The sequence below is a fragment of the Haliotis cracherodii genome, unplaced genomic scaffold (genome assembly GCF_022045235.1).
Source record: "Haliotis cracherodii isolate W230 unplaced genomic scaffold, xgHalCrac1.p SCAF_1, whole genome shotgun sequence".
NCBI lineage: Eukaryota > Metazoa > Mollusca > Gastropoda > Lepetellida > Haliotidae > Haliotis > Haliotis cracherodii.
In genome coordinates, this window is record NW_027266264.1 from 26,945,464 (window position 1) to 27,218,342 (window position 272,879).

Sequence of the window (272,879 nt, forward strand, 5' to 3'; positions counted from 1 at the left end):
CTAGGCTGGTATTCCAGGGTTACATTTTGGCTGGACTAACAAGTCTATGCATAGTCTAATCAAAATCGTCTAACGAACTAGACATTCGATTCATAAACAACATAGATTTCAACTTGCAGATTTCAATTGACAAAAGGAATTGCAAAGCATGTGTACCTCCAATTTGGCATCGACAAATCTTTTCATGTTTTTAATCAAGGTGCTCAAGTGATTTCATGCATTTGGTAAAGGAAGACCCGTTTTATTACAATACAGATCTTGATTATTGATCAGATTGTCAAGACTGGGCACCACCATTTTGTTTGATGGGCACCACCATTTTGTTTGAAGCAAATGCAAGTGATATGAGAGGTGGAATCTGATTAGTCAATAGGAGGGACACAGAAAGGACTAACTCGTAAAAAGCCACTGGTGACGCTACAAATTCCAGCCTGGTTTGGCACGGGTGGAAACTGGACTTTTATGGTCAGATAACGCCTCTGGAAGATGCACATGTTATTGTTACCAACAAATTGTCATGTAAAATGCATAATCATGATAATGTTGTTTAATGGCAATTAACAATTCATTTCAAGGAGCTGACTGCAGTCTTTGCTCCAAACTACAAATCTGTCTCCCGTTCCATAGAGCGATTATTGTACTTGTATGTTAAAACATGGGTATTATGTTAATTGTAGTCCAAAGGTCACTTAGTTGAACGGGTCCTGAAGTATCGTCAAGTTACTATTACTCATATTAGTACATTGTGGTCAACATGGTCAAAATAGAAACAAAACTATTTGACCAGACGCCTGACTTTGACTGTGTTTTGAATTCGAGACAAAATAGAGGATGAAGTATGCCAGAACATTGCAGTCTCCTTGAATGATCTTAAACCCATGAACCTAATCATGTAAACATGGGTAGATAGTTAATGAATACATCATTGCATGAGTGAATTCCATTGCATGAAGTGATGATATCCATGGCTGTTGTTACTGACATCGTTTCAACAAGGCTGTGCGAGCTGACACTAACAACTTGAAGGCGTCTTCACTTCCTGGTGCCACGCTCTTGTCAGGATGCAGCAACACGGCCAGCTTCCTGTACGCTTTGTTCACATCATCCCTGGGGAAACACAACACACACTTGTTACACAACACCATGGAGTTGACAGAAGCGTCATGTTACTGTATGTGAGCAGTGATGAACACTTTTCGTTTTTTGTTTCTCGGACTATCAAAATACCGCTGAGATGGATGCTTAGGGATGACATTAGACCATATGCTGAAATGGATTCTGGCCTAACCATAACATTTCCACACCTTACGTGATGTCTAGTTAACTTTGTTTCAGTAAAAACAAATATTTTATCAATATCAAAAGAAAGTCAAAGTTGTGTAGTTTATCAGCACAATATACTATGACATGTTTGCCTCTTGGACAAACTATCCTACTATGACCAAGGTGCATCTTTTCAACTCTCAATAAAATCTAATCGATTACTCTGATACCATACGTCTCTGCACTGATTAAGATCTCACAATACCTCTATACAGGTTGCATCACAAGAACACTGAGCGAAATTAGACTGACAAATCTAAAAGGAGGCGTGGGTTCTTGAGCCAACCAGCTGTCAGCTTTCCAAAACAATTCGGCTTCCTTTTATTATCACCTTGATTCGGAAATGTTTCGATTTGTATAGCAGTAAACGAACACAGAACACAAATATTCTTTGCCACTGTGCTCAGAAAGCACAGGATGTGTGAAATATCCACAGCAATATAATGGTACCACTATACTTTCTTCTTGTAATTTTATTTTGTTTTCGAGAAACAAAAAACATATAAGCTGGTTTGAATGCTCCACTCACTCAAACTGAGAATTTAGAATCCTTGACACTGATTGGCTGATGAGAAAGTTCACCTGACACAACATCCAAAGGAACTGACCTCTGATCTTCACACAGATAGGCATCATGTCGGAGTAACAGATCTGACGTTAATGAGGTGTTTTTAACCCAACAAAAATTAACATGGTGTTAAATCCTTCTACACTTACTTGGATGCCCCTGGAGAGAGACCGAGCCTCTCGAAGTCTGACTTAGAATTTTTTAGCCTCTGTATGGCATCAATCTGCTCCTTGGTGTATCCAAGCTGCGTCTGTACAGGAAGTCTCTTCCCACCGTTGTCTACTGTACTCACAACTCCATCAAACAACATCTGCAGTGGGGATAAAAAGGCATATTAGGGAATGTTAACCATTTCCTAATTTTCCTATAACAGCATGCATCTATGACCTTGATGACTATAAGATAACTTTGTGTTGAGTTCTATTTCCCTACAAAGCTTGCCTGTGTACGATTTCCCTACAAATCTTATATGAGTACTATTTCCCTACTAAGTTTGTATTAGTACTATTTCCCTACAAAGCTTGCCTGTGTACTATTTCCCTACTAAGCTTGCATGAGTACTATTTCCCTACTCAGCTTATATGAGTACTATTTCCCTACTAAACTTATATGAGTACTATTTCCCTACTAAGCTTGCCTTTGTACTATTTCCCTACTAAGCTTGCATGAGTACTATTTCCTTACCAAGCATATATGAGTACCTTTTCCCTACTAAGCTTGTATGAGTACTATTTCCCTACTTAGCTTGCCTTTGTACTATTTCCCTACTAAGCTTATAAGAGTACTATTTCCCTACTAAGCTTGTGTGAGTACTATTTCCCTACTAAACATGATAAGCTTGCCTGTGTACTATTTCCCTACTAAGCTTGTTTCACTTCTGGCTGGTAATATACCTGATGTGCAAGGCATGTTAAAGTGTGTACTTGAAGTAAGGCAGGTACCTGTACATGCACAAATTAGGTATATATAAGTATTACTATAAATTACATAAACATAAGTATTACTGCAGGTCCTGTAGTTGATTAAACATAAAATATGTGCAATGGAATCAATTAGTGTTGAAGCCTAGTTAATTATTAGTTTGCAATGCCTTATGTGGCCATTTTGATTTCCTCGTTCAGAACATTTTGACGACCATGCTTTCTCATATGAGTCACTTGTGACATGAAGCATAGGAATACCAGGGCCTAATCCCAACAAGCCGGCAATTCTAGAGATTGCGTGTTAAAATAGCAGACATCCAATGCAAGGGAGGCAACTACCTGAAACATGTCATTGATTCCCTCCCCTGTCTGTGCTGACACTTCAAAGTAGTTGTAGCCACGAGAATCTGCCCACAGTCGGCCCTCCATTTCATCAACAGCTCGTTTCTTGTCAATCTACAATATGTATCATACTTGATAAAAGCAAAATCACAATGATTTCTTATTTGTGACCAACGGTGTTGTAATCTTTTCATCGTATTACCATAAACACTTCATCTCTGACCTTGTTAGCACACACACACAAGGGTGTCCATCTCTGACCTTGTTAGCACACACACAAGGGTGTCCATCTCTCACCTTGTTAGCACACACACACAAGGGTGTCCATTCCTCACCTTGTTAGCACACACACAAGGGTGTCCATCTCTCACCTTACCTTGTTAGCACACACAAAGGGTGTCCATCTCTTACCTTACCTTGCTAGCACGCACACAAGGGTGTCCATCTCTCACCTTACCTTGTTAGCACACACACAAGGGTGTCCATCTCTCACCTTGTTAGCACACACACACAAGCGTGTCCATTCCTCACCTTGTTAGCACACACACAAGGGTGTCCATCTCTCACCTCACCTTGTTAGCACACACACACAAGGGTGTCCATCTCTCACCTTGTTAGCACACACACAAGGGTGTCCATTCCTCACCTTGTTAGCACACACAAAAGGGTGTCCATCTCTCACCTCACCTTGTTAGCACACACATAAGCGTGTCCATTCCTCACCTTGTTAGCACACACACAAGGGTGTCCATCTCTCACCTTACCTTGTTAGCACACACACAAGGGTGTCCATCTCTCACCTTACCTTGTTAGCACACACACAAGGGTGTCCATCTCTCACCTTACCTTGTTAGCACACACACACAAGGGTGTCCATCTCTCACCTTGTTAGCAAACACACACAAGGGTGTCCATCTCTCACCTTACCTTGTTAGCACACACACACAAGGGTGTCCATTCCTCACCTTGTTAGCACAGACACACAAGGGTGTCGATCTCTCATCTTGTTAGCAAACACACAAGGGTGTCCACCTCAACCTTGTTAGCACACACACAAGGGTGTCCATCTCTCACCTTGTTAGCACACACACACAAGGGTGTCCATTCCCCACCTTGTTAGCACACACACACAAGGGTGTCCATCTCTCACCTTACCTTATTAGCACACACACAAGGGTGTCTATTCTTCACCTTGTTAGCAAACACACACAAGGGTGTCCATCTCTCACCTTACCTTGTGAGCACACACACAAGAGTGTCAATTCCTCACCTTCTTAGCACACACACACAAGGGTGTCCATCTCTCACCTTGTTAGCACACACACAAGGGTGTCCATCTCTCACCTTGTTAGCACACACACAAGGGTGCCCATCTCTCACCTTGTTAGCACACACACACAAAGGCATACATCTCTTACCTTGTTAGCAAACACACACAAGGGTGTCCATCTCTCACCTTGTTACCACACACAAGGGTGTCCATCCCTTACCTTGTTAGCACACACGCACAAGGGTGTCCATTCCTGACCTTGTTAGCACACACACACAAGGGTGTCCATTCCTGACCTTGTTAGCACACACACACAAGGGTGTCCATCTCTCACCGTGTTAGCACACACACAAGGGTGTCCATCCCTCACCTTGTTAGCACACACACACAAGGGTGTCCATCTCTCACCTTACCTTGTTAGCACACACACACAAGGGTGTCCATCTCTCACCTTGTTAGCACACACACAAGGGTGTCCATTCCTCACCTTGTTAGCACACACACACAAGGGTGTCCATTCCTCACCTTGTTAGCACACACACAAGGGTGTCCATCTCTAACCTTACCTTGTTAGCACACACACAAGGATGTCCATCTCTCACCTTACCTTGTTAGCACACACACACAAGGGTGTCCATCTCTCACCTTGTTAGCACACACACACAAGGGTGTCCATCTCTCACCTTACCTTGTTAGCACACACACACAAGGGTGTCCATCTCTCACCTTGTTAGCACACACATAAGCGTGTCCATTCCTCACCTTGTTAGCACACACACAAGGGTGTCCATCTCTCACCTCACCTTGTTAGCACACACACACAAGGGTGTCCATTCCTGACCTTGTTAGCACACACACACAAGGGTGTCCATTCCTGACCTTGTTAGCACATACACACAAGGGTGTCCATCTCTCACCTTGTTAGCACACACACAAGGGTGTCCATCTCTCACCTTGTTAGCACACACACACAAGGGTGTCCATCTCTCACCTTACCTTGTTAGCACACACACACAAGGGTGTCCATCTCTCACCGTGTTAGCACACACACAAGGGTGTCCATCCCTCACCTTGTTAGCACACACACAAGGGTGTCCATTCCTCACCTTGTTAGCACACACACACAAGGGTGTCCATTCCTTACCTTGTTAGCAGACACACAAGGGTGTCCATCTCTAAAATTACCTTGTTAGCACACACACAAGGATGTCCATCTCTCACCTTACCTTGTTAGCACACACACACAAGGGTGTCCATCTCTCACCTTGTTAGCACACACACACAAGGGTGTCCATCTCTCACCTTACCTTGTTAGCACACACACACAAGGGTGTCCATCTCTCACCTTGTTAGCACACACATAAGCGTGTCCATTCCTCACCTTGTTAGCACACACACAAAGGTGTCCATCTCTCACCTCACCTTGTTAGCACACACACACAAGGGTGTCCATTCCTGACCTTGTTAGCACACACACACAAGGGTGTCCATTCCTGACCTTGTTAGCACATACACACAAGGGTGTCCATCTCTCACCTTGTTAGCAGACACACAAGGGTGCCCATCTCTCACCTTGTTAGCACACACACACAAAGGCATACATCTCTTACCTTGTTAGCAAACACACACAAGGGTGTCCATCTCTCACCTTGTTACCACACACAAGGGTGTCCATCCCTTACCTTGTTAGCACACACGCACAAGGGTGTCCATTCCTGACCTTGTTAGCACACACACACAAGGGTGTCCATTCCTGACCTTGTTAGCACACACACACAAGGGTGTCCATCTCTCACCGTGTTAGCACACACACAAGGGTGTCCATCCCTCACCTTGTTAGCACACACACACAAGGGTGTCCATCTCTCACCTTACCTTGTTAGCACACACACACAAGGGTGTCCATCTCTCACCTTGTTAGCACACACACAAGGGTGTCCATTCCTCACCTTGTTAGCACACACACACAAGGGTGTCCATTCCTCACCTAGTTAGCACACACACAAGGGTGTCCATCTCTAACCTTACCTTGTTAGCACACACACAAGGATGTCCATCTCTCACCTTACCTTGTTAGCACACACACACAAGGGTGTCCATCTCTCACCTTGTTAGCACACACACACAAGGGTGTCCATCTCTCACCTTACCTTGTTAGCACACACACACAAGGGTGTCCATCTCTCACCTTGTTAGCACACACATAAGCGTGTCCATTCCTCACCTTGTTAGCACACACACAAGGGTGTCCATCTCTCACCTCACCTTGTTAGCACACACACACAAGGGTGTCCATTCCTGACCTTGTTAGCACACACACACAAGGGTGTCCATTCCTGACCTTGTTAGCACATACACACAAGGGTGTCCATCTCTCACCTTGTTAGCAGACACACAAGGGTGTCCATCTCTCACCTTGTTAGCACACACACACAAGGGTGTCCATCTCTCACCTTACCTTGTTAGCACACACACACAAGGGTGTCCATCTCTCACCGTGTTAGCACACACACAAGGGTGTCCATCCCTCACCTTGTTAGCACACACACACAAGGGTGTCCATCTCTCACCTTACCTTGTTAGCACACACACACAAGGGTGTCCATCTCTCACCTTGTTAGCACACACACAAGGGTGTCCATTCCTCACCTTGTTAGCACACACACACAAGGGTGTCCATTCCTTACCTTGTTAGCAGACACACAAGGGTGTCCATCTCTAAAATTACCTTGTTAGCACACACACAAGGATGTCCATCTCTCACCTTACCTTGTTAGCACACACACACAAGGGTGTCCATCTCTCACCTTGTTAGCACACACACACAAGGGTGTCCATCTCTCACCTTACCTTGTTAGCACACACACACAAGGGTGTCCATCTCTCACCTTGTTAGCACACACATAAGCGTGTCCATTCCTCACCTTGTTAGCACACACACAAAGGTGTCCATCTCTCACCTCACCTTGTTAGCACACACACACAAGGGTGTCCATTCCTGACCTTGTTAGCACACACACACAAGGGTGTCCATTCCTGACCTTGTTAGCACATACACACAAGGGTGTCCATCTCTCACCTTGTTAGCAGACACACAAGGGTGTCCATCTCTCACATTGTTAGCACACACACAAGGGTGTTCATCTCTCACCTTGTTAGGACATACACACAAGGGCACCCATCTCCCACCTTGTTAGCACACACACACAAGGGCATCCATCTCTCACCTTGTTAGCAAACACACACAAGGGTGTCCATCTCTCACCTTGTTAGCACTCACACAAGGGTGTCCATCTCTCACCTTGTTAGCAAACACACACCAGGGTGTCCATCTCTCACCTTGTTAGCATACACACAAGAGTATCCATCTCTCACCTTGTTAGCACACACACACACAATGGTGTTGTCAACCTCGGTCTTGTCTCCCATCTCATTGTGCATCTCCTGCACCCAAGCATCCAGAGACTCGAAGCTCACACGGTCAGACACATCGAACACAAGAATCGCACCCTGTGCATCTCGGTAGAACTCATTGCGAACCTAGAACATAGCATGTGACTTGCATCATAAAACAAACACCACAAATGTATCCACACTTTTCTTATAATATCAACATCTAAGTACATATCAACTTTGCTTCAAATGGTCACCAAATCAGTCATTGTGAACTACTGTTCATTCAGATCTTTGGATTCTAAATTCAAGCACTTTTAAGCACTTTTCAAGGAAAAACATTTGTTTTCTAGGACTCTTTTCTTGATTCACAATGCCCAAATCCAATAAATTTAACCCCAACAATGACTAACCAGTTTTTCTGGTGAAGGCTGCTTTGTCTGTGACTTAAGCGCACTTTCCCCCATCATACCAAAATTAATTTCCTTCCTGTTTCACACACCAATTGGTTCTTTGAAACTTTAAAACACATTTCCCTATGATTTGAACACAATTTGACTATTTTCCGGATCCTCTGTTTGGTCTGTCGCAGAAACAGGAACCAGTCTAAAGTTTCAAGTGCTGCTCATGATAATGTTAATAAAACTATATTCAGAAATAAAATGAGCAAAGGAATTAATGCACGTAACCCACAGAAAGAAGACAGTCTTTCTTTTTGTGTTTTAAGCAGCAGGATATAAACAATGCATTTAATCTTGACCGATCATAATTTTCAGTAGCAATTTTGTTACAGCTCCGTTCTTATTGACATTCCTGCACTTTTCAAGAAGTGTAAAAAATAATCCAGCTCTTCGATGGTACAATGGCAGAATCAATACATACTAAGGTAACTACTTTCACAACTTTAACATTACAACAAAAGAAGATGCATCTTACCTCATAAAATATGGGATGCCCTGCCATATCGAAGATGTTGACTTTAACATCTCGGTCCTTCACACTGATCCTGCAACAGACAAGATGATGATCACATTAAACAATGACCACAATCTTTGCCACAATAGCTTCATTTGCTTACCACCTTGATTTTAAAAAGTCAATCTCAGCAACAACAAAAAATGCCACCGAACACAAATACACACTCTAATAGTACCACTTTTCTATCAAGATGCCATGTTGTAGGCTGTAGATAATATCCATAACAATAAAACTTGTACTGAGAATTTGAAAGCCTTAACACTCATTGGCTGAGCAGAAAATTCACCTCACAAGACCTCCTTTGGAGATATTCTCAGATCTTCAGGCAGAGATGTATCATATTTGAGCAAAAGATCTGATTTGTGGAGAGATTAGATAATAGCCTCATTATCATTACTAAGTAAAACTAACATTACTGTGGTAGAAACAAACAGTTTTAGTCCACTAGTCCTTATAATGATAACATATAGCAAAACCCTGAAAAAGGGTAAATTTCTAGTAGTCCTTATGATACCTTAACTATTGGGCAGTTTGGCAAGGACTACAGGACTAGTGCCGCTGCATTAATAACATAATTAATAATTAAAAAATCAGAACAATAACCACCAAATGAAAATGAACAGTGATGTACTTACTTGGTGACGCCATAGTCGATGCCTATAGTAGCCAAGTATTTGTGGACAAACCTCTTCTCACAATAACGTTTGATTATACAGCTCTGGAAGGCAAGCACAAGGATAGTATTGTTAAATGTTTTTGTTCTAATTTACCTGATCCATCTTGGATGATGTTAACTCACTATTCTCAGGGTAGTTTCATATGTATAAGATGTTTCTTCAAATATCAGAAATCTGGTGTTTTGCTTTGCATACCATGTTAAATAAAAATCTGTTGGATGTAGACTTCTTGGATTCTCAACCTTAACTAGTAGTAAGACAATACAACGATGCATCGGTGGATAGCGATTTTTAACTTCTCTCAAAGTCGCACACACTAAATAAAAGTATTGAATCTTATCATAAATATATTCTTTAACAAATATTACACCAAACACTTTATTACATGTACTAGTGAAAATGAGTAGTGAAAACGTAAATATTTTCATCCATTGCAGCATACTTGACACTGCCAACTGTAAATTGATGATGTGCCAGGTATTTGGCCATCCTGTCTATGAAAAAGATGGCTTACACTACACAGATAATAGCACATGCAAGTATCGTGATACGTATCAGATCGTGAGCAAAGTATCGTGATACGTATCAGATCGCGCATATGGTGTATTGTCTGAGGCCTAAGCCCAACCAATACTAAAAAACGTGTACATGCATAAGAATCGCCAGTTGATTGATTAAATGAAAAACAATGATGCCTCACACCCTGATTTGGAACATTTGACCATTGCTACAGGAGTGAGTGAGTGAGTTGGGTTTAACGCTGCTTTTAATAGTATTCCAGTTATATCGCGGCGTGTCAGCCTCATGTGGGAGGAAAGCCCTAAGTGATGCAGGTCTCAGACGTTAACCACTTCGGTGAAACCCACGAGCACAGGCATGGTGCTGACAAATCTAGAAACATAATCGGGGCGAACCAGGATTCGAACCCACAATCATAGGTTTCTGGCGTGCTTAAGGGACGCAACTCTGCACAGCGAATCGTGGCACCATAGACGACTGGGCCACCCTTGCCCCCCCATTGCTACAGGAGCAAGTAGCATATGAGGTGGAGGGATAATAACAGTCATGGCCATTGCAATCCCATGTGGAGCTTCATAGTACTGCTCGTTAGTACAAGCATTCTTAATTGAGCGTTTTATGTTACTGTAACCTTAGAAACAGTAACATAATGATTGTGACAGTTGGAAGTCAGTTATGCTTTGGTGATGATAAAGTAAACAAGCGTATACACTGAGAGAAGTTGTTGTTTACAACAAATGGTGCTACTCTGGAATTGATAGAACAATATCAACACAATGCAGAACTGAATTTAGCATTAAAAGAAATACTAACTTCAGGGTCAGGGTGATTATAGGTCAGTCAGTATGGTCGGTGTTCAACAAGGACTTACATATTAAGGCTCAGTGTGGGGACACTTGAACCATATGCCACAAAACAAGATAGAGATTCCACTCTGTACTAGTTCGGATCGGAAATGACATGCTCCCAAATCAAATGCAAACTGTGAAGCATGGTTTCCCAGGAGTCACTGTGAGCTAGGGCTAGGACCCACAGTGGGTTAGGGCTAGGACGGGTAACTCGGGTACCCGGGTCGGGTGGGTCCTAGTAGGACCCGGGTACCCACAGGACTACCTGGACCCACGGTTAGTCACGTGATGTATTGTTTTATGACAAAAACTCACTATAGCCTGGTTACACTACAAATCGCTAATGTTTGCATGTTTTCTGACGATGCACACATTCCTTTTGACTTGCTTATGTTTGAGTAAAGATAAAGCTTTAGTCAACTTCAGTGTTCGGATGATCTGATCGTTTGATACATGTATCTAACTCGGTTTTGGCAGGGCTGCGGTTAAACCATTCCCAGTCAGACGTTTTGTTCCCAACTCTTGAAACATAAAGTGGGTACCTGAGTAGGGTCAGGTAATAGGGGGTCAGGTACTCGGGTTGTAAATTTGGAGTCTTCCCAGCCCTACTGTGGGTACAAAATAACTACAGGTGGGTGCAATATGACTGTAGGTGTTATTCATTAAGCTATCCAGGTTTATGAATGAGAGAAAAAACATGGTTCTTTCCATGCTTGCAGTTGCCCTAACATCTTAGGATCAGCATCATGCTGTTTTTTCAATGTTTGCAAATGTTTTGTAACATCTGAAACATCTAGGTTAATATATCGTGATCATATTTCGAAGACAGATGATCATGCTGATGTCATAAAAGCAACGCTATATAACTGGAAATATGACCAATGATCAGCATCTGTGTCAATGTCAATCTGTTTGTTTGTTGAACACCGCACACAGCAATATTACAGTTTTATGACGGTGGTCTGTAAATAATCCAAGTCTGGACCAGACAATCCAGTGATTGACATCATGAGCATGGGTCCACGCAATTGGGATACAATGACATGGATCATCCAAGTCAGCGAGTCTGACCACCCGATCCTGTTAGTCACCTCTCATGACAAGCATACTCGCCTTTTACGGCAAGCATGGGTTGCTGAAGATCTATTCTACGCTGGATCTTCACGGTTCAAATGTCAATCTGAATATTTCAGCACCAAAACATGATTTATAACATGTAAACCCAACACAAACATAGGTTAGGAGGGAATTCTTTGTGAATCTTTAAAAGTTAACTTTGTTCTGAGCAGAAGTGTCAGTGACATGAATAGTCTCGTGGTTATTTATATAAATTTACCTTGCCAGTCTCAGCATTTCCCATACTTATTATCTTGATTCGCAGGGAACGACGAATACCTTTGTTGGACATGATGGATGATATCAGAGAGAGTATGTTTCCCACACTCTCTGTTATTACTGGTAATGTGAGACGAGATTCATCCGTTCAACAAATTGCCAGTGACCCGGTATGTTGTCAAGAACGCTACTTTGTTCAGTTGACATTTCACTTTGATTTTAATCCTATAGGAGCCATTACCGCAAAAGATGAACAAATGTCAAAAAGCCACTCTGCATTTCATAGAAATCCTTCAGAATAAGTTACTTTGTGTCTGTTTCATCTACACTAAGTTGCTAAATTCCTCCGTGTTTCGTCCATGCCCAAATAATGTTGACAACTCAATCGGAAAATGTCGCTGATTTACGAGACTATATGATTTTTCGACAGCGAGAGAAGGTATCATAAGAACGTTCCGATTGATTGTGAACTTCGCAATAAATACTGTTCGGTTTGTGATTGGTTGTAACTATTCTTCATGTATATTTACACGCGCGATGAAGGATAACTCCGTGGATAACTCAAATAGTTAAATTAATAGAAGAGACCATAAAATATATGTATTAAGCGCCACTATTATTTCGATTCAAATGGTCGGTAATGTGCCTGTCCTTACTCGATGATTCTTGTCAGCATTTTACATCTGACACTAATTTCTGCTCTCAAGCTGGTCATAAATTTCAACATTCACCACACATTGTGTCAAATATTGGAATTTCACATTAAAGTCATAAAGCTGATTTGCTTGATATACCATGGACCCTATCGTATACCAACACATTGTCACAATGTGTGTTTCAGTAGACTTCCTGATATCAAGTTCCAGAGAGTATTTGAATTTTCCAACGATGCAGTTTAGTATTTGAATTTGTGCCATGATGCAGGGTAGCAACACTTATTTGAAGATGATTCCTGGCTCCTGTTGTGCTTCGTCACTTGTATATGTAACAACAGGTTCTTTTAGCAAATAATATTCCTATGAAACTTTACTTTAAGCAATACCTGTGATGTATGGTAGAACTGGGGCCATGAGGGCTGTGACTCCACAGGCTGCTATACAAGATAAAGTAAGCTTGATCTCACTCGTACTGAGAATTAAAAAAGTCTCAATTAGTAAGCTTAGAAACTTTTGCACACTCCATCTGAAACAGCAAAAAAAGTTCCTGTCATGAAAAATGAAACTTTGGCTGCAATGTTGATGCGCTTACTGTATCCCTTCCGTTCATCATTTTACGTCAGTTTAATCTATGTATCACAACTGACTGCCACTTAAACGATGAACGGAAGAGGGGATACAGGAAACTGCTGCTACCCTAGTTCTCAGCTCACCGTTACGGTCTCAGATGAATCTAAGGTAAGGGAGCAACCATTTATGGGTGTGTGTGTCATAATGATATCTAAAAACAGTACTGAATTTTTACTACATAGCCTATGCTTCACAGGTTAATGTGCTCTAACTCCAACCAAAATCTGCCCCGTGTATTCATTAAAATGGCTCAATTATATTTATCTGGATGGATGGAGGACGGGAAGTGAAGGAGACATACAAATGTCTGTTTTCTTGGCAGATAGTGGAGACGGCACCTCAGCAAAAACGTCACCGAGAAATCGTCACCTTATTATTTTTTTAACCTTGGTACTGAAATACATGAAATTAAACTCACATGAAAATACATTCACATAAAGCATATATACTACCACATAAATCGTTCTTATCGTTATTAAAAATAGAAGTGCCGTTTTCGCCCGACAATTGGTAGCCGTTTTCGCCTAATGAGGTGCCGTTTTCGCCCGAAAAATTGGTGCCGTTTTGCTGAGGTGCCGTTTTAGCCTGTATCATATACATCTTCATTCCCAAGTTAATCTAACAGGAAATGACATTATAAGTCCAGTTTCCACCCATGCCGAACTGGGCTGGATTTATGGAGTTATATTTTGGTTGGACCGACACTAACGAGTTTATGCATAGTCCTATCAAAATCGCGTATCGAAATCAACGTTCGGTTCATAAACAACATGGCGACTGACGTGCAGTTTTTGGTCGATTGCGGGATTTACGGAGCATGTCTTCCACCAACTGGCCTTCGTCAGATGTGTTCCTTATCTTTTCATGTTTTTAATCAGTGTGCTCAAATTATTTGATGTACTTCGCGAGGCAGGACCAATTTTATTACAAACACATTGAGTATCACTCAGATCGTCTTGAATTTTGTTGCAAATGTAAGTTATATGAGAGGTTAAATGTGATTGGTCAGCGGGAGAGACGTAGAAGGGACATAACTCATAAACGCAACTGGTGGTGCCACAATCGAGCAACGAAATTCCAGCTTAAAAAGTTCGGCACCGGTGGAAACAGGACTTTTATAGTCAGTTTACTCCCTTGCCTTGGGAAGGTGGCTGCTGGAGTGGCGTCTATGTCCGGGACATGTTTCACAAGCTAACATTTGCATGAATGTATGAATAGTGACTGATTAATGATTATATATCATGATCAGAATTCTCTCCCTTATGTGAAGGTTGGCGAGATTATCTTGATTTTGATTTATGTAAGTGAGCGTAATGTGTGAGGAAAGCCAAACATGGCACTGGCCAAGACAATTAAAACTAGATGAATCCCACAAGCACAACTGACAATTGAAGAATCAAAGGACACTTTAGGCATGTGTTCCCATTGAATACAACTAAGGTGTGATCTATATGAACATCTGTTATCATCCATTCATATAACTTTTTACCACTATTTTGCCTTTCACACCCCATAGAATCTGTTTTGTTGGAAAATCAAGACTATATATGGTTATTCTCTAGCTTTGACGTTGTTATATTTACAAAAGTACACCTATGAAACCATCTGTGATGCAATGACCAGTGGATGATGTCATGTTCCATTGTTTGCAACAGTATGTTGGTATGATGCAATATGTTACTGCTTTCAATGGAATATGGAACAATTGGCATAAAAACAATTGGCATGAACTAGCCAATCAGTGTGAAGCACCAGTTTCCATGTGTATATGAGTGAAACAGTCAAAAAGGATAAGACAAGACTGAATTCATATTGTAATATACAGTTTATTGAAGCATGTACAAATGTTTATTTATTTATATACACAAGATATTGACACACATACTTTATGCATCCTCTCCGCCATCACTACCTATATTTACATCAACATGACCTTGACCCAGGGGCCCCCGTACAGTATCAACACTTGGTGCACAGTATTGGTGTCAGGCCAACAGGACTAGCCCATTGTGTAAAGTTGCTGAACAGGCAAAATCTGATATAAAATGGGTGAACAACAGACTTGTGCACCAATAATTGATAGAACAGAAAAGCCCATACACGCAAAACTATCTCTAAATGTTTGTAATCTGATACGCAACTGAAAACTCGCCATTGAAGATTGTCTAGTGAGATGGTCCGACAAAAAAAAAATTGAACAAAATCATTATCCCATATAAGTCCACTTAATATTCCTCTTATCAAACTTCACCAACATCATAATCAAGTTAACCTTTGACCTTGTTCAGTTCGTACATCACTAAATGCTGACTGAAGAGTTGCTTTATTTAATACAAAATATTTACAGTTATTTCCATGCTAAATATTGGTCAATGAAAAGCTCAGTCGGTGTGATGTCTATTCGACTGCAATAGTGACCACAGTGTTATGCTGCAACTGTGTAAAGACGTTACATCAAACAATCTTGCATTAATAAATACCTGTATTAAATACAAAAATATTGCCTCTAGATACATTAGCATTTTCCAATATCAACCATATGTTATAGTAGGAATTGAGGGTATCATATTACATTCTCATATATATATATAAAGTAATACCAATTTCTCCTTTTTCTTAAACATTTTCAACCAAACTGAGACCTCTATGCATTAATGAATTGTCAATTCTGTATCGTTTTGGACATTTTATTTCAATCATGATTTGTGTTTTAGAATTGAAATGTTCCCCTATACATTTGAAATAACAAGTCACCCACCTTAACAAGCCATTAGCCTACAACAAACTAATTATTTGTGTGTCAAATCTGTTCATGCGAAGACACGGCACATCTTATGGTTTGAGTCCATGAGATTAATTCTGAGCTGAACATTTGTTACATTTGATATTTATGTATTGACTCAGGAAACAATGTTAACTCCACCTGAAGTAAGGGTCCTTTATTGTCTGGTGTTGTGCTGCTTGTCTGGTGGACAAGGGAGATAACTTAATCACTAAACTGGAACCAGTCCAAATTGGAACAAAATTTGAAGGAAGGCAACAAGCGAGTAATTAACTTGTGGCAATCTGGAATGATTCCATATAGTTACTGTGTATTTTGTCTTGCATTTTACAGAGCTAAGCTTCAAAAGAATCTTTCAACTCAAAGCACACTGATTTGTATTAATGTACTTACATACCATTTCTAAACATATACTAATTTAAAAGCATCAGTTTATTGAAACAGGTCTTGCTTCAATTGTGCAAGAATAAACAAACATATTTACGAGATATATGTCAATAGTTTTGTACTCTGATAAATTTAAGATTTTCAATAAATAAATTTTTGGAATTACATGTAAAAGAACTCTTTATCACTCTTAATAAAGATATTTGAGAATAGCCGTATCACACTTGTAATATCCTGAAATAATTTACACTTTAACAATTGCATAACTATGAGGTGTTCAAATTATTTGAAAACTCAATGCTGATGTGATTATCAATATCTCAATGAGGTATATGTTACGATAAAGCTCTAAACATACAATGACCAGCAATGCTTGTGGGTCACCCTCATTTCCTCTGTGCTTAATTTGTTCAATAAAATGACATTTATCCCCATCTGAATGTCCCTCGTCCTTGAAACCCTTACTAAATAGTGCATGAAGTTCCTCACATGCACAAACCGGGAAAGAGCATGCCAAACCTCCAACCACACCCTACAGACACAATGGGAACGAAAAATCTAAGAAATTTGTATTTCAAATCTTCTCATAACGTCATAAATTGCAAGTGAAATAGATATTACTGGCAGATTGTGCTTCCATATCATGAATATCATATATTGGAATTTTTTAATTTTTTATTCCCAATTCAGTGTTCCTTCCCTATTGCGCCCTTTAAAATAGCACTAACTCTGTAATAGCGCACGGGATCGCATGACTCCCAAAATTTACTTACATTTTTAATAAACTCAAGTTTCAACACTGACACGATGTTCTTTCCCATATCAAAAAACATTATCAGCTGCTCATCGTGAGCACTTACACCAGAAATACCAGGCAACAAATCCGAACTGAAGTACGCAATCATTATCATACTATCAGGTTATGAAAGGTGTCCAACGATAACGATATCTGGATATATTTTTGTAATGTATCCTATGAGTTTTATTGAAATTTCAATCAATACTGTTGTATATAATATCATGATATGGAAATACATGAGGGCTTAATATATTTTTTCGAGGCCAACAAATAAATAGAAATAACATTATAATATTTTCATTTTTGGATTGTGGCTTTTGGTGCCAGTCACTGAAATTTGTTAACTGAAGATTAAAACTGATTAAAAATTCTTACCAAAGTGCTATAAAATGCACAAGACTTTGATAAGGCAGAGGAATTGCAAGAATCATAGTCCTAAGACAATTTGGGGAAATAAGGCCCAGAAGTTTAATGTTGTAAAATTGTTCTTATAATACTTTGAAAACAATTGACCGATTTGTCAATGACTGGTAATGTCACACATGCAAAATTTGCTGTTACACAACTTCCTTGATGTGTTGTAAGGGACGTTCTGATTGGTTAGACCCGATTGTTCCATGTATAGTGATTGGAGGTTTGACAAAGCAGGATGTGGGGAACTACATGGAAAACAGTACTGGAGAATCATCCAATAAATAACCGATTAAAACCTATATATGTATTGGCCATAACATTCTTAATGGGAATAAATGCCCTGTGTTATATAAATACTGAATGTACAACAATCGCGACATACAAGTAATAATATTTACATAAACGTTTTAACAAATCTTAACCATGTAGGTTCAGAATATGACAAATAAATACATCCAGGGATGACACCATTCTTATAGATAAAACAACTGATTAATGTTCATAAGAAAACCAGGAAGTTAAAAACTGAATTAAAAAAATAAAAATTAAAAAATAAACTTATTTTCAGATGGTGAAAGAAGCATCAGCACTACAATATTTTACTGTCAGCACTAAGATTACCACCGAGTAAAATTCGGTAAAATCTACCCTTACTGTTAAAATGTAAAACTGATCACGATGGTAATGAAGTCCCAGTTTCGACTTCATCCACGATGATGTCATGGCCAATCAGTGAGATCATGTTGAATCTGACATTCTTGAAGGCAGCACCGTTGAATTAATACAGACGAGCAAATTAAACAAACCTGCTCCTAAATTGATTTCATCATTCAACATGGAGTGGCATTCATCCAAATACAATAACAATGGCGCCTATAAATAGGAAATACAGTGAAAATATATTTTGTACCTATTCAGACCCCACATAAACTACTTTCGTATTAATGTTTCTGTGTTGAAATCACTATCTATTTTAAAGTCCAAAATCTTCCAAATATAAATAATCTTTGAAACATTTTCAAAAAAAATTCCTAGTTGTTCAGGAAGAATTAATATTAAGTGAGTTTGGTGATGTGGGAATGAAGAGTCTTTTTTATTAAGTACATTTGTAATTGCTGCAATGAGCATAAATGTCACCAATTTTATTGAATTTTTTTTAAAAAGATTGTAAGTCAATAATGGCCATTTTATTTTGTTTGCATCTTGAATGGAATTTTAGCACAGAAAATGCATTAACAAAAGAAATAACTTTACTCAAAGTATCAAAATTTGATTCATATAAAGTAATGATTGTTCCAATAAGTATAAACAGTATGTGATCACTGAATAAATGAAGTTTGGGTTTTGATTGACAAAGTTATACCTTACCCCATGTTTGGGAAATAATTACTGAAATCTTTCAAAATCCTTGAACACCTTTAACAATGAGCATGAATATAAAAATTCAAACTTCCTGATGATTATATATATATTTTTTATGAATCAGATTAAACTCAATTAGAAAAAAAGAAATGTTTGAAAGGATTTTATGTCCATGATTATCACATATACAGAGTTACCTCCCCTTGACCACATTACACAAGAAGAATGCCAATCTGATATCACACTTTTTGACACTAAAGCCTCCAAAACATATTCCACTCGCAAGCACCAATATTTAAAAATTAATCACCTGAAAAGCAGTACATTTCTTTTTCGCCTTAATATGAAAATAACTTTGCACTGCCTTCTTTTGATTGGAAAACCATTTTGCTCTGCTCAGGAAGATTAGCATTTGTCGCAGTCAGTAAAATATCGTTATTTGATGTCAAGATGGAGATGAAAATCTTCTGGTGATAAAAAATAAATTAACACATAAAATTTTCATGACAGATTAAGAGAAAGGCTACAGTTTCATAGCTGTCAAAAAAATCTGATCTGAACATAGCATGTCAAATAAAATAGAAGTATGCGTTTTCATCTACTGAAATAGAATTTAAATTATCACATCATAACACAACTAAAACGTGCAGAGATGAACTGTTACATTGTTTAAATATTTGTTAAAACTTAAAAGTGTTAAAACTGTTACATCATAATGTTAAGGCATAAATGGAAAGCCTATATGTGTTCATATTTCCACACAAACATCCGTCATACATGACTCAGCATTATCAGTATAATATATAGCTTGCTTCATACACATAATATAAATTTCTCTCATAAAACGTCAGGTTCCCAAAACACACCAATCACACACTCAAACACTTCACACAAAGAACAATGAAAACATAACATTTACTGAAGGGAGATGTTACTTAATAACATAGGGTTAATGACATAAATCGCTAAAAAGTAACCTTTTTCACTGAATAGAGGAACCAGTATTTCATTGTGGGAGGTCAGAAAGAATTAACGTTACATATATCATAAAACGTGACAACTTTATGGGAAGGAAGTAATAAACCAACAGGTCTTGCATGTCTTTCAAAAACACGGTTTTATACTCTTGAAATATTGTCATAATAATATATTTATTTTATGATTTATTTTATTAATGAATTAGGCTTATTTTCAGATTTATTTTACAGACTACTTCACTGACAACATGGAGGACAATAGAGTTTGGAGTAATATCCAGGTTGCCTAAACAGTGGGGATGGGCTTAAAGGAGATTAAGGATAGAAATTCACAAGTTTAGATAGCTCTACAAATGACCGGTCCCTATATATTCTCAAACTTTGAATAATAGTCTCAAATTTAGAAATGTATCTACAGGTAGTTTGAGAAACGCGTAAGTATATTGACTTGCAACTTGACTATTTGAGCAGTACCTGCTTGTAACACACCCTTCCATACAAAAGCAGGCTGTTGACAGCTCATACTTGTCTCTCTCTCTCTCTCACTCTCTCTCTCACACACACAGCTGGACAGACAAACTGACATCACGTTCTGCAGATTCACTAAGCACACCTGAGGTCATACAAGCTCAATCTGACGATATTTTTTCCTCAAATTTGACACAGGATCTTTAAAAAGTAAGGGGTCCATCCGACTCTTTGATCGCACAAGTGGCATGTAGCCAAAAACACTGGCAAAAGTGTCCACACAAAGTTCTCTCTGTAGAAAATGAAACTGGTCCGTCCACGGGGACGTCTTGCTGGTGTTGACTGCCCCCAGCATAGCCTCCTTGTATTGTTTTCTTTGGGTGACCTTGATGGGGGGAAGTTTGGTAACATGGCTGACTAGAAAGTTGAGAAGGATGTCTTCACAGTTGGCGGCCTGGTCGACTGTTTTTATCAACACACTGCTCAGTAGGTTGGTGTACAGGAAGTTGTAGTAACTGAAAGCATAACACATTTTCAGATCATTGTCAGCGTAGACAAAAAACATTGGCAAGAGGTCATTAACGTGGGTCGAATTGGCGGTAGTCCTTGTATCTTTCATTATAACCAGTCAAAATCCACATTGTTTGGGGGTTAAAATTTGTGATGTATATCAACCTGGCTGTTAATGATTACCCAACCAAACGTACGTGCGTGCGTGCGTGCGTGCGTGCGTAAGTGAGAGTAACACTCAGCAAGATAATGGCAGCCTGTAAAGTCAGGACCAGAACACCCCCCCTCCCTTCCTCAAACCCGTTCTCAACCACCTGGCTATCCTCAACCATTCCTTGAACTGATCTATGAGAATTCTACCTTAGAATAGATCCCCAGCAACCCATACTTGTAAAAACCAACAAAATGGATCAGGTGGTAAGGCTCCGTTATTTGGTTGATAACATGTCATTGTATCCCAACTGTGTAGATTGATAGTTATATATATATATGTCAATCACTGGATTGTCAGGTCCAGCCTGGATTAAACATAGAATGCCGCCATATGGCTGAAATATTGCTGAGTGCGGCATTAAACAACAAACAAAACGACAACAACAAAAAATTCTTTAAAGCAGATCCTGTTAACCTCTCAGGATATGATGGATTAGTTATGACATCAACGCAGAATGTTCCGCACTGAGACTTCATGAGACTTCCTAACCCTGATAACCCATATGTCTGCTTACATCCCCTCTGGGCAACCTATCAAGAAGACATGTACTAACATCAGCCCAGCACACTTCTCACATCTAGTCCTCAATAAACACACATCTCATGAAATACCCATTCCTGACAAGAAGCAGGCCCAAAGGGAGAGCCAATGGGTTGACCTTTGGCTAAAAAAAGCGTTTTGATGAAGCGACTTCTGAATCCAATAACTCGCAAACAACATGCAGTGACCTAGTATAAATAACACTGTCATACTCATAACAGACACGTTTCCTAGATCAGGCATGTTAAACCCATCTAGCATCGCGAACAGCCTGCATCCTGCTGCTGAACCAACGTGAGACTGTGCTCATCATCTTCAAGATGTTCGATGCATCATCAAACTCAATGTTGTGTGCTTAACTCAAACCTGTATTTAGACTTGTCTGACTTACAGAAGCTGCAGGAGTTAATGAATTGCTTATTGTATAACCCCAAAGTACAATTGGCATGGGTGGAATTGTCCTTACTCAATCAAAGCCATTTTTGCATGATTGTATTGTCAGGAAGATATCCTGGTGTATATCAAGCCAGGTGTATCGTGGTGTACATCAAGTCAGGTGTATCCTGGTGTATATCAAGTCAGGTGTATCGTGGTGTACATCAAGTCAGGTGTATCCTGGTGTATATCAAGCCAGGTGTATCATGGTGTATATCAAGCCAGGTGTATCATGGTGTATATCAAGCCAGGTGTATCATGGTGTATATCAAGCCAGGTGTATCATGGTGTATATCAAGCCAGGTGTATCATGGTGTACATCAAGCCAGCTGTATCATGGTGTATATCAAGCCAGGTGTATCATGGTGTATATCAAGCCCGCTGTATCACGGTGTATATCAAGCCAGGTGTATCGTGGTGTACATCAAGTCAGGTGTATCGTGGTGTATATCAAGCCAGGTGTATCGTGGTGTATATCAAGCCAGGTGTATCGTGGTGTATTTCAAGCCAGGTGTATCGTGGTGTATATCAAGCCAGGTGTATCATGGTGAACATCAAGCCAGGGCAGTATCACCTATCAGAGCTCCTAACAGGGTCAATAGGGCAGTATCCCCCTTTATCTGAGCTCCTAACATGGTCAGTAGGTCAGTATCCCCCAGCTGAGCTCCAAACTGGGTCGATAGGTCATTATTCCCTATCTGAGTCCCTAACAGGGTCAGCTAGGGCAGTATCCCTTATTTGTGCTCCTAACAGGATCAATAGGAAAGTATCCCCTATCTGAGCTCCTAACAGGGTCAACTAGGGCAGTATGGCCTATCTGAGCTCCCAACAGGGCCAACTAGGGCCGTATCCCCTTTCTGAGCTCCTAACAGGGCCAACTAGGGCAGTACCCTATCTGAGCTCCTAACAGGGCCAATAGGGCAGTATCACCTATCCAGGCTCCTAACAGGTTAGCACCGTCTACAAATTGGATTCATGTTCCCTCCAGATGGTACGAGTTGATCAAAGGAAATGGCAGACTGGCTGTACTGGTATGACTTTGTCATGTTTGGGCCATTTTCAGGTCATGACAAATAATCTGCTGTCACATCTACATCACAGATTTGTGGGTGGGTAAAATATTTCTTCAGCTGACGCCTCAACATATGGAGCACAGGGCATGAGACAGTGAGGCAGAGAGCCGTCCATCAATAGTTTTGTTTCATCAATAGTGGCATGATTTAATCTAGACCACCCTGCTCAGAACTAAAGGAAGCACAACGAGGACACCCACAGAGTGTGAGGACGAGACTAAAGGCAGAGACGCTAGTGTTCATACAGGACATACTGTTACCAAAATGCTGCTCTATTTTTTTGTCAAACAAATTTGTCTGAAGTGCTGAATCAAAATAAAATATTTACTGGGTTATTTGGTTAAAAAATAATTTTGAAAATATTAAAATAATCATGTCAAAAATGAAATATATTTCACCTAAATTATTTTCTGTGTTTTTAATGGATGTGATAGGTCCAAGACAACAGTGAAACCAACCAAAGTTCACGAGTTTGTCCCTAATTTTGTGATTGAGTATGGTTTTCTGCCGCTTCTAGCAATATTCCAGCAATATCACGGTGGGGGACACCAGAAATGGGCTTCACACATTGTACCCATGTCGGGAATCGAACCCGGGTCTTCAGCGTGACAAGGGAAAGCTTTAACCACTAGGCTACCCCACTGCCCGTCTAATCATGTGAATAATAACCAGGAACAATATAAGAACAAGCCTGATTTCTGTGTATACATATGGTAAAGTCTGGGAGGTGAAATGGCACTTAATGTCGCATTCAACATTTTCTTATGACGTGCATGTATGTGTGTGTGTTTGTATGGTAGACTAACATCTAGTCTCTGAAATGATCAAATTTCACAGAAAAAAATAGTTGTTAAATTATCCTTACAAAACATAATAAAAAGGAGCCCAGAGACTCTTCATCCTGATACAGCCGTAATCTAGACTGTCACCTATTATAGACTTGCATGGGCTGTATTGGGTATATTTGTTTCAGGATCTGTATGGTGTCTGTGGCTGCTTGTGCTCCTCTGGACTAATGCTGGCTTTTTAGTGCTAGTCAACAGAATATATTATGCTGAAGTTTAACATGAATACCCCACTCAGACACCGTATACTGACTCCGTACCGATAAGTTTTGTTTTACCATCTTATCATGTCTTCTCGGGAGACGCAAATGCGGATCAAACCACTGACCTCAGCTCTCCAAACTCATGTGCGGACTGTGTGAGTGTGTGACTCTGTGAGCATGTGAGTGTGTGAGTGTGAGCATGTGAGTGTGTGAGCATGTGAGTGTGTGAGCATGTGAGTGTGTGACTGTGAGTGTGTGAGCATGTAAGTGTGTGACTGTGAGTGTGTAAACATGTAAGTGTGTGACTGTGAGTGTGTGAGCATGTGAGTGTTTGACTGAGTGTGTAAACATGTAAGTGTGTGACTGTGAGTGTGTGAGCATGTGAGTGTGTGACTGTGAGTGTGTAAACATGTAAGTGTGTGAGGGTGTGAGCATGTAAGTGTGTGAGTGTGTGACTGTGAGTGTGTAAACATGTAAGTGTGTGACTGTGAGGGTGTGAGCATGTAAGTGTGTGACTTGGAGTGTGTGACTGAGTGTGTGTGTGTGAGTCTGTGAGTGTGTGACTGAGTGTGTAAGTGTGTGACTGTGAGTGTGTGAGCATGAGTGTGTGAGCATGTAAGTGTGTGAGTGTGTGACTGAGTGTGTAAGTGTGTGACTGTGAGTGTGCAAGCATGTGAGTGTGTGAGCATGTAAGTGTGTGAGCATGTGAGTGTGTGACTGAGTGTGTGATCATGTAAGTGTGTGACTGTGAGTGTGTGAGCATGTGACTGAGTGTGTGAGCATGTGAGTGTGTGTGTGAATGTGAGTGTGAATGTGAGTGTGTGTGTGTGAATGTGTGACTGAGTGTGTGTGTGAATGAGTGTGTGTGTGTGAATGTGTGACTCTGTGAATGTGTGTGAATGTGTGACTATGTGTGTGTGTGAGACTGTCAAGCAACCATCCATGCTGTCAGAAATTTCTCAAAGTCAGATGCTAGTTGTGAATCAAGAATATGAAAGTCACAACATCATTAGCTGTAATTCGACACAAGCATAAATACACATATTCTAATTGTCATAAAAAGATTATGCACTTGTTTGTAATATATCATTTTCAAACTTGAAAGAGTTTTAACATTCTTCAACAGGTAATTATCTGGGTGTAATCTGACATTGTGCTAACATTGTTCTTTATTACCCATTGTTCAAGTGTTTCATCTACTTCCAAAACAAAGCACAATGCACGGACAAGGCATCCTATTACACTGCCAGACATCCAAGGCCCATCTTGCTTTCAAATTAATTGTTTCAGTGTTTCCACCAAGGATTTTTTCTCAGTTTGATCAAGTAACAACTGGCAGAGTTAAGAACGTATGATGGATTGTTAACATATAATTTACTATCTTTTGTAGAGATGTGACAGAACAAGCCTCTTCAGCCCATCCCAAAGCCCTCTACACCATACTGTACTGTAACCACCAGTGTTTATCCCCCACCTCGGTATACTGTAACCAGTGTTCATCCCCACCTACATATGGCATACTGTAACCACAACTATTTATCCCACATCTACATATAGTTTATTGTAATGCTTATCCTACATTTACCTATGGTACACTGTAACCACCAGTGTTTATCCTCCACCTACCTATGGTACACTGAACAGTTTATCCTACATTTACCTATGGTACACTGTAACCACTAGCATTTATCCCCCACCTACCTATGGTACACTGTACTGCTTATCCTCCGCCTACCTATGGTACAATACTGTTTATCCCTACCTACCTATGGTACACTGTACTGCTTATCCTCTACCTACCTATGGTACACTGTACTGTTTATCCTCCACTTACCTATGCTACACTGTAACCACCAGCATTTATCCCCACCTACCTATGGTAGACTGTACTGTTTATCCCCATCTACCTATGGTACACTGTACTGCTTATCCTCTACCTACCTATGTTTCAAAGTACTGTTTATCCTCCACCTACCTATGGTACACTACTGTTTATCCCCACCTTCCTATGTTTCACTGTACTGTTTATCCTCCTCCTACCTATGGTACAATACAGTTTATCCCCACCTACCTATGGTACAATACTGTTTATCCCCACCTACCTGTGGTACAATACTGTTTATCCCCACCTACCTATGGTACAATACTGTTTATCCCCACCTACCTATGGTACACTGTACTGCTTATCCTCCACCTACCTATAGTACACTGTACTGCTCATCCTCCACCTACCTATGGTACACTGTACTGCTTATCCTCCACCTACCTATAGTACACTGTACTGCTTATCCTCCACCTACCTATAGTACACTGTACTGCTCATCCTCCACCTACCTATAGTACACTGTACTGCTCATCCTCCACCTACCTATGGTACACTGTACTGCTTATCCTCCACCTACCTATAGTACACTGTACTGCTCATCCTCCACCTACCTATAGTACACTGTACTGTTTATCCTCCACCTACCTATGGTACACTACTGTTTATCCCCACCTTCCTATGTTTCACTGTACTGTTTATCCTCCTCCTACCTATGGTACAATACAGTTGATCCCCACCTACCTGTGGTACAATACTGTTTATCCCCACCTACCTATGGTACAATACTGTTTATCCCCACCTACCTATGGTACACTGTACTGCTTATCCTCCACCTACCTATAGTACACTGTACTGCTTATCCTCCACCTACCTATGGTACACTGTACTGCTCATCCTCCACCTACCTATGGTACACTGTACTGCTTATCCTCCACCTACCTATGGTACACTGTACTGCTCATCCTCCACCTACCTATGGTACACTGTACTGCTTATCCTCCACCTACCTATAGTACACTGTACTGCTTATCCTCCACCTACCTATGGTACACTGTACTGCTCATCCTCCACCTACCTATGGTACACTGTACTGCTTATCCTCCACCTACCTATAGTACACTGTACTGCTTATCCTCCACCTACCTATGGTACACTGTAACCACCAGTGTTTATCCACCACCTACCTATGGTACACTTCTATTTATCCTCCACCTACCTATGGTAAACAGTGGCCCCAGTCAGCACCATGGAATACTCATTGGCCCACTTGGAGGTGTAGCTCCACCTATTCTTGCTGTCATCCCAATAGTGGTTCCTGGCTGGGTACCCAACAATCCTCTCTGGGAATTCTTGCCACACACTAAATGCGAAGTCAATCTAAACAAACACATATCATTTAGATACAGCATCAGCACATGTGGCAAATATTGTCAGTGAGACAATGTGTTAAAATAACAACAGAGGTGGTCAGTCTGTACGATTTGCAAACATGAACACAGATCAGTTGGAGTTAATAGGATATCCTTTGGAAAAAAGCATATGAATACATGTACTATTTGTACAGACCCACGAAGATCCGGGGAAGAACAGGTCTTCAGCAACACATGCGTGCCGTAAAAGGCAACTATGCTTGTCGTAAGAGGCGACTAACGAGATCGGGTTGTCAGGCTCGCTGACTTGGTTCATGCATGTCATCGTATCCCAATTGGGTGGATTGATGCTCATGTCTGGTCCAGACTAGATTATTTACAGACCGCCGTCATATACATGTAGCTGGAATATTGCCGAGAGCGGCGTAAAACAAAAAAACCCCCTAAAATCCTATTTGTACAGTGATTAGGTGAGTAAATGACCCCAGTCACCAATATTTAAGCTATATACCATCAACCAGAAAATAAACAAGTTGGTGGTTGAAGGAATGACAAACGTTACGTACTGTCCGAATATGATACCACACAATCAACAAGGTAATGTCTAAGTATGACGACACACAAACATCTAGACATGATGACAAACAATCAACCAAGACATATTCAAGTATGCGACACACATCTCAACCAGATGATATCCGAGTATCATGACACAGAATCAACTAGGTCATGTCCGAATATGACACAATCAACCAGGTCATATCCGGAATATGACACAATCAACCAGGTCATATCCGAATATGACACAATCAACCAGATAATATCCGAATATGACACAATCAACCAGGTCATATCCATATATGACACAATCAACCAGGTCATATCCAGATATGAGTGAGTGAGTATGGTTTAATGCCGCTTTTAGCAATATTACAGCAATATCACGGCGGGGGACACCAGAAATGGGCTTCACACATTGTACCCATGTTGGGAATCGAACCCAGATGTTCGGCGTGGCGAGCGAACGCTTTAACCACTAGGCTACCCGACCGCCCCTCCAGATATGATGATACAAAATCCATTATGTCATATCTGAGCATAACGACACACAATCATCCTAATCCACCTACCTCATCTGTTGTGAGCAATGCATCTTCATCCAGACTAAACACGGCGTCTGTTTCTATTTCTTTATAAGGATGAAATCTAGAGCTAATAGTCTGCAATAAAGGAAACAAAATCTGCTGTTAACATCACATCATAGATACACCTTGAAAAAGGCTCAACATTGGTAATTTTCTTCTAAATTGTAGTGCTTTAAAAGTCTGATGAAGTACATTTGTTTTTGTTTAAAGTGAGTGAGTATGGTTTAGCAATATTTCAGCAATATCACGGCAGGGGACACCAGAAATGGGCTTCACACATAGTACACATGTGGGGAATCAAACCTGGATCTTTGGGGTGACGAGCGAACGCTCTAACCACTAGACTACCCCACTGCCCTGTTTTTGTTTACAAAGTGACATCCTCACATTGAAATACCAAAACCGAAACTGATTACCTAATGACATATTTTGTAACTGGCTCAAGGTAATAGTTATTTGACGAGTCCTACTCTGCTTCTTTGCATCCTGGGATTTTATCGAAGAAATACATTGTCCCGGAAAAAAGTTTACAAAAAGAAATTATGCTTCTGGTTGTTGAAAAAAAGTTTTTATCAGCCACGATAAACACATTGCTGCAAAATTATTATTTTTTCTAAAAAAAACCATGTAGGCTCATGTTTCCAGACTGCTGCTTTTGCAGCTGCACCTGAAAAATATCTAGTCTCCATACAAAATTGTGACCTGAACAGTTCATTTATCAAGTCTTTCAATGACATTTATCACTAGTGAGAAGTGCATCATCCATAACCACCATCACAAAAATAAACACATAAAATTTTGCAAACTTCTAAATGCCCATCAAACAGATATTCTCTGACTGTTCTTATATGTTACTGAGAACACCAAACGATCAACACAAACTCTTAAAGGCCCTTGGTTGCATCAAGAACCCATCCTCGGGAGTATTTTACCCATCTCCACAGTGTCATTATCAATTACAACTGTACCACAATCTCCAGTCTGGTGATCAAGACTGCCCCTTCGTGTGGCTATACAAATTCAAGAAGTATCTCTATTACTGATGCAGACAAAATATGTCCCTTATGGGAATCCATACTTTCATGTTTCAACTGTATAACAATGTAGTTAGTCGTGTGTAATGACAAACCGGAATATCGCATTTTTGGGTATCCTAGAAGTCTTCGTAAAATTGAGAATGTTGTTGGTTGGAACTCATTCTAACATAGAATGAATGTGGACTTTAACGCTTCTTTGAACAGTATTCCAGTTAAATCACGCATGTCGGAAAACTGTGGGAAGAAACCCAAAGTGATGCAGGTCTCAGACATTTACCACTTTGGTGAAACCCATGAGCATGGGTATGGTGCTGACAAACCTAAAGAGAGGATAGAGCGAACAATCATTATCATAGGTTTCTGGTGTGCCCAAGGGACGCAACTCTGCACAGCAAAATTGCAGGGCTCTGATGACTGGGCCACCCGTGCCCCCCTCTAGCATAGACATATTCACACCTCAACTGCCTACAAGAATATCTCATTCCATTTACTGAGAAAATGCCACACACTTATGACATAGCGATACACCACCCTCAGATCCAGGGCCTGCTGAGAAGCAGTATGATTTGTTCCGGTATATAACATTTTCTCAAAATAAACAGACATTTTTGTTTTGGATAATAAGTTTTTTTGCATCAATTCTGATTACACACCTGCTGTGTCCCCTAAACACGTTCCAGGTTTATTCAGCATTAAGTACTCTCATTACCAGAGTTCTATAGATGCATCATAATCTTGACAATCACAAAATATTTCTTTACCAGTTAGGACAAATTCACCTGCAAGACATCAAAGCCTCGCATGCATCATTTGGGCCAAAAATAAGTACCTAACAATTTTCTTTTTTTAAAAAGGCCATCTTCCATACACTGATATTATCTTAAAAGATCCTAGTCTGTGTTTTCAGGTTATGTCCCTGCTGGATAGCCATACTTTCATGCTCCTTGCTTGGAGAAAATATGCACATTATAGTTAATTGTATGAGAAAATATAAGCCAAGGACCTGTTGTTCACCAGGTACACTCAACATGACCTGAATAGTCCATGGAAAAAAGCAGTTTCTAAGATGAAATTTTTTCAATATTGTCAACAAGGCCAAAACTGAGAGCAGATCATGGATCCTATGAGAAACTTCTATCAATATTTTAATCATTAAATCTTGACCACTGAATTTTAAGAAAAAGAGCTTCTGAGCCCATAGTATAAATAACCTACCAAAATATGATCTGAAACTTCTGAGAAGATGATGCTTAAACAGTTTCAGCAATTGTCAAATATTTTCTAAATTAAAAAACCCAACTAAATTTGTCAATTCCATGCAATGAACAGATCCACATTATGGTCTAACACACCTTCCCAAGGTTTCAACTCCCTGTTCTTTTTCACAATCTACAAAACATGGGGTGCTTTCTATGTTCTGGCAATGCTGAATCCCTTTGTGTTGCTTCACATAATATCACTATTTCAGATCTCTGAACCTTTGGGGAGTCAGAAAAACAGGTTATTAACATTATTCAAAATTTGTTATTTAAAAAAAAAAAAAATTGATTTCAACACCATGAAAAAATTAGAGTCCCAATACCACTCAAAAGAAGTTAAAGAACAACTGAATCAGGTGTTCCTTAACTTCTTTTGAGCAGAATATATCAGCCATCATTCTGAAGTTTCAAGCTCATCCATTTTTTCATCAGACGTCAAAAGTGGACGCCCCAACAGAGACGGCTGATGGATGGACATGACATGCCTTAAGTTCACTGGACAGCCTGTATTGGTGACTAAGAACAAACCCACTGAGTATCCCTGAACATCACTTTAACAGATTGTGCCCCTGGTGGGCTACCATACCTTAATGTTCCTAGTCTTGACTAGGACAGGGACTCCCAGGTCTGCCGGCCACCTGTGTGATGGAGGGGGTGGTATGTCACAATGCCACAGCACAATAACCTGGGGAGTATAAACAACACACACGTGCGACAGGTTGCGGCAAACAATACAGAAAATATGAACGCTATGTCACGCAAACTACAGCGTCACTTCAAAGTTAGTACAACAACTGTAGAAAACAATAGATGGCTGGCCATGACTATAATGAAGACGGACACACAATTCTGGGAGACGAATTCGCCATGGTTGTTTATGAATTATTGTGTGGGGTGTACACAGTGGCAGAAAGTATGGTGTGTCTAGCCCAGACCTTTGTGTTTCAGACAGGAAAACAGTAAGTCAGCCCACTCGCAATCTGTTTTTCTAACTCGTTAATCAAGTGCATGTTGGTGCTGAGGGCCTCCTTCTTGGAGAGTTATTTACAAAGAGTTTGAATCATCTCTAAAGCAAATAAATATAATATTTGGCCCTTCCTTGAAAATATCACAGGCAACAGCGATAAAAAAAACCCATAGGACTTGATGCAAAAAGCCAATAGCATCTTAAAGTGTTTGTTGCAAACCCCCATATCCAAGATCTGCTACTTCGCCTTGCTACCTCACAGCCCCTACTAATCCTTCCTAGTGTAGTGTTAATGTTACCCTATCTGGAGGTACAGTTACGTTTCTCAAGAACAACACATCCGACTCTATCCATGTAACCTCCAATCCATGATTGATCCCTGAATCACTATCCACCATTTGATCCCTCCCTACCTACCTGTCCATATCAACCAGCTAAACCCACCTACAAATCAACCCCACCTAGAAACCAGCCCCATTTAGAAACTAACCCTACCTACCTGCCCCTACCAACAATTAATCCCACCTACTTGCCCCTACCAACCATCCAGCCCCACCTGCTTGCCCCTTTCAACCAGCCAGCCCCACCTACTTGCCCCTACCAACCAACCAGCCCCAGCCTACATGCCGCTTGCAACCAGCCAGCCCCATCTACCTGTCCCTACCAACCAACCAGCCCCACCTACTTGCCCCTACTAACCAACCAGCCCTATCTACTTGCCCCTACCAACCAACTAACCCTACCTACTAGGCCCTACCAACCAATCAACACCACCTACCTGCCCCTACCAACTAACCCCACCTCCTTGCCCCTACCAACCAACTAACCCCACCTGCTTGCCCCTACCAACCATCCAGCACTACCTACTTGCCCCTTGCAACCAACCAGCCCCACCTACTTGCCACTAACAACCAATTAGCCCCACCTACCTGCGCCTACCAACCAACCAGCCCCTTACAACCAACCAGCCCCACCTACTTGCCCCTTACAACCAACCAGCACCACCTACTTGCCCCTTACAACCAACCAGCCCCACCTACTTGCCCCTACCAACCAACCAGCACCACCTACTTGCCCTTTGCAACCAACCAGCCCAACCTACTTGCCCCTACCAACCAACCAGCACCACCTACTTGCCCCTTGCAACCAACCAGCCCCACCTACTTGCCCCTACCAACCAACTAGCCCCACCTACTTGCCCCTACCAACCAACCAGCCCCACCTACTTGCCCCTACCAACCAACCAGCCCCACCTACCTGCCCCTACAAACCAACAAGCCCCACCCTACTTGCCCCTACCAACCAACTAGCCCTACCTACCTGCCCCTACCAACCAACCAGCCCCACCCTACTTGCCCCGACCAACCAACCAGCCCCACCCTACTTGCCCCGACCAACAAACCAGCCCCACCCTACTTGCCCCGACCAAACAGCCAGCCCCACCTACTTGCCCCTACCAACTAAACCCACCTTCCAATGTCGCCTATCAATCTACAAATTACACACTAAAGCATACCCCTGACAACCACGACAACAGTCAGATGACGGCTACTACCAACTACCTATCTTGCCACCCCCACGGTGCGTGGCCCTTCATTTAAATACCACACAAATGTGTTTCACTAACGAAACATCCGACATCCGGTAAATCTGCCAACTATAGCAGAATTTTATTTTGCAGCATGTGTTTGACATTAACACCACTGATGACTCAATTCTGACAGCCAAGGAGTCTGGAGAATAATGGCAGATAGTCTGATAATCAACCTGCAAATAAATAGCCCCATTGTGAAAAGTTCAATCAGAATAATCCTGTAATTTCAATTCCAGATTTTTTCAAATGGTTTCCTCTTATGATCATGCTGTCAAGAGAGATGTAGTAAAAGAGCTTAAGAGTCTGAAATAGGACACTGCGGTGATTTTTATAGAAATAAATTAAATGTTCCGGAGAGAAGGAATCACAGTTACTGTCTCCATTCTAATCCCGTCAGTTGAAAAACATCTTGATGAACAATTGATATTGTATTTCAAGTAAAAACACAACACTGGGTTGTGAAGAAGCTCTTCTGACTCAAACTGGTCCTTTTAATGAGGACTGATTATGTCCGGCCTTGTTTTTTCATGTCACAGGCACCAGTATTCCCACACATAGTGTGTCCTGCAAATAACCAGTCAGTTCCAGTGGTTGACGTTTGTTTGTTTGTTTGTTGTTGAACACAGCACTCAGCAATATTCCACCCATATGATGGAAGCCTATAAACAATCGAGTCTTGACCAGACAATCCAGCAACTGACATGGGAAATGATGACATGTTATCAACCAAGTCAGTGAGACAGACCACCCAATCCATTACATCACCTCTCACTACATGCATGGGTTGCTGAAGACCAGTTCAAACCTGGAATCTTCACAGGGCCAGTGATTGACATGAGCATTGATCTATGCAATTGGGATATGATGACATGCATCAACTAAGTCAGTGAGCGTGACCACCCCCATTAGTGGCCTCTTATGACAAGCATAATCGCTGTTTGAGTTGTTATGACTCTTAGCCTATTCACTTCTACAGGTATCTAATGAAATTAAACACCTGATCTTATTGGTATTTTGACCAATCAGAATCAATATCCTTCAGTGTCATGGTGAGTGAATTGGGTTTAATGCTGCTTTGAACAGTATTCCATTCATATCATGGTTTTCAGTGTCAAGGTAGAATTAAGAGTGACTGAGTTGGTTTTCTTCCGCTTTCAGCAATATTCCAGCCGTGGCAGGAGACAGCAGCAATGGGGATATATGAGGAAGAGTGGCTGTGGTTGACTGTGCATTTGGGTGTGGGTCATCGACGTAATGGTGCCAGGTTAGCAGGAGTGTTGGAGGCAAGGATCATAAAAACAACCAAACTTAAGTGTATTAAGTTGCGGAGGAATAGACACAGTTTTCCCGGGAAAACATGATGGGTAATTCCCATCATGCACAGGTGCAGAACAAGAAGCTGCAGACGAGAGGCATGAAGCAAATATCACTTACTCGGCAGTTTTTGCAAAACATGCCAAATATTTCTCTGAACATTAAGTTTATCTTATAGACTGTCTGTTATGAAAAAATACATCAAAATTTATTGCACTGAAATCAAATCTTTTACATAATCAAATAATTATTATACAAACATGTGCCAATTTTCTGATGATCGGCAAACTAATACTGTACACACTTTAAACACATGTGGGCATAGTGTGAGTGAGTTGGGTCTAACGCAGCTTTTAACAGTATTCCAGTTATATCACGGCGTGTCAGCTTAATGTGGGAGGAAAGCCCAAAGTGATGCAGGTTTCAGACGTTTACCACTTCGGTGAAACCCACGAGCACGGGTATGGTGCTAAAAAACCTAGAAACATAATCGTGGCGAACCGGGATTCAAGTCCTAAAAATTGAAGGCCTAACTATTCAAGCGTGTGAAGGCCCTTGAGTAGGAGCGAAGGCATTCCATTATCTCCATAATGGAGGCATAGGACTGACAGGGCAACAGTGCCTGTTTCAAGTTCACATGCTCATGAAGAATTGGTGATTGAGTTGGGTTTGGTGTCACTTCAGTAAGATAATATATCACCGTTTTACATGATACCCCACTCAGACACAGAATACCAACTCCGCGCTGACCAGTCCTTGTTTTAGCCCCTTTATGCCAAGCGCCAGACAGGGTAACAACAAGTACCATCTTTTAACGTCTTTTGGTATGACGTGGCTGGGGTTCAAACCCCAGACCTTCCGCTCTCCGGGTTGACGCTCAACCACTAGACCATGGAGGCGGTTCTGGTGGGATACCAAGAATGGGTAACAGATATATAGTAAATGAAAACAAATGTTGAGATAAATTGCACACTTGCATTAAAGAAATTATAGATACACATATTTTAATAATGAATACGTTTGATTCAACAATGAGGCCATTTTTACTTTGTAATGATGATTAATTTTGACCTTTTTGGCAAGCTAATGAAAACCCTTGTACAACGTACCTTTTGTATATATGTGGACCTTGCAACATTCCGCAACAGCTTGAAGAGCGGAGAGGCAGTTGCAGACATCACAGGGGAGGTTGCATATATTACAGCAGTGAATTTAGTTCTGGGGGTGAGCCCTAGGTGGCGGTAGTAGAAGGGGAAGGACTGCATGACATCGGCATACTCTGGGAGGATGGCTGTAGCACCAGGAACTGTATTCCACAACTTCTGGGACCGTCTCAGTTGACTGGAGATCCGGTCTTTGATTATCTGATTTCACCAAGAAAAATATCAAAGTTCAAATATCGCCGATAAGTGAGTGAGTGAGTCAAAGTTTAACGTCACATCGGCAATATTACAACCATATCGTGACAAGTTTTGCTGAAAAATACACTCAGGTGTTTGTTAAAGGTAAGTGAGTGAATGTTGTTTTAAGCGGCAGTTAGAAATACTAAAACTATACTGAACAAAGAAGTTAGGGATCACTAATATTTTTGGGGATATTTTTATGAAGACAAAAAATATCCCCAAAAAATATTTATGGTCCCGAACATTTTTAGATGAAAGGATGAATATATATTATTGCTGCCAGTATATGCTGTTCAAAAGAAGTAGAACACCCATAATTGGAAGGCTGTGTGTTGCAATACCCACAAACCATGACAAATTAACTATAGTCATATGAAAAAATCAGGTGCTTTTTAACTCTTTTTATAGTAGTATATAATGGAGTCTGGTTAAGTACAGCACTTGCTGATCAACTATCCATATTGTCATGACACAAAGACAAAAAGTCAGGTCTCACATCCATCCAGTTGGCAGTAAAATAGTATTTCTATTCCAACTACTGATTCCTGAAAATAATTCTGAGCACAATCAACTGATGGCCCAAAACACAGGAAAACAGAATACTGCAAGCTCCACAGCAAATTACGCTTTATGACAAATTGCACAGGAAGAAGAAATCATTAGCAGTAGCTGAAGTAATGAACCTACAATTTTCAACAATTGTCACCAATTACTGATGATCAAAGATGATGACAAATAAGTTAAATCCGGTGTTGGAGTTCTTATATTCAATTATCTCCCACTTGTTGATTACGAGTCTGGCGCCGATCTACCTCAGGAGGAGGGAACAGCCATTATCATCACGCTCTGAAGCTGTCAATTCAGTCAACCGCATAAAACCAAATCCATAATCGTCATCATATCTCAATTAATTTAATTCAAAATCATTCAAAACATCACAGAGGCCACTTGTGAATAATGATTGAGTGACAGGAGAATTCAACGACAGGAGGCAAGGAAATATCTAACTCCATCTTAATTACCGGTAACAGCTGCTACAACAGTGGAAAAGAACTGCCCTTTTCTCGGATATTCTTAACAAAATGAAAGCCTATGAGGAAATATGCAATTACATTAATTTTGACTTTGAAGTTTCCGATGAAGAGTTTTGCCCTTGTCAAAAGGAAACTGAAATTTATGCATAACAACACATTGCTGAAGAATACAGAGGAATTGAGTCAGTGGCAGATTCCTCATAATTGTTGGTATCAAGACTGATTGAACTTCTCGTCTGTTATTGCATTACCCCACATTTTCATACTGATACATAAGGGAGAAGGTGTGGGTGAAGGTGGAGGTGGACGGTGGGGGAAGGGGTGGGGGACGGTTGGTGGAGGTGGACGGTGGGGGAAGGGGTGGCGAAAAGGTGGAGGAAGGGCGGAGGGGGACGGTTGGTGGAGGTGGACGGTGGGAGAAGGGGTGGGGAAGGGGTGGAGAAAAGGTGGAGGAAGGGCGGAGGGGGACGGTAGGTGGAGGTGGACGGTGGGGGAAGGGGTGGAGGAAGGGGTGGAGGAAGGGGTGGGGGAAGGGGTGGAGGAAGGGCGGAGGGGGACGGTAGGTGGAGGTGGACGGTGGGGGAAGGGGTGGAGGAAGGGGTGGAGGAAGGGGTGGGGGAAGGGGTGGAGGAAGGGGGGAGGGGGACGGTAGGTGGAGGTGGACGGTGGGGGAAGGGGTGGGGGAAGGGGTGGAGGAAGGGCGTAGGGGGACGGTTGTTGGAGGTGGACGGTGGGGGAAGGGGTGGGGGAAGGGGTTGGAGGAAGGGCGGAGGGGGACGGTTGTTGGAGGTGGACGGTGGGGGAAGGGGTGGGGGAAGGGGTGGCGGAAGGGCGGAGAGGGACGGTTGGTGGAGGTGGACGGTGGGGGAAGGGGTGGAGGAAGGGCGGAGGGGGACGGTTGGAGGAGGTGGACGGTGGAGGAAGGGGTGGGGGAAGGGGTGAGGGAAGGGGTGGAGGAAAGGTGGAGGGGGACGGTTGGTGGAGGTGGACGGTGGGGGAAGGGGTGGAGGAGGGGTGGAGGAAAGGTGGAGGGGGACGGATGGTGGAGGTGGACGGTGGGGGAAGGGGTGGGGGAAGGGGTGGCAGAAAGGTGGAGGAAGGGGGAGGTGGACGGTTGGTGGAGGTGGACGGTGGGAGAAGGGGTGGGGGAAGGGGTGGAGGAAGGGCGGAGGGGGACGGTTGGTGGAGGTGGACGGTGGGGGAAGGGGTGGAGGAAGGGCGGAGGGGGACGGTGGGGGAAGGGGTGGGGGAAGGGGTGGAGGAAGGGCGGAGGGGGACGGTGGGGGAAGGGGTGGGGGAAGGGGTGGAGGAAAGGTGGAGGGGGACGGTTGGTGGAGGTGGACGGTGGGGGAAGGGGTGGAGGAAAGGTGGAGGAAGGGCGGAGGAAGGGCGGAGGTGGACGGTTGGTGGAGGTGGACGGTGGGGGAAGGGGTGGGTGAAAGTGTGGGGGATGTGTGGAGAAGGGGTGGAGAAAGGGGTGAGGGGCACGGATGGTGGAGGGGGACAGGGGGTGAAGGTCTGGGGGAAGGGGTGGAGAAGTGGTGAAGGAAGGGTGGAGGAAGGGTGGAGGAAGGGTGGAGGAAGGGTGGAGGAAGGGGGGAGGGGGACGGTTGGTGAATGGGGAAGGGGTGTTTGGTGTCGTGGAGGGTAGGATTACAGGCATGGTTATATCTATGTAAGTTGAAGCAAATCAATCAGATGTAACTTCCCTACACAATTTTTCACAAACTTGTTCTTCAACTTCCTTGTTAAAAAGGAAAATAGAGTCTATGGCTTATTAGGGTAGTAAATATTGCTGTCATGGAACACACAGTAACCAAGATTATAAAACTCAACATTTGCTTAGGACCACACCTTTGACTGAAGGTGACTGTTTTGGTTCTTGGCAAATGTTGAGTCGCATATATTGTCAATAACTGGAGGAGGAAAAGTCCAGACAAACTGATACTTAAACACGTTCCTCCCATACTTTGACAGGGTGATGCAGGTACATTCTACAGAATCAGGTCAAATTGGGCCAAGTTCATCCAAGATTTAATTCTGAGGACAACAACGGATATCACATTTGAAGTTGAGGTTTCAGTGTGTGATGTTCACTGTAGGTCAACAACGTCAGTTTCAATGGTTGGTTGATATGATGTTTAACGCCACAGTCAGCTATATTCCAGCTATATGATGGCGGTCTGTAAATAATTGAGTCTGGACTAGACAATCAAGTGATTGATATCATGAGCATCAATCCATGCAATTGGGATACGATTGACATGCATCAAGTCATCGAGCCTGACCACCCGATCCCATTAGTTGCCTCTTACAACAAGCATAGTCGCCTTTTACGGCAAGCATGGGTTGCTGAAGACCTATTCTATCCCGGATCTTCATGCGTACAGTTTTAATGTCAGAGCTTTATGATAACAATATACATACATTAATAATACAGTGATAGTTTCAAGGAAATATATTCATGTTTGTTAAAAATGATTTGAGAATAGCAACCCTATGTCAAGGCAACATATGGACACGTTTATGTTCAGAAAAAGAATATTTGTGCTGCAATTCAATGAGGTGAGAAGACATTGACAATGTGGTGCATGTAAGCAGAAAAAGCCATGGATACAAGCACCAGGTTGAACATACCTCTAAAACTGTTCCTATTATCTTATCAACAGAGGAAAAGTAGGCCTCCCAAATAAACTGTGTCTGCTGCCTGAGTTTCATGATCTCAGGCTCGGTGATGGAGCGCACTATGGACGGCATCTGGAACAGAAACAAGAACATGGAGACACCATCGTCACCTCTCAGTGAGTGAGTGAGTGAGTGAGTGAGTGAGTGACATGTGCAGTGTCATATTGCTGGACAACAGCCTGGTCATACCATGGCTAAGGACACTAACAATTGACGTATGTGTTTTGGATCCCCCATCGAAACAAGTTTTTAATTGTGGCCCAGACAAGGCTCCCCATGGAACCTACAGTTCTCTACTGTGCTCTAGACAAGACTCTCCATTGAACCTACAGTTCTGTACTGAGGCCTAGACAAGGCTCCCTGTGGAACCTACAGTTCTGTATTGTGGCCTAGACAAGGCTCCCCATTGAACCTACAGCTCTGCACTGTGGCCTAGACAAGGCTCCCCATTGAACCTACAGTTCTGTATTGTGGCCTAGACAAGGCTCCCCATTGAACCTACAGTTCTGCACTGTGGCCTAGACAAGGCTCCCCATTGAACCTACAGTTCTGCACTGTGGCCTAGACAAGGCTCCCCATTGAACCTACAGTTCTCTACTGTGCTCTAGACAAGACTCTCCATTGAACCTACAGTTCTGTATTGTGCTCTAGACAAGGCTCCCCATTGAACCTACAGTTCTGTATTGTGGCCTAGACAAGGCTCCCCATTGAACCTACAGTTCTGCACTGAGGCCTAGACAAGGCTCTCCATTGAACCTACAGTTCTGTACTGAGGCCTAGACAAGGCTCCCCATTGAACCTACAGTTCTGTACTGTGCTCTAGACAAGGCTCCCCATTGAACCTACAGTTCAGTACTGAGGCCTAGACAAGGCTCCCTGTGGAACCTACAGTTCTGTACTGTGCTCTAGACAAGGCTCCCCATTGAACCTACAGTTCAGTACTGAGGCCTAGACAAGGCTCCCTGTGGAACCTACAGTTCTGTACTGAGGCCTAGACAAGGCTCCCCATTGAACCTACAGTTCTGTACTGTGCTCTAGACAAGACTCTCCATTGAACCTACAGTTCTGTACTGAGGCCTAGACAAGGCTCCCTGTGGAACCTACAGTTCTGTACTGAGGCCTAGACAAGACTCTCCATTGAACCTACAGTTCTGTACTGTGCTCTAGACAAGACTCTCCATTGAACCTACAGTTCTGTACTGTGCTCTAGACAAGACTCTCCATTGAACCTACAGTTCTGTACTGAGGCCTAGACAAGACTCTCCATTGAACCTACAGTTCTGTACTGTGGTCAAGACAAGACTCTCCATTGAACCTACAGTTCTGTACTGTGCTCTAGACAAGACTCTCCATTGAACCTACAGTTCTGTACTGAGGCCTAGACAAGACTCTCCATTGAACCTACAGTTCTCTACTGTGGTCAAGACAAGACTCTCCATTGAACCTACAGTTCTCTACTGTGGTCAAGACAAGACTCTCCATTGAACCTACAGTTCTGCACTGTGGTCAAGACAAGGCTCTCCATTGAACCTACAGTTCTGCACTGTGGTCAAGACAAGGCTTCCCATGGAACCTACGTGGTTAGAACTGTATTGTATTTATGACAAGGTTCCCACTTATGTCTGGAACCTACACAGTTCTGTACTGTGTCCGAGACATGTTGAGTTGTCGATGTTCACATATCACGCACTGACTCTTGCTCACTTGCCTCAGGATCAATGCATCACATGATTAATTACATCAAATGACTGATTTTCTTGAATATAATGATAATACATTAGTTAAATGATTCCCAAAATAAGTATCAAAGCCACAGGAGAGACTTTTGCAAAGTTCATCTTTCCAAATGAATATAACACGTCATTGGAACCCTCCTTTCCCATCACCAACACAACCAATCAATACACTATTAGGGATCAACAAACACTCGCCACCAAATTGAGGTCCAATACTCTTAAAGAAACAATTCATAATACTTCCCGCTGAGAAAAAATTCTAAAGCAATGGCGTCCAAGTGGTCTAACATATCATTGAGAGCAAACAAAGACAGCCAACATCAAGCAATGGAAGGGTTGTCCTGGAATGGAATTTCTTCATCTCAGAAGTAAATCTTTGGCAAGTAATGCAACACACAGAGAGACTGTGCCATGCCTTACAGAAAGAGCCTATTGATTCGTAGGAAGGTGGTCTTCAACCCCTTGTTCCAATTGAGCCATTACGTCTGGGAATCATAACAGTCAAATACTTACACCAATAGCTGAATAACGTATATCATTCTATTTCAATCTGAATTGCATTTACACTCTCGAAGTGAAAAGTGAATGAAGTTTGGATTTAATTTTGTTGACTAGTAGTCGCTGCGGTCTGGGTTTAAGATGAGTATTTGATGAGCAAAGTTGGCAGAAAGAGTCACAAACTGAATGATAACGTCAGTCCCGGAGTATACCCACCTCCCTTAATCGATACTGCACTGCAGCTGATGAGCAAATTCACTTCCACATCCATGTAATTATTCATAGTTTGGTAAGTTTTTTCTAACCTGGTTGAATGAATATTATTGATTTGGAGTGTGTAACGTCTACTATAATGGCAAAAACCGTAAACAGGCGCACAAGGGTCATCGATGGTATGGCTATTTGGTATTCTCATTACGCTGCGGAATGGTAGCTATCAACTTACATTTGCTTAAAAACGAAAAAGCTTTTTATGAAGGTATATGTGTTTTTTTCAATTCCAAATTGAGCTCTTCTTAAGACTATACTTCAAGCAATACTTGAGCGCTATAATTAACTATGAATCTTTTAGAAACTCAACTGTATCTTACGTTAAATGGTCTTAAAAATGATGAAATTGAAGTGCTCATTACAAACTGTTAATAAGACAGTATATATATATACTGTAAACAGCTTTATTTCTGCGCCGTTAAAATATTGCGAATACCACACCAAAGACAATACTGCGACGAGATATTTTTGCGAGTTGCCGTTTTGAGATGACACCTCGATTACCAAACAATAGACAGCTTCTCTCCGAAGCTAGTTTATCTGAGTTGGCCGGAAAGTTGACCAGTGTCATGAAACCGATTCACGCAAGATGGCTTGTTTCCTGTGTGGACAAAATTGCAAAGGACACTGACGCAATCAAGCGAGGTTGGAAGAAGGCAGGATTACTGTGAGGCAACAGTGACACTAATTGGTCTGTTTACACTGTCATTTGTGATGTATTGTGTGACCATTCTGCATTCATTTGTGTTTTTAACTTATTGAGTAACTTGTGGTTCTGGTTGATGATTTCAACATTTGATGACGTGTTGCAATGAATAAAATATGTATCTATTATTTATACTTATTTTTGCGGTTTTAATTTTTGCGATTGAGTCTCGTTCGCAAAACTCACAATAATAAAACGGTCGCAAAACATTCCCTGTTTACAGTATATAAAAATTCTTCTATGCAAAGTCTTACTGTGGTGTGATGGAGTATTTAAGGTAATCATACTGGCATAATGCATTCACAAAACAGACTTTCTTTCCCCAAACTACAACTTGCTATTTATGAAAACAACAAGAAACAGTATGTAAAAATAAATGGTCTGTCAACTGTTATGAATTTTGAATCACGTACATGTTCAGCTACTAAAGCGATCAGTTGGTCTGTGATAGATGTGGCTGACATTGATGGTTACAGCACTATCACGTCCAACATGGCCATATGTGTAACTCCACTCCAGTGAAGCAACGCTACTTTGATTGCCTGTAGATGAGCAAGTTGAAACACTCACAGCTTTACCACCTTGGCTGCGTGTGTGATTACACGTCTAGAGGCGACAGTTATTATCTAGTCGGTGACATTGCGGAAATGGGGACAATATCCACTTCTGGTTGGTCAGGCCATTTGTAATCAATAACCCTTTTGTCTCCACGTGACAACTATGCCTTCATATTGGCATCGTCTGCACAACATCAATTTACTCTGAAAGGGATATCCAAAAAATAATATGATATCATTTCTAGAGAATATGTCAACCGAATAATGATGTCATTTGTCTTCAGACATCATAGGCCTAACGCTGGGATGATTGCTGTCTTCATTTAGCATCAAGGCTTTCCTACTTCAGAAAGACAGTTTTAGAATGAAAACAAAATTGTTGCAGGACAAAATGCATGATCGTGAAAGAAATAGGATGTCTTGGAAAAAAGGTCTTTAATCTTTCCAATCTCACTTTCCTTTTATGTTCTTGACAATATCGCAACTTGGACAGCCATAAACATGCATGGATGACTTTGACTTGATATTCTTAAAGATATGTCAGTCTGACTGTCATATTTGCTGCTAATTCCACAAGATCTCTAATTATCATTGAGGAGTAAAACATACCAAATATTGATTCTCAAAAACCTCACACCCGCTTCACACGTCATGTCACGACATGTCCATACATGAAGGTGAGCTACAGAACTTTTCCATGTTAACAGTTTTTCCACTATTTTTCCAAGCTTGTGCAGTTCTCCTAGCATCTTGTTGCAAAATATCCGTGTTACATGATAGTTCATTCACTATTATCAAACATCAAATATTTACAAGGGAACATCAAACATCAGACGAATATTGACTTTTATCAATTCCCATCCCTTTTTAATGTACCATATTCATTTTCTAACATTGCCAAATATGCTGCAAACAAGGAGATTGTTCCAATAAATCATCCAAGTGTTCATCCCGACAAAGTTACATGACATCGGTGCAGCAATCCCATCAAGCATTCAGCAGTACGTAATGGGTTCCACCATGCGAATATGCCACTTCTTGCCCATTTCATTGTTTCACACTAGATTTCGGGGAATCAGTCAGGTGGACATTTTACAAATTGAAACGATTCCGTGGGCTGCTTAATGCCATCTAGTTTACATGAAGCCAAAGTCAACATGAGAATAATTACGTTTCAGTCAATCATGACCTTGAAAAATATACACATTCCTCTTTTGAAATTGAGTTCTGACAACTCATGACCAGAACATCTAGAATCTAAGGGACACAACTCTTCCCTACTCTTGTGGTACCACAGACCAGTTGGCCCCCATGAATAACACTTGATCATTGTCATCTCTCTCTCCTTATGATGTCATAATCACAATTTTCATTCATATTTGTAATCACAGGGTTCCATTTGGGTTTCATGAAAAGTAATTTCATAAAACTGATAATGTCATAAAACCATCCTGAAAATGTTACACCCTTCCATGAATCCTCCATTTCTTGTATGTGAATCTATTTCAAATTTCAAATTTGATGACATGCTGATTATTCAGTCCAAATAATCTGGATTCTGATGTCACCAGTTTCAGTCTTGAGTATGGTTGGATAAAAATGGTGAATTCAGCAAAGAGTTCTTCAGAAAATTAATCCAGACAATTGAATCAGATCAAAGGCAATTACTTCCACAGAATTGAAATACTTGTCGGCATGAGTCATTGTGACTCTTAACCTGAACTGTCACTGCTGTCATACGGGGTTTTCCTGTGCATGCTCAAGACAATATTCCTTTAATTTTCAAGCTTCACGAAACATGATATCTACTGATTACAAAGCTAGCATTATCTAAAAAGACAAAGGCACTATAATCAAAATGAAAAGGCGGGAGATAAAAAATAACCAAATTAGGAATAAAGCTTAAACAAGTGAGGTAGTTTTCCAATGTAAAGAACAGTAATGTCCGCAAGTGGATTTTCCTTTGAAATGAATATTGCTCAACATGAACTATGGGAGCATGGGACTTGTAAATAAAGCAGCACATCTACAATGTTAGCGGTAACGAATACCCTAGGGTTTCTGTATACACAAACAGCATGAGTCAGACCATTACAACAACAAATCATGACAGCCCTTTAAACCATGGAACCCCTATCAGTTAGACTGTTGTCCAACAATACATGATGGTCGCCACTTGACTCGCACCCCAGAGAGTAGTGTCCAATTTAAAGGTGACATCACGCACTCTTCAGAGTCCCCTTTATTGATGGTGGAGGCTTGCAAGACTATAGCAAAACTACCAGAATTAATTGATGAGTACAGTTGAAACCCTTATATGGCACTGGCTTATAGGCATTTTGTTTTCATGTATGTGGATTGTGGTTGGACTATTCGTTCAGATCACGTTGAGTCGTGACTGCAATTTCACATGAACAATTCTTTCTTATCCACTAATGTTCCTACTTCAAATAGTTTTTCTATCAAAGTTGCACTTTGGCTAAATATCTGTAACAGTAGAGACTCACAAATTAAATTAGCTCAAGAAATATTGCTTCTTTAAATGTTTTTCATAGTATCATAACTAGAAGTTTTGTTTCTGATTAACCATGCAAGTTTGAATCATCAGATCAGTGTGTGCGTATGTGTTTGTTATTTAATGCTGCACTCAACAATATTCCAGCTATATGATAGCAATCTGTAATAACCAAATCTGGACCAGACAATCCAGTGATTGACATTATGAGCAACATAATCCACCATCAGTGTGCACTGACACGTCATCGTGCCAGACCATCTAAAGCCCCTCTTACGACCAGCATAGGTTGCTGGGGACCAATTCCAACATAGAATCACCATGAGTTGCCAACTTTGTAGCCTCTTTATGACTAGCAACGTAAAGCTGGGGTCCCATTCTACTAATGATTCCAATAACGGTATAGTGAGGTAGCCATTTATGATCAGAAGTATGTTAATTAGTTAAAATCACTCACTCATTCAGAAACCTTGAAGAATGAATAGGCTCTGGACCCTTGGTAGAAAAAAAATGTTTATTCAAAGCATTCAATTCCCAGTTGTTTATCTAACTCTTAATTCAATGATGGACATTGAAAGAATCGTTCCTCTTCTGTAGTGGAATCAAGCAAGCTAGACTTGGTTAGTTTGATCTAGACTTGCCTAGGATTTAGTAATAATAAATACCTAAAAAATATAAATTCCAGTCATGGCACAGGTCTACAGTTTCACATGTGGCATTAGTTACACTGAAGCATCTCATTGAGCACAGTCTTTCTTCTTTAAAAGTCAGCTTGAAATGACTTATCAAGTTTACAAGATTGAAATAAATTCAAACACATCATAAACAATGACCAGTTCCAGAGAACAGACAAATGTAGAAAAAACAAAAAGTTGAAAGTATTTGGATAAGTTTCACTGTCCCCCATTTGCCATGGAGTCAGAAAATGAGATTACCTAGTTGTTGTAGCCTTTAGGTTGAGGAAGGTGGAGAATGGTTGTTCTGTAGTGTCGGATTTACTTAGACAAATAGCAAACAAAGATGTGCTTCATCCCCCAGGATTAATGAAGGTGCAACGTCATAGCTATTACTTGATAGGCTTCTTCCAATTATCTCCCTTTTTGTTAATGGCGCCCTCTGTGTTTCAAGGTCCAACATTTTCCCATGGGAGGACAGATGCAGCTTTGGCATCTTAACTCAATTATATAGATATTGCTGTTGGACCACTCAGAAAGTTATCACATTTTCTCTTTCTTTTCGTTTCTGTATATACTTTATTACCCTCAACCATTTCTCATAACAAATTAACCCTTCTGGTTCTGCCTAATGTCATTACTAGAGTCCACTACAGGTCATCGTGAACAAATCTTTTTCCTAATATCAAGTGTACCCTCAGAATTCACTGAAAATTCAGTTCTAAATAAAAAAAAATCAACATGTTCTTAAATTAATTTTTTTTCTCAAGTTGGTTTCTACCAGTGCTGTTTCATCTCAAGACTTTATGTGCGACTTATTGCCAGTGAGGGTAGTGAAAACCATAACATGGAAGCATATGATCGGATGCCTGACAGGTTTATAGTAGGGGGGACCTCGTGGTGGACCCACATTACTGAAGCAGTGCCCCCTAGGGGCAACCACCAGAACAAGGTCCACTGATTGTCACAGAAAGATGATTGATAGGGTCTCTAGGTGGAAAACTTGTTGCCATTTTGGGAGTTCTTTTCTATTCCAAGACTTGTTTTTACGGTTAAAATGATTATTGCTTAGATCAGATTATACTGGCTATATGAAATGCAATATTCAATACTAAATGGACACAGAACTGGAATAATGGATTTACTAGAAAACTGAAAACCATCAACATAAGAAGCTCATTTTTCTGAAATATGCAATTTATTCCCTACATAGTTTTCATAAACGTAGAAAATCAATACTGAGAATACAACACTCAGTTCTGTCCCTGTTGTAATTAGACAAGTGAGTGAGCAGCTGTAACTCTAAAACTTAAACAGTCATATCACATGTCTGCTTAATACTAAAGGATAGACTGAGGGGATGCAGATCTTTGGACATTTACCATTTTGGTATGGTGCTGACAAACAAGGAATTATCATCTGAGTGAATCTTGGGTTCAAATCTAAAATCACAGGATTCTGGCACACCTAAGGGAAGCAACTCTGTACAGCAAATAAGATGACTGTGCCCCCTTCTATATATTGATCACAAAAAGACACCAGTCGGAACACCATGTGCTTGGTGTTTCAGTTGCAGTAATTCGTCTAATAGCAGTATATGTTTATACACATGGCAGCTGAATCTCGAGGAGAAACGGAGATTAATGGTTACAGTTATATCATTATCCTTGTGTAGAAGCTACAGACACACTGACTCAACCCAAGAAGGGTTTATTTAGACTCACAAAGCAACTACTTCTTGTACACCTATTTCTCAGGTTTAAATGATAGAGAGACTGCTGGACTGACAACTATCAATAGCCATGATCAACCGAGAGAACGTCTGCCATCAGATCAAAGCCACACATCAAATCTTCAAGTACTTCGCATGAAAATGGAAAAGCTGGCAAAAATCCACGAAAAGCCAGCAAGCCTGATGACAGATTCTGTTTCCTGTTCAATTCTACTGATCACAGCCTATGTAATCGCTGGAGATCACACTGCATGCGAAAATACCAATAAAACCAGGCGCCTGCCAGGAGAAATGCTTCAACATCACTTAAAACAATTTCTTGGCAAGCATCACTTCCCAAAATATTGGAAGTGGTTCATTTATTGTTAGGTTTTGCATCTCTTCTGACTTTCTTTCCAGAAAACTATTTGAGAATTGAGTAAATGGGATGACTTAAACATCATTCCAGGAAAACCAATACAAGCAGAGCCATGATTATTTGGTACAATGGGTATGAATTAGACAAATGAATTGCCCAAGACCTTACTCCTGCTGGAATTGGTGGCTGAAGGTGACAATACCAGTGCTCATACTGTAAAATACACAAACAAACAAACAAACAAACAAACCACACATGTTGTACCTGTAGATTTAAATTTAAATTTAAATGTATAATTGATACTGCTTCACTACAACTACTTTACCAGCGATACTGCTCTCCTAAAACCTGCTTGAACTGAATAGTGCTTATTCACAAACTTTATAATTGATGTAAATTTTACAAATTATTTTATCAGTGACACTACTCACCTAAAACCAGCTTTTTAAGTTATACTGTTTATTCACAAACTTCATAATTGATGTTTATCCAACAACTACTTTACCAGCGATACTGCTCAGCTAACACCTGCTTTATAAATGATACTGCTTATGATTCACAAAATTTATAGTTAATGTTTATTCTACAAACTACTTTATCAGCGATGCTGCTCACCTAAAACCTGCTTTATAAATGATACTGCTTGTTCACAAACTTAATACTGTATTCGATGTTATAAGCGCCCTGCTCTAATAAGCGCCCATGGCGATATTTGCTAATATATTGGCTAGTGAACAATCTCAATTAGCACCCCTTCCGATTGATCAATGTACACAAGACTTATTCATTTGTGTATAATACGCACTCATGTGTTATATGCACCCTTAATTATGGGCAATTAAATCCTGGAAAAATCAAACCACGAAATTTACGAACTTTTTTCACCAAAATAATATTCCATAAGAGCCCCCTATTTCTAATTTTGAGAGCGCCCTCAGCGCTTATTACGTCATATACGGTAATTAATGTTTTTCTACAAACTAAAACCTAAAACCTGCTTTATAAATGATACCGCTTATTCAGAAACTGCTTAATAATTGATACTGTTCCTCCTGAAGCTGCTTCATAATTGAAACCTGACCACAAAGATGTGTCCCCATCACCCACATCTGTACCCAGCCAGAGACAACAACTCAACTCAAAACAATAACATTCATTCACTTTTCAATAACATATTTGAATGTAAAGCCAATGACTGACTTACCTCTACAGTGGATTATGTTAAGTCTAGAGGACTAAAGGACTTATAATTATATTTAAAAATTGGAACCCCTCTGTCGTGAAAAACATTTTGACACATGTAAAAAGATTTAATGCCCCCGAAGTGACAATTTTTCCAGGCCATTATGAAAGCAAACTTTCATCTGCAAATTTATTCATTTCATAAAAAAAACGACAGGACAAAACGATATTTCTTTCCATATTCCCTGGGGTAGGGATAATTTTTTTTCTACAGCTGAAGCGCCATCCCTTGCCCTGATGCTACACAACTAGAACACACCAGGGGGCTGCACAGTGTCCAATCAATGCCCTTCATATATTGATTCTGTCAGGTGAAGCCGACACACTTACGACCCAATCTTCTATAGAAACAGAGTGCAGTGTATTGCAATCAGCAAAAGGAAACTTTACCAATAATATCTCATCAGCATTCATAGTTTATGCTGGAGCCAGCCAAAATGCTCTTAAACTACAACACAAGTTTGGACACCTCCATTGCAAGTTCACTTCCCTGAATGTCAAAGTGTTCTGCCTGTTCATTTACATACCGTATTCGCCAAATAAGTGCCCACGGCGAGATTTGCAGATATATTGGCTAGTGAACAATCCCAATTAGCACCCCTTCCAACCCCTATCCGCATATAATATGGACCGCTTCCTTCTCCTATTCGTGCATAATACGCACTCGTGTGTTATATGCACCCTTTATTATTGGCAATTAAATTCTGGAAAAATATATCTGTCATACATAAACATTTCAAGCTGTCAGCATACACCACAAAATTTATCTTTCAACTCTGTTTTTTCCCCACGAAATTAATATTCTAATAAGAGCCCTCTATTTGTAATCTTGTGCGCGCCCTATTTATTACATCAAATACGGTATGTGTTTTATTATTGTAACTGCAAATATTCATAACATGCACGATCTGGGTCTAATAGTTCTTGGATTCCTCTCTCATGCAAGTCTATGATGGGCTCAACCAGCTTTGCCTGCCTTGGATTGCCTGGTTACATTGGTTGGTTGGTTGTTATACGCCGCACTCAGCAATATTCCAGCTATATGATGGCGTCTGTAAGTAATCAAGTCTGGACCAGACAATCCAGTGACTGACATCATGACCATCGATTCACACAATTGGGACACGATGTTGCTTGGTTAAAAGAGACCTTCAGTTGCCCACATTGCAACATACACTACACTATACTCAGCTGTTGTTAGGGATAACAGGATGTTACCTGTATACTGTTACAAAACTCAGATAACTTGCTAACAGTTTAATTCAATATTTTCTTATGTTAATTTGAACCTGAAATGAAGCTGGAGATATACTGAACAAAAACAAGGAATCATGAATACAATAGGGGTATTTTTTTGTTGTGGCGACGGAACACACAATTCCAAAAAAATACCCCCAAATATATTCATGATCCGTAAGCTTTTTGTTCAGTATATATCAGTTTCACTGTAATGTATCAAATTATTTGTATTACAACATCTTCAAGAAATCAGTCACATTCAATCCCCACAAGAATAATAAGCTTATTGATCATCAGCAAAAGTTGAGAAGTATATGTGACACATCAGTCATCTGGTACAATGACAATCACGGCTAGTCACACCAAAGACATAAAACATATCAGGAATGCTGAGCATCAAATGGCAGATTATTTTATAATATTAGATGACTGATCTACAATTTTTAAATCTTACAATTTAGAAAAGATTTGCCCCCAGGATGACAGTTTGCAGCAGCAAGGAGAAGAACCTTTCCTCCACTGACAATATTTTTGACACCATGTTTGAAATCAAGAAAGGAAGGCAAGAGGCAAGAGGCCCTGTTTGAAACGAGGACAGCCCTTAATTTGTAACAATGAGGAAAGTAAGGATCACCCATAACAAACAAATAACAATGATGAACTGAAGAATGACAACATATTTTCCACAGGATACAATTACTTCACGAGACAGGAAGTCCCAACTTTCCACCCTCGAGTTCCCAATTCAAAGACCGGACTTATCTATTTGTGTAAGTAAACTTGACACACTTGTACCTATGTTAGGAAATCTAAGGTTACTTATATCCTTAATCAAAATGCATATCTAACCTTGTACATATAGGTGCAGCCTCTGCTCTTGCTGTGCACAATTGTGTCCCTAGGGTGTGCCAGAATCTGATGATTGTTGGCTTCAATCCCAGAGGATCTGACTGTATATGCCTGACACACTGACACACCATCATATTACTGAAATACTGTTCCTCACTCACTCCATTTCACAAACATACCCGTAAAGATACCGATTAGAATAGGTCTTCAGCAACCCCTGCTTACTGTGAGAGGCGACTATGCTTGTCATAAGAGGTGACTAACAGAACCGGTGGTCAGGCTCGCTGACTTGGTTGATGCATGTCATCATATCCCAATTGCGAAGATTGATGCTCATGATGTCAATCACTTGATTGCCTAGTCCATACTTGATTATTTACAAACAGCCATCATATAGCTGGAATACTGCTGAGTGCAGCTTTAAACAACAACAAAAAAAACAAAAAAACACGAACATGAACTTGTCTCTTATCTTAACTTTCCTTGCAATGCACCAGCCATTGGCTTCACAGATTTTACCCATCTGGGAATCAAACACGGACCTTTGGCCCGACGAGGTAACACTTCAAATACTAGGTACCACACCACTCCGATGCCATATGAAATTGACATACAAAATAATCCAAATGTTCATCAAACTGGTGCTAAAGCATATCTCACATGTTCCAAAAGCAGCCCTGAGTGTCCACATGGACTGAAGAATGTGGAAGTGAAGTATTGAAGGGGTCATGGCATGCTCATCCCTTGACACAAAATACCTTTATTATCAGCACCAGGGGGTTTCAGGGAGGAACAGCTGGGCCAAATACTTACACCCATGTTGTTGATTTCACCACGGCTACTGAACACCAAGTGCTAGGCAGGGTTCCGATCTGGGCAGACCATAGGATCTACATGATGGGCCTCGGTGTAGCTACAGATAACTCTTATCAATTACACACGCCACAGAGTGATTCAATACGATAGGCATGAGGTCAGATCAACATTGCTTCTGTTTAACAGATCTGTATTTAAATGGGTATCATGTGTTTTTGATAGACACCTTATAATATCAACACCAAAGGAAAAGGTCTGTTTGGTATTATAGCAGTTGGTCAGCAACAGTAAAGACAAGATATTTAAGGATGAAAAAAACCCTTCTTAGTTCTATTATGTGAAATTTTGGTATAGACTCTTATACTGTTGTCAAGCACTTCCCTCTTGCTTGACAATTGACCCGTGAAGATTTCGGGGTAGAAAAGGTCTTCAGCAACCCATGCTTGCCGTAAAAGGTGACTATGCTTGTCATAAAAGGCGACTAACATGATTGGGTGGTCAGGCTCGCTGACTTGGTTGATGCATGTCATCGATTCCAATTGCGTGGACCGATGCTCAAGATATCAATCACTGGACTGTCTGGTCCAGACTCAATTATTTACAGACCGCCGTCATATAGCTGGAATATTGCTGAGTGTGGCGTTAAACAACAAACCAACCAACCAACTTGCTTGACAATTGGCATAATGATCTATACTGAATCATTGCATCATACTAGAACAAAGAAGTTGTCCTCAATAAAATATATTGTCTTTACTAAAACAAAAAAAGGAGACAAACTAACTTAAAAAACAAAGTGGTATTTTTCCAGTTATTTGAATCATGATATCAGGGTGAAGCTGTAAATATTTAGGCAGTCAACAGTTTAAAGATCAAACGGAATCATGAGTGAGTATGTGTTTTAGCAATATTCCAGCAATATCAAGGCAGGGGAATCAGAGATGGGCTTCACACATGACCCCTGTCAGGAATCGAACCCAGATTTTTGCGAATACTTTAACCACTAGGCTACCCAACTGGAATCTGAGTTCAGGAGTACTGTACCAGGAGTTAAGGTGCCGTACTTCTAACGTCGGCGGAGGCAAGATTGTTGCACTATTGTGTGCATACACTTTACAAGATTTATCCTCTCATATCAAATTCATCAGAACGGGAACACATTATTGGATAAATAAAATGTTGGTTCAATTAACAACAGCAGTAATTAACAGTGGCAGTAATTGATCAATCCACATGAACAAGAATGCACTACTACACTAGGTTTTCTGGAACCACTATGGGTAACTATGGTAACTGATTTGAAATAATATATAGTCTAACAGTAATGAATCTACTTACACCTTGTGGTTATACACGGGAAACCCTGAGACAAAACATGAATCTATGATTCCAACAAACAAAATCCTGGCACATTTATAGGACATGATCAACATTTGTCAAAGTTGTCACCAGAAAACTTGCCCCACCCAGTACTAATCTAGTCGCTGTGACCTCTACTTGATTCCGAGTGGCCTGCCAATCAAACTTCATGTGGTCATAAAGACGCAATACCCATAACTTCTATATGGTCAATATTTGTTCTAGTTAGCATCAACAAACATATTAACAGCAGGGCAGACACCAGGTTTACTCCTTGATAAGCTCTACTGCTTGTTATTACCTACCCAGTGAGACCCATGAAGATCTGGGTTAGAATTGGTCTTCAGCCACCCATGCTTGTCATAAGAGGTAACTAACAGGATAAGGCTGTCAAGTTCACTGACTTGGTTCATGCATGTCATCGTATTCCAAATGCCTGGATCAATACTCATGATGTCAATCACTTCACTTTCTGGTCCAGATTCCATTATTTACAGACCGCCGTCATATAGCTGAAATATTGCTGAGTATCCAGTGGTAGCTTGTTATCACCTTCCAACTGCATGTTATTACCTACCAACTGCTTGTTATTACCTACCAACTGCTTGTTATTACCTACCCGATGGCTTGTTATTACCCAGCAACTGCTTCTTATTATACCTACAAAATGCTTGTTATCAATTACCTAATGGCTTGTTATTACCTACCAACTGCTTGTTATTACCTGCCCAATGGCTTGTTATTACCTATTCAACATCTTGTTATTACCTGCCCACTGCTTGTTATTACCCACCAACTGCTTGTTATTACCTACCCAATGGCCTGTAACTACCTACCCAACTACTAGTTATAACCTACCCAACTACTAGTTATTACCTACCCTACTACTTGTTATTATCTAACCAACTGCTTGTTATTACCTTTCTAACTGCTTGTTATAACCTTCTAACTGCTGTTATTACCTTTCCAACTGTTTGAGGTAACCTACCCAATGGCCTGTTACTACCTACATAACTACTTGTTATTACCTACCCAACTACTTGTTATTACCTACCCAACTACTTGTTATTACCTACCAACTGCTTGTTATAACCTTCTTAACTGCTTGTTTTTAACTTCCAACTGCTTGCTATTACCTATCCAACGGCTTGTTATTACCTTCCTAACTGCTTGTTATAACCTTCTAACTGCTGTTATTACCTTTCCAACTGTTCGAGATTACCTACCCAATGGCCTGTTACTACCTACCCAACTACTTGTTATTACCTATCCAACTACTTGCTATTACCTACCCAACTACATGTTATCACCTACCAACTGCTTGTTATAATCTTCTTAACTGCTTGCTATTACCTATCTAACTGCTGTTATTACCTTTCCAACTGTTTGAGATTACCTATCCAATGGCTTGTTATTACCTTCCTAACTCCTATTTATTACCTAACTGCTTGTTATTACCTATCCAATGGCTTGTAATAACCTACTCCCAAAATTATTATGCCAATCAAAGCTCTCTTGGCAAAAATAAGAGAGGTTAAATCTTCTCACTGAAACCATTGACAATTGGAAGCAAACACCCCACATATATAACTCCTTCAAGCAACATTTTGCATGTATTACAAATTGGTCTGCACTGAGGTTTGGCGGGTCAGAATGGGTTAACCTCTGATGTGGGTGCACCACGATTTAATTCCTCATTCCAACCTTGGAATCTGGATAAGTGTGATAACCATTGCAACTCTAAACAGATGTGTACACAGAGAGTATGTTCAGTACATCCTATTGAATATATACATAACAGTGTCGATGAAGATATATTGATAAAGCTTAATAAACATTTTACACTGTCACAGTTCACGGTAAAAAACCTGCAAGGATCAATACTATATGGTGATGTTAAAAGAATAATAAGAGAATATATACATGCAATTCTATTATCACTATCACAGTCTTATTTAACTTTAAGTCTAGTTTGCATTTTACTTATGTTTTATTGTCTGTGAAGTCAACAGGGGACTCGACTGGTGTGCTATCTTCTTAAAAGTCTGGACTGGGTTTTCTACTGGTAGGGTGTCCTCTAGCTATTCTAGTCTGGTGTCGACTGATGTAGTACTGCCTAGCTATTTTAGACCATCAAGTCTTTCTCCTTGACCAGACCTTTGAAGAATGACACCAGAACAACTGAGTACATGGAATTGAAAAGTTGGTAGCTGGATCAAACATTTAAAAAAACATGTACTCACTGCACATCAATGATACATTTAAATGATATCTACAGAAATAGCTGATTAATGGCCAAAAATTCAGTATGACATCAGCATCAATGAAATTACTTCATCATTCTGTGAGCACTTGCTGGAGACACCAGATTTGGGATCATTAACACAAAGTTTCAGTTCTATAGTTTCCTTGTAGTTTCTGGGTAGATGTCGAAAAGTGAAGTTAATGACGGACGGGAGATGGACAACATACCATGACATAAGCTCACTAAACTTTCAGTCAGATGACCAAAAGTACTGTGTGCGAAAAGTATAGTTGATGGACAACTCAAACAAGATGCATGTGTATCAGGATGGTTGGGAACATCCTCTATCTGCTGCGATCTTCCAGCACAGATGGTGTCTGTACATGTGAAGTGAAGTTCAACCATCCGGACTCACATCTCTTTACTCTTTCTGACTCGATGACAAGATCGAGATGAACGTATCACTTCAGCCAATCAGCACATAGTTGCCAGGGACACATGTTGCCACTGATGGAGGTTGTCACAAATCAGTCAATACTAGTAGCCTCTTGATTAACATTGGTTAGCCAGTCATTCTTGATTATTCAATGTATCATGTACATCATTCTATAATTAACCTTAGCACAGAGTTTCTGTCGCTCATCAGTGTAGTTTGATTGGATGACAATTATTATCGTTATTAAGAATCGGGCTCCAAAGCCATGGTGGTGAATGGGTACAAGGGAGTTAATCATAACAGGATGGAGATATAACACCCTGGACAAAAGAAGATGAACAACTGTCAGAACTGCCTTTGTTTGCTCGGCCTGTTGAAAACTGTAAATGTACGTTCAATATCTGACACTAGTGTGAGTTAGAGCCAGTGAGTGAATTGGGGTTCATTGCCACTTTCTTTTCTTTCAGTTATTATGAGGCCATAAGGTGACACAGGTTATGTGGGCATGGATGATATGGATGGACATGGTTGATACGGATGGGCAAGGATGATATGGATGGGGATAGATGATATTGAAGGAAATGGATGATACGAATAGCTAGGATGGGTTCGGATGGAAATGGTTTATACAGATGAAAATGGCTTTGAAGGGATGTGCACACATGGATTTTGGTGGGCATGGATGATATGGATGGTAAGGATGGGCACAGGTGGATATGGGTGGATAATGGATAGTCATGGGTGGATATGAAAGTAACATACCTGAAGCAGGAGCCTCTCGTCGCCCCAGATGACCACCTTCGTCCAGTCGATGACTTCAGCGAAGGGTAACTCCCATCCATTACTAAGCAATACTGGAACACAGGCAGCTTGAAGAGCTTCCAAAAACCTGAAACACAACAAACATGGTCAACTCCTACAATCAGCAGTGAGTGAGTGAGTGAGTGAGTGAGTGAGTGAGTGAGTGAGTGAGTGAGTAGTGCAAGCATGTCGTTTCAATTTTTGGGAGTACACAGTTCCACGGACATTTGCATGACCAACGAACACCATAATTCTCCAGACATCACACGCACTAATACAGTTATTTAAAATCCAGTATTGGTGCAGTTAGTGATTTCACCCAATAAGCAAAAGAAGACCTGCTTCTTTAAATCTAATTACTAGGTATTCAATACTACTGGACAAATGACAGACAATCCATACACTTTCTACCACAAAAAAAAAGATCACCTCTCTCTTCAACTCCACAAAACATCATCATGGCCAAATCTTATTTTTCTATTAGACAAAACCAATAAACAGGATTCAATTCATCACTGCCTAGCTTCGTTCCAGTGCAGTTATACATCACTTGTTTGAACCAAACTTTCCAGCATCCCACTGAATAAGGTTTTATTTAAAACACAGCTCTAATACATCTTCATTTCAACATGTGGACGTGGTATCCATTATCTCTAAAAGAATCCCACTTGTGCCACACAGTTGAGGAATCCTTTTCAAAAGCTGACAAAAAAGCCTTATCAATCACACTGGCCGCTACCATCGTTCTCTACAGCCAAGCTAAACTAATCTAATAAGGAGAATCACTTAATCAAGGCTATTAGACTCGGGTATATACACGCAGCCATCTCAAGGTGTCGACAATTGTAAGCTGTGACAGGAATATAGTATCTTCGTTATCACAGGTCCACATGGTGTGTGGTTCTGACACTGGACATGGTTGCTTCAGTCATGTCTGCATGTGGGTACGTTTAATATACATATAAAAGGAAGGCCATGTCTGTGACTCCCTTGATGTTGAACACTCATGAATATTTATTCCGGGGGATGATTTCACTTGCACGTTAATGTGTGACAAAATGCAGTTGGGGTGTCATTATGACGTTATTGATGTTTGTTGCATACACATCAATGGCACATTACCATTGCAGCGTTGTTTAGAATTCCCAAATGTATAACAGTGATCATTAGGATGAAAAGCCGGTTAGTGTAAATATTAACAAGTTTGGTATCCACAGTCCTCACGAAAGTTAAATGCATGAAATTAACACATTCTGAATATCAGTCTTTTGATGTTGTTATACACCTCAAACATTTATTCAACAGAATGGCAAGATGTATGAATGTCAACAATATCCCAGCTGATGTAAGGGTAACGCTATTTTTCAGGGCATTATCATTTGCAGAAGCCCACGGTCTTTTCAACTGCCTTCCTTCTTGGGGCAGTATAGGGCAGTTGAAAAGACTGAGGGCTTCTGCAAATGATAATGCCCTGAAAAATAGCATTATCGTTATTAAACCTTAAATGGATGATATTTGTTATCAAATAAAAATAAACAATATCGGTTTTGAAACATTTAATGCAATCAACACAAATTTCACTGCCCCACTTTTACAAATATGGAAACGTCATAGAACAAACCAGATGACGTCACTATTGAACGTGACGTCACCTTTCCTATCACTGTGACGTCACCTTACAACAGGCGTGATAATGGCCCGTCGTCAAGTAATATGAGGGTATTATCAAGTTACAGTGGCCAGCTCATTTCTGATAACATGCAGGCGGTTTAATGATAATTCTATCCATTTTAGCTATAAAGTAGAGTAAGATACACCTCCACATGACAGTAACAAAAGCCATGGAGCTCAAAGTGCATATAAACCGCAATGCTCGAGCATAAACAGTCTCGAGTATCCAATGAAATAGATTCCATTGGGTGTTAAGGGTTGAACAGCAGTGAAACTTATATGAATGGATCACTGAAAATCACTGATGACACCAGGGCCCACTTGCACAAAGCGATCTTTGCGCTAAGACTATCGTAAGCATATGTTAAAGTATGCGGGCTAAGATCGCTTTGTGCAAGTGGGCCCTGGGCCCCATTCCTCAAAGCGATCTTAGCGCTAAGACTATCGTAAGCCTATGTTAAAGTATGGGGGCTAAGATCGCTTTGAGCAAGTGGGCCCAGGGCCTCCGTTTCTCAAAGCGATCTTAGCACTAAGGTGATCGTAAGTCCCATACTTTAACATAGGCTTATGATCATCGCCCTGCTAAGACCGCTTTGAGGAATGGGGCCCAGGTGTTAATGAAAAGGGAAAGCATGTCCTGCTCTACTGGAAGCGCTTGCAACTCCCACAATTTCCACAAAAAGTATGTGTTTGTTGCCTGAAACAAACCAGAAAATCAAGTGATGGACCAGAAATCCAGTCTCACAACCGCACATCGACTGATTCTGTTAAAACAGGTATGTGAGACTATTTGGGGCTTTTATGCCTGCCGGTAATATAGCAGTTGAAATTACCTGAAAAAGATGTATTTGTTCCATTGCAGTCATCTGTAGAATGTTATTGTCAGGTACGCCTGCACTGATGAACCCTCTGTCGTTCAGTCAAATCGAACTAAAATCAACTAAAAAAAGACTCATCCAAACTATACTTCTCCATTTCTGATAGGGGTATTTTTTATGTCAATGTCAAAACTATATTAAAATAGAATGACATATCTGATCATTCCTATCAAAAGTTGAGTAACATGATTCCCAGAAAGACCATCATTACATCCCGTGAAACTGCCAACTACACTGAAACACCGCTGTGTCGCACTTTGATGTGTCGAACTTATTGCTGTTTCGAAGTAAAACTTCATCCCTGCATATTCCTTCTGTATTCATGTTTCAGTTATGTCAAACCTCGGATAACTCGAGGCATGTACATATGTCCCTTCAATTTCGATACAATGACTGTAAATTATCCCTTCAGCATTCGAAATATTTTTTTTCAAATTTTTAAACTTTCCAGACCACACCTGCAATTTCAGTAAATCATGTTAAAAACAAAGACTTTGTATTGAATGAGCTGTAACATATCACCACACAAATATCAGGCAGACAAAGTCAACTGTAAAGATGTAACAGAAACCGAGCCCCGAAAGTTTGCTTGTGTCGCCATACAGCCGACATTAGCAGTAGGTGTAGCCACCATCAGCCATCACATACCCGGAACTGTGGAGCCCAGGCCGGCCTGGTTTGTCTGGTGCAGTGAGTCAATATTAACACAGCAAGTCCACGCTACTGTATATGAATGAGTGGGACGTATTCAGGAGAGACTATGGGGGAAATGGGAACGTACATTGTACTGTTTGCAACTTGTCTCATTCAATAGAGGTGATTTACGCATGTCAAAGGATTTTTTAGAAAAGTAGTTGATGTTTTAGAATTAGAAGGGAAGTAGCGTGTACAATGTTGACATACCAGAACAGACACGCTGACATGTAGTCCATGTTCGTCCAATTAAAGAAATTTGTAAACTAGTTTAACATTCTAGAATCATCAGAAAATTCATCCCCTTAGTGGAAAATAATTGAATGTTTTGGAAACTATCCATAAATTGAATTTTACCAAAGTGAAGCCCCTTGTTAATGATTGAGTATGGTTTAACACTGCTTTTAGCATTTCGCAAGGAATGCTACTATCCAAAAGGATCTTGGTTAAATATGCAGGACTCGAGACAGTTTTGGAGCCATTGAGTATTTAGTTCCACTGGGCATTGATAGTTTTCTTTGGGTACAAAATATATTTTTAGTTGAGTAAGCGGTGACTATGCTTGTCGTAAGAGGCTACTAACGGGATTGGGTGGTCAGACTCGTTGACTTGGTTGATGCACGTCATCATATCCCAATTACGTGGTTCATGATGTCAATCTTTGGATTGTCTGGTCCAGACTCAATTACTAACAGACCGCCGTCATATAGCTGAAATATTGCTGAGTGCAGCATTAAACTACAAGCAAACAAACAAACAAATACACAAAGAATCAATCAGTGATTAAAATATCATCTGAACGATTTAATTGAATTTGCTGAGATTGTCCATTGGCTCAGCTATTCGCCCTTCAATAAAATAAACTTGCTCAATTGTACCCATCAGCTTCCTCTTTTGTGAGGGATATGCAAACAGGTAATACTACCGAGAAGAGCTCCTTTAAAGAATACACATGGTGGGATATCTTATCATTCCTGAGCCTGAAATAACCTGAAATATTCACCAGCAACAAGATTTATTGTCCTATTATGGTGGGAACTCTGATAAGGAACATCGGGTTATCATTTCTGTTATCAGGGTGTAAAGAGAGGCAAGAAATTCACTGGTTGCATAAACTGCTGCATGCCAAATGCCATGGAGTCAATAGGCAGCTACAAGTTCCTAAGAAATTCAGTGAAACCAATGTCTGAGAGACTCCCTTTAACAGGCATATTTCCCCCTCCTATATCACAGACCCGGAATCAGGTGTTTTAAGTGTCTAATTGTCCTGTCACATGCTTGAAGACATTTCAAGATGCAACCATGTGTTTTTTCAACCTGGCAGTTTAAAAAGCTTGGACAACTGAAACCTAAGATTACGGAAGCGTTTTTTTGACTTTCTGATCTCCCTAAATGTGTATTTTCATTCAATAAAAACATAGCCAGATAGCTAAATCAACAGTGGCGCCCTCAGCATGTTCTAAGGGAGATAAGTGATATATGAAGCTCACCACTAAATACACATCAACACTCTTAGCGATTGAGTTACACCCCCAAAGAGGACAACTTTTTGTGTGCAGGAGATGCTTTTTGCCTTAGGGTAGAGAATAAGAATATACATATCTCACCAGAATGTCTACTCGTGATGATGATTGAGGTCTACGTGAACAAGTTGCCAGATGCAGAAAAAGTAGTGCACATACTGCACACCACATTTCACCAAAACAATTGACACTCTGCTTTGAGAGTAACACATTGTATAAACACGGCTGATTTTCCCTATGAGAAAAACAGCCTCCCTCCCATGGCGTTTGAGGATTATGTCATTAGAAATCCCATACATTCACCAGTGGAGCAGGGAAGATGAAATATGGAGCCGAGTTCTGTCTTATCAGCAGAATTTGAGAAATTTGCAGAAAATACAACTGAAGCAAATATTTTGCTTGTATGTTTAAATCATAAGAAGATATTCTGAGCAACACTTGTAATGTTAATAGTCTTTGGACGACTGATCTAGTGACTGGTGCAAAACTGAATTAAAAACGATTAAAAATGTGACAAGCTTTTATCAAATATATGAGATCTCTTAAACAATCTAACAATAAATTTGAAGTGCCTCACAAACAGTTTACATGTATTTTATGCACTGTGCACGCTGTATGGAGCATAAGCAAACACTGAATGCAGCTAACACATGAACACCTTACTTGCGAAACACCGGGTGTCATCCAGGATTTTCAGTGATCCATTCATATAATTTTCACCAGTTTGCAATTTACTCTCAATAGCATCTGTTGTGGCAGATAATCTAGACTGATCATTCTCCGAAGTTGACGTTGTATTTTTACAGGCGAAGGCCACAAAGTAAGCTTGATTTAATCAGCAATAGACAAGAGCCTCAAGCCTGTAAACAAAGGATGTCTGCAGCCATTACAGTTGACATGGGAGCAGCTGAACATTTGTGCATTTTTGTTGTACAAGAAAATCTCATATTTCCATCGAAATTCAAGTATGCCATACATCAACTAGACTGTAATGACTCTTCCCTCACAAAGGTCAAGGAAACTCTAAAATGACAAACAAATTATTCATATTGTCAAGCAAAATGGCTGAACTTTCATCAGGCTGTTTCATTATTTATTTAATGAATGAAATCAAGCAGATGTATTGATCACACAACAGTGATATTCTTCACTCTATTTCTATAAGAAGCTACGTGACCAAGGTCACAGTGACCTCTGGAATTAAATTATTGACTAAATTGACCAACATTGTGGACACAACCCTACAGTCATCAAGTGGTCATCTTGGACAAGACAAAGATGAAATCAATCAGATGAGCCGTCTTGGATTGGCCCTTGCCTGGCCAGTACTCCATTGATTCCTTTGTCTTGAGGCCCGTTATCTCTTGGGACCCTGCTCAACTTCAGATGAAATCATTGTCTCAAGGGTGATGTCAAGACAATATATAGAATATGTTTGTGTCTGTTCTCATTGTGTGAGGAGCTATAGTTCAGAGACACAATCACCACAGCAAGCAATAGCAAGAAGCACATCGCTTGTTCATGAGTGAGTTCATGTTGTTTAATGCTCCGGTCAGAAATATTCCAGCTGCATCACATCATTTTGTAAGTTTTGCTTGTTTGTTTGTTGTTTAACACGCTCTCAGCAATAGTCCAGCTATATGACGGCAGTCTGTAAATAATCAAGTCTGGACCAGACAATCCAGTGATTGACATCATGAGCATCAAAACACGCAATTGGGATACGATGACATGCATCAAAAACAAGTCAGTGAGCCTGACCACCCGATCCCATTAGTTGCCTCTTACAACAAGCATAGCTGCCTTTTACCATCTGTAAGTAATCATGTTGGAGCAATAACTTCAAGAGCAATGATCAATGCCTTCGTGGTATTACTGAACAAACCATCCGGTAACACAGTGTAACAACCAAATCCTTGTGAGTCAGCCTTTATAACAAGTATGAGCTGCTAAGGACCTATTCTGCCCTGGTATTCCTGGTCACAAAAGATTCCAACCACCTCATGGCTGCTTGTGAAGTAACCCAGTCTGCACCAAGCAAACCAATGGTAACTAACATGGGCACTGAACCACACACACAGAGTATGAGTGAGTATGGTTTCATGCTGCTTTTAGCAATATTCGCGACGGGGTACACTAGAAATGGGCTTCACACATAGTACCCATGTCGGGAATCGAACCTGCGAACACTTTAACCACTAGGCTACCCAACCGCCCCTCACAGAGTATGAAAACATGCAGTCATGTCATATCTGTGGGGATTCTGAGTAAGAATATTGGTCCCCAGCAAATATACTTGTAAGCAACTATATGTATAGTGGTCAGGCTTGGGACTTGGTTGTATGTCGACATGTCACAACTGATGCTCCTGATGTAAACCTCTGGATTGTCTCGTCTAGACTGGATTATTTACAGGCCACTGTCATGCAGCTGTAGCATGGCTGCGTGTGGCACACACTCAAGGATGAGGGTGGGTCTTCCCTTGTCACTAGTCACCCATCCAACAATATGCATATCAAGCAGCTTCCATGACTATCTAATTCCAAGAACCTCAGAACATCCACTGATCTGAAGACCGATGTGGTCCAATAATACATGAATATGCTGAATATGAGGCTCTGGTTGTTCATCTCAGGGAACACTGCAGCTTTGGGAAAGCAACAAGGAGAATGGCAGTGGTAAACAAAATGCTGGGCCTTTGCTAGTGAATGAAGTCAAGGAGCCCAGTTAACCAGTAGTTACTAACCCACACCAGGATGACCTAGTTTGTTGATATACTAATTAATAGTCATATCTTGCATGCCACAGGCAACTGCTCTAGGAAGAATATATAATTAATGCTCAGTGGGTTTTTTAGACATTCTTTTCGACACCAGTTGGCCTGCTGGTGGGTATAGTGCTTAATCTGGGATTCACACACTGATTGTGCCCATATGTGGAATCAAACTTGGATTTGTGTGTTATCAGCGAACATACCAACAGGCTAACCCTAACAGCCCCTAAGACCAATGAGGTTCTGGAGCTCACATGCTAATATCAGAATCAGAAATCTTGTTTCCGCCATTTAGCATTGCAGTTTAGGGTTTGCTTTGAGATTATATTTTTTCAGGTTGACATCAATGAATAATTTCTGTAGGACTGCAACTGGATGGGCATTTAGTTTGTAAATGAATGAATATCAGCTTAAATGTTAAAGGAATTATTCATGAAACTTAAAAAACTGTCAAAACTGCAAAATAGATTCACCTGCCAAATCTAATGAAGCGAGTATCAAAATGGCTTTAGCAAAGTATCTTTCTGATCGATCTAACACCATAAAATAATCTCACCAATTTCAATCAGATCAAAACCATAATATCATATGATACTGAAACCAAAACGCTTAACATCATGAAAATATCAATACAAATCTGTTCTTGTGAAGGAGTCAGTTTGGTACTGTTTTTCTGGACATTGTGATAACCATACATCAGGATGTTATAAAATCCCCAAACCACCTCCAAGCTGGAGACAAAACCCTGACAGGACGAGCTTCCTGGTTCTGTGAACTCTGATCACATCCCAGGGCCAGGTCTCGGAGTCACGCTAACATTGTCAGATCAATGGTGAGCCAATGTCCCACAGGAATCCAGTTCGGGTGAAGTTATCACATGTTCAATCAGCAGTAATAATACCATGGACATGGGGAATCCTGTAAGGGCGGAGTTTGTCAATACAGGGGTGCAGCAAGGAAAACATGTTCGTCAGGTCTCTTTACTGTTGAGGTAAAATTACAACTCGGGATGCTTGATAGAGTTTGTGTTGGTAATGTTGGCCAATAATGATTAATACTGGGAATTGGGGACATGGACTGTAAACGGTTCAAACATATTTCATTGACTGAGATCTTACAAGGTATAAAATTACTGACTGGGTTGTTCCAATTGTAAAAGTCAGAGTGAGTGAGTGATTTGGGTAGAATACTGTAAACTTAGGACATGGCATGGCATTGCATGGCTTGAGTGAGTGAGTGAGTGAGTGAGTGAGTGAGTGAGTGAGTGAGTGAGTGAGTGAGTGGGTGAGTGAGTGGGTGAGTGAATGAGTGAGAGTGGGTGGGTGAGTGGGTTAGTGAGTGAGTGAGAGTGGGTTTTTGGGTGTGTGAGTTAAGTTTTTAAGCTGATTTTAGCAATACATAGATCAGGTGGCAGTGAAGAGGGTCTATTGAAAATCTGAAACATTTTATTTTGTAATGACAGCATTACAGCACATATTCTTGCCAAGTCATACCAGAGGTAAAGTCATCTGATAGCAGAATCTATTGCGAGTCTGATGGTATCTCAGTCCGACCGTTTCAACAACAAAAAGATGAATAAATTACGGTTTGGAGACTTAAACAATACTCTTCCAACAAGTTTCAGAAAAAATACAACCTTCAACAAATTGGCATTACCTTTTGAAAGACTGTCAAAGGAAATTTCTGCCATGATTTGTCAATGAAAAGATCAAAGGAACTAAAGAAATTGCAGATTATCAAACATCTTGATAAAAATCATTAGCCTAAAAGGACATCTATGGCAACTGTCTAAACACAGGCAACACACAGCAAGTGAATAACCACTGCCACTAGCATACAGGACACAATCTGGGCAAGATCTGTTCAGTAATTCTAGGATCCCAATCACATATCCGTGCAATACGTGCCATATACCTCAGGCTATATCCCACATAAGTGGCATATCACAAAACTATCACTGATAAGATGTTTCCCTGAGCTTCATGTCTGTCTGTTATTGATTCTGTGTTGTGAATGGTAAAAATGTATACACCCTGCAGATTGCTTTATAGTTTTTATGTTATTACTAGTGTCTATTACAGACACCAGAGCATATATGTTGTGAAACATTCACCCCCATTGTCATCCCCTCCTTAGCTCCAGCAGCATATACCCTTTTCAGCTCTGAAATAAAGAGACTTCAGGATTCCTTAATACTCATAGGTTCCTTCATAAAAGTATTTTTATTTAACCTCATACTTAACTTTATTTCAGGTACTATATGCTAGTTTACGTAATATGCATTTATAGGTAAATGAAACAGCTATATCCCTTCATCTTAATGTTAACTGTTTTGATTTCTATGAGAGTTAAAATAGTGGCACATCCCTGCCACATAATCACCCAACATGAAGAGATCCCATGACAAAAGCCAGCAATACCAATATTGACATTTTCTAGACAACAAAAGACACCAGTTGTTTTCTCAACAACTGAAGAGCCCCTTTAAGACAAGTACCAACTGACCTGCCCATCTACAGCACACTGGGGTATTGTGACATCACAGTGAGTGTCATGTAACCTGATGCTCATGTCCAGTGTACCCTGTGTGTCCACCCAGAATAACCCGGTCATGGCTCCTGTGTCCTGACGGTTTGTGTAAGCAGTGATCAGTACACACCAGCAGCTTCATACACACACACACACGGCAGCAGGGCTGACTCCCATCACAGGCACACAACAGCAGGGCTGACTCCCTTCACAGGCACACAACAGCAGGGCTGACTCCCTTTACAGGCACACAACAGCAGGGCTGACTCCAATCACAGGCACATAGCATCAGGGCTGATTCCAATCACAGACACACAACAGCAGGGCTGACTCCCTTCACAGGCACACAACAGCAGGGCTGACTCCAATCACAGGCACATAGCATCAGGGCTGACTCCCATCACAGGCACATAGCATCAGGGCTGACTCCCATCACAGGCACATAGCATCAGGGCTGACCCCCAACACAGACACACAACAGCAGGGCTGACTCCCATCACAGGCACACAACAGCAGGGCTGACTTCCATTACAGGCACACAACAGCAGGACTGACTTCCATCACAGGCACACAACAGCAGGGCTGACTCCCATTACAGGCACACAACAGCAGGGCTGACTCCCATCACAGGCACACAACAGCAGGGCTGACTCCCATCACAGGCACACAACAGCAGGGCTGACTCCCATCACAGACACACAACAGCAGGGCTGACTCCCATCACAGGCACACAACAGCAGGGCTGTCTCCCATCACAGACACACAACAGCAGGGCTGACTCCCATCACAGGCACACAACAGCAGGGCTGACTCCCATCACAGACACACAACAGCAGGGCTGACTCCCATCACACACAACAACAGGGCTGACTCAAATCACACACAGCAGCAGGGTTGACTCAAATTATTATTTGATTAAATTCAGAAGTATGTTAACATTGTATTTTAACACTAAATTAAATGCAACAATGTAAACCTAAGCATGAAAGTCTCTTTTTTGGTCTTTTTTATAAGTGAAATCTACACATCCACAAAGCCATAATGTTACTTTTATCAATAACATGATTTTGGAAGTTTGTAATTCCAATTTGGGAAATTGTACTGGCATTATACTGACATTTGCTGCAAACTTGGGAATGAAAATTGGTCTCTTCAGCAGGATGAAATACATCCCTGAAAGACCTCAAAAACTGACCGAATCGAGAATAAACTGGTTTTTTTGTGAAACATGTTGGAATTTGTCAGTTTCTCAGAATTGCACTTTTAAATTGCACTCCCAAATAACTGCATAACCAGTCTCAACATCATGTGTTTTGTAGTCATGAATAAATAATACAAGTGATATGTTTTGCATGTTTTCTTTAAAACAAATGCATTCCAGGTTAAAATAAACACACGCTTCCCTCACATATAATTCTATTTTGCAATAATCTATTTTCAAGTACAACTCAAATTTGAAACAATGGCCAACATCCGGAATACATTGGAAAATTCAAAAACATTCCGTTTGCCAGATTAGGTCTATTTTCTTTCAAAGCAACTGTCAAATGGAGCCTATTACATAGCATTGTATACAGCACCTGTATATCTATGGTGCAAGCTGGCTGTCCTCTTTCACAGGGAAACTTGGTCCTATTTGTAAAACTGCACACATTTTCTGCATTAGCAATTACCATGTGTACATTGTTAAAAGCAATATGCTTGAAACAGGCAACTAGCTATTAGTGGTGTTCCCTGATGCACACATGTACAAGGCTAGGTTCTCGGGGAAACACTGATTGGTCAAGGAATTATTATTTCAGTCTGCATGTGACCCCTCTCTGTGCTGGAAGCATCTCAGGGGTAAAAATATCCCAATATATCCAACAGCAGGATAGGAGGCAATAATGCTTCATGACCCGACCATTTGATGTCGACACTGCATCCGCTTCCTCAGAGTGTGATGACTCAATCTCTGGAAACAATAGAGAATCTAGGGAAGGAAGCAGATACCTGTTGTTCCTCGTCACGATGGAGTTGGTCTGGTGTAGTGCTGTAATGGTCTACTTATGTTGTATATCTGGGCCAAACCAAGCTTGACACTGTGCCAACAATTTACAGTCTTCCGCTATCTCGTCAATATAAATTATTTTGGTTGAAATTTGTTTATTTTATACATTTTCGGGTGATACCAAACTGCTGATCCCATCTCTCAAGAGCCGACCAATTACTGCTTCCGATGATGAAAGTCTGGGAATGTGGGTACACCTGCCCACAGAAGGGGGCGAAGAACTTATCAAATTGTGCATGTCAGCTTGACTTTAGAATGGGTGAAGTAGGTGTAAACTATCAGGTGATGAAGACATCAGAGCAGTTATGGTGCACTTCATACTTACATTAATGGTTGTACTGGAACATTACAACTGCAACAAGTCTATCCTGTTATCTCTAACACATCGTATTTTTTATAAACTGGCCATGTCACTTTGACATTTAAGAAAGAAGCTACAGTATGGATTCATACGCCAGGCTTGTCTCAAGCCTGGGTCTAGTCAAATTTCTTTTGGTCTAGTAAGTTCATATAGTAACACTAATGAGTGAGTGAGTGAGTGAGTGAGTGAGTGAGTGAGTGAGTGAGTGAGTGAGTGAGTGAGTGAGTGAGTGAGGTTTTACGCCGCTTTTAGCAATATTCCAGCAATATTACGGCAGGGGACACCCGAAATGGGCTTCAAACATTGTACCCATGTTCGGAGTGACGAGCGAAAGCTTTAACCACTAGGCTACCCGACTGCCCCAATGCCTACTTGAGATTATGTCAAGTTCAGGTGCGAAGATGTTTGTCAACCGTCTCTCAGATCTCTTATGTGTTGGTACATATAATACTCCTTTGTTGTGTTCTCTCTCACATAGATCTGTTACATGTAATGTCAACCACAGTGCTCACATAAATCTATCAGGACCAGTGGCATTGACAATGGAAGCTATTTCAGCGTATGATGATCTTTTTCTCATGTCTGTTTAGTGTCACTAGACTGCATGTCACAGTGACACAGTTACAGGCGGTTCACCTGCTAACTGACCTCCATGAATACAATGGGGAGAGGGAGTGTTTCACATGCTGGTTACCCCTCAGATCTTAGGCTGTTTCTGTCCTGCCCACACACGTTTTAATCCCACTGTATCAATAACAGACCTGTGAAGACCCTTATATTGAATATACACTCATGGTGTGTGTATATACCCAATGTTATAAAACACACAGAACATCCTTCATGGTGTGTGTGTGTGTGTGTGTGTGTGTGTGTGTGTGTGTGTGTGTGTGTGTGTGTGTGTGTGTGTGTGTGTGTGTGTGTGTGTGTGTGTGTGTGTGTGTGTGTGTATACCCAATGTAATAACACATCCTGAATATCCCCCATGGTGTGTGTATATACCCAGTGTAATAACACACCTTGAACATCCCTCATGGTGCGTGCGTGTGTGTGTGTGTGTGTGTGTGTGTGTGTGTGTGTATACCCAGTGTAATAACACATCCTGAACATCCCTCATGGTGTGTGTGTGTGTATATATATACTCAGTGTAATAAGTCTCATGACACCAATTGTTGTGTATACCCTGTGTACTAAGTCCCGTAACACCTAGCGTTGTGTATGCCTAGTGTAATAAGTACCATAACACCTACTGTTGTGTATGCCCAGTGTAATAAGTCCCGTAACACCTACCGTTGTGTATACCTAGTGTAATAAGTCCCGTAACACCTACCGTTGTGTATGCCCATTGTAATAAGTCCCATAACACCTACCGTTGTGTATGCCCAGTTTAATAAGTCCCGTAACACCTACCGTTGTGTATACCCAGTGTAATGAGTCCCGTAACACCTACTGTTGTGTATGCCCAGTGTAATAAGTCCCGTAACACCTACCGTTGTGTATACCCAGTGTAATAAGTCTCATGACACCTAGCGTTGTGTATACCCAATGTAATAAGTCCCGTAACACCTAGCGTTGTGTATGCCTAGTGTAATAAGTACCATAACACCTACTGTTGTGTATGCCCAGTGTAATAAGTCCCGTAACACCTACCGTTGTGTATACCCAGTGTAATAAGTCCCGTAACACCTACCGTTGTGTATGCCCATTGTAATAAGTCCCATAACACCTACCATTGTGTATGCCCATTGTAATAAGTCCTGTAACACCTACCATTGTGTATGCCCAGTGTAATAAGTCCCGTAACACCTACCGTTGTGTATGCCCAGTGTAATAAGTCCCGTAACCACCATCATTGTGTATGCCCAGTGTAATAAGCCCTGTAACACCTACCGTTGTGTATGCCCATTGTAATAAGTCCCGTAACCACCATCATTGTGTACGCCCAGTGTAATAAGCCCTGTAACACCTACCGTTGTGTTTGCCCAGTGTAATAAGTCCCGTAACCACCATCCTTGTGTATACCTAGTGTCTACAGGTCCTTGAGTAATGACCACAAAGTTACACATGATATATCAGATTGTGCGCATGTTAGTCCAGACTATCTTGGTATGCAATCTGCAGCAACACATGACATCTGATGGCTGCGCGGTGCACAAACACGGAACAGTAAGATGAACTCTGAAGATAGTGTACACAGACTAATTTGCTCTGTTGTGATGCATGTTTTACATCCATGGAAACCACTCACTGTTTCTTCTGTGCACACACAACACAAACCTCTGCTTCAACATATACACAAGTCCCACACAAAGAACATGCACAAAGTGAAACAACTCCCTGTAAACATACAACAGCTTTGCATGCATTATTGAACTCTATTTCGTCCATAAAATACATATTTATTATTGTTTGTTGTTAAATGCCACACTCAGCAATATTCCAGCTATAAATAATTGAGTCTGGGCCAAGCAATCCAGTGATTGCTATTGTAAACAACAATCCATGCTATTATTGATATTTATTATTGATGTCAGACAAATGAAAATACCTTTGCAGAATATCTATAAAAAGAGTTATCTTCATGGCAAGAGGAAAGCAGCTTTGAACTTGTTAAGAATTGGAGCAGACAATCCAGTGGTCAATAGTATGAGCTTCAACACCATCATGACAGCTTAATAACAAACTAAATTATAGGTGAGGTGAAACAGGGTCTAAAATCCTGTTAAAGATTATTGAGCTTACATAGTGGCATGCATGCACATCTGTGTGTGTGTGGCTGATTGTGCTGGTCCGGACTGGTGCCGATTTATCGTGCTAGCTCACTGAGAAACCATACTGCAGTTGAACATGAATACCCCACTTAGACACAGACAGGGTAACAACAAGTACCATCTTTTAACATCTTTTAGTATGACGAGGCTGGCATTGAACCCCAGAACTTCCGCTTTCCGGGCAGACGCTCTACCACTAGACCACGGAGGTGATTGAACTAAATCAAAAGCAGCAGCTGCATCGACTCCAGGGAGCCACCATCCAATCCATCCTTTGCTGTAGCGGCCATTCAGTTGCCTCTCAAGACAGACATGGAGAACTCAGTAAGCACCCTACTATCTGTCTGAGAGCCAGGTTATAGTGAGTTAAAGCTGAGTAAAGTGGAACTCACCTAAATGACCCCAGTCTTCTCCCCCTTGGCACAAGGCAGAATGTGGAATTGTACAATAACTTCTTATAGTCATACCTGTAACAGAGAAATACAGAGATAAGTATCAATAGAATCAGCACCACACAAAAGGAACAATAGTTATGAGGTTGTGAAATCAAATGGTGAGTGAGTTGGGTTTAACGCCTCTTTTAACAGCATTACAGTTATATCACGGTGTGTCAGCTTAATGTAGGAGGAGACGTTTCAGACGTTTACCACTTCGGTGAAACCCACGAGCACGGGTATGTTGCTGACAAACCTAGAAACATAATCAGGGCGAACCATGATTCAAACCCACAATCATAGGTTTCTGGCGTGCCCAAGGGATGCAACTCTGCACAGCGAATCGTGGCGCCTTAGACGACTGGGCCACCCGTGACCCCTGACTAAAGTAGAAACCTGGCTAAGCTTGAAACTGTCGACTCTAGACATGAAGAAGAACAAACTTAACAAACTGGCAAACATTGCACTTGATGTAAGGTTACATCTGGTTAAATGGTCACTAGTGTAAGTGGACACTTGAGGGTGTATCAGAAAGTGGACACTATGTTTAAATGCATTACTGGCGGCTAATTTGCTTGCAAAGTGTGCATCTCATTCCTCTCCCTTCAAAGGAAGTCTATCACATGTAAAAGTCCATGTAAAAACTCCATGCATTTAATCATCAGAAACTAATTACATCATCTGCCATTACTGTCTTCCAAAGACTCATTGTTTCATTAAGCACATGGAGCTCCCATTCATCCCCTTTGTAACATAAATCACATCACATAAGCAGCTATCAGCAGCATAAAATTCGTGGGGCAGCTATCTCATCTCCCAGAATATGATAACAAGGGATCTGATGGCACCAGCATACATGAACACACTCATTTCTCCCTTATCCTGGAAACCCCGAGATGTGATTCCTTCCTTGCTTATGTACAGCTGTCATCGGATGAGATATTATGTATTTCCTTAAGATAACTTCTCCTGCAGGGCTATTACCACACTGTCACTCCGAAGCATGGGGAACATACAGCAGCAAGGAGATGGAGATACGACACAAACTCCCCAAACTTTACTGCTGATCTACAGAAGCTGGTGCACATTCAGAGCTGGTGGGTTTAGTTCTTGATGTTGGCACTTTACGATGATGACCGGATACTGTGGACACTCATTAACTCAAACCCCTTAAACTCGATATCATAAACCTTGTAAGTGACTTCATGTTGTGTTTCTTGAAAGCTCAGCAACTACTGGTTGGAACATATTCAAAATGACATCAACACATTATCTATACCCATTATTTACTTGTCCATAAGTATTGTCACTGAAATGGTACAGCCTTAATCAAAGTTTGTTTGTTTGTTTCTTGTTTAACGCTGCACTTAGCAATATTCCAGCTATATGACTTAATCAAAGTTTGTTTGTTTGTGTCTTGTTTAACACTGCACTCAGCAATATTCCAGCTATATGACTTAATCAAAGTTTGTTTGTTTGTTTCTTGTTTAACGCTGCACTCAGCAATATTCCAGCTATATGACTTAATCAAATTTTGTTTGTTTGTTTCTTGTTTAATGCTGCACTCAGCAATATTCCAGCTATATGACTTAATCAAATTTTGTTTGTTTGTGTCTTGTTTAACACTGCACTCAGCAATATTCCAGCTATATGAGTTAATCAAAGTTTGTTTGTTTGTGTCTTGTTTAATGCTGCACTCAGCAATATTCCAGCTATATGACTTAATCAAATTTTGTTTGTTTGTTTCTTGTTTAATGCTGCACTCAGCAATATTCCAGCTATATGACTTAATCAAATTTTGTTTGTTTGTGTCTTGTTTAACACTGCACTCAGCAATATTCCAGCTATATGAGTTAATCAAAGTTTGTTTGTTTGTGTCTTGTTTAACACTGCACTCAGCAATATTCCAGCTATATGACTTAATCAAAGTTTGTTTGTTTGTGTCTTGTTTAACACTGCACTCAGCAATTTTCCAGCTATATGACTTAATCAAAGCATCTTTTAGGCATCAGAAACAGTAATGATTTTGAACCAAATTGAACAAAAGGATCATGCTCTGAAACTGTACCCCACAGAACATTCTCCTGGGAAGAGATGCTGGAGAATGTGTTATGATATATAGTTCCCTTAGGTTCGTACATTCCTTATGTGAACTATATTCATTACAGATTTTGGTCAACAGACAGTCATGATTCTGAACCAAATGGACTAAAACGTCCTCCTAAACCCTAAACTGTGAAACTTATATACCTCTGACAACAAAATTTAATTCTCTCTCGGGAAGAGGAGCTCACACTGGTTTATGTTACAAATGTCCTAAGGGGTGGTACATTTTCGCTTTTTTACTAATGCGAACCATATTTAGGACCTCACCAGAAGTTCAGAGCCTGTACTGTGTAGCACAACAGGCAGGAATTTCATCAGATCTTCTCTTCAGGTGATAAAACCCCCACAGTGTAAATGTACATCAACACTTCCTTGAAGTTAAACCACTAGTTCCCCATACAGCCTATTTCATACCATAAGAAACACCAAGGATCAGTCAAGGAAGATACTGATTTCACAAAGATATTTTGGGGGGCAAAAAGCTGTATTCTAGCCAGTACTTAAGTAGGGCACCTCAGTGAATTGTGGACTGAAGGACACCTCTGAATGATAAGCTAAATAGGGCACACTCCTGAATGATAATCTAAGACCCTCACTGAATCATAAACTGGGTCACTATGAATTTTTAACAAGGATATGTCAGCGACTTGATGCAGACATGATATTTTCTTGTCATACAGGACGGTGTTATCATTGAAACCAAACATTGTGGTACAAGGTAACAGTTCGTATCCCCTCCTTTTCTTCATGTTCATTACTACAAAGTATGTGATAAATGAAATATCTCCCACCACTTATTCCATAAGATTCCTTGAATGCCCGGAGATAATGAAACAGTAACACTGAAGAAGACGAAGGTAGCCCAGCTTATAAGGATGTAGATAATGGAGGTTACATTGAAGGGGTCAGATTGCATTCAGCTTCGGCTCACTGAACCCCCACTTTCCTTAATGATGACATACTTCAGTGATTCTCATCAATACAAAAATGACTTAAAAACTGGGTACAGTTATGGACAGAGAGGGAATTTTTCCTTTTCCTTGTCATTTGCATGACTTCATTGGTTTGTTAGGGACTAAACTTGCTGGAATGAGTGAGTGAGTGAGTATGGTTTTATGCCGCTTTTAGCAATTTTCCAGCAATATCATGGCAGGGGACACCATAAATGGGCTTCAAACATTGTACCAATGTTGGAAATCGAACCCGGGTATTTGGTGTGATGAGCGAACACCTTACCACTAGGCTATCCAACCGTCCCTAAACTTGCGTTGAAAAAAACTGGGTTGACCAAAATTGTTTCAGTTACCAATGGGATTAGTGCCACAGAAAGATCCCAGAAAATATGTTAGACAAAAGTGTCTTGAACAAATTCTACTGTTACACAGGTGTGTGTTTTTAATATTTCAAACACTTGGGTCATTGTATGAATATCATCTAATTAGGGCTGGGATGGGTAATTTGGGTACTTGGTTGGGTGGGTCCTGAGTAGGACCCAGGTACCCACAGGACTACCCGGACCCGTGGTTAGTCACATGATAAATTGTTGAATGACAAAAACTCAATTTTGCTCAGTGGTCACACTACAAGTCGCTAATGTTCACATGCACACATTTGTTATGACTTGTATATGTTTGAGTAAAGATAAAGCTTCAGTCAACTTCAGCGAACGCATGATCTGATTGTTTGACACATGTATCTAAACAGTTTTAGCCAGGGCTGCAGCAAAACAATTACCAATCAGACATTTTGTTTCCTACTCTTGAGACTTGCAGTGATAACCCGGGTAGTGAGTGAGTGAGTGAGTGAGTATGGTTTTACGCCGCTTTTAGCAATATTCCAGCAATATCACGGCGGGGGACACCAGAAATGGGCTTCACACATTGTACCCAAGTCGGGAATCGAACCCGGGTCTTCGGCGTGACGAGCGAACGCTTTAACCACCAGGCTACCCGACCGCCCCTAACCCGGGTAGGGTCGGGTAATAGCGGGCTGGGTACCTGGGTTGTAAATTTGGACTCGTCTCAGCCCTACTTCTTATGTTCTACCACCTAAGGGAAGCTTGATGAATGTCTGGTGAAAAGTACACAGTTTGGGAGACAAATTGTCCTGTACACAAGTTGTTGGGCAAGAAATCACAAATGAATAGGAAGTCAATCATCTCACTCTGCTACTTCGCAACGCAATGTGTCAACATTCACCTCAAGGCTCATTTTCCCAACCCGAGAAGTAGATAAAACACATGCAGAAATTTGAAAGAAAATATTTGGCATATTCCAACAGGCCATTTGTAACTTCATGCTAGTTTTACTCATATCTTTCAACACTGCCAATGGACTTCTGAACACATACTCACAGCTGGAATAACTTCGGCTGCCAGGACAGAGATTTCACACCTAACAACCCTCCCTGTCAAATATTTCAGGGGAATTTTCTGCCTCAATTTCTATGATCAGTGATTTGCAAGGATCTGAGAGAGCTACACCACTCGGAACATGGAGATAGGCATCTCCTGGATGCTTCCAAACAAGGCTTATGTTCCCCCACGCTGCGAGGGGACGAGCACCTGTATACAATCTCTGTACAATCAACACTGGAATCTTAGCTCCTTGGAAATCTATCTCATTGTCTACCATCAGAAATCACTCAGGTCTGAAAATATCAATTTCTTCCGACTCAAGTTTACTCATCACAACCAATATACATCCCTCCCTTGCTTTAAGGTACCTGTTACATCCCCTGACGCTCCACTTCCTTTTCTCTTTCTATTGCTTTTTCCTCCTCCAACAACATGCCGGAACCTATTCCTCCATTATCCATTCACATTCTTGACTAATGCTTCTGTAGCGTAGCAAAATTGAGTAAATATTTTAGTAAATGTCATTGTAAATCTCATATATGGAAAAGCGTGTTAAATCTAAATTTCTTGTGGTTTACCATGAAAAGTTACTTTTGGATCATCTGCCCTTGGGGAGGATAAATTGGGGAATGAATTATCATTAGCATAAGAACAGCCTTGTCAGTGGTCTGTGGCTTCGGGGCATTTTTATAAAACATACTTCTCAATCAAAGGAGCATGTCATAACGTAATAGGCACATTAATTCCTTGAGTTTCAGAACCAAATACATGACTTCCTGTCAGGTTTCACAAAAACACATTGCTTTCATCAAAACCATGTCTTTTTTTCATGCTCCTTTCCTTCCAGTTTCAGAATTCCATCCAAGACTGATGGACTCATATAAACATGTTCCTTTCTCTGCATCTGAATAAGTGAGTTTGTTTGTTTGTTTGTTGTTTAAAGCCACACTCAGCAATATTCCAGCTATATGACGGCAGTCTGTAAATAATCATGTCTGGACCAGACAATCCAGTGATTGACATCAAGAGCATCGTTTCACACAATTGGGATACAATGACATGCATCAACCAAGTCAGCGAGCCTGACCACCCGATCCCATAAGTCGCCTCTTACGACAAGCATAGCTGCCTTTTACCATCTGTAAGTAATCATGTTGGAGCAATACCTTCAAGAGCAATGATCAATGCCTTCGTGGTATTACTGAACAAACCATCCAGTAACACAGTGTAACAACCAAATCCTTGTGAGTCAGCCTTTATAACAAGTATGAGCTGTATGGACCTATTCTGCCCTGGATTCCTAACACGGGTGGCATTTGTAGAGTATTCCTGGTCACAATGTATTCCAACCACCTGAAGACCTATCCTACCCCGGATCTTCACTGAGGACTGAATGAGACATACACCATATATACTACACACACAAAATTAAAGAAAGACATCTTTTTTCTCTTATGACATGTCAGATTAACTATAGTCAAATGGAAACAATTGGATTTCTTTAACTTCTTTTGAGCAGTATATAACAGTAAGGGTGTAAGGGCTGCTTAACGTTACGAATCACGATCTCACAACACAGGATGTAAGCCTCTTAACATAATGTCCGGGAAGGGATGGACGTGTGAGTGATGTGTCGTCCATAATGGGACGCAACACCAACACACCTGAACATCACCTCTACCATCAAATCTGATTTACTGCAAATTACAACACATTAAAATGTCATGAACACTTTCTCATATCTACAAGCTCACAAAGCTAATTATCATGAAACCTCTCAAATTTCACATACTTTTATAATCCATGTTAAGGCCTTGTTATAACACAAGATCTGTTTCCACTCGCCACCATCATACCCCGAGTTCAAAATAATTTTGAGGACTCCTGGGGTCCTTGAGGTTTGTTAAAGATGTCTGAATCTAGATACCCTAAATCCTTAATCCTTAACATAGGGGTTATGATAAGAATCTTGATTCACATCCTTAATTTCTAACTCAGTACACCCACTCTATTGACCTTCATGTTTCAACACAGAAATTCGTCTCTGTTTGCCCTTTACCTTCAACAGTACAACCTGTTAAACTTCATGACTTGTCAGCTTGAGCTTGAGGCTGGAAGTTAGCCTTGCTCCAAGGCTGTACTGAAAGATAAGTCTATATATGTGTAGTAATTCTATGCTTACAATAGGCAAGTCTAGATAAGCGGACTGTTCCATAGACACCACTCTCTTATGGAGACAACTTTTTATTATTATTTATACAATCTAGAAACAATGATTTAATCTTATGATTATTGCTCTCAAGACTTGTGCAAGTTTAGCTGGAAGTGTGACGCTGTTATCTCCAGCAGTCTAGACACTACCTTATTCCTGAGCTGGGGTCCCCCTTGCCCCTTTGTTCTGCCATAAACACCAACCCCAACCAGGCTACTATCTTCTCCTGTCTCTTTAAGCTTGTAATTGTAGGCTTGGACAAGATGTTATGTTGACGATAACTGAAGATGAATCGCAACTTGTGAAAATAGTCTACTTAATGACGGGAAAAACACAATGTCTCGGATCTACTAATGCTCTGTGAATTCTGTACGAGTGTTAAATTATCACTTACAGGACACACAAGCTCGAACCACCGACACACACAAATAAAGTAGGTGTACATGATGGACAGTGTGCCGCAGTGGGTGACACCTTCGCCAGGTCCTCAGATTGGAGAGATGGATCATTCAGCGAAATCATTCAGAGAAATCATTCACCTCCCTTTATCTATGTGTAAAAGATACTTAGCTGTTTAAGATAATTTCCAAAGTTAAAGCTTATCACGAAATGAACACCGCCTGAGGAAGAGGAAACTATTTAACACTACTGGAACCTTGTGCATGTATGTTATATGTATGAGTGTGTTTGTTTGTTCATTGTTTAACGCCACACTCAGCAATATTCCAGTTATATGACGGCGATCTGTAAATAATTGAGTCTGGACCAGACAATCAAGTGATTGATATCTTGAGCATCAATCCGTGCAATTGGGATACGATTCTGTAAATAATTGAGTCTGGACCAGACAATCAAGTGATTGATATCTTGAGCATCAATCCGTGCAATTGGGATACGATGACATGCATCAAGTCTGCAAGCCTGACCAGCCAATCCCTTAAGTCGCCTCTTACGACAAGCAAAGTCGCCTGTTACTGCAAGTATGGGTTACTGAGGATCTATTCAACCTGGATCTTCACAGTTCTGTTACATGTGAAGAAGGTGGGTTTAACATCTACAGTCCTGGAGTGTTTGCTTACTCATAATTGTGTGTATAAAATTGGTCTTACATGGGAGCAAGTTGAGTATTTTATTTATTACTTGCCGTTTATAACTTTAAAAAAAATTTGCTGTTGTGTATGAAAAGGCAGACATATACACAATCCACAGCATAATCCAATTGAGTTTAACAGAAAAATACTTGAAACATGTCAAAAGTTGACACATATCAATTTAATACAACACTTTCAGAGTTCAGGGGTTCGTTCCACAAAGCTGTCATAGCACTCGTTGAGTATTTTATTTATTACTTGCCGTTTATAACTTTTTAAAAAAATTGCTGTTGTGTATGAAAAGGCAGACATATACACAATCCACAGCATAATCCAATTGAGTTTAACAGAAAATTACTTGAAACATGTCAAAAGTTGACACATATCAATTTAATACAACACTTTCAGAGTTCAGGGGTTCGTTCCACAAAGCTATCATAGGTTAAGGTTATCTTAACTCCCATACTTTAACATAGACTTACAACTATCGTTGCGCTATGTGCACCTGGTGGAACAGAGCCCTGCACCACAAAGTTTACAATCACATCACAATACACTGTAACATAATTTGTGAAAGTTTGTTGCAAGACCAACCCCTGAAACAATGCCATGTGACGTCAGCCATGTGATGTCATCGAGTGTGCATAAGCTCCTCGCAGTGATCTATCATCTCGACATGTCGTTGAACTTGCCAATGCTGAGAGGTTTCAATATTTGTTAGTGAAACTTGTCCATCAGTACATAAGCACACGCTTTGGTATGAAACACTGTGTAATGCCAGCTTATTGTTATTAAACGGGGGATCTCTTCACGTAATAAATGTACAGATTACACATCCAGGCATAGCTCTGTGCAGTAACACATGACAGTAACACATCCTGGCATACCTCTGTACTTTCTCTCCCTATACAGCTCCACACTTCCTCAAACGTCTGGCATTGCTGAGTGAGACATTTGGTATGAACTCTGACCCATGCGTTTGTTTTGTACATCCAGGCACAAGATAAATCACGGATCACCTGTTGGGGCCGCCTGTCTGGTTGTACAGATCATGATGTTACCAGACACGGCGGGGTTGCACAACAGCTGCACCGAGGCCACAATGACAAGGGTTTGTGTGCTTGTAACATTTGCTCTCACTGACTTCCTTGTCCAAAATTACCCCTGATGCAATTTCCTATGGGTTCAGACAAGTTGCATTTGTGATTGATTTTGCAATAATTCCCAGGGCAGGGTTTAAATCAAAGGCATTTTCAGATTGTCTGTAAAGTTATTCATTTGATAAAAGAACAAAAGTGCCGTCTTTCAGAACAATGTGCAGGTTATGATACTACAGAACAGAGACAAACAAATATTCTCATACTGTGGTAATGATGTGTAGATCGAAATACTGTAGACACAATGTGATACCTTGTGTGAATGAGTGAGTTGGGTCTAACGCCACTTTTAACAGTATTCCAGTTATATTGCTGCATGTCAGCTTAATGTGGGAGGAAAGCCCGAAGTGATGCAGTTATCATGGTTAACATTTATACTAAGTTATCTTATAATAATTAGATCTACATCAAGTGCTTTTATGAGTTATCATGGTGTAATATCTATACATCATTTCATATAATTATAGTTTAGCAAGCACTTGATGTAGATCTAATTATTATAAGATAACTTAGTATAAATGTTAACCATGATACAGGTCTCGGGAGTTTACCACTTCGATGAAACTCACAAGCACGGGTATGGTGCTGACAAACCTAGAAACATAATCGGGGCAAACCGTGATTTGAACCCACAATCATAGGTTTCTGGCGTGCCCAAGGGACACAACTCTGCACAGCGTATCTCAGCGCCTTAGACGACTGGGCCATCCGCTACCCGATACCTTGTGCGACACAATACTCATGCTGAGATACATATTGCCAACATGTATTTAAAATCAAATCCATATTGCAACATAAGAAGAGAAAGACCATACAAAACAACTTCATACCATCTGAACAAATTCAGATGTAGAAAATAGTTTCAGCTGGATTTTGCATTTGGATGTTTTTAAGATAAGAAAGGTAAAAATAATTCAGAATCATTTGCAGGTTATAGTTTTTTGCAAATGGATGCATTTTTATTTTATCAACTGATAATCATTTCTGGTTGCAATTTTGTACTTCCCTGACCCCACTTGAGAGCACACTATCTGCTGAGACAATCACACAAAGTACTGTCTGTCCAGCCTATGAGAAGTCCGGTGTGTGAGTCAGTGTGGACCACACAGCTGACTGTTGAGTGTGTTTCTCCAACAGCTCGTAACCCCTGCTGAAAGGCAACACTTAGTATTGCCTCGATCACTTACCCACAAATCCCTGCCTATATAGTCAGGTGCTTTCAGCTAGATTTTCCCACAAATCTGACGCATATCCATCCTTCAGAAAGCAGAATATTCAGCCCTTTGCGACTCGTTTTTTTTCCCCAATAACAACTTGGGATTCTGCCATAAATATAATCTCCTACACATTAAAGCAAGCTTTTTTTTGAGAAAGTGATAATTTCATTTCAATATGTATCCAATCTTTTCACACGATCAGCTATTATCCCACGTGTGCCAGTATGAAAATATTTGAAAACCAATGTTGAAAATAACACGTAAAATCTGTAAGGTATACTGCATCTAACGTTGGCGGACACGACTACTCTAATTGGAAACATTTCCTATCTACTTGACATGGCAATTTTCATCCAGGGAGCAAACAATGTCGAAATGGGCTTTGCATAAATAGATAAACCTTTCATCGATAATTTTGATAAATAAAATAACTTAAAAGGCCTTAAAACCGAGCTGCCTCTCCTTGTAAGTGAACATGCAGGTGTCTAGTCAGTCGACAACAGTGCCTAATATAGAATTTGTTTGTTTGTTCGTCTGTTGTTTAACGCTGCACTCAGAAATATTTCAGCTATATGACAGTGGTCTGTAAATAATCGAGTCTGGACAAGACAATCCAGGGATTGATATCATGAGCATCGATTCACACAGTTGAGATACGATGACATGCATCAACCAAGTCATCGAGCCTGACCACCCGATCCAGTAAGTCACCTCTTACGACAAGCTCAGTCGCCTTTTACAGCAAGCATGGGTTGCTGAAGACCTGTCCTAACCTGGATCTTCAAGGTGAGACTTATACGACAACTTGGAAGTATGAACAAAAGTAAATGCATACACCTTCTTGAATTGTCAACAACATCATACCATAATGTCAGTGCAAGAGTCAGTCTGACGGTATTCCCTGCTGTTTTGGGGGTATCATGTGTCACAACCAGCCTGAAGGCAGTCAGCAGTGAGACCAACTAATCCCTATTTCACTAGCAACCCTAGTATGACGACACCAATCCTCAGCTGAAGACTTACAATCAAGTTTGGTCTTGACAGGATGGCAACTGCAAGAATCATATTTCTTTAAGTAAGCAGACACCTGAATGTCAAGGCGAGATGACGAGATGACCGTAGTCTTGTTGTTCATCACCAAGCTCTTATGATGGACACAGAACAAAGGAACCAGCATCATGGCTGGGGTGTTGCATATCCCCAGATTATCAGCACTGGCCCTTGGAGATGACAAACTGGCTGTAACTCTGCGGCATTTATGCAATGACTCCACAACCGGTCCTAGCATCACAGAGCCTGCATGATCCCCTTGAGAGCGAAGGATTCATACAACGGTGAGCAATATGGGGTTTGCATCTCCACACTACTGCATACATAATTGATATATTCTATTATATAAACAAATGTTATTTTTCCTGGAGTTGTATGAAATCAAAAGAATGTTTTGGCTGGAGTAGTTCTATATTAATGCTACTCAACTAGTCTGTCATACAGACCCTGAAACAAATATATCCAATACTGCCAATGCAAGTCTATAATTCCAAAACTGCAGATGTACTTGGCCCCCTCCAACTGTGAAACTGAATAATCAGCTCATTGTCATACGTTTTTGAGATCATAGACCTGTCTGCTCGGATTTTCTTAAAATGAGAAAAAAATATATTAAAAATCAATTTGGCTCTTATGTTTTTTCCAAGGATCATGGAAAAAGATATTTTTCAATTATGGCAAATTACTGTATTGCATGGTTGTCTGCAGCTGCTCCAGATAGCATCATTATTTCATGAAAAGAAGAAAATCCTGTGTCTGTAGAATACTGTTTGCATTATTTCTCGTCCGGTAAATAAAACATAGTAAATTCATTTGCTGATTTGGAATCCATTTTTTTAGAATAATTTCACCCCATCTCTGCAGGATCTCGCCCATGAACTGTTTGGCCTTACAATATTTCCTACATAACATTCCAGCAGTGGCAGAATCAATAGCCATGATATATTGGCTTAATATCACACATACAGAATGAGGTGCTTCTGTCTGGCTGGACCAATAGGGGCCCTACAATGCCCTGTCCTGGCCAATAACCCGGGAAGAGACAGGATCTTGTTATCAGCACCAGAATCAGCCCTGATCCTTCAGCCAGGCTTTACTCCGTGACTAGTGTGACATTTGCATGCAACCTCAGAACCGGCTTAACAACACACAAATCAGTTCGTAATTAATGATATAGACTTTTGATAAGGCAGAAAACTTTGGTAACTCCCAGCTCCTCTTTCAATTTACTGGTTTCAAACACAAAGAAAGGTTTGCAGGAAGGAATGGCTTTGCTGATAGTTCCAATATATCCAACATGGCACTAGATCATGAGATGTGGTCTGATGTTCGACAGGTGGTTAGTGTTTGATGTAAACCCCACTTACTGTTTGTTCACTCACTTAGGGAGTCAGTTCTAATCTTGTTTCACAAGATCATTGTCTGAAACAATTGCCACGACTGTCTCAATGGCACCAGGAATCAGATCGCAGCAATTTATTGGAAATAAAGCTGAATGTGCCCCACGGGGAGAGAAGGGACCCTGTGCAGGCTAGGATACAAGTTTACTTCAACTTACTTCAGTGAAAATCGCGATATATGTGTACAAAATATCTTATTTTTCTTTCGTTAGTTCATTATGTAATAAAAACATTATTTCAAAACTTTTCAGCAAACATGTCTACTTTAAATTAATCAGACGTATCTAAAGACTGAAGAAACAGTTATAAGACGGAAAATGAGTGCAAATGTTTGATGCCATGTATGTCTGTATTAGTGAGTGAGTGAGTGAGTATGGTTTTACGCCGCTTTTGGCAATATTCCAGCAATATCAGGGCGGGGGACACCAGAAATGGGCTTCACACATTGTAACCATGTCGGGAATCGAACCCGGGTCTTTGGTGTGACGAGCGAACACTTTAACCACTAGGCTACCTGTCTCTGTAATAAATATGAATTGAAGCTTGTGAATTGTATTTTTGTTCTAAACATACTGTAGTTTTAAAAAATAATAAAAAGTCAACATGTGATTTTTCACCCATGTGGTCCCTCATTTCATAGTTAGTCACAATAATGGGCTTGTCTGTTGTTTTGTGTTAAAAGCAAATAAAATAGTAGTAGAATCCGTGTATAATGAGAACCATTTCCTTGATAACATGGATATAACATATATTTCTCACACTGACAAAGTTGCAAATGGACACTCAATTTAATTGCATTTCTTCATTGGTGGTTACTTCTTTCAAGTCACAAAGATACAAATAAGTGTATCACTATTACAGAACCAATCCAGAAATGAATACGCTTAATCCAAACTTTACAGACATTCCTATTTCTTCAAAAGAGCATAAAAAGTAACTGATATTGATAATGGGACTTGACTAAGCCTCCTATGGGTGTATGCTATCAGCTACACACTTACGAACACCAATGCAAGCACGCATTTATACATGGCACATTTATACATTGGACATTTTCAAGAATTTTTATTCAATCAAAATATATCTTATCTGACTTTACTTTAGCAAGTAACTGATCTGTCTAGATTACTACATGTTTCATACAGATGAAAATTTCAGAACCACTACTAATTTCACATTAAACATGATCAATCTGAAGAAGGAACTAAATATTGACATAAAATCAAAATTTATATACCAACTCTTCATTTCTAAAAATAAATTGGTGATGTAATTCCAAGGAATGAATAGATGGTCTGGAAGATGAAGCATGTTCAAATCTTTTCATCTTACTTAAAGTTAACATCTCTTTCAAATCTTGTTCTCTTGTAAAAACTATCACATCCGAGTCAGTAACTCTTCCAAGGAATCTGGAGTGAAATATCAGTAAAACTGAACATCAAGACACATTAAGATATTAGAACTCTCACACTTAAAAACTGTGTGTTCGAAGTACAGAGTGACCTAGATCTTCGTTTTCAAATTCTTGAGTGATACTTAATTTAGGCTGAACTAGCAGGGGCCAAACAGTTCCCAAATTATCTGCCACACTCCATGGCACAGTTGCTGTAACTTTTATGACCAGGGGTATTAAAATGCCATGCATGTATGGAGCGCCATAGGGGGGAGAGGGACAGTGTTGCCTCACCGGTGCTTGTGGCTGGGAGGGGGAGAGAGGCTGATGCATGCTGATGCACCATAGTCGGTCGTATTAGCACCATGGCTTGAGGGATGTTCATGAAATTGCATGTTAATGAAAATGTCAAACTATGAAAGAAAATATAAAGATTTCATCTGTCATCTCTAATGTTATTACACCGATGATCAAGCGATTTGGGATTCTGGGTTAGCATATTGGTGACAAAATGCAATGCGATTTAATGGATCAAGTGGTCAGTCAGGCTTGGTGATTCGTTGATTGCATGTCATCACCTTCCAACTGCATGAATAATTGCTCATACCTCAATCACAGGTTTGTCTGGTCTAGGCTTGATTATTCGCCTATGGTGTTATAGAAGACAACAGGTCAGTGAGTGTGTTTGGTGGTATTTAACTCAGTAGTGTAACAGCAGTATCAATCATATATCATAGTGTGTTGGTGGTATTTAACTCAGTAGTGTAACAGCAGTATCAATCATATATCATAGTGTGTTGGTGTATTTAACTCATAGAGTAACTGCAGTATCAATCTAATAACAAAGTGTGTTGGTGTATTTAACTCAGTAGTGTAACTGCAGTATCAATCATATATCATAGTGTGTTGGTGGTATTTAACTCAGTAGTGTAACAGCAGTATCAATCATATATCATGGTGTGTTGGTGGTATTTAACTCAGTAGTGTAACAGGCAGTATCAATCATATATCATGGGTGTGTTGGTGGTATTTAACTCAGTAGTGTAACAGCAGTATCAATCATATATCATGGTGTGTTTGGTGGTATTTAACTCAGTAGTGTAACAGCAGTATCAATCATATATCATAGGTGTGTTGGTGGTATATAACTCAGTAGTGTAACAGCAGTATCAATCATATATCATGGTGTGTTGGTGGTATTTAACTCAGTAGTGTAACAGCAGTATCAATCATATATCATGGTGTGTTGGTGGTATTTAACTCAGTAGTGTAACAGCAGTTATCAATCATATATCATGGTGTGTTGGTGGTATTTAACTCAGTAGTGTAACAGCAGTATCAATCATATATCATGGTGTGTTGGTGGTATTTAACTCAGTAGTGTAACAGCAGTATCAATCATATATCATAGTGTGTTGGTGGTATTTAACTCAGTAGTGTAACAGCAGTATCAATCATATATCATGGTGTGTTGGTGGTATTTAACTCAGTAGTGTAACAGCAGTATCAATCATATATCATAGTGTGTTGGTGGTATTTAACTCAGTAGTGTAACAGCAGTATCAATCATATATCATAGTGTGTTGGTGGTATTAAACTCAGTAGTGTAACAGCAGTATCAATCATATATCATAGTGTGTTGGTGGTATTTAACTCAGTAGTGTAACAGCAGTATCAATCATATATCATAGTGTGTTGGTGGTATTTAACTCAGTAGTGTAACAGCAGTATCAATCATATATCATGGTGTGTTGGTGGTATTTAACTCAGTAGTGTAACAGCAGTATCAATCATATATCATGGTGTGTTGGTGGTATTTAACTCTGTAGTGTAACAGCAGTACAATCATATATCATAGTGTGTTGGTGGTATTTAACTCAGTAGTGTAACAGCAGTATCAATCATATATCATAGTGTGTTGGTGGTATTTAACTCAGTAGTGTAACAGCAGTATCAATCATATATCATGGTGTGTTGGTGGTATTTAACTCAGTAGTGTAACAGCAGTATCAATCATATATCATAGTGTGTTGGTGGTATTTAACTCAGTAGTGTAACAGCAGTATCAATCATATATCATGGTGTGTTTGGTGGTATTTAACTCAGTAGTGTAACAGCAGTATCAATCATATATCATAGTGTGTTGGTGGTATTTAACTCAGTAGTGTAACAGCAGTATCAATCATATATCATGGTGTGTTGGTGGTATTTAACTCAGTAGTGTAACAGCAGTATCAATCATATATCATAGTGTGTTGGTGGTATTAAACTCAGTAGTGTAACAGCAGTATCAATCATAGATCATGGTGTGTTGGTGGTATTTAACTCAGTAGTGTAACAGCAGTATCAATCATATATCATGGTGTGTTGGCTTAAACAGAAGCCAAGCAGTGACACAAGTTTGTTACGGTTGGTTGGTTGGTTTGTTGTTTAATGCCGCACTAAGCAATATTCCAGCTCTATGACAGCGGTCTGTAAATAATCAAGTCTTGACCAGACAATCCAGTGACTGACATCGTGAGTATCGACCCACACAATTGGGATCAATGGCATGAATCAACCAAGTCAGCAAGTTTGACCACCCGATCCCGTTAGTCCCTTTTTACGACAAGCATAGTCGCCTTTTATGGCAGGTATGGGTTGCTGAAGACCTATTCTACCCCGGAATCTTCACGGGTCGCAGTGGACACAAGGCACACACACCACATGAAACCCATTCAGTGCTGCCACCATCTTCAGTCTAGCTTAAAGCAAAGGAACTGTGATATTTCTGTCACTTTGCAGAATCCGATTCGGTTCTTTCCTTGTCAATTCCAATATGTCAACTATTTGACAGTGGCCTGTAAATAATCGAGTCTGGACCAGACAATCCAGTGACTGATACTATGAGCAACGATCCATGCTGTTGGGAGCATGTTGACACTCAACCAATTTAGTCACCAAGTCTCAGATACTACCTGATCCATTAAGTCTCCTCATACAACCACCATCGGTTCCATGGGACCAATTCTGACCCAGAATTTCTAAAGGGTACGTGGCTAGGGGGAAGAATCTGATCCAGTGTACCGGATACAACTGTTGCAGTATTGAGTCATGTGTCTATCTTACATACTAGCAGAATGGGAATATGTATTTGTTCAGTATTTGGTTCGTGTTCGTTCTCTAAAAATCTCACGTTCACAGAAATTATACCCCCAGAGATGTTCCAAATATAGCTTATAAAAAAATCCATAAGAATGCAGTCTGAGAATTAAATCATTAGAGACAATATTAACATCTCTCACAGTAGTGTTGAAACTTGTATGAATATATTCTCGTTCCTCTGAGATATATCTTATAACTCATTTTTTCTTACTTAAGTTGAACTACTCAAAACCTCTCTGAAAAAAGTAAGATTATGCCACAGAAGAAGCTTTTTCCATGACATTATTATTTTGGGGTAAAAATGTACATAATAATAAAGTCAGATCCAAATGTTCACAGACTTATTTTACACTTTAACAAGGAAAAGTGGGGTGGACACACATTAATCTTCATTGAACAATCACAGCTTATAAACTTCCTTATATAATCAATCTATGTGATACACCACTTTTAACTTATTTTACAAATGGATAATAATAAGACAGCTCAAATGTAAGTCATGAATTATCTAGTCTCAAGAGAATACTGCATTAAACAAAGGGAGGTAACTGAGGTCAGCACCTCTCCCTGTATCCTGGCGCCTATAACCCAGCATCGGTATGCCTTTAAGTCGTTAACCCAGTATCACCAGAGTGCCGTTATGCCATGCTTAAGTGAGTAGTGCTACTTTAACAACTAATAACAAGCAGACAGTCAGTCACAAGTTCCTTCTCCGTGCAAATGTTTGGGTTTCCCCAAGTATGTTGACAAAACATATATAAAAACAAGACAATATTTTCATACACCGACCACAAGTCAAGCCAGATGGGTTGGGGGGAAAATAGGTAAGTCTGGATCATTAACTGAAGTATCAGAACTGACAAGGGTTATTCCACACAATGACGAATTGAGGAAACATTCCTCACAAACCGAATTCACTTTCAGCACATGTTCACAGACTGGAGGTGACTGAAAGCCATCTGGGTTTGTGATGAAATTCCCTGTGTGACAAGACTATCTTGCAGTTGCATTCATCAATTTCCATTCCAAGGAATACAGGATTTGGATCGCTAATGCACTGGGGAAAGTGGATCGGCAATTCATGCTATTATACTCCTTGCCACAATGCACAAAATGCTTCATCGTGGATTGGTACATATCTTTTCACAAACTGCTTTTCTGTATCTGTACATCAATGATTTAGAAACCTTTACTTATCAATATGTTAACATAACCACATGAAGTCTATTACATCGAGATTACCATGTTTGGTTTTGTTTTAAAAAAAATATGATCTTTGGACAAAATGTGACTTTCAGGAAAGGGTTTTATCGCTGATATTAAGAAAGCAAGGTCATTATTTGATGTATCAAGATTACCCAGTTCTATCAGTGAGTAAGTTGGATTTAAGGCTGCTTTAAACAGTATTCCATTTATATCACAGCATGTCAGCTTAATGTGGGAGAAAAGCCCTAAGTGATGTAAGCCTACCACTTTGGTGAAAGTCATGAGCATTGGTTTGGTGTTGACAAACCTACAAACATAATCGGGAGCGAACAGGATTCAAACCACAATGATAGGTTTCTTGTACACCCAAGGGTTGCAACTCTGCACAGCGAATTGCAGCACCTCAGACAACTGGACAATCCTAAGCCCACTCCCCCCAAATTCTATCAGAATGGTATATCTCACACAAGTGAATGACCTATTGGTATATTTGTCACAAGAGAGGTAGCAGAGATGTAGCTTCAAACTTCAAAGACTCATATTACATATCAGGAAACTGCAGCACAGACGGTCCTTTCTGAGGGAGTGGCGTGATTGGCTGACAGCAGTTGATGTTAAAGCCACGCCAGGCTTCACTGCTGTAAGTAGAAAGTGCTTTGTCCAGTTAAGACTAACTCAAGACTTAACACCAGTCTTCAAAGAGATCAAGGATAATTGAGTTTCACTGGTGAACATGATCAGCTGCACGGCCTCTGGTCACTCACCTCCTTAGCAGCTCACATGTCCACTGAAGCTACAGGATCTGCCTGTTCTCACCACAAACCAACTCTCGCCTGTATCTACCTGCACACTCCCGGACAGGGAGCTGGTTAGCCATCACTGAACTGTCAAAACTAATCATTTCTGGAGATCACACAAGATTTTGAAGCTGTCTATGAAACCTCATGTTCATGTTATTGATGGTTTATCTGTAATTCGGGGTACTAGTGGCTTCACCCAGATGTCATGACCAATAAGGTACTTGTGACATGGACTAAACTAACAGGGTTCTGGTAGGCTAACAATTGTCATGGGTTAAACTAACAGAATACTGGTGGGTTAACACAAGTGACACGGGCTAAACTAACAGGGTTCTGATTGGTTAACATGTGACAGGCGAAACTGACAAGGTACAGGGTACTGCTCATGGCTTCTTTGCGGACACCTTCTGTGGTACTTGAATCCTGGGAGCCTTTTTTTACTTCATATGTGAGGTTTATGACAATAAAAGTGACAAAACCCTTTCCATATTCAATATATATCTCTGCTAAAAGCGAAGTCGATTGTTCAATTCTGACTATGTCATGAGCATGTGTGTAAGAATCGCTATAAAATAGCGATGATACCAGGTGTTCGCGAAAAGCTGAGTGTATTCTGCCCCACTGGTGGCACTCGTCACAAACACATGCAAAGGCAAGTCAATTATTCACCCAAAAAAACATATGACCACCGGCGAACATATGGCACAAGTCAAAATAGGGAATTGCTTCGGATATCATTTTCGTCACGGATGTATCAACTTTGGAAAACCAGCAATCAAGGTAATGAACCGTCACAGATTTCAAAATTCATTCACTATGCACTGTGAACGTGTGTCAATACGAACAAACAGAGGCTGTTGGGTATGATCCAAACGATCAAGTGACAAACAGACTCAGTATAGAACAAACAGTGGATATAAAGCGTCTTGACATGTGTCACCCTGCCTGCTGAATAGGTAACATCCGACACAGGTTTTTAATTACAGGTATATAGTGATCTAAATGCTGAATGAACACGCCACCAAACTGCTGTCTAGTAACAGTTGGCCCTGTCTGGCCTGCAATCAATCGGCAGGTAGCAAAGCAGTGGGAGACGTGTCCATTGATGATGGGCACAGTGATAGGCATGATTAGATTCCAAATGCGGAAAGAAACAACACGTCTTTGTGGTATCTTGAAATATGAGCACCCATCTGACAAGTCCGGCTAGGTAATTGGAGTGCTTGAGAATATCCTGTCATGTTGATGTCTGTATCTCCAGCTTGATATCAGCTACTGGATGCAGTCATACCTGCCTGCTGGACGGTAGATATACAGATATCACATAGCATGGTGACACTGACCCAACAGATACCCCGTAACTGGACACTCATTGGTCGATATCAGATGGTGCTGTGACACTGGCCTCAGAGAAAACCTGACATTGGACACTCCACAGATATGCAGCATCTCTGATTCAACAGATATTACTGATTGTTGAATCAAGGTTGACAGTTCTTAATGAATAAATGAATCAATTCTTTTTGTATCTTTAAAGCTCACCTATCATCTTATGCTGAAATTAACACTCAAAGGTATTTCTAGAAATTAGATTTTGATAAACTAAAGAAATGTGCTATGTGCTATTGTTTAACAGCTATGTGTTTTCATTTGAGTTGTGTTTTGTGTATATATGTTACTGAATAAAATTTTGATATGTTGTGTTCTATAGTTGCTACAGCATTGAACATTCAGGAGACAAAAAGAAGAAAATTCCCACACCCTGCATTTACCACGATGTAGCCCAAAGATTGAAGGGACCAGAAATACCCACCCACACCTTGTTTGAACACCATAACAACCCACCCCTTCATCAATGTCTTTAACAACAAGCATCAGCCAACACACTTATCTCTGCTCAATAGAGGGGCCAGAAAGCTACTATAAGGACAGCAAATACTCAAAGACCACAATCAATCAGAGCTTTCATTACGTACGTTGTTGAGTTATAGACCTGAGCATGAAGGAAACAGGGAGTGTCGTTATGTTGCATCAAGCTTTTCATCTGTGCAGGCAGGTATCTGTAGGAGTCCACATGTTCAAATAGGCAATGAGGGGTTGAGAGGGCCACACGTTTACATCACCATTCTACACATTAATGACACAACAACATTATGACATTAATTTCTTTAAAACCACTCTCAGACAGGTGTGTCAACATAATAAGGGCCGTGTTGTCAGTAACGAGACAGAATTAATTAAACATTCAGCTGTGTCTGTCAATGATGTACACTCAGCAACAGCCATAGACGTCCATCAAGGTGTTCCTTGCCCTGACAATGTTCCCTTTAATCAGTGTTTGAGTGTGAGTGAAACTGGTTTTAATGTTGTTTTGAGTTGTATTTCTGTTATATTGCTGCGTGTTGGCTTAATGTGAAAGCGAAGACCAAGGTGACACATGTTCTAAACATTTACTACTTTGGTGAAGTCGTGAGCTAGGGAATGGCGCTGACGAACACAGAATCAGAATCAGGATGACCCTTGGATTTGAAACTTCAACCAGCAGATCCTGGTATGACTAAGGGATGTAACTCAACAATTAATAAGCATGTTAGGTCAGGTTTTATCTCCATTTTAGGTATCTAACATTTTATGTAACACATCCACTGTATGCAACGAAAAGAAACAGAGTAACTTTGCATCCATCATCACACTAGAGCTTTATACATTTCACATATATTTGACTTTGCATATTTATTTATTATTGAAAGTTTTGAAAGGTAAATTTCCTTGGCCTATTATGAGGTGAAGTGAACTGGGATTTAAGATATACTGGCACAGTATACCGGCTCCAAGCTAACCAATCCTTGGTTGCTCCACTTAATGCTGAACGCCAGGCAGGTAAACAACAAGTCCCATCTATTAGCATGTTTAGGTATGAAGCAGTTGGACTCAAACCACCGACCTTACACTCTCCAGGCAGACCCTCTATCCACTAAACCACAGAGTCTGTCCTTTGACCAATATGAATGCATGTTTCAAATGTCAGATCTTTTGATATGGTCCCCTGCATCAAGCATGGTGGGTGGTGAATTAACATATGTCAAAGGTGAAAATGGGATTGGTTTTCCTCTGATAAGAAAACTGATAACATTCAACAGTAAATCATGCTCAGTGCTAACACCACCAGTAGCAAACACTGCACACAAAACACAACAGCCATAAGCAACAACCCTACCTGACAACAAATAGAACAGTTTTTAAAATTTACCAACAGTTTCCTTCTGGAGTTATATTTGAATGTTAAATGTCTTCATCATGGCTGATCAGCATTTTAATACACACACTTCAAAATCATAAAAGTCACACAAGATGGAAGACGACCATGTGATATCTCTAAACATTCAAGTACAATGAAAGTTTACAACACTTCTCAACAAGTCAATCAATACCTGAGAGTGACAGAGATCTGGAGGACTAACCAAACAATGGATTCAGGTTCCCAATTTGAAATCCAACCAGGTGAATAACAATTGGCTGAGGGTGAACTCCAATAGAAATGACTGAAGGGCTGGATATAGAACGGTTCTCCTCGCCCTCTTCCTACTGGGCACCCAGAGCCCTCAGAGCATGGAACTGTGTGTACCATTATAATTACCCTCCAGTCAACTCTACTAAATTATCCTTTGTCAGTAAAAAATATCTGTTGTTGCAGTTTATTTAAAAGTTCAAAAGTTTTTACTCCCTTGAGGGAATAACTTGTTCTGATAACGTAACCTTTGGTGCAGATCATAAACTGTGTTTGTTGAGTGTGCTGGGGGAGGGAGGAGAACAAGAAAGTATTACAGGTTGTAGATGAAATCAAACAATTGGTTATTTCTTTAAGTTTAACATTAAACACCTGTATTAATTCACCAAAGTGATTTGCTTTCACAGATTCCTGAAAAGATACCTCATATCAATATCTAAATTGTAGGCAAATTGTAGACAGTTTTAAACTTCCTGCAAGTATTTGCAAACCCAATTAAGTCATATGGCCTTGATATTGACAATTCTCTAACAAATAGAACACTACTGCATCACTGTACAGAAATACTAGTATTCAATCTATCAGATAGGTAGATCAAGGCTGTTTTAACCCTTTAATCATAGGACGGCTTAAAGGTGTACAAAAATAGATGAAACTCGGATTGATCCACTGATGTTATTTTTTATACCCCAAACAACCTTCATAATGCTTTATCCGGTATCTGACAAATACAACTCTGACCCTATATTTCCAACACATTTTCTTTATACAAGAATAAAATGTCTTCCTGAAAACAATAATTTTAAAATCAATATAATTGGAATAACAACATTCTTTTTCTACACCTCCACACAGTAATTCAGGTCAGAAACCCCTTCTGTAATGTTTAATGGAAGTGAGGGCAGCTGTCCTCTTGGCCAATCTATGTATGTGTTTTAACGAAAGGACAAATTTTGCACCAAATCGTTCCATACTCTGCCTGTATCTTTGTTTGGGGATTGCTTAGCAGGTAATTGTGCCAAGTGACAGACCTTGCTTGTTTGGGTGACATTGTCAGCCAAGTATTGTTGGAAGCGCTGATTGTGGTTTACTCACTGGCTAAAGCAGACACAGGTACTGGATTACAGTCGTCATTTGGGCCGATAGGACTCACACCACGTTGAGACCCTCCCAAAGTCCTCCCCAGAATCTGAGATTACGACCTCATTTAGACCAAAAAACATATTTGCGGATCAAACATGCCATGCTGGTCCCAGCGTCGGTTAAAAAAGTAGTAATCTTTGACCAACTGGACGGTATTCATACATACACAAGTAAATGTTGGTGGCAGACAGTGGGTGACTGGGGCAATGGGCAAAGATGTACAGCTGCTATTATGAAACTTTTGCAAATACATGAAGCTGAAACAAACATTCATTTAGTTCATTAACATTTATACACAGCATCATACAAGGAGGTCAAACGTTGCAATACAAGGAGGGAGCGAGTGGGTGCTTTTACCGCACCAAGCAATATTTCACCAACATTATGGGAGGAGATATCAGCAATGCGCTTCAGAGTGTACCCACCCATGTGGGAAATCAAACGTGGGTCTGAGGCATGATCAACCACTTGGCTATTTCACTGTACCTGTTGAAGTACAAGAAATGAACCCTACAGATTGTTTTTGAAAGACTCCTGTTTGTTTCCGATTCAACCAGACACAAAGACAATATTAATTGACTCCCACTACCCAAAGGACAGTTAGTACATTGATTTGCTTCAGTAAGAATTGATACCAAAAAAATTATCATACTTCTATCTTTGAAAATATCCTTGATCTCAATTTAAATTGTAATATGAAATGAAATCGAATGGATTGTGACAACTTAATTTTCCAAGAAATTAACAAAAACTTTAACTGAAATTGGATTTAGAACTTCAAGTTTTAATAAAAAATCATATCAATAGTACTGTCATAATTCATCACAGTTTCCATGAAATGTTAAATTACAATGATCATTCTTTCAAATCAATTTCAAAGAAGTCAAATTTAAAAAGTACTTCTTTGTGGGAGCAGTGAGCACAAGCAGATTGCAATCAATACCAAGACAAGTGGTGTATACGTTCACAAGGTTATTTAGAACATTACAACTCGACTTCACGCTATGGTACTACGCTCCTAACAACATAATGCATCTTTTGTTGGTCCCACACCGACAACTTTACCAAATGAGCATTTAATGTTCACTTAACTGAGACGCGAATGCTAATCTGGAGCATAAATCGGTCATTCAAACTGTACATGGATTTGGTGATAGCTTTACTATGTACGGTGGCTGTTTCTAAATGGTTTAATGATTACCTTTCAATTCACAGAAGGGACATCTTAGTTTAATACAAACAGTCATATCGCAAATAGTTCCTATTCAATAGATTGGTAGTTCTGTGATTCAATTGCTTAACAGATCAACAGTGAGTCGAGGTTTTGTGAAAGACGTCGGAGTTATTTACTCATCACTACAGGGACTTATGAAGTCAAATCTGAAATTCGTTTCAATCATACTGAATCATTCCCAATGGTTTACTCTTCAGAATGACATTCTTCAATCTTTTCAGTTAGGTGTTCCCACTATCATCCAGTATTCTGAAATGTCCTTAAAGAAATTTCTCAGAGAACCTCTCAACCCTCTACGAAGGTCAAGCCGACCAGGGACCAGGGAATTCAGCCGTCAACAGTGTTGTCAGACATCGCATTGTAGGACCAAAAGCAATAATGTGCCCTTTTCTTGCAGACCGTGTATTTTGAAATGTCCAAAATATATTCACAACTGCTTTTATAGAAACTGTAAAACTACAAACTATGAAACACAAACTTGTCATAACATTCACGAAAAAAAAATAATTGAGCACCTGTGTATATTGGAAAGCAATTACTAATCTAACATTAAAAACAAAATGCTGATTTCAAACCAAACCAATCTACAAACGACCCACACACCCCAAGCAAAAGCAACAAAAAAATGAAAGAAAAATACAAATGGTTTCTCCCTTAGCTATTCAAGGGCGCACTCTATGCTGTATCCCTTACAACAGGCAGGGTACCTGGGAACTTCTTCAGTGCTTTCAATATCTACATCTGTCCTTTGGTAGATTAAGGAACAGTGTCAGAAAGAATATATGATTTGTTATCATCTCCTATTACAAGTATTAGCTAATCAATTTTTGTGGAAAGTTTGTCCTTTCCATCACCAGCTGACACTCCTGGCCAGGAGACACATTATTTTGTACCCTACCCTGGGACAATCTGAGAGATTTCTAGAATAGTAGGTGCTTTCTTAAATCCACACACACCTGAAACAAATAATTCCTGTGGTCCTTCCTGAGCAGGTCAAGCTCTTCCAAGTGACCCAGTTTCCAGGGACAGCACAATAGGTGCAGTGACATCAGCAGACAATGTGTGCTGTGTCTCCCCTCCCTCCCAACAAGCTGTGGGGCTGCTGCTGTTCCTGCCAGCCACCATTGACCTGTCCCCTGCCAACAGGTGCCCCTTCCAGAAGACCTCGCCACCAGGACTCACCCAGTGAGCAGATATCACCACCAGGGCTCACCCTGTGAGCAGACCTTGCCACCATGATTCACCCAGTGAAGAGACCTCACCACCAGGACTCACCCAGTGAACAGACCTCACCACCAGGACTCACCCAACGAACAAACCTCACCACTATTCACCCAGGGAACAGATATCACCACCAGGGCTTACCCTGTGAGCAGACCTTGCCACCATGATTCACCCAGTGAAGAGACCTCACCACCAGGACTCACCCAGTGAACAGACCTCACCACCAGGACTCACCCAGTGAACAGACCTCACCACTAGGACTCACCCAGTGAACAGACCTCACCCCAAGACTAATCCAGTGAACAGACCTCACAACAATGATTCACCCAGTGAACAGACTTCACCCCAAGACTCATCCAGTGAACAGAACTTACCAACAGGGCTCATCCAGTGAACAGACCTCACCCAAGAACTCATCCACTGAGCAGACATTACAACCAAGACTCATCAAAATCCAGCACAGACATCAACTCAAGATGCTTTCAAATAAAACACCTTAAACAGCATGGAAATTGTAAGTGGTGCGAGTCACATTTTATTTTAACAAAAAGTTTGCCAGGGTAAGATCTTAATTATTCCAAAACAATTAAATCAGTATTTTGGAACACAACTGGCAGATCCTAAAAAAAATAAATCATTAAATCAATTTCTACCATTCACATTTCTTTTGACATTTGCAGAAAAATGTCATTCTTTCCACAAAAAACAAACTTACATCATGTCGATGATAAAAAACAGTAATTCCTGTTTGTGCAGATACTGTACAATAAACATTGTGTTGAAATACACTGTTCCTTTGTACGAGACGTGGGTCAGTCTGCTTCTGTCTTAAACAGACATTTCAATAAGTGATGTCACATGTCATTCAAAAGAGAAATGTGTTCTCCTTTTTCATACTTCCTGGCATCAGTTACTCAAAGACAAAGAATTTCCTTTTCATCTAGAATCTCTTTTAATCAGGATCAACCTATTGAATAGTGCATTGTGGGAAATGCAGTATTTTTCACATAACTTCCATTATCACTGAAAGTTCTGTGCTATCAGCTGATCACATGCCTCACAAATGCCAACGTTGTAATGGAATCATTGCTTCAAGCCATTACTTTGCAATATTACCAAAACACAAAGCTTGATATATGCATGAAGTTTTGCAGGGCCATAAACAGAGTCTGCTCATACACAACCACTTCACCTTGAAGCGAGTTAACATCCCCCAATGTATAACCAACACCCAACACCCAATGTCACAATGACACCAACACCACTCATGTAACCAAAATAAACATAAACAAACCCTTCAGTCAGCAATATTCCATCTATATCACAGCATTCAGCAATATTCCATCTATATCACAGCAGCCAGCAATATTCCATCTATGTCACGGCAATCATCAATATTCCATCTATGTCACGGCTGTTAGCAATATTCCATCTATATCACAGGAGTCAGCATTATTCCATCTATATCACAGCAGCCAGCAATATTCCATCTATATCACAGCAGCCAGCAACATTCGATCTATGTCACAGCAATCATCAATATTCTATCTATATCACAGCTGTTAGCAATATTCTATCTACATCACGGCAGTCAGCAATATTCCATCTATATTACAGCAGTAAGCAATATTCTATCTACATCACGGCAGTCAGCAATATTCTATCTATGTCACAGCAATCATCAATATTCTATCTATATCACAGCTGTTAGCAATATTCTATCTACATCACGGCAGTCAGCAATATTCCATCTATATCACGTCAGTCAGCAATATTCTATCTACATCACGGCAGTCAGCAATATTCTATCTATATCACAGCAGTAAGCAATATCCTCTCCATATCATGACCGCCTGTATATAGTCATATCGGGACCAAGCAAAAGAAATATTGTAAGACAGCAATTAAATATTCGCACCAATAATAACCATAAACAAACTTTTAACCAACTTCCAACTATCATCAACTTGTTGTGAACTGTGTACCTTCTACACAGTTGTTACCTCAATCACCGGACTTGAAATATGGCCACAACATCTCTGTGCTTCTGTGGTTTCCAGGCTAAAAATGATCTCAGTAGTGTTTATTCTGACATGGTTGACCTTTCAATAATTTGAAAGTAAACGATCATCCTAATCAAGCCGTCACATTGAGCAGTTAACAGTGTCCCAGCACACAATGTCAGATATACTACGGCTAATCAAGCCCATCACAAACATCAACTCATATTCTGTTGAACATGGTTGTGGGGGGGAAAAGGTTAAATGGGGTGACAATACTCTTCATAAGATCAACTTTCACGATAAACTAGTGAAAACTGCTTCAGTTGAGAGTAAATGAATTTGCTATCCTCATTATCATCTTGAATTTCTTCATTTTTCAGGAAAATATTTGGCTATTTTGATCAAATTTCATGTTTTGATATTTTTCATCAAATTATTCTCATTTGGTGCAAAGCTATAAAATGATATTTCCCTCAATATATAATTAGTCAAACAAAGATATACTCATCTAACAAAATGAGGGAATAGTTAAATGAGAAGCTCATGTTAACATGAAATCATATCTGCAACAATATTGCAACTATAAGAGGGGAGTGAGGGCATAAAAAATGACACAGGGGAGTGTTACGGTTTGGAATGAAAAAATGTTACATAAAATTTGGGGGGGGGGGGGGGGGGGGGGGGGGAGAAGAGGAGAGAGAGAGAGAGAAGAATTATATGATACAGTCCTAAGACAGTTATGCATGGCCTCCACACACAAAATGTAACATTTTTTTTTCATGACATCTACGCCCTATAAAAAATGACCGGTCCCTAAATGTTCAAATTTACAAATATTTTATTTGAAAAAAAATAGAACTGTCTCACTATAATAAATCCCCAGTCCTTTTGACATGTCTTTGAAATAATCCCATGTGTTCCTTTACATCTTTCTGTCAGTATATCCCATGTCTGTTGATCAATAGTCTACTCCTATGAATTCCTTGCACCTTGTCATATTCAGCTTACGACAAAAAACATTATCCAACATTCATAAACAGAAATACAAAGTTTCTTATTCACAATACAAAAACTTGCAACATCTTCTCTGCTTTTTCAGCTTCTGATGTTGATCAATATTTGTCATGACAGCACTTCCATAAACAATCAAGAACAGATAATTGAAGTATCTAAAACTTTCCTCACAATATAGCAAAATAATCAATAATGATTAAAGCAAACACTTAACACCTCCCAAACATTCTCACAGAGTAAAATATTACACTTGATTCAAGGCTAGAGTCAAACAAACATGCCCCGTAAAACGGGGGCAATTATTATGTGACCCAATGACAGCATAAAACATGTATGAAGAAAGTGTATCTGATGATGGGAGCCGGCCAATAGAAAGACAGCAGGCGTGGTATACGTCCACATAACACCGTCTGAGCAGTGTGCTAACATGGTCTGTATGACAGGTGGGGTGTTTACTGAAAGCTGATGTCGGCTTGTGTAATCCATGATAGCTATATCATAAAAAACCCACTCATTTTATTGCATTCTTGAAATAGATGCCATTGTTTAGACAATAGCGGTCAAGTATGGGTGAACACGTAAAACCAACACTTGGCTCAGCGCTGTGCGATACATGCAAAGTTTATATTAAATAACAGACTAAACATAGACCATTCCTTTAAGTATTGATGTTCAGGACTTTTTTCAGTAGAGTTTTCAGGAATAGAAGACGTATGTGTGCTTGTTGTCAGCAATAAGAAACAGAATACATACTACGGGGGAACAGCTCAACAGAACAGGATACATTAATCCAATGACGTTCACAACATTATCAACACTGATGTATCCTCTTGTTGATTTGTGTCAACTAAATGAATCCTTATTTAACTCTCATCTGGCCAAGCCAGAAAGACTGAACAAAATATCAAGACAGACAAATTAAACTGACAGATTGATAGACAAATTGACAGATTAATAGCCTGATAGACGAAAAAATCTTTGATATATAGGGTTGACCTGTTATAGTGATAACACAAATATGCAACACATACTGCCTTGGGAAAAATTGTGGGGAAACAATACATTGTTTGATGCACATATTCATATGAATGAATATCTTTTTGTAAGTATATATAGCTTTGATAAATAAACAGGAAGCTAGATAGACTACTCTTTGATAGATGGTAACATCTAGGTGATGACAAAAATGTCACACCTACAAGGTGTCAGATGAAGGTGGATTACAAATTTCATTCCAACCTGTCAAACACATCGATCAACAGCATTAATTGTGTAAGTAACAGTCCACAGATTCATCATGCTCACACAGCATCACCGACATCACAAGTACCACAGACAAGGACAAGGATTCACGGTCAACCACCTATCACCACTCAGCATGGACCCAGACAAATTCAGTGACCTTTCCAATGACCTCTGACCTAGATTCAAGGGGAGACGATCACTCGGAACTGTTTACCTTGCACTAAGGGCACCACACACTGGGCCACATGTCTACAGGGTATTGGGGGGGGGGGGGGGGGGGGGGGGGGGGGGGGGGGTTAAGCCTTGTACGTCTAGCCTGGCCTCACCACCCACACCCGCTTCTCAATAACACCCTGTGTGTAGCGAGCCATGTGCCTCCTGGTATGATGAAACCTGCTTCATTAAGTTCACTTGGATAATTAGGCTGCCTGGCCCCTCTCCATAGTGCATGGCAGGTTTCAACCCTTGCAAGAACTACTTAGGACCTTAGTGCATTTTTGTCATTTACATTTTATAGCACTATAAATACGCACACGTACACCTCTATATAAAGAAGACATTTCAGACTACTTTTATGTTTTTCTGAACCTTATCTGAATGTTGCAAAGTGTGTAGATGATGAGATGGGGTTTAAAGTCCTGTTCAAGATTATTGGACTGATATAACATGCACATGTGTTTCTGTATGGCTGCTTGTACTAGTCTGGACTAATGCCGGTTTTTCAGTGCCAGCCCCCTGAGATACCATGCTACAGTTTAACATTCACACAGATTACAAAACAAGCCAACCAGTCCCAGCTTTATCCCTTAATGCCGAGCACCAGGCAGGGTAACAACAAGTACTATCTTGTAACGACTTCTGGTATGACACGGCCGGGGATCATACCACCGACCTTCCGTTCTCCGGGCAGATACTCCATCCACTGAATGCAGTGTCGTGTGTGCAGTGTTAGTAGGGATAGAAATGTAGGTGTTTTTCAAGTGTCGCAGGGCGCTCAGATGTTTATATAAGTTTCCCTTTGGAAAATAACTGTGTCAACTAGAAGAAATTTTTGGACCTATCTTACGACTCTGCGAATGTCACTTCGTCATCAGCCATATGAAAGCAGCTAGTAATTTTGAGAGTTTGCCCCTTCAAATCCATTGAGACAAAACAATGTTTAATTTCTGAATCCCCCAATCTATTCTATAAATCATACTGTGCATTAAGCAATGTTAAGCGAGGTGATCTGTCATTTTGTATGTGTTTGTCACTTCTATTTGTACAACAGTAACATGATCACTGCCTTCATAAAATGAACCTTGTCACGCTGTATTCACATACAAAGAAATGTTTTCTAAGCACCAGGATCTTCTTTTAACCATGCCATTATCTTTTTATCTGAACTTACATTGGAACTAAAATATAAAACAATTTCTGATAATGGTAAATTAAGTTTGTCTTAACAAGTTACAACAGTTTGCATTCTGGGAAACAAAACAAATATGCTTTTCATATTATTACCCCTCACACACACCCTCAATCCCCCCCCCCCCAAATTCACTAACTTATCCCCACATTTTTAGTATTACAGTGTCAGTAGAATCTTAGGGAAAAAAAGCATAAACAATTTTTTTGTCTATTCTCTAACAAGCGGCGTGTGGATGCATAAAACCACATATACCCCTCGGAATACTGCTACATCAATTTTATCTTTCCAACACGTTCTTATCTGCCATTGTAAAAGAATTAAAACAAAGTCAAAATTGATAGAAGTCAGCTGTTTGATTGAGCTGAGGTTAATTTGTGCTGTGTTATTCAACTTTCATTGACTCAGAAAAAAGTGTCCAGCTTTTTGCTTCGAGGTGAGGTGAGGTGAAACAGGGTTTAACATCGCGTCCAAGATTATTGCACGAGCGCCAGACAAGGTAACAACAAGTACCATCTTTTAACGTCTTTTGGATCGAACCCCGGACCTTCCGCTTTCCGGGCGGACGCTCTACCACTAGACCACGGAGGCGGTCCTTTTTGCTTCCAAGCAGAGTATAAGGGATATATTCTCCTACTCAGAAATTTATTTCCCTCTCAGGTGGGATATATGGGTATTTTATCAAGATCACATGAACCAATCAGATCTCATCATTCTGACATGGAGGCATGACAAAAGTAGTTGATATTCAATTGCTAAGAGATACCAGCTTGCTGCTGTATCATCAGATGTTATTTTACACCATTGCTTCCACATACCACTACACCTTTGCATTTCCGCTGCCCTAACATCAAACCCCTACTTTGCCTCATCCTTTTGTTAGACCTTCATGATAACCACAAAGCTTACTTTGAACCCACATCAACACAGGCTTCATGCCAATGTTTGTCTATGCATGTCATACAATCTACCTGTACACGATGCAGGTGTAAGAATGTAGATATACACCTCTTAATTAGTGCTGCTCTTTTGGAGGGTCACAACCTTGCACTGTATTGCTGTCTTCCTGGGCTTGTAGTTTAGTCCCCGCCCTTCTCAACCACTCTTTATCAATGGGAACAGGAGTATCCTGCACTGACTACCCAAACACATCACAGGTGTATCAATGTGCATATCCTCGTTACTGTCACACCTGCAATAAGAATATATTACTGATGGCTGAATCTCCTCTTTTCCCTCCAACCCTTACTTTCCTCTTTCCTCTTCCAGTTCAACTTCTTTCCATCCCCAACCCTCTCCTTCCATTTCCCCTTTTTGCTGTCTTTCCCCCTTCTTTCCTGATCCTGTCCTTTTTCCAAACTTTTCACCACCATTGCCTTTCCCTCAATCTTCCAAACCACCCTACTATTCCCACTACCTCAGTGTTACCCCCCCCCCCCCACTTCCCTACCATCTCTATTCCCTACCATTCCCACTACCTCACTGTTACCCTCCCCCCACTTCCCTACCCTCTCCTTCTCTATTCCCTACCGCCGTTCCCACTGCCTCACCCCCCTCACCACTTTCCTACCCTCTCTATTCCCTACCAATCCCACTGCCTCTCCCCCCCCTCCCCATCACATCACTTTCCTACCCTCTCTCTTCCCTACAATTCCCACTGCTTCCCTCCCCCCCCCCCCCCCCAACACCACCACTTTCCTACCCTCTGTATTCCCTACCATTCCCACTGCCTCACCCACCCCCACCCACCACTTTCCTACCCTCTCTCTTCCCTACAATTCCCACTGCTTCCCCCCCCCCCCACCACCATCACCACTTTCCTACCCTCTCTATTCCCTACCAATCCCACTGCCTCTCCCCCCCCTCCCCATCACATCACTTTCCTACCCTCTCTCTTCCCTACAATTCCCACTGCTTCCCTCCCCCCCCCCCCCCCCCCCCCCCCCCCCCCCCCCCAACACCACCACTTTCCTACCCTCTCTCTTCCCTACAATTCCCACTGCTTCCCTCCCCCCCCCCCCCACCCCCCCACCCACCACTTTCCTACCCTCTCTATTCCCTACCAATCCCACTGCCTCTCCTTCAGTGTCAGTGTGTATATCACACAGGTGGTGTTAAGCACCCCAGACAGGTGAGAGCGTGATCCACGCCACTACTAACACCTTGAGGGAAACTGCTAGATTATTCAACAGGTTCACAATCAGTTTATGTTTCTTTCTACTTAATCCATCTCTCTCCTCCTAGCAAAGTAAATGATTTATCTTCCACTCGTCAAAGCACCTATCTATGCTGCTTCAGACTGCTTTTAGCAAAATTGCAGAAATGCTACAAAAGCGTACAAAACAACAAAGGGGTTTTATACTGAATTTGAGAATTAAATCAGGGATCGATATGAAAACACTACCCCACCAAGCTTGCTCTCCATCCTCCGACGTCTGAACACTGACTTTAACAGCTGCATGACTTATAGCTTGCCGCAGAATTACAGCTTTAACTGAAGCCAATGTTTTAGACTCTCAAGCCAGACAAAGTATTTTTTTCTTCCTCCATGGATGATGTCAACCTCAATTTAACAAATAAATCGCCGTGTTTGAGAGAAATACACTTATTTATACCCTCACTTGCCAGCAGTTTTGTTTTAAACATCATATAAGCCCCTTTTTTAATCAACAAATTTCCAAACAGTAAAGTTGGTATAAGAAACTCCTTTGTTTTCGGCCTCAAGTGAGTGACACTGCTTGACTGGCCTGCCGACCCATTCTAGCAAACCAATTCATCTATACTACTAAAAAGAAGTCAAAGAACACCTGACTTAATAGATGACTACAGCAAATATGTCATGGCATGGCAGATTTGCTACAGTTATTTGAAAAAAATCAGGCGTCCTTTAACCTCTTTTGAGTAGTATACTCGTACTAAATGTCAAGGCTACAAACGCAAAGTATGAATATCAAAGTTAGCACGACAGCCACATTCTCAAACAGAACAACCACAAACATGCAAAACATTTCCCATATACAATACACTACCTGAATTCTGTCAACCAAAACATTTATGACATTTTTTGGCAACATGTGCATATGAATTCTTGTTCTTTTTCTTCCTGAAAAACTTGATAAGATATCTACAGGATCCAGGGCAATGGCCAGATTATCCCAACCAAAACAAATGGAAACATGCATGTTTCTGGAACATACATCAGCGTTTTTGTTCAGCTGATGTCTGTGTGTTCAGCGATATTAGCCTGAAAGATGCCGACAATGCAGCTGATGTTGCTGGTATATACATGTATAATAACTGGGTTTGAAATAGACTGACGGGGAAACCAGGGCACTCAAGTATCTAGCGTTGGCGCCTTTTTTACTTCTTGCACTGCACATTCTACTGACCTAGAAAGACCAAAAAATCACATCTTGATAAAAATTACCAAAAAGTATACATTACTGAACGGCTGCCATGTCGTTGCTCTGTGCCATGGCATGACAACTGAAATGCCATCTGTCATGCTTAAAACATAATTACTGCTTAACTCATATACTCTCTGCGTCAAATGGCACTTATTAATAATTTGTCAAGAATATAATATCTTGTTAGCATGTTTAAAAATGACACTGCTGTGTAATCATAATAATTACATATGTTTTTATGAAAAAAATGGTGTTCCCCCATATCATGTTAGAAAGCTGTTGGCTTCAATTTTTTGTCTGTCCTAGTGATATTGGTAAATGTTCAAAGGCTATGGAAGAGTGGGGTGTTGATATCCCATCAGAAAGGTACCTCAAGCCAAGCAAGAAACGTGGAAGAATTCTGCCATCTTTCTCTTCCCTAATTATATCATGATTAGCCTGTGTCTCGCACCTGTCACAACTTGTCAAAGCCCAGCAGACAAACGTTTCTGACTGGTCTTGGATTAGCACCAACAACAGGACCAGATTTAAAGGGGTCATCCGAAGATGCATACATGTGTGTCATAAAGGGCTACTGCACCCCCTAAGTCACAGATTTAAAGGGGCCCTCAGAGGGTGCATACGTGTATGTCATAATTGGATACTGTACTCCCCAAGTCACAGATTTAAAGGGGCCCTCTGAGGGTGCATACATGTGTGTCATGAAGGGCTACTGCACTCCTCAAGTCACACAGATTTATGAAGATGCTAAATCATCTACAAAAGTGCAGAAAGTACACAGCTCTTGCCACGTGCAAATGTCAACAGATATTTCTTCTGACAAAAATCTCCAGAAACTCACATGATCATAAGTGAAGCAATGGAGTGAGACAGTTGACTCTTACAGGGCTTGGAACATCAGAAAGCACATTTTTTGTGCTGACAAAAAGCATCCTTATCAGGAGAATCAGGGACTCAAACACACGACCATCAGATCCTAGCACAGCTCAGGTACGAGCTCTGCACAGCAAGTTGCTGTACCTAAGAAAATTCACAAATACAGATTTGTCGTCCAAGATGGATTGGACAATAAGATTGTGTAATAGGTAAAACTGACAACCTATTGTTGAACCATTTATTTTTATTAACATTAAGAGCTAATACAGCTCAGTTAATAAGCATTACCAAAAGCAAAAAAAGTTATTATTCGTCTTAATATTCACTTCAAAAGTTATTTGTTAATTCACCATAACACATACCCACAAACCATGCATAATATATACAGCATTACTGGAGCTTAACAAACTGTTTCCTAATGCATGAATAAGTGTGAAATGAACCTTATTCCTCTACACACAAACCAACATATAAACATACAGAAACACCAAAGAAACTCCCTATCTGCTTCCCAAATCTTTTCATTCAATATACAACTCGCTAGATAATTCAAGTAGTTGCTTCACATCGCTCAGCGGGCTATGAAATATATCACATCAATCAAACTTATCACTTGTTATATCACACAAGTGTCCAATGTACACACAATATTTTCATTGAAATGTACACAATACATAAAGCCAGTCACATTAATATGCGATCTGTACAACATAGGGCATTATAAGCTATACCATCCTAGTGTGTTATGTACATACAATGCAATACACAACTTGTCCAACCTCGTCAGTTTGCAATGTACGCATGTATTCCTCCCCAAGGTTATCAAATGTTAAGAGGGTCTCCACGGGATGGTTGTTCTCCAGGAGGACCACACTTAGCCTTCACTAAAGCTCGTATCTCATACATACACTAAAATCTCCATCAAGGTTTAAAATCTAAGAGGGTGATATTATGCATTATCAAGCCCCGAGTCAATATCAAAGTGTGTTTAAAACTACTGTCGTTTTTATCAACATAAATCGTGAAGAGAGAGAAAGAAATAAGGCCTGTATCAGGGACATTTCCAATATCCCATTTAAAAGGTTTGGATGGTAAATTGCCCCAGAGCACAGACTATAGCAAAGTGAGACCACAAGAGTCAAGTCAGTAGCCTCAGGTTGTTGGATTATAAATTTTTTATGACTCATTCATAAAAGCATGATTGATAACTCTCAATAAATTGTGTACATTTCATGCTCAGAGATGGCACTGGGTGTACACATAGTTTTTATTCTTGCTGGAGTATGGGTCATGACACAAAATGTATTCGTTATACTTAACAATTAATCAGGAGTTCACCATATGCAACTTTCACTTTATTGATTTGAGTAAAGAAATAATCCCCAGTGACATCGCCATTCGCAAGTGAACGACGCAAGTTGTAAACTTTTAACTGTTAAAGACAGCTGATGCAAAAACTTAAAAACAATTTGAATTCTTTTCCAATATGATCATTAAAAATCAATAAAACCACAAACTCAGACTTCAGTGCTTCAAGGCATCCTGAAAAAGATATCACACTCCCCAAAAATGGAGGAATTCTTTGTGACAACTGTGCAGCTCCGTTTCTGGGGAAATGTTCATTGTAAGTTGAAACACACAAATAGGAAATATAGCTGGTAATATTTCTGGAACACCCCCATGCCCACTAACACTCGACACTCGACAGGAACCTCTAATGAGGACTTGATATGAAAATAAATACAGTTGTAGTTTTTACTCATTTAAACCCCAAGCAAACCTCTTGAACAGAACAGGGACACGCACTCACTGACCTTATCAGCTGATAGATGCAAAGTATAGTCACCTTTCACAATTGACATTTAATTAGATTGGAAAAAGCATTCTGACAAATTCATGTAGACAGAACTGGAGATTGATGCAGGCCTTGTACATACATTGTTTGATATTGTCTCATTAGGAAAGCTTCCTTGTAAGTATTCAATAAGAATTAGTTTTAGTTTTCAGGAGGCTGAAGCATTGGTGATCTCAAGGAACACTGGGGTATGTTCAGATTGTACCACTGTGGAGTGCTGGAGAGGTTAAACAACATGAGTGAGTGAGTGAGTGAATGAGTGTGCAAGCAGATGGGTGGGCCATGATGCACCCACATGGATTGGAGTGAGTGAGTGAGTGAGTGAGTGAGCAGATGGGTGGGCCATGATGCACCCACATGGATTGGAGTGAGTGAGTATGGTTTTAGGCCGCTTGTAGCAATATTCTAGCAGTATTATGGTGGGAGACACAAGAAAATGGGCTTCACACTACTTAAACTAGAAGTGAAAAAAAAGGTTGCTCAGATCGGCTCTGGTGCACCCACTTAGATTAGAGTGAGTGAGTGAGTAAGTGAGTGAGTAAGTGAGTGAGTGAGTGAGTGAGCGAGCGAACGAGCAGATGGGTGGGCCATGATGCACCCACATGGATTAGAGTGAGTGAGTGAGTGAGTGAGTGAGTGAGTGAGTGAGTGAGTGAGTGTTGTAATAGCTTATCGAACACAATTAGGATAATGACCAATCAACAAATTAATAGAAATAATTGAACAGCAATAATGAAGCTAATTACCCTCTGGTGACCAAAGTGCAGTAATTCTGGCTCAGTACATCCACACAACAATGGAAATGGGCTTCTTAAATGCTGCCTACTTTTGTCACACACAGGCCCTCCAACCACTCAGCACACATACCTCTATAATTGTATGAAAACTGCATTATCTGGACATTGGTTAACTATTATCAGAGCGGTCTATTACTCATGTCTTCAAATAAACGTCGTTGTCGATGACAGCGGTGATGGTGGACTGGAGCAGACTCTGCAAACTTATGTCAGCCATGTTGCCATGAACGAAGACTTGGCCCAGTCAGCAAACAATTTGCCCAAGTAAAGGTGGAGCACTTACTAAGGTGGTATGTCATTAAACATTGATGATAAATGATGCCCTAAGTTGTCTGAAATCGTGGAAGGCAGCCAGTTGCAGGAGCGGTCAGAGATGGGAGAAGGACCAGAAAGCAATGATGCTGGTGATGAATGAGTGGGCAGTTGATGACATCAATTAAACCGCCCCAACATTGGCGCTGGTACCACAGATGATAAGGCAGGTGCTACCCCTGGCACCAATAATAGTTCAGTGGACACATCATATATTATGCAGGATCAAAGTCAGTTTTTTATTCTTCCTTGGCATGCGAGTAGATACAGGATGAGAAGCTATTCTGTACTGTTTCTAACTAGTTCTGTGGACTGGTCTGGTGCTGCTTGTTCTTAAGTGTATTCTCAAAATGGTATTCAGTGTTGTATAAATCTCGTAACACATCAGCATTGTACACACCTCATGGCATTTTATGTATAATTAACTACCATGCCATTTCAGCATCGTAAGACTCATATTTCATGTGTAACTAGCCTCATGACACTTTAATATAACTAGCCTCATAATATTTTAGTATAATAGTTCAGTACAGTAAGCCTTATAATAGTTCAGTACAGTAAGCCTTATAATAGTTCAGTACAGCAAGCCTCATAATAGTTCAGTATAGTAAGCCTTAAATTTGTTGTGTATAGAAAGCCTTTTAATAGTTCAGTATAAGCCTTATAATAGTTCTGTATAGAAAGCCTTTTAATAGTTCTGTATAGTAAGCCTTATAATAGTTTAGTACAGCAATCCTTATAATAGTTCAGTACAGCAAGCCTTATAATAGTTCAGTACAGCAAGCCTCATAATAGTTCAGTATAGTAAGCCTTATAATAGTTGAGTATAGAAAGCCTTTTAATAGTTCAGTATAATAAGCCTTATAATAGTTCAGTATAGTAAGCCTCATAATAGTTCTGTAAAGTAAGCCTTATAATAGTAAAATACAGTAAGCCTTATAATAGTACAATACTGTAAGCCTTATAATAGTTCTGTATAGAAAGCCTTATAATAGTTCTGTATAGTAAACCTCAAAATAATTCTGCACAGTAAGCCTTATAATAGTTCTGTATAGTAAGCCTCATAATAGTTCTGTATAGTAAGCCTTATAATAGTTCTGTATAGTAAACCTCAAAATAATTCTGCACAGTAAGCCTTATAATAGTTCTGTATAGTAAGCCTTATAATAGTTCTGTATAGTAAGCCTTATAATAGTTCTGTATAGTAAGCCTTATAATAGTTCAGTACAGCAAGCCTCATAATAGTTCTGTATAGTAAGCCTTATAATAGTTGTGTATAGTAAGCCTTTTAATAGTTCTGTATAGAAAGCCTTAGAATAGTTCTGTATAGTAAGCCTTATAATAGTTCTGTATAGTAAGCCTTTTAATAGTTCTGTATAGAAAGCCTTAGAATAGTTCAGTAAAGTTAGCCTCTTAATAGTTCAATAAGCATCATGCTACATCAGTCCAAGCTTCAGGGCAGATACATTAGAGATAGCATCTAAAGAGGACATGGACATACTTGAAGTGCTTCGAGAGAGCCGGCAGTGAGAGCCTAAAAGCTTGTCACCAGTCCCTACTGTGTACCGACTCTGACAGCCTGTGGAAAGTGGGTACAAAGCAATGGCCTTCTCTCAGCAACACCACTATCAAATCACACACAGATGTTGACTACTGAGGAGATAGGGTTGAGTGAATTAAGAGATACTCTGTCATGAATCTGTTTCTTTTTGCAATTTGAAGTTCTCTAAGAAAACCATTAACATGCATGGAACCTGCATGGCAGCAGGACTCTTCCTCCATAGCTATGGCATTGACAGTTCTGAACTCTTGACATTCTGAGACCAACTTTACAAACTGTAAGATATCCAACTCAAAAGAACAACTTAATTAATCAGCAAGCCAATGTTCCAGCAGACAACAGGCTGCCTAAGATGGACACAGTCTGAATCTCCCACAAGGGGAACATAACAGATGCGCCCGCTTAGACTGGAAGAGAGACAGGTCTTTCAGATGGGCTCCCCTGCACCCACTGTGAGTGAATGAGTGAGTGAGTGAGTGAGTGAGTTTGGTTCCATGCTGCTTTTAGCAATATTCTAGCAATATTATGGCAGGGGTTAGAAAGAAAATGGGCTTCACACCACTTAAACTAGAAGTGAGAAAGGTCACTCAGATGGGCTCTGGTGCACCCACTTAGATTTGAGTGAGTGAGTGAGTGAGTGAGAGTGAGTGAGTGAGAGCATGATTCTGTGCCACTCTTAGCACTATTCCAGCAAAATCACAGCGGGGGACACAAGAAAATGGGCTTCACACCACTTAGACAGGAAGTGAGAAAGGTCGCTCAGGTGGGCCCTGGTGCAACCACTTAGATTGGAGGAGAAAGATGTCTCAGATGTACTTCTGGCCAGCCATGGGACAGCCAATGTGACAAAGTATTGACTTGACTTGAGGAAGTAGACAGGTTCTTATTCATTATGCAGGACACTGGCCCCGAATTCATCAGTCCGGTACAACAGTTGCCACAGTGCTTAACAGTTCAGATCAGTGAGTGAGTGAAAGGGTGAATGTGGTTTAATGAGTCCTTTACAAGAGCTGCCACAGTAACTAACAGTTAATACCTGAGTGACTGAATTAGACAGGCCTCCACATAAATGGTCAGTGAGTGAGACAAGGGGCTTTAATTCTGTGAACAGAACACAGCAGCATAACAGTTCTTCTTAAAGAACACAAGTGAGATCAAATTTAACATAGCATCAGCATTATTTCGACCATATAGTGATTAAAGAACACAAAGACCACCCACAATACACATACTGTGAACACCAACAGATGCAAAACCATCCGATCCACACCACAAATCCAGGATCTTTCCAAGTCTCCTAGGTACAGTGATGCCAGTCAACAACGTGGTGACAAACATTCCACCATCACACAACTGATCAACAGGCTTCCTGACATGGATTACCAAACATTGACCAAACATTGACCAAACACTGACCAAAACAAACAGCACCAGTCCCTCCCAAACTGAATACATTCATAAAATAGTTTCAACTAAAAAATATGCAAAACTTTTGAAAGCTACATGGGTTTATTGGCATTTTTAATCTTTCAACGCTCATTCCACTGCCAGTAGCCACTTTATGGATGTCAAAAGCATAAAAGTGTCATCTACCACAAAAACTAGCACACATTTATTGCAGGAACAGCATTGCAATGCGACCGTTATTCTGGATCTCTAATACTGAGTGCCAAGAAGTTTTTTTTTAAATCCTTTTCTCCATATGCCCGAGAGCTATACACATACACAAGTCGGTTTCATTAGCAAACATCTATAACAGATGTTTTAATGAAGAATTGCATACAAAATAATAACCTTTCTACAACAAAGATAAAAACTATTTCAAAAGGTAATAGCACATTTTCACAAACCAAATCTGAAGGAATTTTACAATGTTTTTAATGGATGTGTTTTCTTGATGTGTAATACCATTTGGAGACAATAGATTCTTTTTTAACACATAACATTCCAAATTACTTCATGACTCTTTGTGGGCACTGCTTGTGGATTATATCCACAGGTTGAACAAGTTAACATATCAGTCAAAGCTGGCGTTCCCCTGTTATTTCATCAACATACATGAGTTGTCAGTGACCAAGCATGCACAACAATTGGTGATCGCTATCACCCAGACTCACACAATGGTTCTTGTACTTCGTTAAAAACTTCAAAAACTTCTAAAGAAACCTGAGAAGAAACTATACAGTTTCTTGCAAGAAATTTCTGAAATAAACAGAAGCCTGGGTTGTTGTCCGGGTCTGTTTGTTCAGTGTCAGCTGATGTTTTTGTAGAGGTGCATAGAGCCTGCAACACATGCGGTATAGTATATCACACTGAGAGCTGGGTAGTCTGCAGGCAGACTCTGCAGACAATGCAGGCCTAAGGGCAGACCCTGCAGACCATGCAGATACAGGGGCAGACTCTGCAGACCATGCAGACCTAGGTGCAGACCTAGGTGCAGCCCTAGGTGCAGCCCTAGGTGCAGCCCTCTGGAGACCATGCAAACCTAGAGGCAGAATCCGCAGACCATGCAGACCCAGTAGCAAACTCTGCAGACCTCTGGAGACCATGCAAACCTAGGGGCAGGATTTGCAGACCATGCAGACCCAGGGGCAGACTGCAGACTAAGAGAGACCACTGGAGAGCAGGAGCAGATCCCTGGAGACAATGCAGACCCATGGGGCAGACCACTGGAGACCATGCATACCCAGGGGCAGACCACTAGAGACCATGTAGACCCAGGGGCAGACCAACCATGTATGTACACATGAGGACTATCTGCTGTAATCAGGGGCCCTGCAGCAACAGGGTGAATTGCATGTAAGATGGTGTCCTACCAGTTGATGACAACAATGATGGACCTGGGGTCAGGCTGTGCTTACCCAACCCTGTGTTGGCTGATGGTTTGAAAATACTGTATTGGTCTGATATTCTAGTTTTATGCTTCCATGTTGGTAGGACACCATGTGGACTGTTGAGCCTCCCCATTTCCATACAAAGTCTTGACGAGCGCATGTCATTAAGGCAGAGATTGCTTAGATTTACATAACATAAAGGATTTAAGTGGGAATGAGGAAAAATGTTTATCTTTAATGTCACCTCAGCATTTTATCAGCTATTTTGTGACAAGAACAAGATATGGAATTAAACAAAATTATCCAAACAACAAGGTTAAGTGAACATACATCTCAAACAATATACTCCTATCTGACCAGCCCTTGTTTTATCACTGTAGTGTCAGGGTAGCGAGAAATACAACCTATTTTCGTCTTTTGGCAGGAGTGAGTGAGTGAGTATGGTTTTACGCCGCTTTTAGCAATATTCCAGCAATATCACGTCTGGGGACACCAGAAATGGGCTTCACACATTGTACCCATGTCAGGATTCGAACCTGGGTCTTCGGCGTTACGAGCGAACGCTTTAACCGATAGGCTACACGACCGCTCTCTTTTGATAGGATATGGCCAGGGATCGATTTTGTTTCAATTGTTTGTTGTTTAACGCCGCACTCAACAATATTCCAGCTTTATGACGGTGGTCTGTAAATTATCAAATCTGGACCAGACAATCCAGTGATTGATATCATGAGCATCTATCTACGTAATGGGGATATTATGACATGCATCAACCAAGTCAGCGAGCCTGACCATCCAATCCCGTTAGTTGCCTCTTACGACAAGCATGGGTTCCCGAAGATCAATTCTAACCCTGAATCTTCATTGGACGCCAGGGATGAAACCAGTGACATTCCGCTCTACAGACAGATGCTCTGTGGACTAGTCAACAGAGGCTTTCCAAAGGAAAGGATAAGGAATGGATGAAAAGAACATAAAAAGCATGTCAGACAGTTGACAACTTATACAGAAACTTACTCCTTAATCTGCATTTGGGGGAACAAGCACACACATGTTCTCAAAGAATTACCATTTTCATAATGCTAAAATACTGACAGGCTAATGCACAGAACGGACACATCCGCCTCCTGGGTTTAACCTACAGATGGAGAGTAAGCTATAACAACATTAAACATACAATGGATCTTTACAAGTCAGAGTCGCTGTGGTATATAGCTGAGAGATCCCTGTACCAGATCAGCAGACACATCAAGAGCTTCCATACGAACAGTGCATTCAGAAGGCTTAACTCTTACTCTACCTCTGCTGACTAGCAAATTTCATCATTTTGTGCAGCTAACTTTTTCAGAAAAATGTTTTGTGACCCAATGTAAAATGTTTTGATGGATCCACGCTTTGTCTCTACATAGATATTTCTAGATAAGTCAGGTTTTGCCTTTGATCAGCAATATCACTGCAGGGGACACCAAGAAACACAATCTGTATGATATGTTCATTTCAGAGACTAGATGTTAGTCTAGGGTCACAGGGACTACAAGAATGTAAACTACTCAAAAGAAGTCAAAGAACGCCCAAATCTTTCACATTTCCACAGTTAATCTCTCATGACATATTAACAATAGTCGTCTGAAAGAATTGATTGTTCCTTAACTTCTTTTGAGTAGTATACGTGGATATATACACAGACAGACTTTATACAAATAGTTACCTCTGATATCCCAACATGTACCACAGAGTCTTGTTACATATTTCGTCAGCACCCTTTACAATGCTCACAGCTAATGTCACTATGGGTTTGGGTTAGTAATCTTACTTCTAGTAGCAAATAAAATACAATGTCATTTGAACATACAACTCAAAAAAGTTAATAAGAAAAGTCGCTTTGGTAGTATATGAAAAAAGATGTTATCCATCATTTGTGTCTACTTTGGGTACATGTTTGTTGAGGTGCATATTTTTGTAATATGTGTTCCAACAACTCCATCAGCTCACTCAGGCTGCAGACAACATGAGGACATGTTTCCCCATGTACTGGACCACATTACAGCTCAGTGGGACTCCATCAGCTCACTCAGGCTGCAGACAACACAAGGACATGTTTCCCCATGTACTGGACCACATTACAGCTCAGTGGGACTCCATCAGCTCACTCAGGCTGCAGGCAACATGAGGACATGTTTCCCCATGTACTGGACCACATTACAGCTCAGTGGGACTCCATCAGCACACACAGACTGCAGACAACATGAGGACATGTTTCCCTATGTACTGGACCACATTACAGCTCTGTGGGACTCCATCAGCTCACTCAGGCTGCAGGCAACATGAGGACATGTTTCCCCATGTACTGGACCACATTACAGCTCCGTGGGACTCCATCAGCTCACTCAGGCTGCAGGCAACATGAGGACATGTTTCCCTATGTACTGGACCACATTACAGCTCTGTGGGACTCCATCAGCTCACTCAGGCTGCAGGCAACATGAGGACCACATTACAGCTCAGTGGGACTCCATCAGCACACTCAGGCTGCAGGCAACATGAGGACATGTTTCCCCATGTACTGGACCACATTACAGCTCAGTGGGACTCCATCAGCTCACTCAGGCTGCAGGCAACATGAGGACCACATTACAGCTCAGTGGGACTCCATCAGCACACTCAGGCTGCAGACAACATGAGGACATGTTTCCCCATGTACTGGACCACATTACAGCTCAGTGGGACTCCATCAGCTCACTCAGACTGCAGGCAACATGAGGACATGTTTCCCCATGTACTGGACCACATTACAGCTCCGTGGGACTCCATCAGCACACACAGACTGCAGACAACATGAGGACATGTTTCCCCATGTACTGGACCACATTACAGCTCAGTGGGACTCCATCAGCTCACTCAGGCTGCAGACAACATGAGGACATGTTTCCCCATGTACTGGACCACATTACAGCTCAGTGGGACTCCATCAGCTCACTCAGGCTGCAGGCAACATGAGGACCACATTACAGCTCAGTGGGACTCCATCAGCTCACTCAGGCTGCAGACAACATGAGGACATGTTTCCCCATGTACTGGACCACATTACAGCTCAGTGGGACTCCATCAGCTCACTCAGGCTTCAGAAAACACGAGGACATGTTTCCCCATGTACTGGACCACATTACAGCTCAGTGGGACTCCATCAGCTCACTCAGGCTTCAGAAAACACGAGGAAATGTTTCCCCATGTACTGGACCACATTACAGCTCAGTGGGACTCCATCAGCACACACAGGCTGCAGGCAACACGAGGACATGTTTCCCCATGTACTGGACCACATTACAGCTCAGTGGGACTCCATCAGCTCACTCAGGCTTCAGAAAACACGAGGACATGTTTCCCCATGTACTGGACCACATTACAGCTCAGTGGGACTCCATCAGCTCAATCAGGCTTCAGAAAACACGAGGACATGTTTCCCCATGTACTGGACCACATTACAGCTCAGTGGGACTCCATCAGCACACACAGGCTGCAGGCAACACGAGGACATGTTTCCCCATGTACTGGACCACATTACAGCTCAGTGGGACTCCATCAGCACACTCAGGCTGCAGGCAACATGAGGACATGTTTCCCCATGTACTGGACCACATTACAGCTCAGTGGGACTCCATCAGCACACACAGACTGCAGGCAACACGAGGACATGTTTCCCCATGTACTGGACCACATTACAGCTCAGTGGGACTCCATCAGCACACTCAGGCTGCAGGCAACATGAGGACCACATTACAGCTCAGTGGCACTCCATCAGCACACTCAGGCTGCAGGCAACACGAGGACATGTTTCCCCATGTACTGGACCACATTACAGCTCAGTGGGAGGTCCCCTTCCCAAGTTGTTTCACATGTGACATTTCAAGTAACAAAAAGAAAAAGAAATTGTCTTTGACTCTGCTGTCTGAAATAATGCAATACTCTCGGCTTTAACCCTTGAATTCAAAATTTTGACATTTAGATGGCAGATAACATCTGACAATGGTCCACATGCAAGCTAAACTGAAAATACTGTTTAAACATGCAAATTTCCAAGAACTGTGTATGATAACGAAATGTCAATGAAACAATTATCTACCTTCCAGCGACTGCTGTTTTTGACAGTCAAGAATCACTGAATATTCCTCCAATCTTAAAAAAACACAAAATAATTTTCCATGATCAGAACTTTAAACTGTCACCGGTCACTGAGAACACAACCTACTTAAATATCAAATGTAATGATCTAATATTGTTTCAAAAAACACTCTCAAAACTTGATTACATGTATTATTCAACACCACATGAATGTATTGGATAATCATTCCTCCCATCTAGAAACTGCGTCATCTGCATAAATCACTTTTGTTATGCTTAGTGGGACATTCTTGAAATGAAATAAGGCAGTCTCACTGATGCTCCTCTGAAAGCAGGTGCGATAAAGATGGGTGTGTGTCCCATGCCACTTGTCTACCTGAATCAGGCAACCTACTCACTTGGAACAGCTACACTGAACAGGTCAACCTACTTCACCAGTGTAGCTTAAAATGCTATGAAAATATTTCATTCTTGCTTAAACCGTCACATTCTCAAACGTGTACCATATCTAAACTGGTTGTTCAATTGCATTCCAGTCAGTCTTATCCTAAACCTAGCCTTGTAAGACTGGTTTGAAAATTTTACAATTTACCTCTTTACATTTTTAAAAGCTGATGAATGCACACATATTTAACTTTTGTCAAACGACAGTTTATGAGTGAATAAGTGAGTGAGTGAGTGAGTGAGTGAGGAGTTGGGCTAAACGCTGCTTTAAACAGTATTCTAGTTATATCTGCCTATCAGCTTAATGTGGAAGGAAAACCCGACCTGATGCAGGTCTAGATGTTTACCACTTTGGTGAAATCCACAGGTATGATACTGACAAACCTAGAAACATAATCGGAGCAAACCAGGACTCAAACCCATAATCACAGGTTCCTGGCATGTCCTCTGCAACTTTGCAGAGAAAATTGAAGCTCGAAAGACTACTGGGCCCCATTGTGCCCCAGACATTTTATGAGTGAGTGAGTGAGTTTGGTTTAACGCCGCTTTTAACAGTATTCCAGTTATATCGCGGCGTGTCAGCTTAATGTGGGAGGAAAGCCCGAAGTGATGCAGGTCTCAGACGTTTACCACTTCGGTGAAACCCACGAGCACGGGTATGGTGCTGACAAACCTAGAAATATAATTGGGGCGAACCGGGATTCGAACCCACAATCATAGGTTTCTGGCGAGCCCAAGGGACGCAACTCTGCACAGCGAATCGCGGCGCCTTAGACGACTGGGCCACCCGTGCCCCCAGACATTTTATGAAATAAACATGAGTTGATTATTTTCATTCATCATTTAATCTTATGAAATATGGAACAAGAGAAGATAACATTTCCATGCTCGAGTAATACGAATATCATAAAATCAACCCACCCTCGCTCAGACATTTTTAACTCTCACTTTCAAAATCGAATTTTCCTTTTTCATATCCGAGCAATTCAACTGAAAGGAAGGAACTAATTTCTTCGTGCATCCAACGAGTTCAAATGATATAATCGGTGCACCGTGGAACAACAGTATTGACATTTATCAAAACAGTGGGAAGTTGATTCAATACTTCAGGTTATCTTTGAATTCCCCTCCCCTCAATATTTCATGTACATTCGCACATGATCAGTTGTGAAGGAGATAGCAGTGAGTGGTCGATGAATTCTCCTGAATATTACATGCTTGTTACAGGCGCTCCTTCTTTTCATCAACCTCCAATGGTTGCCGCCATCTACAACACTCCGCGTGAAGCTTCGGCAAGCTTTCTTCCAAGTCAAGATGTCATTTTTACTTTCCAGGATGAGAAATTAACTATGCATGTGGCCTTCTAGAATCATTTGTTTATCTTTGTAACATAAATAGAGCATAGACCAGGGATACGGACTGACAAAGAAATTGTACCCTTTTCAGGTGTAGAGCACCGATATTCAACACCTCAGTATTGTTTGCATGATGGAGTCAAGCCCTGGTGAAACAACTCCTGTACTCCCAGACCTTTCTCCTTCACCAACCAGGTCACCTCTTTCACAAACCTGCACTATGGCCTAGGGAGAGTCGGTGGGTTTGGTTACTGCAATATTAGCAGCATGCGTGGATATCACACCTGGGGACACTAACAATGGGCTCCCTGTACCAATGTGCGGAATCAAACCAAGTATCTTAGCGTGATGAGATTCCCTATTTACCTAATGTTACCATGATTCAAATAAATCTACATAGCTACACATTGTGGGTTAATGTGGAGATTAACACTGCTTGGTAGGGGATAGCAAGGAAGTGCTTTATTGAATCCAACCCTTGTCATAACCATCCCAACCATAACCAACTGTCACCCAATCCAACCCCACTTCCTACTGTATCTTCTTCAATACCTTACCCCAACAAACACACCTGCCCACCCACCCCATGTAACCCTATACAGGAAGTAAAGGTTTCAATCCTAAATTAAAACCCGAAAGCAAAACCCACGAAGACCCCAGGATCCCCCTTCAGTCCGGGACAGAATAACTATAGTAATGCAAAAGAATTGGGTGTTTCTTAACTTCTTTTGAGTAGTACATACACACAAGTGTAGGACCATGTGGAAGGATTGAATAATTCAGTCGACAAGTCACACTTCAGTGAGTGAGTGAGTATGATTTTATGCCACTTTTAGCAATATTCAAGCAATATCACGGTGGACACCAGAAGTGTGCTTCACACATTGTATTCATGTTGGGAATCGAACCTGGGTCGTCGCCGTGAAGTGAGTGAGTGAGTGAGTATGGTTTTACGCCGCTTTTAGCAATATTCCAGCAATATCACGGCGGGGGACACCAGAAATGGGCTTCATGCATTGTACCCAGGTCGGGAATCGAACCCGGGTCTTCGGCGTGACCAGCGAACGCTTTAACCACTAGGCTACCCGACCGCCCCCATCGCCGTGAAGAGTGAATGCTTTAACCAGGAGGCTACCCGGCCGCCCCAGGTCACACTTCAATCAAACATGACAAACTGAGAAGTACTTTTCAGACTCCATTTGAGAAGAGCAGCAGCCTCGCGCCATGGCCTCCCTGCCCTGATCTCTGCGCCCCTGCAGACAAACCACAAGTGAACTCTGATGCAACATCAATGTTATTTCACAGAACTTGATCTTTCCATGTGAACACTTTTATCGAATACCACAATAGGTTACAAACTCTGGCACAGTGGGGAATCTAGAGTAAATGCCACACGTAAATACATTTCCTGTCATTTGAAAACACAATTAATTCCCTTTACCCTCGCAGCTTCCACAACTCGGTAGAGTGAAGCCACTTTGGTTGACTGTCCATTACTGCTGTTCATTTTATGACTGTAGAAACGTATAACGTTACCAACTAAAAATACTGTAAATTGTTTCACAAGTACTACGTAAGTCATACTATATCTGTACTGCACAGTGATAAAACTTGGTAAGTCATACTATTTAATTTTGTATTACGGTGATAAAACTTGGTAGGTTAAACTATATTTGTACTTCAGTGATAAACTTGGTAAGTCGTACTATACTCGTACTGCACAGTGATAAAACGTGTGACACCCTTCCTTTTCTCATCCTAGTATTACCTTCACATTGATAAGCTGAGTTGATGCGGCTTTGTCAGTCCAAAGCCCCAAATGTTTTTGGTCAAGTAATCTCAACTGATAAAAGTCCATATATTAAGAGAATTCCATTAAACTCTACTGAAAATAATGTGCATAAAGCAAGTTCATATTTGTAGCCTCCAGTGATTGTTTGCACATATCCATCCTATAGCCCCAACAAATATTTTTTCCACGTGAAACTGACTTTGTTCTGGGACTGAATTTGCCCTAAGCCCTATTTCAATGATCAGGTGTCATCACATGAAGACGTGAAACTTCATGACAAGATGTTATGAGAAACAGTATTCCATGAAGAGAAGGTAAAAAATCATTGTTTAGGAGTGAGCATGGTTATAAACGCCACTTTAGGCAATAATTCAGTTGTATCACAGCCTGTAAGATAAAAGCGGAAGTAAACTCAAATGGTTGTAGGTCCTTGGCATTTACCACACTGCATGTTCAGATGCTTAATAATAAAAGCCAAGAGAATACTCTTGGCAACTAGCATGTGGCTTAGCACCTAATGTGCCCAACACAGCTAGTCTGACCATTTCTTCAAACCAATATTCCCCAGGACATTAATTATTAATTGGTTTACAGATTTATTGATGCTAAATTTAACAATTCAATTAACACTTGAAAAAATGTTTAATACAGTATGTTTTTTCTTCATGTCAAGTTTGATGACTACATTGACAACAAATTGAGACCATACTTAAGTAAATCAGTTCAAGAAAAAAAAATTCCAACTCCATTTCAGTTTTGAAAATAATATTCAATGAATACAGCAAAATAACCCCCCAAGATTGACGAAGTTAATGTTTCAGTTGTGAGCGAGTTGGGTTTAACGCCGCTTTTAACAGTATTCCAGTTATATCGCGGCGTGTCAGCTTAATGTGGGAGTAGTGATGCAGGTCTAAGACGTTTACCACTTCGGTGAAACCCACGAGCACGGGTATGGTGCTGACAAACCTAGAAACATAATCGGGGCGAACCGGGATTCGAACCCACAATCATAGGTTTCTGGCGTGCCCAAGGGACGCAACTCTGAACAGTGAATCGCGGCGCCTTAGACGACTGGGCCACCCATGCCCCCTGTTTCAGATGTGACATGATGATGACATATAACCTAAGAGTGAGTGAGTGAGTGAGTATGGTTTTACGCCGCTTTTAGCAATATTCCAGCAATATCACGGCGGGGGACACCACAAATGGGCTTCACACATTGTACCCATGTCGGGAATCGAGCCCGGGTCTTCGGCGTGACGAGCGAACGCTTTAACCACTAGGCTACCCGACCGCCCCACTATAACCTAAGAAGCAAACCAAGGACAACAACACAGCAAATAACACATGGTCCACTTTCTTACTCAACCATCCTTATGACATCATCATCTTAACCGACATTACCCTGATTATTTACATTGCTGTGATAACTACACACCTAATTACCCCACATAAAGCAAAATCTGCTTTGAAAATCCAGAAAATCCAGCCTGACGTCACAGTGAGCTTAAGCTATTTACCTTTTGATAATTACCTGGTGAAATGGGTCACTTGTATTAAAGCCCTAGTCCAGCGTTACACAGGCGTATGGTATTTCATATAACACAATATGTAACATAGTACAGAGCTTGACCCTTGTCCTTTAGGTGTATGGTGTCCCAAACATCATTCTTGTACAGACCTTGACCAGTATCATATAGGCATATGTCTTAAACATCAATATAGTATAGACCTTGACCAGTATCATCCAGGTGTATGGTGTATTAAACATCAATATAGTACAGACCTCGGCCCTTGTCATTAAGGTGTATGGTGTCCAAACATCATCCTTGTACAGACCTTGACCAGTATCATATAGGCATATGTCTTAAACATCAATATATTATAGACCTTGACCAGTATCATCCAGGTGTATGGTGTATTAAACATCAATATAGTACAGACCTCGGCCCTTGTCATCTAGGTGTATTGTGTATTAAAACATCAATATAGTACAGACCTCGACCCTTGTCATCAAGGTGTATGGTGTATTAAAACATCAGTATATAGTACAGACCTCGACCCTTGTCATCAAGGTGTATGGTGTATTAAACATCAATATAGTACAGACCTCGACCCTTGTCATCAAGGTGTATGGTGTATTAAACATCAATATAGTACAGACCTCGACCAGTATCATCTAGGTGTATGATGTATTAAAACATCAATATAGTACAGACCTCTACCAGTATCATCTAGGTGTATGGTGTATTAAACATCAATATAGTATAGACCTCGACCCTTGTCATCTAGGTGTATGGTGTATTAAAACATCAATATAGTACAGACCTCGACCAGTATCATCCAGGCGTATGTCTTAAACATCAATATATCAATAAGATCTACAAGCAACATATATGAGGAGTGCACACGCTGTCATGCTTCCATTCATAAATATTGACTTGATACACATCTGTCACATCCATAAAACTCCAGTCAATCAAAAATTGATCCTCTTAACACAGTTAATTCTGATTTACAACAAATCCCAATAATATATTCATGAGAATTTTTATATATTACTTGAATGGCTATTTTAAAGGACTGAAATATAAGAGACGTGTTCTCTTCAACCCTTGAATTTAAATACCATCAGATTATTTATTGTTTTATATTATCGATGAAGATGTAGTATTGATTCAAAATAACAAGATGGACAAAATACTAAAATACCTGCACACCTCATAAAATTATGAAATAATTTTTTTGAAGTAATGCCCTCTAACCACGCCTCTGTGGCAGCCTTTATGTCCTTGTCATCCTGGAAGCGTCTTCCACGTGGGGCAGATTTCATTTGCCGGAACAGGAAATAGTCACTGGGGGATAAGTCTGGGCTGTACAGTGAAATCACCCACCCTACAGCCAAGAGTTATCCCCCAGTGACTATTTCCTATTCCGGCAAATGAAATCTGCCCTATATGGTTAGAGGGCCAATCAGTGGATTTCTATAAAAGTGGTATTAAAAGCTTGAAGGACAAATGGAATAAGTGTATTGAGGTGAATGGAGATTATATTGAAAAATAAAAGTGCAATAGATATTCTGTGACTTGGTCTTATATTGAAGTTGCAAAACTTATTAAACGCCCTTCGTAACTACATAATATGAAAGAATTGGATGTTCTTTACTTCATTTGTGTAGTATACATAGGGCGAGAATTTCCACCAATCTTTTAATGTCAATGTAATTTGTAGTTAAGGCACCAAAAAGGGCCGTAATCTCCAGTATTTTGTTTCAGGACCAATGAGTAAAGTATTACCTTATCCGACAGTGCATATTTGTGTTACTGGAGTAGGTAGCAGGGCAACAAGGTTGCACTCAGGTGTCGGGTCGGGTCATATGTAGGCCAGACTGACTTACATCAGCACTATACAAAGTACATAGATTAGTATGCCAGGGAAGGAAATCAGACATTATTGAGAAAGAAATAAACCATTAACCTGCCAAGGGGAATATCACATTGTTTAGATCAAGTTTCAAATTAAGAAATATTGTGTCTAGTGTTTCCTAGGATGAGGTTGAGATCAGTATCAGTGTTCTTGGTGATAGAGAAATATCAATGTGAGTGTTTTTGTTCGATCATGATAAATTATTAATATCTACAGCAACCCAGCCCTTGTATACCACTCAAAAGAAGTTAAGGATCTTCTGATTCTTTCATATTACTGCGGTTAATCTGTCATTGCATGACAGATTAACAATAGGCATACGAAAGAATTGGGTCGTCCTAAACTTCTTTTGAGTAACATATAATATCTGGTCTTTGACAGACATTAGGAAGTTGGCAGCTACTAGAGACACCATACAGACGGATTACAATTTCATTATTGTTTACACACGTTTTGAGTGTTCTTGCCCCTCCACCTGGTGATAAATGGGCAAGAAGAAGCCTCAAACTATATTGTTCATAAGGAATATTGAAGAAGAAATCAATATATCTTTTCTCTAATAAAAGATGTTTTAAATTATATTTTTTCAAATCCTGTGATGTAATAAAGCAACATATTTTCTACTGATACACTGGCAATTCACTTTGTTACAAGATGCCAGAAAAACATTCCATCAAAATGTAATTAATAACTTGTGAATGAAATGTATCTTTCCCCATAAAAAACTTCCTTCCTTAAATCTAAGATCTTCGAACATAAAAACAGAAAATTAATCTGATTTTATTACGAATAACTGCAAATGAATGTAGTTTATCACGGTGGGGGACACGAGAAATAGGCTTCACACATTGTTCCCAGGTGGGCATTCCACCTGAGTCTTCGTCATGACCAGGGAATGCTTTAGGTGACCCCACCCCCCTGTATGTAATCAGGACCAGACAAACCATTGGTTGGCAGAGATTGAGAATCAATCTTAGGTATGATGACAAAAATATAACCTGGCAACATTTCCCATTTCTGAACTTCTTGGAACATATTCAATTACAAACCAGAACAGCAAGAGAGCAAGCGTGCATGAGAAGTTGTTGAACAATGAAGCAATCAGCAATGGTCCAGCCACATCATGAGAGCCTAAATAATCAAGTGCTGCCAGACCAGAAGTCTGAAGTGATTGAGTATGGTTAAACATTGTTCGGAACAGTATTTTAGTTTATCACAGCACGTCAAATTAAAAGCCCAAAGGGCAGCTGGTCTTACACACATACTAGTTTGGTAAAACCCATTAACACAGGTATGACTTACCAAGGATCATAATCAGAACAAATCATGGGTTCAAACCCATGATCAGCAGATCCTGGCCAACAAAGAATCATAATCCATTACCCTCAACAACTCCTGTGGCAACTCAAGTCTCCAGTCATACACCATGAATGATGCTCTATGGAATGTTTCGCTTGGAGTCCCCAATGAGCCCATTAAAGGGAAACCAACAGACTGCTGAGACTTTGAAAAGTGAACACATCTAAGATTCTTTATTGTAATTGACGTTAAAAAGTAAACTCAGTGGCAACAATCTTCTTTAAATCAAAGATCATTTGGACTTTCAATAAGGCAAGCCCCTGACCCACTCATGCCTCTCTAGAGAAAAGCAGATCAAATAAATAGCAAGATCTGATTTAAGCAAACTTGTACAAAAGCAGTTGTTGCTTCACTTGACTAAACAAGCAGATGAATAACGAGTGACGGCTCTTCCTAAGGCAGCAGAGTTACGGAAACTTATTGACATCCGACGAGACTTGGATCTTTGATGAAAGATTGCTTTGCTCAAAGGCAATCGATCTCTGCAAGTTTTGTTAATCAGGACAGGACAATGTATCTGAGCATGTATCACATACTATATTGTACTCCTTCTGCAAAAGAGACGTTGGAGACACGCTGGCTCATTCATTGTCTAAGGCTTATAGTAATGAAGCCGGTGATTTTCTTCGACAAAGAAGAAGCTATAAAAGAAGTTGTAAATCTTCTGATACTTCAGACACCAAAGGCGTGCAGTGGCCAAAATTGTATTTCATTATTGACAGAATACTACAGATTACAATTTACATGCATACTTTCTGTAAAGGCCAACGTCAAAACCAACTTGTTCCGGATACAAAGTGTAATTAATTTGCTTGTAGAATAAATGCATATCATCCATCACTCCTGAAAACTTATTGGCCATTGGTGCCTTACAGTTGGAATTTTTAATATGGCACTCCTCTGAGAACTTGAAAGAACTCTTGAAGGTAGATCCCTTCAAGCCATGAAACTTGAGAACCACAACACAATAACTCAAAAGATGGCTTCTTCTGAAAAATTCATAAGAGAAAACATCCTATTTCACTGTCAGAGTTTTTGACACATACCCGGGACAATTTATATCAATACATTAAATTGCTCTTCAAAGTTTCAACATGAAATCCAATTAGATTTTATTCTGAAAACGTCAAATGTGACTCAGCTGTTTGCTTCACTCACACAATCACTCAATTCAGTCTACTTCAAAGAAGGAATGTTGGAATATATTTCACAAAGTCGATGAAATTGGTGAAAAATATCCCCCCAATCAATATCCTCCCATAAAGTAGTGCACTGCATTTTAACCATTCTTTAAATCCCTTCACATAGTCAATCTCACAAAATGGACATTTGAATTAAGTGTCCAGTCAACTGGCATTTGCAGATTGACAAAGGAGGAGGTTGTGGGAATGTCCGTGGTCTGCTAAAATGGGAATGCTGGTCCAACTTCTATCAATCAATTTCTACCTATGAGTGTGCTGTAGCTATTAACTGCAAGCAACAACCAAAATGTGGCAATTTGAACAGCACATTTCTCTTCAATCTCAGCAGAACATGTCTCGGAATTTCTCATTTTTTCCTCCAATTACAAGTTGAAGTGTGCATTTACACATCTTTAGATTAAGGCCTGTGTGCCGGGACTAGTTTTAATTTTCTCCCTACACAGCACGGATTGTCCCGAAGGAAACTCTGGTTTTAAACTCGATGGCGATATCGCATGCAAGTAGTTTGAGACAGCTGTTAAATTTCAATTCTGTTTTTTTAGCCTCTCATTAACTTTGGTTTCCTTAGGTCTTCCACCGATCTTCATTTGTAATTCTATTATAGGAAGTGCTGCAATTCTACCTGTTTTTTTCTATTTCTAACTGCTTCCTTTGTTTGTTCTCGATAACAATTGAATACTCTGTTCTATGAGGGTTTTTTATGACAAAAGAAAATATACTTCAAACAACCATTTTTTCTATAAGTGCCTGTCACAACTGAGAATGTGACCAAGAAGATAGAAGGCTTCTCACTTTACAACTGAACAAAACACAGCCAAATGTCCATGGCCATATCAAAATCTTTGGCAGTTGTCAATAGGGATTCTAGCAGAAGATGGTGTCACATGGTCTGTCTTCCAGACCCTAGAGAATAAATTACAAAATGAATCTGAGACAAGTATAGAATGATTCAGAAAGTCCAGATTGCCTCAGCTCTATTAAATTGATCCATGAAATTAAGCATTCTTCCGGGCTCCATTGGGATTTCAATTTTTATTGTGTAGACATACTTTGTAGATCATTATATTTTGGGGACTAAATGTTTGTCTTGGTGTCAGGTACCATTCCATGGTCCCTGGTTTTCAATAACATCCAACATTGGAGGAACCGAAGGCACAGTTGGAACCAGGTTGTAGGTTTGTTAATTCTGGTTAAAGCAAAACATGGTGTGTGGTGCCAACAATCTAATTACGGTAAACGGGAGGAATCTAGGATTCAAACCCCTTATCAACCGTTCCCTACATGACTCAGGAACACAAGACTGTACTGGACCATACATCATGGAGTCCCAAGCACACCACACCACATGAGAAGACATAGATGGTCTCCACTGAGTGTCCTGCTTACATCATCACTGATGCATCCAAACGTCTCGTGATGTCATTTCCAGTTGAGTGTTAATGCATGGACTTATACATATTATATGTTAATTTGTTTGTTGTTCAATGCTGCACTCAGCAATATTTCAAATATGTGACTTATGTAAATAAATATGGACCATACAATCCAGTGATTGATATCAGATCAACGATCTATGCCATCAAGGTATGATGACGTTCAATCAACCGAGTCACCAAGACTGACCACCCGACCCATTAAGTTGCCATTTATGACCAGAATAAGTTGCTGGGGAGAAATTCTAAGCAGGAACTACCAGGTTATATTATCTAAGCTTACTCGACCCAAAAGAACTCTGACAAGAGAAGGGCTTCAGACAATTGGTTAATTTCCAGACTTGGTCTGATGTGCATATCCACAATTGGTAATTTAGGGTTGTTCCCCACCCAGGTGAATACTTTGACAAATATAACAAGGCTAATCACCCATTGATCCTGGAACGGCTCTCGGAATCTATGCTTCTTCCTACCAACTAACAACCCTGTTCTCTGGTGCACAATGTTTTCAATCAATCGGATGTCATTGTGCCACTGTGGCTGGTTCATTGTGTCTGTGCTTGTCCTGGCATGCTGTACATGGCATGTACGTAGGGACATGAATACCTGCACATGCAGCCCATGTTTCACAAGGCATCTTCCTGGGCCGTGATGGAGCTATCCATCATACAAAGTAGTAATCTGGTCATCCAACTTGGACGGCCAACATTGATCATGGGGAACCATTCAATCATGAGTCCCTCTCAAAAGTATGTTTTCATTTTCCTCGTGCATAGGATGCAGGACTTTGCATCCAGTACCCCCTGGAAAAATATAAAGTATGAGAGACATGTTCAACCTAAAATTACCAAGGCTATATGACGTATTCGATCGGTACCCATAATCCAATTTATTCTAGTTATGTTTTATTATAAGAGACACCCTGGACCCACAGCTTAGTTCAAGAATAGATGACACAATCTCCATCCTTTTGATGAGTAACTGTGCACAAACTTTCCCTCATTCATCAGTGCAATTTGAGAGGATGGATATTTTTAGTGTCGCAAAAAAGGCTTAAAATAAAGGTTTTTATACCCTCACAAGGGGACATCAATAAGGTCCTGGAGTTACCATTGGGTCTGGTACTCTCACAAGGGGACATAAGGTCCTGGAGTTCCAAATGGGTCTGGTACTCTCACAAGGGGACATAAGGTCCCGAGTTCCAAATGGGTCTGGTACTCTCACAAGGGGACATAAGGTCCTGGCATCTCCACTCTCTCATTACAGTCCTGGGGATCCCCTTGGGTCTGGTACCCTCACAAGGGCACATAATAAGAGTCTACAATATGCTAATATATAACAAGAGTATTCAATTTACTCAAGATGAAAGTTCAGGGATAATAAATTCCAATTTAAGCCTATTTTTAACACCATAAACTAGTTTAACCACACTTTTGTAATTCTCAGTCAGAACATGACAATTAACACAGCAAATTAAGTGCAAAATGTGTAATTACTAAAACAAATTGCCCATAATTTGTCATATTAAGCACCTGATGCCAGCGCACGGTTTGACACTCACGATGTACATAGCCTTAACAAACACAACGTAAGTCAATCATGGTACTGTTGTGGAACATTGATTATAAGCACACACTTAGCAGTAACATTACAGGCTGTCAATAATGAATCATTCAGCCACTAGTCACACAACTCATGACACACCATGCTGCCCAAATGCATGAAAATTTGATTTGCTGACAACAATTCACATTACACAATTACTCTGAAACAGTCCTGAACTGCTGCACAGAGTGAGATGGTGAATCAGAGAGTGGGAGTGGCAGCCCAGCTTATATACTACTCAAAAGAAGTTAAAGAACACCCAATTTGTTCACACGACTACAGTTAATTTGTCATAGCTGGTGTGTATTGAAACACACAGCCTTCCAATTGGAGGTGTTCTTTAACTTCTTTTGAGTAGTATATCTGCATTGAACAAGCACATGTAACAACTAGCCAGGATCAACTTTTGTTTCAAAGACCTGCAGATCTAGTGTAAACCTTATTTTACTGGTCCTCAGAGCATGTAGCTGGTCCTGCTTGAACAAGACAAACATAAATGTTATCTGTTTACATATTCAGTACCAATTTGTTGTACAATTGACGCACTGAGAACTTATAGCCCTCCACTGCTACAAGTCAATGAGGACAACCACCATTCAATTTCTACTTATATTTTAGTAGTCTAGCGGACTACATGATTTTGGAAGGTGTTTTGAAGTGAGGTGAGGTGAGGTGAAATTGGGTTTTAACGTCACGTCCAAGAATATTGCACTTATATAGCGACGTGCATGCACATTTGTGTGTGTGTGGCTGTTTGTACTAGTCCAGACTGATGCCGATTTATAGTGCTAGCACACTGAGATATCATGCCGCAGTTTAACATGAATACCCCACTCACACACAGTATACTGACTCCGAGCCGACAAGTCCTTGTTTTAGCCCCTTAATGCCGAGCGCCAGACATGGTAACAACAAGTACCATCTTTTAACATCTTTTGTTATGACGTGGCCGGAGATTGAACCCCAGACCTTCCCCTCTCCAGGCGGACGCTCTACCACAAGACCACGGAGGCGGTCTTCGTTTTGAAGTGAGATCAGAAGAGACCTACATAGCATGGTGAAATGTTCCAATTATTCTATCAATGCTAAGCTTTTTTATTGATCTTCCTGTGAAGTACATGAAAACTGCAAGTTACACTGCTGACTATTAATAAAGCGAATGTCATTTGTAACCTAGCTAATCAGACCCATCTTGTAAGGTCTAATGCTTACATATCAAACTCAACATCTAGTAGATCTAATGATAGCTTATCGATCTCAACATCTTTTTAGATCAAATGTTAGCCCATCAATCTTAAGAGCTTCTAAGATCTAATGATAGCTTATCAATCTCAAGTTTTTAATGTAATGACAGCGTATCAAACCCTTCATCTTTTTAGGACTATTGCCAGCTTATGAATCTGTCTAATGCTACATACAAGTTCTCTGGTTTAGGTATGAACTTACACTAGTTCAGCCAGATCACAGCTATACACCAAGCCAACCATGCAAGCACCTGCACAGCATTCCACTATATAACCTTACCTTGTGAAGAACACACATCAGATAATTGCCATGTAGCAATCAAGTTCTTGGTAAAATGAATAAATGTTCAATTTTAAACCATTATGACAAAAGTCATGCTCTTCCTCTTGCATTTGATTCTGAGCCAGGAATTCATTGGCCATTCTGAACATGCATTTTGTGCATGTCAAACTGACACAATAATTGATCATCACCCTAAATTATAGAGAAGTTATATACCAGCCATAACAGGGCTCCTCCTACTTCAATAATCAACAGATTTAAGTGATTTTTCTAGCATTTTAGCCTTAGAGTGAGTGAGTAAGGTTTTACGCCACGTTTAGCAATATTCCAGCAATATCATGCCGGGGGACACCAGAAATGGACTTCACACATTATATCCATGTCAGGAATCGAACCCGGGTCTTTGGCATGACCAGCGAAAGCTTTAACCACCCGACCGCCCTTTAGCCTTAGAAACAATATTTCAGTGTGCTATTAACAAGACACACAACAGTTAACAGAGAGACATTATCTTACACATCCCCGTGAGATATGATACAGATATACATAGCTGTGTAAATCACATCTTGTCCCTTTACTGTGGGAGGAAAGCACAAAGTGATTCAGGTTTCAGATGTTTACCGCTTTGGCAAAACCCTTGAGCCTGGGTATGTCCTGACAAAGCAAGGAACATGATCTAGACAAACCGGGATTCAAACCCACGGTTCTGGCATGCCCAAGGGATGCAACACTGCACAGCAACTCTGCACAGCAGACTTGGGTGTCCTAGACGACTGGGCCACCTGTGCCCCTCAAATGAATAGAAATAAACAAGGCTGACAATAACAGCTGTTAGACTGGTAATAAGACATTAGTTCTAACACCACTACAATGAATGGCATATTAAGTTTAATATCATCCAGTGCTTATCTATGAGCCGAGTCAGTATTGAACACTGTCTAATGACTTTTCACATGATAGTGACTTCTATTGATGGGCGTCTCTCACGGCACTTCACCAATGCATGATAAGGCAATTGACAGTCAAGTTCGTTGGCTTTAACTTTGCTTACAATTCCCTCGGTACTTTGCTTCGACAAACCTTAGAATGAATTCTGTTAAAAAAGCTGAAAGTTTTTCATTCACCCAATTCCACTTCATTTCCTGGAATCCTACTTTTCACCTGAACCCGTCCTGCTTCTATTTGAAACATTAGCTGATGAATTAAGAGTAAAATATACAGAATAAAAATACCTAATAACATAACTTACAGAATATTCTGGTACATTAGGCACAATAAACCTCAAAATAATTTGATAAAAGTTCTTTTACTGCATTGAAAAAATATCAGAGCACAAGGACGTCAAAATGTCTACAAGCCTAAATTTGTACCTCACATAATTTTCAGTGGATATTAGTGCTAAAATATGGTTATTATTGTACGGAAGCTTGATAGACAAAAAGACATTTTACCAGACAAGTGGCTCAAGTCACAGATTGCAAACATAAATTATTCTATTATGCCTAATTAATATTGCAAATACACATGATATTTACCTCCTGGATATTGTAAACAGGGAATTTTTTGCAACCGTTTTATTATTGCAAGTTTTGCGAACGAGACTCAATCGCAAAAATTAAAAACGCAAAAATAAGTATAAATAATACATACATACTTAATTTATTGCAACACGTCATCACATGTTGAAATCATCAACCAGAACCACAAGTTACTCAATAAGTTAAAAACACAAATGAATGCAGAATGGTCACACAATACATTACAAATGACAGTGTAAACAGACCAGTCAGTGTCACTGTTACCTCACAGTAATCCTGCCTTCTTCCAACCTCGCTTGATTGCGTCAGTGTCATCTCAACGCGGCAACTCGCAAAAATATCTCGTCGCAGTATTGTCTTTGGTGTGGTATTCGCAATATTTTAACGGCGCAGAAATAAAGCTGTTTACAGTATACATAAAACATTTCTCAATGGCTTACCAAATACTGTCCAGCATATTAAATATACACCAGCACTATGCCATGGGAGGGAGCTGTTGTCTGATCACCAACACAGTGATGGCAGTGATAAGAAAATCTACAGTAATATGTAGTATCTGTTTGGTCTCAGCATTCGAAATTCACGCTAGTCCGCTAGTCCGCTAGCCCAAGACTACTCAATTGTGCTGAGGGCAAAAAAATCCACTTATTGTACTCCTCATTGACTAGAGGGCTATAGTTCGGCAACAGTTCCTAATGCTTCAGTTTAGCTCCAAATTGGAAGTTTCTTTGGCTGATGATAGCAGATAAACTTAGTCCAGTGGTTTATGCATTTACCCATCACCAGTCAGGCTCGAGTTTGATCCTTCACATGGCTTGTGTAATTAAATTTCTTTGGGTAACTGTCTGTGAGGTAGATTCTTTAGGAATCTTCTAAGCAAACAGGACAAAATAATATTTCTTCAATCTACTTTTTCTAAGTCGGCATTAAAACAACTTGTCAAGGGAACTCTGAAATGTTAAAATTTGTGAAAAAGCAGCTGAAAACACACTCATCAAATAAAAATGATTCTAAAATTAATGTAAACTAAACAGAAACTTGAGATTCAGAAGCTAAATAGAGCAACTTATCCCAAAATACAATGAAAAAAATCAAAAAGCTTAAAAAAAATCAATCTCTCTTAGAATTTACATTAAATAAACAAGGTGTGTACAGGTGTGTGTTACCAAAAAGCAGATATTAATACAAAGAGTGGATGAGGATGATAATAAATTAAAGATGCACAACAACAAAACTACAATGATTCTAAGAAACAATATGAACAAACAGCAAAAAGTAGACACATCCAATTAGGATGTCAGACAAACCAATTTTATATGGACAACTACAAAGATTCTGGCATGTACTTTTCTTTCAGTTTTCCTCCAGTTTAAATTTTCCCCCATTAATTCTCAAGGGCTATCTAATTATGGCTGCATTGCATCTAGCAGGTGTAGCCAGGCTGTTGCGACTCCCTGTACAAAACTAACTGGTAATTTCAGACATCGCCTGCTTGAAGAAAAAACTTCTCTTTCATTTTCTTGACATTCCAGAGTTATTTTCGAAACATTGAACAAGTACAACTTCCTGAGAAGTCCGAGACGTTTTTCTGACAAACAGGCCCAGTGAAATTAGTGCTGGGTTGATATAGCCTTCCGAACATTGTCTCCGTCTAGATAGGTGATCTTTCATGGCTAACACTCACTGTAACTAGTGTAGGTCAGAATCCAATGTTTTCACATATCAAGGGAACAAATACTTTGTTTAATTAGAAGTCAACGGTTTCAGTTTACAAGTTCTTAATAAGTCTCGAGGTGAACAGCAGAGTAAGCATTTTGCCCATGTTGTTTTTCCCATTCTGAAGCTGAATGCTTGCTAATGTGGAATGTTTATGTACGATGTTTTCTGTATTTATGAATTAACTCCTTGGCTGAACATTCTCAAACTATCAGTGTATTTGTGTATTTGTTCCATCTACAGAGCTAAATTATGCACATTCACACATAGGGAGGAGTGAAGTGGGTTTAGAGCAGCTTTGAACAGTGTTAAGTTTTATCATGTAGTGTCAGCTAAATATAGGGTGAAAGCCAACATGCTGAAGGTACTAAATGTCTAACGCTTTGAAGAAATCCACAAGCATGAGAATGGATATGTTGTTCACAAACTAAGGACAATAATCAAGGTAATTCTTGGACTTGCACTCATGACCAGTGAATCCTGGCACAGCAAAGGGATATAACTCAGAACAGCAAGATGCAGTGGTTTATTACACTCAAAATCCCTTTTGAAGCGGAGGTATGGGTACAGTTGTCATTCCTTAGACACAACTTTGTTTAAATGTGACAAGATATGCTATTGTCCTATAACATTATGCTATTTGCCATGACATTATGCTATTTTTCTGTGACATAATGCTATTGTCCATGACATTATGCTACTGTCCCATGACATCATGCTACTGTCCCATGAGATCATGCTATTGTCGCGTGATATTATGCTATTTATTGTCCCATGACATTATGCTACTGTCCCATGGCATTATGCTATAGTCCTATGACATCATGCTTTTGTCCTATGACATCATCATATTGTCACGTGACATCATGCTTTTGTCCATGACATTATGCTATTGTCCATGATATCATGCTACTGTCCCATGACATTATACTATTGTCCATGATGTTATGCTACTGTCCCATGACATTATGCTACTGTCCCCTGACATTATGCTATTGTCCTATGACATCATGCTATTGTCGCATGACATCATGCTGTTAACCCATGACAAAATGGTGATGACACTGAATAGTATCATTGGCCCTAGTGACATTATCATTGTAACCTGAACACTCAAGTACTTAACTGCCAATATCAAAATAATATTTCCCCATTCATCATACTGTTAGACCTGTTCCACACCCTAAGATCAATTGTTATAAAACTTCTATCTGTGAATGGTGACCAGTTTTTATGTCTCAAACCAATGTGCACAAATAAACCGGATGCTGGCTTCTAAATGTTTAATTACAGCTGAGCGCTTTCTGCTTATTTCCATACTTGCTCAATATGACAGCATGACAGAATACATGACATGGACCTTACATAATAAATCACTTAGTTGTGAATGGGGACATAGATTTTTAGACAGGGTATCGACACACATCTCACTTCCCAGTGTCCAGCGAGTGTGGAGTGCTGCTGGTGACAGACTGGTGGCGACAGCCCTCTTACTTCTGGATAGATTACACTGCCTGACTCCCTCTCTCAACCAATAAAAGGCCATTATTTGATCACCTGACATAAGGCATACACACTCAGGATTCTTACCAAATGAACCATAAAATTTTGTTATATCATGTTCCTCATAAAATGAAACTTGAGAGTTGCAGAGCAAATAGGTCATTTCAAAATTGTTTGCACAAACGTAATGATTGTCGTGATTTTAATTAATATTTTTAGGAATCATTTTACGGAGAGATCCTGTGTACGCAGTTTTTTATACAGTAGGCCTTTCACATTACATGCTCTATGAAAGCTGTGGTAAAAATAAAGATATCATCAGTGGTTACATGTGAGTTGAGTTGAACTTTGATGTTAGCAGTATCTCGCAGACATGGACACTCACGATCCATGCAGAACACCTATGCAGTACCACAATTCTCCAGTCAGTATGAGAGTGTTTCAGCACACAAGAGCTGATATTCTCTTTACAAAAGTCTTGTTTTTGAACCAGTTCAGGATAATTCTCACAAGCATTTTTTTTCACTCTGAACAGGAGACTAGGCTAGAGTTTGGCAAAGGCCCTGGAGAGCGATTACAGTGAACCCACATGGCAAGTTTCTGTTTAAAGGATTTTCCGATGCACCAAGCCATCATAGATTGCTTAAAGACCATCTCAATGCAACTCAGTTATGAGACCCTTGGGATGGTATTACAATCTCACAGGCTGATTTTTGCTGAGACAAGAATAGGTCTACACCAGCAACAGTCATAGCCCACTTGTAGAAAGCGGTCTTAAGTCTATGTTGATGTATGGGTCTCAGAATCATCTTTGTGCTCCCATTGCTTTGAACACTTGGGCTAGAGAACTTGTATATTCCTATTGAAGCACTGATAGAAGTCATCTCTCTACACTGACAGCACCCATTCAGGGCCTCCCACTGCTGAACTGATTCCACAGCACCCATTCAGGGCCTCCCCTTCACAATCTGATGGGGAACAGCACCTATTAAGGGCCTCCCTTCCTTAACTAATTGTGACAGCACCCATTCAGGGCCTCAATGTCAGAAAGTGCTGACAGTGTCATTCTGAAAGGGAGGACAATTGCATCACTGCCTGCTGACAGTTGGAGGGTAATCAGTGTACATGCTTTCCTGCCGGCGTATCTCCCCCTCCTCCTCGATGAGGGATAGAGGTATTCCACACATTCTAGTTCCGATTCCCACTGCAAGTCAGCAATATTTATCAGTGCATAACGTTTAAACCACTCTATACCAACAAAAAAGTATGGCAGTTCATAGTTTTTCAGCACTACCCTGCCTTCTTGACAACCAGTTACCATGGCTTCCAAGAATCATATTTTCGGTTATGCTGTCTTCATCATAATCCATGCATGAAGAATGCTCAAATTACCAAGAGATGTGCCATCATTAATATCCAGTATCTTACATTATCTTTGAATAAAAGATGAGTTTTTCATCAATATCCTCCACACCAAGCCATTGCATCTGACAGTGTGACTGCAAAGTAACATGGAAAGAGGCTAACAAACTTCTTTCAAAACATTGCATTGAGAGTGTTTTGAGTGAGTGAGTTGAGTTTAACGCCGCTTTTAACAGTATTCCGGTTATATCGCGGTGTGTCACCTTAATATGGGAGGAAAGCCCGAAGTGATGCAGGTCTCAGACATTTACCACTTCGGTGAAACCAACGAGCAAGGGTATTGTGTTGACAAAAACTAGAAACATAATTTGGGCGAACCGGGATTCGAACCCACAATCATAGGTTTCTGGCGTGCCAAAGGGACGCAACTCTGCACAGCGAATCGCAGCGCCTTAGACGACTGGGCCACCCGTTCCCCCGAGAGAAAGAAGAAAGAGAGCGTGGTTTTATGTCACACTTAGCAGTTTTCAAGCAATATCATGGCAAGAAGGTTTCTAGCATCGTAACCATGTGGTGAATCAAACACGGAATTTGGCATGGCAAGCAAACACTTTGACCTATAGACTACAGTTGTGATTGGTTACATACTTTTCCCCCTTCTAGCAACATTTTAACCACATGAAAAATTTAATTCAAAATGATATACAAATCAAAATTAACAATGATGTTTTCAATTTAAATTTAAAATATCCTGTGAAGTATACAAACCAAATCTTAGGGTGAGTGCAGGGAAAAACAAGACATGCACTCAAGAAGTGAAGTTGGATCACTCAAACCCTGTTCTGTACCTAAAGTTGGAATTGAAACTTGGTTCCAGGACAACTGAACGCACACCCTATTTGGCTAGGCCTCGGCCCCTCACTTCAGATGACAGTGTTTGCCATATTATAAACTATTTGTGAACTATTAGTACTGGCATAGTAATAGATAAAATTTCAGTAGGAAAATAAACTGTAACATCCTGCCAGTTGCAGAGAAATCCATCTATCCAACAGTAAGACCAAGCAATGCCTTTCATAAAACCTTTACAAAACAGTCATTGTGTAAATAACAGTCTAGGCCGGAAAGTGTATCCATGGCAACCAGTCTTTTTAAATTTTCAAGTGCAATTAAGCCCAATCCCACAATCCTCCTCTCAAGAACTCATTCAAAATCTTCACAATGTTTACAGAAAAGTTATAGAAAACTTATGTCTGTAATAAAATTTCTTTTAAAAAGAACAAAAAGTCCAATCTTTTTTACTCGTCTGTACTTGGTTACACAGGAGGGCTGCCCACTGCACATGCTTTTAATTGCCTACTTTTTAAAACATATACAAACAAGACTGAACATTTTTCTAGAGTCATCAAGCACCTTGTGTCAATAAAAAGGAGAAATTCCAGCGAAACTGGTTGGGAAACACTGGCAGAACTGAGGTGGGTCCAAGCCTATTTAAGTCTATGAAAGCAAATCCCACAATAACCTAACTTCCAATTGCTTCCAAATGTCTCTGGTTCCCATACCGTATAATTTCAAATATTACATCCATATCATACACGATAATGCAGTCAAATACAGGCATACCGATAAAGTTTATGTAAATTGAAAGCAAGCCCACAAAAACTGGATTAAATTGTTTCCAAATGTAAGCTGGTCTTTTTTTATTATGGAGGATGTCTGGAAAAAATTGCTAAACATGGCGTGTGGACTGGTTTAGTAATTACATTGTATATTTAGATCTGTAACTTAAACATACATTCATCTCAGGGCCAGTTTGTCAAACATGAGCAGAAATGTCATAATCAAAACCATCTTGTTAATCATTTGCCAAACACCTGTGAAACATTGATTTATTTTTAAAATATTTTTATTCCATTTTGTTAAAAAATATTCTGTCTATTTCATGAAACTATTTTCACTGAAAAATTAATTATATTTAAACAAATATAATGTTATGTTAACAGTCAAACAACAGCACCATTCCAAACATATCTTCCAATTTACTCAAACACATAAATGCCTATTTTCTGAATTTCAAGGGCTGTTAAATTTGAATGATCTGGAAATGCTCCACAACAGCTGAAGGTTACAACAATGTTTCAAAATTTGCTACAAATGACAGAAAGGAATTACATTCTACATCAACATAATGCACACAACATAATTTATTAAATTTGTTTTGTTCTTATTAGCAATAATGAGACTTACATGACACAATACACCCACCTCTAAATTCATTTTCCCTTTTTGGATTGTCAGAATTTTTTTTACCTATTTGACATTTATTCTGTGAAAGTCCCAATTGTCAAATTATGTGTGAACATGAAACAAATTTGGAAAATATTTTTTGCTGGAAATATCAAATGTGGGTTGTTTGAGTGAAATACAAACCAGAATGAAAGAAATACGATGCTTAGTGTGAATGACAAGTCGGTGAGTTGCTTCCCTTCTCACATCTTATATCAATCCATTTGTGAAGGGTTTTTCATCACTGAATGTTTTTAATCGAGAGGGAAATACAGAAGAATACTGTTGTGAAATTTAAAGCCATGTGATGTATGAAAAAATGTAGCATAAAGCTATGTGGTACATGAACAAGTACAGCCTAAAGTTATGCGGTATATGAACAAATATATCCCAAAGCTATGCGGTATATGAACAAATATGGCCCAAAGCTATGCGGTATATGAACAAATATGGCCCAAAGCTATGTGGTATATGAACAAATATAACCCAAAGCTATGCGGTATGTGAACAAATATGGCCCAAACTATGCTGTATATGAACAAATATGGCCCAAAGCTATGCTGTATATGAACAAATATAGACTAAAGCTACGTGATCATGCTTTGGTGATACCATTTTTGGGACCATGCATCCAAACAGAAATACAGGTTCACTGGCAAAGATTGAGAAAAGATGAAAACAACTGGCAAGCCACCATTATCTGACATTTTGCAAATATCATATCCTAATTGCATCTCAGAATATACACTGATGCATGACTATGTATAATTGATGGCCTTCCTACTGCCATGCATATAATGAGATCAGAATTTTGTGATCAAACATGAATTACATCATTAGTGAGATTAGGTACACAAACTTAAACTTATCAGTAAGGTTCGTAAATCCAGAGGCTTGAGAGAACATGAAGAAATTGTAGTTGTATTAGATTCACGGGTCAATGGTGAAAGCAGGAACTAACATGACTATTGATATTATAAGCAGCGATCCACATCAGGGTAAGATGACACACAATCAACCAAGTCAAGGAGGCTGACCACCTGAGTCATTTATTCATCTCATAGTCAAGCAAAGGTTATGCGGACCTATTCCAACCCGGATGTACCTACAGGGTATGACAAACATAGGTTGCTGGGGACCTATTCCAACTCGGATATACTCACGGGGTACGACAAGCATAGGTTGCTCGGGACCTATTCCAACTCGGATATACTCACGGGGTACGACAAGCATAGGTTGCTGGGGACCTATTCCAACTCGGATATACTCACGGGATACGACAAGCATAGGTTGCTCGGGACCTATTCAAACTCGGATATACCCACAGGGTGCAACCATCATAGGTTGCTGGGGACCTATTCCAACTCGGATATACTCACGGGGTACGACAAGCATAGGTTGCTGGGGACCTATTCCAACTCGGACATACCCACAGGGTGCAACCAGCATAGGTTGCTGGGGACCTATTCCAACTCGGATATACTCACGGGGTACGACAAGCATAGGTTGCTGGGGACCTATTCCAACTCGGATATACCCACAGGGTACGACAAGCAAAGGTTGCTAGGGACCTATTCTGACCAAAAATCCCCACATGATGCAACCAGCAAAAGTCCCTGGAGACATATTCCGACCTGGAATCCCCGCGGGGAGTGATACACATAATACATGTATTTTGAAACATGGGAGTGAATGTGGATGAACACCACTGTCAGCTCTATTCCAAGCATATCCGACAGCCTGCAGGATAGAATCTGCACCACACCAACCAATGGTTGACAGCATGAACAACAATCACGGACATGTCCCAGACTGAGCCGCATAGGTCAGGGCTTACACGAAAGGGGTATTTGGGTTCTAACCTTGACCTGCAATACCCTAACAGTAACCATGGTAACCAAGTCACTGCTTCAGAGAATGACTGTGGCCATGATGGTGCTTCTCCATCTATCCATGTGACCAAAGATTTACCTACACTGAGGCCCAGTCAAGCTCAGGGGCGTTTCGTGCAAAGTCTTATTATATAACATACAGCTTGTCAGTTAAAAAAACAAACACTTACTGAATAATGAGGACCTGCTAGTTTTGGCACTGAAACATTTTGAATACGCACATGGTATTTCCATAGCATAATCCTTGTTTACTTTCTTCTTACTTTTTACAGAGTAACTCCACAAGACAAGAACATCAAGATGAAAGTCTTTCTATAACATCCTTGACATGGAATGTCAAAAGAGGCAACATTTGCAAATCTAGGAACAAGAGAAACCTAAATGAAAAAAGACTACTTCAGTCTCATGTCCCCAATAACTGACAAGAGGACAGGGACCATTGACTTGAATCTAGAGGATAGGTCCAAGAGGATAGGGACCATTGACTTGAATCTAGAGGATAGGTCCAAGAGGATAGGGACCATTGACTTGAATCTAGAGGATAGGTCCAAGAGGACAGGGACCATTGACTTGAATCTAGAGGATAGGTCCAAGAGGACAGGGACCATTGACTTGAATCTAGAGGATAGGTCCAAAAGGACAGGGACCATTGACATGAATCTAGAGGATAGTTCCAAGAGGATAGGGACCATTGACTTGAATCTAGAGGAGAGGTACAAGAGGACAGGGACCATTGACTTGAATCTAGAGGATAGGTACAAGAGGACAGGGACCATTGACTTGAATCTAGAGGATAGGTACAAGAGGACAGGGACCATTGACTTGAATCTAGAGGATAGGTCCAAGAGGACAGGGACCATTGACTTGAATCTAGAGGATAGGTACAAGAGGACAGGGACCATTGACTTGAATCTAGAGGATAGGTCCAAGAAGACAGGGACCATTGACTTGAATCTAGAGGATAGGTCCAAGAAGACACGGACCACTGACTTGAATCTAGAGGAAAAAGACCAAAGACTTCAATCTAGAAATTGGGGATCAAGGACACTTGGCCCCAGAGGACAGAGAACTAAGGACAAATCAAGGACATGAATCAAACTGACATGAATGAAAACAATATGGGTCAAGAGGACATGGACAGACCTAAACTACCAGATCCAGACAAGGTCACACAATTACAATACATGCCCTAACTCACCTCTATAGCAAACATGCCACAATGTTATTTCTGCACTAGTTGATTATATCATTCAGCTGTGAACTTGACTGGAGAGCAAACTGGTTCACACCACATGATCTTTGAGTCATCATAATGTCATGTACAAAATCACAACTGTTAAAACGTTTATTCAATTTACTTCCCTTCCCATGCAGCCATGGACCTTTCATTCTCTTTGTATCTGGTATCAGCATGTGCTGAAAATATGCACACATTAATTTGTATCGGACAGTGTACTTCTTCACTCACAAAATTGAACTTGCGATGGTACTCAACATGCTAATTAAACATCAAGGTAAAAGTTTGACATTCCTTGCTGCTAGGGTGAAACCAATGAAGTCTGACTTTGTTAAGAAAAATATATGGATTATTTTCCAATTTTGAAAGTTTGATTCAAATTTACATAAAACCCAACCAGCCAAGGGCGATAAACGTGTGTCAAGTCTAAAGTCCATCTTGTCCTTAATGGAGCTGAATTTACATGTATCACGGCCAACAAGCCAAGGGAAACCTGAGTAAGTGAGTGAGTGATTCTACACCATCTTCAGCAATATTCCACCAACATTGACAGCCAGGGACACTAGAAATAGCCTTCACACATTGTAACCACATATAGAATCAATCCTGGGCCTTCGACGAGACAAGTGAATGGATTAACCACTGGGCTACCTCACCAGCCCCCCAATGAGATGAAACTGCCCATCAAGTCTACTCAACAGTCACTCACTGCTGAGTGAAGCCTCAACTGATCCCCCTTCATGTCTATAATCCTTGACTATGTCATAATCTGCATCTGACCTCCTCGTGTCAAGGGTTGACAGCCGTATGATCCCGTCTAGAGATTGCAATAACACTACATAATCACTACCGTCAGACATGCTTCATCGGCATGCTGCAGCAGCACCAGCATCTCACACTGATTCCATGCTAGGTGGAAAGCGTATCTCTTGCTAAACACATGTTCATGACACTTCAGAACAAACACAACATTGTTCAAACATACGAAGGCCAAACAAAGGACAAAAACCTGAATCTTTTCTTGCTCCTATTTCCCTTCCTTATGTAACTCATCCCTGTTTTTTCATGGAATTGCCTGAAGACGTTTTGCAGCCTGCAGGTTTCACACTTATAGACGTATGCGTGGTAATGATTCCTCAAGTTGATGCATCCTTGTCAAGAAGTTCCCAATGTATCAATTTCCTGTTGGACGTGTTACCGTTTACAAACTTCCTCTTTCACACCTTGGTTCCAATTCTTGCACAACTTCATATTCCTTTTGCGTGAAGACAATTAGAAAATTATGCAAAGTTGAAGACTTCTATTAGAGCATGACACTAAGGTGTAGATTTGTGCACAGTCTGTATGAGGATGGTCTTGCTAGACTTTTACCAAATGCCTTCATTGAACTAATGTAGGGCATTGAACCATGGCCTTCAACATGATGATTGAACTCTCAACTACTGGGCTTGCTACTGTATGTGTAAAAAAGTTATACCAAGAGGGAGTGAGTGAGTGAGTGAGTGAGTGAGTGAGTGAGTCTGGTTCAGCTCTGCTATGAACAGTATGTCAGTTATATCACCGCATGTCACCTCAATGTAGGAGGTAAGCCTGAAGCAATGCAGGTCTGTTTACCACAGGGATTTACCACTTTAGTGAAAACCATGAGTACCACGATCAGTGTACTATCAGAAGATGACACCATGATGTTGGCTAGTGTACTATCAGAAAATGACATCAAGATATTGGCTGGTGTACTATCAGAAAATGACACCAAGATGCTGACGTGTGTATTAAAAAAAGAAACCAAATATGTTGACCGTTGTATTATCAGAAAATGACACCAAAATGTTGACCTGTATACTATCAGACAATGACACCAAGATAAACATAGATTACAAAGTCTTAAATTAAAACATGGGTTTCACACAGTGACCTTTCTCTGACCAGCGAGCAAACACCTGACCCACCAGGCTACTCACCCAAATGTGAAGTTAAAGCCCAATGTACAACAGTCAGTATGACGGCAATGAGTGATTGTCAATGTATGATTGTCAATGTACGATTGTCAATGTACGATTGTCAGTCTATGATTGTCCATGTTGAGGGGTGTGATCCGCCCACCAGATCTAGCTTGTCAGTGACAGCAGTAGTTGGCACTGTGGTATATGGGCATATATTGACACCAATGTTCTAAATACATATGACACCACAAGACTACTTGAGTGATTCTGCCTTGATATGAATGCCCAGGGCAGTAATCTCCTTGCATGCCGGTGACCTGTGAGAGGATTCGTGCCATGGACAATAGACCACTCGGCAGAGGGTAAGCACAGATTCACACTCCGTCTCACCCACAGAATAGCGCACAAAGTCATATTTCTGTATCCTAGCCTAAGCGTACCCTACCTCTGATCACTGATGGTGCTTCATCATCTAGGGGCGGGCGGGTAGCCCAGCGGTTTAAGCGTTTGTTCATCACGCTGAAGACCCAGGTTCGATTCCCGACGTGGGTACAATGTGTGAAGCCTATTTCTGGTGTCCCCCGTCGTGATAATGCTGGAATATTGCTAGAAGCCGCGTAAAACCATACTCACTCACTCACTCGCTCGTTTCAACAACTAATAATCATAAAACATCAACACCAGAGAATAACCAGTCTCGATTATCCGATGAAGCAGATTCCATTGGGAGTTAAAGGCAAAATAGCAGTGAAAACTTTATGAATGGATGACTGAAAATCAGAGATGACACCAGGTGTTTGCGAACACAGGTAGCACCTCCCACCCATACAATCTACTTTAAGAAGTAAATGTAATAATGAACATAAAAGGGTGGAATAAAGATTTTGTTTGTTGTTTAATGCTGCACAATTTTCAAGATATGACAGCCGCCTGTAGATGATCAAGTCTGGACCAGACAAACCAGTGGTTTGTGTGATGAACAGTGACCTATGATGTTGGGATCTGTTGACAACCAGGTCGTCCGGCCTGACCAACAGATCCAAATAGTTACCTCTGATGATAAGCGTAGGTTGCTGAGGACTTATTCTAGACACACCCTCCCCCGATTCATGTGGTGTCAGTGGACTTCACTGCCATAGTAACAGAAATGCAGCAGGTAACCAAACAGTCGCTGCATGGTGAATAAATACTGTTGCCATGGTGACTAGTGGATTATTGAATATTCTGCTATAGATGTTAAATAAGCAAACATTAAGATAACAACATGCAGGGTATTTGGAGTTGAATTAAATCAATTCATAATTTATATTAGCTTATATGAAAGCCTACTTCACAGGAAAGATCCCTTAAAGATTTGGCCATTTGGTAATGGGTTCTACTGTGTCTCACCGATTTGTTCTTGTGGACAGTAGGTAAGAGGCACTTAAGCAAGGGCTATCAATGCTCTTATGTCAGCCCAACAATGCTCTTCTACATCCAGACTAGGATTTCCAGACAGTAATGAGGAAATACAAACCAGCCGTAAAATACTTGCCCATCAACATATAAATGCAGTTATAATGACTAAGATCGAAACGTCTATCCTGTAATGGGTTGACATTTGAAATAATAGTCATAATGTAGTCTCTTCCCCCCCATACCCCACCCCCCATTTATTATCAGGACTACACATCACTTCAACCACCGTCTCCCCCCCCCCTCCCTCCCGACTCCCCCTCAACCACATTGCTACCCCCAGTTCTATAGACTACCCCTCAACCACATTGCTACCCCCAGTTCTCTAGACTCAACCTCACCCACATTGCTACCCCCAGTTCTATAGACTCAACCTTACCCACATTGCTACCCCCAGTTCTCTAGACTCAACTTCACCAACATTGCTACCCCCAGTTCTATAGACTACCCCTCACCCACATTGCTACCCCCAGTTCTATAGACTCAACCTTACCCACATTGCTACCCCCAGTTCTCTAGACTCAACCTCAACCACATTGCTACCCCCAGTTCTCTAGACTACCCCTCACCCACATTGCTACCCCTAGTTCTCTAGAGTCAACCTCACCCACATTGCTACCCCCAGTTCTCTAGACTACCCCTCACCCTGACCAACACAGCTCCAAACACCCGTCCCTCACTGCTCCCTACTACTGGTAGTACTGATTTATCAAAGGATGGGTTGTGAGTTGTTAATTATTGCCTACTCCACACAATCACTGGTAACCCCTGCCCCGTGTTCCTGTCTCCTTAGTGTGAGTCGTGTCCCCGAGTAGTGGGGGGTGACAGCGATGTTTGATTTGCCCTGTCTCCCCGTGACTCAGCTGTTGACTCACCACCCGTAACCACCAGCTCCTACCACCCTCGCAGTTTATTCACAAGTCTCTGTACAAGTGTTAACAGACAGTTTTCTTTTCAAATTGTTGCTGCGACAAAACTCGAACTTTAAGATAATTTATTATGCATTTTTCAGGTTCAAAATTTCTGTGTAAGGACAAAATGTCACATAAGTAATCTGATAATTTGTGAATTAACATTTTTGGGGGGTAGTTGAACGTAATTAAAAATGAAAACAAACATGATATTGATTATATATTCTAGGTCATTTTGACTGAACATGCTGAATATGGATATAAAAATACACTAAACTACGGTTATAACAAACTCAAAGGGACTACTAATTTTAGTTTGTTATAACCGTTATATGTACATATACAGCATGACTACAGCAAGTAGTCTGGACCAAAAAGTTCGTTATATCCGTCAGTTCGTTATAAGCGTGTTCGTTATAGCCGCAGTTTACTGTAAATGTAAAATATTTACAGATGAGAAAATCTATTAAATTGCAGCATGGTATCTCAGTTGGCTAGCACTATAAAACCTGCATTTCTCCGGACAAGTACAAGCAGCAACACACAAACTTACACATATGCATGCATGTCACTATATGGGTGCAATAATCAAGAACACAAAGTTGTTCTCTTTCCCTCCCCCCCACCCCCGACCTAACTGACAAGTAATGTTTGAGATAATGCTGAGTGTGAGACTGTAATCTCTAACAACAGGCTGATCAGGTGACTAACTTTTTCTCTCTCAAATAAAAACGGTTATAGAGTTTTTCAGTGAACTGTCTTTAAATACATAATAGAAAGGAGACCAGAGAATTTCATTTTCAGAACTGAAGAAATCTAGGCTCGCCGAAGTATTAATTTTCAGTTTTTTTGTTTCAGGTTTTGTATGACTGCTCAGTGATGGGGACACTAGATTCTCCACCTGGTATTGTGTGAGTCAACAGTCTGGTCTGACTAGGCTCTGTCTAACACTGGTTCCACCAGCCCTGAATACCATGCTCCTGCTCGTCAAACCAGTCCACATCACTACTTCCCCAAACACAGCTTCTGTCTCGATGGGATTTTGTTTTGAGACCAGATATTTTCCAGCTACAGCTATCTATAATTAAAACAAAAAAGATGTAATTCTTGTCTTTTTTTCCCAACTAATTTCCAACAAAGCATTATTTTGTTTCAATAACTTCCCAGGGATTTTTTTTATTTTTATATATATAATCCCTGCCCACTCGCCCCCTCCCCAAGAATATCAAATCAGGTGACTTGGTTGATGCCACAATCCCAACATGCTCAATCACTGGATTGTGTGGTCCAAACTGTAATATTTACAGTGGAATTTATTAATGGAATATTGCTGAGTGCAGAGCTAAACATGTTAAACAATAAGCAGACAAAAACATATTCTGCCTCGGGCATTAGAAACAAGTGGATCCGTGAAGATCCAGGTTAGAATAGGTCTTCAGCCATCAATGCTTGTCGTGAAAGGCGACTATGCTTGTCGTAAGAGGTGACTAACAGAATTGGGTGGTCAGGATCGCTGACTTGGTTGATGCATGTCATTGTATCCCAGTTGCAGGGCTTGCTGCTCATGATATTAATCACAGGATTGTCTGCTCCAGACTTGATTATTTACAGATTGCCCTCATACAGCTGGAATATTGCTGAACACTCATCTAATATCCTCTGTACATCAACAAAACTGGCTTCAGTCCTTAAATGTATCAAACAAATGCATTTCTTACAGGTTCTGGAAAAAGCATATCTTCACTGAATATTACTTATATCTTTTATATGTGAAGTGCAATGTTAAAAAACAAACAAGAAACAAGTATTTGTCATGATGATCACTGAAGACATATTCAGCTTCTTCAGTATGTTCTGTCTCTAGTCACTGAATAAACCACTTCTTACTGTCAAAAGGTAATTGGAGGTACCACAACTAAGAAAATCATGTAAATTTAGTTCAAATATTTACCCTCCCCCGACCACCATTAACACCATACTTAAGACCTACTCAAAAAGCTTTATGTCATAAATTCTACAGAGGTTTCAAATTGTCTAACTAACAGTAGAATGACTGGTACATTTCTTCAGCGTTAACCTTCTCTTGTCAAATGAACATAGCCACACGGGGAGTTACTGTCATTACAAGCCTTTCTAAGCAGGCCACTGTGCATTGAAATCAATGCAAGCTGAGAGGCTTAATGGGTTTTGAACCCCCAAACTAATCAACTTGGGTTTTTTGCAGTTTGATCAATCTTTTGACAAGAACCCTTAGGATATGTAAGCTAGGGTATATTCTGTTTTCATCACCTCAAATGAAATGTGCATCACTCGTTGCTGATCTTATTGTCGTCATCACATTTAGGTCATTGTGTCAGATATCTGTCTCTAGAATGAGACATGTTACTGTGACCTTACACAAGTTGTGTCATATACACGGACATAGATGTCAAGACAGGAAAAGCATCAGGCTGTTGTGTTACAATTCCAATTGAGTGTGTGAGTGAGCAAGTGTGGTTTGACGCCGCTTTTAGCAATATTACAGCAATATCATGGTATGGGACACCAGAAATGGGCTTCACACATTGTATCCATGTCGGGAATCGAACCCTGGTCTTCAGCGTGACAAGCGAACGCTTTAACCACTAGGCTACCCGACCGCCTCTGTTACAATTACAAAACCATCAATGTTTTTGTTTTATGGCTAATGGGTCTATTATATGCCAATGATTACAAGGGATAACAGATGTTCAGAAGATGGATTATGAACAACAATTGACCACAGGTGGACCCAGAAAGGCTGTATGGTGCATACACGCCATTTTTCAGACACCTAACCTGCCTTTAAAATTCAAGCTCGTCCTCTAGCCTGAGACTACTAGTACTAAACTGTTCTGAGGACAAGTACAACTCCAATGATGGCAGTCGATCGACATTTCAGGGCCGTAATTCTGAACCAATTTCCTACAGATTGGAAATAATTACTAAATGGACATAAACATTAACAACATTTTGTTCTCATTCAAGCAGGACTAGCAACAAACTAAGGCTGCTGACGTATCAATCTCTGTGTTTTTGCACACCCTTGATGTTGTAGTGTGCTCTCTCCACCAAACACACTACATTTCTGCTTCTGCACACAGTATACATACATAAATGAGTGAGTGTTTCATTGAATAGGAATATTCCCGCAATACACGGCAGGTACACCAGAAATTGTCTTCACACATTGTACCCATGTGGGGAATCCTTGCGAATCAAACCCGGGCCTTTGACGTGATAGGTGAACCTTTTAAATCCGGGTGAAAGCTGCAGTCATGGTTATAGGATTTCACTGTACTTCATATGTCATCGGTAATATATAATATGCAATAATTACACATTCTGTTTAACTGATTAAAACATGTTATGGAAAAATCAAATTAGGCTGATAAAAATCGGATACATAATACCCAAACCATGTTTTACAAGAATCAACAACTAGTTATTACTGTTGACTGATTGGTTGATTCAATGATGAGGGTGAAATCCAAACTACTCCCAAACACAGTCAGTCTTGGAAAATTCATTTCATAAGATCACATAGCAAAAATATCCTAATGAAGTCAGTATTGACTTGAACCAACCAAACTGAAGTTCATATTACAAACTGAATTAAATATATTTCCATAGAAGCTATCACACTCAGGCAATAACAGTAACAGATATCATGCTACACAGAAACATGTAAAATAAGTGACCGGAGGAATATTCCAGTGGATGTTTTGGGAAATATATGGTGGTGATTTCATCAGCCATGAGAAGTCCAACAAGTCTATCCTTGATTCTAATCAGTACAAAATATTTTGAGCATTTTCCAAATATTATTTTAAAGTTTTATACACCTGAATTGAGATTTTCAAAATACTATGCATAAAAGGAAATGTCTTATATGACTGATATTATGATATACCGTATATAAAGTGACCCCATGCATAAGGTGACCCCCCTGTACAAGCCTTCAGAATCAATGCTAATGTATCTACCCCAGCTATAAAGCAAATAAGAATGAAGCACATCCCCAACGCATGCACAATCACTATGTTTGAAATAAAAACATGATTGACTTCTGTAGAAAAAAATGGTATATGCATGCAATGCCAAGAAATACATGCACATAATGCTGAGATATATGTGCATGTGCCATGATATACGTGCATGTGCCATGATATACGTGCATGTGCCATGATATACGTGCATGTGCCATGATACACGTGCATGTGCCATGATATACGTGCATGTGCCATGATATATGTGTATGTGCCATGATATATGTGCATGTGCCATGATATACGTGCATGTGCCATGATATACGTGCATGTGCCATGATATACATATGCACATAATGCCATGATATATACAAGTACAGACTGCTATGATATACATGCCCATAATTCCATGAAAGCATGGCCACCAGGGATGACGGCTACAACATGGAAAAGCTCTATACATCAAGCAAAGTCAAGCACTGTAACACCAATAACAAAGCAGAAATACCATAACGCTGAAAATACTGTAACCATTCTTGTCATACATCTTACAGTCACTTTCTTTGAACTCCAGTAATTTGTACTGCAAGCATTGACACGAACCAGATACAAGCAAGTGTCACAGAGTAAGAAAGCAATTACTCAATAGTCCGTCACACTAGTATTAAGGTCGTTACATTATTAATGCGTTACTGTCTGTCTACTGCTTTGATAAACCCATGTTAACAAGTGACTCCTCCAGCCCCAAGGAAATCTAGTTGTATTTGTTTATTCAACTTGAACTATCACATAGGTCTGCCTGGAACTGAATGGCCTAGTGATTATTAGCCCATCCCTTGACAAGTTCACTCAACTCCCAGACCTACACAGTAGGTTGTCTCGAAACAACAACCCTGTGATCTTCCCCAGCAGCGACCAGCTCACTGTTACGCCATGATGTGAAATGTCAATAAACTACCTGCATATTGTTAGACATGACTACCGCCACACTGGGAATGGACTTCAGGTATGTGCCGTTAATTTGGGACGCTGCATGAGTGCTAATTTGTTGAAACTTCATACAGATCTTTAATTGGCCGTTTGTACAACTTTCCAAGACTACGGATCGGACTTGTGCCTCTTAAGCTTATGTAAACTACTGTTTCAATAGCACATATTGTAAAAATACATGTGAGTTTTCAGTGTTAGAGTGAGTGAGTTGGGTTTAACGCCGCTTTTAACAGTATTCCAGTTATATCATGGCGTGTCAGCTTAATGTGGGAGGAAAGCCTGAAGTGATGCGTGTCTCAGACTTTTTCCACTTCGGTGAAACCCACGAGCACGGGTATGGTGCTGACAAACCTAGAAATATAATCGGGGCAAACTGGGATTCGAACCCACCATCATAGGTTTCGGGCGTGTCCAAGGGACGCAACTCTGCACAGCGAATTGAGGCGACTTAGATGACTGGGCCACCCATGCCCCCTTTCAGTGTTAAAATTAAAGGGGACAATACCAATACCAATACTTTGTCTTTGTCACAGAATTGCTCTCATACATGCTGTCAGATACACAAACTTCAATTCTGAAACACTTGTCTGGAAATCTGTGAGACTCTTTTGCTGAAGTGTTTAAAACAAGATTGATCTTCCATGGTCATCAGTAACACTGTATCAAATAAACACTTGTCCTCATATTTCATAATATTTGCTGTAATAACCTTTGGGTCTGATATTCAATGTAGGCAATCCCCAAAACAATCAACTTTCAGATTCATACTGCTACTAAAGAACGAAAAACAAACTTGTACGTGACACCATCAAGGAAGGATGATAGCAAAAGATAATAGATTTTTTTTCCGGCTGGAATAAATATTTTTACATATTCATTATTTCTTATGACCAGCAGTGATGAAATCTCATGATCTGTTTCATTGAACCAAATTATAAAACTGAGTCAACAAAAAGAAATTGAAATACCATTTTTGAAAAGAAACTTCAGGGGGTTTTCTTCAATCGGTCTCATAAACCGATAAATAAAAAACATATGGCCCTGACAATACCCACATACAACTATTCTGTCACTACTCCCAAAGTTTGGACATTTTCTACAGAAAATATGTGCCATTAGGAAAATACATATGCAACATCTTTGGTCATACAATTTGTTTCACATTGTTTCCAACACAAAAACACAAAGATATTTAGAGCCCATAGAATAACACACTACAACTAGAAGATACCTACAAATACAACTCATAAATCAAATGAATGTAACAGAATGTATTACATGTTGTAAGTGACCTGACCAGATAACTTGATGTGAACACACTGCAAGCCTTGGTATTATCCACATGGTTGCCAAGCGTGTCATTAATGGTAACAATGTATGATGTCTGCCACAGTAACTGCACTGTAACAATTGGATCTACATGGACATGGCCAGTCAGGTAACAGTATGTCTGGGGATGCTGCATGACAAAGGCTTGCTCTGTGTAAGTGTATTTGCTGTAGAAGAATCAATCTTCAATTCATCCATCAGTGTGAGGGCAGGAGTTTGGTGCAGGATGTGTGAAATTCAATTACACATCACTTATGTACTTTCGATCACACAGCAAGGTACAAATTACGTCACAGCTAAGTAAACCAGGGCATCTGTACACTTAGCTGTTAACTACTGTGAATATATGCCACACATGCAATATACATGCAATATACATGATTGACAGTTGAAATTGGCAACTCCCAAATGAGATGCAAGGGATGCTAAGGAATGTTTAACTGAAATAGGCAACATCAAGTCAGCCTTTATTAAGTGCTAACTGGGACTATGTAACTGTTCAAATCCATGAATAAATAAACAGAGTGAATCAACCAAACTGTTAACACCTAGACAACAGCTAATTAGCAGTAATACACAGCTGTGTGTGACACCTGAGAGATTAATACCCTAGGTAATACGCAATCAATAACAGGGGATAGAGGGCTCTTATACATTAAAGGTAATCAAGTTTAGGAACAGCCTGGGGGGGGGATGGAGATGGAGATGGAGATGGGAATGTGTATGTTAGTCTGTGAGTGAGTGTGTGAGTGAGATATCTGGAGAAGTGTGTGTGTGTATGGGGGGGGGGAGGAGAAATATCTAGGCAAGTGTGTGTGAATGAGAGTGAAGAATATCTGGGAAAGTGGAGGTGATGAGTGTGTGGAATAGCTGGGAAGTGGTGGGTGGGGCTTAGGGTCAGGAGTAGGCGAGTAGGGAAGAGCAGACTGAGTGAGTATGGTTTTATGCCGATTTTAGCAATATTCCTGCAAAATCAAGGCGGAAATAGGCTTCACACATCGTCCCCACGTGGGGAATCAAACCCGGGTCATCTGCTTGAAGAGTGAACAACCACCAGGCTACCCCAAAAATATGATAGATAGGGAAGGATGAGGAACAGGACAGGATTAGTTAGGGATTGGAGCGGGGGTGGAGGGGCTTCAGTCAAGGGCCAATAGTTGATTAAAATATTTTTTTTTAAATCACTAGAAATAAACAAAGATCACCAGTGCTACAAGCAACCGCTTACCCTGTAACCCACTGTCACATCCTTGTGGAGGGTGGGGAGGAGGCAGGTCAAGAATTTATTGAATTGATCAGACAATACACTGCCAACAAAATATTTTCACCACAGAATAATCTGCAGTTTATTTCTCGAGGGCAGTCATAGAGGAACATGTTTCCTGTTGAACGGCCTGTACTTGGGCATGGACTGGTTAACGTTTTATGATATACAGGTGAACAGGTGGGTGGGGCTTGAAATGCAACTTCACAAGTTTATGGATGAATGCCAATGCACTTGAGAGTTGTGCCCATTGAAGCTAAGGTAGAGGACACTCAGCCCCGTGTGACAACTGTACATAATACGAAATGCATTTAGACCAGCAGGAAGGTGTAATGTGGAGGCAACTTTTCATGCTGTAAATCTCGGCCGTGTGCAGTCTGCATGTAATAGACTGTCCGATGATCATTAATGTGACACACATTCTCTGTGTCGATGGCGCATGTGTGTCAGCTGAAAACATGTTAAGGTTAAATCATTGCCACACCACATGGTCTTATTTCAACACATGGCATGTAATCGGGATACTTTTAAGTCATCCATATTCACACCATACATGTTGACGAGCAAATGAAAGGGAAAAACTTACTTGTCATATTCTGAATTATCCTTCTCACATCGAGCGTCTTTATTCTTCTGCCACCCTTTCCCATGTCTACAAGTTGTCAATAACACAATATCCTTTCCATTATGAATATGATACAATGCATTCCTCGTGTCCGATCCTATCCCAGTGAGGTACCGCTTCCCTTTGAATGCTAGAAGGTAGTTTCTTGATGAAGGGATATTATTTGATGAGGCACCGAGGTAACCTTTTTCACCCCCCTTTTGAGGGTGTTCTTTGGCAAAAAGAGGGAAAGAAACGTCAAATCCTGGCCTAAATTTCCAAATTGACATACTAGCTTTGGCTAAAATTGCTTCTCCTATATCAAAACCTAAATTTTCCACATAATCCGGCCAAGTACCGGAATAGAGATTAAATATAATATGGTTTCTCCCATTGTTCCAGTATGGGAGCGCTTCTAACTTTAACTGTACATCACGAATAAAATCTACACTAAGCACATCTTGATCCAGAGTGTCTATGGCGGGAATAAACACACATGCTTCCTTGGGATCTGGCGTATAAAACCGCGACTCCTGTACCGATGTGAGGATCTTAGAATATGAGTTTGACATTGGGTAAGCGTTTTGACGCGGGTACACATAAACTTTGAAACCATTTTTGCAGAGGGTGAAGTTGAAGCACGTTTCCATTCGGCACCTCTGTTTTTTATGCTGTGTGGCTGTAGCTCTCCTCCGTTTTGGAGATGTGTGGTAGTCCTCGGAAAACCCATGGTAGTCACTTGGGTCGAGAAACCCTCGGGTCCCGATTTGGGATATGGTACCTTCACCACCATTTCGCCGTACCAGACATAAATAACCCACAACAAGGAGAAAACCACATACAGACACCCAAATATATCTCTTTATCGCCTGCATCGAACAAACCTCCTCATCCACACTGTTCTGTCATTTTGGATGGCCTACAGTACACTAATTCCGGTGAAATACCCGGAAACTGTCTACCGAGACAACAAGCTTTCCGACCACGCCGCCATCTTTTGCAGTGTACACACAGTTTGATCCCCGTAAGAAAAGATCCGTGTGAATGAAATATGCTCGCGTGTGCAAATATTGCTTGGGCTCTCTCTCCTTCGTCTGGTTATGTCGCCCAATCGCAGTAGCGCTACTGACCCTCGGTGACCGATAACATTTCACCCCAGTCACAACCGTGATTGGCAACAAACTATGACGTATATATTTCCGTATTTCAACATTCACGTACACCCACGGAGTGCCATGCATGAGGCAAACTGACTTCGGACTTCAACACTCTCGCCAAAGCGACACACATTCATGATATAAATATACATTAACAATGTAAATACACGCGCAGGAGGTGTTTCATGTATAAAAAGCTGATAGGCTCATTATATACAAATGAATATTAAACACAAAGTCTTTCCGAAATACCATTAGAAATTATTATTGAACATATCAATATTATATCTGTGAAATACAATTTGAATAAGAAGCGTGCGTCAGAGATATCCATTAAGTTCGTATACAAGACAACGGTATTTTGTTTCGGCGTGTGGTAACCCATCCCAGATTTTGAAGTACATGTACTGCAGAAATGCGATCAAACTGGCATTCTGTCAGGTAAAACCTGCATATACAATATACACTCCTTATAAATACTCATCGGAATTTTTGATACGAGTCTACCAAAGTATTAACTCAGGCACGGTACTCTACAGTACTAAATTAATCAAGTCATAACCGTTCGCGTCATGTTAATATTTGCTAGAATATGGAGACTACTTTTGAACTTCAACCCTTCTCCCGAAGCCGCCACATTTAGAGAAACAATAAGATTTCTTTACCTGTGTTTGATTTTGCCATTGCAGAGACGAGTTTGACAGTGTAATGTGTTTTTCAGTATTTCGAAGCCTTTCACGTACTCTGTAGTTGTAAGTCTTATACATGAGCCGATCAATAACATCGGTTGTCTGTTGTATGAACAATTATAGCTGCCTGGTTGCGTCATGTGATTAAGTCTTTGTGAAACAATCTGATGGAATATTTTAAAATAAATTTATAATTATGGTTACGGATAATTCACGAAACTTAATGAATCAGAGTACGACGGTTAGGTTGCTGGTAACATAGTCATCATATGAATTTGATGCTCATTTAGTGAATAATTATTTACAGATCCCTTATTTCTTTTTAACACGTCATCAAACGCCGTTATTCATTATCCTCGTTTTAACACTGCCTGTTAGTTAATGTCATCACTGCCTTTAAATTTGTCCTGTTTTTAAATTATTGATTCTTTTAAAAGTTTTCCTACTATCGACAATAAATGGCGTTTCATTTAGGCAGAAATGCCAGTGTCTATGATTTCAAAGCCAATTAACTGTCACGCTGTCGAACATCGTATTTCCAAAGGGATATATTTGTGTCGACACCGGGTCGTGTCAGTTTCGCGATGTCAGTGTGTGTGTCAAGAGTGGAAGCGAGTCCATGTGGTTGGTATATAATCATACAACGTACCGTGCTGTTAAAACACACTAATTTCTTGAGTTGTTCAGCGTCCCCGTTGGAAAAAGACACAAATTAAAGTTGTGCCGGTGAAAGGTGTAGAAACTAAACCCAATTTAATGCAGTGAGAAAAAAATCTGCGCGTGACAGTTCACACACTTTGTGATTGTGTGACGTCACAGCTCTCGGGCGATGGGCTTTCTGTTCAAATGGGGGCGATTTGTTAAGCTTTAAATCTCGATTGTGACATAATCAAAGTAGTCTATCTTTTCCTTATCTCACGCGAAAATCAATGGACTAGGCTATTTACTCATGCAAACCGTTTTTAATAAGTTGTACTGACGGAAATATTTCCTCCGGCAATATAGATTATAAAGTTAACAGCTGGGTTATCAGTTGTATTATATATCAATTATAAAGTGATCTAAGTAATGTATTGTTATTGACTATATGTGAGTGGAAGGGACTTGTCTTTTAGCGTATGTCTATATGACTTACTTTGAGGAAAGTATTATAACAAATATTATCATGATATAGGTTCTCAGGTATATACCATCGAATTGGATGATCATCACACCACACCAACAAAATCTTAATTAATATACTACTAATTAATCAATGATTATGTTTTTGGAGTTTGTTGAACATATAAATGAATTTCAAATCTGCGAATTTCCCAGACTGCAGGTCCGACATTAACTGTACGGGACAGTCATGTATTACAGGGGGTGGTGGGTCAGAGGTTTCTGTACTAATGTACAGAAAATAATGATCCTCTCCAATGCTTGAACTATTTTTGGATGATCCCCATGTCATTGTACATATTTTCCTTATGACTCTTCCCAAATATGTGTATTACTTTTTATCACCCTCCCTTATAGAGACTGTCATATGTTTTGGTGCCCCCCCCCCCCCCCCCCCCCCCCCCCCCCCCCCACACACACACACACATACCCTGATTCCCTCTTAACCCCGACCCCCAATAATAAAAGACAGGTCTCTCATCAAGTTTTAAAAAAAATAGAACACACAATTATAACACTAGGTGTGTCACGATAAATCGATATATTGCTATTGGTAAGCACTTAAAGTCAATAACTTGATTGTTAAATCAGTTTCCGATCAATAGTATCGATTTCAGTTAGAGGGTTATATCGAAAGTTTCGATTGTATTTTACATATCAATAAAGTACATGCAATGCTGTTCAAATTTGTTTTTCTTTTGATCATAAATGGTAGTAATTTACACATGGTAATATGGAAGTTTCTTTTTCTTAAATTATTAGGGTAAAGAAAAAACAAATCAGTCATATCTCAAACTTTACTTTTTATTTATTGTTATGGTTATCACATTCAAAGGAAACTTAGTTCCAAGGTTTAATTCAACTCTAAAATCCATCTAAAATGATACACCGAAAACTATCGATATTTATCGCAATAGTTGCTTGCAATATCAATAGTTATCGTAATAGTGATTTCCAGACCAATAGTCGCCCCTATTTAACACGTATTTCAGTTGTATCCCTGCCTGTCAGCTTGATGTGAGAGGAAAACCTGAAGTGAGGTTGGCCTAAGATGTTTACCACTTTGGTGAAATCCACCAGCACGCGTATGAACCGGGGTTCGAACCCACAATCATCAGTTTCTGGGATACCTAAGGGACGCAACTCTGAACAGCTAATCGCGGCGCCTCAGACAACTGAGCCAACCGTGTTCCCGCATTTATAACAGTGCATATTGTACAAACGTGTATTCTCAGTTACGGGGGGCACGGTGGCCGAGTCGTCTAAGGCGCCGCGATTCGCTGTGCAGAGTTGCGTCCCTCGGACACGCCAGAAACCTATGATTGTGGGTTCGATTCCCGGTTCTCCCCGAGTATGTTTCTAGGTTTGTCAGCAACATACCCGTGCTCGTGCGTTTTACCGAAGTGGTAAACTTCTAAGACCTGCATCACTTCAGGCTTTCCTCCTACATTAAGCTGACACACCGTGATATGACTTGAATACTGTTAAAAGCGGCGATAAACACAACTCACTCACTCACCTCAGTTACACCAATCACCACTCTTCTGTTTGTGGGTGGAAAGCCCGTCATGACTCACGTGGTATGTATAGCTTAACACTTCTGTATAACCCACGGACACGGGAGCGGCACTTATCAATCAAGGACACTATATCATGGGACCGTGTAGAACGTTACACCACTGAGAGACACACTTCCGCCTACTTACGTGTAACGGGGAGAAGTAAGAACACTTATTGATAGTTTTCACTCGGGTTTCTGTTTATTTATGTTCCCCTGTTCTCAAACCTACCTATAAACCTCAAGGAAACTGGTCGGGGAAGCACCGGCCGCCCCATACAGAACGGGCCCACATGCACGCTAAAACCTCATTTGTGTTCCAACAAAAATGACAACACGGGTTTCCCCTATCTTTCCCTTGTATGACATTACCCAAAACCAGAAAGTCCCATGTTGGAGAACACATGGTTCGAATCCCGGTTTGCCCCGATTATGTTTCAAGGTGTGTCAGTACCAAACCCGTGCTCTACGGGTTTAACCGTTGTGACGTAATTTACTTTGGGTTACTCCTTGTGTCACTTTGGGCTGCTACTTGTGTCACTTTAGGCTACTACTTTCGTCACTACTACTTGTGTCACTTTGGGCTACTACTTGCGTCACTTTGGGCTACTACTTGTGTCACTACTACTTGTGCCACTTTGGGCTACTACTTGTGTCACTTTGGGCTGCTACTTGTGTCACTTTGGGCTGCTACTTGTGTCACTACTACTTGTGTCACTTTGGACTACTACTTGTGTCACTTTAGGCTACTACTTGTGTCACTACTACTTGTGTCACTTTGGGCTACTACTTGTGTCACTTTGGGCTGCTACTTGTGTCACTTTGGGCTGCTACTTGTGTCACTACTACTTGTGTCACTTTGGGCTACTACTTGTGCCACTTTGGGCTGCTACTTGTGTCACTACTACTTGTGCCACTTTGGGCTACTACTTGTGTCACTACTACTTGTGTCACTTTGGGCTACTACTTGTGTCACTTTGGGCTACTACTTGTGTCACTTTGGGCTACTACTTGTGTCACTACTACTTGTGTCACTTTGGACTACTACTTGTGCCACTTTGGGCTACTACTTGTGTCACTTTGGGCTACTACTTGTGCCACTTTGGGCTACTACTTGTGCCACTTTGGGCTGCTACTTGTGTCACTACTACTTGTGCCACTTTGGGCTGCTACTTGTGTCACTACTACTTGTGCCACTTTGGGCTGCTACTTGTGTCACTACTACTTGTGTCACTTTGGACTACTACTTGTGTCACTACTACTTGTGTCACTTTGGGCTACTACTTGTGTCACTTTGGGCTGCTACTTGTGTCACTACTACTTGTGCCACTTTGGGCTGCTACTTGTGTCACTACTACTTGTGCCACTTTGGGTTACTACTTGTGTCACTACTACTTGTGTCACTTTGGGCTGCTACTTGTGTCACTTTGGGCTACTACTTGTGCCACTTTGGGCTACTACTTGTGTCACTACTACTTGTGTCACTTTGGGCTACTACTTGTGTCACTACTACTTGTGCCACTTTGGGCTACTACTTGTGTCACTACTACTTGTGTCACTTTGGACTACTACTTGTGCCACTTTGGGCTACTACTTGTGTCACTTTGGGCTACTACTTGTGCCACTTTGGGCTGCTACTTGTGTCACTACTACTTGTGCCACTTTGGGCTGCTACTTGTGTCACTACTACTTGTGCCACTTTGGGCTGCTACTTGTGTCACTACTACTTGTGTCACTTTGGGCTGCTACTTGTGTCACTACTACTTGTGTCACTTTGGGCTGCTACTTGTGTCACTACTACTTGTGCCACTTTGGGCTGCTACTTGTGTCACTACTACTTGTGTCACTTTGGGCTGCTACTTGTGTCACTACTACTTGTGCCACTTTGGGCTGCTACTTGTGTCACTACTACTTGTGCCACTTTGGGCTGCTACTTGTGTCACTACTACTTGTGTCACTTTGGGCTGCTACTTGTGCCACTTTGGGCTACTACTTGTGTCACTACTACTTGTGTCACTTTGGACTACTACTTGTGTCACTTTGGGCTGCTACTTGTGTCACTACTACTTGTGTCACTTTGGGCTACTACTTGTGTCACTACTACTTGTGTCACTTTGGACTACTACTTGTGTCACTACTACTTGTGTCACTTTGGGCTACTACTTGTGTCACTACTACTTGTGTCACTTTGGACTACTACTTGTGTCACTACTACTTGTGTCACTTTGGACTACTACTTGTGTCACTACTACTTGTGTCACTTTGGACTACTACTTGTGTCACTACTACTTGTGTCACTTTGGACTACTACTTGTGTCACTACTACTTGTGTCACTTTGGACTACTACTTGTGCCACTTTGGGCTGCTACTTGTGTCACTACTACTTGTGTCACTTTGGGCTACTACTTGTGCCACTTTGGACTACTACTTGTGTCACTACTACTTGTGTCACTTTGGGCTGCTACTTGTGCCACTTTGGACTACTACTTGTGTCACTTTGGACTACTACTTGTGTCACTTTGGGCTACTACTTGTGTCACTTTAGGCTACTACTTGTGTCACTACTACTTGTGTCACTTTGGACTACTACTTGTGTCACTACTACTTGTGTCACTTTGGGCTACTACTTGTGTCACTTTGGACTACTACTTGTGCCACTTTGGACTACTACTTGTGTCACTTTGGACTACTACTTGTGTCACTTTGGACTACTACTTGTGTCACTTTGGACTACTACTTGTGTCACTACTACTTGTGTCACTTTGGACTACTACTTGTGTCACTACTACTTGTGTCACTTTGGGCTACTACTTGTGTCACTACTACTTGTGTCACTTTGGGCTACTACTTGTGTCACTACTACTTGTGTCACTTTGGGTTACTACTTGTGTCACTTTGGACTACTACTTGTGTGACTTTGGACTACTACTTGTGTCACTTTGGGCTACTACTTGTGTCACTACTACTTGTGTCACTTTGGGTTACTCCTTGTGTCACTACTACTTGTGCCACTTTGGACTACTACTTGTGTCACTTTGGGTTACTACTTGTGTCACTTTGGGCTACTACTTGTGTCACTTTGGACTACTACTTGTGTCACTTTGGACTACTACTTGTGTCACTTTGGACTACTACTTGTGTCACTTTGGACTACTACTTGTGTCACTTTGGGCTACTACTTGTGTCACTTTGGACTACTACTTGTGTCACTTTGGACTACTACTTGTGTCACTTTGGACTACTACTTGTGTCACTTTGGACTACTACTTGTGTCACTTTGGGTTACTACTTGTGTCACTTTGGGCTACTACTTGTGTCACTTTGGACTACTACTTGTGTCACTTTGGACTACTACTTGTGTCACTTTGGACTACTACTTGTGTCACTTTGGACTACTACTTGTGTCACTTTGGGCTACTACTTGTGTCACTACTACTTGTGTCACTTTGGACTACTACTTGTGTCACTACTACTTGTGTCACTTTGGGCTGCTACTTGTGCCACTTTGGACTACTACTTGTGTCACTACTACTTGTGCCACTTTGGACTACTACTTGTGTCACTACTACTTGTGTCACTTTGGGCTACTACTTGTGTCACTACTACTTGTGTCACTTTGGACTACTACTTGTGTCACTTTGGGCTACTACTTGTGTCACTACTACTTGTGTCACTTTGGACTACTACTTGTGTCACTACTACTTGTGTCACTTTGGGCTACTACTTGTGTCACTACTACTTGTGTCACTTTGGGCTACTACTTGTGTCACTTTAGGCTACTACTTGTGTCACTACTACTTGTGTCACTTTGGACTACTACTTGTGTCACTTTGGACTACTACTTGTGTCACTTTGGGCTACTACTTGTGTCACTTTGGGCTACTACTTGTGTCACTTTGGGTTACTACTTGTGTCACTTTGGACTACTACTTGTGTCACTTTGGGCTACTACTTGTGTCACTTTGGACTACTACTTGTGTCACTTTGGACTACTACTTGTGTCACTTTGGGCTACTACTTGTGTCACTACTACTTGTGTCACTTTGGGCTACTACTTGTGTCACTTTGGGCTACTACTTGTGTCACTTTGGGTTACTACTTGTGTCACTTTGGACTACTACTTGTGTCACTTTGGACTACTACTTGTGTCACTTTGGACTACTACTTGTGTCACTTTGGGCTACTACTTGTGTCACTTTGGACTACAACTTGTGTCACTTTGGGCTGCCATTTGTGTCACTCTGGGCTACTACTATTTGTATTTCAAGGATCCTGTGACTTTGCTAAAGCATTACAATTCTTCATGCAGCCAACCATTTTCGATTTTCAAGGTCAAGGTAACCCTTTTTACTTTTAAAAGTTGCTTGGTTGAATTTGTCATGTCAGAAAACATATTATTAGACACTAAAATCATGACTATCGGACAATGCTAACTGTGTTTGTGAATTTCACCGACTGCCAAAAGTGCGTTGACCTTTCAACGTTTTTGGCCATAGCTACCCTATTTAAGGTCGGAAGTATAACAAACTATATATTTCTAGGTTCCTTATGACTGGACGAGTAATTTGATATGCATATCGACACAATTTTGAATTTTGACCTTTGTTGACCCTTCCCCAAAATGCCCGGGATTTTCAACCGGGCAGCCCAAGTCAAAATTGTTCAGTATACATCAGGAAACCCAAAAACACTTTCAAACCTTTGTTTCCATGATTTGGTCACGGGACCTACAGGTTGGTCCTTGACTACAACTGGTTCTGATATAAACCAATTGATTTTTTAGCATCAGTGATTCTATGTGCTTCAGACAGGTTTTCTGTTCAGACAACGCCCAAAGGGTGATTTCAATGTACCGCAGACACACATACCAGTATCTAGAATTCTTAATTAGAGCTTTAATATAAACAACCGAACAAAAATATAGGTACTAATGATTTGAATGCAGCTATCGTTGAGGTGTACATTTGAAATACCGTGGCGTACGTTGCATCTAAACGCAACATCTAATCACATCGAAAATTCACCATGCATGGTGTGTGCGCCTATATGCGAACTCACAATCACGCAGGCAGTTGATCTGAGCAAACGCTTAAAATGTCTCCAAGACGATAGTTGGTGGGTATGATAGAAGGGAGACGACACTCCCAAACGTTTTGGGTTGCAGTAAGACCTTGGTTAGTTAGGCCTAAAAACGATACCTAGACAACATCGCCCCATTACATTTACTGCACTACGCAACAGATTCAAATCTGCTCCCGTTATCTATAGAAAAATCCTTACAATAACAGGAAGGCGAATTTCAACATCTACCGTTAAAAAGCCGCTCTTTGTAACCCGCCTGAAAGCATGTGGAGGGTATAACACTGACAGCTTACCAGAGGCAGCAAAGATTGTGGTGGGCTCGGCAACACCAGGGACGGGCTGTGCGTCAATGGCGTTAAGCTATGTTTACAGACGAATCAAGGTTTTGCCTCCGATTCACAGATGGCAGAAAACGTTGTTGGCGACGTAGCGGCGAAAGGCATGCGAGGTTAACGATTCTTGACCATGATAGGAACGGGTTGGTTGTGTTATGGTGTGGGTAGGTGTTACGCATGAAAGGCGACTTGATTTGTCATTGTGTATAGACATATGACTGGCCAGCGATATGTTTCCGGAATGTTGGGTACTTTCGTTGTTCCATTCGCAAGAATTATCGGCAGAAATTTTGTACTGCAAGGTGACAATGCTAAACCATTTCGTGCCCATGTCATCACCGATTATCTCCGACGAGAACGCATATGGAAATTGGACTGGGCCGCTAAGTGCCCTCACATGTAGCCAAATGAGCATCTGTGGGGTGCTCTTGGTCGGAGAGGGCGGTCGGGTAGCCTAGTGGTTAAAGCGTTCGCTTGTCACGCCGAAGACCCGGGTTCGATTCCCGACATGGGTACAATGTGTGAAGCCCATTTCTGGTGTCCCCCGCCGTGATATTGCTGGAATATTGCTAAAAGCGGCGTAAAACTATACTCACTCACTCTTGGTCGGAGAGTGAACGCCAGGCGGAATGGCGGCCAATACCAAGGGAAACCATACGCAATTTAATCAACAGTATATCATCAAGATGTCGTGCATGTATCGCCCAACGTGGTGGACACACCAGATATTGATCTACACGCCCGGAATTTATTTTACAGACATTTATCGTCATGACACCTTCAATATCTTTTGATCAGTTCCCTCATTTTGGTATAAGCATACATGTACATAACATACCGCGTTTATTCATGAAACGTCCAACATGTCGTCCTTGACTCTGACTGACTCATGATAGCAACGAATACCAGCAGAACCCTGCGTGAGTTTGAAAGGAATGCTCTTGATAAACAGGTTATATTTTTTCATCAGTGATTTAAGCCATGAAGTCAGACTCAAGCAAGTTCAAGCCGGGTGGGGGTATCCGTAGGTTTGCATTTAAATTCAGTTTAGTCATGCATGCCGAAGTAACACCAAAATAATTGTGATTATGACTAATGTGTTGTCGTGTTGATGTCTATCCGTCAGCATATCCCGACAACACCGGGGGAGACCGATGAACCCTGCAGGGTGTGGCAATACGACAGACACGTTGTGTCTACACAAACCTGCCCACCAAGGTAACCGGATACTGTGGTCAGACTCATTGACTTGGTTGTTTGTCGTCGTATTCCATTTGCGTGGATCCATGCTCATGATGTCAGTCAGTGGATTGAATAACGTTGTAGGGACGCATTATTATAACATTGCCACAACGTAAAATACAACATTACCACAACGTCAAATACAACGTTCCCTCAACGTAAAAATATAACGTTCCCACAACGTAAAATACAACGTCATCACAACGTAGTGACGACGTGAATATGACGTAGCAAAACGTTAGGCCAGGACGTTGTGACAACATAAATGGGAGTCCAGAGGATAACGTTATATGGACGTAACTTCCACAACGTTACCACAACGTAAACACAACGTTATCACAACGTTGTCACAACGTGAAATTGTTAGCTGGGTTGTTTGGTCCAGACTCGATTATTTACTGGCCGCCGTCATATAGCTAGAATATTGCTGAGTGCGGCGTTAAACAATAAACAATCATACAGATCCAGTTTACTAGCTGACTTTAAGTATGTTACATCTAGTGTGTGTGTGTGTGTGTGTGTGTGTGTGTGTGTGTGTGTGTGTGTGTGCTGGTTGTTCATGTATCAAAGAATCAATCTGTGAGGAAATAAATATGATATAACCCTGCCCAAAGCAGAATTAAAGTACGGGTAAGAATAGGTCTTCAGCAACCCATGCTTGCCGTAAAAGGCGCCTATGCTTGTCGTGAGAGGCGACTAACGGGATCAGGTGGTCAGGATCGCGGATTAGGTTGGTGCATGTCATCGTATCCCAATTGCGTGGATCGATGCTCATGATGTCAATCACTGGGTTGTCTGGTCCAGACTCGATTATTTATAGATCGCCGTCATATAGAAGCAGAGTGCGACATTGAACAACAAACAAACAAGCAAAACTTCAGAAAATGAATATTACTGATATTGGTCATTACTAGCGAAGATCAACCCTTCTCAGGCTGTAACCATGCTGAATGATCATACCATCGACCACAGCATGGTTTGCTTGGACCAGGTTCGACCACCCACAAGCCGCTGCGATATTGATCTCACTTCAATGTTGCATTCACACATTGCCTGAAACCGCCTGCAATGTAAGCTGTCGCGAGGCGAGATGTGCGACGCCAGGACCTTCTGAAGTTCGAAGTCCTGCTGGAAAAGATAATTAAGTGGCAAAGACACCTGTTATAGAACTGGATCCACTGATACGCGCATGAAATGTGTGGAGGAATTGTGAGGACTGCAGAATCAGCAATATTTCATCAGTAGAGAAGACAATGAAATCATAGATGAATAAGATACGTTTAAACGCAGATTTTTCAATCTTTATGTCTGCCCTTTCGTGGTAACAGGGCTATAGTATATAAATATTATTTCAGAGCCGTTTAGAGTCTATAGTTGTGTGTTTTTCCTATACATCACAGCATGATAAATAAGCATTTGTAATTGTTGCAAAGTTACACTGAGTGATGAAAATATAAAAGATTCCAACATTGGGATGGCCAAAGTAATATTCTGATACCTACATATTTCCTTATGCATATGGTGTACACACAAGAACACGACATCCACCCTCTACTGCATGCATTTACATAACAGACTCTCCGAATTCTCTCCGAATATTAATGTGTATTTCGTCCAAAATTCGCCCAAACGTTTATGCGAAGAGCATGGATTCTAGCTGGAGCTATTCGAAATTTGTTCACATATAAAAGATTTAAGTAATATTCAGTGTGTAAATGCTTTTTTCCATAACCTGTAAGAAATGCATTTGTTTGATACATTTAAGGACTGAAGCCAGTTTTGTTAATGCACAGAGGATATTAGAGTGAGTGAGTGAGTATGGTTTTACGCCGCTTTTAGCAATATTCCAGCTATATCACGGCGGGGGACACCAGAAATGGGCTTCACACATTGTACCCATGTCGGGAATCGAACCCGGGTCTTCAGCGTGATGAGCGAACGCTTTAACCACTAAGCTATCCGACCGCCCCCAGAGGATATTAGATGAGTGCCATGTCATACTATTTTTACGACACGAATGTAATGTTCTATTTGTTACCGGAGAAGATGCCCACATACAGACTCGAATCTTAGTGTTTAACTAGAAGGACAGCAGGTCACAACAGCAGCGGAACCACAATTTGGCGAATAACACCAACATTCTTCGTTTCCAGTGTGACCTCATTCCGACCTCACGTCACAATAAGATTCGAATGACGTCAACAATGCCGCCCGGAAACAAAGCACTGTTGTCTCGTCACGTGATATACCCAAAGAGCACATATGCTTTTTATGAACCCCGGCATGTTTGCTTTCGTAGGTAATAAATGTCCTGGGGGCACGGGTGGCCCAGTCGTCTAAGGCGGCGCGATTCGCTGTGCAGAGTTGCGTCCCTTGGGCAAGCCAGAAACCTATGATTGTGGGTTCGAATCCCGGTTCGCCCCGATTATGTTTCTAGGTTTGTCAGCACCATACCCGTGCTCGTGGGTTTCACCGAAGTGGTAAACGTCTGAGACCTGCATCACTTCGGGCTTTCCTCCCACATTAAGCTGACACGCCGTGATATAACTGGAATACTGTTAAAAGCGGCATTAAACCCAACTCACTCACTAATAAATGTCCTTATTACCTACGAGGGCAAACATATCGGGGTATGCGGGCATGAACCAACTGATGTCAAATTGAAAGATTTGTTTGTTTGTTGTTTAACGCCGCACTCAGCAATATTCCATCTATATGACGGCGGTCTGTAAATAATCGAGACAATTCAGTGGTTGATAGCATGGGCATCGACCCACGCAATTGGGATACGATGAAATGCATCAACAAAGTCAGCAAACCTGACCATCCGATCCCGTTAGTCGCCTCAAGAGAAAATAATGAAAGTGGGAATGGTATACATACTAAATGTTTTAAATCGTATAATGATTATCTTTGAGAGAGAGAGAGAGAGAGAGAGAGAGAGAGAGAGAGAGAGAGAGAGAGAGAGAGAGAGAGAGAGAGAGAGAAATCATACAAAATCGGCCTAAAAACCCGAATTGCACCGGGCTGGAACTTTCACCCAAGACGTCAATGTCTGTCGTGTTGGAAGTCTGCCTGGACCCCTTTCTAAACGCGCTAAGGCTTAGCATGTCTGAGACAAAACACGGGGTTGTAGCCCATTTGGGTCCCCGTAGGTATGACATAACGCGCACTGACACAAGTTGTTTGTATGTGAATCGTCCCGTTCCGGTCATAGGTCAGGTGGGGTGTTTACTTTTTCCAGACTGTCGTCGTACTACGCCTGAAAATGGCTGTGTGAAGGCTCGCGCTGTGCCAGCTTGGGAACGCGGTTTGTGTACGGATGGTAACGTGCCTCGTACAAAGATGTCGCCTGTGTCAGAGGTCACTTGGTACTTACAAACAACCTAAAACTCCGGTTATCAAAACGTGTGAATCATTAGTAGGTTTCTATTACCATGAATAACAAATATGTGTTAAAACATGACGTTACAAAAACAAATTTTACAGGAAAGTAACATCGGTAAGTAAAATAAACCGTTAAATTGCAAAGACCGGTCATGGGAAGTGACGATACGACATGTTAATGACGGCATCAACCATTCCTCGCCTTGTTATATCACAGCTATATTCCAGCAACATCACGACATCAAGCAATATTACTACAGAGAATGGTTTCATGCCGCTATATTACAGCAATAATACGTTAGAGAGTGGTTTCATGCTGCTATATTCCAGCAATTTTACGACAGAGAATGGTTTCAATGTCGCTATATTCCAACAATATTACGACAGAGAGTGGTTTCATGCTGCTATATTCCAGCAATATTACGACAGAGAATGGTTTCATGCCGCTATATTCCAGCAATTTCCTTGCGGGGGACACCAGAAATGGCTTCACACATTGTACCCATGCTAGTGATCGAACCCGGGCCTTCAGCGTGACTAGCTACCGCTTTAACCACTAGGCTACTCCCGCCGTCCCTGAAGAGAGGAAGCAACAAGTAGGAGCAACACCCCCGTGAAATACACACGCCAATCATTCGTCATTTATCGTCTGTTTTCTAATACCTGCGCCGGAATGACACGACCGGTAATGACTGCATTTATCCATCAAAATCCTGCGCTGTCGTAAACATTTTGAAACTACCTGCAAACCATTAGGTGAAGTAATAGCATTAATTTTGTATTCTAAACAAGAGCTTGAGTGGTTTTAGCACTCTGCGTCGACTCTGATGCTTTCTACCACGTCTGTATTTCCAACTGACAACAGTGTACATTATTACCCAGGTTTGCGATAATGTTTATTGCTTCTATGGAAGATGCTGACGAGTTGTCATCACTCAAGTCATATATACTGCACAATTTCAATCTCGTGAGAAAGTCATGGACCTCGTTCGATTCAGTATTTGATATGAAACATTGTACACTGTGCTTTATAAACGTTATCACATGTCATGGACGTATGAATCACTCAACTTCAATGTTTGGATTTTCTTCAAACATAACATGAGAGTTTAATGTCCAAGTTCAAATGTTCAAATTATGCATATCGTCACAATGAAAAGAGGCCGTGCACGTTTCTGTGTTTAAAGATCATTTCACGAAACCACAAACAGTTGCTGTTGAGTAGGGTGATTATGAATGTGACATATGACCGGATATGTATAGACTGGCTTGTTGTAGAACACGAGGGGATCCGGTGCAACATTCCCTGTGACATGACCTCGTAGTTTAATTACACCGTAAGACAGACTAATTTCAGATATATAAAGTTCAGCATCAGTGGCCGTTGCTACCATGTGCATTTCGGAAAATATAACGTTACTTTCATTTGGGTAATGTTTAGGTCAACAACATGCATTAGGAAACAATATGGATTGTATACCGTTCCTTCAACTTAAAAATAATATATGCAGGAACTACACCCAGTGTTCATAAAAAATACCATCCTCTGCACACAGGGCTATTGTCTACTCCAGGTTATCATGCCCGGCTGTTAACCGCACACACAAACGCATTGCTCTGTTCTTCAAAGTTGATTCAGTTCGAGGGACGGCTTGTCACGTTGTTGAAGCGTTGACGTGTTACGCCCGGTTGTGATTTTCCTTTAAACATTCACAGCCTTTTAGAAATCGAGGCTGGACCAGACAAACCAGTGTTTGATAGCATGGGAAACGATCTCCAGTTTGCGATTACATATATCTTAATTATCTGATTCAAATGTGTGTCACCTCATACGGCTCCCATTAGGTCCAGAAGTCCTACTCTGCCCCTAAATCCCCAAAGTACGCACACATGTGTACAATCGGGGAATTAATTGACCTCAGCGTCCAAAACGTTTAAAGACCATACTTGTTACTTCGCTGGTGTCTTGAGCAATACATAATTGTCGTAACAGGTGACTATGCATGTCGTAAGAGGCGACTAACGGGGTCGGGTGGTCAAGTTCGCTGACTTTGTTGATGCATGTCATCGTATCCCAATTGCGTGGATCGATGCTCATGATGTCAATAATTGGATTGTCTGGTCCAGACTCGATTATTTACAGACCGCCGTCATATAGCTGGAATATTGCTGAGAGCGGCGTTAAACAACAAACAAACAAACTTCGCTGGTTGTTAGCGAACGGATGTTTAATGTCAGCTGAGACAATATTTCTGTACGTCGCATGTATTGCAACACATCGTATAGAAACGTTCATCAGTGTATTTGTTTTACTGTATGACGACGATACAGTGCATTTAGCAACTTCTCTACAACTCGTGCTCAACTCATTTAATAACTATTGTCAGTAATTGCATTGAATATGGATATATGTAAACCCTATTTTTTAATATTCCGTGAAACCAACAAAGATTACAGCCCTTTATCTAGACAAACATCTAGTCTCTGAAATGAACATATCGTACAGAAAAAAACAGTTGTTCTAGACTTGCCAAACATTATAGACTTGCATGGGCTGTATTTGATATATATTCGTATCAGGGTCTGTATGACAGACTACCCTTGATCTAACATTGTCGAATTCTGCTTGGATAATGAAAATACTTTACAAGAATTAGGAATTGAATTTAAAGGTAATAAGTTGACCTCCACGAAAAGGAAAACGCCTGAACCAGTTACGTAAGTCATATCATACGCTGAAGCTAAGTCGATACCCTATCCTGATCACGTGTCTTACTTCTATTTGGCGGTACGGTTCTCCCTGTACTAACGCATGGGTGCGAACCGTGGAGTATAGAATATTGTCTAGAAAATGTGAATCTTCAATTCTTACAACATTTAGCTCCCTCAGATAAAGTACAGAACAAATATTGTTAAGGTATAATGTGGTCGAATCTTTTCTGGGCCTGGAAAATGATTAAAAATTATCATTAATAATTTAAAATGTTATATAATGATCGCTTTCACATACAGTTTAAACATAAATTGATGAGCTATCTCCAAAAAATATGTTACGAAATCGGGCTGACATACATTTAGGACAACCTATCACTTGTCAGTAAAATTATGTCTTAAGGACAAAAACAATTAACTGACATGTTGACGTAAATGTTCCTCTAAAGGAGTTACTTGTAACGGTATATTCCAATTTTTTACTGTTATTTATCACTATTGGCAGAGTGAATGAATATGGTTTTATGCCGCTTTTAGCAATATTCAAGCAATATCACGGCGGGGGACACCAGAAAAGGGCTTCACACATTGTACCCATGTCGGGAATCGAACCCGGGTCTTCGGCGTGACGAGCGAATGCTTTAACCACTAGGCTACCCGACCGCCCCCACAATTGACAGAAAGTCTATGGTGTAGTCTTCTTACATTCTGAAGCGTTGATCATTATGTGTCCATTGACGAAGGCAGATGGCAATGTGTCTCAGATTCTGAAATAATATATAGCAGCTTGATGTGTTGGTTAAAAACGTATGTGTCGAATATCACTATTTGTTTAGATGCACTGTATTTGATAAACCAATATATAAATTTCTTAACTCATATTTTCATTAAAAACAAAGTGTTCAAAATATGTGTGTGCTTATAGTAACATGTTTGATGCTCTTAGGAAACTGGCTAAATTCTGTATTGTCAATTATGTCCGTACATATATTCTTGTATGTATTCATGTATATTCAATTCTGAGAGTGAATGCCATTTCGGTTCAGTTTTAGTAGCTGCAGGGGGCACAGGGGACCAAGTCGTCTAAGTGCAGAGTTGCGTCCCTTGGGCACGCCAGAAACCTATGATTGTGGGTTCGAATCCCGGTTCGCCCCAATTAATATTTCTAGGTTTGTCAGCATCATACACGTGCTCGTGGGTTTCACCGAAGTGGTAAACGTCTGAGACATGCATCACTTCGGGCTTTCCCCCCACATTAAGCTGACACGCTGCGATGTAACTGAAATACTGTTAAAAGCAGCGTTAAACCCAACTCACTCACTCACTCTGGTCACTGCAGGGGTCTCCTTTCGACATGCATATGAGGCTGCCTGGCAAAAGAAAGTATACATCCATGTTTGATGGTGGCTAAAGTGAAACTGAAACGAAATGGTTTTTCGATGGTGATGTATTTGATAGGGGTAGGAAAATTAAGTTTCCCTCCAGCACAAGCATCCACACATATTCAGATTTATCGAACTGATCCAGAAGGTAGACATTTCGGAGAGAGCGAAACTAGCGCAGATTCAATTTGGTGCAGCACCGCCAACCAGGAAGGTTGTCTACAGAGAGAAAGAACATCACCTTGTCCGACTCAAGGAACAGCTTCATCGCCGTGAAAAGACACCCCTTCAGTACCTGGATGCAGTCCACTGATGATAAACAAGTGAAAATGACTGATAATCATAAATGACAATGAAATAAAAATATGAATAAAAAATTGTGAAATCTACCCAGCTTTCTTTCTTGTTACATGGGTGATACCATTTTACTTAATCAAGGGTACAGGGTACTAATTACTGATGCAACCAGCCATAACGAGTGTTGTTTTAACGGGTCTACGTTTTGGCAGGTCTACGTTTTGGGAAGATACCGTTTCACCGACTGTTTCCACCCCAGTAACGTTTTGATGACGTTTGTAATTTTTTGGTAAAATCAATCTTTTGCCCGTCAGTTTAGTTCCAGTGCACTTTCAGTATCTGCACAATATCAAAATGGTTACTCCTCTACAGATTTGATGGTGATGTAATGCTCTCCAACACAGTGAAATCAGGAGTAGAAATTTGGATGCATGGGTTAATCTTTTGATTTGCCATGAGTGATGAGATTGTCATATGGTGTGTTGTATACAATATCTCTACCGGAAACGTTACACGTACTGTCCTCTGGGTATCTATAGGAAACACAAATCTCCGAGAAAGCTCTTTGATGTAACTATGATTTTTTAATTTGGCGTAGTAATCAATACATTCGTGAACTGTGTTGGCACGTTTGTTTTATAAGCACATTCACAATGATATTAACCGGTTAAACACAATCATGTAAACTGATTAATATCTCACAGATTGCTGGATCATTTCGTTAACGTTTCTTTAGTGTACTGTCAAAGGATTTTGATTGATATTAAGTGGTATTGAAATCCATTCGGGAGACGTAAATGGTATTAAAGTTACCGATGAAAACCAAGACGTATTTCAAACAATGCTCGTCATAATGTAATTAAAATTGACAGTTAAACCTGGTTAGAATGCTTATTTCTTTTAGGGTTACACGTACAAACACTTTATGGTACTCCCGGCGCACAATGTGGAAGCTATGTATTATTCATGTGGCGTTCAGTTCTTCTGATCAGTCCTGGTCATTCCCCATGTAGCTGCTTGACACAACCAAGCAAACTTCAAAGGGTTAAATGAGGAGTGAAAACTCATCTTGGCGCTGCGTGTAATTGTATTTCGCTATACTTTTATAAGTGTTCTCATATTTCCTTTTAATCTCAGAAATATTCCAGCTAAATGACGGCGGTCTGTAAATAATCGAGCCTGGGCCAAACAATTCAATGATTGACATCATTTGCATCGATCTACGCAATTATGATAAGGTGACATGCATCAACAATCAGCCTGACCATCGGTCTAGTCGCCTCTTACGACAAGGATAGTCGCCTTTACGGCAAGCAAATGTAATATGTATTTAGACTGTATTTTGACTGGTTTGGTGTGCCATAGTCTACACGACGCCCAACGTACAACGTCCATTCAGAGATTTAATCAATCGATCTACGCACCTGGGATAAGGTGACATGCATCAACAAAGTCAGCGAACCTGACCACCCGATCCGGCTAGTCGCCTCTTACGACAAACATGGGTTGCCGAAGACCAATTGTAACCCGGATGTTCACGGGTTTTTCAAATGTATATAGCAAGTGCTGAATGTTGAAAGCGATTCCGGGGTAGAATCTGTACAGTAGTGACCTGTGCTTGTAATAATCAACGAAATGCATCGGCTGGCCAGGCTGTGTGATGGCGTCTCAGGTGACGCGATCCCTGCACCCCCTCTGTATCCGCCAAGTCACCGAGCCTGACCATCCGATCCATCAAGTCGCCTCTCACGCCTAGGATAGTTTGTTGGGGGCCTTTTGTAACCAGGAATCCCCCCGGAGGCCTTTGATGCTGCTTCAATGCGACCTGCACGGGGTAATCACGTGGTTCACCCTCCCCACAAGGGTTGTCACATGGCAGCTGATGTACCACGCTAGGACTTGTATCCGTGCCACTCTCATCGATGTACTCGTCTTTGATAACCAACCCGTAGCTTGTGTTGAAGTGTTTGGCAAGACGAAATGACAGTTTCTGTCTATGTTTATATATAGTATTGCCTACCACAGACAGCCCATACAATTTGCTCTCACCAAGCCGTTTTGAAAACGTCTTGAACGTCGAAGGTTTGCAGTAAGACCGACCGGTCAATATCAAGAAATCGTTTGGGTTTTTATGTTGATTAGTGTATAGCAGGTTGTTCTGAATTTCGATATTTTAGCAAAATGTGTGATGTGTGATTTTGGATATTTCAGATATGTTTTGAGAACATTACCCAAGCAATTAGTTAGACGAACACAAAAAGAAGACAAATGTTAGTAATTAATAACTGGCAATGTCAACGCCAAGTGATTTAAAAATGAATGGTCGTTAGCTGAAACGCATTCATTACCGATGTGACTTCTCCAGTAGCCTCTTTAACTTAACGCATGCATTGGTGAGTGAGTCAGAAAGTTAGTGAGTTGAATAGTTTAACACCAAAATATTCACTGCAGCTTTATTACGTAGGCCTGGAAATAATCGAGTCTGGAACAGACATACCAGTAATTAAAATCATGATCAACGCCCCATGCCATCGCAGTACTACGACGTGCAATTCCGAGAGAGCGACCATCCAATCACCTTCGTCGGCTATTTCGAAATGGGCCGAGGGTGGGTGGGGATAGTGTAGTGGTTAAAGTGTTCGCTCGTCACGCCTAAATCCCTGGTTCGATTCCCAACATGTGTACAATGCGTGAAGCCCATTTCTGGTGTCCCCGCCGTTACATTGCTTGAATATTACTGAAAGCCTCTTAAAACCATGCTCAATCTATTACGACAAGAATCGGTTGATAAGGAAATTCGGATTTTAGTTTGCCCAGTAAGCTCAACTTACTTTCAACCCCATCGTTTTGTAGGTTTCGCTTTAAAGCGACAGGGTTCACAAAGGCTACAATCTGCTATTATATATTGTCACAACAACCACGCACCTGCAGGTGTGTAGTTAGATCTGATGATGACAGGGTCGTCTGGTTTGATGTACCTGTCTCACAGGAGTTCAGGAATTGGCCTCAGTGCAGATAGAGACCCAGAAGTTTAATGGTAACGTCAAATGGCCCACGCACGATGTGAGGGACTGACCGGCACGTTGAGGTATATATACTGACGAAAGGAAATAGGGGAACGGTCAAAATGGGAAGGATGTGTGTGGCATGGAAGGGCGAGACGGGGTCATTCGTGCCCCACTGACAATGTCAAATTTTAAAGTTTGAAACGTTTGAAATATTTGTGTGAAATCTATCAGATATGTTCAAATGACTGGCAATGTGCCTTTTTTCATTTTGACACTTGCAAATTTTGGACTTCTGACATGGTCATGTACACAAATATGACTAAACTGAGTGATAGAGGCAGGTATATGGAACTTGAAATGAACATCTTTGTATGAGCAGGTCCGTGATCCAAGAAAACATTGTTTTATATCTCTCTAATGTGTTAATGCACATCTTCTATGAAAATCAGCTCGAGTCAAAGATTCACAGCCAAATACAAACGCTTCATGAAAATCTCTAAAATCAATCTGTTTATCCTTACATCAAATTGCTGAAATTAACAAAGTTTAGTTCTAGTTCATATGAACACACCTGATACCTGATTTTTAAAAATATTGTCATGATCAATTCTTCAATTTTGCAGATCCCGTGGACCACAAAGGGCCTTCTCCTACCATCTCCTTACACATGAACACCGAATGTCACCACTGTGTGGCAAAGAAATGAACAGACTAAACCGTATCAACCCATTTTCTGTACGTGAAACATCCTGTTCTAGCTACCTTTTATTGTGGGAACACCTGTTTGTTGGTTGGTTTGTTGTTTACCGCCGCACTCAGCAATATTCTAGCTATTTGACGGCGGTGTGTAAATAATCGAGTCTGGACCAGACAATCCAGTGATTAATATCATGAGCATCGATCCACGCAATCGGGATCGATGACATACATCAACCAAGTCAGCGAGTCTGACAACCCGATCCTATTAGTCGCCTCTTACGACAAGTGAGTGAGTCAATGTTGCTTTAAGCCGCATCAGCAATATTCCAGCTATTCGCGGCCTCTTACGACAAACATACTCGCGTTTTACGGCAAGCATGGGTTTTGAAGACCTATTCTACTCCGGATCTTCACGGGTCGGGGACAGCTGTCGTGGCACTCGTACCGATATATGAGCAGTTGTCATGTGATGCCTTGAATTATCCTGTCATTAATTACTGCTGCTCTAAGACTGTGCAAAGTCAAAGGAGCTGTCTCTCTGAAGAAAACAGAACTTTAGTAAACCTCATTAGCCTGGACCTCGTGAATCCGGAAACCCGCGTTGTGGCCGATTATTGTTGCGAACGTCTATAATTCAATTTTATGAACATCTCTTTTACACGTTTACATATTTTATTATTATTTTAATAAGTGCCCACGAGTGAGTGCGTACGGTTTTACGCCGCTTTTAGGAATATTCCAGCAATATCACGGCGGGTGTCCCCGGAAATGGGCTTCACAAAATGTACCCATGTCGGGAATCGAATCCTGGTCTTCAGCGTGACGAGCGAACGCTTTAACCACTAGGCTACCCGACCGCCCCAAGTGCCCATGAGTTTTATTATGTTCAATTTGTACGTTGTGTCTGTGAATAAGAGAGGAAAGAGATGTGAACTTAAAGCCATGAACATATGTACTGTATGTGGCGATATCTTTAAATAGTTAAAGGAAGTCATTAATTCGGCTCATTTCAATGGCATTGTTCCCCTGAATTTGGTGGCCAATCCTCCAAGACTATTTCATAGCCAATCCGTAGCTGTCATGTCACCATTCAAGTAAACGACGAAATTGCCTATTCTTAATTAACCAAATACAATTGTTGAGAATCCGGTGTAGGATAGGTCTTCAGCAACCCATGCTTGCCGTAAAAGGCAATAATGCTTGTCGTAAGAGGCGACTAACGGGAACGGGTGGTCAAGCTTGCTGACTCGGTTGATGCATGTCATCGTATCCCAATTACGTGGATTGATGCCCATGTTGTTAATCACTGGTTTGTCTGGTCCAGACTCGATTATTTACACACCGCCGTCATATAGCTGGAATATTGCTGAGTGCAGCGTTAAACAAAAAACAAACAAACAAACAATAGTTGAGAAGCGTGTCATGAGCATTCTGGTTTTTATTCACTGCAACAATACCAGTTTCAAAACCGGATTCACTGTTTATAGAATCATATAGACTAAGTTCATTCACAGATTGTTTAGACTCCACGTGTGAATCTTCATGTGTGTATGCCCGTTGATGTATTTCCGACCTGACAAGACGTTGGACATGTAAGGGGTGCTCCTCCCACAAGGCCACGTATACAGCACACTCGTTTATGAATGACCTAGTTCTCATCCATTCAGACATAAGACGTGATGACATCATCGGTTTAAACGTCCCGAGTGCTATTTAATGTCACTAAACCCATTACATAACAATGTTGGGAAATATGGCGAACACACACAAGTGTAAATGTCGATACACACCAGGTCATGAGAACACTTGGTGACAATATCAGCACATCCATTGCCGACCCGTTCAGCTGGCCCCGCAGTACGCAGTCGAGTCACTTCTGTAGTGGAATACCAGAGACGTTGGTGAGTGGGTAACGATTGGTTCACGCCGATGTGTGTAAAATGTAGATCGTGAAATAGACATTTGATGGAATAATTATCAGGAATCAGTAAGAAGTGGGTAAACCATTGCTGAGCAGATGTTCGTAGACCAATGACACCCGTGATAACTCAGATCAGGGGTTTCATTCGAGACCAACTCGTGTTATTCCGGGAAAAGCCGAATAGCGCAGGTTACGGAAAGGGGCGAGTGGTGACGAATGCCTGTGGTTCATCAGGCTTAGAATCACTCGTCACGACTCGCCCCTTTACGTAACCTGCAAGAAGACTCGTCGTCCCCTTATCGATGAATGTTATGTGCGAAAATACGCCAAACCAATCAGAATGCGCATATGATTTCAAGTTCTTCGTCAAAGAATCCCTCAGAAACAATTTTTGACATTACATATGTCTTGCATATGAAAATATAGCCAAGACACAGTTAAATGTGTTCAATCATACTGTATAATTCTGCATGTCCCGATGTGCTTTAAATTGCATCTGAAATATGTATTATATATGGGGAAATATATGTGAACCATTACGCAACGAGATGACAATTGTTTTAGGTATGCCCGTTTGTGCTAAGACGGAACCCGGTCATTATTCGGCTTGTCCCGAAACAACACGAGCTGGTCACGGATGGGTCAGAAAAGTACTAAACTGGTGTTGGGCAAGGCAATGTGACGTAATATCCTCACATGGATATGAATCTTGGTAGCCTATTTTTACTCTCGCATTGTTGCATATTAAAAAAAATACTTTGAGTTCGGGTTGTAACGAGAGACACATGCATTCTTCAGCGTTACTATATGTTCTAAACATTTCACAAAAGATTCTATGACCTAGGATGCTATGGATTCATATACGCGAGGATCATGTAGTGCACCTGAGGTTTCAACTGAATAATCCTTGCTAATGGCCACTCCCTGCACATGCGCGTCGTGCACTGAAGGGTTAATTCAAAACGTGCATCGGAAATGGTGCGGAAAAAGTCAGACTTTAACGAGTATGGCTCAGTGAATAAGAGGGCCGTGTTTAATCCGGAATGATACATCGTGAGAATTCAACCGAAAACGTCACACTCAGCAAGTTTCGAGGGAATTTGGTGTTATTTGAGCCAACTGGACTGATTCTAACTATTGCAAGAGATGGCGACGTTCACTGAAAGCACACTCTGCGTATTTGTATATTATTAATTGCGTGCGAATGATATACAAACGAGCCCCGCTGTCTCTAGACTTGACATGGCCTCCGTGTGGGGCATTTCCTGTCTGGTATCTAGACTTGAACATGTTCCCCTTGAGATACGAATGCCGCTTGTTTGAATGTGTCCGCCTTAGACGGAATTGTCTGTTATCTAAACTTGAGTGTGTCCGCATTTTAAGGAACTGTTTCCATCAAGCCTTAAGTATCCGCTTAAGTATCACAAGGAAGAACGTTTTAAACACATTCCTCAATTCGTCACATGAGTACATTATGTGGAGCAAACACAGGGTTAAACAACTAATTAAGCTGCTTTGTAATACCATCCGTCTCCATTTGCAATAGACCGCCTCAGTGGTCTAGTGGTAGAGCGTCCGCCCGGAGAGCGGAAGGTCCGGGGTTCGATCCCCGACCGCGTCATACCAAAAGACGTTAAAAGATGGTACTTGTTGTTGCCCTGTCTGGCGCTCGGCATTAAGGGGCTAAAACAAGGACTGGTTGGCTCGGAGTCAGTATACTGTGTCTGAGTGGGGTATTCATGTTAAACTGCGGCATGGTATCTCAGTGAGCTAGCACTATAAATCGGCATCAGTCCGGACTAGTACAAGCAGCCACACAAACACACACACGTACATGCACGTCGCTATATAAGTGCAGTAATCTTGGACACGACGTTAAACCCCATTTCACCTCACCTCACCTCACCATTTGCAGTAGAGTCATTATTCCATGACGACGTCACGATCGAATTCATCCCCATCATGTTCTGAAGGAACCATTGATTGTCATGGTGGTAAATAAGAAAACTTTATTTTAAGTGTTGTTGCACATTGTTTAATTTAAAAAAAACTAACACTGTGTTACTGAAACAAATGAGTGAGTGAGTGAATGTAATGTAACGCCACATTCAACAACATCCCAACCAAACTGCTGGGCAAAAGAATATATCACCATCGAATAACCATTACTTGTTTTGTTTTTTCATTTTTAGCCACCATCAAACATGGTGTACACTTTCTTTTGCCCGACAGTATATCACGGCGGTCGGTACACACACCTTATACACAGAAAAACAAGTGGTCAGTTGCATGTCCAGCCACCCACGCCGTCGGGTGTCGAGGACATACAACCAAATCGAACTCATATTGAGACCACCCCATCCTTATTTTGATCGGCTATTAGAGCGCGCAAAGGGTACACAAGGCTTTCCCGCCCCGTAATATCAACAGGGCTGTGTAAGATGCAATATTCTTGTGTGAAGGTTACCATTATCTTGATAGGTAATGCTATTTCCAGAGCGGACGGGTGGGTGGCCCAGTCGTGTATAGTGCCGCAATTCTCTGTGCAGAGTTGCGTTGATTGGGCGTGTATGGCACCTAGGATCGTGGGTTTGAATCCCGGTTCGCTTTAAATTACATTAGTAGGTTTGTTAGCACCAGATTGAGAAATCGACATCACTTCTGGTTTTCCCCCATAAGCTGACACGCCGTGATGTAATTGAAATACTGTATGCAGCGTTACACCACAGTTCGGAGTCCTTTCATTGTAGACTTCATTTGAAGGGAAATCTTTATAACTGACGTCACCTGTCCGGAAATGATCGAATTCCTAAATATTCCAGATACCACAAAAGCGAGGCTCGTCACGGCCACGTGCATACCATGAGGTCATTTGTCACGTTTATGTCTATTAATTCAGGCTATAATGACCGGATCAATCCAGATAGAAACTATTTTCCTAATTACACAGCCACAATGTCTCACTTTTATACAAGGCACTAATTACGTTTAAAGACCCCTATGAAACCCCAAGTTTGATAAATGTTTTCGAAAATGTAATCCCAAATCGGCAATTACGCTGCGGTGCGTGTTCGCGTCGCTGACAACGTTTAATAGTAGTGAATATATTTAATCTACTTGAAACAATCTCAAGGCCCTGTAGCTCACCTGACCAGGAACATGCATAATAAGTAACAGGTTTCTTCACAACATATCACACATTGATAAATAACCGGCAGAGCGTAATACTCAATTTTTCACCACAAATGCCTCGCCAGCCACGGTCCAAATTTGGTCAAATATACCATATCCCCAGAGGTTTTACAGGAAATGACGTAAACGGGGGTATCCTTGAAGATCAAGGGTCATAGCAAGGCTAAACACCCAAACAAACCTTTAAACTGTATAATGATGTATGCAAAAATGACTGAGAAATGGGCAGTGATGACATATTCAATATGGCTACTGTGATGGCCATGTTTTACTGTGTTGGCCATGTTTAGAGTCGGATTAAAATTCTTCGGCCACTGTCTAACACTGTAGATCGGGACATTCATTAAGTCGTTTGCATTCAAATGTTCTAGCATTTCAGAGAAGACGTCGAAGATGTTATTGATTGACAGTTCGACGGGCGGATGGGCGGACAGACAATACGCCACGTCATAGACTTGGTCTGTCATCTAAGCAGAAATCAAACGTATATAGCGGTATATTGCCATATGCTCTTGTGCTGTCCGTTCGAGTTTACTTCTGTAGGTTTGTGGCTGTTCGGAGGCCAAGAGGCTAAGGCGTCCGCTCGTCACACCAAAGGCCGGGATTCGAGTCCATACATGGGTACAATGTGTGAAGCCCATTGGTGTCCTCCGCGGTGATATTGCTGGATTATTACAAATAGCGTCGTAAAACCAAGCTCTCACACACATCTGCGGGTTATTTTTTTTCCATCCCTGTTTCTTCTGTGAAAGTTGACATAAACTCATTCGTACATTTAAAGAACAATAACTTTGCAAGCCGTATATCATTGTGTAAAGGTCATTTACTGCGCAATTCTCCTGTTTCCGGAATGTTCACGCAGCTTCCGCTGTGGTGTGACAGCATGATGACTGTGTGCGCCAATCAGGTTGATTATGGCCGTTGTTTGACTGCACTCAAACAGTCTGTTGATATAAATGAGCTAAAAGTGGGGGAAATCGCCCACATCCAAGTGTTATGTTTGTAATAGCATATCACACGTTTCCCAACTTCAACCGCGTGTACGACATGATAGGGCGAACGAACTAGTTGTTTGAAGTGAATCCGAATTTTATGATTACAGGTTTCAAAACATCCGGGGTTTGCTTACAAAGAGAATTAGGCTGTCGTTTGTGTTTCAATTTTATCAGAAAAAAATCAAAGACCAAAACTGGTCTGTCATGTGACAAGAAATGTGTCCTATATATTTTTCTTTGAAAACCATTAATTATTGGGGTAGTCTAAAAGTACTTATTTTACTTGAGTTAAATATATTTCAGATATATGTAGTATGTCATCGTTAACTATTTTGGTATTTTGTATTTCTTATTTTCAGTGGAATTTCAGTTGGTCGGAAATGAGAACTTGACGTTCCGGTCAGATGAATACTTTCCTATCAAATTAGGACACGTGTCGTAGACATATATCTAATGAAAATATCTCGTAAACAATTAAATGTTATGCATACCGCGATATTCCAGCAACATCACGGTGGTGAATAATTTCATATCGCTATAACCCAGCAATATTACGACAGAGAAAGTTACCATGTCGCTATATTCCAGCAATATCCTTGCGGGGGACACCAGAAATGGCTTCACACATTGTACCCATGCTAGTGATCGAACCCGGGCCTTCAGCGTGACTAGCTAACGCTTTAACCACTGGGCTACTCCCGCCGTCCCTGAAGAGAAGAAGCAACAAGTAGGACTAACACTCCCGTGAAATACACACGCCAATCATTCGTCATTTATCGCCTGTTTTCTAATACCTGCGCCGGAATGACACGACCGGTAATGACTGCATTTATCCATCAAAATCCTGCGTTGTCGTAAACATTTTGAAACTACCTGCAAACCATTAGGTGAAGTAATAGCATTAATTTTGTATTCTAAACAAGAGCTTGAGTGGTTTTAGCACTCTGCGTCGACTCTGATGCTTTCTACCACGTCTGTATTTCCAACTGACAACAGCGTACATTATTACCCAGGTTTGCGATAATGTTTATTGCTTCTATGGAAGATGCTGACGAGTTGTCATCACTCAAGTCATATATATTGCACAATTTCAATCTCGTGAGAAAGTCATACACCTCGTTCGATTAAGATTTTGATATGAAACATTTTACACTGTGCTTTATAAACGTTATCACTCACTCACTCTTTGATCGGTAATTTAGTGGTCATTTAGAAGTTCTAGGACCACAATATGTTTTATCTATGCACATTTACAAAATCTTTCTCTTTCTCAATTGATGATAAGTAGTTATTAAACATCTTTATCTTTGAATTTTCATTCTAATTTAATGACGGTTTAGTCTGTCTTACAGACCCTAATACAAATATATCAACTACAGCCCATGCAAGTCTATAATGTTTTGCAAGTGTAGATTACTGCAGTATCAGGCTGAAAATGAAGAGAATCACTGGGCTCCGATAACTGAACAACTGTTTTTTTCTGTACGATATGTTCATTTCAGAGACAATATGTTAGTCTAATGACGGTTCAGCACTAAACGATATGTATCTATACATAAATATCTATTTCAAATAAAACAAGCTCTTCCAATGACATTTGTTGTCCAAATGGCTCGCGTGATTGACATGTTTGATATGTTGTATATATCATCTGTCAGTCATGCTTCAGCGCTTGACGCGCACCTTACTGCTGGAGAACAATGTGTTGGTGCTGCCGAATAGTTGTATTGGGAATGAAATGTATATTCTATGAAATGAAATATACATTCTATGAACACGTGGAAATGAGAAATCCGAAGTCAGTACAATCGCTGGTGTTAAACTGAACACGAAGTTTTGACATTACGTTGTATATTGACACAGTTTTATCTTTTTCTGACTTCGGTTCTGAAGAGGAATATTGACAACGGCGTTTCTGAGGTCAACAGTTTAAAATGTCAACAACGACAACCATTTAATCAAAGTTGCTGTAAGCGTTGATATTCAAATATTTTCTGTATAAATATTGTATGAGGACTTAAAAAACACACATTAAAATACTAATGATGTGAACAAACGTGTCAAATTCCAGCTTCCTCAGTTTGACAAAATTTAAGAACATGGTCACAACAACGTAAAAAATTGAAGAATGGCTCAACAAGCCCGGAGTATATGCTTTGACCCCCACTGCTTACAAACCATATAGTGTGAAGCCCATTTCTGGTGCCCCCCCCACCCCCCCCCCCACCCCCCCAGGCTAAAAGCGGCGTAAATCTATACTCGCTCACTACAAAACATATATCAAATTCCATTACATTTTGATAAAAAAATAATTGAGAAGCAGCCAAAGTTAGGATTTTTAATATAGATGATCTGGTGGCCAGAAATTCTTCCAACGCCATTGGTCTACATCATTTCACATTGTGAGTGAGTGAGTGAGTGAGTGAATTAACGTTGTTTTCAAGAGTATACCTTCCTAACGTGGGAAGGGAGCAAGTCGTTGATGGTACCAATAAAAGCCATGAATACGGGTATATGGATCGTAACAAATGTGAATGTAGGATTTCAAACATTGATCAGCGGATCCTTCGTGGCTAAGGGACGCAACACGCCCAAGACCAAGACGCTATCCGTGCCACTATTGTAATTTGAGGTAATGCTATCTTTGCATATGATTTTTACGCATCGGCGCAACTTTAGTTTAGATACACAATTCGTACAGGACAATAAGAAAACAATCCTTCTACTTTGAACTTTTGACATTTTTCGTCTGTACACTAACTGCTCAAAAGCCCGGATCAACCATCAGTAGGACGCAATCTCATTCATCACCGGTCAATCTGCACGTAGTCACTAACTGTGACGTCTGATAACTATAATCGTATAACTTGGCTCAATCGAGCTGTTAAAGGCGCTTTTTTTGCTATCAAAGAACTTCCGTCCCCGGCCCTAATCATCCATCTATCTGCCAGACTGAAGACTTGGCGGAACATGCAAGACCAGTGAAGTTTTTTACGGCGTCTGAATATTTCAACATTTTATCATTTTTTATGCAAATAACACTTTTTTTAATGAGATGAAAGAAATGTATTTTCCAAAACCTAGCACACTAAATAACGGATATTGCCAATAGTTCCTCAAACATTGAAACAATGAAACACAAATCTTCATAAACTCAGTAGACCCGAGAAGATTCGGGTGGAATAGGTCATCAGCGGAATAGGTCAAACAGGCGACTAACGGGATCGGGTGGTCAGGCTCGCTGACTTGGTTGATACATGTCATCGTATCACAATTGCGTGGATCGATGCTCATGATGTCAATCACAGGATTGTCAGGTGTCCAGATTCAATTCTTTACAGACAGCCGTCATATTGACGAGTGCGGCGTTAAACAACAAACATACAAACACACATAGAACTCAGTACCAACATTAACCTTTAACTAAACAAGCTTACGAAAGATAACGCAAACCTCACAACCAATTTGCTACAATTCCGTTAAATCTTTAATCTAATTCATAATAAAATGCATCTGTTTCAAAATAATCTTCGATAAAATATACGTTAAAAAACATCAACGAGGAAGGACGGCGCTCTCGAACCGATGTTTTAAAACGAGGCTGTTCGCTGTGAAGCGCGCAGGGTGCGACTTTGATTCAGTCAAATATGGCTGACTAGGCTGAACCATTGAAAGACCTGAATGACATCGGCCCATTCACAAAATAGCTTACAGGAGAACTCACCCTTGAGATTGGTAATTGCACATCGACACCTTGCAAGAGTCACGTTGTCTATATTGGAAAGAAAGATTTACCTATGTTGGACTTTGCCTCAACAGTATTTATCTCCCTTAGGCATTAAGGCATTATGGGATTTTTCTGAATGGTGATGAAACTATATCCTAATTCTGCAAGGTATTTGATATGTGAGCGTGTAATCAGAGTTTTCAAACCCATGATGCCTTGACATATTTAATCATTGTATAAAATAGAACCGAGTTCTTCATTATCCGCTGCGATTTAGCCTAAAGCAACCTGAAATCCTACTAACTCAAAATATTCCTTGAATTTTTATTTTCTTAATAAATATGAAACAACAAGCAAGGTTTCGTAATAGTATCCGAATCGTGGCCAGATCTTGAGCATTTTACGTCGTGTGGTATATAATACATCCTTATAGTAATCCCTTTGACCTCGTTACATAATACTCATAATGACCCGAGTCATGCGAGGTCAGTCACCTGGGTTTGGCCCCGATTTCTCACCGAGTCATTCATACATCAACCCAGACACTAGGGCTGGCACGGGTAACTCGGGTACTCGGGTCGGATGGGTCCTGAATAGGACCCGGGTACCTACAGTGAGTGAGTGAGTTGGGTTTAACGCCGCTTTTAACAGTATTCCAGTTATATCACGGCGTGTCAGCTTAATGTGGGAGGAAAGCCCGAAGTGATGCAGGTCTCAGACGTTTACCACTTCGGTGAAACCCACGAGCATGGGTATGGTGCTGACAAACCTAGAAACATAATCGGGGCGAACCGGGATTCGAACCCACAATCATAGGTTTCTGGCGTGCCCAAGGGACGCAACTCTGCACAGCGAATCGCGGCGCCTTAGACGACTGGGCCACCCGTGCCCCCTGGGTACCTACAGGACTACCCGGACCCGTTGTTAGTCATGTTAGTCATGTATATCGTTTAATGACAAAAACTCACTATAGCTCAGTGGTTACACTACAAGTCGCCAACGCTCGTATTTCTTTCTGACGATGCACGCATTCCTTTGACTTGTATATGTTTGAGTAAAGATAAAGCTTCAGTCAACGTCAGTGAACGCATGAGCTGATTGTTTGATACATGTATCTAAATAGTTTTAGCCAGTGCTGCGGTAAAACAATTACTAATCAGACATTTTGTTCCCAACTCTTCAGACTTGCAGTGGGTACCCAGGTAGGGTAGGGTAATAGGGGGTCGGGTACCCGGGTACTAATTTTGGACTCGTCCCAGCCCGACCGGACACCATGGGTGTGCATTGAACATTGAAACCTCGTTATCCAAACACCAGGCGTGTACACTAAACAGTTGAACCTCGTTAATCCAGACAGCATGCGTGTACACTAAACAGGGAAACCTCGTTTATCAAGACACCATGCATGTACACCTAAACATTGAAACCTCGTTAATTCAGACACCATGTATGTATACCTTAACAGTGAAACCTCGTTTATCAAAACACCATGCGTGTACACCTAAACAGTGAAACCTCGTTAATCCTGACATCATGCGTGTACACTAAACAGTGAAACCTCGTTTATTCAGACACTAGACGTGTACACTATACAGTGAAACCTCGTTAATCGAGGTACAGTACAGGACTATATAGTTCACAATGAAATCCACTGGGTTGACACACTTCGGAATTAAAGGCAGGTGGTACTGAGGAATGTCCCGACAGTAGTCGCCTCGAAGTGACGTTTCCGGAATAATGGGGTTCCACTGTAGCATTAAAAAAAACCTGTTGTTATTGTTATTTATCAAAAGTGCTTTTTAGCCAGGTCATTAACGCACAGAACATTGTTTTCGACCTGTTTAAAAGCAATGTTAAAAACAGCCCAGGTTTCCTTTTATTAATTGTTTTAAAGAGTGCGAAATTAGCTCAGCTGGAAGCACTCGTAAAAGCAGTAACTCTCGTCCTGCCTTTAAGTCTGTTCAAGCTTATATACATACATACCTCTTCTGTGGGAAATTAACTGTCGGGCAAAAGAAAGTATACACTTAAAATTGGATTTGAACAAAAACATACAAACGTTATCTAAACGTTTATAGGCTGAAAACATTTGCCAAAACGCTGAAGACTTAGGTCCCTAAAACTAAAATAAGTAACCTAACAATTACGTATCTAATAAAAAATATTGAATAAAATGTTCGTTAGTAAATCTGTCATTCAACATAAACTTCATTGCAGGCTGGCTAAACATGGGTTATTCAGGTCGACATGGCGACAGTATCCGCCAAGCGGTGGTGTAGCGTGGTGTCGACTTACCTTTACCATCCCGGCAACTACCCGACTGTACCGGCCCAGACAGACGCAAAGGTCACGTGTCACGTGACTCCTCACATCGCCCCTTGCAACACGACATGACATGGTTCATATCGCCTGTGTGTAACATTTGGAGATCTCGCCTAATGGCCCTGCTAAAGTCAATTTAACGACAATTACCTCCCGTATAACGACTATTACCCACGTATGACAACATAGCAATTTTATTATTGTCATTATTGAATCAGTAATATTTGGATCGACTTTGTGACATAGCCCATGTGAACAGCTGGATGCACTGATAAACCGCAGACGTTTGAGAAGTGTGTGAAAAATTGATATCGTAGAATGTTTGATACATGCATTTATTTTCCGACAGAGATAGATGTTGATGTAGGGTTCAGCAGCAGAGGCGGGTCCTGGGCCCACTTGCACAAAGCGATCTTAGCGCTAAGATGATCTTAACCCCCATTCTGTAACATAGGCTTACAATAGTCTTAGCGCTAAGATCGCTTTGTGCAAGTGGGCCCTGGTCTTGAAAAGGCGGAAATAAAACAAATATTCATGTAATAGTAAAATATTATTTGAGAGGTTGTGCTTTGTGTGTGAGTAGGGTGTGAATATGGGTGATTTTGTTGTGTGTTTGAGTAGGGGGTGAATGCGCTGTGTGGTGGTGGTGGTGTGTGTTTGAGTAGGGGGTGAATATGGGTGATTTTGTTGTGTGTTTGAGTAGGGTAGGGGGTGAATGTGCTGTCTGGTGGTGGTGTGTGTTTGAGTAGGGTGTGAATGCGCTGTGTGGTGGTGGTGTGTGTTTGAGTTGATGGTGAATGCGCTGGGTGGTGGTGGTGTGTGTTTGAAGGGTGTGAATGCGCTGTGTGGTGGTGGTGCGTGTTTGAGTAGGGGGTGAATGCGCTGTGTGGTGGTGGTGTGTGTTTGAGTTGATGGTGAATGCACTGTGTGGTGGTGGTGTGTGTTTGAGTAGGGGGTGAATGCGCTGGGTGGTGGTGTGTGTTTGAGTAGGTGGTGAATGCGCTGGGTGGTGGTGGTGTGTGTTTGAGTAGGTGGTGAATGCGCTGGGTGGTGGTGGTGTGTGTTTGAGTAGGGGGTGAATGCGCTGGGTGGTGGTGGTGTGTTTGAGTAGGGGGTGAATGCGCTGTGTGGTGGTGGTGTGTGTTTGAGTAGGTGGTGAATGCGCTGTGTGGTGGTGGTGCGTGTTTGAGTAGGTGGTGAATGCGCTGTGTGGTGGTGGTGTGTGTTTGAGTAGGTGGTGAATGCGCTGGGTGGTGGTGTGTGTTTGAGTAGGTGGTGAATGCGCTGGGTGGTGGTGGTGTGTGTTTGAGTAGGTGGTGAATGCGCTGTGTGGTGGTGGTGCGTGTTTGAGTAGGTGGTGAATGCGCTGTGTGGTGGTGGTGTGTGTTTGAGTAGGGGGTGAATGCGCTGGGTGGTGGTGGTGTGTGTTTGAGTAGGTGGTGAATGCGCTGTGTGGTGGTGGTGTGTGTTTGAGTAGGTGGTGAATGCGCTGTGTGGTGGTGGTGCGTGTTTGAGTAGGTGGTGAATGCGCTGTGTGGTGGTGGTGTGTGTTTGAGTAGGTGGTGAATGCGCTGGGTGGTGGTGGTGTGTGTTTGAGTAGGTGGTGAATGCGCTGTGTGGTGGTGGTGCGTGTTTGAGTAGGTGGTGAATGCGCTGGGTGGTGGTGGTGTGTGTTTGAGTAGGGTGTGAATGCGCTGGGTGGTGGTGGTGTGTGTTTGAGTAGGTGGTGAATGCGCTGTGTGGTGGTGGTGCGTGTTTGAGTAGGTGGTGAATGCGCTGGGTGGTGGTGGTGCGTGTTTGAGTAGGTGGTGAATGCGCTGTCTGGTGGTGGTGTGTGTTTGAGTAGGGTGTGAATGCGCTGGGTGGTGGTGGTGTGTGTTTGAGTAGGTGGTGAATGCGCTGTGTGGTGGTGGTGCGTGTTTGAGTAGGTGGTGAATGCGCTGGGTGGTGGTGGTGTGTGTTTGAGTAGGTGGTGAATGCGCTGGGTGGAGGTGGTGTGTGTTTGAGTAGGTGGTGAATGCGCTGGGTGGTGGTGGTGTGTGTTTGAGTAGGGGGTGAATGCGCTGAGTGGTGGTGGTGTGTGTTTGAGTAGGGGGTGAATGCGCTGGGTGGAGGTGGTGTGTGTTTGAGTAGGTGGTGAATGCGCTGGGTGGTGGTGGTGTGTGTTTGAGTAGGGGATGAATGCGCTGTGTGGTGGTGGTGTGTGTTTGAGTTGATGGTGAATGCGCTGGGTGGTGGTGGTGTGTGTTTGAGTAGGGGGTGAATGCGCTGTGTGGTTGAGGTGTGTGTTTGAGTAGGGGATGAATGCGCTGTGTATGTAAGTATGGAGTCCGTGGATCGGTTGTAGGACAGTGTTGTTGTGTGTTTGAGAAGGGGGTGGTTGGTGGTGGTGCGTGTGTGGATAGGGGGTGGTGTTGGTGTTGTGTGTGAGTAGGGGGCAAGTGGATGTTGTTGTTGGTGTTTTGTGTGTGAGTAGGGGGCAAGTGGATGTTGTTGTTGGTGTTTTGTGTGTGAGTAGGGGTGGGGGTGGGTAGGGGTTGTTGGAACATATTGAATGGGGTGAGGGGACACGGTAACTGCAGTTGCAGGAATGCTACTAACTGCCATCAGCACCTCATTTGGACACGCCATAGCCAGTGATAATTGTGACTAGTCACAACTCAAGTGTAGTGTAGAGCACAAGAGCGGGGAATCGGAGATTGGTTGATCATTTTGACCAATCATAACTGACGATACAATACGGGTATCTCTGGAAGCGACTGCTACAGCTGCTAAAAGTCAGAGTAGCCATAGTGCCATTTTCGGGCCGTTTCCCTGACAGAGTTCCATTTTCACTGGTCAAAAACCATAATGCATGAAGTGATACCCATTTTAACTAGACATATACCAAGAACAGCATACACATTAAATGTGAACAGTCAGAAGAAAACTACACAAAGATCACTTCATGCACTTGGCAGTTTTCTTTTGGACAATGACAAAAACAGATCTACAAAATCCAGTTTTCCTTGACAAAGGTCAATTTTCCCTCACTTTTTTCTGAATATCAATTTTCCCTGGCTAAAAGTAAATGTCTTGTCTACCTGACCTGTCGCTATAGGCTGTGAGGGGTACAATGGCTGTTTAGCGTCACACTAATGTATTCCACCCCCCCTACTAGATACGTACACAACTTTACAAAGCTGCTTTACGTGATTGCAGCAACTAATTCTCAATACTCTTACTTCCCCGTCACGGGATAGTAGCGCTTTACATGTTCACTCACTATCACGGAAACAACGCTCCCCCGTATGCCACTGTACCCAAGACCGGCGACTAAGGTAGTGAGTTACCTAGCAACAATCGGGGTCGGAGTTCAAACAATAACGACAATGTGATTACATGGACTAACACGTGTTGTCACAGACGCGATGTGCCCGTTAAGTCATGCACTAGATAGGACATTTTAAAAGGAAGACATTTAAGTCGGCGGGTTGGGTGACCGACGTAACTCAATTGCTGTGTATAAGTTATCCGCCCTTGATCATCGGTATGGTTGTAGCAGACCACGTGACTATAGTGAGTCATGCACTATAGTGAGTGAATGAGTGAGAGTATGGTTTTACGCCACTTTTAGCAATATTCCAGCAAAATCACGGCGGGGAACACCAGAAATGGGCTTCACACATTGTACCCATGTCAGGAATCGAACCCGGGTCTTCGGCGTGACTAGCGAACGCTTTAACCACTAGGCTACCCGACCGCCCCTCATGCACTAAAACATATGTAGAAAATAAAACTCTAGGAAGTACACCACCGGGCAAAAGAAAGTATACTGCACTTATTACCCTTGAAATGCGATTGTGACGAGTATATAAGTAGTAGATTGAAAATTGTTCTTCGTCGAGGAGATGCACGTGCTTCCATGTACACTACACTTGAAACAACCTGTTTGAACAATCAAGGCATTTTTACCTAAAACTTGTGTAAATGTTATTATCTACTTCCTCTTTCAAATCGCCTTTCAATCCAGCGATTGCACCTGGTCTGTTTCAGTGGCGACTATAGTCGAGCAATCAATGCACCGCCACACCTCCCGCTTGCTGGAGAAAGATTGACGTCACACGAGCTGGGTGCACGAAGACACTTGTACGTCCAGAAATAACTCACTAAACACTGTTAATATCATTAGTAATGAGTTATAACACTCTGACGAGTATACTAAGGTCGTGTAGATTCCGGTAAAGAACAAACGACAGAAACTGATGTTACAGACCAAAATTGTCTAGCATACTGAAACATTAAATCTTTCCGAGTTTAACCCCCATATATCGTATTAGATTCTTTGGGATTTATGACGAACATACACGTAACCAGGGGAGCTATGTCTTATGCGAGTAGACTCCGACTGAGGGGAGGGTCACGGAATCATGACAGTCTCTAGGCTAGGGTCGCACGGTCAGGGATGTACTGGTCAGGGATGTACTTTTCTTTTAATTTTGCCTTTTCGGGGAGGGTCATGTAAAATTGTAAAACTATGACAACCGTCAGGGGAGAGTCATTTTTTTCAGGACATTACTCCAAAAACCCCTGCCCCCCCCCCCCCCCCCCCCCCACACACACACACACACACATGACTCGTCCCTAACTTACATACCAAAGTCGCAATAATGATGATGATAATAATAATAATAATAATAATAATGATAATGATAATAATAATAATAATAACAACAACAACAACAACAACAACAACAACAACAACAACAACAATACAAAAAGAAAACTGAGTTATAAAATAAAAATAAACTCACTGTTAGCTCCCCGGTGGATGTGCATTTCAAACAGTGAAGTTTACCCCAAAGTATAATCTACAGAATAAATATATAAAAAAAACAATCAAAAATCCAAATGGAGCCCAGAACAATCCTTCATTTCAAGGAGCTGAGCCATTCTTTACCAAATCATTCTAGACTTGAGTTGGACTCCTTTTTAATTTATTCTATGGGACCTAGGAGACAGACAAAGCTCCCAACACATCAACGTGTTTTAAACAAAAACAATCATGTATATTCATGTAGGTATGATTAACCAACTTGCTTGTTGGATTAATTAACAATGTTAAAGTCCTATAAGTGCCTACACGTATAAGTATATAAGTGCCCGCTGAACTGAACCATGTTAGGGCCTTGAAACGAATCAAGTTAGAATGTGTTCTTTATCAATCATGGCTCCACTCCTGACAGTTATCTGCCCTTGCTTTTATTTTATGCTCGCTTCTCATATTTTCCCTCACTCACTTTTTCTCCAATCTTTGTACACAGTATAGCACGGCCTGTCGGCTTAGGAGGAAACAAAGCCGGGAGGGTTGCAGGCCGAAGACCTTAACTTTGGTGCAACTCTTGAGCAGGGGTATGGTGCTGACAAACCCAGGTTCATAATCAGTACGAATCTGGGATTCGAACCCACGATCACAGGGTTGCCCTCTTAAGGGATGAACCTGTGCACAGCGAATTACGGCTCCATTTCTTGGGAGAAAGGTTTGTCTTTTCTTGGTTCTGGTTTTATAATATATAGTCTTCATCTTTGTTTCCGCCGTGAGGCTCTAGGTGTTTTATCGATATCACTTAATCGATTTTCAAATATTATAGACGATTTTCAGATACTCATAAGGAGGAAGTATGATAAGAGCCCTTTTTGCCCACTGGAAATGTCAAGTGTTAAATTTGCGGAAATCTTTGAAATATTGGTATAAAAATTGTCACGCATGTGTAAATGGCCGACTTGTAGCCTTTGTCTTTCTTACACTTGCTAGTTTTGGATTTTTAACATGGTCAAGTATGGAGACAATGAAAATCTAAGCATGAGCAAATCCGTTACCAAACATGACTTTCACTGAAAACAACGACTCTAAAGGTGTACTATACTTTGAGTGAGTGAGTGAGTTAGGTTTAACGCCGCTTTTTATTACAGTTATATCGCGGCGTGTCAGCTTCATGTGGGAGGAAAGCCCGAAGTGATGCAGGTCTAGGACGTTTATCACTTCGGTGAAACCCACGAGCACTGGTATAGTGCTGACAAACCTAGAAACATAATCGGGGCGAACCGGGATTCGAACCCGCGATCATAGGGTTCTGGCATGTCCAAGGGACGCAACTCTGCACAGCGAATCTCGGCGCCTTCGACGACTGGGCCACCCGTGCCCCCTACTATACTTTGAGGTGAGGTGAGGTGAAATTGGGTTGAACGTCGCGTCCAAGCGACGTGCATGCACGTGTGTGTGTGAGTGTGTGTGTGTGGCTGCTTGTACTAGTCCGGACTGATGCCGATTTATAGTGCTAGCTCACGGAGATACCATGCCGCAGTTTAACATGAATACCCCACTCAGACACAGTATACTGACTCCGAGCCGACCAGTCCTTGTAAATGCCGAGCGCCAGACAGGGTAACAACAAGTACCATCTTTTAACGTCTTTTGGTATGACGCGGCCGGGGATCGAACCCCGGACCTTCCGCTCTCCGGGCGGACGCTCTACCACAAGACTACGGAGGCGGTTACTATACTTTGAAGTTATATTCACAATCTAATGGGGGCGGTGGGGTACCCTAGTGGTTAAGGCGTTAAATTGCATGCCGAAAGTCCGGGATCGATTCCCCATATGGATACAATGGGTGAAGCCCATTTCTGGTGTCCCCCGCCTTGATGTTGCTGGAATATTGCTAAAAGCGGCGTAAAACCATACTCACTCACTAACACAATCTTATGTTTTGATTATAATACGTATTCTCTATAAAGAAGAAGTTATTTTTTTAATTTTCAGAGTACTTATTGGTTTTGATGGTAAAGTTAATTTCCAACAGCTGTCGGCTGTGTCCGGAAGCCTTGATCGTCCCTGATAATTTTACACAAAATTGCTGAAATGACAAGCCAAGTCTGAGCTTCCAGTTTGAAACGCGTGTAAAATGAGAAGCAGGGGAGGTAACTCTAAACATCCAACCCGTGTAAAACTTATGCCAATAGCTGTCTGCTAAGATGTCTTGCTATATTTCGCAGCCCACACTCATATTATAGCTATGACGGTGGCTTGTGAATAATATGAATCTGGACCAGATAATCCAGCGACTAATAGTACGTTCAGCGTCACACTATCAAGGTACGATGACACCAATCACCTAGTCTGTCGCCTCGTCCGACATTCATAACCGCCCCGGACCACCCAGGTGGTTGTAATAGTGCACGGATCCTAATGGGCAGAATCTGAACGCATCGCGAAGTTTAAAAGTGTCTTGCGAAGCTTAACATTATCATGCAAACTTTAAGTTAATTGCGAAGCGTTGAAGGTATCTTACCAATTATACATTTTATCTTGCAACGTTTAAATTTATCTTCTGAATTTTAAAAAAATAAACGGTTAAAAATATCATGCAAAGCTTAAATGTTATAAATTTATTGTATAATGTAATATGTTTATGAATTGTTTATTTGCTGTTTAACGCAACACTCAGCAATAGTCCAGCTATATGACGGCGGTCTGTAAATAATCGAGTCTGGACCAGACAATCCAGTGATTGACACCATAAGCATCGATCCACGCAATTGGGATAGATGACATGCGTCAACCAAGTCAGCGAGCCCGACCACCTGATCCCGTTAGTCGCCCCTTACGACAAGCATAGTCGCCTTTTACGCAAAGTAAATGTAATATGTATTCAGACTATATTTTGACTGGTTTGGTGTGCCATAGTCTCTACACGACACCCAAACCTTGTCAACGTACAACGTCCATCCAGAGATTTAATCACAAATCGTGGGAAATCCGTGACTGGCGTGAGGTTACACCAGCGGTCACGTTCCATGAAATCGAGAGACCTTTAATCAGGATGAACTATCAGACCATCACGCTATTGTGTATGATGTATTCGGCGTTTTGTTCCCATCACATGAAATGATAAAGACACGATCCGTTTTCAGTCACACGTGTGTGAAGTGTGTGGGCGGAGGGACCGATTCTCAACAACTCCTGGCGATCGTCTACTGCGTTATAGATGGAAATGCGCAATATCCTTGCATTGTCTCAATAGTGATTTAAGTGCATGGCCACGTCGGAAAGGAAGCAAATTACTTGGTATTAATCTCCTCCCATACCCAGTAGAAAGTATCAAAATGGAGTCATGTATGGTTAATCAGCAGGTCACACAGTGCACAGCCCAGGTGAAACTCTACCCGTTTTGTTTTACGGCTCAGTAATATGGGGCATTAAATATTTTGAATCCATTGAAAAAGTTTAAAATCTTGTATTTTAAGCAATTTTTATGCATTGGTAAATATGCTTCAAATAAGGCAGTACTTGGTGAAACTAAAACTGTAGTATACACTCTTCAGAAAAAAGAAACGCACAGGTAGATTTTTAGTTTGTTTGTTGTTTAACGGCGCATTCAGCATTATTCCAGCTATATGACGGCGGTCATTAAATAATCGATTCTGGACCAGACAATCCAGTGATTGACATCATGAGCATCGATCCACGCAATTGGGATCGATGACATGCATCAACCAAGCCAGCGAGCCTGACCACCAGATCCCGTTAGTCGCCTCTTAAGATAGACGTGGGTTGCTGAAGACAGATTGTAACCCGGATGTTCACGGGTTTTGCAAATGTATATATCAAGTGCTGAATGTTAATAGTAAAATACCCGGTAGGGATTCCGGGGTGAAACTGTACTGTAGTGACCTGTACTTGTTGTAATAACCAACTAAATCAACTGTGCATGGGTTGCTGAAGATCTATTCTAACCCATGTTTTCATGGGTCTAGTATTTAAAGTTCGACTCTCACGTCATAGGCCCCGGGTTGATTCGCAAGGATTCCCCACATGGGTACAATGTGTGAAGCCAATTTCTGGTGTCCCTGTCGTGTATTGCTGGAATAGTCCTCAAAGTTGCAATAAAATACTCACTCACTCACTCACTCATGTATGTATGTACAGTGTGTGTAGAAGCAGAAATGTAGTGTGTTTTGTGGAGTGTGGGGAGTGCACACTACAACGTCGTCATGGGTGTACGAAAACACCATTGTCGCCATTTACGGGAAGCAGGAGTTGCTGAAGACATATTCTACCCCGGATCTTCACGTATCTGGACTGAAACGATTCCTTAGATCTCTATAATGAGTTCAGATAAGGAAATGATCTTCGTCTTCAATATTATTACTGTCACAGATTCTACATAATTGGTTCCCAGTGGCACGAAATAGTTTTTATATAAAACATAGATCATAATGACCAAACCGAAATTGCAATAATGCTATTCTTATTTTCATATATTTACAGTGGCCATTTCACATAAAAAAATGTTGTTTTTACAGTAAATACGAATATGTTCATTTTCCATTTTGATTATTTCTAGTAGTCGCTTTCTGGCTGAAATATTGCCGATGCGACGTTAAATTTTAACTCACTCACTATTTCAAGACCATTCTTGATTGCTGAGAACAATCTCTACATCTATGCATAATATATAAAAAGCTGTAACATTCCCAATTCCCTGTCCAATCCACGCATATCCAGTTACTTTTGTTTCTAGAGCATTTTCATTTTCATTTTCAGCCAGATGAAGTAACATCTTATACGCTTTAGATGTATAGCGGTAATGACACATGGCGATACAACGTTTTAAAGCCAATATGTATACTGGGAATCTTCCGCATTCCCCCCGTACAATACCACTAATTGTTGATTTGTGGATGCCTTGTAAACATTTCCATGCCTGCAACTGGATTTTGTCAATACATCTATACCTTTGAATACCACAAACCTCAGAGCCATACAATAGAATTGGCAAGATTTTAGAGTCGAAGATTTTGAAATATAGTTGATATGAAAGATATTCAAACTTGATAAATAAACTGCGCTGAACAGTTATGAGAAACTTCCAAGCTTTAAGAGCTAGATTGTTCATCGATGCCTGCCAAGTGTGATTCCTAGAAAATACCTATGTAGATAGTGATAAGACGATGAAACTTGGGCAAGCCACGTTTCTGTTCTAGAAAGTTTTTTAATAACAACAATTCTTGTTTTGTCTAGGTTTACTTGAAGACATGTTTCGCAATAATTCTCTAAAATATCGATTTTCTTTTTGAGTCCAATTACAGCATCAGAAAACAGAGCAACATCGTCAGCATATTAAGGAAGGAACAGCTCCAGTCAATCTGGGAATACCTGAATAACATTTGTACAACTGGACGTCACTGGGTTTCATTTTCTAATTCATTAATGAAAAATGAGAACAAAACAGAACCCAGAACACAACCTTGTCGTACTCCTAAGGGATTTTCAAACACTTCTGTATTTACGTTTTTTCGATGCACACACACAGGCTTTCACAATTTTGGTACATAGATCGCAACACTTTATCCACTTTTTTTACCAAGACCACTTTTTGAATACCTACCAAAGCTGTTTACTGTTGATAGGATCGAAACGTTTGTAATTTAATAAAACAGTCCTATTTGCAAGGTAAAAATCATTATCTATGGTAGAGTACCCAGTTCTAAAGCCAGCTTGTCACAGCACTCAGCCCAAAACACAAGTCTATTATTTAAAATATTAGTATATGATTTTCTATAAACACGAAAAAGAGATATAGCACAATATTTTTCAGGTAAATTTTATCTCCCTTTTAATAGAATGGGATAATGATAGCTTTTGACCAAGACATAGGAAACTCCCCTTTATCATAAAGAGAGTGGAAAGGTGAAAGGTAATTGCCTGATGATTTAAACATTTTGCCGGTTATGTAATCTTCCCCAGCCGCCTTATAAACAAGTTTGTTAATACTAGCATGCATTTCACCCTTACTAATTGGTTCATACAATATATTAGCAGAAGCTGACCAAATGGTTAGACGTAATTTAATCATTGAAACTGATTCGTTAAAGCGGTCATTTCGGCTTCCAGAAAACAGGTCTTTAAAAAAGCTTAACCAAGCTTCAGGAGATATATTGAACCAGAAAAGGTTAGGCTTTTCCATTTTTGCCAAAACGTTTTGGGATTACCCATTGCCACATTCAGTTCCTATAATTGCTTATCACATGATTGCGCTTCCCGTCTTACAAGCCGATTTATACACCTCCACTTGTTACATAAGCGGCTAGAGACGCGTCATCTTTACGTTTACAAGCCGTGTTCAAGAAATGACAAAGCTGCTGTTGTAAAGATTGGCAAGTATTGTCAAACCAATTATGTACCTTACAGCGTGATGTAAAAACACGCTTCATACATTCAGGGGGCACGGGTGGCCCAGTCGTCTAAGGCGCCGCGATCCGCTGTGCAGAGTTGCGTCCCTTGGGCACGCCAGAAACCTATGATTGTGGGCTCGAATCCCGGTTCGCCCCGATTATGTTTCTAGGTTTATTCACCATACCCGTGCTCGTGGGTTTCACCGAAGTGGTAAACGTCTTAGACCTGCATCACTTCGGGCTTTCCTCCCACATCAAGCTGACATGCCGCGATATAACTGGAATACTGTTAATAAGGGGCGTTAAACCCAACTCACTCATACATTCAGCTGATAGTATGCCAGTAAACATGTTAACCCGTTGTTCAACACCAAACATAGAAAATACACTGCAATTTGCAATGCGCTTACTGAGCTTTCGATGACACGTAAATATATCCAAATTCTTACTTCCATGAGAACTTGATAATGCATGAATCAATAGTATCAGTACTATAACAAAAACCTTTGTTAGTTGGTAATGAAAGTGTGATCGGAAGGTATTCAGATTAAGATCTCGGGAGGCTATCAAACGGTTAATGGGCTCTAGTCCAATGCCATAATCAATAACGCTATATCCGTTATCATGTACGAATGAAAAATCAACGACCATTAAATATACTGAGTCAAATTAAAAACTTCACATTTTTAAAAGTAATCCCATATATGATATACAACGGACAAATGTATCAGAGAAGGTAATTTTTAATCATTAATGTCCAAAGAAGGATTTTAATTAACGGTGGTAACCATAATTTGTTCCAAGCACCTACGGTATTCGGTAATAACATCAACAGTTTAAATCATAAGTCCCAAGCACCAGAATCTGATGGCACACAAGTTCAGTAGCGTGTATGGCTGCCATTTGCGTTGACAACTGCCACACAACGCCTCCGCATGGACCTTGTGATGCTTGTGAACACATGACTGGGTAAACGACGCCATTGTTGCTGCAAAATGTTGCCAAGATTTTGCAAATTCTGTGGTTCGTTCTGGAGTGTGCGCAGACTTCTGCCATGAGCATCCCAGACGTGTTCGACGGGATTGAGGTCGGGAGACCTTGACGGCCAGTCCATGACGTTGACTCCCGCATTCTGAAGGAAATTCCTTGTCAAAATTGCTGTGTGGGGTCTGGCATTGTCATGTTGGAAGATCAAACCGGGTCCATGTGCTGCCATAAAAGGAAGAAGTTCCGGTGCCAGTACCTGGTCGCGGTAAGCAGCAGCGTTGAGGTTGCCACGGATGACAAGAAGCCTGGAACGTGCATTGCCTCAGAAAGCACCCCACACCATTGACACTTCCGCCTCGAAATCTGTCACCTTCCTGTACACAACAATGGGCGTAACGTTCATGACGGCGCCTCCACACCCTCGCCCTACCATCAGCTAATCGAGATTAAATCGGGATTCATCACTGAAGACGACTTGATTCCAATTCCTCTGAGTCCATCGTAAGTGTCGCTGAGCCCATGCACAATTGACGGTGACGTCTGTGTAATTGAGTCAGAATCGGCCCGCAGTATGGCCGTCGTGCTTGAAGGTGAGCAGTTCTCAGACGGTTTCGAACAGTTTGCCTACTCAGTCTACCCCTAAACAGTTCATTTCTGGTTGATGTAGCCGTCAAAAATCGGTTACGGACGTGACGTAAGACAATCTAACGATCCTCTGCATGTGACGTCACACGTGGTCGACCTGGCCGAGGGCGATCAGCGGTGGTACCCGTTTGCTGTAGACGCGTCTGTAAATCAAAAACAGTCCGTCGACTACAACCCATCGTCCTTGCGACTTCAGCTACGAACGTTCCCGTCTGCAACATGCCGATGGCACGTTCACGTTGCACATTTGAAAGGCGTGGCATGACAAATGGCCGCAAAGACTTTTGTTTTCTTGTGTTTTTCTTTTTTTGTTAATGACTGCTAACAAGTATGGCTGAAAACACGTGCGGTATTATGGTCATGTGACCAGTTGCACGTGAAAAAACACTTTTGCCACTATAGTGCTGTGCACATGATTTTGATCGATTCACCTGCACAAAAACGGGTGTTATCTGAAGACAATACGTGGCCATTACTGTTTAAATACACAATAAGGGCCCACAATGATAACTGGTCAAAATGTTAAACTTTTAGGATTGTGAAGTTTTTAATTTGGTTCAGTATATGTGCAAACTGAGAAGTCTCCATAAATCAATCAAACATTTACCAAATACATTTACACCATTGTCACAAGAAAAGCGTAAAATGATCAGAAATGTGATCGTTCGTATGGTCAAATTTAGGTGAAATATACTTATTATCATCATCATGAATATAGTCATCCATTTTTCCAGTTCTGTCTTTAAAATATGCGCATAGGATACTTTCATAATCTGATAAGGTAAGCGTGCGATCAATACAGTTATCTAACTGTAACAATATACCGTTTGTAGAGATCTTATCTCTGTACCAGTTAGAACCTTCGTGTTGAATGTATACAAATGTGAACAATACACCTTTTCCAAATGTTAACCTACATTTATCCCACCGAATAAATATCCATTTAGTATTTTTGTGAATATTCTTTATGAACGCAGCAAGACATTTTTTTATGCACACCATAATTCCACCTGATATCCTCGCTCCAGTCTTGTACTTGGTACACCTGGGATTTGGGGAAAAGATGAGACCAGTCCTCACTAGTTCATGCATATTTCTGACAGGTGAAACATATCTATCTAGAAACACAAATATCTCAAGAAAACACATATCATTTTCTTTATTCTTTATGCCGGAGATATTCCATGTGGAGAAAAATACAACATTTTGTTGAGTTTCATCAGAGTTCGGAGGGGCGGTGGGGTAGCCTAGTGGTTAAAGCGTTCGCTCGTCACGCCGAAGATTCGGGTTCGATTCCCGACATGGGTACAATGTGTGAAGCCCATTTCTGGTGTCCCCCGCCGTGATATTGCTGGAATATTGCTAAAAGCGGCGTAAAACCATACTAACTCACTCACTCAGAGTTCGGGGTGTGTGTTTGGGCCAGCTCGCCCACCTACCTATCTTCTCTCAGATCTGAAACTCCCTCGAACGGTTTGTCTGCTATTGTCTGGTTTTCCTCGACGTGGAGATGTAGATGAAGCAGGTTCACTGACGATAACAAGTTTTCCATTCTGATAATAACCTCGTTTACCATTTGCTGATACGTCACGCAGTTTCTCTCTGGTTTGGTGTGAGGTCATTTGCAACCCCAATGCTGTTTGATCTAAGTCTTCGCTTTTTTCAGTTCCCATAGCTTTACCTCCGTGTCCCTGAATGAAGTAATGATAGGTCTGGGTTTAGAGCTACTGTCTCCACCTAACCTGTGTGATCGTTTTATATCACCTGGTTGGATAGGATCATCCCCATCACCACACCCAGAGTTGAACACCTGTACCTCCTTAAATTTACTCTCACTGTCTGATTCTCTTCATTCATCCTCGGCAATTCCAAAAAGAATGACTTTATCTCTGCGACAAAAAATCTCTAACCTTACTACTCGTTGAAACAATGAAACAGAAATCTTCATAATCTCAATAGACCCGTGAAGATCCGGGGTAGAATAGGACTTCAGGAAACCATGCTTGCAGTAAAAGGCGACTGTCGTAAGAGGCGACTAACGGGATCGGGTGGTCAGGCTCGCTGGCTTGGTTGATGCATGTTTTGTATCCAAATTGCGAGGATCGATGTTCATGATATCGGTCACTGGATTGTCTGTTCTATACTCGATTATTTACAGGCCACCGTCATATAGCTGGAATATTGCTGAATGCGGCGTTAAACAACAAACAAACAAACTCGTTTGTGAAGTTCCTCAAACGTTGACGAATAAACAGTGACCTTGCTGTAGCTGTTTGTCCAAAGCGCCTATGTCTTGTCGGAGAACATGTTGGTCGTCATTTAGTTGCACAACATCATCTTTCAGATCATATGTATTATCACGTCATAATTCTGGAAAAATTCTGGAATCATATACGAAGGTTTCAACTTTATAAGAGAGGGTTGAGAGGAGATGTAGAAGAGCAATTGCTGAGAAACTTACAAACATTGTTTTCGATGTTAGGGATCAGTCACACGATTAGGTGTTTACTGCCGTCCTTGATAGGACCATTGCAGATTACAATTTGTCAAAAGTCTGATAAACATCCTGTGATTCGTGGCGGGAAATTCACAAAAAAATCAGATATTGTTCAGGACGCATCCCGTTTCAAGCCGCATTTGTCCCGATTCTCCGGTTCTCAATCCGAATCTGATCCGATTTGTATCTTCCGCATGGTCAAAAACGACCGAATCTGTCCCGACAGCGTCCCGATTCTCCCGAATGCGATCCGATAGAGATCAGGCAGTGACCGGACAGTGAACGGACAAAGACGGTTCGCATTCGGCAAGAGCTGGACGGCAATCTGGACACCAAGCAACGGTAATGAACAATCCACAGGACACCGCCGAGACAACACACGACATTGTTATAGTTTTGATCAGATACAGCAGAATCTGCCACGACATAGTCACGTTTGTAATCCGACTAGACAAAATCGGCTGAGTTTCCCGAATGTTACGGGACGCATCATACTGTCGGGAGTGCTTTGCCAACCTCTCTGGACCTTTCCCAATCCGCAGGACTCTGTTACGAACGTATTCGACTCCGTTCAGACTATGATAGGACATTCCAGATCATTGAGAATAGTAATCCGACTTTTTCACTTTTCGTGTCGTAGCGCTGTCTGATCTCATACGGGAGCCATAATCGGCACTGTGTGAACCTGGCCTTAAGCTCAACGCACGCCACCACCTGTTCTGAGCAATGGTAAATATATGTCTAAATGAGGCAACGTGGTGTCAACGTCGCTGTTACGAATATGCAGCCTATCGTCTGGATTATGTAAACTGTCAGGCAACAGGAAGTATACACCCATGTTTGATGGTTGCTAAAACGGAAACAAACAAGAATTTGTTTTTCGATGGCAATGTATTTCATACGGCATCATAGTTGTGTTTTGGACATTAAGTTATCAGAGTTTCGGAGACCTTTTCCAGCCTTGTGAGTTTTGTAACGTAATGTTTTGGTTAGATCTAATTTTCCAAGTGATGATCCAAGTGTATACTTTCTTTTGCTTATACATTTAATCGAATTATGTGCGTTAAGACGTCTGGACTATTTAACCCCAAAACAGGTTCGTGGAGCAACTATCCATGCCGTGTAATTGGCTGTTGGTCGATGACATCACAACCTCAAACAGACAGGAGAGGTGTGGTGAAATGGGGTTTAACGTCGCGTCCAAGATTATTGCACTTACATAGCGACGTGCATGTACGTGTGTGTCTTTGTGTGGCTGCTTGTACTAGTTCGGACTGATGCCGATTTATAGTGCTAGCTCACTGAGAGTTTATCATGAATACCTCACTCAGACTCCGAGCCGACCAGTCCTTGTTTTAGCCCCTTTATGCCGAGCGCCAAACAGGGTAACAACAAGTACCACCTTTTAACGTCTTTTGGAATGACGCGGTCGGGGATCGAACACCGGACCTCCGCTCTCCGGGCGGACGCTCTACCACTAGACCACGGAGGCGGTCTCAGACAGACAGACAGACAGACAGGTTCGGATATTTTATTACAGTCTCACCTCATGTTTATAATATGTACTGCACATAAAAACGTCAGAGCTCATGCATGAACCATTCCAGGTTATGAGAGATTTTTGTGCAAACACAGACACATTCTAAAATACATAAATTAAGAAACAGATAAAATAATGACAAACACAAACCAAATCATACAAAAAGCTGAAACGCATATTATTCCTAAAACATAAACAATATTTCACTGTACACATACAGTATATGGTATGTTTTTTCTCCTTTCTAAAATAGACTTAAGCGTTCTTTTGCACATACTCTCATGACAGGATGATCGTAACTCCCATACTTCAACATAGGCTTATGATAGTTTTAGCGCTAAGATCGCTTTGTGCAAGTGGGCCCAGGGTTGGAAAGCATAAAACGTACTTTCTGCATATTAGCATAGCTACTAAAATGTTCCCAACTCTCAATACATTTATCAATGAGCGGTTTCCTCACATCAACAACACATAACACATAAACAGCCTCTGTAACTGACCGATGTGTATAGCACCATGTCACTACAGTTATTAAAATCTGATCTTTTCCTCCAAAACGACCTTACTCCTCTCTGGCTGATGCAGATAGCGCCACCACATAGCGTGATGCAGGGGCGTGTCGTATTGGATCTGATGTGAATAAGATTGGTGGCAATACAGCAATAACAATGTGTTAGTTGACCTCGATACCATGACTGACCAGAGATAGTTTCAATATACAGTCCCCATGCATATGTTTCAGGTTTGGTGGCAGGCGTAGCCTGTGGGTTTCACCAAAGTGGTTATCGTCTAAATCCTGCATCACTTCGGTCTTCCCTCCAACGCGGGACAGACACGCCGGGATAAAGGTCAAACACTGTTCAGTATATACACATCAAAAGTGTGTAATTGCAACCCTTTTTCATTTGTTGGAAGTCGGAATACATCTATTCATTGACAAATACAGCAACGGCAGCTTCAGACAACGACAGGAGTAACCTCCCTTCAATCGCCAACGTGTTCCCAAGCAATCCTATCCAGTGAACCTGGGAATTGGCAAACGTGTTAGACACAAAAGGAAATGCATGTTTTAAGGCCGCGTGATAATATTTCTCCATCAAGACTCTCGCAACCATTGACAAATACAGCAACGGCAGCTTCAGACAACGACAGGAGTAACCTCCCTTCAATCGCCAACGTGTTCCCAAGCAATCCTATCCAGTGAACCTAGGAATTGGCAAACGTGTTAGACACAAAAGGAAATGCATGTTTTAAGGCCGCGTGATAATATTTCTCCATCAAGACTCTCGCAACCATTGACAAATACAGCAACGGCAGCGTCAGTCAACGACAGGAGTAACCTCCCTTCAATCGCCAACGTGTTCCCAAGCAATCCTATCCAGTGAACCTGGGAATTGGCAAACGTGTTAGACACAAAAGGAAATGCATGATGTTAAGGCCGCGTGACAATATTTCTCCATCAAGACTCGCAACCATTGACAAATACAGCAACGGCAGCTTCAGACAACGACAGGAGTAACCTCCCTTCAATCGCCAACGTGTTCCCAAGCAATCCTATCCAGTGAACCTGGGAATTGGCAAACGTGTTAGACACAAAAGGAAATGCATATTTTAAGGCCGCGTGATAATATTTCTCCATCAAGACTCTCGCAACCATTGACAAATACAGCAACGGCAGCTTCAGTCAACGACAGGAGTAACCTCCCTTCAATCGCCAACGTGTTCCCAAGCAATCCTATCCAGTGAACCTGGGAATTGGCAAACGTGTTAGACACAAAAGGAAATGCATGTTTAAAGGCCGCGTGATAATATTTCTCCATCAAGACTCTCGCAACCATTGACAAATACAGCAACGGCAGCTTCAGACAACGACAGGAGTAACCTCCCTTCAATCGCCAACTTGTTCCCAAGCAATCCTATCCAGTGAACCTGGGAATTGGCAAACGTGTTAGACACAAAAGGAAATGCATATTTTAAGGCCGCGTGATAATATTTCTCCATCAAGACTCTCGCAACCATTGACAAATACAGCAACGGCAGCTTCAGACAACGACAGGAGTAACCTCCCTTCAATCGCCAACGTGTTCCCAAGCAATCTTATCCAGTGAACCTGGGAATTGGCAAACGTGTTAGACACAAAAGGAAATGCATGTTTTAAGGCCGCGTGATAATATTTCTCCATCAAGACTCTCGCAACCATTGACAAATACAGCAACGGCAGTTTCAGACAACGACAGGAGTAACCTCCCTTCAATCGCCAACGTGTTCCCAAGCAATCCTATCCAGTGAACCTGGGAATTGGCAAACGTGTTAGACACAAAAGGAAATGCATGTTTTAAGGCCGCGTGATAATATTTCTCCATCAAGACTCTCGCAACCATTGACAAATACAGCAACGGCAGCTTCAGTCAACGACAGGAGTAACCTCCCTTCAATCGCCAACGTGTTCCCAAGCAATCCTATCCAGTGAACCTGGGAATTGGCAAACGTGTTAGACACAAAAGGAAATGCATGATGTTAAGGCCGCGTGACAATATTTCTCCATCAAGACTCGCAACCATTGACAAATACAGCAACGGCAGCTTCAGACAACGACAGGAGTAACCTCCCTTCAATCGCCAACGTGTTCCCAAGCAATCCTATCCAGTGAACCTGGGAATTGGCAAACGTGTTAGACACAAAAGGAAATGCATATTTTAAGGCCGCGTGATAATATTTCTCCATCAAGACTCGCAACCATTGACAAATACAGCAACGGCAGCTTCAGACAACGACAGGAGTAACCTCCCTTCAATCGCCAACGTGTTCCCAAGCAATCCTATCCAGTGAACCTGGGAATTGGCAAACGTGTTAGACACAAAAGGAAATGCATGTTTTAAGGCCGCGTGACAATATTTCTCCATCAAGACTCTCGCAACCATTTATGTGTTCTATTGTTTTGCGTTACACGAAAGCGTAGTAATTTGGTACCAAAAATCTGTCAAACTGATAAAAAACAAGCATGAAATACTCACATCCCCCGCCAATATGACATGTCGGGTGTGTGTAATGCATTAGTTCCTGTGAACTATGTTCACTGGGCCTTTTTGTAAAGAAATATAATACGTTTTTCAAGATCTGCTCCGGAAACGAAGACTACCTCCATTTTCAGTCGTTGCCATGGGAAATCGAAAAATAACTTTAAAAAAAATTCCAAACTATCCAAAGGCACCAGTTCACCACTGGACTTATCAATGTGCAAAATATGGTGAAGACAAATGGTACGGTTTTCAAGATCTGCTCCGGAAACGAAATGTGACGGACGGACGGACGGACGACACCCATTCCTGTATCCCCCTTCCACTTCGTGGCGGGGGATAATAAAATAGGATTCCTTACTCATATAGGAATTATGTTTTGTGTTACTGTCACAATTGCATTGTTTTAATGTAGGTTTTAATTTAATAATTCCGAACAATTATTCTTGGAAAGTATTCAAACTGAATTATGTACACGAAATAGATATCAAGCTCTGTATGCATTATGTTAATCCACTAAGTACAGAATGCACTGTTAAAGCAATGTTCTCGCAAAGGACAACAGACTGTTTTATAAAACTGCGAAATCTTGACAACTGTATCAGTTTATTAAATGAGCATTATTATTACTTGTTCGTATGGTTGAATACTTGTATAAATGTCAACTTGAAATACGCGGTAAGTTGGAGGTTTCCCTACTTCACATAACGACGGCTTTCCTCAGGGCCCAGACCTGGCCACTCCACTCAGAGAACTGCCCTACGTCACACACCCTGGTAGAGTATCTGGTGTACTGAACTGCCTGACTGAGTATTGTTTTACGCCGCTTTTAGCAATTTTCCAGCAATATCACAGCGGGGGACACCTGAAATGGGCTTCACACATTGTACCCATGTCGGGAATCGAACCCGGGTCTTCGGCGTGACGAGCGATAGCTTAAACACTTGGCTACCCGACCGCCCTGGTGTACTGAAGGATGTCGTCTTTGTATTCGTCAGAGTTAAACAGTCAAACAGCCTTTCCGGATCATCTTGATGGATGAGTTGGTGGGTACGTGGATGAGTGAGTGAGCGGATGTCTGGTGAGCGTGTTAGAGTATGCAAGTTCCATGCCAAACACCCCCAAAATACTTAAAGAAAGTTTATAAACACAAATATTTGTATGCAACTAGTACTTAATAGTAAGATAACCTTTTCTTTCTGAGGTCAAAAGTCAACGTTTAAATCAAGATTTTACTGCATGTTGCTATCAAACAATGAGATGTTTTGTTTGTTGTTTTACGGCACACTAAGCAATACTCCAGCTATATGACGGCGGTCTGTAAATAGCCAGACAATCCAATGATTGACACCATGAGCATCGATCCATGCAATTGGGATACGATGACATACATCAACCAAGTCAGCGAGTCTGACCAACCGATCCCGTAAGTCGCCTCTTACGACAAGCATAGTCGCCTTTTACGGCAAGCATGGGTTGCTGAAGACCTATTCTACCCCGGATCTTCACGTGTCCAATGAGATGTGTTACGTCATATTGAAAGTAATCATAATGCAAGTTGATTGAAAAAGATAAGGGAAGATGTGTACATATCGAAACACTGCAAAAAAATATTACTATGGCAAGCACCCCTGGAATTATACATTTTTCAATGTTGGCTAAAACCAAGAACTATGAAGGGAAAGGAGAGAGTTATTCACTGGTATGAAACCCGTTATAATTCAAGGTCAGTGTAACTTGCAGGAGACAATGTCAAGGTTAACGTATCTTAATGTGCCATACTGGAATGAGGGATGGCTGAAACGAGTCTAACTTGATGGAGCTGATTCCTAATTATTTATGAACACAATCCCCTCCGAGGCCCACACACTTCTGCCAACAACCCTGGAGTGCCTGGATCCCGCTGATGTAGAAGGCTTCCTCCTGGTGGTGTAAAACGTCCTCCACGGGGCACATATACAGATCAGACAGAAGAGATGACATCATCATCATTTGCATAATGCTTGCCAGACAGTTCTTTCTTCAAGATTGGGAAGAGGTGGAAATCAATACCGTGGATGTTCAGTGAGTTTAAAGTAACGTTCACGCATTGAAGCCATGGCGACATGAGACAGGTCTGTTAAAAGACAGACAGGCAGGTGTAACGCGGTAAAACCTAGAAACATAATCGGGGCGAACTGGGATTCGAACACACGCCCATAGGTTTCTGTCGTGCCCAAGGGACGCAACTTTGCACAGCTAACAGATACACCTTATGGAACACTGATCTTCATAGCGACAACCAAATCAATACCACTTACGCGTTAGATTATAATGGATTAACGCCCTTGACAGTATTCCAGTTATATCACGGCATGTGGGAGGAAAGCCCGAAGTGATGCAGGTCTAGGACGTTTACCACTTCGGTGAAACCCACGAGCACGGGTATGGTGCTGAAAAACCTAGAAACATAATTAAGGCGAACCGGGATTCGAATCCACAATCATAGGTTACCCAAGGGACGCAACTCTGTACAGCGAATCGCAACAACTGGGCCATCTTCCCGAGGCAAGAGAGTTAACTGACTATAAAAGTCCAGTTTCCACCCTTGCCGAACCAGGCTGGGATTATGGAGTTAGAGTTTGGCTGAACTAACGAGTCTGTGCATAGTCCAATCAAAATCGCGCAACGAACTCGAAATCCAGTTCGTAAACTGTCATGCAGAGTTCGGTCGATTGCAGGATTTGCAAAGCATGAGCATCGCCAACAGATATTTTCCAAATCATTTCATTTTTTTAATCAAGGTGCTCACGTGATTTGATGTACTTCGCGAAGTAAGAACCGTTTTATCACCAAATAGATATTGATGGTAGATCAGGTCGTCTTGACTCGGCGCCACTTTTTGTTTGAAGGAAATGCATGTGATACGAGAGGGTGGAATCTGATTGGTCCATAGAATGGACATAACACCTTATAGCCAATGGTGGCGCTACGATCGAGCCCAGGAATTACAGCCTAGTTCGGCAAGGGTGGAAACTGGACTTTTAAAGTCACGCTCTTGCCTCGGGAAGATGCAACTGGGCCACCCGTGCCCCCTCATAAGTTAATATTGACAGTAGCGGATGACCTCGCCTAGATGAACGTCAGTTATATTATGTCACGTGATTGTGGCAGATATGAATTTCCATGTATATAGGTTGTCATTTCAGGTTGTTAGAATTGTGATTGTTTATAGTTTTACCTCTAATAGTATCATCTTCAAGCGTTAGCCTATAGTTATTTTTAGATCTTTGTCATGTCTATTACGGGTATAAGGGGTGACAGGTTGTGTTGTGTCATTGCCTGTCTTATGTTCTTTGTCTTGCGCGGCCCCTTGTGTTGATTGGCTTGTTTTTAAAATACTAAAAGCTACTTGCACGTCAGCCATTGCACTTCACAACAATCAAAGCACGTCAGCGATCGCATCTCCGAGCACTTAGGACTAAACAACAAATCTAAAGGTTAGTATAATGTTTTAAGGATTGTATATATGTTATGTACTTAGTAGTAATGGTATTGGTGTAAATTGATTATCCTAGTGCATCATAATGTTTGCTAAAATGTATAATCGTGTAGTTGTGTACATTTTGTGCAATGGCGTTTATACATAAGTTTAAAACTGTTCCGCATTATTAACATAAAGCCTGTGCTTTAAAATGTTAGTTAAGGTGTATAAATAGTTGAATGAAAGAATGAATTAATGAACGAATGATATGACCTGATAGTTCATGTACGTTATCGTCATGAAGTTTATTAATTTAAACAATACCACTTTCAATTGTATTTCTATGTATGTGCGCATTTAGAATATTCTGAATGTGGTTTGTTTATTTTTATAGCAGCGCTATATTCCTCCTGAGGACGTGGAATATCTACACCCCAGTGTCACCCACAGGGTACGAAACTTATTATTGTGTGCCTATATTGCAATTGTATAAGATACATAGTTTTTCTATCTTTAGCATTCAATTTGTTTAACGTTCATCGCAACGTGTACGTTAGTATGAAGAAGTATTTGTCTTGTGTTCGTCGTATCAAGGAGTTATCGTTCTTGCATGGTTGCCTCAATGAAATGTGTTAATGATAATGTCATTATTTCTGGATAGTATTATTTATTGCGGATGTTTTCTGAGGAACGATATTATAATTATTCCTACTGTAATATAAATGATTTGTGATACTAATTTGTTGTATTTAATTATATATGTGTACATGTTTATCCTGAACTAGTATGTGTTCCCTATACATGTGTTTCAGGGTGTCTGTCTGTCAACAGTCAAAGAAAATAAAGTCTCACACCCGTAGCCTGTGTCTGGTCTTCCTATAAACCTACACAATCCCGGTTACATGATCACGTTGTCAATCGAGCGGAGACATACATAACTACTTTAGGGGGATTCCTCAATGTCTAAAAAATACATTAAAACTCATTTGGGAAAACTGGGAGCGACATCGATTCAGGTTATGAATGATGCAGGCTTTGAAGCCAGACAGATCAATGAGATCATGTATAGGTCGTGTCACCGAAATGAAGCGTCCATTCGAAGCTATAACAGAGAATGCTCGACTCGCCAAAAGAAATCACTGAGCTCCACAATATCGTGTTTATTGCTTCGGGAAAGCCAAACGCACCGCCTCAAGCGGTAATACCAGTCATCAGCAGCGCTGCCGTTGTATGACTCAAACACACACCCAAAGTTTACAGAACGTTAATATCAATCCATTTGCAGCAATAGACGGGTCTGGGTTTCTTTCCAACGCTAACTTTATTGGGTGCAACATTGACTTCTAGTAGTTATTGCCGCTATTTTCAGCCGTTTATAAAACCAAGGGAAGTCACTCCAAATGGAATGTATGGGGCGGATGACGTCACGGGTCTCCGCGTAGATACCGTTTGCTTTAAATAATTATAGTTTGATGTTTAATGGATTCTTTTGTTATGATTTATGTATCTGTCAATATAAGGATTGAAGTTGTATTTTTGACGTTCATCAGCTGATGAAATTTACCATGAAGAGCTTCGCCTCGCGCATCATGGAATTTGCTCCCGTGAGGCACTGTCTTCATCAGCTGATGAACGTCAACAAGTAAAACTTCAATCCTTAAGTAATGGAGTAGACAGATTTGTAATGTCGCTAGAATAAACTTTCTTCAGAAACCCATTCTTGCCGTAAAAGGCTCGCTGACTTGGATGATGCATGTCATCGATCCCAACTGCCTGGATCGATGCGCATGATATCAATCACTGGATTGTCTGTTTCAGACTCGATTATTTACAGAAAACCGTCATTTATCATCCAAAAACTGGCTCCCACAGGAGATATCTCTACTGTTGGGGCGCGTTGCAAGCCACGAATCGCTTAGAGAAAGCAAATTCATCGCTCAACCCGGGGTCTGCAACATTTCGAAGCGCTTGCGCACTCTTCCAAAATGGCGGCACAACTACCGCTTGGTTGCCTTGACGTGCACTCAGCAATCTTCCAGCTTTATGACGGCGGTTTGAAAATAATCGAGTATGGACCAGACAATTTCTTCTTCCGCTGTCAAAGTCAGTCGCCATTTTGGTTTGACAACGAAGCGACCTCAGCCAGCGATTGTTTCGCTTGCAAGCGGCTGAAAGTTAGCGCACTGTTTGTGAGGCGAAGCGCTGTACATCGTTTACAAGCGATTGGCGCTTTGCAACGCACCCCAGATTTCGCTGCAATGAAATTGCATCACAATGCTTTGCAGACCATTGTGACGTCATTGTTACATGACGTCACAATCAAATGACATCACTAATGGCTCTGCTACTGAAGCAGTACTTTGAGGGACATATATGTCCTTCCTCTACAACCCTCACTTTGAAGTCGAATAAAATTCAAAATACATCACCCACACAAATACACTTCACAGTTTTGAATAAGGTGGGAAATTCCCTGTTCTGTGATATCATCCACTGGCATTTTAGACCAAGCAAAATTGCTGAAAATGACCTCTGAAAATTAGGTACATCGTAAATGTCGCCATTTTTTACACATTACTAAATCACCACACACGGCGTTATTTACAGCATGTTTTGAAATCTAAATTTAGGATATTTACTCGTTGACATGAATTTCAAAAATAGCATATTAGTGATCACGGGTATCTGTCTTTTAAGAAATCACCAATGATCATTCCAAAACGTCTCCGACAACCCGAAAATCGTTTCGAATGTTTTGGAAAATACGCAAACACGAACGCCGAGGTGAACTTTCCGCCATGTTGGATAGTGTTTACAAAATCACGTTTCAGGTACACCGGTTATGAGACGCCTGTAACATCGCGTATATTTCAAACTTATCTGCCATAAACACATCCTTGAATTCCTCATACATTTTAGAATCATATGAACAATGGTCTTTGTCACCAATACAAAGTGGCTGGATGAAATCAAGCAAAATATGTTAGGTGTGAAAACGAACGCTGTGCTCGAAAAACTGCACTTGTTTGAAATGTAAACAAAGCAAAATACAGATTTTACACAGTGTAGCATTTTCTCCTATTTTGAGCTATCCATTCGTCTATTCTTTCAAGACATTGGCTTAACATTTTCAGAATTTACACGGGAAGAGAATAGTAGGAAAAATTATGGAATTTAAAATAGATGCATTGCAATGATTTGATATTTTCAACAGAAATAGTCAAAGTTACTGTCATGTGTGACGCCAACGGTATTTATCGGAATTTCTGCCTATTTCGGTTCTTTTCAATGAAAATTATAACAACAAATAACAGTACATAGATTGTCAGAATGTTTCTGATTACTTACATGTCACATTTATGTATATGCGATCCCTGAATCAACGAAAGTCCCCTCGTAAACTCCCGCGTACTATTGACAGTGAACACGCCATTTTGTAAAAGTCGGTCACAGGTAGTGATGTCATAAGTCAACATTGTTGTACATATTTGGTAATTTCTTTGAGGTGAAGGTCCTTGAATGAGAGTATTGTATCATGCTGTTTACAGTTTCAGTTATGATGTAGATTTTGCATATGTTTTATACATTTTGTCACACAATTAATTTCCCTTTGGATATTTGTCAATGTTCAAAATGATATCATACGCAAATATAAGCCACCACATGTATGAACGAACCTTTGATAATCTCCTGTTTGTTGAACATTGTTTACATAACAATTGATAGCTTTTTAGTGTCGAATACGATATTTCTTTCCTTTGGACAAATGTTACAAGATGAAGCGTAAAGGTAACTGCAGCATGTACTTATTTCTTGGGATGTGTAATAGTCAATGTCATAAGTTCATATAACCAATGTCTTTGAATAGCTGTTTCATTTTATTTTATAACTAAAACTGAATAGATCTATATTACTTTAACAAAATGGATAATATGTTTCGTAAAAAGATAAGTACACATTTCTGAAAGAATTGTCCTGATCTTGGAATTGTTTTTTTTGTTGTTGTTTTTTGTCGTTTGATACACAGAGCCGTGATATCTAACGATTCGCCAGGTGCGTGTTAGCCACAAACAATTTACGAATTATTCCTCTCATTTTGCATTATATAATCAATGGGTTCATTCTTTTTTTAATATTGTGATCACAGGATATTAAACTGTTCACTTTATTTCTCCAGGAATTGTAAAATGTATAAAAATAAAACCCATACCAAGTACCCTAGCTAGCTGTTGGTTCAACCGTATACGATTATCCTGACAATTCTATACCAAAAGAGCTTTCTTCGCATCTTTTAGTGTGTAATTCTGAGACGAGATGTAGAGAAATAATAACAATATTTGTCCAATATTGAATATAATTTAATTGTTTTGAAATATTCTTTTGGGTATTTCATTACGTAAATTGATGCCAAACAGGTGCGTGCCTTGTCCAATAAAGACACACGATAAACTAGCTAATTGTTTACATATTCAAGACATTATTTTATTGTTGAAAGCAGTCATTTTATGTTGTGCCGAAAAAGCGTCAAATTCCGTTTTACACATCGAGATTTTCCATATCATGAACGAAAATTAGGGGAGATATATATTAATCAAAATACCAGAGACATCTTTCTCCGACGTTATGAAAGACATAAAACCAGCCATGACGTCAAATAGAACAGTGTTATTTTTTAGGGTATTTCATTACATTTGATGATAAAGCTAGTGCTCCATTAATAATGGTGCAACATTAGTCAAATGACACTTACACATTCAGGAGAATGTCGGAATCTAAGGACTAAGTTATAGGTTATATAGGGCCATCCATTTCTCTATTACCTCTTTTTTATGAAGCAAGATTTCATCATTTCTTATGGTTTTTTTTTACAACTAAACGTATACAGTTTCTTTATCGATATTTGTGTTGGAATAGTTTGGTTCCTCGTGAACAAAACACCACGCAAATATATTATCCTTACCCACAGCTAATTCTCACCAAGTGACCTGAGTTACAATAAACTAGTGCTAAGCTTAGCGGAGTTATGCCCCCTTTTCTTTGTACGTGTGTAACCTTGCTGTCGCCTTTTGACGTCATAGAGAAAAATCAGTTTTCGTCATTTACGGCAAGCTATTTTTGGCATTGCATGTTTGTCGTTATACATACGCATATAACTCCATTTGGTATATAGTTATGTCGTTCAGATATTAGGCAGTAATTTGTTCGCTCACAGATTCCGTAAAGCTTGTAAATAAAAAAAATCGTCGCACAGTACTTTTATGGGTGTACGATAAAAAGCGGAGAAATTTACTGTTTTTCAAGGTAGAAAAAATTCTCGGGCAACACTTAGAAGTGTATTTTTTTAAACCGGTTTAATACTTGCAGTTAACTTTACACAATCAAATAGGGAATTTAATATTCTCCACCTCTGCGTAATTTTATAGTTAGAGGTTGATCGGGTGCCGCGTGAGCGCCATTCTCGCACAACCTTCACTTTTCCGATCTTAGGAAAATGTGCGTCAGAAAAAAAACTCGGCATCCAGAGGGTTAAGACACTGCTTATTACTTTCTACAAACTGAAAAAAGTTGGAAGAATGATGTTGGATGATGAATGAAATCTCACCCTCGTGTCTTTTTATATCAAATATTTCAACACTCGTTGATAAAAGTGGAAAAATATCCTCGGCAAGCCTGGTAGTTTTCCCACTTTTATCAACTCGTGTTGATATATTTCAAATCAAAAGACACTCAGGTGAGATTCTCTATATAGCTGGAATATTGCTGAGTGTGGCTTTCAACAACCAACCAACCAACTATACGGACGCCATTGTTGACACCATTCTAATCCTATTGTGACGTAAGGTCGGAATGACGTCACATAAAAATGACGTCATAGGTGAAGATTGTGTATTTTTAAGAAGGTGATCCACTCTCCTATCCAGAGTTCCTTGCGGTCGGCATCCAGCATAGTTATGCTAAGTCACCACTGCGCCGGAATGTGGAGGTGATCAATAATCAGGGGATACAATAATTCTGACACTCATTTCGTCAAATTAGTGTATTAATCTCAATACAGCTGTATAGTGCATTAGATTATCGAAGATGCTTGTACCACAGCTACGTTCTTCATTCGTGTTCTGGTTTCATCCACATAAGGAAATCATTCAGTAACTTCAGTACACTCGGGTCATTCCGTGTCGACGACAGCCATCTTCCCGAGGCACGTGAGTTGACTGACTATAAAAGTCCAGTTTCCACCCTTGCCGAACTAGGCTGGTATTATGGAGTTACATTTTGGCTGGACTAACGAGTCTATGCATAGTCCAATCGAAATCCGGTACGTAAAGTGTAAAGCAGATTTCGGTCGACTGCAGGATTTGCAAAGCATGTGCACCGCTAACTCGTTGTCAACAGATATTTTCATGTTTTTAATCAAGGTGCTCACGTGATTTGATGCACTTCGCGATGTAAGACTCGTTTTATCACAATATAGATCTTGATTATCGATCAGATCGTCTTGATTGGGCGCCACCGTTTTGTTTGAAGCAAATGCAAGTGATACGAGAGGTTGAATCTGATTGGTCAATAGGAGAGGAATAGAAAGGACATAACTCGTATTAGCCACTGGTGGCGCTACGATCGATCCTAGGAATTCCAGCCTAGTTCGGCAAGGGTGGAAACTGGACTTTGAAAGTCAGTTAACGCTCTTGCCTCGGGAAGATGACGTCAGCAAGCTAATTATGCAGTCTGGACCAGACAAACTAGTGATTAATACATTGAGCAACGTCAGGGTGTGATGGCAGTGTATCGACAAAGCCACCGTCTGACCACCCGATCCATTATTTAGAAGGCGCCTCGTACGACCAGCATAGACAGCTGGGAAATGTCCACAAAACGATCTTAGCGCTATGATTGTCGTAAGCCAGTGTTAAAGTATGGGAGTTACGATCACCTTAGCGCTAAGATGGCTTTGTGGAACGGGGCCTTTGGTCTCAGCCGGTGTTTCTACAGGCACAGGGTCATGACAAGTTGACGAGCGCACAGGGCCACGTATAGCCATACTATACTGACTGTACTGATTACACTAAAAAAAGTGTGATCAGTACAGTCAGTATAGTATGGCTATACGTGGCCCTGTGGACGAGCGCACCTGCAGATGGCGACCATCAGTATTCAAAACAATGTTTCTATTCAGCATGTCCGGGAATCCACGCGAATCTCTTTTAAAGATTCCCGTATAGTAAACGCCCTGCTTGACCTGGCAGTTTCATGGCTGCTTAATACGTCATGAGTTATCTCCCTTGCGTCACAACGAGCAGACACATTCTTGTAACAAAAGTATAAATTTTAATGTCAATTTTACATTTTATCATGTAAACAACAGATAAAAATAAAAATGTGCTTCGTACCAGTGTTTGTATCAAAATACTCTTGACAAGGCATCTAATAACGTTTTGCCCAAGTGTCCAGAAGCAGATTGAACACTAGCTAATACAGACTAAAGACATCAACCTTTCATCAAGAACGCAGGTGAACTTCAAACTGCCTTTGTCTATTACAAAAAATAACACTTGGAATGTTTAAAGTAATAGACAACCTGTGACAACATTAAAAAACTGACTATCTTGAAAAAAGGCAAGGTGTAGTTCAGGCCTTCTTAGACCAAATATCATATTCATATAAACATTTTGTTGGTTCATATGACTGAAAAGCATCTTTTTACATTCTTAAACTTGCAAGTATGTTTACTTTTGACATAATAATGTACCAAAAGCTAAATGAGTGAGAAAGACTAATTATTTTAACTATGTGAGAGTCCTTGACCCAAGCTGAACTTTAACTAGATTTCCAAAGCAAATCTGCTTGGGTCAAAGACTTTGTCATGTTTCAATTTTAGTGAGTGAGTGAGTATGGTTTTACACCGCTTTTAGCAATATTCCAGCAATATCACGGCGGGGGACACCAGAAATGGGCTTTACACATTGTACCCATGTCGGGAATCGAACCCAGGTCTTCCGCGTGACGAGCAAACGATTTAACCACTAGGCTACCCGACCACACCTGTTTCAATTTTAGAACACGATTCCTGAAATCTCCAACATCACCCATTCTAACGCATCTTAGTCTTATCCCCACGTATGTTGTTCTGTGTACAAAACATGCCCGTGTTGAATGGAGTCCTTCTCATTCATGTGAATACATACATCTGATAACATTCTGAAACGTTTTCTCATTCCTCAAACGATGCAGATTTATTGGGTCCAAATGGCCCTTGTCATTTATAATACCATCATACAAGTACTTGATGTCTTCCCAGCTGATAATGTGGTTTCCTGTAACATCATGAAAAAGATGTTCTGAACATGCAAGGAGTAGAAAGGAGGACACGGGGAGGGACTGGTCATTATTTATCATATTAAGGTGTCATGAAATGATGACAGTTCTATTTTTTAAAATTGATCATTATTTAGGGACTGGTGATTTATTATAGGGAGGGGATGTGATGAATGTGACATAAAATTGGGGAGGGGGGCGGGGGGTCACTGGCAAAATATGATACAGTCCTAAGTGCTATTTCACCTCCCCCTAATGAATAACGGGTCCCTTACCATTATAAAGCATGAGTGCACAACCATCCTCCATCATATTGTGACATATCTCCACTTGATTATGATTGACAGCTATTTTTGTCATTTGAATTAAGACTCAAAATGAAGGTATGCAAAAGTGTTCTGGGTATTTATAGCATGGAGACATAATACACTGGATAATCACGAACTGACAGGGAGACTGGAGAGGAACATACTGCCTGGGAGCTGGTGGCTTCGTTCCTAATGCTGGAACCACTGCGGGGGAACATGGACGGAGTCTCAAGGTAGGGTTCTTGGGTGGGGTTGTTCATGTGAGGATCTGCAACCGGGGTTCTGGAGGTGGGGGGTTGTTCATGTGAGGATCTGCAACTGGGGTTCTGGAGGTGGGTGGTTGTTCATGTGAGGATCTGCAACTGGGGTTCTGGGGGTGGGGGGTTGTTCATGTGAGGATCTGCAACCGGAGTTTTTGGTCGGGGTTGTTCATGTGAGGATCTGCAACTGGGGTTCTGGAGGTGGGGGGTTGTTCATGTGAGGATCTGCAACAGGGGTTCTGGAGGTGGGGGGTTGTTCATGTGAGGATCTGCAACTGGGGTTCTGGAGGTGGGGGGTTGTTCATGTGAGGATCTGCAACTGGGGTTCTGGAGGTGGGGGGTTGTTCATGTGAGGATCTGCAACCGGGGTTCTGGAGGTGGGGGGTTGTTCATGTGAGGATCTGCAACCGGGGTTCTGGAGGTGGGGGGTTGTTCATGTGTGTCTCCAGGCTGGAATACTCCGTGATGACTGTGTTGAGAGACTCCAAGCTCTCTGCGAAATCTGTTGTCTCCATCCCGTCAATTTGAGTGTAGTGATGGATGTGGGCCTATACAGGGGAAAACAACTTGAATGAAGAATACAATGTGATTTATATCTATCATAGTCAGAGGAATCACCAGGTATACAATATATATACTTAGTGGTGATTACCTGGCTGGCTACTAGTGAGTGATTACTTGGGTACAAGTGAGTGATGACCTGGCTATTCGATGGTGATTCCTAGCTATTAGATGGTGATTACTTGGCTACTAGTGAATGATTACCTGGCTGGCTACTAGTGAGTGATTACCTGGCTACTAGGCAGTAACTATCTGGCTACTATGTAATGATTACCTGACTAACAGTGAGTGATTACCTGACTACTAGATGGTAATTACCTGGCTACTAGTGAGTGATTACCTGGCTACTAGTGAGTGATAACCTGGCTACTAGTGAGTGATTACCTGGCTACTAGTGAGTGATTACCTGGCTACTAGTGAGTGATTTCCTGGCTGGCTACTAGTGAGTGATTTCCTGGCTGGCTACTAGTGAGGGATTACCTGGTTACTAGTGAGTGATTACCTGGCTACTAGTGAGTGAGTACCTGGCTACTAGGTGATGATTACCTGGCTACTAGGTGATGATTACCTGGCTATTAGATGGTGATTCCTAGCTATTAGATGGCGATTCCTAGCTAGCTATTAGATGGTGATTCCTAGCTATTAGATGGTGATTACTTGGCTACTAGTGAGTGATTACCTAGCTATTAGATGGTGATTACCTGGCTACTAGTGAGTGATTACCTAGCTATTAGATGGTGATTACCAGGCTACTAGTGAGTGATTGCCTGGCTACTAGTGAGTGAGTACCTGGCTACTAGGTGATGATTACCTGGCTACTAGGTGATGATTACCTGGCTATTAGATGGTGATTCCTAGCTATTAGATGGCGATTCCTAGCTAGCTATTAGATGGTGATTACCTAGCTATTAGATGGTGATTACCTGGCTACTAGTGAGTGATTACCTAGCTATTAGATGGTGATTACCAGGCTACTAGTGAGTGATTGCCTGGCTATTAGATGGTAAATACCTGGCTACTAGTGAGTGATTACCTGGCTACTAGTGAGTGATTACCTGGCTACTAGTGAGTGATAACCTGGCTACAAGTGCGTGATTTCCTGGCTGGCTACTAGTGAGGGATTACATAGCTATTAGATGGTGATTACCTGGCTACTAGTGAGTGATTACCTGGCTATTAGATGGTAATTACCTGGCTACTAGTGAGTGATTACCTGGCTACTAGTGAGTGATTACCTGGCTACTAGTGAATGATAACCTGGCTACTAGTGAGGGATTACCTGGTTACTAGTGAGTGATTACCTGGCTACTAGTGAGTGATTACCTGGCTACTAGGTGATGATTACCTGGCTATTAGATGGTGATTCCTAGCTATTAGATGGTGATTCCTAGCTAGCTATTAGATGGTGATTACCTGGCTACTAGTGAGTGATTACCTGGCTATTAGATGGTGATTCCTAGCTAGCTATTAGATGGTGATTACCTGGCTACTAGTGAGTGATTACCTGGCTATTAGATGGTGATTACATGGCTACTAGACAGTGACTATTAGCTAGTCATAACCTGGCTTCTCGGTGGTGATTCTATGTGAGTAGGTGAGACACTGTGACGGAACTCACCTTCCGCTTGTAGAGTTTGACAAATCTGTCCTTGAGGTCGGAGAATGTGTGTCGGACACAGGTGTTGTTGGCCAGGGTGAGGAGAGAGTAGGGTTGTCCCACTGGCGGCACGGAGCACAGACCCGTCTTCCAGCCCTCCTGGTTCCAGTGGATGAACTTGAGGTTCGGCTTCAGTCTGTCATATGTACACACAGTCAGTGAGCTTTAACCTTTGTATTACTATGACAAAGCTGTCTAGAATATTTCAGTCAATACCTGTAACAGTATTTCAGTTACCATGGTTACATCATCATCTCTGGACATAGCAAACAGACAATTATTGTTATATTGAGTATTTTTTCAAAACTTGCATTCTTATAGATCTACTATCTCTCTAAATGGTTAATGTCTGGTAAAAAACGGGTTACTTTCCTGTACCCTGTGGACCTGAACAATTTAAAAGTTAACTCACATTGTGCACATGTTAAGAGGACAGGCTAAACAACCCTCCCAAGACATACAAACATTAAAAGCAGTAAACTGTCAGTGATATCAAAAACAAATTATAGAAGGAATAACAGAGGAACTTCAGACATTACAAACTGAATTTAAAGTCATTTGTATGTAAATGTGACAATAATTCTGGTAGTCGAAATTTCATGACATCCAACTTCTAACTGAGGAATCAACTGGTTGCAGAGTTGATGACTATGTCATGTATATTGACATTTAACCCAGCAGTATACGAAAGACCCTGGGAGACAGTCACACATTAGCCACATGTACCTGGGAGACAGTCACACATTAGCTTTAAGTACCTGGGAGGGAGTCACACATTAGCCACAAGTACCTGGGGGACAGTCACACATTAGCCACATGTACCTGGGAGACAGTCACACTTTAGCCACAAGTACCTGGGAGACAGTCACATATTAGCCACAAGTACCTGGGAGACAGTCACATTAGCCACAAGTACCTGGGAGACAGCCACACATTAGCTTTATGTACCTGGGAGACAGTCACACATTAGTCACCTGTACCTGGAACACAGTCACACATTAGCCATAAGTACCTGGAACACAGTCACACATTAGCAAAAGATACCTCGACAACAGTCACAGATTAGCCACAAGTATGTCAGAGACAGTCACAATTTAGCAGCTGGTACCTGGTGAGTGTCACAGATTAAGTACAAGTACCTGTCGATGTTCCTCCTGATGTCGGAGATCTCGGCGTTGCCCCGGACCATCAGGGCACAGGCCAGGTACAGACTGTGCTTGGGATCTGCCCTCAGCAGCTGGTGGTCGCGGGAGAAGGCGTCGGAAAACATCTGGTCCAACCTATTGTGACGACATGCAAGAGTGAGTGTTGAAGCAAGGTAATCTCCAACAGTTAAGGAAAAACTGTGGATTCCGATTTCTTTGGTATGAGACACATCTTCAGGTGGTGGTGGTGGTGGTGGTGGTGGTGGTGATGGAATAGGGTTTAACGTCTCGTCCAAGATTATTGGACTTATATAGTGACGTGCATGTACGTGTGTGTGTTTGTGTGGCTGCTTGTACTAGTCCGGACTGATGCTAGCCCACTGAGATACCATGCCGCAGTTTAACATGAATACCCCACTCAGACACAGTATACTGACTCCGAGCCGACCAGTCCTTGTTTTAGCCCCTTTAGCGCCAGACAGGGTAACAACAAGTACCATCTTTTAACGTCTTTTGGTATGACGTGGTCGGGGATCGAACCCCGGACCTTCCGCTCTCCGGGCGGACGCTCTACCTCTAGACCACGGAGGCGGTCTACATCTTCAGGAAGCAGCTGCCCACTGATGAGGCCAGGGTAGGCTGATCTGGTGACACTTATCTCTGAGCTGGTGTTTTGGGTTGAAGGCCAACATGAACAGTATTTCAGTTCAGTCCCAGGCTGTCACATTGAAGCAGTGTCCAAAATAACTGACTGCCCTCCTGCCTGTGCCTGGCTGTCGGGCTGCATGAAATTTTCCTGCACCTGTCCAACAATCTGACAGATAATTTTAAGACTATGTATGTATTCAGTTTTATTATAACCCCTTGTAGATTCTCAAGTAATTGTTTGCATTATTTCAACTGAATCAAGAGGCAATTTGACTCTTATTTTTTTGTTGGAATTTTTAAATATTTAAATGTCTGAATGGGCGCAGGTTACTTTGAAGATGGGCAGGCAACACTAATGGGTGACCTGCCCGACTGTCTTTTGGGTCTTGAACTTATTTCAAACACTGTATGTGAAGAAAGGCACAGTGACCAAGTGATCACATGGTAACCACTTTGGTGAAACCGCAAGCACAGGGATGGAGCTGACAGACTTATTGAAGTTGTGCAAATCTGGGATTTCAACAAATGTAGTGTCTTAACATCCCAGGTTGAGACATCGGAACAGACTCTGCACAGAAAAATGCAGTGTTAACATCCCAGGTTGAGACATCGGAACAGACTCTGCACAGACAAATGCAGTGTTAACATCCCAGGTTGAGACACTGGAACTGACTCAGCACAGACAAATGCTGTGTGTTAAATGTCTTTGGAAATACCAAACACCCATGTAACCATGGTAACACATGACTTGTGGTATGTGAAGCAGCCTTACCTCCTTGGTGGGAGACTGACATCGGACATGGCGTACAGAGGGGACTGGCTGGACACCAAGTAGTGTAGTTTGGGAAACGGAACCAGATTCATGGTGATCTCATTCAAATCCACGTTCAGAGAGCCCTCAAACCTTGCTGAGCTAAAACCAGACATGAATACTTCACAAGACACAGTCACATAAAAGATGATAGAAAACCTGCTTCAAATATAATATCCTGGCTGTTAAAAAAGCGTCAGTGATTACTGATAGACTTGTGGAATACATGTTATATTCCACAGTTCAACAGTTAGACATTATGAATACTTTTATCACTTGAAAATAATCACGTAAAACAACTTTTGAAAAAGAAATCCCTGGTTATTAATACATGTATAGTAGGGCTGGGATGAGTCCAAATTAACTACTTGGGTACCCACCCCACTATTGCCTGACCCTACCCGGGTATTCACCCCACTATTGCCTGACCCTACCCGGGTATTCACCCCACTATTGCCTGACCCTACCCGTGTACCCACCCCACTATTGCCTGACCCTACCCGGGTACCCACCCCACTATTGCCTGACCCTAGCCGGGTACCCACCCCACTATTGCCTGACCCTACCCGGGTACCCACCCCACTATTACCTGACCCTACCCGGGTACCCACCCCACTATTGCCTGACCCTACCCGGGTACCCACCCCACTATTACCTGACCCTACCCGGTCACCCACTGTAGGTCTCAAGAGATAGGTACAAAATGTCCGATTGGCAAAACGTATTTAGATACATGTATTAAACGATCTTGTTATGCATACACTGGAGTTAACTTAAGTTATATCTTTATTCAACCCTATGAAATGTCAGAAAGAATGGGTGCAATGTCAGAAAGAAATGCAAACATAAGTGACTTATAGAGATCTAGATAACGGGTCCGGGTAGTCCTGTGGGTACCCTGGTCCTACTCGTAGATGTATCATTTTTGTTTTTCATGAGTCAGATTTCTGATATTTGTCATTCATCCTCACCACAAAGACGCTGCATCAAATAATATGTCACAAGCTTTTAGAATGCAGATAATCAAAGGTCACATTGTTCTGCCATCTAACGTACCTCGTCATGTTGAGGAGTAGGTTGGCAACCAGATTGTTCATGCCGTCAAATGGTTTCTCTTCGGCAGGGGAGGTAACTCCTCCCTGACTACTTGTAATGGCACTGCCTGACTTGACTCCAGTGGTAGAGTAGGTTCTCTTCCCCGTCTTCATGGAGGGCACAGCTTGGGAGATCTTGTTGACAATCTCAACTAGAGCCTGTAACAGCACACAAACCTCAGTGAGGTGCCATATATGCTGACTCTCCACAAACACTACAATAGTACATGTTACAAGGAGCAGTGTGGTAGCCTACTGGTTAAAGCACTTGCTTGTCACGCTGAACGCCCGGGTTTGATTCCCCACATGGGTAAAATGTTTGAAACCATAATGGTATCCCTCCTTGATATTACTGGCACATTACTAAAATGTGGCGTAAAACACTATGCAGTCATTCAGAAGGACTGTTTTCACTTACTACAGAAGTGTTACTACAGAAACAAAAAGACCCTACAAATTATTTGTGTGTTTTTCATCACCCTCCCCAAAAATTGTTACCTGATTCTCAACGGGCAGCACGCAGTCCGCATGTTCAGTCAGTTCTCGCATGGCCAGAACACTGTTGTAAGGGGAGGTAATCACGTCATCCTCCACTGAAGGGTACACTGCTGTCACAAATCTACAAACAAATCTCACACAATGGCTTTGTCCAAGTGATCACGAACATGGACATCTGCTGCTCTGTATTTAAAACTATTTTACTTTTTCTGAGATAAATTGAATCATTTTGTTTCACACATTCCTATCTGCCCAAATGAAAAAGGAAGGAGTCTCTGTCCATTCTATTTTGCTTGGCGCACTACCATGGCAAATTCACATTTTACTTTAGAAATATAGAATAGGTCTTCAGCAACCCATGCTTGCCGTAAAAGGTGATTATGCTTGTCGTAAAAGGCGACTCACGGAATCGGAAGGTCAGGCTCGCTGACTTGGTTGATGCATGTCATCAATCCCAATTGCGTGGATCGATGCTCCTGATATCAATCACTGGATTGTCTGGTCCAGACTCGATTATTTACAGACCGCCGTCATATAGAATGAATATTGCTGAGTGCGGCGTTAAACAACAAACCAACCAACTAGTTGCCAGAGAATGGATACATATATCATAAATGCCATACTTTGACTCATTATTTGTATGTATATGTATATGTAGGTATAAGGTTTGATGACATCACAGAATGCTGATCTCATGCGATAAGGTTACAATACACACTTTAATGTAACTGAATGCTGCTTAGAGAAACTGGAAACCGTTACTCCAGACAGGGCATGATTGTGTTTGGAATGTGCCACACCCCAAATCTCATTGTTAAAGGGGGATGGGTTATAAAACTAGGGTGCCTATAATATTGACAATGACAGAAAGCAGGCGGAGCAGCTAGGTGGGCAAGCTGGTGTTTCACATCCTCATTTGTCCGCCGCTCACCTGTAAACGTCAGGATACTCCTCTTCCAGTAAATTCAAGATGGAAGTGCCCACACCAGAACCTGTGCCTGAAACAAAAAGAACGAACAATGAATTGATACTATTTACCAAAAAAACATTATGTAAACTGTGTTTATAGTTTAATATCATAACATGATGCTTTTTTATATATTTATATATATAAATACTTATTTTTGTTGTCTTATTTTGTTGTGGTCGGTTGATTTATTTGGGAACAATTAAACGAGAAACCATTATTATTGTATTCAGGAAGTTTACTTATTTTAAAGTAGAAGAAGATGTTTACCCGTTTTAATACCACAACCTATGTTTCTGAAGTAACTATAAACATTGAAAAAATCTCCATGCTCCTTATGACTTCCAAAAGCTGTACGTTTGCCTTTCGTAACAAGGCTAGCTAGCTATTACCAAGACCGACAAATATATATATATATATATATATATATATATATATATATATATATATAAGTACCCAATCAATTATCATTCTAATCATCGTTATCCTGGATCATGTGGAGTGGATGAGATAAGGCCACATTGTCAGGACCTAAAGCTAAATGAAATCTACGCCTCAGTTGTGCGGCGAGTTCAAGTAATAATGCCATTGGCTCGTGATTACACATCTTGTATTGATATGGTAGATCGAACTGTTTCTGGTTGTGTATAAACGTGATGTAGCTCTACTTATTTAAATTCTTAACAATTTGGAAATGATGCGATGTAATATTTGTTATAAACATCTTAGTGTTTGTGTGACACACGTTCGCTGTTGACAGCAGCTGACTGCTGATCACAACTCAACATCACGCGAGAGTGGGAGGGTCGACTATTTTTAGAAGGGCACGTGTCCAATGACGCCAAAGGCAATACATCTATATTTAGACGGCTCTTCCATAAATATAGTTGCAACGTTCACAATCACACCAGTGTATATTACGTAGTATTGTGGAAAGCTACCCCTACATAACTATTATTATTTGTGCTGAAAGAAAGAAAGAGTCTATGACATTGACTGATATAGTATTTGAAACTGAGAAGAACAAAAGGTGCGGATAGAAATAACGTGATGACCAAGGGGTCGGTTCGTTTGACGGAAGACCGGGAAATACCCAAACATCAGGCGCGAAGCAAGATGTCGTCCATGGGATCAATGTTTCTGCGTTCAAAAATTGAAGCAGATCACTTGACATGTTCGATATGTTTCGCCAATTTCACTCGACCGAAAGCACTACCATGTATCCATACTTTCTGCGAAGACTGCCTGCGTGAGTATGTCGTAAGTCGAGGCTATGAATCTATTGGACGTTTCCCATGCCCAATGTGTCGTAACGACGTGCAGATGCCGGCGGGGGGAGTCCAAGGCTTTCCGGACAATCACCTGGTTACCAGCCTGTCTGATACCGTAGATTCTTCAAAACAGCGCCCCCCTTTGCCCCCTCGACCTTATTTCGACAATGCCAACAATAACTACCCGACGACAACAGGCGGGGTGGATCCAGCGATCCAGATGCCAGAATACCCACCCACACAGTCCAACATCTACCCCCAGCTCCCAAGACTTGAAGATATGCCGAAACCAGAGATGCCTCGACCCAAGCCCATTGCCTGCAGTACTGGACTTATTCAGAGATTCGGGAAATATGGACCTGGGTTGGTTGATTTCCACAAACCAGTTGGACTGGCTGTTGGAAGGAATGGTGAAATTGTTGTGTCTGACCATGGAGGGTACAGAATTCTCATCTTTAACAGTGGGGGAGAGCTTGTGAGGAAGTTCGGCTGTGAGTGTATCATAAATGATGTGTCTGTCACAGCTGAAAACACCATTCTTGTCAGTGTCAAGTCAAAGTCTTCCATCATGAGAAAGTACACAATGGAAGGCCGTCTTCTCGGTGAATATGGCTCCCACTACCGCTATGAAGACGCTCATGGAATTGCGGCAATGTCCACAGGTCATGTTGTAGTGTCCGGTCTCCAGAACAAGTGCGTTTACATCTTCACAGAGCAGTACAAGTTTTCTGACAAGTTCGGCCGTAAGGGATCAGGGGACGAACATTTCCTCACCCCCTACTATGTCGCGACCAACTGCAAGAACAACATCGTGGTGACGGATAGGGAGAACCACTGTGTCCAGGTCTACAACAATGCTGGAAAGTTTAAGTACAGGTTCGGAGGCAAGGGGAGTGACCATGGTCAGCTTCAGAACCCTCTTGGAGTGTGTAGCGACTGTGAAAACAATATCATTGTAGCTGACAGTGGCAACCATCGTGTCGAAATGTTCACATCCAAGGGGAAACACATGGAATGTATTGTGAGGGATACGTTGGACATCGGCCCTGGCGTCACACCTATCCTCGTTGGTGTGACATCGAGGAACAATATTGTGGTTCTCTTGCAAGGTACCCAGTTTGTCGAGGTCAGGATATACATGTGCACGGGTACCTCCATGTCCCAGACGAGGTCCTGTATGAACTAACTGCAGTGTTCGACAAATCTGAGTAAACTTCAGTCAGGACCAGCAGTTTTTAATTCTGGTGGTCCAACTGGCAAGTGTGGCAAGTGGAAAATATAAAACATCAGTCTCCCATGTGTTCTTTACCTTTAGTAGAATGGAGGTCAGACACTGGAGAAATCTTTGTGATATAAAAATGTTAATAAATAGTGATATTGTTTAAAAACATTATTCTGCAATTATCTCGCAAAATTTGCTGGATATGTTTTGTTTGTAACTGTTGGGCGCCTTGGAAATATCAAATTGTGAACTGTCAACTTCATTCAGCTACTGGTGTGCAATACTGCTAGTAGCGAATACATGTAACTTCTCATTATCCCTGTGTATGCCACTGAAGAGACTTCCATCTATTTGCTATGTATCTTATTAGTTATTTACAGTGCTTGGGATGAATTGAACTTGCATAGGTCAACCATATCAAGAGACCAATTTGAAGGAGGCAATTTTCAGGAAAATGACAGAGCTTGGTTTCAGAAATACACTCCCTACAGACCCTTACTGCAATTATTATATGAATGGAGCATCTAAAGCACTGAATAAGATGTAATGTATTACTGGTAATATCAATAGATTTGGTATGATGGCAATATGTTTGACTTTGACCAAGGTAACCTCGTGCCTGTGTCCATTGCTTGTCTGGGCCCACTTGCACAAAGCCATCTTAGCGCTAAGACTATCGTAAGCCTGTGTTAAAGTATGGTTGTTACGATCATCGTAGAGCTAAGATCGCTTTGTGCAAGTGGGCACTGGACCCATCTGATGCTGAGTTTTGCCCATCTGATGCCGATTGATCATAGTACCGCAAAAACAAGTTAAAAGGACGAGCAAAGTATACTACGCAAAAGAAGTTAAAGAACACACATTGTTATGACTATCATGCAACAGAGTAACCATAGTAATGAAAAATTTGGGTGTTCTTTAACTTATTTTGAGTGGCATATTAAGTTGATGAGGTACTATCATGAAGAAAATGCAACATTGTCCAAAGACATCTGTCACATAATAAGGATATCGACAACATGTTCAAGAATGTAGTTGCTGTGTGTATAGATCGCCTGTATCCCATGTTATCCATCCTGATTCTAGTCATTATGTACCTGTACATGAATATTTTCTGAGAAGTCTGATAATATGTTATTCTGTTATATAATTATCCACACAAAGTGAGTGGCATGGAAATCAGTTACAGTTTAACATTGTTTGAAACTGGCACTAGTCCTGTAGTCCTTGCCAAACTGCCCAATAGTTAAGGTATCATAAGGACTAGCAGAAATTTGCCCTTTTAAGGGTTTTGCAATATGTCATCTGGGTTATCTTTATAAGGACTAGTAGACTGAGAATACATTCTACTGCTGCAAAATTAATATATTCTACTAAAAAAAAGTCAATGAAAACCTGTTTCTTTCATATTACTATAGTTAATTTGTCATGCCATGATAGATGAACTATAGTAATATGAAATAATCGGGTGTCCCTTAACTTCTTTTGAGTAGTATATATAGGTTAATGTTAGCATGGTATTAAAATGAAAGGTGGCAAAACCACTGGAAATATTTGATCATCTTAACCTTTAACATCATTACATAGTTATTTGAGTTAATGATACATTAAGTTCATTTCTAGCATTTTAACTGGAAAGTAATTTGTTATCATGGTTACCTTATTCGACGTAATAAGCGCCCCGCTCTAATAAGCCACAGCTTCATGCTCTGCTTTAATCATGTTAATATGAAGACATGGTCTCCCTCTATTTTCTGATATGTTTATTGGAAGAACATGTTCATTGTGATCAGAGAGTGTTGTGCGTTTAATATCACCAAGTACTGCTGCAGTACTAGCTAGCATGGTCAGCAGTGCTAGATGTAGTGCTTCCTTGTATATAATTATATGTACAGCATTCATACAGAATCCAGTGCATAGATGTATTGTACAGATGTATTGTACAGATGTATTGTACAGATATGATGTACAGATGCAGGGATTTATTAGGACTCTAAACTAAGTGCCCTTGGCAGGCAAATTCGAAAAAAAAAGCGTGATATTGTTAAAAATGTGATCTTTTTATTTTCTTATTTTCATAAAATCTGAGGAATTTGGAAATTTTCAATGCAATTTGGGAATTTCTACTATCATTTGCAGCAGACCTAGGTACCAATATCGGCCTCTGAGCAGGTCTAGATAAATCCCTGAGATGTATCTAGTGTGGCAAGTCAGTCCATGGCTAGTGACATTTCCAACAGGCTAGTCAGACATGTTTTTCATATTTTGTGAGAAGTGGACACCATGCATGGGATGACCCAATATGTAGGACATGTGGTTTGCCTTTGTAAGGCAATTTGCGAATGTAGACAGTAGCAGTGATTACAGGTGACAACACCACTGCAATAATTATTACCTGCAATAATTTGAACACTCATTTATGATCGCATTGGGGTCACAACACAGATCCAGCATCCCTGGATGAGAGACATTCTTGAAAAGCAATTATGGGAAATTCACCACACTGTATTCTGCAGATCTCCAGATAAGCTTTTGGTGTTGTGGGTATTTTACCAATGTATTTTAAAATCATTGGGTATCAGTAATTCTATCTGGGTATTCAAATTTCTGTTACTCACTTGCTTTTACACATGTCGGTATTTAAGTTAAATATTTAAAAACACTATTCATCAAGTCCCTGCAAACTGGTGTCGTGTGGTTTCGAGAGCTTTATAGGACTAAAAAATACCACGATACTTCCACAAGAAAGTGTGATGGCAAATGATCATGATGTAACTGTCATCGTGGAGTTTGGCAAGGTTGACGGAATGCCCGGTAATAATTTCAAAATAAGTTGCTGATTTGCTAATTGAATACGCAGGGTTACTCCACAATATTTTGATGATATGCACAAGTTTCATTTTTGTAGCGTATCTGTAATGTTCTGTAATGTTCGTTGCGTATTTGATATGCTTGGATTTTATTTTACTGCGTATTTCTGCATGTCTGATGCGTATTTTACTCAGATACGCAGCTTATCTGGAGCTCTGATTCTGTGAATACCAAGAACAGGGTTGGTACATGTGACACATGTCTCTGACAGATTGTGTATCTATGGCTCTTTAAGCTGAGTTTGTATGCTTATATCACCATTCCATCCCTCTGCCAGTGCCTCATAAACTGTACCTATTCCAATATCTATATTTACTGATAACTGATTTATAGTGTCATGAAGTGCATATATATTTTTTTATTGTTATTTTTTGAATGATGATAACGGCATATGATCCATGATTATATGATTATTAGACTTAGATTTATTTTTGTGTTTATCCCTGATATATTTATATCGAGTTCTCTGAAAGTTGAGCAACACGTTCTACTCTGCAAGCTGCAAACACCTTGGCATTGACCGTTGATGGACATTATTTCTAACAAGTTCTTAGTCTGCACGTTTTGATGCGGGCACTAGTCCACTTGTAAAACTATGGAATGACTCATTTGCTCTCCAACATGGACTAGTTAAGAACCAGTTCCCATAAGAGCTGTGGACTAGTCATCCTACGGTTTTAACTTAACACTAGCCTGCAGGCTAGTACAAATTTCCCAATTGTTTTAATATTACAAGGGCATTTTATGTTTACCTGGGCTCGGAAAACCTTTGAGTTTAGTGCTAAAGATTCCTCTATTATCCAGTGCATTATATCTCCACACTACCATGATATACAATGATATACATGATATATGATGTAGAAAGCTTCGACTGCTGATGAGGATGGTTAGAAGGCAAAGAAGATAATACTTGTAATACTGGTAACCCAGGAAACCAATTATTCCCCTTGTGCTATTCTATCCCATCTGCAGCTTATCTTTTATATACCTGTTCAGGGAGCCGACCATGGAACACAAGTATTATTTATGTTGACCTTGCTCTTCATCTACTCCAGTATTACAAATAGCACTTGACAATGCACAATTAAAACCATATTACAGCGTTCCCGTTTACCGGTAATTACCAGTTTTTTACTGGTACAATTAGGCTTGGACCGGTAATTAATTTGCCTGCCAGTCCCTGCGGACCGGCAAATGAAGTACCTTATAAATCTTTGTTGAACAAAACATTGGTGATATTCATATAAGTACATTTTTAAAACAAAGTCAACTTGTCTGTTACCATAAGGGTTTCCCCTGGTCTATTTCTAGGTTAAATATCCATTTGTCGCAACTTCGTCTTGAAATATTAAAAAAAAAAGAGAGAGAAATTGTGACTGAAGTTTGTGTGAATGACATAGCTAAGTTACTTCAGTTACTGGTAATTTTTAGAGTTGCCTGTCCTCAAGGACTGGCAGTTTCAAAAGCCAGCGGGAACACTATTCATTCATGCACCATTCAGATCATCTGTATCACAAGCTATAGATAGGATCGTAAGACAATCCTAATTAACCTATTGCAGATTTTTTGCGTTGGGTTTGTGAGTGCAATTTGTTTACAAATATCTTTGTTGTTTGGTTGTTCTGATTTGTTGTCTCAGCTTGTCGAGGGACCCGTGGTTCTCAGATAGAGCTCTTGTCAGTTGGAATTAGTAGATTTTCACATATATCCTTCTTTAGGTGATTAATTGAACCGTATCCATCTTGAAAACAAACAGATGTACAATACACAAGCAAGAAATAGATAAATGCTCTTATATGAATTTGGTTTCAAACAAAAGCCGTGGAGAATGCTGACATCACAATACCAATGTATGTTGATATCCTTTTCAATGAAATTTAATCAATGTTTAGTGATGTAAATATATCTATTCTTATCAATGTGTTTTTTATTGGCAGCACTTGCTTTTTTTGTGATGGTGTTTTTGTGTATATTTGATTTACTGCTTTCTTATTACAAGTTAATTTATTAAGTTGCTTTGTGTATATTGTGTGTAATCACATGTACAAGTTAATGATATGTATTCGGTACTTCATTCCATATCATACGTGCTGTATCTGTATATTGTACCACTCTTCTGTGTTATAACATACTCATCTTCCTGAGGCAATTATTTACTGACTGTAAATGTCCAGTTTCCACCCTTGCAGAACTAGGCTAGAATTATGGAGTTATATTTTGGCTGGACAAACACGTATGTGGACAAAAGCATGAGTACCGACAACTTACCATCTACAGATATTTTCCAAATCTGTTCATGTTTTTAATCAAGGTGCTCACAAGAATTGATGCATTTTGCGAAGTAAGACTCTTTTTGTCACAATATAGATACTGATTATCGATCAGAATGTCTTCACTGGGCAACGCCATTTCATTTGAAGCAGATGCAAGTAATTTAACAGGTGGAATCTGATTGGTTAATAGGAGGGACATAGAAGGGGCATAACTCATAATAGCCACTGGTGGTGCTATAATGAGCCCAGAAATTCCAGCATAGTTCCAGCAAAGGTGGAAACTGGACTTTTAATTAAGTATAGTTCAGTCAACTCCCTTGCCTCAGGAAGACATACTGTAACATACTGACAGTGTACACCTTGAGACATCCACTTGGTGGTCTGTTAGTTGTACATATACCATACAAACTACTAACCTGTTATTTACCGGTACAAGAGAGAACTTTTGATCTGTCTCACAATCTATATCTTCATCTTCAGCAATATTACCTATGTTGTGCATGTAGGCAAGTAGGCATGAATATTTTGAAAATTAGACCAGTAACCATGGCAACTTCTAAAGCTTGGTCACTTGTTCGATTTCATCTCCAACTTTGTATCCAAGCTATGACCATGATATAAAACACAAAGTCATTGACAGGGCCCTAGTCTGCTAGTTGTACAACTAGAGCATGAAGACGAGTATTGAGGACTAGTAGTTATATTGAACAGAAGTTGTAGTGCAATATATATTGTGGCCTGGTGGAATTTTCGTTATAGTGTCGACCCCTAATTGCAGATCCGTCACTCATTCGAACATTACTAGATGTCTGCTCCAAGTCATCCACCACCCACTTTATCATGGATCTTGGGCAATTGGAATATGAAAACAAGAGAAATATATATTTTAGGACTGTGTAAAACTGCAAGTTTCACAGCACAGTTTAGGATATTTATGTAACATAGCTACATATTGAGATTACTGGACTAATGGATGTCCTCCCCTGGATGACACAAGAATCATTACAGACTGTGTTGTGAATACTGTACTTGCTACTGGTATCGGATTTCCAAGACATCATGTTATTGTTGACATTGTTATAACAGAAGACATTCTGTGACTTGTTTCCCACAACTCAATATGTTCCTATGGCAACCTTAATTTGGGAAATCTTTCAATAAAATGTCCTGTACTTTGTGTTGGAGGGTCTTTCATTCCCTGTTTTCCCCACATTACAGTCAAGGCTGTCAGCCATGTAACACCAAATGTCTACACAAGGCCTTCATATAGACAACCCTGGTGAAAGTATCAACTGTACATGTCTACATATCTCCTGCAAACTGCAGGGTTTCAGACTGGTTGGTTGGTTTGTTTGTTGTTTTATGCCGCACTCAGCAATATTCCAGCTATATGACGTCGGTCGGTAAATAATCAAGTCTGGACCAGACAATCCAGTGATTGATATCATGAGCATCGATCCACGCAATTGGGAACGATGACATGCATCAACCAAGTCAGCGAGCCTGACCACCCATCCCGTTAGTCGCCTTTTACAACAAGCAAAGTCACCTTTTACAGCATGGATGGGTTGCTGAAGACCTATTCAACCCCGAATCTTCACTGGTCTTTCAGACTGGTTCATTTCTTGGACATTGACTGATTGCTATCCAAAATGTCCTGGAGATATTTTTCAATTATGGTGATGGCTTAGAAAAGTCCTATGACAGTTTGCTAAAATCAGGAACATGTCCTTATGACTCTCTAGCAGGATATCTGAAACTGTGACACTCGGACATTACCAATGTAATTGTATAAGTTTTAGATTATTCATATTATTCATAATGACCTACGCTTCAGAGGATGAGCACTGTGTATCAATCAGCTTAATTAAAACCTAAGAATGTTTGGACAATTGAGATGTAGCTAATTCGTTCATATATTTTTTAACTGTTTTATTTGTGTGTTGTAACAAATTTGTTGGAATTTCTCGTGATATTAGTTTTGATATTCAATAAAAACAATTTTTGAATTATCAAATTGTCTTGTCTTTGTAAATTGGTTACAGAGCACTGCCATAATTGCAAAGGAAAGCGAGCAATGACATTCTCACAATGATTGTGAACATTTATTGCATTCTAGGAATCTACTAACGCAAAGGGGGGCACAGGTGGCCCAGTCGTCTAAGGTGCATGATTTGCTGTGCAGAGTTGCGTCCTTTGGGCGCGCCAGAAACCTATGATTGTGGGTTCGAATAGCGGTTTGCCCGATTATGTTTCTAGGTTTGTCAGCACCATGCCCGTGCTCGTGGGTTTCACCGAAGTGGTAAACGTCTGAGACCTGCATCACTTCGGGCTTTCCTCCTACACTAAGCTGACATGCCGTGATATGACTGGAATACTGTTAAAAGCGGCGTAAAACCCAACTCAATCACTACTAACACAGCAAAACAGCTGTGTCCACATTCAGCAATAATTGACAACACACTAAAAGAGAAAATGCAATGGTTATAGAAGACAGGAGTACCCTTTTTTCGAACACCCATCCGTAAAATTAAAATTAGGGGGATATTATTAGAATATTATTTTGATGAAAAAACAGAGTTTAAAGATAAATTATGCGGTTTATATACGACAGATATATTTTTCCAGAATTTAATTGCCCATAATTAAGGGTGCACATAACACACGAGTACGTATTATACACGAAAAAATAAGTCTTGTGTACATTGATCAACTAGAAGGGGTGCTAATTGGGATTGTTCACGAGCCAATATATTAGCAAATATAGTGTGCACATTCCGGTAAAATGCTCTAACAATGTTATTACTTGACAAACATTCTTACTTTGTGAAGAGGTTTCAAACTTTCAAAGTTTTAATGCTGGGCTGCAAGAATACTACATTGATGACTACACCATACAATTCATTCATGGAAACCCTGCTAGCTTGTTTGTTTTTAACACCGCACTCAGCAATATTTCGGTCTGTAAATAATCGAATCTGGACCAGACAATCCAGTGACTGACATCATGAGCTTTGATCCACACAATTGGGATTGATGACATGCATCAACCAAATCAGTGAGCCAGACCACTCGATCCCGTTAGTAGCCTAGCATAGTCACCTTTTACGGCAAGCATTGGTTGCTGAAGACCTAATCTAACCCGGATCTTCACAGGTTACTCTGCTAAAGTACCAACCATTCAGGTGTTAGTAAAGAGGTGATGTCATTTGAGTGCAGCGAAAGTTTGCAGATCCGCAATTGAGGTCACACATTTTGTTGATTCCCAATTGGTATACAGCTGGATGTTATTGTTTAAGACATTGCCTGGTACAAACAAAGTTACGTTCTGATTTATTTATCCTAACTTCGCCTGAACTGTTTGAAAACAGGGTATACGAGGACACTTAAAAGACATGTTTTATATCATTCTACCGGTACTTTCTTGTTTGAAAGCTTGCATCAGTTGTCTGCTCTGTAAATGGTCCTTATTTATCTGCTGTCTAAGTTATCCACTGTCTGCACTACAATTAATGATACTGTGCCAGTGAAACGCATGAGAATCAAACCCAGTCTGCCCCGACATGGCATGTGCTACTCACCGCCTCCCATTGAGTGCAGGACAAAGAAGCACTGGAGACAGTCACAGTATTCAGCAGCACGGCGGATTGTCTCGCTAAGTTGTTCCCGATACTGCACACCATACATCTTATGGCCAACTGCCCTGAAACGAAATCAGATTTAGTTGAAATTTTACTTTTCTCTCGAGTTGAAAGAGACATTAAAGCACTCATGGAAATGAAAAAAACCCTGTTTTTCTCAATTTAAAAATCGACACAAAGTGTTACGTAGCTGTAAATACGAAATAACAAAACAACTCGAAAAGTACTAGTCTGGATTTGCTAGATTGATATCAGTGAACAATACAAAATGTACTTTACAGGAGGTAATTTGTCGGCACTTTCAACATTCAAAAATAAAACTAAGTCCAAATTGACATAGCAGAAACAGACTATAGGCATTACGCACCTGTTCTCACCTGTCGTCAAGGTGTCATAGGTCACCTTGATCTACTTACACCAGTTTATGCCCTGTTTCACAATAGTCTGTTTTATTCACATTTTTACACACTTTTACGTGTAAAAAGGCATAAAAACATTTGATACGCTGTCTTTGTGCCACGGCCCAATTAGTACTAATTGAGTTGTTTGAATATTTACATATTTTGTATATCAACTGCAATAATTTAAGATCTGAGGTCGAAAAAACAGTTTTTTTTCATTTCCGTGAGTACTTTAGTGCTTTTAATTGGATGTTCTTTCTATTTTACCAGGTATATCATTATTTGGTTGTCAAACATCAGAAGATTGGTTAAATTTATAAAGATGATAGTCCACAAAAATAATCAAAAATAATAAACACCCCTCCGCTCAAGCATCAGTGGATTTATATCTAAACAAAATGTCCTCTGTCAGGTTTACAGGAGAATCGTCACCTTAATCCAACCTTATATTAATCCACTCACACACCAAATAGCACCGCTTATTAGCGCTGAGTAGAGTACTTCAGCTAAAACAATACGTGCGAGCTGGCTCGTGTCGGCCTTTGATGCAGTCGCAAAGAGCAAAGACACCGTGTTGGGTGGCATCTGTCTGGACTTGCAGTGATGACATGAGTGAGTAGAACACTTGTCTTGACCCCAGCATTCACAATTCACAGGATGTAATTAGAGTTTGAATGACATTGTTATATACTTGTAACAAGTGCTGCTCAATAAACAGTGATGTGGAACACATAGTTGTTTGTTTTCAGCGGATGTCTAAGTTAGTATTTCTGCTATCCAAAATGTCTTATTGTTGATATAAATGCGATGTTTAATAATGTGCACAAAGACCACTCGCATTTTTCTCATTTAATTCATGCTCGCGTGAATATCAAGATTTACGGTATTTACTGAACCCTAACCCTAAAACATGAAATTAAATTTGCTATATGCAAACTTATTTCATCGACAGAAAAAGAAGCAGAGGCTTTCTGATCATAATCAATCTTGTATCACGTAACCATGGTAACAGTAGGAACCATTTTCCACATCAACAGTGTTTAAACTGCCTGCTTGCCCAACAGTCTGAGACAGATTGTTTTTGTTTTGGATGCGCAACTCTTAAAACAGGCACGTCTGATGGTCAAGCTGATTCATTTTTAATATAAAAGAGTAAGAACTGATATTGACAGTGGATTTAAATAATGATCCGATGGTTAACATATCGTAGGCTACTTGCAATAATTATTCCACACTGATAACGATGCATGATCAGCTGGTGATACTTGACAGCGTTATTGACATTAGCTATTATTGTTCAGTCTGGTGTAAAACAATCTGCACTTGCAAGTTATTAGGCTTGCCAGTCCAGCTATCTGGGTGGAATTAAAGTTTTTGTTTGTTTGTTTGTTATTTAACGCTGCACTCAGCAATATTCCAGCTATATGACGGCGGTCTGTAAATAATCGAGTCTGGAACAGACAATCCAGTGACTGATATCATGAGCATCGATTCACGCAGTTGGGATCGATGACATGCATCAACAAGTCGGCCAGCCTGACCATCCAATCCTGTTAGTCGCCTCTTACGACAAGCATAGTCGCCTTAAACGACAAGCATTGGTTGCTGAAGAGCTATTCTACCCCGGATCTTCACCGGTAGGAATTTAAGTGAATTGTTAAACAATGGTCCTAATCTTACTTGTGAGCATCTCATGTTACATACCAGTTATTGCCACATCCTGACACATCAGTAATGAGCTGCTGGTAGTCAAACACTTCACGGAGCGGCCCCTTTGTCAACTCACTGACCACGCCCTCCTCCATGTCCACCAGCACAGCCTGTTGTAACCATGGCAACAACAAACATGTTGGTCACTTAACTCTTGCCTTGACCTCAACTCTAGTGGTAATCTGATAAGCTGGAACTGGACTTTCCGATAAATAATAACAGCAGAGTTATAGGTTAATCATGTCTTCGAAATGAAACGTGAAAGCTTAAATGCTTAACAAAAGTATTAAAAATTAATGTTTTATAGTTTTCAGGACATGAAAATATAATGGTTTGACCGTAATGTAAGATTCTGTGACATATTCAAGATAATTTTGATATTACCTTCACAGGGCGTTATCTAAAATTTGGTAAACATACGGGTAATTACCCCAGTAATAGCTGAAGCAAGGAGACTAAAACATATACCCTTGCTTTGAGGGATCTAATCTTCCCCTTGCCATCCCCCACTGGGATGTCAGATGTGTCGTCATAACGGCTATCAACGTTCCGGAAGAAGCTGCTAAGTGGCTCATCGTACATTCCGGTCTGAAAATTAAGGAAAGCTGGTCAGTATAGCCAAAGAAATCCCACATGTATTGACTGGTCAGTGTATAACCATGGAAATTACACATGTTTTCACACATAGACATTGTTAGACATCATGGAGGGTCCCCCTTAATAAAAAAAGCTGCAATGTTAGAAGAGTCAAATGTAAAATCATTTGTGTTTAGTTAAAACAGTTACCAAACTGTCCAGTCATCACATCTCTTATTGATGAGACACATGTGGAGGACTGGAGATGGAGGTATCTCTTAATTAATTTCATTACATCACATTAATAATGTTGACATTTTTTCTTCATACATCATGTACATTGTTAAATTAATTTAAATGAAATATTATTGAAATGTTTTTTTTGTTGAAAATTTGATCTGTTCTGACAAGTATCCTTTTAAAGTTTATAAGGAATCATTGACATGAGGAGAATGAGCCTGTATTCATATCAATCTGAAATCCTGTAATTCAACATGTTCCACCTTGTTCACTGCTGCATGCTCTCGTAAAGCCAGGTCCCAGAAACGGCATCCAATTTGATTCCCACATTGCCCAACTGGAATGAAGAGTAGCATTCCTGGTAACTACAAGCAGGTACATGTATACAGTGTATCAAGTAGATCTAGTACAGCAAAATTAACACATGTATACCATGGTATACAATTGTCTTTTGGGGCAGGAGTGTGATCATAGAACTGGGGCATGACTTTCGCCCCCCTGTCAGTGTCATCTTAAGTGCAATATTCTTCAATGAACATGTCAATCAAACATGTTAAATAACAATTGTCTTGAGCAACTGAGTGTGACAAGAGACTGGGAAATCTGGAAGAACAATGTATGATCATGTTTGGTGGGTGCTTGCTGAAATTAACTTTGGTATTACAAAGAGGTAAAAGAGTGGTACACCCTGTGAGGTGTTGCTGGCTGAAATGTCTGTAAGAAATGCTTCCCAAGCAAAGCAGATATCTAATCATAGTGCACTACTGATAGTATTAGTAGGCATGTGCAGTTGGTGATAGTATTTGATACTCGAGTTCAAGTTCTTTTGAGACTGACTCATCGACATAGTTAATTGGAATACAGAAACAAATTCTACCTTGAATAACTATCGACTGTGTCATTCTGAGATAAATCGATTTGCGACAACATCAGTTGTTTGCAGAGTAAATCGGAAAATATCAACTGCAAACTTCACGTGTTTTGTTTACGACGGCCATATTGGTAGTATTAGGAGACAGATAAGGGGAGGCAACTCTGAATTCGACTTGAGCTCAACAATTCTTTCTCGTTTTGTTCACGAAGTGATACCGCGTTGAAGTGAGTTCGAATCTCTTGGGAGGCAGGCATGGCACATGTCTTGTGATTATCGACTTTAATTGAATGTCGTTATTGTCTACACAATAATGTGGTTATTTTCTACACTATTTTTCAGAATATTTCTGTTATTACTCGAGCTCCACATCCAGTGGTTGGCGGTCGCACAATCACACCGCTATGTGGATAACGGGAGTCAAGTCTTGATGTAGGTCCTGGTGAAGTTTCGGCTTTTCTGACACAGATGCTTTACGTTGTGAACCTTATTAGAACACAACGTAGATCTATTATACATGGAATAATATTATCATCAAACATTTTCCTCTCTTTGGTTTTGTTAATCCCCCGTCACATGATCACCACGTGGACCCCGTTGCGAATACACAGTCTGAATTTTGCTGTATGTAAGACAAGTGTATAAGCATTGTATCGCTGTACGTATGGGAGAATGTCCGAAATCTCGCGATTATTTTCGAATAATCCTACTCCTAATCCTACTTAAAACAAAGTTCGATCAAGTTAATGTCCCAAACTAATCTTCAAGTGATATTCACTATACTGGGCTATACTATCGGAGGGTGACCGCTCTTGTGTAACTACGGGAGGGGAACGTTTCAAGGAAGACTATGGGACGATTTAGTACCCATATTCAAACTGGAGTGTGAGCAAAATGATTGCGTCTATCCAACTGTCATTAAAGTTCACGTAACTTTGTTTTAAACATAAATATACTTGGTCGACATCTCAGTTACAGATCATTTTCCCGATCAAAGGATCCCCCGATGAACCAAATTTTCCTCTCGTTAGTCAGGATCCGCTGATGGTAGGTTCGAATCCCAGATCACATACTCATAAACGTCTAGGACCTGCGTTCTTCCTCATGCTGACAGGCCATGACATAGACTGGAACAGTCTCCTTTTTATCATAATGCCATGTAGATAATGTATCAAGTAACCTTAAACAAGGAATCAGCAAAAATAAATAAAACTGATGTCATGCATTCAGAACATACCAGGGGAGAGGGACATACATACGAGGGGTAGCTGTGAAGTTCTGAGCCTTAATACGAAAGATGTACAATACTTTCCATAATAATAAATAACTTAATGGTGTGTACTTATATTGCGTGCGCCAGACTCCATACACAAGGTGCATGGTCAAAGCGATAAAATCATTACCCTGGTCAAATGATCAGTGTGCACTCGATGTTCATTATCGGCCCCCAGGTGAGTATACAGCCCAAGCCGCCTTGTCAGGCTGCATTTGAACCAAATACACAACCAGGTCGCAAATTTCTGCAGGCACCAAAGTGACCAGGTATTCTCTTTTGATGAAAAGGGGCGGGGTAGTCTATTGGTTAAAGCGTTCGCTCGTCACGCCGAAGACCCGGGTTCGATTCCCATCATGGGCACCACGTGTGAAGCACATCTGAGGTGTCTACCCGCCGTTATATTGCTGGAATATTGCTGAAAGCGGCGTAAAACCATACTCACTCACTCTTTTGATGAAAATGAACAAAACTGAGTGATCGAGTATGGTTTTACGCCGCTTTTAGCAATATTCCAGCAATACCACGGCGGGGGACACCAGAAATGGGCTTCACACAATGTACCCATGTCGGAAATCGAACCCGGTCTTCGACGTGACGAGCGAACGCTTTAACCACTAGGCTACCCGACCGCCCCTGAACAAAACTGGCTGCCGCGCTGTCATCATGTATCTCCAACGTAACTTCAACAGCCATACGTGTGGACATAGCGTCAACTTTAGAGGATGATGCCCCTTCCTTCCACTGTTTAGAGGTGGGATATGAGTGAGACTCGAAGATGATCCAAGATCAGGAAGACCTAAAACTGCGAACCCTATGGAACCTGTTGACAAAGTACATGATCTGATCATGGATGATAGACGACTCACGCGTAGTCAATGCAGTAGGCATCCTCTAACGAGAGAGCGGAGAACATCCTGAGGAATGAACTTGGCATGACAAAGGTTGCAGCACGCTGGGTTCCAAGGCTTCTTACACTAAACGCCCAAGGGCCCCGTTCCACAAAGCGATCGTAGCGCTACGACTGTTTTCAGTCTATGCTAGAGTATGATAGTTACTGTCGTCGTAGTGCTAAGGTTATTTTGTCGAACGGAACCCTGGTTCTGGCGTGCGAATTGACGTCGTTTTGAATCACTCCCAGCTGATTTTGTTGAGCCCCAGTTAAAGACCTAGGAGCCCATATTGATGCCCAGCTTACCATGGAGTGAGTGAGTGAGTTTGATTTAACACCTCTTTTAACAATATTCCAATTATATCGCGGCGTGTCAGCTTAATGTGGGAGGAAAACCCGAAGTGATGCAGGTCTCAGACCTTTACCACTTCGGTGAAACCCACGAGCACGGGTATGGTGCTGACAAACCTAGAAACATAATCGGGGCGAACCGTGATTCGAACCCACAATCATAGGTTTCTGGCGTGCCCAAGGGACGCAACTCTGCACAGCGAATCGCGGCGCCTCAGACGACTTGGCCACCCGTGCCCCCTGCTTACCATGGAACAACAAGTCGGCAACATAGTAGGACATGCTACTGTCATACTCGTGCCTTTGTCAGCGTCGGGAACCGATCACGACCGATGCAGCACGTATCTCATCATGGTGACGTCACGATTGATTGTTTTAACAGTCTTCTATCAGTCAAACAGATCTCTCCAAATTACAACCCATCCAAAATACAGCAGCCCGCATCATCAGTGGGGCGTCCAAAACCTCCCACATCAGACCTGTCCCCAAAGAACTGGAGCTTAAGCAAGAATTTATCTTCAAACATCTTTGTCTCGCGTATATATATCTTCACGGTACCACTCCTGTCTATCTCTCTGATCTTCTAACCCTTTTATACTTCTGGAAATAAACTCCGTTCTCAAAACCAAAACAGCTTGACAGTCCCTCGCTACATGCTGACGTCTTATGGAGACAGATCTTGCTCCTACTCATTCGATCTTGCTGAACCCTCAGCCCCTTGAAATCAAACTAACCAGCAGCCTGGACGTTTTTCACTCGAAACTGTGTTAACTTTACTTCCTACTATGCCTAAGTTGCCGTTCCCGTTTTTGTAATGTCATGTCTTATATAGCGCTGTACCAGTGCATCGGATTGGCGCATTTGAAATGTGCATTTAATATATTTCAGTGGAACAAATGATCGATTTGGTGTGGCCTCATAATGCAAATGTGATATGTAACAGGAATAAAAACAAATTCGATGTAAATGGACTTGTGTAAACCGATGTAAAGCTGTGGCCAAAGTGGATTTGTGAACAGATTTAATTCGTCCAGTGCTTCACCACGGCGGTCTTCATCATCGACCAAGCAAACCAGTGATCAATAATGACACGAGCAACCAGCCACGCCGTCGGAGCACGGTGACACATAATCAGCCAGTCACAGATCCTATCCCTGGAACTACTTTATTCAAAACAAGAAACACTCTATATGTCAATCTCATTAAAATCTTATCTTTCACTCCGATTCGATGCCTCTCTGCGTGGAGGTCTGACGACACCTCGATCTCGTCAGGTGAACTTTCTAAACAGCCAATCTTCTAAATTTCTAAACGAGTGAGCAAAGCATCCAAACAAGCATATCTGATTTTTGTATTTCGAAAATGAATATAAGCAATGAATTCCGAATGCAAAAATATAAAGCCGCGCTATGACATCGTTGTGGATATGCTATACGTCGTGTTCTTTTCTGAGAGCCACGACATCTAAACTCACAACGACGTACTATCGATGGTTCATTTGTGTTCTGTTGTAATTATCTTTTGCAAAGATCTAACTTTCCGTAATAGAAAAATGAAGACGATTCGTTTTGGAACGTTACCAACGGATTTGCTCTAAAACCCAACCTTCTTTCAGGCAGGGCGTTGAATGTTTGCCCACGGTTCACCTGACGCCTCCTTCTGTGGGATGTCCTCAGATCTTAACACACAGAAGTATCACATCGGAGTAAATGATCTGATTTTAATGAGATTGGTGCGATGTCAAACTGTATTCACTGTCTGGGAAGACAACAACAAAATGATACATGAATCATATGTAGTGTTATTGTTGTGTATGTGAAGCTCTACTAAAGAACTTCCACTAAAGCGACACAGATATACATCAAAGGAACAAAGAGTTTTATTACAAATACTACAAAATATGGAATACAGTGGTATACAATACTACGATGTCATCGAAATTATCACTCTAACAATAACTTATGCACCGTAGCAAAACGATTTTGTATTTTGCGGACACGCAGAACGTTTCGCAAATGAAATATTCAAGCATAAAGTAAACAGTGACGGAGTGCTCGGTGAAAACTAAGCTCACTCCAAAGCATTAACATTAAGTCTTGTCATAACTAATACAGACTGCTAACGAATATGAATATATAATATATACTGTGGATAACGGAACACTTAGTTTTAGACAGATTAAAATGATATGCTATCATGGGTTCCCTGCCTGTCAAGCCCCCCCCCCCCCCCCTTTTTATTTCGAAAAAAATCTTTATTTCTGTATAAATTACCACCAAGGACAATAAATAGATCTTAAACGTGCACCCCCCCCCCCCCCCCCCTTTTAAAAAAAGCTGTATCCGCCCATGGAGGCCTATAACAATCTATGCATTGTCGTAAATATCCCAATCGACAGACCAACTTTGTCAAAGATTAACGTATCATACACGACCTTGCCGTTGTAAAGGAGTACCCCTTCTACGGTTTGTATTCATCATTACAGCGAAACGTGTCGACTGTAACACCTCTGACCTGATGGGTACGGGAAACACCCGATTGACGTGGACCAAGAGGTGTATATGCGTCCTTTTAAAAAGCACGCTTATCATATTGACCTATTATTATAGCTGACATGCTTACAACAAAAAGAGCAATCAGTTGTCTGCGTTTTGGGTAACAAACGGAAATTGACACCCGAATTATCAGCTGGCATGTTCGTATTATGTGCAAACACTCCATTTTCTCTCCAAAAAGCTGTCGCCGCGCTTGATATGGAGTAATATCAGTACTCCGTTAGCCTTGAACTACAGTAGCTCGATGTAGTTTCTATAATGGCGGGGGCCGGGTGGCCCAGTCGTCTAAGGCGCCGCGACCCGCTGTGCAGAGTTGCGTCCCTTGGGCACGCCAGAAACCTATGATTGTGGGTTCGAATCCCGGTTCGCCCCGATTATGTTTCTAGGTTTGTCAGCACCATACCCGTGCTCGTGGGTTTCACCTCGGGCTTTCCTCCCACATTAAGCTTACACACCGTGATATGACTGGAATAATGTTAAAAGCGGCGTTAACACTCAACTCACTCACTCAATTCTATACTGGCATATGGACTCCAGGTTAATAAGGTTCATCTGTATACATGCATCGCTTATACATCTTACTCATACTGAATCACGGATCGGTTCGCTCTGAATACTGTTTCAGAAGACGGTATTCAAGATTACAATAATCTGACCCTTTATTAACAGCAAAAGTGGCCCGAGATTATTAATATGTATTTTTCATATTTGGTAAGGACAGAAATGTATGTGAATGCATGCATTAAACCGTGGCGTGACGAACCATATCCTTGTCAGACAAGGTAAGCTGTCGATGTTGTCCTTCGACACAAGATATATAAATGCTAATATATACTCAAGTTCAAAGGGAAGTAAATGTTATCCCGTTTTTAAGAATGACATGCTTTTCAAAAGGCAGCGGACAACCAACTGCTCTGTTTTTCTTTGAATAGTTAAATTGGTAGTGTGCTTAACTGGGCTGGTAGGCTTTCTCAAGATGTTTCTTTTAAACTACAATTTAAACAAAAGTTCAATTTTCAAAATTAAATTCTGTCCAGCAACATTTGTGTTGATACACACCGATGGTGAAATGTCTGGTAATATAACGCTAAAAAAGTTAAGAGTCATAAGATTCTTCCATATAAACATAGTTAATCTGGCATGAGTGAGTGAATGAGTGAGTGAGTGAGTATGGTTTTATGCCACTTATAGCAATATTTCAGCAATATCACGGCGGGGGACATCAGAAATGGGCTTCACACAGTGTACCCATGTCGGGAATCTATCCCGGGTCTTCGGCGTGACGAGCGAACGCTTTAACCACTAGGCTACCCGACCGCTCCCTAATCTGGCATGATATGACTGATTAACTAATATAGTAATATGAAAGAATCGGGTGATCCTCAACTATTTCTGAGTAGTATAATTATCGTTGTTAGAGATGTACAGCAGTTAGGAAATATTATTTGGCGTGATCTTCAATAAACCCCAAACAGGCACCAAGTTTTCAGCGAGTCTTGACAAGTGGTTTGTTCTGTACATAGTTGTATTGAGAACCATTTATATGCACTTCATTATAATTAATATTAATTTACATTATTATTTGATTTCTATGATCACAGATACTTCTGCCTTTGAGAATACTTGCCTAAGGGGCCATAAGAAATAGGAAATGCTAAAGTTCTATGATATAACTTCCATCACACTGGAATAGCACCGTAGTTGTTGCAGACCTTCTCCCAGACAACTAGGACGGGTCAACTCTCTTGTAGGTCCCGTATGCCGACTCTGTCGTCACGGTGTCACGTGCGACCTTGTCCTCTTTGGAGATCTTCACCGACCCCCCGTCACCAAAGTCATCTCCTTTATAATCCCTCAGAAGTGACATTGTGAAATCCTGGAATACAGTAGTTTGATGAGACAACCTTCATCTTCAGTGAAAACAAGTGAGTGAGTGAGTGAGTATGGTTTGACGCCGCTTTTAGCAATATTCCAGCAATATCACGGCGGGGGACACCAAAAATGGGTTTCACACATTGTACCCCTGTCAGGAATCGAGTTTAAACAAGTAAGTGGTCAAACTTAATCAAGGACCATTTCCGAATCCTTTCTTTTTTGGCCAGTCATAAAATATTCTTGTTTCGCATAAAGTTTTAAAACTGATCAGGTTACAGCGTCTTATGTACCACGTGATCTCGATTAAACCACGCCCCCTATGGCTTGAAGTATGAATTAAGTAAGTGAGTGAGTATGTGTTTACGCCGCTTTTAGCAATATTCCAGCAATATCAGGGCGGGGTACATCAGAAAATGGATTCAGACATTGTACCCATGGGGGAATCGAACCTTGGTCTTCGGCGTGACGAGCGAACGCTTTAACAACAAGGATATCCTACCACCCGTGTGAATATAGAGACAGGGATGTGGCAATGGCTAGGTTCTCTACGAATCGCGTCACTTGGGACAAATATCGAAATCGGGTCGAAAAACGAAATTGTTTTGGGTAAATTTTAGGAATAGATTTCTCTCTTCTGATGATGCGGTTTCTCTGGTAATGCGAAACAAGACATTTATGTTAACACGGATTGTCTGATTTAATTTGATATTAAAAAGCAAATTCCCCACAAAACATTCATGTCCGAAAACACATGGCAGATCCTAACAAGGCAGCGACCCGTGAAGATCCAGGTTAGAATAGATTTTCAGCAACCCATGCTTGCCGTAAAAGGCGACTATGCTTGTCGCAAGAGGCGATTAGCGGGATCGGGTGGTCAGGCTCGATGACTTGGTTGATGCATGTCATCGTATCCCAATTGCGTGGTTCGATGCTCATGATGTCAATCACTGGATTGTCTGGTCCGGACTCGATTATTTACAGACCGCCGCCATATAGCTGGAATATTGCTGAGTGCGGCGTTAAACAACAAACAAACAAAACAAATAACATGGCCGTTAGTTATAAAATCACCGGAGCGAGTGGGTTGGGTTTGACGCTGGTTTGGTAGTGGTCACACTTTAACGCGGTATCGTGGTATTTCTAACACTTTCACCTGTATCTGTGTGTCTGTTACGCTGCCGCCGTATAGTTCTGGCAAGTTCTCCAGCGGAATATACTCGTATAGCTCTGCATAGTCGTTTCCATGAAAGTGATTCTGAAACATAACACTCCACAGTATGCACTGCTTATAATGTCAGATGTCAGATATGGAAATATTAAAATTTTCGAAATTCAGCCAATACGTATTCAATACACTGTGGTCTCTCCCCTGTGATCAGTGACACAATCTCATTAAAATCAGATCTTAGTTCTCGCTACCGCTAAACTTTGTTTAGCGGTAGCGAGAACTAAGATCTGATTTTAATGAGATTGTCAGTGACACGAATATAGATCATTATAATATCATCTTATCATTCCGTGTGGCAGATATATATGATTCCCGTGTTATCAGACTATGGCTGCATGACAGATATATATGATCATTTTCCTCGTCTTATCAGACTATGGCCGTGTGACAGAGATATATGATCATTATTCCCGTGTTATCAGACTATGGCCGTGTGACAGAGATATATGATCATTATTCCCGTGTTATCAGGCTATGGCCATATAACAGAGATATATGATCATTATTCTCGTCTTATCAGACAATGGCTGCATGGCAGATATATATAATCATTATTCCCGTGTTATCAGACTATGGCCGTGTGACAGATACATTTGATCATTATTCTCGTCCCATTTTTTTTGCTTTTACATTTTACTAAGGATTGTTGGTGACGCAGCTTTAAATACATATGCCACACGTTTGTCTTGTCGCTGCAAACTGTTTCCTTGCGTGGATCGCGTTTTAGCGGGTTTAAGGTGACAGGAGCCCCGTTAATTGTCGCTGCCGAGGATTTAATTATCCGAGTTGGATATCCTCCACGTTCACCACGTAGCTGTTACATAATGTACACACTTCCCCGACGCAGCTGCACTTGACAACTCCACACGTGACAATCCACGTGCCGGGAAGAAGGTGATGGCTTATATTAACACTATCTTAGCACAACCTGGTTAGTACACCCATTTAATCAAAACGGGATAACTTTACACTAAATAGGAAGCTGATATGAGCCAGTGTGAATTAGCGGAGAAATAATGATGCGGCTACCGTCGTGGTGTTGATGACTACAGAGATACTCAGCGCGTCTATGACACATATATATGTGCTGACTGAACGCCATGAACAGATGAAGATTGAACCTCCTAAGGACCACGACCTGCCGAGATTGGTATTCAGTTAGGACTGGTGGAAGAGGTGGTCAGTGACCTGGTGGTTTGCGAGTGACAGATACATGGTGGACATAGTTGTGTGAGATCACAGATACATGGTGGACATAGTTGTGTGAGATCACAGATACATGGTGGACATAGTTGTGTGAGATCATCCGATCACTTCAATTCCGGGATGGAAGGTAACGTGTCAAACAGAACGTTTGGGAATCCGCCTTTTGGAACAGATGAAGAGACTTTCACGAAAATTTTCTTCGTCCTCTTCATTGTTTGTGTTATTGAAAATCCGTTCATTGTCTATATCATACAGAGAACAGCCGGACTGAAAGCATCAGTCAGTGCTCTCCTCATCAACGAGTGTGTCGCCGAGACAGTCATGGAACTCATGCTCATTGTCTATATGAGTACACACAAATTGGACGCACTGGACGCCAATACGAAGTACATTGTGGCGATTTCGAGTGGTTTATTTGGGGTCGTAATCCATAGCCTGTCCGCTATTAGTTTCAACATGCATCTAGCTATCTGCCACGGCATCGTGTTCCAGAGACAAGTCACATTGAAGCGGGTTTGGATCTTTATAGTTTTCACCTGGTTTCTCAATCTATCCACATCTCTCCTGACCCTTGTGTCTGACCAAAGCCGCATTGGTATATTTCCCAACTACAGTGGCGCATCAGCGTTTCTGTGGGTTGTATTTAACTTCAGTACACACCTACTTCCATTCTGCGTGACTGTATTCAGCTTCATCAAGATCACTCTCCATTTGAAGAAGACCCAGCCTACTGTGTTAGCAAGGCCCGGTAGTCGGAACAAAATAGTGCTTTCCAGGTTAATCACAGGCCTGTCCATTTATTACGTTGCAGCGTCCTTCATGGCACACCTGCTGAAGAGTCTGTACTTGAACACAGCCATCCAACAACACATGGTGCACGGGGTGTGGAACGTGTTTGTCGGGGCCGTGTATCTGTACCACGTCTTGAGGCTGCCGTTCTACATGTTCGTGTACAAGCCCTTCCGGCAGACGGTGCGGGGGATATTTGGGTGGGGCGCGCCGTGCGCCGGGGGTGTGACAATGCCAGGTCAGCCTGTCGATGTTCATATACAGCGGCGACACAGTCGATGGTGATGATCATGATGGCGATGATGATGGTGATGATGGAGAGGATGATGATGACGATGACGACAATGGTGATGAAAGTGATTATGATGACAATGACGAAAATGACAATGACGAAAATGACACTGATGATGATGATGATGATGATGATGATGATGAAGATGAAATTGATGATGATGATGATGGTGGTGGTGGTGGTGAATCTGGCATTCCATAATGGCACGTGTGGGAGCTACAACGGAGATGTTGATGTTGACGACGAAGATGTTGAAATATTGCAAGAGTGAAACAGACTCCCAGTCGCCGGTGATGGTGGAAAACAATGACGACTTGTATATAAAAATGTGCCAACGGACCTCAAGAATGTATGACATTGTATTGTCATTGTTGTCGGTGTTAAAATTTAGGAAAATTAATTTTTAAATTGTCAGAACATATGTTTGTTTAATCTTAACATTTGTTGAATGATATTAAATATTTATTTAAAGAGGTACATGGAAGTTTGTTTTCTTGAATTGAAAACTGAAAACTGATATTTGGTTGTTCTGCATGTGTGTGTGTGTGTGTGTGTGTGTGTGTGTGTGTGTGTGTGGTGGGGGCGATCAGGTGACATTATTGCTCTTTTCAGTTAATTCTACGTCGAGTGAGTGAGTGAGTGAATAAGGCGATTAAAGTTCTGCTCTCTGTCAACACATAATTGAGCATTGATCTTTACATTTAGTTTTAACTGATATGTAATTTAGATATATCAAATGAACGATATCATTTCCTACACATTTATTAAAAAACAATGTCCCTTAAAATTTGACAAGATGAAATGAAAAAAAACCCCACCTTCCCATTACTACACGAAGTAGAATCACCGCATGAATCACTGCACCCCAATGGGGTTAGGATGGTAAGACAAGGAGTCCTTACTACTTTACATGTGTAAACCTAAGAAGAAAGTAACCCTCAGCTGTGATGGAACTGATTTAACAGCTGCCGAGTTTGTTTGGTGCTCACACTATCAACCATTGGTTTGTCTGCACCAGAATCGATTGCACATTATAGAGCTTTGGTATTAATAATCACGGCATGACCTTTCTTTACTGAGTGAGTGAGTATGGTTGTATGCCGCTTTTAGCAATATTCCAGCAATATCACGGCGGGGGACACCAGAAATGGGCTTCACACTTTGTACCCATGTCGGGAATCGAACCCGGGTCTTCGGCGTGACGAGCTAACGCTTTAACCACTAGGCTACCCGACCGCCCCCACTCTCATTACTCGATCAGACTCTTACCCGCCCCTTTAACCTTGTGCTGAGGAACGGCTTGACGAGGGTGTACAGGCGATCAATGGCCCCAGATTCGTTCATGTTGTGGAAGCCATCAAACCGAGCAGGAAACGCTTCCTGGAAACATACAGAGTACGAATGCGATTCAGCAAATATGTTTATTATAGGATTTACATGTATTGTAAACTGCCGGGCAAAAGAAAGTATACACCCGTGTTTGATGGCTAAAAATAAAAGAAATGGTTATTCGATGGAGACGCTTTAGTGCTTCGGCTGCACAAGCGGGTCCTCGTGAACACGGCCTCGGGGTAATTAGAGAAAACGGCCACTGCATAAGAGAAAACGACCACCACGTTTGGAAAAAACGGCCAATGTATAAGAGAAAACGGCCCCCACGTTTGGGGAAAACGGCCAATGCATAAGAGAAAACGGCCAATAGAGTTAGTGAAAACGGCCACCACGATGGGAGAAAAATGGGCTCTATATTTAAAATGTTGAAAATAGTGGAATACTTTGATAAACTAATACAATTTAAGATAATTTAGTTACTCCCTTTTCTGTTACTCTTTAACTGACAATTTTCTCCAGGCCCCGGGATCATGAAAGTGGTTTTAGCTCAAATTTTGCAATCACGAATTTTGCCTTAAGTTTTTAAGATTTTGCTTAGCTAAGATTCGGTCTTAGCAAAATCTTAGCTAAGTCTAAGTCTAAGACCGTCGTCGTAGGTACACGCGCACGTTATACTGTACTACGGTAATCATTGGATGCCGAGGGTTTTTTCTGACGTACATTTTCCTAAGATCGGAAAAGTGAATGTTGTACGAGAATTGCGCTCACTCGGCACTGGATCTACCTCTGGCTATAAAATTTCGCAGATATGTAGAATATTAGATTTCCTATCTGATGTTGTAAATTTACCTGTAAATATTACACCAGTTTGAAAAAAAGACACTGGTAAGTTTTGTCCGAGAATTTATACAGCGTTGAAAAACCGGAAATTTATCCGCGTTTTAGCGAACACCGATAAAAGTACTGAGCGACGATCTTTTTATTCAGCAACTTTACAGAAACTGTGAGCGAACAAAATACCGCCTAATATTTGAAGGACATAAATATATATCAAATGGAGTTATATGCGTATGTACAACGACATAAATTCAATGGAAAAAAATTGGACCTATTTCAACCCGGATATACCAACGGGGTGCAACCATCATAGGTTGATGCATGTTATCGTATCCCAATTGCGTGGGTCGATGCTCGTGTCAATCACTGGATTATCTGGTCCAGACTCGATTATTTACAAACCGCCGTCTTATAGCTGGAATATTGCTGACGTAGTACAATACTAGATACTGAGGGTCATTCAGACCCGGAATCCCCACAGTGTGTACGCTAAATAACGACTTGGTCTTACCTCATAGAGTTTGCTGAGCTTCCGCATTAGTGGTATTGAGAGTGCTCTAACGTGTTTCCATGACAACGCTTCCATGTCCTCAACAGTCCTTAGTCCTCCTATTTGAGTCTCGGGGTCCTGCAACATACCGGTGTTTTATTGGGGATCAGCTTGCATCGGAACGCAACAGCTTCAAGACCAAGTAAAACATATCGACGTTTGTTCATGGGGATTCCTGACTTTTGAACGCAATAAATTCAAAACCAAGTAAAACAAATTTTAAAGAATGGGTAAAAACTATTTATGGCAGATCTCACGACAGTGTGGATAGCTGAATTTACAGTTACCGGTTACGCCAGGAAATGTAATAAACACGATCATTTAAGTCTCTGAACAGACCTGTATGAGTTTGAGCTGGAGAGAAATAGTAAGTCTGAAGAGATCTATCATCGGCGTGGTTTCCGGCTCCCAGAGACCTGCAATGATGACGCTCATATGATATATGACACAGCCTACTGTATGACACACGGGTACAATCCATGGTAGGCTATATGACACAGCCTACTGTATGACACACGGGTACAATCCATGGTATGATATATGACACAGCCTACTGTATGGCACACGGGTACAATCCATGGTATGATATATGACACAGCCTACTGTATGGCACACGGGTACAATCCATGGTATGATATATGACACGGCCTACTGTATGACACACGGGTACAATCCATGGTATGATATATGACACAGCCTACTGTATGACACACGGGTACAATCCATGGTATGCTATATGACACAGCCTACTGTATGACACACGGGTACAATCCATGGTATGCTATATGACACAGCCTACTGTATGACACACGGGTACAATCCATGGTATGCTATATGACACAGCCTACTGTATGACACACGGGTACAATCCATGGTATGCTATATGACACAGCCTACAGTATGACACACGGGTACAATCCATGGTATGCTATATGACACAGCCTACTGTATGGCACACGGGTGCAATCCATGGTATGATATATGACACAGCCTACTGTATGACACACGGGTACAATCCATGGTATGCTATATGACACAGTCTACTGTATGGCACACGGGTACAATCCATGGTATGATATATGACACAGCCTACTGTATGACACACGGGTACAATCCATGGTATGCTATATGACACAGCCTACAGTATGACACACGGGTACAATCCATGGTATGCTATATGACACAGCCTACTGTATGGCACACGGGTGCAATCCATGGTATGATATATGACACAGCCTACTGTATGACACACGGGTACAATCCATGGTATGCTATATGACACAGCCTACTGTATGACACACGGGTACAATCCATGGTATGATATATGACACAGTCTACTGTATGGCACACGGGTACAATCCATGGTATGATATATGACACAGCCTACTGTATGGCACACGGGTACAATCCATGGTATGCTATATGACACAGCCTACAGTATGACACACGGGTACAATCCATGGTATGATATATGACACAGCCTACTGTATGGCACACGGGTACAATCCATGGTATGCTATATGACACAGCCTACAGTATGACACACGGGTACAATCCATGGTATGCTATATGACACGGCCTACTGTATGACACACGGGTACAATCCATGGTATGATATATGACACGGCTATTTGTATGGTATATACATTTAGATACAATCAATGGTATGATATATGACACGGCTATTTCTATGGTATATACATTTAGATATAATCCATGGTATGATATATGACACGGCTATTTGTATGGTATTTAATTTAGATACAATCCATGGTGTGCCCTGTAATTATAACCAAAGATGGATATGTGACACAGCCCTCTGACTCACCTATCCTGACGTACAACACTCTACCTCCTGTTATCCCCTGACTCACCAATCCTGACGTTCAACACTCTACCGCCGTTATCCCCTGACTCACCTATCCTGACGTACAACACTCTACCGCCGTTATCCCCTGACTCACCTATCCTGACGTACAACACTCTACCGCCGTTATCCCCTGACTCACCTATCCTGACGTACAACACTCTACCGCCGTTATCCCCTGACTCACCTATCCTGACGTACAACACCCTGCCTCCCTGCACGTCTCGGCCCGGCAACACACCGAGGAGGCCGCTGTTAACGATGTCGCGAGCCTCCTGTAGAGGTAGCGGCGTGAAGAGGTCGGGGTTGTTGGCCTTGTACTTGTAGAACGCCTTCACACAGTCGGACGTCTGCTTCATTCGGAATTCGTTCGCACGGAGGAAGCGAAGCAGACGACTTTCGTCCGCTGCAACATCTGGAACTTTGAACGACATGGATTGATAAGAGTGTGGGTCTTTTATTTATACGTTTGATTCAAACTGAATTTGTTCGCAATTCAATGACATCAGATGGATTGTGGAAATACAGGAATATGCTTTAATAACATACGGAAGCAATAATGTTCGGTATCATGAATTGTTTATTTTTATGAAATTGTGTGCTCAGTCTTCACTACAAAAATTATATATACTACAGTATATTACATACACTGAATAGAAAGTAGCGAGTAAGTGAGTGAATGAGGTTCCGCGCCGTTGTGACGGTGGTCTGTAAATAATCGAATCCGGACCAGACAATCCAGTGATTGACATCATGAGCATCAATCTGCGCAATTGGATACGATGACGTGCATCAACCAACTCAGCGAGCCTGACCAGCCGACCCCGTTAGTCGCCTCTTACGACAAGCATATTCGTCCACCTCGGATCGTCATTTATGTCAAGGCGTCTATGCTTCATGTGCTAAAAAGACTCAAAATGCTTGACTTAGATCACTATGGTGAAACCTACGAGCGCGGGTGTGGTGTTGACGGACCTAGCAGCATAATGGTGGCGAATCGAACCCACGACAAGTGGATCTTGGCACAGCGCCTCAAAGTCAAAATGATGACTTTGCTCGTATGTTTTAACAACTTACGCAAAATATGTATTTGTCTGCATCCCGTGTAAGACCAGACTGGGAAGTACTTGCTCATTTATCAATATGATTTTTTTGTTTTGTTTGTTGTTTAACGCCGCACTCAGCACTATTCCAGCTTTATGACGGCGGTCTGTAAATAATCGAGTCTGGATCAGACAATCCAGTGATTGACATCATGAGCATCAATCCACGCAGCGAGCTCGACCATCCGATCCCGTTAGTCGCCTCTTTCGAAAGCATAGTCGCCTTTTACGGCAAGCATGGGTTGCTGAAGACCAATTCTACCCCGGATCTTCACGGGTCTTATTGGTATGATGGCGGTGGGGGTAGTCTAGTGGTGAAAGCGTTTAATTCCTCACATAGGTAAACTGTGTTAAATTCTCTTCTGGTGACCCCGCCGTAATTTGGCGGGGACATTGCGGACAGCGACTTAAAATCTTATTCTTTCACTCTTGACTCGAACCTACATTATTTCAGCATGAGTGCATACAGAAGTTAAAAACTCCTTTTTGTTCGTCTTGTGAAATCGAGACGTCGGCAGTTGATAACGTCTAGCGCTTCTAATGATGTTACTCCCTTCCCCACTGATTCGTGAAACGTGTCTGACACTGCACCCGCCTAACAAGATTTACACTGACATCACAGCTAGTATTTGTATGACCATATATTATATATGAGAGCAGTGTTCTGAATCTTCAACACACGCTTTTGTCACTATGGAGTAATTACGACAGCCATCAGCCGACATAGGGGATGATTGTCGTTTGACGGGTTTCCGAGATTCCCTTTTACACTGCGTGTTACGCTTACAACTGAGCGCAAAATTGATTTTTGGATGCATACGAACTTGGCGTTCGCATATTTATATACAAAGCTCGAAAATTAGTTTAATAGAACATAGTATATCGTAGGAACGGAGAACACCATGTGCCATCAGTGCACAGCATGAGTCGCTGGAGCAGGTCCCTTGTTTTGTTTCGTCTCGAGGTGGATGAGTTGAAATGGGGTTTTACGTCGCGTTCAAGATTATTGCACTTATATAGCGTGCATGCACGTGTGTGTGTGTGTGTGTGTGTGTGTGTGTGTTGTTGTACAAGTCCGGGCTTATACCGATTTTAAAGTGCTAGTCCAATGAGATACCATGTCGTAGTTTAACATGAATACCCCTCTCAGACACCGTATACTGACTCCGAGTCGACCAGTCCTTGTGTTAACCCCTTAATTGAGCCCCCGACCCTCCGCTCTCCTGGGGTACGCTCTAACACTAGACTAGTGGGTCTCGACTCTCGAAAAAGGAATATGACTGAACTATGGTTTGGATTATTATCCATGTGGCTTAGGCGTTTTAATCAATGACAAGGTCATCGATAACGCATATCCGTGTTTCCGATGAAATTTAACTAAAAAACCAGGGTTGCCAGACAATGCAGTCAGTGCAGTTATTAAATAAACATAGTAACCATAGTTACACATTAACGACCAGTAACCTAGCCATAGCAGCCAACAGTGTCATTACCATAGCAACCATCAGTGTTTGTTTGTTGTTTAACGCCGCACTCATCAATATTCCAGCTATATGACGGCGGTCTGTAAATAATCGGATCTAGACCAGACATTACAGTGATTAAAATCATGAGCATCGATCCACGCAATTGGGATCGATGACATGCATCAACCAAGTCAGCGAGCCTGACCACCCGATCCCGTTAGTCGCCTTTTACGACAAGCATGGGTTGCTGAAGACCGCCTCTAACCCAGATTTTCACGGGTCTCATCAGTGACAATGCCACCAGTGACGTTCCCAACCACCTGTGACCTTGCCATTACAGCCAACAGTGACATTACCATAGCAACAACAAGTGACCTTGCCATTGCAGCAACCAGTGACATTCCCATAGCAACCACGAGTGACCTTGCCATTACAGCAAACAGTGACATTACCATAGCAACAACAAGAGACCTTGCCATTACAGCCAACAGTGACATTACCAAAGCAACAACAAGTGACCTTGCCATTGCAGCCACCAGTGACATTCACATAACAACAACAAGTGACCTTGCCATTGCAGCCACCAGTGACATTCCCATAGCAACAACAAGTGACCTTGCCATTGCAGCCACCAGTGACATTCACATAACAACAACAAGTGACCTTGCCATTGCAGCCACCAGTGACATTCACATAGCAACAACATGTGACCTGGTCATTGCAGCCACCAGTGACATTCACATAACAACAAGTGACCTTGCCATTGCAGCCACCAGTGACATTCCCATAGCAACAACATGTGACCTTGCCATTGCAGCCACCAGTGACATTCCCATAACAACCACGAGTGACCCTGCGATTACAACTACCAGTGACATCATCAAAGCAACCCCAACAACCTGCACAGTGACATTCACTATTAACACCCAGTGACCTTAACATAGTACTTTCCAGTGGTTGGGTGAAATGGGGTTTAACGTCGCGTCCAAGATTATTTCACTTATATAGCGACGCACATGCACGTGTGTGTGTGTGTGTGTGTGTGTGTGTGTGTGTGTGTGTCTGCTTGTACTAGTTCGGACTGATGACGATTTATCTTGCTCCCACACCGAGATACCATGCCACAGTTTAACATGAATACCCCACTAAGACACACTATACCTACCCCTTAATGCCGAGCGCCAGACAGGGTAACAACAACTACCATCTTTTAACGTCTTTTGGTAAGACGCGGCCGGGGATTGAACCCCGGTCCTTCCGCTCTCCGGGCGGACGCTCTACCTCTAGACCAAGGAGACGGACAACCACACTAAATGTCACTATTGACTTTAACATTAATTTTGCATATATGGGTAGCATATGCCTCCAGTCCTACATAAGGAGATTGTTGTGCGGGTGTATACCTCCTGGGTGGTCTTACCGAGTGTCTTGAGGGTGGACTGCATCTCCTCCAGGATAATCGCCCTTGCGCTCAGGTCTTCACTCGCGTATAACGCTGCCCTCTCCCGCAACTCCGGCGTGAGCTCATCTACCACGCATCCCGCTGACGTCATTCTCTCAGGACTGATATAAACTGCAGTTCCATAGATTATAAATATTATAAATATAAATATGTCAAATGAAGTCATTATGATTCTCAACTGAGTGTTAGCTCTCGTGACAAGGCTGATACACATTAACGTGTGGACTGTGTTTCAGCTTCGTATTTTCTCAATGTGGGTTTTCGGAACAGGTCCTGGAACTTTCATCTAGTGAGTGAGTGAGTGAGTTTGGTTAAACGCCGCTTTAAACAGTATTCCAGGTACGTCCCGGCGTGTCAGCTTAATGTGGGAAGAAAGGCGAAGTGATGTGGGTCTCAGACGGTTACTGACAAACCATGAATCATATAAAGATGGATCTGGGATTTGAACTCACTGAACCGACTGACGTGCGCAACTTCGTATAGCGATCTGCGGTACATACTGGGCTACCGTATCCCCATGCTCCGAAAACCAACAGACATGTATTCTAAAAGAGTAATAGTGAGTGAGCTTTTGTTATTTTTGTTTGTTTGTTTGTTGTTTTTTCGTCACACTCAGCAATATTCCAAAAAAACCACAATAAGCAACGAACCACGTGGACGGGGTACGATGTCACACAAGCTGACCGGACTCCGACGACAAGCTTTGGGTGTGGGGATCTATTCTAGTCCCGGTTATGTTTGTTTGATGTTTAACGCCACACTCAGCAATATTCCAGCTATATGACGGCGGTCTGTATGTAATCGGGTCTGTCCAGACAATCCAGTGATTAACATCATGAGTATCAATCACGCAATTGGGATATGATGACATACATCAGCGAGCGTGATCACCCAGTCCATTTAGTCGCCTCTTTCGACAAGCTGGGTCCTATATTCTAACTCAGAATCCTCGTGGGTGGAATATTTAGGGGTTGTGGCTACAGTGAGGAAACGAAATGAATATCGGTTTTCTGCATAATGACAGTTGTCTTTGTGGTCCTCATATAGCTATTGGAGTGACACACTCACAGCAAGAGCAGACAATCCATGCTGGACACAGGGGTAAATTTCACCCGATCTACAAGATTTAATTTCAATGAGAAATACAACATTTGTGTTCGACTGCCACACTTTACAGTAGTCATTCTGTTCAATGCCTGTTCAGTGTTTAAGCTCTCGCAATGACATTACTGTGAAAGGGTGTCTGTCTATATGCGACTGGTGAGACAATGTGGACTCTCTGCCGTTGTTAGTACACGGTATTAGACTGTTAGTCAGTTGCATCGTGAAATACTTATCAGGCATCTTTTACTTACCTTGAGTGGTGGATGCAAGAAGAAGTAGCTCGGCCTCGAGTGTTGTTATATTCAGACTGACGCTTCTTGAACGCAGTCATCCGTGAACACAGTCCTACACAGCCAAAAACACTCCTACACAGCCGAACACAGTCCCCCCCTACGCAGTGGCGGGACAAACCTGAAACATCCCCCAACACAATGCGGGTGTGTTTAGGCGAGTGTTCTTGTGACGTTCGAGACGCGTACCTAGTTTACTTGTTCAACGAGTTCAGGAATTTCAAAGGCGAAATAATGTCCTGAATGAAATCCAGAGTCGCCTTTGATTTCTTACATAATACGAAGGGAGATAATTCGGGTTACAAAAGGACCAGCAAGATATGGAGAACGCTCAGATGTGACGGTGTTACTGGCCGGAGGTTTTGAACGTCAACATTACCGCACACCCAGTACTCCTCAACACCCGTAAGTCTGAAAACACATCATGTTTATCGACGATTACTTCATGATCCGTCCTAGACAACTAGTGTGTGAGTGAGTGAGTGAGTGAGTTGGGTTTAACGCCGCTTTTAACAGTATTCCAGTTATATCACGGCGCATCAGCTTAATGTTGGAGGAAAGCAGAAGCTATGCAGGTCTCAGACGTTTACCACTTCGGTGAAACCCACGAGCACGGGTATGGTGCTGACAAACCTAGAAACATAATATGGGCGAACCGGGATTCGAACCGGCGAATCGCGGCGCCTTAGACGACTGGGCCACCCGTCCCCCTGCTTACCATGGAACAACAAGTCGGCAACTTAGCAGGACATGCCCCCCCCCCCCCCCCCCCCCCCCCCCCCCCAGACAACTAAATCCGTCTGAACAGCAATATGTGGAGAACAGACAGCTAAATCGAAGTTTTTCACATAATGATTGATCAAACGTAATTTACAATTACAGCGGAATCAAGTCGCCAAGCCAAAGCGCACCTCTTTCAAATTTGGGATTGAGAAGAAATAGTTACTGATGAGGGGCCCGTTCCATAAAGCGATCCTAGCGCTATGACTATCGTAAACCAGTGTTAAAGTATGGGAGTTACGATCGTCTTAGCGCTAAGATCGCTTTGTACAAGTGGGTCCAGGTCAATTTCATGTAACAGATTCATAAATATTTGTATATGGTTTCTTATAAGATGAAATGACGTAACTTTTACAAAGCCACTTCGGCTGACATGTGTATCCTGTTAGTAAACAACTTACCTAACCTGTTTCACGACATTTTGATACACACAAAATTCAAACAAAGATTGAAAACATTTGTTCAAACAGTTCGCCGTAACGCATATCTTGGCGGCAGTCTTTACGCTCCAGTGATCGTACGGCTCTGTGAAAGGGAAACTAGTACAGAATATATTAGAAAGTTGTCAATACCTGTTGCAAGTTTTGTATTCTTTTACTCTTCGCCTCCTCACATTTAGATATATCAAAATGTAATAGCCATGACTCCTGAAGGGGCTTGATCTGGAGCGTGTATTAACAGGCCATGAGGCGGTAGGGATCGGGGCTGCTTTGATCCGGGCGATTATGCCTGAAAGGCTACATTTGCGATGTGTAAGTAATGTAATAAGTTTACACGGCGACCTCAATTGGTATAATTTATGGGACAACATTTTAGTTTTCCTTTGTGTATATGATGTTTACTGTAGAAACTTTAGGAATACCAGCAGTACAGAGACTTGAATAACATACATATGACAGGTGGTCGTAAACTGATACCGACCTTGAGGTGTTGTAGCGTGTGTCTCATATACCCTCATGTCATGGCAGATTCGGGGCGGTGGGGTAGTCTAGTGGTTAAAGCGTTCGCTCGTCACGCTGAAGACCTGTGTTCGATTGCCGACATGGGTACAATGTGTGAAGCCCATTTCTGGTGTCCCCCGCCCTGCTGGAATATTGCTAAAAGCGGCGTACAACCATACTCACTCACTCACTCATTACAGATTTACGATCTGTGTATGTGATCGCGCATTTGATAATGTTTGAAATAAAACCAGACTTTTAAGATGGTTTTACTCTGTATTTATCTCGGAGCTCGATGACAGCTTAATATCGAAACCTCGGATTATTAATAATTCGCAGGGAAAGCATCCGGATTGCCAGTTTCCGGATTATCATCAATATAAACAGCCGTGCAAAAATAAATAAAAATAAAATAAAAGTAGCATGCCCCCATGTTTGACGGTGGCTAAAAATGAAACAAATAAGAAATGTCTATACGATGGTGATGTATTTGATACGTGTACCATAGTTTCAGTCACTGTTTTCAGCCTAGGAACGTTTGATAGCGTTTGTCATTTTTTATGTTAAAATCTAAGTACCAAGTGTATACTTTCTTTTGCCCGGTAGTGTATGTAGTGATTTCGCTTTCGTGATATTTGATTCAGTAATCGTCCGAAATTGTGGGGTTCTCGGATTGACTGGATCTGTACCAACATGGGTCCAGTGTAGGTGTATATCCCGCCATTGTTCCACGTAAACGTCCGGAATGATCTATCTATCGCTGTGACTCCAGTACTCCACATTCCCCTATAAAGTGTTGAAACCACACATTTCCACCAACTTTTTCGTCTCCTTGATTTAAAAGGGAAAGTTCCATTTCTTAAGGCATGTTTACCCCCTTAAATACCGTTATTTGGTGCCAGTCAAATATAATCGTAAATCCTGTCATCTGACGAGAATGTGGCTTCCCTTGTCCATCAACATATTTAAAAGAGAAGAAAAGACAAATATTTTATTAATTATGCATTTTCCGGATTTTCATTATCCTGCTCTGTTGTACGTAATGGCACGTGTCACATTTAAAACCTTTACACATGTCTACATAGTGTCACACTCTGCATTTCCATGGGTTTGTACAGTGATCTAAGAGGCCGCAATACATTATGCAGAGGTGTATCAGGATCCGCTGATCCCAGATTCGGCGTGATGGTTTGTCAGAACCTTAACGAGAGGGTTTCACGAAAGTGGTTGATGTCAAGGTGACACGCCTTGATATAACTCAAATACTATTCAGCGCTTTAAACCCAACCCCCTCACTCACTCTAACCACAAGGCAACCATGCAACTGGAATGTATTGGCTGATGTATGTTCCAGTATTCCTCGATGACGTGGGCGGATGATGTGGCCTACAGTGTTCAGCGAGATTGTTCAACATTCTTATTATGCAACTCCGTGCTGTGGCGGTGAT

General features: G+C 41.1%; 5 protein-coding genes across 6 annotated transcripts in view; 1 reads left to right on the forward strand and 4 right to left on the reverse strand.

Moving 5' to 3' along the window:
• Window positions 1-12,576, reverse strand: part of LOC139475271 (dnaJ homolog subfamily C member 27-like) — a 14,113-nt gene extending 1,537 nt beyond the window's left edge. The window contains exons 1-7 of the mRNA XM_071258507.1: window positions 12,178-12,576; window positions 9,433-9,515; window positions 8,756-8,825; window positions 7,802-7,966; window positions 3,154-3,270; window positions 2,041-2,201; window positions 1-1,107 (exon numbers count right to left, since the gene is read on the reverse strand). The exon at window positions 1-1,107 is cut by the window's left edge and continues 1,537 nt beyond it. Coding sequence (XP_071114608.1) covers window positions 975-1,107; window positions 2,041-2,201; window positions 3,154-3,270; window positions 7,802-7,966; window positions 8,756-8,825; window positions 9,433-9,515; window positions 12,178-12,249 — 801 coding nt within the window. The 5' untranslated portion in view covers window positions 12,250-12,576 and the 3' untranslated portion in view covers window positions 1-974. The remainder of the gene's footprint in view (window positions 1,108-2,040; window positions 2,202-3,153; window positions 3,271-7,801; window positions 7,967-8,755; window positions 8,826-9,432; window positions 9,516-12,177) is intronic.
• Window positions 12,577-17,679: 5,103 nt separating this feature from the next.
• Window positions 17,680-160,714, reverse strand: LOC139475282 (exostosin-1b-like). The gene is made up of 9 exons (XM_071258517.1): window positions 159,652-160,714; window positions 73,776-73,850; window positions 58,099-58,225; window positions 40,057-40,176; window positions 36,092-36,346; window positions 31,694-31,792; window positions 28,797-28,886; window positions 27,513-27,673; window positions 17,680-21,166 (listed from the first exon to the last, which is right to left on the reverse strand). Exons 1-9 carry the CDS (start codon window positions 160,542-160,544, stop codon window positions 20,803-20,805), a joined length of 2,184 nt encoding a protein of 727 aa, XP_071114618.1. The 5' UTR covers window positions 160,545-160,714; the 3' UTR covers window positions 17,680-20,802.
• Window positions 160,715-225,257: 64,543 nt separating this feature from the next.
• Window positions 225,258-249,360, reverse strand: LOC139462527 (tubulin epsilon chain-like). 2 transcript variants are annotated; one of them, XM_071244316.1, is made up of 12 exons: window positions 249,245-249,360; window positions 248,631-248,704; window positions 248,020-248,139; window positions 247,546-247,661; window positions 245,381-245,502; window positions 234,127-234,193; window positions 233,196-233,316; window positions 232,660-232,856; window positions 231,565-231,705; window positions 230,139-230,279; window positions 228,961-229,135; window positions 225,258-227,329 (listed from the first exon to the last, which is right to left on the reverse strand). In XM_071244316.1, the coding sequence occupies exons 1-12, from the start codon at window positions 249,267-249,269 to the stop codon at window positions 227,171-227,173; spliced, it is 1,458 nt and encodes a 485-aa protein (XP_071100417.1). In that variant the 5' UTR covers window positions 249,270-249,360; the 3' UTR covers window positions 225,258-227,170. The 2 variants fall into 2 exon arrangements, with proteins under 2 accessions (XP_071100417.1, XP_071100426.1); XM_071244325.1 differs by lacking the exon at window positions 248,631-248,704 and having other exon boundaries at window positions 249,245-249,301.
• On the forward strand, window positions 235,122-237,991 carry LOC139462523 (tripartite motif-containing protein 2-like). Its single transcript, XM_071244301.1, has one exon. It carries the CDS (start codon window positions 235,213-235,215, stop codon window positions 236,617-236,619), a length of 1,407 nt encoding a protein of 468 aa, XP_071100402.1. The 5' UTR covers window positions 235,122-235,212; the 3' UTR covers window positions 236,620-237,991.
• Window positions 249,361-254,094: 4,734 nt separating the features above from the next.
• Window positions 254,095-269,822, reverse strand: LOC139475292 (alpha-tocopherol transfer protein-like). The gene is made up of 8 exons (XM_071258525.1): window positions 269,672-269,822; window positions 268,275-268,427; window positions 264,473-264,706; window positions 262,758-262,834; window positions 262,380-262,496; window positions 260,969-261,079; window positions 257,338-257,439; window positions 254,095-256,185 (listed from the first exon to the last, which is right to left on the reverse strand). Exons 2-8 carry the CDS (start codon window positions 268,405-268,407, stop codon window positions 256,036-256,038), a joined length of 924 nt encoding a protein of 307 aa, XP_071114626.1. The 5' UTR covers window positions 268,408-268,427; window positions 269,672-269,822; the 3' UTR covers window positions 254,095-256,035.
• Window positions 269,823-272,879: the final 3,057 nt, after the last annotated feature.

Excerpts from the sequence above, each read along its gene's own strand:
- LOC139475282 (XM_071258517.1), bottom strand. The coding sequence starts at position 160,544 with ATGCAGGCGATAAAGAGATATATTTGGGTGTCTGTATGTGGTTTTCTC. Across the intron at positions 36,347-40,056 it reads TAATAGGAACAGTTTTAGAG|ATAATCAAAGACCGGATCTC; the intron begins GTATGTTCAACC and ends TGGTGAAATCAG. Across the intron at positions 28,887-31,693 it reads TCAAGACTAGGAACATTAAG|ACTATTAGCTCTAGATTTCA; the intron begins GTATGGTAGCCC and ends CCTTTATTGCAG.
- LOC139462523 (XM_071244301.1), top strand. The coding sequence starts at position 235,213 with ATGACCAAGGGGTCGGTTCGTTTGACGGAAGACCGGGAAATACCCAAA.
- LOC139462527 (XM_071244316.1), bottom strand. The coding sequence starts at position 249,269 with ATGACACAGTCGATAGTTATTCAAG. Across the intron at positions 245,503-247,545 it reads TCAGGATGTGGCAATAACTG|GGCAGTTGGCCATAAGATGT; the intron begins GTATGTAACATG and ends ATTTCGTTTCAG. Across the intron at positions 231,706-232,659 it reads CTACTCCTCAACATGACGAG|CTCAGCAAGGTTTGAGGGCT; the intron begins GTACGTTAGATG and ends GTCTGGTTTTAG.
- LOC139475292 (XM_071258525.1), bottom strand. The coding sequence starts at position 268,407 with ATGACGTCAGCGGGATGCGTGGTAGATGAGCTCACGCCGGAGTTGCGG. Across the intron at positions 262,835-264,472 it reads GGTGTTGTACGTCAGGATAG|GTCTCTGGGAGCCGGAAACC; the intron begins GTGAGTCAGGGG and ends TCATCATTGCAG. Across the intron at positions 262,497-262,757 it reads TCCAGCTCAAACTCATACAG|GACCCCGAGACTCAAATAGG; the intron begins GTCTGTTCAGAG and ends GGTATGTTGCAG.